This window comes from Benincasa hispida, chromosome 4 (assembly GCF_027475165.1).
Source record: "Benincasa hispida cultivar pf3 chromosome 4, pf3_genome.v1.1, whole genome shotgun sequence".
Classification (NCBI taxonomy): domain Eukaryota; kingdom Viridiplantae; phylum Streptophyta; class Magnoliopsida; order Cucurbitales; family Cucurbitaceae; genus Benincasa; species Benincasa hispida.
Window position 1 is genome coordinate 53,031,668 of NC_143481.1, and position 288,358 is coordinate 53,320,025.

The following is a 288,358-nucleotide window of genomic DNA, read 5'->3' on the forward strand; positions in this document are numbered from 1 at the left end:
TTGAGGTGTCTTTTTAACCTCAACATAACACCCTTCAAGCCATTGCCACCTAGCACCTTTCTTCATATGCGACCCACTACCCTTGATTGTGCCATTCTAATTAACGCAACCTTACCTTGTGCATCTGATTGACGCAACTTGGTCACATATGCTAGATGCCCGCAAGGCCCATCCTAACCTTATTGCTTGGTCGTTCATGTCCCTTTCTCAGTTAGCCATCATCAACTTGTGGCTTTTTCATCAACACATTACTTGAGTCAAAACTCAAGGCATCGCATTCTTGGCCGCATACCTTGCTCTCCTGCATGGCTTACCTTTGGCCTATGCGCTAAACTAGGATTATGACCAACACTCTTCCAACGCATACTATTAGCCTTGTCTTATGCGCCCACATGCCCTCGGATGTCCAACACATATAGCAGGTCGCATAGTTCATACCAAGCGTTCAACGTCAACGCATAGTATTAGCCTTGTCCTATGTGCCCACATGCCCTCGGATGTCCAACACATATAGCACATCTTCAACGCATGTCAACCCTTGAGTCAAGCTAAGTCTCAGCTCAATGCCTCATGGTATAACTTACCATCACCAACGCTCTTGCTAACACATCCTTTATGACCAACGCATGTATGTCCTTGTTGCTTGTCAACGTCCTTAGTCTCTTACTCAAATCCAACGCAACTAACCTCATAAACCTTATGTATCGCAAGCCTTAGCAACGCAAGAAATTTCATCATGTGTTCACCATGGCTTGTCTCATCACCTAGCTCATCGTTTAACAAGGCCGTCGTATAGCATCATCGCATAGCGCCTGCGCCCATGGCTTGTCTCATCGCTTCGCTTATCGTTTAGCAAGGCCATCACATAGCACCATCGCATAGCGCATGCGCCCATTGCTTGTCTCATCATGTAGCGCATCATGGCTATCATCTAGCACATCATCGCTATCACCTACCGCATCGTCACATAGTGCTATCGCCCATCGCATAGCGCTATCATTTAGCGCGACTCCACACATCGTCTAACCGCACCATTCCGCATGATCGCTTACCGCATCGCTTAGTTCCACGCATTTGTTATACGATCGTCCAGTGCCCACCTACATGATCGCCTACCTCATCGTATAGCTCTACTCACTTACTAAACAATAGCATACCCCATCGTGTAGCACTACTCATTTGCTACACGATCGTATACCTCATCGTGTAGCACTGCTTATTTACTACACGATCAACCAACGCACGTAATTCCAACGCCCAGCACCCATGTCCGTGCAACTTGAGGCTGCCATATGCTTTGCTAACCTCTCAAAACATTGGTTGCCGCATGCTTTGCTAAACTTTCAAGACATTGGTTGCCACATGCTTTGCTAACCTCTTAAGACATTGGCTGCCGCATGCTTGTCCCCGCATAGTCTTTTCTCTCGGCCACACTTTAGCCTCTTTCAACACCCAAATAACCTCTCAAATTCTAATGGCCAACGCAGGCATAACACCAACATTTAGCACAAGGCCAACGTATTATCTAATACTTAGCTATTTTTTATTGGCTTCCAATGCATAGATCTTTTTGGCTTTCTATTAACCCAATTTTCACTAGTTAAGGCTTATTTCAAAGCTACTAAACAATCTTTTTAAACACTTAGAATTTTCCTCGTCTTTAACATAGGATTTAACTTATACTTAGTTAATCCATTTTATTTCCTGCTCAAGTAGGAAAAATGGAAATCCAGGCTTCACATTTACTTCCCCCTTAAGAAAATTTCATCCTCGAAATTTACTCAAACTAACTCTGGTTTAAGGTTTCACAACAACCACTGTTGTAACCTCTTATAACCTTGTCTATTACCACGCTTCCACTGTGATACTCTGATATTAATTTCTTAGTTTGTCCAACGATACCCCACCTAGCCATCGCGAAGCTAGATGTTGAACCAAACTATCTACAACAAAGCTTTTCTATCTCAAGTACTAAATGAGAATAATTTAATTCATACTTACCTCCCTTGGTAGATCTTCAGGTAGCATTGTGAGTTCCAGCTTCGGTTGCCTGCTAGGTCATGCCACTTCCATTATTTGTCTTAGTCTATTTCGACTAATTCTTAGGTTTCTCTTTAAACCTTTACTCTACCACACTTCCCTCGGTTTTACTAAACTCAAAACTCAAGTTTTCTAGATGTAACCCTTCCGTTTCCAAGAATTTATGCTTTGATACCAAACTGGTATCAACTAATTCTTCAACATTCCCAAAAACTTATGCTCTGATACCAAGTTGGTATCAACTCAAACTTTATACTCAACCTTCTCCAAGGTTTTACGTAAACCTTTGCTCTGATACCAAGTTGTCATACCCCGCCCCGAAACCGTACTCCTGAGCCCGAGGAGAGTTGTGAGGGACTGCAGGTACCACCCCTTTTATGGTACCTACTGTCTAACTGAACCTCTTTACTACACTCAATAAATTTTAAGTCAAGGAGATAACAAAAACTGATTAAGTAGGCTCATTTTATATTACAACAATGTAATGTTCATACAACCCCATGACTTAATTACAAAGTTTACAACGACCATTCTTAAAACCCTCCGGAAGTGTAATTGTGGCTTGTGGCAGACCTTGACCTTAGCAGCACCCTGGAACTCCTCATCTTCTGCTACCTGAGAGGGGGGGGGGGGGGCAGGGGGGGAGAGACATAAAACATAGAAAACGTGAGCTACAACGCTCAATGAGTGACAATTTTAAACAAACATAAGTTTGATTTTAGAAATTCATCTTTGGGAAAACAATTCCACAATCAACAATAATTACATAGAAAAATGTAATCTCCCCAGCCTGTCAGCTGGATAATCCTGGCATGATTATGTATTTTTCTCAGGTATTCTCCGCGAATGACCCGTGATGACCAACGTGGACACAAGCTCAATACTCTATAACCCGTCGACTGTGCACATGTCGACATTTCTTGTTAGCCATGTTTGGCTACGCTGAAAATCCCTGCCAGATATTCTGACAATCCCATCCATGCGTCCCACCAAACACGCTAACAATATCCCGAGTATGAATCCCATTTCCTAATGCAAATATACACACATTGTGACAACAATACAAATCAAATATCCAAACAAACATATTTTCCGATCATGCCAATATTTCAAACACAACCTATATATATAATAACATATATATATATAAATCAACCATTCAAACAGTGGAATAACTACTCACCTTGGTTGGTTAGGAACTTTCCTTTCCGAAGTTCCTTAGGTTTCCTTAGTTTCTCTTTTGGATCCTAAACTCCAGATTCAATTATCAGCTTAGATTACTCATAGTTCCAGAACTTATTTTAAGATACTTCCTTCTGCAAACATGTTCCAACATGTCTCAGGAAGCTTACCCTAAAATCTTAGCTCAGAATTTTTTGTGGTTTGGCCGGAATCATCAAAATGTCAAGGCTTGCTCAAGCTTACCTGACAGCTCGACCCTTCTGTCTTTTCCACATTCTCCAGCCTGATTCCTTGATGCTTCTTCTTCAGAATCCCTAATCTAAAATCTATACTCTTAGAGCTTTCAGGTGGCTTTCGAATCACTCCAAACACACGAGTATTCTGGGAGATATCTTCGTCCCAAGTTGATGCTACTTCCAGACGTTTCTGTCCGACAGCATCTCCTCCTCTAGGAACTTCATAACCGACACATGGTTTTTGCTACTAACGCATGCATTCTTCCATCAATGCACAGTTCCTCTCACTCGACCCTTGTACGCTCTTCCTAATGTCCTTTGAAGAGAATTCGAGTTATGGTCTGAAGAGGCCGTTGGCCCTATTTATATGCGTCCAAAATTTCCCCCAGCGCGACACCTTCTGCTTAGCCGCATGTCTAGGTGTCCTTTCCCTACAATATTAAGGCAATCTTTATGCCATTGCAATCCAAGGTGTCTTTCTCTTCTTTAGCCAACACATAGCTCTCAAATCTGCATGTCTTTTTATGCATCCACCTCATTTGCTTAAGGCCCAAGATTTCTCCCCAACAAGCCACATGTCCGAATGACGACCTTAAATGCGTCCATCCAGTCTCATATGCGCCCATCCTACCTCAATACGTCCATCTACCACAAATGCATTCATATGCATCCATCTACCACAAATGCGTCCGTCCAACCTCATTTTCGTCCATCCAATTGGCGCAACATACCTATGTTCGGACACCACCCCTTGGCGTATGCATCCATCCTATCTTTGTGCCCTTGAGGTGTCCTTTTAACCTCAACATAACACCCTTCAAGACATTGCCACCTAGCACATTTCTCCATATGTGACCCACTACCCTTGGTTGTGCCATTTCTAATCAACGCAACCTTACCTTGTTCATCTGATTGACACAAATTGGTCACATATGCTAGATGCTCGCAAGGCCCATCCTAACCTTATTGCTTGGCCATGCATGTCCCTTTCTCGGTTAGCCATCATCAACTTATGGCTTTCTCATCAATGCATTACTTGAGTCAAAACTCAAGGCATCGCATTCTTGGCCGCATACCTTCCTCTCCTGTATGGCTTACCTTTGGCCTATGCGCTCAATTAGGATTATGACCAACACTCTTCCAACGCATACTATTAGCCTTGTCCTATGCGCCTACATGCCCTTGGATGTCCAACGCATATAGCACATCTCCAACCCATGTCAACCCTTGAGTCAAGCTAAGTCTCAGCTCAACGCCTCATGGTATAACTTACCATCGCCGAGGCTCTTGCTAATGCATCCCTTATGACAAACGCATGTATGTCCTTGTTGCTTGTCAACGTCCTTAGTCTCTTGCTCAAGACCAACGCAACTAACCTCATAAACCTTATGTACCGCAAGCCTTAGCAACGCAAGACGTTTCATCATGCATTCACCATGGCTTGTCTCATCACCTAGCTCATCGTTTAGCAAGGCACCGCATAGCATCATCGCATAGCGCCTGCGCCCATGGCTTGTCTCATTGCTTCACTTATGATTATGGGTACATTATCACTTTGGTAAAACTTGATTGGATTTAAAAGCAATTCATTTATAAAATTTGTTTATAATTTCATAATGAAGAGTTCTATTATACAATTGTTGGCTTCAGAAAAGATGATTGGGGACAATTATGTAAACTGGAAATCAAATTTGAATACAATACTCACGATAGACGATTCGAAATTCGTCTTAATGGAGGAATGTCTTCCCATTCATAGCTCAAATACCAATCGAACTGTTCAGGAAGCGTTTGATAAATGGATCAGGGCTAATGATAAAGCCCGTGCTTATATCCTCGCCAGCCTGTCTGACGTTCATCGCCCGCCTGCTCGCGCCCACGATTTTTGTTTGACCTAACTTGCCCATGCTTCCGTTGACTACGCCAGCACGCGTTGACCAGCCGGTCCAGATAGTTTGGACCGGTCTGTTTGTCTTGGTTGAGCCGGTTTGACCGGTTCAACTTGGTTTTTGGTGTTTTTGGGCCAGTTCGAGTGGTTTCTAAGCGGTTCCAGATGATTCAAAGTGTTTGAAGTCGATTCCGGGAAACTGGTTGCTGATTTCTGTAATAAATTAGTTATTTGATTGTTTTTAATGCCAAAATTGGTCCACTTTAGTGCTGTTTACCTATTATGCATATGATGTATAATGTTGTTTGATTATGTGTGCATATAGTATGTCATATAGTTTTAAAACCCTACCATAGGAAAAGCATGTGACATGCATTTGTTATATGTTATAAGTGTTATAAAATATATACTATGCATGCTTAGTTTTAATATAAGTGTTATATTAAAGCATGTTTGATTGAAGGAAGCATGTTATAGATGAATGCTCTAAGGTTATAATTGTTATAATTTATTTTATAATTGTTATAAAATAACCTAGACTTCTAAAATCTATAACAAAGATAAGATGCATGCTCATTTAGGGTTAACCATCGAGCAATCCCAATTTTCATAGAAAATAGGTCGATATCTTGTAAAACCGAAGTTACAAAGAAAACTCACCCGACAAGATCTTGGCAAAAAGTCAGATAAGATGACTAAGGTTGAAGGTTTTTAAGTTGACGGTTCACGGAACACCTACTACCTGGAGATCGAGCCGGCGTCTGAGTTAGGTTAAACCAGTTTTATGAGCATGCGTGAGCGGTGTGAGGTAATAAAATTTGTTTATCACCTAGACATCGTAGGTTAAAAATCCAGTATAAAAGTTATACTCGGATGAATCACCTAGACTTAGGATATGTTTAGTTAGCCGAAATGTATTGCTAAGTATTTTATACCCTAACCGTCTAGAACACTTCAGCTGGAGAGAAGTAATGTACTTTTAGCTCTAGCGTCCCTAAGAGTTCACACCGTGAGATTCATGCTTGGCTTTGGGCCGCCTTGGGAGCGGACTCCATTCGGAGAGTGTTTGCATGAGTCAATACCAAGGTGAATAGGGGAAGTTGTTCATAGTAAGTGGGAGAAGGAAGTGTGTCAACACATCCTACGGTCTCTTCCATTAGGTCGCACCGTGAGATTCCTATAATGCGCCTGCCTGGAGCGACCTTACCAAATCGGAGGGCTGTATTATAGGATTCGGAACTCCGCAAACTCTAGAAATTGATAGGGTCTCTCAGGTCCGTTTTCATTCTTGTCTTTCCAACTTCGGGAGCATAATGATTCCGATCTTTGAGGTCTGAAAATGGAGGGTCACACTTACGAGAATTACTAAGTGTTAGTAAATTCTTGACCAAAGTAGCGATAACTGAGTTACTATAGGAATAAGAGTTATTCTGGTGATAGTATCTAGTCAAGATAGTCTTGGTTCAACGGAGGAATAGTCGATCACCCCTCGGTGGAGGTTATTCTAAACCATTGAAATATCGTTGCAAAATATAATAATGAAGGGTACATTATTAGTTTTTTTGCTAAACTTGATTGGATTTAAAAGATTAATGTTTTTACTAAAAAGGATATGTTTTTCTTTTCAGCATGACTAGCTCTTTAGTTCAACTATTAGCTTCTGAAAAACTTAACGGTGACAACTACTCAACATGGAAAACAAATCTGAATTCAACACTAGTAATAGATGACCTGAGATTTGTCTTAACTGAGGAATGTCCTCAGGCCCCTGCCTCGAAAGAAGCACAAGGTAAATATGATTTACTAGTTGCTGAAACATGTTTAGTGGAGTATGATACCTCAACCTGGATATTGGATTCAGGAGCCACTAATCATATTTGCTTCTCTTTTCAGGAAACTAGTTCCTGGAAAAAGCTTAAAGAAGGCGAGATCACCCTCAAGGTTGGAACAGAGAGGTTGTCTCGGCCGAAGCAGTGGGAGACTTGAAGTTGTTTTTCAACGATAGATATATCATACTTAAAGATGTTTTGTATGCTCCTAAAATGAGACGGAATTTAATATCTATCACATGTATATTGGAACAAATGTATAAAATATCTTTTGAAGTTAATGAAGTGTTCATTTTCAGAAAAGGTATTCAAATTTGTTCTGCTATACTTGAAAACAACTTATATAAGTTAAGACCAACTAAAGCAAAATTTGTCTTAAATACTGAGATGTTTAGAACAGTCGAAACTCAGAATAAAAGACAAAAAGTTTCTTCTAATGCCTATCTATGGCACTTAAGACTTGGCCACATAAATCTCAAAAGGATTGAGAGATTGGTTAAGAATGGACTCCTAAATCAGTTAGAAGACAATTCTTTACCTCCATGTGAGTCTTGTCTTGAGGGAAAAATGACTAAGAGATCTTTTACTGGAAAAGGTCTTAGAGCCACAATACCCTTAGAGCTCATACATTCGGACCTCTGTGGACCGATGAATGTCAAAGCTCGAGGTGGGTATGAATATTTCATCAGTTTTATTGATGATTATTCAAGGTATGGTCATATTTACCTAATGCATCACAAGTCTAATTCTTTTGAAAAGTTCAAAGAATATAAGGCTGAGGTTGAGAACCAGTTAGGTAAAACAATTAAGACACTACGATCAGATCGAGGTGGGAGTACATGGACTTAAGATTCCAGGACTATATGATAGAACACGGAATCAAGTCACAACTCTCTGCACCTAATATGCCTCAGCAGAACGGTGTATCTGAAAGAAGAAACAGAACCTTGTTGGACATGGTTCGCTCAATGATGAGCTTTGCTAAGTTACCTGATTCCTTTTGGGGACATGCATTCGAAACTGCTGTCTATATTTTGAATAACGTTCCCTCTAAAAGTGTTTCAGAAACACCTTATGAGCCATGGAAAGGGCGTAAACACAGTTCACATCACTTTAGGATTTGGGGATGCCCGGCACACGTGTTGGTGCAAAATCCTAAAAAATTGGAACGTCGTTCAAAACTATGCCTATTTGTAGGGTATCCAAAAGAAACAAAAGGTGGTCTATTTTACGATCCTCAAGAGAATAAGGTATTTGTATCGACAAATGCCACATTCTTAGAGGAAGACCACATGAGAAGTCATCAACCTCACAGTGGACTAGTATTGGATGAAATTTCCAAAGACGCTACAGATAGAGCTAGTTCATCTACTAAAGTAGTAGATAAAACTAGTACATCCGGTTAGTCACATCCTTCTCAAGAGTTGAGAATTCCTCGACGTAGTGGGAGGGTTGTTCATCAGCCTGACCATTACTTGGGTTTAACAGAAACACAAGTCGTCATACCTGATGACGGCATAGAGGATCCATCGACCTATAAATAGGCGATGAAAGATGTGGACCATGATCAGTGGGTCAAAGCCATGGGCCTCGAAATGGAGTCTATGTACTTCAATTATGTCTTGGAACTTGTAGATCAACCAAATGATGTAAAACCAATTGGTTGTAAGTGGATCTACAAGAGAAAACGAGACCAAACCGATAAAGTACATACTTTTAAGGCTCGAATTGTGGCAAAGGGTTATACCCTGAGAGAGGGAGTAGACTATGAAGAAACTTTCTTTCCATTGCCATTCTTAAGTCGATTAGAATACTCTTATCTGGCCACTTTTTATGACTATGAAATTTTCCAGATGGATGTCAAGACAGCTTTTTAAAATGGCGATCTTGAGGAGAGTATCTATATGGCTCAACCAAAGGGATTTATTACACAAGGTCAAGAACAGAAGGTTCGTAAGCTTCAAAAATCCATTTATGGGTTGAAACAAGCTTCTAGATCTTGGAATATAAGATTTGATACTGCGATTAAATCTTATAGCTTTGAACAGAATGTTGACGAGCCTTGTGTTTACAAGAAGATCGTCAATTCTACTATAGCGTTCTTAGTTTTATATGTTGACAATATTCTACTCATTGGGAATGAAGTAGGTTACCTAACTGACATCAAGAAATGGCTAGCAACGCATTTCCAAATGAAATATTTGGGAAATGCGCAATACGTTCTCAGGATTCAAATTATTTGGAACCGTAAGAACAGAACACTAGCCATGTCTCAAGCAACTTATATAGATAAAATGTTGTCTAGGTATAAGATGAAAAATTCCAAAAGAGGTCTGTTACCTTACAGATATGGAACTCATTTGTCAAAGGATCAATGTCCTAAGACACTTCAAGAGGTTGAGGATATGAGACATATTCCCTATGCTTCCGTAGTAGGGAGCCTGATGTATGCAATGTTATGTACTAGACCTGACATATGCTATGCAATAGGGATAGTCAGTAGGTATCAGTCCAATCTTAGATATGATCATTGGACTGCCATTAAAAGTATACTCAAGTATCTTAAGAGAACGAGGAACTACATGCTCATGTATGGTACGAAGGATTTGATCTTTACTGAATACATTGACTCTGATTTTCAAACCAATAAAGATGCAAGAAAATCTACATCGGGATCAGTGTTCATTCTGAATGGAGGAGTAGTAGTGTGGAAAAGTGTGAACCAAAACTGTGTTGCGAACTCCACAATGGAAGCTGAATACGTAGCTACATGTGAAGCAGCAAAGGAAGCAGTATGGTTGAGGAAATTCTTGGCAGATTTGGAAGTCGTTCCAAATATGCATCTGCCTAACACCCTATATTGTGATAATAGTGATGCAGTTGCAAATTCAAAAGAACCAAGAAGCCATAAGTGCGGCAAGCATATTGAGCGCAAATACCATCTGATCCAAGAGATTTTACATCGTGGAGACGTTGTAGTGACCTAGATATCTTCTGAGCAAAATATTGTTGATCCTTTTACAAAGGCCCTTACGGCTAAAATGTTTGAAGGTCACCTACAGAGTCTAGGTCTACGAAGTTTGTAAACTAGGACAAGTGGGAGAACTTTTGGGTATATGCCCTAGTTTATTGTATTCATATGTTTACTATACTCATATGTTTCTCACTTAAATTCAACATTGTGATACTTCACTAGGAGTTTTAGTCCAAGTGGGAGTTTGTTGGATTTTATGTCCTAAAACTTGTAGTTTGTAAATTGATAAACATATTCTGTTTTGTTTTTCGATAAAATTGTTATTGAAATTGTAATCTTGAATCCAATAAACTAAGGTCTTGAGGCTATTTAATGTAGTTTGAACTTTATGTAGTGACATAAATGTGGATCAAGTTCAAATATATAGCCAAAATGGTCTATAGTATATGAATCAAGTTGGGCGTCTTATTCTGGGGACACAATGGATGCGACCCATTTTGTAGTTAGTACAAATGATATGATCCTAAATCGTTCATGTAGAGACATGAAAGTGAGGGCATCCTATGAAAAGAATTTACATAAGACTGAGCCATGAAATAGCCACTTTTTACGCTCTAAACGCCGTTTTATGGATAAAACTGACTATTTTGTTAATTGATGACCTAGGTAACTTAATCTTAATCCTGAGCTAACTATGAACTTCTGCTCACTTGGAATTATCCTTATATCTGCAAAGGTGAGGGCAGCTCATTATCATTGACCCAATAAGCCTCCCATTTCAAGGGTAAGATCAGGTGGATAGCTTGGAACATAAGGTACAAGCCAGAATTCATTCCTACCCGTTATAGGGATAGTAGATAGGTTGTTCCCTTTAGTACTAAATTCAGGTCTTGAACAAGGGGCCCCACCCTCTCTTTGGCCCAAGAGGGGTTCGGTTTATAGGTTGGACCTTAAACCAATTGTTCATTAGAGGATCAGTGGAACTTAAGGAATAAGAGGTAATCTCAGGGGTAAAACGGTTTTTATGACCTAGCCGAGATTATGAACAACCTGTGAAGGATTAGCTTACTAATCATGGTTATATCATATGAAGAAAAAAAAATATATCTATAGTAAGGGGAGTTCAATTATGGAACTATAGATGAATGACCCGTGAGTTCACGAATGTTGATTAGCTCCGTCTAAAGAGTTTAGCCAGCTAATCTCGGATCGTTGGAGCCCATGATCTATAGGTCCATTAAGTTCTCCTATTAGCTTATATGGAATAAACTTAGAATAGTATGATAGAATAATTCGAATTGTTCAAATTAGGTGAAGAGAGAGAAACCGACAAGTATTTGTGATATAGTGGTTGATTTTTCAGTTTAGAGATACAGCTTTAAATATTTAAATGTGATTTAAATATCAAGAATATGAATGCGTTCATATTCGGAAGCTCGAAAATAATGGAAATGGTCAAAGATGTAAAAAGTCAAAGAGTTGACTTTTGACTTTGAAAAATCAAACTTTGACCAACCTTATATTCAAATGTGATTTGAATTTAAAAAAAATGAATGCGGATTCATGCTTGGGAGGTCAAAATTAGTCAACACGGAAAAAATCATAAAAAGTCAAAATGTTGACTTTTAGGTCAAAGTTTGACTATGACGAAATGACTATTTTGCCTTTTGACTAAAGTTAGTGGAAAATCGAAACTTTTGTTGGATAATTCCACTAACAAGATAGTGGGCTAGGTGTTGGCTTATGGTGGAGACATCAAGCTCACTTAGATAGTGGATTTTGAGGTGTTGGGTTTTTATGAATTTGTTTCATGCAATTGTTGCATGGCTTTTTTCTATAAATTTGGGCTTTCAATTTGGATGAAAAAACTTTTGACATTTTGCCAATTTTAGTTTTCTAAATTGGGCTGAAAAAAAAAAACCCAACCCAACAATCCATCTCCTATTTTCATCTCTTTCTCTCTCTCGATTTCTTCATCCTTTGGGTCCCACAACCTAGTTCTGAGTCCAGAGGATAGTATGTCAGCTCTAGTGGTGGTCCGGAAGAGTTTGGGTCGAGATTCAACGAGGAAAAGCGTTTTTCAGGAGCTACAAAGGTTGTATCCTACCCCTATTAATTTATTGTTTTTCCTTCATTTGCATGCTAATTTCCTTTTAGTTAAAAGCAATTAAAGTGTAATTAGATCCTTATTCCGCTGTGTATGTCTCGTGTTCCATCATCAACAAAAAAAAGGGGAAGAAAAACTTCAACTTTTAGAGATAGAATTCGAAATTATAGAGCTATTCTTGTAAATTTTAGAGAGATTCAATCAATTTGTATTCAATTCTTGTACCAATTTTGCAACTATCAATGAATTTCTTGAAGAATTTCACCATCCATGAGTAGGTAATCCTTTTTCCTAGGGAATTATGTAGATTAGCACTTTCTTAAGACTTTTCTTTGAATTAATTTCATGTAATTATTTTCTTTTGAATGTTCTTGTTGAGATTTAGAATAAAATTGATTAAGAATGAATTGACAACTCAAGATTAATCAATTTTTTATGCAAAAATTACATAGTTCTATAACAAATTTGTAATTAGGGTTGCAAGAATTAATAGTCTTGATAGAAAATGTGGACTTCTTTTCCTCTTTTCTTTAGAACATTCATTCAATCAATCTTGAATTTTCAATCTTTTGATTACAAGATTTGGCATAGTTAAGAAAACCCATGAGTTTAATACAATTTAGGGACTAATTGTGAAATGTCTTTAGGAAGCAATTATGACCTAGATTAGGGTTAAATTTTTAAATTAGCTAATTAGGGCATTAGGAATTTATTCTTAATGAACTACTGAATAATCTAAGTGCATGATTCTTTGTTAAGTCAATGATAGAATCGACTAGTTTACATAAAATCCCCAAGATTTCATTTTCCATTGAATCTTATCTCATAATCTCTCTTATTTCTCTCATTACTAAATTTCCTATATCAATTCTTACTTTTCACTTAGTTTCTAGTTGTTTAAAAGAAACACCCCCTCCCCTCGCGTTTAATCTTTTGCATTTTGGTATTCAATTAGTCTATTTTAAGCCAACTAATAGAGGTTCTCTTGGGATCATCCTCTTACTCCACTAATGGTATGTGCTAGTTTTAGTTGTAGTTCTATTATAAATTTCATTTAGTTTGGGTAAGATATAATTTAGGACACCTATTTTGCTTCGAACACATGAAAGAGTTAAACAACATGCAGTGGAAGTATCAAGGATCCATAAGCAATCTAATTCACTAATTTTTTGTGAACCCCAAATCCTAATTTCTCTACTAGAGTATGTTCCCTATTGAGATTAGTGTGACGAGTAGGTTGATCTGGAAACTAGTGTGGAATGGTAGAGAAAAGAGTGGAAAATTTAAAGAAAAGAGAAAATTTGGAAGTTTGACTTTTGGGAAAGTTTGGAAATTTGGCTAAGTATAGAATTTTGTGTGGGATGCGTTGGAAGGGACCAATGCATTGGAAGGGTGTGTTGATGATGGCTTGCGGCTGAAGGAAGGAAGATGGAGGTGACGCGTTGGAAGGCACACGGGTAGGCGAGGTATGCGTTGGAAGGCAACCCATCGAGCAGCATCAGCCAAGCGTCCCTACCATGCGTCAAGCAGCCTCGGCTAGACGCCCTTGCCCAATGCATCAAGCAGCCTCGGCCAGACGCCCCTGTCATGTGCCGAACAGCCACGCCCATGCATTGAGCGCCCTACCGAGTGGCCACACCCATGTGTCGAAGCGCCCTGCCAAGCATCAATGTGTGCACAGCCAATGCAGCCGAGCGAGCGAGCAATGGCCAGCCTATGTCGCACACCCACGCATCGAGCGGCCAGCCTATGCAGCACACCCATGCATTGGTGGCCAGCACCATGCGCCCATGCCAAGCAAGCCGTGCGATGCTACCTAGTGAGCCATGCGTCGAGGATCAACGGTCACCCTATGCATTGGTGATGGTTGGCTCTTGCAATGGCTAAGTTGGATTGCAATGGCTAAGTTGGATTGCGATGGTAGTGAATTGGCTTGTTATGTGTTGATTATAGGCTATGCATTGAGTATGAACTATGCGTTGAACATCCAAGAGTTGGACGCATGAAAAGGATGAGATCACCTAGAAAACATCATCAAACCATGTGTCTTCTTGGGAGGAAGCCTTAAGCCTTAATAATTTGAGGTGGTGGTATCAGATTGGAAACTCATTCGTTGGCTACATAGGAGGAAGACACTTAGATTGTGCTGGTCAAAAAGATGTGTTGGTAGTGTGAGGGAGAAACACTTAGACATGCAACCAAGTAGGTGGTATCGACTTTGGAGAAGGTTTGGACGCCTATAAATAGGGCCAAAAGACTTCATTTTCAGATCAAAAATCAGAAATACAGTAAAAAGAGTGGGAGAGTTGAGCAAACCTTGCGTTGAAGCCAAAATCCATGCATTGGTCATAGAATTTCAAAGAGGACGCATTGGACAGTGAAGTCTGAAAAACAGCATCAACTTGGGACGAGAAGTTCTCCCAATTTACTCGTGCATTTGGAGTAATTCTAAAGCCACCTGAAAGCTCTAAAAGTCTAGTTTTTAGGGTAGGGCTGCCGGAGGAAAAGCTCGAAGGGATCGGCCTGAAAACCGAGAAGAAGACAGAAGGGTCAGGCTGTCGAATAAGTTTGGGCCAGTCTTGAAGATTCTGTGATTCCGGCCAAACCACGAGAAGTTATGACTCAAATTTTAGGGTAGGCTTCTTGAGAAAATTTGGAATACGTTTGTAGAAGGAAGTATCTCAAAATAATGTTTAGAACTATGAGTAATCTAAGCTGAAAATTGAATCTGGATTCTAGGGGTGAAAAGGGATCCCGAGGTAGAAAAGGGAGCTACTAGAGTGAAAAGCTCCTAAGCGATCAAGGTGAGTGACTAAAACGTTTGACTAAAACATTTTGACTAAAATGTTTGAATTACAATGTTTTATATAAAGCATGTTTTAAAGAAGATTATTATCATGTCAGCTAGTTTTACAAAGTGATTTCCAAGCAAATCATGAGTTATATTTTAAACACATGCATGTGTGGGAAGTTTGTTGAAAAGCTATATATATGTGTTAAATATACCTAGCATGCAGTATCTTTAAAGCTATGTTTTTATATGTGTTATACTTTACATGCTTTAAAGAGAAAGTCATTTATGACTAGTTTTACTTAAAACGTGATACCAACGGACATTTGAGAAGGAATTCGCCCAACTTGATACCGAAGGACATTTGAGAAGGTATCAAACCAACTTGGTACTAAAGGACTTTTGAGAAGGTACCAAAACAATCGGATACTGAAGGACGTTTAAGTAGGTATCCTAGTAGCTCGATACTGAAGGACATTTGAGAAGGTATCTGAGCAGAAGTACCTAAGGTATGATGGTACTTAGTATGGCCACGTGCACGTAGGTCGTTAGAGACAGAGATTGAGCAATAGAGTTCTCTTTTGACTAGCAGTTGGTGTTGGGATTGTTTTTACCAACAGTGGGGTTATTCTCAATTAAGAAACAGTTTTACTGTTTTATGATTAAAATAGTTTTATATGTTTTATGCTTGAAAAATGTTTATACTGTGGTACAAGTACGGTAGAAGCTTAAATTTCAGTTAAACTCTTTATTGAGATTTTTGCATGAGATTCATTTATCTTTCTTAAGTCACTCACTGGGCGCAAACTCATCCCGTTTTCAAATGTTTTCCTTCCCCCCCCACAGGTAGCGGTCAAATCCTTTGAAGATAACTCTACATCTGCTCTGCCACTAAAGGATAAAGAGATTTGTAACTCGTTTGTTTAGGTGGTTACGGTTAATATTGTACACATGTTACTGTTGTTCATATAGGGACTAGGGTTTTTGGGTTTTGGGACTTATGAATCTAGTGTTGAAATGACTTTAAATATGTTATGCTTCTGAATTAATAATTTTTTGGCCTAAAGATATTCCGTTGTATATGAGTTATATTTTGGTATCAGAGTTATTCTGCAAGAGTTATTAGGCAGTAAGTGTCAGCCAAAGGGTTGATAACTGCTGCAGTCACGCCCTTTCCTAGGCTAAAAGGGTGCTCTGAGGCGGGATGTGACAATTTTTTATAAACTAAAGTATGCTCTTCTAAAAAGTGGGTTTTCAGAACATATCTTTGATGAACTGTCCAAGAAAACGTTTGCACAGCTGCTGTCTTCACTTGAAATCACTGTGAACCACCTCAAAGCCTTCCCTACTATGCTCTGGAGCTTTAGGCAGAGTTGTGAGACTATAGAACAACTTGAAGATGTGAAGAAGCAAGAAGATCTCACAACAGCCGATTGAAGAAGACAGTTCCTTCTTCACATAAAATTTTCTCTCAAAATTCTGCATTCATCCTCTTCTCCAACAACTCCAATCTTCTTTATATATAGTAGATGAACATGCAAAAATATGGAGAGCATGGCTTGCAACTCATGCTTGGAGAATCAAAATAGAGAGGATAATGGTTTTTGTGTGAGTATAAAGATGATGGTAATGAAGAAAATTCATTTTCCATTTTGTGCAACCATGCAAACGATTTTCCATTTTTTCGTTTTAAAACAAAAAATGATTTTAAACCACTTTAATTTAAAAATGATTTTCTTAAATTAATTTAAAATACTAATTAATTTAATATCAAATATTAAATTAATATTAAATTAATTTTTGCTCAATAATCATCTTCATATATTTAAATCATATTTAAATATATATTCTCTTGTTTCGTTTAATTTGAACGTTTCAAATTAATTTCTCAAGCTACCCTAAAGCTTATCCATTTACGAGCTAGTAGGGCCTCGCGGACCTACAGATCATGGGCTCCAACGATTCGAGATTAATCGGTTAAACTCATTAGTCCGATCTAACTCCCATTTGTTAACTAATGGGACACTCCATTATAGGCCATAATTGAACTCCCCTCACTGTAGATATATTATGTCCACTTAATAACCATAATTAGTAAGTTGATCCTTCACAGGTTGTTCGTAATCACAGCTAGGTCAAAAATACCATTTTACCCCTGCGACTACATTTTTTTCCTTAAGTTCCTACTGATCCTCTAATGAACAATTTTGATTCATAATCTCTATGAATAAAATCCTTATCATGAGAAGGCGAGGCCTCGTTTATTCAAGAACTGGAGTCAGTACTTAAGAGAACAACCTATCTGCTAACCTAATAGGGTAGGAGTGAATTTCATCTTGCAAGGCTATGTCCCTAGCTATTCATCTGGTCTTATCCCCAAAATGGGAAGCTTATTGAGCAGTGCTATTGGACTACTCTCACCGTTTACAAATCAAAGGATAATCCCAAACAAACAGAAGTTCATAGCTAGCTCAGGATTAAGATCGAGTTAACCTAAGTTATTTGATAAATGAAATAGTCAGTTTTAACAGTAAACGGTCGTTATAAAGAAAAGTGACTATTTTCATGGTCCAGTCTATATGCAAACTCATTGCATAGGATGCCCCCACTCACATGTCTCAACATGAACGATTTGTGGATCACATCGTTTGTAGCACTTTACAACTTCTTGTGACAACTACAGAGTGGGCTGCATCCAATAGTGTTACCAGGATGAGATGCCCAATTTCATCCATATACTCATTAGACCATTTAGGCTATATACTGTCAACTTGATCCTATTTATGTCACTACATAAAGTTACAGCATTCAGACTATAGCCAAGGATGCGTTTATTGGATTTTCATAATAAGATGAAAAATCAACAAGTCATTGTTATTAATAAAATAGAATGTTTAACACGAACTGTGAGTTCCAGGACATTCCCAACAATCTCCCACTTGGACTAAAACTTTAGTGAGAACAAATATATACAGTATAATGTTGAGATACATAATGGGAAAAATAAAATAAACTAGGGCATCTACAATACCATAGACATTCTCCCACTTGCCCTAGATTACACTACTCAGAGTTCTAGTCCAACTAGGTGGCCCTCGAAAACTTTAGCCGAGAGGGCCTTGGTGAATGGATCAGCAAGGTTATCTTCAGAGGCTATCTTTGTGACGAGCACATATCCTCTATGTACGATCTTCCGGATGAGATAGTACTTTCATTCAATGTATTTTCCACGCTTGTGACTCTTGCGTTCCTGTGAGTTAGCAACTGCACCACTGTTGTCATAATACTGTGTGATATGCAGTGCATATTTGGAACGACTACCAAATCGGCTAAGAATTTGCGTAGCCATACTGCTTCCTTAGAAGATTCGCATGCAGCCACCTATTATGCTTCCATGGTGGAGTCAGTGATACAACTTTGCTTGATGCTTCTCCAAACTATAGCTCCTTCGTTAAGAGTGAAAACTGATCCTGACATAGATTTCCTGGAATCTACATCAGTCTAAAAATTAGAATCAATGTATCCTGTAAGGATCAAATCCTTAGGTTCATACACAAGCATATAGTCCCTTTTTCTCCTAAGATACTTGAGGATATTTTTTTACAGCGATCCAATGACCAGGATTAGATTCGAACCCGCTGATGATTCTAACTGTAAAACATATGTCGGGATGTGTACCAACATAACGTACATCAAACTCCCAACTACAGAAGCATATGGAATTATGTTCAACTCTTCAACCTCTGAGGTGTCTTAGGACATTGTTCCTTCGACAAATGAATTTCACACCTGAAAAGTAATAAACATTTCTTGGAATTTTGCATATTATACCTTGACAACATCTTGACAGTGCTAATGTTCTATTCTTTCGGTCTCGAAAGTTCTGTATTCCTAGAACATACTGAGCATCACCCAAATCTTTCATTTGGAACTATGATGCTAAACATCTCTTTATGTCAACAAGAAAGCTTGTCTCATTCCCAATGAGCAAGATATCATCAATGTACAGAACTAAGAATGCTATAGTTTTGTTTACTATCTTCTTGTATACACAAGGTTCGTCAACATTCTATTCAAAGCCATAAAATTTGATCGCAGTGTCAAATCTTATATTCCAGGATCTGAACGCTTGTTTCAATCCATAAATTGATTGATTAAGCTTACAGACTTTCTATTCCTGTCCTGTTTCAATGAACCCCTCTAATTGAGACATAAAAATACTTTCATCAAGATAGCCATTCAGAAAAGTTGTCTTGACATCCATTTTCTATATTTCATAGTCATAATATGTGGCAATGGCAAGAAATATTCTTATTGATTTAATCATGGCAACAGGAGAAAACGTTTCTTTATAATCAACTCCTTCTCTTTGGGTAAAACCCTTTGCCACAAGCCTGGCTTTATAGGTTTGTACCTTGCCAGTTTGGTCTCGTTTTCTCTTGTAGATCCACTTACAAACTATAGGTGTAACACCTTGTGGTTGATCTACAAGTTCTTAGACTGAGTTGAAGTACATAGACTCCATTTCATCATCCATGGCTTTTATCCATTGTTCCCTGTCAATATCTTCCATTTCCTTCTTAAAGGTTAATAGGTCCTCTAAACCATCATCTTGTATGATGTTTTGAGTTTCTGTTAAACCCATGTAGCATTCAGGTTGTTGAATAACCCTCCCATTACGATGAGGCATTCCCAACTCTTGGGATGGACGTGACGGGACAATAATCGTTGTTGATGGACCAGCTTGATCAACAACTCTTGTTGATTTTTCTATGGTATCTTTAGACAGTTCTTGCAATATTAGATTACTACGAGGTAGATGATTTTTAATATGATCTTCTTCTAAGAAAGTTGCATTTGTCGATACAAACACTTTATCTTCTTGGGGATCAGAAAAGTATCCTTCTTTTGTTTCCATGGGATATCTTACAAATAGGCATAATTTCGAATGTGTTTCCAATTTTTTAGGATTTTGTACCAACACATGTGCTAGACAACCTCAGATATAGAAATGACGTAAACTTATTTTGCGTCCTTTCCACAATTGATATGGTGTTTCTAAAACACTTTTGAATGGAACAACGTTCAGAATATAAATTGTAGTCTGTACTGCATATCCCTAAAAGGATTGAGGTAATTGAGCATAACTCATATAGACCGAACCATGTTCAACAAGGTTCGATTTCTCCTTTCTACGACACCGTTTTGTTGTGGTATTCCAGGTGCTGTGAGTTAGAATTGAATTCCATGATCTACTAGATAGTTCTGGAATTGCAAATCTATATACTCACCACCTCAATCAAATCGAAGTGTTTTAATTCTTTTACTTAACTAATTTTTAGTCTCAGGCTTAAATTTTTTGAACTTTTCAAGAGTTTCAGACTTGTGACTGATTAAGTAAATATAGCCATATCGAGAGTAATCGTCAATAAAACTGACGAAGTGCTGATATCCTTCTCGAGCTTTAACATTCATCAGACCACAAAGGTCTGAATGTTTAAGTTCAAGAAGTTCTTTGGCACGAAGATCTTTGTCAAAAAAAGATCTTTTCGTCATTTTCCCTCAAGACATGATTCACATGGAGGTAGGGAACTATCTTCTAACTGATTTAGATGACCATTTTTTTATCAATCTCTCAATCCTGTTGAGATTAATGTGACCAAGCCTGAGGTGCCAAAGATAGGCATTAGGAGAAATTTTCCACTTTTTATTATGAGTTTCAGCTGTTTTAAACATCTCTATATTTAAAATAGCTTTTGCTTCCGTTGGTTGTAATATGTATAAGTTATTTGCAGGTCTAGCAGAACAAATATGAACACCTCTTGAATAAACAAACACTTCATTATATTCAAAAGATACACTGTACATATTCTCTAAAAGAAAAGAAATGGAGATCAAATTTCTTTTCATCTTAGGTACAAAGAACACATTCTTGAGTAAAATAAAGAAACCTCAAAAAACAACTTCACATCTCCCACTACTTCAACTAAAATGACTTCACCTGTGCCCACCTTGAAAGTCATCTCATATTCAAAAAGTCTTCTCCAAGAACTAGTTTCCTATAGAAAAGTACAAACATGATTAGCGGCGCCTGAATCTAATATCCAGGTAAGGTGAGAATTTTCCACTATAGATGTTTCAACAACTAGTAAATCATATTTACCTTGTTTATTCTTTTCTGCTTTCTTTTCAGCCAGATATTTTGGGCAATTACGCTTCCAATGCCTAACCTCTCCACAATGGAAACATTTTCCCTTGGGAGCTTTGTTTTTGTTTTTCTTCGCAGCGGTTTTCTTTTTCTTTTTTCCTTTCTTTTTCATTTATAGGTTTTATCTTTAGAAGAAGAAGAAGGACCAGCTTTCTTATCATCAACGGGTTTCGTACCAGATGTAGACCCTTTGTAAAACTTTTTCGGTTTAGAAATAACATTTATTTCTTTTTCCTTGAGTTTCTTCATCGATTGATAAGTTTGCAATTCATTCAACAACGTCGTTAAGTTATAAGTGATTTTGTTCATGACAGCATTTGTCCTGAACGGCGGATAGCTCTCAAGAAGAGATTCCAGTATCATGTTCACTTGACTTGTTTCGTCTATCATAGCCCCGTGAGCCTCCGCGATGTTAAAATGGACCATCATGTCGAGAACGTGTTCTCTTACGTTGGTCCCATCCTTCATACGTGTCACATACACATATTTGATAGCTTCATGTCTAACAGACGATGACGATTACCCAAACATCTCCTATAATGATGCCATGATCTCATAAGCTGTAGGCATCATCTCATGTTTCTTGTTAAGTACATCCAATATGCTCGTCAAGATATAGGCCCGGGCTTTTTCATTTGCCCTTACCCGCCTATTATAAATATCCTGAACATTTCGGGTCAACATTAAACTTGGAACTGGAGGACGCTCCTCCGTTAACACAAACCTCAAGTCATCTACTACTAATATTGTATTGATATTTGATTTCCAATTCGAGTAACCCTCTTCGTTAAATTTTTCAGAAGCAAGTAGTTGTATAATCGAGTTCGACATTGCTGAAACATTTTAAACAAATTCTATTAAATATGCATCTAAATCCATTTTAGCAAAACTAATAAAGTACCCAATAAATCTTTATTTATTTGCAACAATACTTAAGTGATTTAGAACAAGTGCTACCGTGGGGCGGTCAAGAATTCCTTCACAAAAGCAAGACAGTTCTTGACCAAATGCTATTACATGGAATAACTCATATCCCAATAGTTCTTTTGGTTATCGTTTTCAGTTAAGATCTTTACTAACATTTAGTAATTCTTGTAGGTGTGACCCACCATTTTCAGATCTTATAGGACGATATGAATATGCCTCCGAGAGAGAAGACAATATCCAAGACGGAACTATAAGACCCTATTCATTTTACTGAAGCCTGGGTTGTTCTGAATCCTATGTTACAACCCTCCGTAGGGATCATCATGTTTAACGACTAGCTGATGCTACATAAAAACGATAGCAGGCGCAACATAGGAATCTCACGGTTCAAACTAATGGAGGAGACTTGTAGGACAATGTTGACACATTTCCTTCACCCACTTATTATGAACCACTTCCCTGATTCACTTTGTTATTGACCCATGCAAACACTTTCCGTATGGAGCAGTTGAGGTAAAATCGACAAGAAGCCGAGCATGGATCTCACGGTGTGAACTCTTAAGGATGTGAGAGCTAATAACTATATATCAAATATATTGTTAATCTCCCAGTGAAGTGTTCTAAATGTTTGGGTAATTTACTTAGGCATGACGGCTAATTTCAAACAACCTAAGTCTAAGTGGTTATCCAAATATAACTCTTTATAATTGGATTTAACCTACAATGTCTAGGTGATAAACCATTTTATTACCTCCCATCACTCACGCAAGCTCATAAAATCAATTAACAACTCTCAATAGTTCGGTCATAATCCCTAGGTAGGAGGTATTCCACTTAAGTACCCCTAGCCTTAGAGAGGTTTATGAACTAATATGAGTTTGTAACCTTATTTTATAAGGCAACAATCTATTTTAGCGATTAAAATTAGTTGTTAACCTAAATGAGCATACAACTGTTCTTTGTTATGGATTTTAAATGTCTAATCAATTCTATAGCAACTTACCAAATTTAGACATGCTTAACATCCACAACATTTAGCAACTTACCAAATTTAGACATGCTTAACATCCACAACATTTAGCAACTTACCAAATTTAGACATGCTTAACATCCACAACATTCAACAAAGGTATCTAATATAACTATTATATTAAATATAATCCTAACATGCATACTATATATTATAAAAAATATAACATATTGTCAATGCATGTAACATGCTTCCTACGGTGGGGTTTTAAATCTACATGGCATACTATATGCATATACATGAATTTATTTACTTATCACATACATCTCATGCATAAACCATTAAATACTAACTGTTCTGCTTTTCGTTTTGTCATAAACAAGCAAATAGATAGCTAACTATTACAAACAGCTTTATAACCGTCTTTGAACCTCTCGAACCACTCTAAATCGAATCCAAAACAACTTGAACCGGGCTGGATAAGTCTGAACTGGACCAACAAAGCCTGATTCGGATCAACCAAAACCATTTGAGGCTAAACCGGAATGAACCTTGAGTAAACCGGTCGAACGGGTTGCTCTCGTTCCAAACTCAATATGCTGCTAAGGCCGATCGTGTAACGCTTGGAGGTAATCGTCTAGAGTCATTGCTTTGGGTTGGGAGGAAGTACATGATCGCATAGTTTTGCTGAAAGCTGAACGATTGTTTAGCTCTATTGCATAGGACTAGACGATCGCTTAGTTCCATCGCAGTGCAATCGCTTAGCTTCATTGCATAGTACTTAAGCGATCGCATAACACCATCGCCCAGCGCTTTCAAGTCATCGTTTAGTATCCGCCGTAGATAAACGATCGCATAGTTCCATCGTATAGAACATCATCACGACGCATAGCATTTATCTACACGACCGCTTAGCTTCGCGACCAAATGATCGCTCAGTGCTATTGCGTAGCACTTCATCGCATCATTTAGCGCACATCATTGCTAAGCGATCGTATAGAGAAATCATTTAGCAAAATCAACGTATCATCTAGTTCCCACAACAAAACTAAACGATCGCGTAATGCTATCGTATAGCAAACGAACGCATCGCTTAGCTTCTATAAGTACACGATCGTTTAGCATTCAACATCACAAAAACCAATGCATATTACTAAACAATTGTCTAGCTTTTCTTCTCATCATGTAACGTCTAGAGCTAAATGATCATTTAGCAACTGGACCTCAACAACAAATTTAAGCAGAAGCTGAAAAATCTGGAATAGCAGCTCGACGTCCTTCGTTTGTTTCTTCAATTACATCTTAATTTCAACTCTAATGACTCCAAATAAATTAAAGACTCTTGCTAACACATAAATGCTCATCAAACAAGAGCCAATTACAAATTTAATTAAGAAATTAAAGAGAATTAAGTTGCCAAAACAGAGAAAACCATAGCAGTGGATCAGTTTCATATATCTCATGAAAAAACACCCACTTTGCAAAAATTAGACTGAATGGAAAGCTTAAAAGATGCTCTGATACCAATTGAAAGAGTTAAACAATATGCAGCAGAAGTATCAAGGATTCTTAAGCAATCTAATTTACTAGTTTTGGCAAAAACAAAAGCATGCTCTTCTAAAAAGTGGGTTTTTCAGAACATACCTTTGATGAACTGTCCAAGAAAACGTTTGTACAACTACTGCCTTCACTTGAAATCACTGTGAACCACCTCAAAGCCTTCCCTACTATGCTCTTGGAGCTTTAGGCAGAGTTTTGGGACTCAAGAACAGCTTGAAGATGTGAAGAAGCAAGAAGATCTCACAGCAGCCGATTGAAGAAGACAGTTTCTTCTTCACATAAAAATTTTCTCTCAAAATTCTGCATTCATCCTCTTCTCCAACAACTCCAATCTTCTTTATATATAGTAAATGAACATGCAAAGAGATGGAGTGCATGGCTTGCAGCTCATGCTTGGAGAATCAAAGTAGAGAGGATAATGGCTTTTGTGTGAGCATAAAGATGATGGTAATGGAGAAAATTCATTTTCCATTTTGTGCAATCATGCAAACGATTTTCCATTTTTCCTTTTTAAAACAAAAATGATTTTAAACCATTTTAATTCAAAAATGATTTTCTTAAATTAATTTCATAAATTAATTTAATATCAAATATTAAATTAATTTTTGCACAATAATCATCTTCATATATTTAAATCATATTTAAATATATATTTTCTTGTTCCATTTAATTTAAACGTTTCAAATTAATTTCTCAAGCTACCCTAAAGCTTATCCATTTATGAGCTAGAAGGGGACCTCGCAGACCTACAGATCATGGGCTCCAACGATTCGAGATTAATCGGCTAAATTCATTAGTCCGATCTAACCCCTATTCGTTAGCTAATGGGACACTCCATTATAGCCCATAGTTGAACTCTCCTCACTGTCGATATATTATTTCCACTTAGTAACCATAATTAGTAAGTTGATCCTTCACAGGTTGTTCGTAATCACAACTAGGTCAAAAATACCGTTTGACCCCTGTGACTACATCTTGTTCCTTAAGTTCCTACTAATCCTCTAATGAACAATTTTGATTCATAATCTCTATGAATCAAATCCTTTCTCTATCATGAGAGGGCAAGGCCTCGTTTGTTCAAGACCTGGAGTCAGTATTTAAGAGAACAACCTATCTGCTAACCCTAAATAGGGTACGAGTGAATTCCATCTTGCAATGTTATGTTTCCAGCTATTCATCCGGCCTTATCCCCAAAATGGTAAGCTTATTGAGCAATGTTGTTGGACTACTCTCACCGTTTGCAGATCAGAGGATAATCCCGAACAAACAGGAGCTCATAGCTAGCTCAAGATTATGATCGAGTTAATTTAGGTTATATAATAAATGAAATAGTCAGTTTTAACAGTAAACGGTCGTTGTAAAGAAAAGTGACTATTTTCGTGGTCCGGTCTATATGCAAACTCATTGCATAGGATGCCCCCATTCTCATGTCTTAATATGAATGATTTGTAGATCATTTCGTTTGTAGCACCTTACAACTTCTTATAACAACTATAGAGTGGGTCGCATCCAATAGTGTTACCAGGATGAGATACCCAATTTCATTCATATACTCATTAGACCATCTAGGCTATATACTGTCAACTTGATCTTATTTATTTCACTACATAAAGTTACAGCATTTAGACTATAGCCGAGGATGCGTTTATTGGATTTTCATAATAAGATGCAAAATCAACAAGTCATTGTTATTAATAAAATAGAATGTTTAACACGAACTGCGAGTTTTAGGACATTCCCAACAACACATAGCCTCAATTTCATGATTAAACAATTCAATCAATTCTAAATGACACAATTAATTGGGTTCGACAGCGTCCATATTAATTGGACATTTGCATTAAGAAGAGGAAATCTTGACTAAGATCGAATTAGTAGTTTGGAAAGCCTAGGTTACTAATTCAATTATTCTTAAATTAACTAAGCATGCATTATTGTGAACAAGATTAATCTCAATAACCTAAATTCAAACATTTGCACTTTTTAGTTTTGTTGCCCTATGAAATCAAACATATAGACATTCTTTTATTTCTAGCATTCATTGAATTGAAGAAAAATCACCAAAATTCTAAAATCTTATGCATAGAAATTTATTCATTATTCAAGAACGAATTACAACAAGAATTTATTACAAAGTTAAAGAAATCCCATGAGAAATTATAAAAGGGTTCAGCCTCGTACCAAGAAAATTAAGAATCTAACCTAAACTAAACTAGATTTCTTACCTTAGTGTAGCATCGTCTTCAAGATTTGATCAATGAATAGCATGGATGCATCAAAGGTAGAAAAGAATGAAAAAGGTGCAGAAAGCTGAGAATTTTGAGAGAAAATCGAGTGAAGATCGAATCTCCCATGCAAATTACTGAAATTTTCCTTTTATATTTAGTTGCAGTGTAGCAACTCTAATGATAGTGTTGCGACTCTTTTATCGTAATCAAACCTCAAACATAAAAGTAGGGTAGCAATGCTAGTGCGACACTGGTTTGTAGTGAGACACGCGCGAATGCTTCTTGAATTTCCATTAATGTATGTAAAGTCACGACCCTGGTATGTAGCATTGTGATGCTGCCCCGTATCCAAAGCTACTGCCTTCAAGCATTGCACGAGAGCATCAAGTGAGGGTCGTAACGCTGCTCTTGAGTGGCATTTTGGTAATTTTTTTATCTTCTTCCTATTGATGATTCAAAGCTCCAATTTGACTCCTTTTTGGCTCGTTTTTCTTCTAAATGTCTACTTTGACCACTCGGGATGAAATTATAGGAACCATGAGGTCCACTAGGAAGCGGGATCATCCTAATTTCATTTTTACAGAATAAAAATTACAGTACAAAATTATGCATCAAACAGAAAATTTACAGCATGCTAAAACATAAGAGATTAGGGAAGAAGTTTTCTTACCCTTGAATAACAACTTCTTCACGAAATTCTTCCTCCACGAACTCTCGAACTAAGAACTACAACAATTACCAAATCAATATTTGGTTGGACACCACCACAAGAGAGCCTCATGTATTCTCTATAGGGGATGAGAATTAGCAAAAGTGTGTGGGCTCTACTATATTTTAGAAAGAGGGATAGAGTTTTCTTTTCCTGTCTGTTCTTGGGAGAAAATCTCGGAAAGTCGATTCTATATCACACAAAGCAACAGGAAGAAGATCACATCTTCAACCCCCAAACACACATCTTCCACCAGAGAGAAAAGAGAGAGAGGGAGTTACAACTCCCTCCTCAATTAATTTAAAAAATTAATTGAATTTAGAAATAAAATAATTTAACAAACTATTTTAATAAAATATTATATATATGATAACCACCTTATCATATAATATATATTGAACTGTATGTTAGATCAAATATAACACGTAACCTATAGTTTTAATATTAAATCAAATACAATATAACTCATAGTTTGTATTTCTCTCATATGCTAATTTTAATTATATGAATCTCATCTACATAATTAGTATTTGAATCACACTCAAATATTTAATTCATCTCAAAATAAACTTTATATCATATTTAATTCCCTCAATTAATTTGAACAATTCAAATTAATCCAAAATTAATTCTCAACAATCCCTATTGAGCTACAGAGGAGACCTTATGAACCTATAGATTGAAGCTCCAATGGTACTCGGATAATTAATTAAACTCCTTTAATTAAATTATCCTACATCCATTAATTTTCGCTCCACAAAAGACAGATAGCTACACTTTTCGCACTGCAGATATATTTTTGTGTCCATTGGATATAACCAGTCAACAATTCAATGACCCTTCACAAATTTCTCGTAAGTATAGTAAGGCCAAAATTATCATTTTGCCCTGTAGTTAAATCTAACTTCTTAAGTACCATTGATCCCTTAAATGAACAATAAGTCATAGTTCAACTATGACCAAACCTCTATTGAGCCAAGAAAGGGTATGGCACCACATTGCTCAAGCTCCAGAATCAACCCTTAAGGGAGTAATTTATCTACTTACCTTGACATTAAGGAATGGGTGAATTCTGTCTTCTGTACCTATGTTCCTAGCTCCCGATCAGATGGATCCCCAAAATGGTAGGCTTATTGAGTCCGCAATCTGGCCACTCTCACCCATACAAATCAAAGGATCGCTTTCAAAGGTAGGAGTTCACAACTCACTCAGGATTCAGGTCATGTCACCTATGGTCATCCTGGTGAAATGTAAGTCTCTACTATTAACGGCATTATATAAAGAGACTATTTATTTCGTGGTCCGGTCTTATAAAAACCCTTTTGTGTAGAACACCCTGACTCACATGTCTCTACATGAATGATCAGGATCAGAACATTTGTAGCACCTTACAATAATTGTAACATCTACAAAGGGGTTGTATTCATAATGTCACCAGGATAAGGCATCCAACCTTATCCATCTAGTACAGACCATTTAGGTTATTACTTAAATATGATCCACCTGTATGCTCTACATGCATGTTTAAGCTATAGAAGATAAGCTTGGATGTTAGTTTATTGGTTTTGTGGGTTAATGCTACTAAATGTCGAATAAAATATCTCATATTTTATTAAATAAATAAATTGTTTGTACATTACAATTACAAACTACAAGATCCACGAGATTTAGGGCACCAGCCCCAAAAATATTACCGATAAAATGAGAAATTTAAGCATAATAATTACTCAAATATAATAGAGTTAAGGACATAAAAGTTAGCTCTTTTTTAGAGCTATCACATAGTAAAGTGGTTACTTATGCCTTCAGCCAGTTGAAGAACCATGAACAAAATTATCCTATTCATGTCTTAGAGCTAGAGACTATGGTTTTGTTTTGAAGATTTAGAGACACTATTTGTATGGGGAGAAGATTCAGATCTTCACAAATCATAAAAGTTTGAAATACTTATTCACTCAAAAGAAGTTAAATTTGAGACAATGCAGGTAACTCGAGTTAGTAAAAGATTATGATTGTGAGATTCCGTATCATCCGATCAAGGCAAATGCGGTGGCCGATGCTCTCAGTAGAAAGATAACTCAATCAGCAGCCTTAATTACCAGACGGACTCAACTATTAAGGATTTTGAACGAGCTGAAATTGCAGTAGCAATGGAGGAAGTCACTTTACAACTGACACAATTGATAGTACAATTGACCTTGAGATAGAGAATTATTTATGCTTCAGGAAGATTCTTACCTTGTCAAGAAATTTCGTTAGATGAAGTTAGGTTGAGATGGTGAATTTTCAGTTGGATCATTGTCTTCTTTATCAAGGCGTTTATATGTACCTGCAAACAGTCATCTTAAGAATGAATATTTGACAAAAGCTCATAATTTCCCATTCTCGATACATCTTGGCACCATTAAGATGTTGTTGGGAATGTCCTAGAACTCGCAGTTCGTGTTAAACATTCTATTTATCAATAATATGACTTGTTGATTTTGCATCTCATTACGAAAATCCAATAAACATATCCTTGGCTATAGTCTGAATACTGTAACTTTATGTAGTGACATAAACAGGATCAAATTAACAGTATATAGCTTAAATGGTCTAATAAATATATGGATGAAATTGGGTATCTCATCCTGGTAACACTACTGGATACAGCCCACTTTGTAGTTGTTACAAGAAGTTGTAAAGTGCTACAAACGATGTGATCCACAAATTGTTCATGTTGAGACATATGAGTGGGGGCATCCTATGCAATGAGTTTGCATATAGACTGGACCATGAAAATAGTCACTTTTATTTATAACGACCGTTTACTGTTAAAACTGACTATTTCATTTATCAAATAACTTAGGTTAACTCGATCTTAATCCTGAGCTAGCTATGAACTTCTGTTTGTTTGGGATTATCCTTTTATTTGTAAATGGTAATAGTAGTCCAACAACACTGCTCAATAAGCTTCCCATTTTGGGGGTAAGATAGGATAAATAGCTGGGGACATAGCCTTACAAGTTGGAATTCACTCCTACCTGCTTTAGGGTTAGTGGATAGGTTGTTCTATTAAGTACTGATTCAAGGTCTTGAACAATCGGGGCCCCGCCTTCTCATGATAAAGAAAGGATTTGATTCATAGAGATTATGAATCAGAATTGTTCATTAGAGAGTCAGTAGGAACATAAGGAACAAGATGTATTCACAGGGGTAAAACGGTTATTTTGACCTAACTGTGATTATAAAGACCCTGTGAAGGATCGATTTACTGATTATGGTTATAAAGTGGACATAATATATCTACAGTGAGGGGAGTGCAACTATGGGCTATAGTGGAGTGTCCCATTAGTTAACGAATGGGGTTAGACCAGTCTAATGAGTTTAGTCGATTAATCTTGAATCATTGTCGACTCGTTGAAGCTCATGATCTATAGGTCCACGAGGTCACCCTACTAGCTCGTAAATGGTTAAGCTTTAGAGTAGCTTGAGAAATTAATTTGAAATGTTCAAATTAAAATTAAACGAATCAGAAGAATATATATTTAAATATGATTTAAATATATGAAGATGGTTATTGTGCAAAATTAATTTAATATTTGATATTAAATTAATTAATATTTTTTAAATTAATTTATAAAATTAATTTTATAAATTTTATTTTTCAGTTTTAAAATCAAAATTGAATTTTGAAATTAGTTTTGGTTTTAAAAAAAAAATTGGAAAATTCGGATTACATGCACAAATGGAAATACATGGTTTTCCATTATCATCTTCTTCATGCTTACACAACGCCAACTTCATCTTCTTCAAACTCCAAGCATGAGCTGCAAGCCATGCACATTTCTTCTTTGAATATTCTCTGCAATAAATAAAGAAGAAATGAGTGATTTGGAGGCATGCATTCTATAGAAATTTTGAGAGAAAATTTTGACTGAAGAAGAGTTCTTAAAAACTGGGTGCTATGAGCTTCTCCTTCAGTTTTTACATTGCTTCAGGTTGTTCTTGAGTCCTCAACTCGATCTAAAGCTCCATGAAAATAGTAGGGAAGATCTTGAGTGGTTCACGGTGATCTTTGGAGAAAAGTGTTATTGTTTGATCAAGATCTTGAAGAGTTCTACAAAGGTATGATCCAAAACCCTCTTATTTAGATGAGCATGCTTTAGTTTCTGCCAAAATTAGTGAATTTGAATGCTTATGGATCCTTGATACTTCTGCTGCATGTTATTACACTCTAACAAATGTATCAGGACTTGAAACGGTACTACTAGTGGTTGATATGAAAAAAGAGATAGTTGAGTTTGTCAGTAAGTATTTAGTTTATCAACAAGTGAAGACCCCTAACAGAAACCAGTAGGCTTGTTGCAGCCCTTGAACGTAGCAGAATGGAAGTGGGAGAATGTGTCAATGGACTTTATTGTGGGTTTACCAAGAACAGCAAAAGGCTATATAATGATATGGGTTGTAGTGGACAGAATCACTGAAGTAGCAGACTTTATCCCAGGGAAATTTACGTATCCGATGAATAAGTAGCCTCAATTGTACATGATAGAGGTAGTGAGCTTGCATGGGTATAAGTTGTTGGGGTTGGTGCCCTAAATCTCGTAGCGTTCTATAGTTTGTAATTGCATTGTACAAACATTTTATTTATTTCATGAAATATGAAATGTTTCATTTGACATTTAGTAGCATTAAACCCACAAACCAATAAACTAACATCCAAGGTTGTCTTATGTAGCTTAAACATGTATGTAGAGACATGCAAGTGGATTATATTTAAGTGATACCTAAATGGTCTGTAATAGATGGATAAGGCTGGATAATACCTTATCCTAGTGACACTACGAGTATGGCCTACTTTGTAGATGTTACAATTGTTGTAAAATGCTACAAATGATTTGATCCTGATAATTCATGTGGAGACATGTGAGCGGGGTTATTCTATACAAAGGAGTTTGTACAAGATCGAACCACGAAATGACTAGTCTCATTATATAAAGCCTTTCAAAATAGAGACTTACATTTCACTAGGATGACCAGAGGTTACATAACCTAAATCCTGAGTGAATTGTGAACTCCTGCTCATGAAGGCAGTCTTTTGATTTGTATGGGTGAGAGTGGCCAGATCACCGACTCAAAAAGCCTACCATTTTAGGGATTCATCTAATTGGGGAGTTGGGAACACAGCTACACAAGACGGAATTTACTTCTTCCCAAGGTAGGGAAAAATATTGCTCCCTCAAGGGCTGATTACGGGGATTGAACAATGTAGCACTGCAACCTCTCCTGGCCTAAGAGGAGTCTTGTCAAAGTTGGACTATGATTTATTGTTCATTAGTGGGATCAGTGGTACTTAAAGAGTTAGATGTAACTACAGGGGGGAAACGATAATTTTGGCCTAATACTTACAAGTAATTTGTGAAAGGTCGTCGCACTATTAATTAGTTACATCCAATGGACACAGAAATATATCTATAGTGCGAAGAGTGTAGCTGTCGATCTTTAAAGAAGTACCCACAATTAAGGGATGTTGAGTAAATTAATTAAAGAGTTTAATTAATTATTCAAGTATCGTTTGAGCTTCAAGCTACAGGTCTATGAGGTCCCATCTGTAGCTCAACGAGGTATTTATGAGAATCAATTTTGGATTAATTTGAATTGTTCAAATTAATTGATGGAATTAACTGTATGTGATATAATTATTTTAATTTAATTATATATGATATAATTACTATAATGTAATTGATACATTATAACATAAAGTTTATTTGAGAGGAAATAAATATTTGAATATCATTCAAATATTTATTATATAAATTGGATTCATATAATTAAATTTAATATAAATGGAATTTATATTAAATATCGTTGTTGAGAGAATTAAACTATAGGTTATATTATATTGAATATAATATTAAACTATAAGTTAAATGTTATATTTGATATAACATATAATTTAGTATATATTATATGATAAAGTGGTTATCATATATTTATATATTAAAGTTTTTATTAAAATTAATTTGATTTATTAAATTTAATTTTTTGAAAAATATTTTTAGAAAGGAAGTTGTGACTCCCTCCCCCTTTTTCTCTCTACTATGTTAGTGGGAAGCCAGAGGAGTGGAGTTGGCCATTCTTCGTCTTCTTCATCCTTGATTTAGATAACAGAAAAGGTTCTATAATTTTCTTCTCTACTTCCAAAAATCCCTCAATTCTCTTTTAATTCTTTCCCTCACCAAAAAGCTAGAGCCCACACACTTCTGGATTCTCATCCCAGAGAATACAGAGGAACCATTTGGTAATGGCCATTTGAGATAAATTAGGGTTTCAAGTTCATGATATTTTGGAGAAGAGGATACGTGAAAAAATCATTCTTCAAGGGTATCTCATCTCCCTATTCTCATTTCTAAATTTCTTTAAGCATGTTGTATTTTTAATTTAGATGCATAATTTATGTTTCTTCTATAAAATGGATCGTTCTATAAAATTTGGGATTTTGGTCCGATCCCGCTTCTCCTCAATGACCTTCAATGATTCTTTCAATTGGTATTAGAGTGAAGTTTTTTGGCCCAAAAATTTTCAATTTTTTTGAATTATTTTTACCTGTTACTGGTGGTATTTTTCATTCTATCAATCTTCATGTGATGATTGTTCTTGATGGATGTTTAAAATTATTGGATGTTTTTCGGGATTGGTCTGTTTAGATTCATTACTTTGTATTTACAATTTAATTTGTAAGGGCCCATGTTTTAGGGCATATTATTGTGATCAAGTCTGTACTTTTGTGTTCACGAGTCGTACGTGGATATTCCAGTCGAGATCTGGAGAAATCAAAACCCAATGCAGAAATGATGGAGAACGCGGTTGTACAGTGGAGACTGCAACGCTGCAAAGAAGAATAACGCTTTGAAACGCTCCAAGACGGAAAAGACAAACTGGTTCTTGTCGATTCAGTTTGTGGCTCGGTTGGTTCGCTTACAGTTCCGTCAGTTTGAGCAGTTCGAGTCCAGTTCGAAGGCTGAATGGTTCAGTTCAAGCGGCTTAAGGCCCGATTCACTTTTTTTTAACTGGTTGATTATTTATTTATGTAATAGAAAGTTACTTTGATTAATTAAATTAATATAAGTGTTATATTAATTTAATTAACTGTTTAAGTGTCCAATCCCAATCCAATAATTTTTTTTATTAATTATGCATTTGATGTATGATTGTTATTTATATATATATGTCATATTATATGTCATATAGTATTAAATCTCACTATAAGTTATGCATTTAAGTTCATGCATCATTTATATTATAAGTGTTATACTATATTTAGTTGCATGATTTGATTAATATAGCATGCTCATGCATCATATAATATAAATGTTATAATATATACATTCATGCATTAATAACATATATATGCATTAATAACATATACATGCATCAATTATATAGTGTATGGATGTATGTTTGGATGTATGTTATTATTTATTTCATTACTTTAGTATATAAATTGAAGGAATGAAATATCATGCAACGGAAGTCTACTGAATCAATAAGCATTTAAACTACCACTAGAAGAAATTCAGGCTTTAATGTTGGTTGGAAAAAGTGAAATCGGATGTGTAATATTGGTTTTTTAAAACAAATGGAAACCGACATTGAAGATGGGCTTTAATGTCGGTTTAAAACCGACATTAAAGGTGTAATGTTTTTTTTCCTTATTTTATTAAATAATATATCCCTAATATCGCACTCCTTCTCGATTTCTTTACATGCCCAAACCCTATCTCTGTCGCGCCGTCGATCTCCTTCACCTTTCTTCGTTCGCCATCGATCTTCTTCACCTTTCTTCACTCGTCGTCGCTCGTTCTTCACCTTTCTTCGCTTGCCTTCGATCTCTTTCACGCCGTCAATCTCCTTCATGTCGTCGATCTCCTTCACGCTATCGCTCGCCCGTGTCCGTCGATCTCCTTCACGCCGTCGATCTCTTTCATGTCGCTGATCTCCTTCTCTTCCGTGAGAGGTGATTATTTAAACCTTCGATCATTTGCAACTCCTTTCATGTTTGAGCAGTGTTGGAATTTTGAGCAGTGTTATTTGCAACCTCTGAGCAGTGTTGGAAACCAGTGTTTAAGTTCTTTTTCCTTTCTATATACATTCTTTCATAAAACCATTTACAGGGTTATTCTAAATAATCTTTGATTTCAAATGATAAAAGAAGCAAGTGAAAATTTCAATATAATGTAAACTATATACATGTTTGTAAGAAAATTTCTTTTGAATTCATCGTTTAGCTTGTAAAATGAGTTTATCATGTTGATGACATTTTGTTCATTTGATTTTGGTTGCTACAGTTTTTCAAGGATAGGACCAAAGGGGAAGGGGAAATTTTATTAGGAGTGTTAATTACTCAACAGATGATATATATTATACTTTTTCTTATATAAATTTTCAATTTCTATAGATTATGTTAATGGCATTAATTTGACTTCTCAATTGTTGTTTGTGATAATGCTTGACTGAATAAAACCCAATAGTTTTAATAGAGAGAGGGTGAGATTGTAGGATGGTTAGGGTTGATAATTGAAGTCATTTTTAGCTTGCCCACTTGAGGAAATGACATCTCCCAAACTTATAGATTAAGCCCTCTGGTCAAACTAGTATGATAATTTTGATTCCTTTTGCTAAATGATGGAGAACTCTGATGATATTGAGGATTGAATTCAGCAAACTATAAATCTTTGTTTGGTTTTTGTGTCATTATCAGGTGTGAGCTTTTAGAGATTGAAAGGGCCAAACAAGTAAGAAAGATGAAAATTTCTTTTTCTTTTTCCTTTTCATAAAACATGAAAAATGAGGTGATGTATTATGCAGCAGTTATCAATGTAGCTCCTAATTGGTGTGCCTCTTTTATTTTGCTTAATAGATGTGTGAACTAATTGGATATTGGTTTCACTATCTCGTTTTCTCTATGATTAATTCGCTTGAAATTAAAGAGTACAAACTTTGGATTGTTAGTGAAGTATTTTAGCCTTTGAGTTTGCTTGTTCAACTACATATTTAGAATTAAACATTTGTTGCTTTCAGTTAGATATTACTTGTATTTTCTAAATACAACTTCTTACTTTATTATTCAGAATAACCCTGGAATTTTGTTTTTTTGGCTTTTCTTTTCATTGATAGGAACTGAGTCCTTGGTATTGACTCATACAAAATCTAAGGACATGGTTTATTGTGATATTTGTTTGGATTGATATTTGTTTTGATTCAATACTTGATTTTGAGTGAAGTTTTTCATTTGTTAGGTTCAAGTTTGACGTGTAAGGCTAAATTTTGATTCTTGGGGATTTGGAAGGAAGATAGGAAGATTGCATTGGACGTGTTTTAAGAAGGTTGACAAGTGGAGAAGGTAAACCCAACACAAAAAGGACTTCATAACAACATTAATAACAAGGACAATGTAATATTTATAAGATGCTTATCTTAAAAGTCTAGTTGTTCTAAATTTGTTGATGTTGCATATTTTACAATCATAATTTTATGCTTTTAAATTTTCCCTTGTTATTGTTTTTTTTTTTTTTTTTTGTAGATTAAGTTGCATATTTTACAATATGGATAAGTCATGGATGAAAATGAATAGAATGTCAGCTGAGTATGGTTTAGGGGTCGAGGTGTTTATTAAAAATGGTCTACAACATTCAAATATACCGAATGTCATGAGTTGTCCATGTTTGAAGTGTGTTAATGCAAAGACTCTAGATGTGAACAAAATAAGAGAATACTTATTTTTTAATGGTATAGATCAAAGTTATCACACATGGATTTTTCATGGTGAATCATTACCGATTAAGAGAAACAATGAATATGTGTCTACTAGTGAAAGAGACAAAGTTGACGAGGATGATGTTGATGTTGATGACACAATTGGAATGTTTGAGGCTGCATACAATAACTATTTTAGTGGAAAATCCGATAATTTTGAAGAATTATTAGATGATGCAAAGAAACCATTGTACCCAAATTGTAAAACTTTTTCAAAATATCTACATTGGTAAAGTTATATAATTTAAAAGCTAAATTTGGATAGAGCGATAAGAGTTTCACTCAGTTGTTGGAATTAATTCATGACATATTACCTAGTCCTAATGAAATTCCAACTTCTACTTATGAAGCAAAAAAGATGTTGGGTACTCTTGGAATGAAGTACGAGAAGATTCATGCATGTAGAAATGATTGTTGCTTGTTTAGAAAAGAACTCTCTAATGCAAATATATGCCCCATTTGTGGTACGTCAAGATCGAAACTTCAAAAAAATTTAAACGAAAGGGCTAAGAATATCCCAGCAAAAGTCATGTGGTATTTCCCCCCAATTCCAATATTTGAAAGAATGTTTCGAAGTAAAGAAACAGCAAGTTTATTGACGTGGCATGCTAAAAAAAAAGAAACAGATGGTTTATTAAAACATCCCAAAGATGCCCTATCGTGGAAAAAAATAGACAACTTGTGGCCAGAGTTTGGGTCAAAACCTAGAAATCTTCGTCTTGCTCTTTCGACAGATGGGGTAAATCAAATGGAGATCTTAGTAGTAGATATAGTTGTTGGCTAGTGATGTTAGTGACGTACAATCTACCTCCATGGTTGTGCATGAAGCGAAAAATTTTTATGTTGACTACACTAATATCTGGTCCTAAACAACTGGGAAATGACATAGATGTTTATTTAGTTCCGTTTGTAGATGACTTGAAAAAACTTTGGAAAGATGGGGTAGAATATTATGATGCATATGAAGAACAACGTTTTATGCTTAAAGCCATTTTATTATGGACCATTAATGATTTTCCTGCGTATGGTAACTTGTGTGGTTGTACGGTTAAAGGATATCATGCATGTCCAATTTGTGGAGAGAATACTTCATCCACTTATTTACCAAAATGGAAGAGGATGGCATATCTCGGGCATCGCAAGTTTCTACCCCGCCATCATCCATATAGGAAACAAAAGAAAGCTTTTAGTGGCGCACAAGAATTAGAATTTGGTCCAGAACCATTGAGTGGGAAATTCTTGCAAAAATAAGTAAGTATCAATATTCATTTGGTAACAAAAGTATCAAAGAAAAGTACAGTGGAGATAGCACTTCAACTTATTGGAAGAAAAAATCTATTCTTTTCGAGTTAGAATACTAGAAGTATCTTGACGTGCGACATTGCTTAGACGTGATGCACATTGAAAAGAATGTATGTGCAAATCTTATTGGCACATTGCTTGATATTCCTAGTAAAACAAAAGATGGAATAAAGACTCGATTAGATTTGGTGGAACTGAACATTAGATCAGAGTTAGCCCCTCAAGTAGGAGAGAAAAAAAGTCTTTGTACCTGCATGTTATACATTAACACGAGCTGAGAAATTGAGCTTTTGTAAGGTACTATCAGAAATTAAAGTACCTGAAGGCTATTCATCGAACATTCAAAGTTTAGTGTCACTCACAGATTTGAAAATTTACGAACATAAGTCGCATGACCATCACGTTCTTATGCAACAATTATTACCGGTTGCAATTCATGATATTTTACCCAAACATGTAAGACTTGCAATTACTTGCCTATTCTTCTTCTTTAATGTTATATGTTGCAAGGCGATCGATTCATCTTAGTTAAAGGGTATGCAAGAGGATATAGCTGTCACTCTATGCCTCTTAGAGAAGTATTTTCCTCCATCATTCTTCACAATAATGGTACACCTTGTAGTGCATCTCGTAAGAGAAGTTGAGTTTTGTGGACCTGTTTATTTGAGGTGGATGTATCCTTTTGAACAATACATGAAAGTGTTGAAAACTTATGTACGAAATAGAAATCGACCAGAAGGATGTGTTGGAGAAAATTATATTGTTGAAGAGACTATAGAGTTTTGTTATGAATTCGTATATGGTGTTATTTCTATTGGGCTAAACTCATCAACAAAGAAAGCGAATTCAAACATTGATAGAGCATTGTCAGCTGCTTCTTTTATCAGATCGAGTAAGGATGAGTTGGATCAAGCTCATCTTTATGTCATTCAAAATGTAAATGATGTGCTTCCTTACGTCAAGTATGTAGATCTTCATCTTATTCTTGTTTTAGGTTGCTTGATTATTCAATAATCTACTAACTTTGTCATTTATAATAGGCAACATATGGATATTTTTGTCACACCCCCTCCCTAGTAGTATTCTAAGACAACATAAGGGAGCGTGAGGGTATACCAGTAGTATTCTAAGACAACATTTAAATTTAACATTTCCCCCTTATCTATTAAGACTTCAACATGTTTACAACACTCTATATAACTTTCATACACATAGTTCAATTTCCTATATTTTTTATTACATAATTTGAGCCGTGCCTTGAGAATTTACCAAATCCTGGTGTGATGGTGGTTAGTAGACTCCTTCTTGAACGCTCCGCTTTGCTACCTAGGGGGGGATATAAGAAAACATTTGGAAGAGTGTGAGCTACTAAGCCCAATGAGTGGTTCTTTTAAAATAATAATCACTTTGCAAATCATATTTTTGGGAAATCAATCATATAATCACAATTCCAATATAATTTATGCAGGATCATGTATATATTCATTCAATCAACATCCTTCAGTTCCATGCTGTACGTGGCATGCTCATATCATGGACACATCATCAATCACAACAACTTTTTATAGAAACTTTCCTATAACCCTCTTTTCCCGCCAATGTGCACATCAACAATCTTTTCCCACTAATCATGCTTAGGTAATTTGACTTTTTTTTCTCACCAGTCATCACCGACTATTATTTCCCGCCGACCGAGGCCGACTATATTTTCCTGCCAAGCACCTTTTATTAAGCATGCTAACTTATATAGTCCGGGTATAATCTCAGTTTCTCTAGAAATTTCACAAACAATATCATGGCAACAACATAACATCATAAGCATGCATTTGGCACTTACATATGCATTTATCCATATATCAACACATAAAACTAAGTAAACACTCACCGTACCCAAGTTTTTCCACTAAAATCACCTTGAGGATACCTCCCTGAGAATTTCTCCATATCAATGGAAATTCCTCAATTAATACTTGTTAGATCCATAAATAATGTCAAACTAGCCAAAATACTATTATATAATGAAAATACCAGCTTACCCTACTCAAATTTAGCCAAAATTCCAAAATTAGCCTCTTCAGAGGTTATTTGGACTGTGGTAGGCAACTAGGCATTGGGCAGTAGGCAGGGTGGGCGTGCTGTGCCACACAGGGGCTGGCGCATTTGGGCGTGCGTTGCGTTGGGCGTTGCACTGCACGGGGGAGGCAGCTACGCTGGGCTGGCGTAAGGGATGCATCGAGCGAGGCGCGTGCAGATGGATGGACGCAGTGCTGCGTGCGCGCAGGGTATGGGCTGGTTGTGCGTCCGGCTGACTCAATGTCTCTCCGACGCAACCTTTGTTTCTTTTGATCTCCAATCAACTTGGCAGCCTAATAACTCAAACGTAACTCTCTAACTATGCTCTCAACACACGGTTTAGGAGTTGCCAACACTTAGCCTACCCAACCTAGCCTTGAGTTGTTCTCATTTCAGCTTGCCAGCCACAATCTCCTTTTTTGCATGAAATCTTCTTCACCTACCTCCTACTTGGGGTGATAAGACTTCACTTGCATGAAATCTCCTTTGTCCACCTCCTACTAGAATTTTGTGTGATCCTCCTTTTGCCACCTAAATCAGTTAAATACTTCACATATTTCTCTACTTAAATTGTTTAAGGCTTATGCACATATACCATTGGCATCTCCCTTGAAGTTTTCCATCAATTAGCCTTACCTTTCATCCTTAACGCATAGCAACTCACCCTTCCTTCATCAAAGTCCCACTTAGCCAATGCATGAGTTGGTCATCACCAACGCATAGGGTGGCCGCTCACCCTTGACGCATGGCTTGCTAGGTGTGCTTGCTCAGCCTACTACGCTTGGACGCATGGTGCTAACCATCGACACATGGGTGTGCTGCCTAGGCGCTTGCGTGCTTGGCCGCATAGGCATGCTCGGCCACATAGGCACGCTCAGCCGCATGGGCGTGTGCTTGACATAGCGCATCGACGCATGGCTGCTCGGAAGACTCGGCAGCGCTTCGATGCATAGGATGCTTTGCCCGCTTGCTCGTTCAAACATAGGTAGGGCGCTCGGCATACACCATCAACGCATGGGCTGCGCGCTTGGCGCATAGCCTGTGCACTTGGCCTCGACGCATGGCCTGTGCGTTTGGCGCATGGCCTGTGCGCTTGGCCTTGATGCATGGCCTACGCGCCTAGCATGCTCACTCGACGCATGCCTCCTGCCCATGTCCGCAGCTCATGTATGCCTTTACGTTGGTTGTATGCAACCCTTAGCCATTTTTCAAGTCTTCTTGCTTCCATCCTCCATGCCTTCTTGCGTCCAATATGATTTAAGCCCTTCATAGGCGTTTGGATTTTGGTCACCTTTTTAGATAATTTCGATGTTTTTCCCCCTTTGCTCCAATATCCTTTCTTAGAATTTTTCTTCGCTATTTAACCTCCCACTTTAGATTTAGGTCTTACAATTTTGTCTAAGCTCAATTCTGGTAAAAATAAAAGTAGAAAGTGGCTTCAAGAAGAGCATAATCGTACATTCAATCGGTGGTTGTCCACACGGATAATCTCTAGAGACCTACTACTTGATGTATAATTAAATGTTAACTACTAAAATATTATGAAATATATCGTAGGTTGCACTAGCTCTTGAAGTTCTCAAAAATTCTATATCGCCTTCTTTGAGATGGATAGCCAATGGACCTTGTCCAACTGTGGCAAAATATTCTGGTTATGTGGTCAATGGTTACTAATATCACACAAAGAATCGCAACGATGTTAGGAGGGTTCAAAATAGTGGAGTTAGTATAACGGCTACCACAATGCAAGTCTCTATTGCTAAGGATAAAAAGCCCGTCATGTCAGATATGACCTTTTATGGTGTAATACAAGAAATATGGGAGCTTGACTATCATCGATTATCATTTATTTTATTTAAATGTAATTGGGTTGAGAATAGAACTGGAGTCAAAACAGATGAGTTTGGGTTTACTATTGTGGACCTCAATCGTATTGGACATAAATCAGAACCATTTATTTTAGCCTCTCAAGCAAAACAAGTGTGCTATGTAAAAGACCCCGCAAATTCGGGTTGGTCAATTATTTTAACATCTCCATAACAAACAATTGAGGATGATTTTTATGAAGATGAAATAGGAGATATGCTACAAGAGTGTGGTTATGGAGGTATGCAAAGAATGCCCAATGTTGATACATTTACTGAGATTGATGATACAACATCCACGTACATTAGACATGATTGTGAGGGTCGATGGGTTGATAAATAATGTATTAAACATGGTATGTCATTTACTATAGTTATATGTATTTAAATATTAAGACTATATGTTTTTTGTGTGAGTAATGTTTTTTTTTCTTTGGGAAAATTGACATGGAAACTTCAACAAATAGCAGCGAGGATGATAGAAATATGATCCCATAAAAACATAATAAGTATACCACGTGATCCAACTACAATGTCTGAGTTGGCACAAATAAGGACATCTGGGCAACAGTTGACCATCGATTATAATGAACATGGACAACCGGTTGGATCTGGAGCAAAGAAGATGCAGAATTATATAGGAGTTTGTGTTCGACAACAAATTCCTATAACGTATGATTCTTGGAAAAAAATTCCAAACCATTTAAAAGACAAACTTTTTTATTGTGTAGCGGTATGTTTTCTAAACTTTTAATTCATGTGCATAGTAGTTTATTAGTTTATTGTTTAACTACTTTTTTCATTGTGCAGATGTCGTTCAATGTGGACTCTAAGTCCAAACATTGTATACTAATGTCTGCATCTAGGAAGTTTCAGATTTTCAAGACAACGTTGACCCAAAAGTTCATACTTCCATTGGATGAACCCTCGGTCTTGCAATTTCCACCGCAATAATATTCTCATATAGAGCAAGATCATTGGACATCGTTCGTCAATGAACGATTGAGTGAAGAATGGGAGGTAAGTCATTCACAATAAATTACATGTCAACATTATCATTGTTTTGATAGGTAACTTCAACTAGATTTGTTGCACTAAATCTAGTTGAAGTTACATATCAAAACAATGATAATGTCGGTTGCAACCGACATTGAAGGCTGTAATATTGGTGTCGGTTGCAACCGACATTAAAGACCTTTAATCACTAAAGACCTTTAATGTCGGTTGCAATCGACATTAAAGACCTTCAATGTTGAGACCTTTAATGTCGGTTGCAACCGACATTGAAGGTTGTAATATTGGTGTTGTTGAAGCCCTTTAATATCGGTTTAAAACCAACATTAAAGGCAACCGACATTAAAGGTCTTTAATAACACTATCTTTAATGTCGGTTGCCAACCGGCATTAAAGCCCGAATTTCTTCTAGTGTACATATATTTTGAGTTTAAGCATGTTGTTGATATGATGTTCAAAACAGGGTTTGAAACACATATTATCTTTGAAGATTCCTCCATAAAATAAGTTGAAAAACACCAAGATAAAGCTTGAATCACCAAGAGGACTACCAATGAGATCTTCTCTATTATGCTCAAGCTGGAATGTGTGGTGGAAACACTTGAAGAAGTTGAATTGATGAAGAACGAAAGTAGGGGTATCAGGTTATCAATTCAAAAAATATATTTCAACATCCTCTCCGATCTTCATGCATGGAGCTTCAATATATAGGTAAATAACATGCAAATGTATAGGGTTGCATGGTTGGCAGCTCCAGCTTGAAGATCATCACAAACATCAATTGGAATTTGATGATATTTCATCAAACATGTTAGTGAGGTTTTCCTAAAATTGGAAAAACCCATTAACCTAAAATGATTTCAAAAAATCATTTTATTTAAAATAATTCAAAATAATTAATTTATATAAAACCAACTTTTAAATGATTTTTAATTAAAATAATATTAATATCACCAATCAATTTTATATTTAAATCATAATTTAAATATTAATTGATTTTCCAATTTTGTTTAATTTCAATTAAATTAAACGTTTATAATTGTATCATATACAATCAATCGAAAACCCTAAAATTGAATTTGAACATTTCAAATTCGTAACCCGAATTTCATACATCAATATTCAATTTGTTATTCCAATTTAATAAGCTAGTAGAGAGACCTAATAGACGTACAGATCATGAGCTCCAACGATCTATAATTAATTCACTAAAACTATTTCATCGAATTAATTACTATTTGTTAACTATCAAGACACACCACTATAGCTCAATAGTTGTACTCTCCTCATTGTAGATATAATTCTGTCCATATAAACCATAATCAGTAAGTCGATTCTTCACAGGTTGTTCATAATTACAGTTGGGTCAAAATTACCGTTTTACCCATGTAAATACATCTCGTTTCTTAAGTTCCCACTGACCCTCTAATGAACAATTCAATTCATAATAATACTTATGAATCATGTCCTTCTCTATCATGAGAAGGCGGTGCCCCGATTGTTCAAGGCCTGGAATCAGTAGATGGATAAGGTTGGATACTTTATCCGAGTGACACTACGAGTATGGCCTACTTTGTAGATGTTACAATTGTTGTAAAGTGCTACAAGTGATCTGATCCTGATCATTCATGTGGAGACATGTGAACGGGGATATTCTATACAAAGGAGTTTCTATAAGATCGGACCACGAAATGACTAGTCTTATTATATAAAGCCATTCAAAATAGAGACTTACATTTCACTAGGATGACCAAAGGTGATATGACCTAAATCCTGAGTAAATTGTGAACTCCTGCCTATGAAGGAGGTCTTTTGATTTGTATGCGTGAGAGTGGCCAGATTGCCAACTCAAACCTACCATTTTGGGGATTCGCCTAATTGGGGAGCTGGGAACACAACTACACAAGATGAAATTCATTTATTTCCCAATGTTGGGGAATGTAGATAAATTGTTCCCTTAAGGGCTTATTCTGGGGCTTTAACATTGTGGTGCCACACCCTCTCCTGCCTCAAGAGGGGTTAGTCATAATGAGACTATGATTTATTGTTCATTAGAGAAATCAAGGGTACTTAAGGAGTCAGATATAACTATAGGGGCAAAACGATAACGTAGTCCAGCTATACTTACGAATAATTTGTGAAAGGTCATCGTACTATGTATTGGTTACATCCAATACACATGAAAATATATCTGTAGTGCGAAGAATGCAGTTATCAGTCTTTAGTAGAGTGCCTGACAGTTAACGAATGGCGAATAATTTAATTAAAAGTATAATTAATTATTCACGAACTAGTAGTGCTTCAAGCTACAAGTCCATGAAGTCCCCTCGGTAGCTCATTGGATTTTATGAGAATCAAGTTTTGGATGAAGTTGAATTGTTCAAATTAATTAAGGGAATTAATTATATATGATATAGTTAAGTTTATGTAATTGTATATGATATAATTACTATAACGTATTTAATACATTATAATATAAAGAACTTATGAGAGGAATTAAATGTTTAAATATGATTCAAATGTTAATTATATGTATTAGATTCATATAATTAAAATTTAATGTAAATCTGATTTATATTTAATACCATAAGAGAGAGAAAAGAAACTAAGGTTATATATTAATACAATTTCAAACTATATATTCTATGTTATATATGATATAACATATGATTGCATAATATATAATAAATTGGTTATTATATATATTTGTTATAATTTTAATTGTGAATTAAATTTTTTTATTAATTATTTTATTATTAAATAATCTTTTAATTATTTAATTTTAAAGTAATTAAGGGGAGGGAGTTACAACTCCTTCCCCATCTTTTTCTCTCCACCACTCACGTAAGAAGTGGTTGAGGTCTCTCCTTCTTAAACAAAAAAAAAAATGATAGAAAGAAAGTTGCTCTCTGTAAGTTTTGTTTTTTTTTTTTTTTTTTTTTTTAGTTTTTTGCTTCCCAAGATTTATCTCTGAAAAATCCTTACTTCTCCCTCAATCCCAAAACACCCTAGAGCCCACACCTCCTAAATTCTCACCAAAGAATAATGAAGACTTTTTCGTGGTAGTGTTCGAGGGATTCGTTTGAAGAATGTCTTCAAGGGTAAGTTTTCCTAAACCTTTTTGGTTTACACTTTTTTTTCTGGCATGTTGTATGATTTAACTTTTACCAAATGCATGTGCTGTAAAATTGTTTTTCAAAAACGATTGGGAATTGGGATGGCCCGCTTCTGCTGCAATCCCCATCACAGGGCTTCCTTCAATTGGTATTAGAGCCTTGGCTTGATCCCAAATTTCCAATTTTTTTAATTAATTTTATAGTGATGGTAGGTGTCTTTGATCTGCTGCATTCTGTTTAAATTTATGTGATGAATGGCAATTGTTGAATGTGGTTTGATTGATGGATGTTTTCGGGATAGGGATTTACAGCATTCTTTACTTTACAATTTTGTTGTAAGGGCCCATGTTTTTTGGGCAAGTAATTGCTATTGAGTCTGTATCATTTGTTTATCGAGTCATTTGTGTTGTTCCTGGAGGTTTTCTGGCGTTTCAGGACTAGATTTGGACGTCGTAACGAAGGAGATTGATGCTATGCAGAAGCAGACTGCATCGCAACGTCGCGACACAATGCCTTAGCATCGCAATGCCCCGATTTGCGAACGGAGAAATTTCTCCATAGCGTTGCGACACTACGATGCGGAGAAACTTCTCCCGTTCGCTTGTGCTTCGTCTGGTTCGAGCAATTTGAGAGCAGTTCGGTTGGCGGTTGGACTAGTTCGTGGCATGGTTCGAGCAGTTCAAGGCCCGGTTCACTTGTATCAAATCGGATGGCTTATACTAGTGTAATAGTTAGCCATTTTATTTTTTTTAAGTCCTATCCCGATCCATCAATCTTTAGTTTTTAAATGTACATGTGATGTATGTTTTATTTCAATATATGTCATATAGATTTAAAAATCCAACCATAGGTTATGCATTTATCATCATGCATCATTTTATATTATAAGGGTTATAATATTAGAATATGCATGATTTAAATTATATAGCATGTTCATGCATAATACAGTATAATTGGTATATTATATAAATGCATGCATTAATAACATATACATGTATCATATATATTATAAGTGTTATAATATAAAGTATGAATGTATATTTTCTTTAAAGAATGTTATTGATGTCCTTCATTACTTTATTATATGTAAATATTATATATATATATTATTAATGAAAATTATGATTACCTAATGTATGTCAAGCATGCAATGAATGAATTTTAATTGTTTGATTTATTATAATCGTTATAATTAAATGAAATTAGAATTAAAATCAATAATAAACAGTCGCATGTAAACCTTAGGTTATAATCATTTTTAAAAATGTTTTAAAATATGATTGAGATAGACCTAAGTCACATTTCTAATGATATTATAGTTTAATCTTTTAATCGATTTAATAGGATTAAATTGATTTCTTAATAAAAGATTAAATATGTAACAAATATATCTATAAGGGACCTTTTGTCTAAGGCAGGTTTTGTCAAGACTGGGGTACTTAAGATCATGGAAATGTCGCACCCCTACCTGGGAACTACCTCGAAATGTGAATTAGATAGATTTGATACATGCATGCAAGTCTGATTAACGTTTATTAAAAAGTTTAATAATACTTCAATCAAAATTGTTTAATCATCAAAGACAAGTGTTGGTTTTGAGCAAATTAAACTTCCACTTAGTTAAAATCATTAGCCGAGTTTTCCTAAGTTAATTAACCCTAGGTAAAACACTCAGTGGGAGGAAATTGAGGTATATGATACTTCAGTTTTCCTCTACACGTTTCTCCCTGAAAATTCACACCGTGAGATCTACACTCGGCCTTGAGGCACCATGGGTGTCCCCCTACAGGTGGCATTTGGGTAGGTCAATATCAAGGTGAATGGAGAGAGTGTATATAGTAAGTGGGAGTGTGATAACGGGCAGAAATGCACGTTATCATAGCATTAAGTTCTTAAACAATGTTGGATTGCATTGATGAAGTATATTAAATTGTTCCATTATAAATAAATTCTATAATATTGCGGTCGCATACATCCAATGCATTAGAATAGTTGATCTTTATATTTTTGTGCAGAATATGTGTTAACGCAATGCAAAGATTGCAATCATAGGATTCATTGATCGAGTGCAACTTCACTGCAAGGCTTTGTGTTGATCGTGCTCGCACACAATCACTCGAGAAGGATCGTCGCAACTTGATCAGCGCAACATGGTGGGCGCATCCAGATGAAAGGATAATTAAGAGCGATGGGACAGAAAGCTGATGACAGTCAGATCCAAATTAAGTTGACAGCCGATAACAGTCACAAAGTACATTCAGCTTTATCGGTGACAATTATCCGACACATTAGTAAGGAATTAAAGTTGTCCCATCTGTACAACCAGGAGAGAAAAGTTGCCCTTCACCATGGAAGATCTATAAATACCAAGTGCATTCTTCAGAAGAGGGGTTCACGACTTTTACAATCTTTTATTCCACAAGTTCACGCCTCAGTCCATAGTTTTCTTTCATTTTAAGGTGGATGCGAGGAAGATAGTTGTGTTGGTAGATCGTTCCGGTAAGCTTGGGAAAGCGCCGGGAGCTCCAAGACAGAGAGAGGGCCGACGCCTGCGGAAGTGGGAACGGTCAGCAAGGAATTGCTACAGGCTCTCTACCTTTACTTTTCATTTTCATTTTGTACTCAACTCATTTATAAGAATGGAATTTCTTTCTCTATATCTGTTCACTCTCTGTTATTCACGCATGAGTAGTTAATTAGTTGAATGGGTTGAGAAGCAATTAGCTAGCATAATGAGGGAATCTTCATTCGCGATTATCTTGTTTACGAGTGCTTCATTCGTCTATTAGAGATACTCGAGAGGGTAGTCTAAGGATAGGATCTAGACTTAGGAAGGTCAGGTTAGAATCTCGGTTTGGAAGAACTAGATTAGAACGCATAAACGAGAGATAGACGCTTAGGAATGAGCACTATTTGTTGTCAATGCATCGCATGCATCCTAGAGATAGGATATGATTGTATGCGATCATCTTGCTTTCATGCATTTTGTATCAACGCATAGGACAAGAGTAGAGACTTAGGGATAAGTTGATCAGTATTGTCTCGGTATCCGCAATAATGAATGGTTTCAGCTCCTTACGAGATGCTTTGAGTGCAGTAATATGGCATGGACAATATGCATTCAACACATGCGTCCTAGACTTAGGAGCATCGCATTTACATTGGAAAATGACTTGCTGTGCATGGTTGTAACATGATCGCATAGCCTGATGCATTCCCAAGTAACGCTAGCTAAAGATCTTCTCAATCTGTTCATCGCATACTCATTGCATCTATCAATGCAACTATCTTTCTCAATTTCTTTTTCATCAACGCAACAACACACCCAACACTTTATTTAATTACTTGGTTACCACAAACTTTTCATAAAAATTACCAACGCAATCTATTTTCACAAGTCCCTATGTTCGACCCTAGACTTACCAGGAAACTCAGCGGAATTTACACTTGGATTCCACTGGGGAAACTTGAGTGCACAACACAATTCCATCAACGCATAGCATCCATATTTCCACCACATAATTTCGAGCATCAAGTGGCGCCATTGTCAGGGACTTCGGCAAAATAGTTTGTTAATGGTAATTTTTGTGATTTCTTTGCAGACTCTCAATCTCTGGAGAACTACGACCCGGAGATTGAGAGAACGTTTCAAAGGAGACTAAGAGACTGGCAACAGCAACCACAATCAGACAAAGAAGAGATGGCGAAGCAGCCTGGAAATGGAGCACCAAACGATAATAATGTCATGGCAAATCCAATTCTGTTGGCAAACGATCGCAATAGACCCATCAGGGACTATGCATCACCAAACCTCTATGATTTCTCTCCGGGAATCATGAGGCCTGCCCTCGACGGAAGTAGATTCGAGATGAAACCAGTGATGTTGCAGATGATCCAGACTGTAGGTCAATTCGGAGGAAGACGTGGCGAGGACCCGCACGCTCACCTCTGAAGTTTTATTGAAATCTGCAATATTTTTGTGTTCTCGAACATCTCTTTTGAAGAAGTTCGACTAACGTTGTTCCCATTTTCTCTCTATGATCAAGCAAGGAAATGGGCATATTCGCTCGAACTAGGAGAGATCACTTCTTGGGAGCAGGTGGTGGAGAAATTCATGAAGAAGTATTTTCCACCTGCTGAGAACGCAAGATGAAGGAAACTTATTACTAATTTTAAACAAGACATGGACGAATCGCTCAGCAATGCTTGGGCGAGGTTTAAAAGGTTGGTTCGGGATTGTCCGCATAATGGGTTACCAGACTGCCTTCAAATGGAAATTTTCTATCATGGTTTGAATCCTGCTTCGCAGACTACTGCCAATGCGGCAGCCGCTGGTGGTCTGCTTGACAAAACTTACGATGAGGCGAAGAATATCCTGGACTGCATCTCCAATAACCATAAAGATTGGAGAGAGATTGACTAAAGATTAAGACATAAATTCTGACGCAAACAACGGTGCTATTATTTCATTACAAAACCAAATTACCTCAATGATGAATTTGATCCAAGGAATGGCGATCAGCAGCCCAACACCGCAAGGTGGGCAAATCAATGTGATAAGTCAAAACACCGCAAGGTGTGCGACTTGCGGTGATGGGCATACGATGGAAGATTACCTGCAAAATCCACAATCTGTATATTTTGTGAAAAATAACCCCTTTTCAAACACTTACAACCCTGGGTGGAGAAACCACCCCAATTTTGCCTTGAAGAATCAACAACAAAATTTTCAATCTGTGACGCAAAAAGAAGGGCCGCCAGGATTCTTCCAATACAACAACAGTCAACAGAGCAACCAAACAAGTAGCTCACAACAACCACCACAACCCTCTTCTCTAGAGAGCCTATTGAAGCAATATATAGAGAAAAACGAGACAGTGCTTCAAAGTTAGGCTACGTCCATCCGCAACCTCAAATTGCAAATGGGCCAGATTGCGAGTTAGCTGAAAAGTAGACCGCAAGGGGTGTTGCCAAGTTCAACCGAACTTCCAGCAACCCAGGGGGATCAGGTAAGAAGCAATATCAGGTTGTGACATTGTGCAGTGGAAAGATTGTGGAGGGAGAAAAGAAAGAGCAGAGTAAAACAATTTCCATCGCAACTGAGCCTGAGATTGCGGTAGAACCAGTAGAAGAAGAAAGAGAAAATGAAGCAGTAGAACCTGAGGTGCGTCCACCTTGAAGTCAAATGAAACAGGAACCGTGAAATTTCAGTTACCACCTTTTCCGAAGAGGCTAAGAAAGAAGAAAAATGAAAGGTACAGTACCAATGCTTCTTATCTATGCTAAAGCAATTACATGTTAACATTCCTTTCAGCGAAGTGATTGAGGAAATGCCTGCCTATGCCAAGTTTTTGAAGGACATGGTAACTAAGAAGAGAGGCGCTGGAAAATTTGCCACGATGGCATTAACGCAAAGTTCCAAATCTATTATCCCACCAAAGATGAGCGATCCGAGGAGCTTCACTATTCCTTGCTCCATAGGAGGACTCTATATTGAGCAAACCCTGTGTGACTTAGGGGCCAGCATAAATTTGATACCTTTGTCAATTTTCAGACAATTAAATTTGGGGCAACTTGTGCCCACATCAATGACTCTCCGATTGGCTGACAGATCTCTGGTTCATCCAGTAGGTAAGGTGAAGGATGTGCTGATCACGATTGATAAATTTATTTTGCCAGCTGACTTCATCATTCTAGACTATGAGGCCGACAAAGATGTGCCCATCATTTTGGGGCGACCTTTTCTATCAATGGGTCGTGCTCAAATTGATGTGCACAAGGGAGAAATCATTTTGAGTATAAACGGACAGAAGCTCAAATTTAATATAATTTGTGCCATGAAACTTCCAGATGAAGAAGATCTGCAAGATTCTGATGATGACCTAAATTTGATTGAAGAAGAAAAGTCTGATGAAGAGTGTGAAGAAGAGGATGCCAAGCATCCGTAGCTACCTGCAATGCGATCATCGCAAAAACACACAAAGAAGAAGAAATGATCGCAACGCAAGAAAAAGAGCCAAAAGAAGAAAGAAAAACGATGCAACCTTCCCTGGTGGAACCAACACTTGAACTGAAAACCCTACCAACCCATTTGAAGTACGCATTTTTGGGGCAGAATGAGAAGCTACCAGTGATAATTTCCTCTGTGCTCAACGAAGATCAAGAGAATGCATTGATGAGCATTCTCAAGAAACATGTTCGAGCAATTGGCTGGACGCTCGCTAACATCAGAGGAATTAGCCCCGCGTACTGCATGCACCACATTCATCTTGAGAACGACCACAAGGCAACAATTGAAAATCAACGCAATCTTAACCTTGCGATGAAGGAGGTTGTCAAAAAGGAAATTATCAAGTGGCTGGATGCGGCATTATCTATCCCATAGCAGATAGCACGTGGGTCAACCCTATGCAATGTCTGCCGAAGAAGGGCGGAATGATGGTAGTCCCAAATGAGAACAATGAATTAATACCGCAAAGGACCATCACTGGATGGCGCATATGCATAGACTACCGCAAGTTGAATGTAGCCACAAAGAAAGATCATTCCCTCTGCCCTTTATTAATCAAATGCTAAACAGACTAGCAGGGAATGATTTTTACTGCTTCTTGGATGGGTATGCCGGATACAATCAAATCATGATAGCTCCTAAAGATCAAGACAAGACAACATTCACCTACCCATATAGGACATTCGCTTTTCTCCGCATGCCGTTTGGCCTCTGCAATGTGCCAAGCACGTTCCAAATGTGCATGATGGTGATCTTTTCAGATTATCTCGAGGACTTGGTGGAAATATTTATGGATGACTTCTCCGTATATGGGAGCACTTATGAAGTCTGCCTAGCCAACATAGAGAGAATTCTAAAGAGATGTGAGGAGACGAGTTTGGTGCTCAAATGGGAAAAATGTCATTTCATGGTAAAAGAGGGTATAGTGTTGGGAGACAAAGTCTCCTGGGAAGGGTTGGAGGTGGACAAAGCAAAGATTGAAGCAATTGAAAAACTTCCACCTCTAACCAGCGTGAAGGTTGTGTGAAGCTTCTTGGGGCATGTTGGATTCTATAGACGATTTGTCAAGGACTTTTCTAAAATAGCACGACCACTGAGTGCATTGTTAGAGACAGACAAAAAATTTGAGTTTGACAACAATTGCATCGATGCATTCAAAGTTTTAAAAGATGTGATGATTACTGTGCCCATACTAATTGCGTCGGATTGGACAATGCCATTTGAAATCATGTGCGACGCAAGCGGGTATGCGATGGGAGTAGCCTTAACGCAAAAGAAGAAAACAATTTTGCATCCCACCGCATATGCGAGTAAAACTTTAAACCCTGCTCAGATAAACTATACCACCACAGAGAAAGAACTCCTGGCTGTGATTTTTGCGTTGGAGAAATTCAGGGCATATCTGTTGGGAACCAAGGTACTCATTCACACTGATCACTCGAAAATAAAATATTTATTGACAAAGAAGGACGCAAAGTCAAGGTTGATCAGATGGGTTCTCTTCCTTCAAGAATTTGATATCGAGATAATTGATCGGAATGGGACAGAGAATCAAGTTGCGGATCACTTGTCTAGATTGGAAAATCCTGAGGTTAATCGCAATGAATCTGAGGTAGTGTCGTGTTCCCGGATGAGCAGCTGTTCCACATAGAAGAATTGCCCTGGTATGCGGACATCGTTAATTATTTGGTTTGTGAACAATTTTCTGAAGATTACACCTACCATCAACAGAAGAAGCTCAAGCATGAATGCAAACATTATTATTGGGATGAGCCGAATCTTTATAAAAGAGGTGCAGACCAAATCATTCGATTATGCGTACCAAATGTTGCTCAACAACGTATATTGTCATAATGCCACGACTTACCATATGGTGGGAACTTTGGAGGGCAATGCACTACAGCCAAAGTTTTGCAAAGTGGATTCTTCTGGCCTTCATTATTCAAGGATGTGGTTGATTACGCAATGAAATGTGATCGGTGTCAATGCACAGGCAACATTTCATGGAAGAAGGCAATGCCAATGAACACTATCTTAGAGCTGGAATTATTCGACGTATGGGGATTGATTTCATGGGGCCATTCCCTCCTTCACATGGAAAGCACTATATTTTATTGGTCGTCGATTATGTCTCCAAGTGGGCAGAGGCAATAGCATGCGCCACAAGTGATGCAACGGTAGTCTCTCAGTTTCTCAAGAGAAATATTTTCACTCGTTTTGGCACTCTCCGTGCCATCATAAGTGATGAAGGATCACATTTTTTCAATCACAATATCAAGGAGCTACTGCGCAAATACAATATCCTTCACAAAGTGGCCACCACATACCATCCGCAAATGAATGGCCAGGCTGAAGTGTCCAATCGAGAAATTAAGTTGATACTTGAGAAGGTAGTAAAACCTTCGCAGAAAGATTGGGCAATGAAGCTTGATGATGCGTTGTGGGCATACCGGACTGCATTTAAAACACCAATAGGTATGTCCCCCTATGCATTGGTATTTGGCAAGGCGTGTCATTTTCCTTTAGAGTTGGAGTATAAATCATTGTGGGCGGTCAAGAAGCTAAATTTTGATTTAAAAAAGGCAGGGGAAGTGCGAAAAATGCAGCTAGTCTAGCTAGAAGAATGGAGGATCAACGCATATGAAAATGAAAAGATTTATAAGGAGCGCACCAAGCGCTGGCATGACAAACGCATATGCGCTAGAAACCTCCAAGTTGGGAAAAAGGTCTTACTCTTCAATTCAAGATTGCAGCTCTTCCTGGGAAAATTAAAATCACGTTGGTCCGGTCCCTTCATCATCAAAGAAATATTTCCACATGGTGCGGTGGAACTAATCACCAAGGACGGCAGACGAACATTTAAAGTTAATGGAGAACGGATCAAGGCATATTGCAGAGGAGATTTCTAGCCAGAAATAGCCTCCACAAAGTTGAAAAATCCAGACTACTCTCTTACATGACTCTTGAACTCTTATCCCTTCGTCACTTTACTTTTATCTAAGCTATCGGTATCTTACTCATTTTTCTTTCTCTACAAAAAAAAAAATCTTGTTGTTTTATTTTAAAATCATTTGACCTTCTCTTTGTCTGTTTACAATGATTAAGGCACAGGATTGCGGAGATATTACAAGAAGAAGCAAATGATCTCATTCCATCACCGCAATCCACAGAAGGAAAGATCGCCGCAAGGATGGATGCATCAATACACAATGCGGGCGACAATGCAAAATTTGGGGGTGTACTCTTCCTTATCTTTATTTCAAATTTTGCGCTATCACATTGCATTTTACTTTTCAAAGTTTTATCACCGCATCCTCCTTGATTACAGCAATCATTTAATAAGTAGATAAATTTAGTGAGTTACCGCAGTCTGTTTCTTTGCCAAGTATGATTTCAATGATGACAAATATGCTTCTATGTCTTTCATATATATCAGAGTCAACTTAATCTTAAGATAGTCACCTCATGAAATATTTCTAGAAGTTAGGGGTTTGCTAGCTTTCTTTCAAACTCTCTTTACAACGCATTCTATGACCATCACATGCCTTATTTTAATTTCTTTGGGCAATGAGGACATTGCCGCATTTTAAATTTGGGGGTGAGGTATTTATTTTCGACCTTGCTACACAAAAAAAAGAAAAGAAACAAAAAACCCTTTGAGAATAACAACTACACTGTCAACACAATGAGAAACCCATGTTGATAAGAGTTAAGTTGAAGGCACTTACCCATTGTTGGATGTCTGCATGACACACATGGGGGCAAGTCAAAACGAAATTAAGTCACCAGGATCAACGCATAAATCAATGGCCGCAACTCCACTGTCAAATTGGTATGAGTTTAGTCTGAGAAAGAATGCATTGCTCGTAGTTGGATGTCTGCATGACACACATAGGGGCAAGCCAAAACGAAGGCAAGGCACTCGAATCAGCGCAAGGTAAGAAAAAAAAACAATGAAGAAATTTTTTGTGTAAAGATAAATCATTTGACACCCCGGTGGAAATTTTTTTTTTTTTTTTGAAATAGATCATGCGATGTTCCGAAATTTAGTAAAGTCCTTTTGAAAGTTAAGTTTGCAGTCCCTAGGTCTTAGAACTATTTTAGGAAGAGACTTGAATAAGACTTAAGGAAATTCCGGTATATTCTTTGAACAAAGTATTCTTGAGAAATCTAGGAAAGAACTTTGCGATTGACTTGCTAAAGGAATCTTTAGCTTATGCTTGAGGACAAGCATTGTTTAAATTTGGGGGTGTGATAACAGGCAGAAATGCACGTTATCATAGCGTTAAGTTCTTAAACAATGTTGGATTGCGTTGATGAAATATATTAAATTGTGTCCATTAAGCATAAATTCTATAATATTGCGGTTGCATACGTCCAACGCATTAGAATAGTTGATCTTTATATTTTTGTGCAGAATATGCGTTAATGCAATGCAAAGATTGCAATCATAGGAATTCATTGGTCGAGCACAACTTCACCGCAAGGTTTTGCGTTGATTGTGCCCGGACACATTCGTCCGAGAAGGATCGCCGCAACTTGGTCAGCACAACATGGTGGGCGCATTCGGGTGAAAGGATAATTAAGAGCGATGGGATAGAAAGTTGATGATAGTCGGATCCAAATTAAGTTGACAGCCGATAATAGTCACAAAATACATTCAGCTTTATCCGTGACAATTATTCGGCACATCAGTAAGGAATTAAAGTTCTCCCATCTGTACAACAAGGAGAGAGAAGCCGCCTTTCACCATGGAAGCTCTATAAATACCAAGTGCATTCTTCAGTAGAAGGGTTCATGACTTTTAAAATCTTTTATTCCACAAGCTCACGCCTCAGTCCATAGTTTTCTTTCATTTTAAGGCGGACGTGAGGAAGAAAGTTGTGCCAGTAGATCGTTTCGGTAAGCTTGGGAAAGCACCGGAAGCTCCAAGACAGAGAGAGGGCCGACGCCTATGGAAGCGGGAACATCTTTAGATCAGAATAGAGATTCAGTGTAAAAAGCCTCGGTCAGCAAGGAATTGCTACCAGCCCTCTACCTTTACTTTCCATTGTCATTTTGTACTCAACTCATTTATAAGAATGGAATTTCTTTCTCTATATCTGTTCACTCTCTATTATTCAAGCATGAGTAGCTAAATTAGTCGAATGGGTTAAGAAGAAATTAGCTAGCATAACGAGGGAATCTTTATTCATTGCAATTATCTTGTTTATGAATGCTTCATTCGTCTATTAGAGATACTCGGGAGGGTAGTCTAAGGATAGGATCTAGACTTAAGAAGGTCAGGCTAGAATCTAGGTTTGGAAGAACTAGAGTAGAACACATAAACGAGAGATAGGCACTTAGGAATGAGCACTATTTGTTTTCAACGCATCGCACGCATCCTAGAGATAGGATATGATTGTATGCGGTCACCTTGCTTTCATGCATTTTGTATCAACGCATAGGACAAGAGTAGAGACTTAGAGATAAGCTCTATGGACACTTTGCATTCAACACATGCATCCTAGACTTAGGAGCATCGCATTTACATTGGAAAATGACTTGTTGTGCATGGTTGTAACATGATCGCATAGTCTGACGCATTCCCGAGTAATGCTAGCTAAAGATCTTCTCAACCCATTCATCGCATACTCATTGCATCTATCAACGCAATTGTCTTTCTCAAATCTGCCGCCTTTATTTATTTCTTTTTCATCAATGCAATAACACACCCAACACTTTATTTATTTACTTGGTTACCACAATGTTTTCATAAAAATTACCAATGCAATCTATTTTCATAAGTCCTTGTGTTCGACCCTGGACTTACCAGGAAACTCAGCGAAATTTACACTTGGATTCCACTAGGGAAACTTGAGTGCACAACGCAATTCCATCAACGTATAGCATCCATATTTCTACCACATAATTTCTAGCATCAGAGTGGGACTTGGTCTCTCTCATTAGGTCAAACTAAAGTTTCATGCATCACCTCGTGAAATCGGGGGTGTCACCCTAAAGGATGGCAGTTTTGCATGATGCTTTATTCAACCTTCAGAAATGGATAGGGTTACTTTAGTTTCATGTCCCAATCGACTTTTACCTACGGTTGGCTCATTGGAACAGAACTCTAGGACCTAAAATGAGGGGTTACACTTACAAGAATCGTTAAGCTAGTTTAACATATTATTGACTGAACAATTATGACTAATAGTGACAATAACAAGGAGTTGTTATGTCCATTGGTTTAAAATGTCTCATTTCAGTGAAGGGATACTTGATCACCCTACGGTGACTTATCTCCTGCCTCACTGAAACATCATTGCAAAATTAGATGTCACTTAGGGTACATTAGAATTTTGTTAAACTCGATTGGTTATTTAAATGATTAATGCAAAATAAATAATTTGAAAATAGTTTGTCATTTTCAGCAATTTATATAATGGCTACTGCTACACTAAACTTGCTCATCGCCGATAAGTTAACTAGCAAAAATTATGCTACTTGGAAAACCATGATCAACACGATTTTAATAATCGATGAAGCCAGTCAGATTAGCTTCATATTGGAAACTTTACTTGAAAGTTTCATCCTTTTTCATAGTAATGCTATTATGAACAGGATTGACTACAACCTGACTACTTTGCTCAACGAGCTACAAACTTTTCAGTCCCTACATAAAAACATGGACCAGAAAGGTGAGGCAAATGTTGGTTCATCTTTTAAAAAGTTCCACAGAAGTTCGACCTCTGGTACTAAGTCTATACCTTCTTCTCCCGCACCAAAAAGTCGAAGAAGAAGAGAGGTGGGAAAGGGAAAGCTAATCCTCAAGTTGCTACATAAGAAGGCAAAAGGCCACCTTAAAGGAACTCTTATAAAAGAGTACCTCTGAGCGAAAGTGAGATGGTTCCAAACTCATTGTGACAGAATTAACGCATTCACAATCAAACATAATAGATATGCATTTAACAACTAATTACAGGCATGCTTCGAAATTAAACGACAAAAAGAACGAAATATGTACCATTTAAAGAACACTTCTTCGCCTCAAAACTCGTTTTCGCCAAGGACTGCTCCTCTCTCTCTCGCTGAGAATGTCCAAGAAATCGTCCACCAAAACCCAGTCTTCTACCCACAAATGGCCTCCACACGAACTCGACAGTAAGGCAGACACTACCACTTAGAACCCTCGTATTCTCGGTATGAGAATCCAAGAGGTGTGAGCTCTATTAGATTTGGTAAAGGGAAGGAGGAAGAGAAGATCGTATACCACGACCAAGCAAGTGGGAGAATATCGAGTGTCTATCGTATAAACGATGCTTGATCGTTTAGGAAGAGGTACACGATCGTTTAGTAAAAGGGTCGCGATCGTATAGACAATCGTTTAATAAACACTTAGGCGCACGATCGTTTAGGAAAAAGCTAGACGATCGTTTAGCAAATCCTATGTGATCGTTTAGTAAACCGCACGCGTGTATACGATCGTTTAGAAACATTGAGCTATCGTGTAGGTTGATGGGCCTAGACATGTCTGGAACAACTTCCAGATCTACGGGCATTGAAGATTTCTTTAAGAGCCGTTACGTACTCGACCTCCATCATGGAATCGGCGATGCACCCCTGCTTAGTGCTTTACCATACTACTATAAGAGACCTTTTAGTGTGGGTTCTATCTAGGCTGGGGTATTTAAGGTGATGGAAACGGAATACCCCTACTTGGGAACCTACCTGGAAAGGTGAACTAGATAGATTTGATGCATGCATGCAAATTTGAGGACAGACCATTAAAGAGTTTAATGTGACTACTTGAACTTGTTTAATTTCAAAGACAAGATTTTTTTCTTTAGCAGATTAAACTAACTTAGAATAAAATCAGTAGTCGGGTGGTCTAAGTTAATGAACCCCTAGGTAGAACATTCAGTGGGAGGTACTTGGGGTATCTGATACTTCATTTAAACCTCTCGTGTTTCTCCCCTTATTGTCCCACTGTGAGATCTATCCTCCGCCTCGAGGCATCCTGGGAGTATCCCCCTAAAGGATGGTGTTTGGGTAGGTCAATATCAAAGTGGATAGAGAGAATGTTCATAGTAAGTGGGAGCGGGACGTGCGATAGCATATCCCACAGTCTCTCTCGTTAGGTTGGATAAGGTTTCTATGTATCGCCTCAAGGAACCCTGGGAGTGTCGCCCTATAGGATGGCAGTTTTGTACATTTCTTTATTTGATCTCCTGTATAGGATAAGGTCGCTTAGTCTCTTGTCCTAATATGCTTTTTCCCTACCGTGGGCGCATTAGGGCAGGAATTTGGGGCTGAAAATGAAGGGTTACACGTAGCGAAATTGTTAAGGGTTAACAGTTCTGCACCGAACAAATGGTGACTATTAGATACAATTCCAAGAGTTGGTTTTACCTAATGGTTGAAAGTGTTTCATCCCAGTTACGGGGCATCTGATCACCCCACCAGTGACGTTTTTTCTGCCTCGTTGGGCCATCATTGTGAAATAGAAGTATTTTCACTTAGGGTACTTAAAAACTATTTTGCTAAAACTAAAATTGGTGTTAAAATGTGGTTAAAGCATAGACTTATAAAGGTTTGTTCTTTTTTCAGCAACGTTTAAAATGGCAACAGCCACAATAGCTCTACTTAGTGCCAACAAACTAACTAGCGAGAATTACGCTAGTTGGAAACACATGATCACGACTATACTTATCATCAAGAAAATCATCTCCTCAACCTCTCGAGGCGTCTTAAGACACATTTCCAAGAAACTATTGAATCTTCAACAAGAGTTGTTGAAGAACCCATTACATCAACAAGAGTTGTTGAAGTAGGATAATCTAGTAGGTCAAATCCACCTCAAGTGTTGAGGGAACCTCGACGTAGTGGGAGGGTTGCAAAACCCCCTATTCAATATATGGGTATAACAGAAATCCTGGCTACGGTAGCTGATGGTGAAGTTGAGGATCCATTGTCTTACAAGAAAGCAATGAAGGATGTTAACAGAGATGATTAAATCAAAGTGATGGATCTTGAAATGAATTTTATGTACTTCAATTCAATATGCCATCTTGTAGATTAACCTGATGGAGTAACCTATAGGTTGCAAATGGATCTACAAGAGAAAACAGGGTTCTGATGTGAAGGTACAAACCTTCAAGGCTAGATTAGTGGCAAAGGGTTATACCCAAGTTGAAGGAGTCGACTAGAAGGAGACTTTCTCACCTATTTCCATGCTTAAATCTATCTGGATACTTCTGTCCATTGCCTCATATTATGACTATGAGATTTGGAAAATGGATGTCAAGACTGCCTTTTTGAATGGCAATCTTGAGGAGACCATTTACATGGTGCAGCGCGAGGGATTCATAACCCAAGGTCAAGAGCAAAAGGTTGCAAGCTTAATCGGTCCATTTATGGACCGAAACAAGCATCTCGATCATGGAACATAAGGTTTCATACAACGATCAAATTTTATGGCTTTAATCAAAATGTTGATGAGCCTTGTGTTTACAAGAAAATCATCAATAGTTTAGTAGTTTTTCTTGTATTGTATGTAGATGATATCCTACTCATTATGAATGATGTAATTTTACTGACTGAGGTTAAGAATTGGCTAGCGACCCAATTCCAAATGAAATATTTGGGAGAGACTTAGTTTTTTCTAAGTATTCAGATCTTTAGGGATCGAAAGAAAAAAGTGCTAGCTCTGTCTCAAGCGTCATATATTGACAAAATGCTTGTCAAATATTCGATGCAGAACTCCAAGAGGGGTTTATTGCCTTTCAAGAATGAAGTTACAATGTCTAAGGAACAGTGTCCTATGACACCTCAAGAGGTTGAGGAAATGAAACGGATCCCCTATGCATCGGTTGTTGGCAGCCTGATGTATGCGATGTTATGTATTAGACATGAAATCTGCTATGCAGTGAGGATAGTTAGTAGATATCAATCTAATCCAAGATTAGATCACTTGATCACCGTTAAGAACATCCTCTGATTTTCATGCTCGTGTATGGTTCAAAGGATTTGATCCTGACAGGATACACAGACTGATTTTCAGACTGATAAGGATTCTAGGAAATCCACAACAAGATCAGTGTTCACTCTTAACGAAGGAGCCATAGTCTAGAGAAGCACCAAGCAAGGGTGCATCGCTGACTCCACCATGGAGGTTGAGTATGTTGCAGCTTATGAAGCTGCTAAAAAAGATGTATGGCTCGGGAAGTTCTTGACTGATCTGGAAGTTGTACCAGACATGTCAAAGCCCATCACACTTTATTGTGATAATAGTGGTGTTGTGGCTAATTCCCAAGAGCCTAGTAGTCACAAGCGTGAGAAGCATATAGAGTGGAAGTATCATCTCATCCGAGAAATTGTGCATCGAGGAGACTTGATCGTCACATAGATAGCTTCGGAACACAACATTGCTGATCCATTTACAAAGGCCCTCACGGCTAAGGTGTTTGAGGGTCACCTTCATAGTATGGGTCTATGGGATAGGCCACGTCTAGACTAGGGCAAGTTGGAGATTTTGTACTGGGCGCGTGTTTATGTCCTAGTTTATTACACCACCCCCCTCCCCCTCCCCCACCAAAGTCAAACCGGTGCCTATTGTTGCACTGGGAGCCATATTTTGACTATATTGTACACCGCACTAGCTTTAAGTCAAGTGAAAGATTGTTGGGTTTGATGCCCTAAATCTCAAATGGTTGATTGCTCCTTTAAGGGCTGATTTCAGGAATTAAACAATGTGGGGTCACACCCTCTCCTGGCCTGAGAAGAGTCTAGTCATAGTTGGACTATGATTTATTGATCATTAGAGGGATCAATGGTACTTAAGGAGGTAGATGTAACTATAGGGAAAAAACGGTAATTTTACCTAGTTGTACTTACAAGCAATTTGTGAAGGGTCATCGCATTATTGATTGGTTATATCCAATGGACACAGAAATATATCTATGGTGCAAAGAGTGCAGCTAACGATCTTTCGAGGAGTGCCCAACAATTAATGGATGTTGAGTAAATTAATTAAAGAGTTTAATTAATTATTCAAGTATTGTTTGAGCTTTAAGCTACATGTTCATGAGGTCCCTTCTGCAGCTCAAAGGGTTATTTATGAGAATCAATTTTAGATTAATTTGAATTGTTCAAATTAATTGAGAGAATTAATTATATGTGATATAATTTTTTTATTTAATATATATGATATAATTACTATAATGTAATTGATACATTATAATATAAAGTTTATTTGAGAGGAAATAAATATTTTAATATGATTCAAATATTATTCTTGTGAATTGGATTCATATAATTAAATTTAATATAAATGGGATTTATATTAAATATCGTTGTTGAGAGAATTAAACCTATTGTATTGAATACAATATTAAACTATAGGTTATATGTCATATTTGATATAACATATAGTTTAATATATATTATATGATAAAGTGGTTATCATATAAATATATATTAAGTTTTTATTAAAATTAATTTGATTTATTAATTTTAAATTTTTTGAAAAATATTTTTAGCCCATTTTTCTCTTTACTACGTTAATAGGAAGCTAGAGGAGTGGAGTTGGTTGTTCTTCATCTTCTTCATCCTTGAGTTAGGTAACATAAAAGGTTCTATAATGTTTTTCTCTGCTTCCCAAAATCTCTCAATTCTCTCTTAATTCTTTCCCTCACCAAAAAGCCAAGGCCCATACACTTCTGGATTTTCATCCCAGAGAATACAGAGGAAACCATTTTGGTAGTGACCATTTGGGATAAATTAGGGTTTCAAGCTCGTGACATTTTGGAGAAGACGATACGTGAAGAAATCTTCAAGGGTAAGTCTCATCTCACTATTCTCTTTTCTAAATTTCTTTAAGCATGTTGTATTTTTAATTTAGGTGAATAATTTATGTTTCTTCTGTAAAATTGATTGTTCTGTAAAGTTTGGGATTTGGGTCTAATCTCGCTTCCGCTCAATGACATTTAATGGTTCTTTCTCAATGTCAATTGTATCTAACGAAGACTATCTTTTTACATCTAGCTTTTGGAAAGGCCTTCTGGCAGAGTTGGGTACTCGATTAGATTTCAAGACAACTTTTCACACTCAGAGTAATGGTCAAACAGAGTGTTTGATCCAAACATTGGAGGATATGTTGCGTACATGTGCATTAGAATTTTCAGGGAGTTAGGACTCTCACCCATATTTGATGGAGTTTGCATATAATAATAGTTATCAGGCTACTATTGGTATGTAGGAATTTGAAACCCTATATGGAAAGAGTTGCAGGTCTTCCAATTTTTGGGGTGAGGTTGGTGAGCGAAAATTGTTGGGACTAGATCTAGTGCAAGTTACAAATGAAGCAATGTAGAAGATTAGGGCTCAAATACAAAGAGCGCAGAGTAGACAGAAAAGTTACGTTGATGTTAGGCATAAAGATCTTGAATTCAGGCAAGTGTTGTGGTATTCCTAAAAATAACTTATGAAAGGTGTTCTAAGGTTTAGAAGGAAGAGAAAACTAAGTTCGCATTTTATTGGACCTTTCGAGATCTTGGAGCGAATTGGCCCCATGGCTTATCGTTTAGCTTTCTCCCATCTCTTTCTATTGTTCATAATATTTTTCATGTCTCCATGTTAAGGATGTATGTAGCAGATCTATCTCATGTAGTAGACTACACACACATTGACAGCACATACACACACATACACGCACGCACGAGCGAATTGGGCTTGAATTGAAATGTAAGTGATTTACTATTGGTTCGCCCTCGAACCTCAGGTTGATGATGAGATTGTGAATGCGTTGAAAGCATGTTCTATAGTGATAGTATAATTTTCCATGATTAACTGATGTATAAATTGCTAAGCCTATTTTGGGAACTCATGAGTTATGTTACCATGATTATTATAATATGTTATGGCTTGAGATGAAATTGGATGATGTATGTTGCATGTTAGACTAATGGTGACTGTTAGCACTTCTATCAAATTGTGTACATCCCCGTGTATGTTTCAGTGTCCTTGTGGGATTGCCACCTATGTTTATGTTATTAGGATTCTTTGAAATCACTTCCTATGAAAGAGTGCCTTCAGGTTTGAGCATTATGCCTATGTCTATGCCTATGTTCGGGATGCACACATTTGTCTCAATAGGCCGACTAACATGTACACCTAATGGATCCAGTAGTGGGTCACTTGCTGGATATTTGTATACTCACTCATGTTTTTTCAGGTAAAGGGAATGACAAAAAGGCGAATGACAAGAAGAGTCCATGACCAAGCCACTGGCTTTATTTTCGGCTATGTTTTATTTTTCTGAGTTTGCATGTTTTAATTTAGAAGTTAAACATTTAAATCCTTGATTGGCTTATTCAGGTATTTATTTAATTAGTTTTCCAATGGGTTTTAGGAGTATCCCAAACTGTGACATTATTTTCTTTGGGATTTATTATTAAAAATTCATTTTTATGAAACTCTATTAGATTCAGACAAATTTTACAAAAAAGTCATTTTGGGTTTTATGCAACATGTGTAGTAACGGTTCTTTACCCATCTTAGAGAGTCGAGTCATTACAAAGATCTTCTTGTCTTTTCGAAATTTCTTCTCTATTTCAGATCCGTCAACAATTTTGTCTTCTTCTTTGGTTTCCAATTCACTGGAAGAATGTTCTCCGTCGATCTTGATTTCAAATTTGAAGGGGAAGAATTTGGGTCCGCCGAAGATTTTGTTGAACAGGGAGGAAAGTTCGATGAGGCAGCTCTTCTTCACAGTAGTCGAATCTTTTTTGGACGATTTTGAGAAAGAACGATGGAGTCTTGAAGGAAGGGATCTCCATTGCTAGAGCAACTATTCAATTAAACTATATCAGTTCCTTCGTCTCGTTCACTTCATACGCCCTTCTATCTTTCTTTTCTTTTTAATTTAAAATGTCAATTTATAAAAGGGAAAAATATCTTTCTATCCCATTTTAATATTCATTTAGTCCATAAATTTCAAAATATTGTAACTTTTGTCCTTTTGAATTTGATTTCAGTTTAATATATATGTTTCATAATGTATACTTTCGTTGTTAAAAGTGTAAATTTTGAAACTTAGAGACCAAATTCAAACAAAACTCAAAATTTTAAAAATAAAACTGTAATATTTTGAAACATTGATACTAATTGAAATCAAACTCAAAACATAAGGGCTAAGTGTGTAATATTTTGAAACCTAGAAAGCGGAAAAAAGAAATTAAACCAAAACTTTGGACCAAAAATGTATTAACCAATTATAAAAGTAGTTTAGGCATACAAATTTATGCCACATTTAATAACTATTTAGTTTTTGAAAATTAAACTTATTATGGATGATTTTGGACTGAATGATAAAATTGATAAAAAAAAAAAAAATAATAATAATAATAATAGAAGCAAAAAGGTAAAAAATAACACTAATAATAAAGTTTGAGCCAAAAGTAACATCTAATTAAGCCCAACAAACAATCCTAAAGAGGCATTTAGCACGTAAGTCTGGAATCTTAAACCTAGGAATGTTAAGTCTGAGAGATTAGTCTGGGAGGTTTAGGTAGCATAAGTTTAAGAAAACTGTGTTTAGAGTCTAGGTTTTGGAAGTCTATGTTTGGAGTGCAGACTTAAGTAGCTTAGGAATGAAGTGTAAATTTATAAATATTTAGTTTGTGAAATATTTTCTTGTATTTAATCACTAGTTAGATTTTAGATTAGTTTGAATTTATCATTTTAATTATTTTAGTTAAGTTTAAAGTAAACTAAAATATTTAGAAGAATATTTTTTTAAAAAAATTTGAAATAGAGATTTTGATTAAAATTATAATTTTATTCAATCTATTGTTTTAATAATTTAATATTTTAGTCCTACCACACTACAAAATACTACTTTTTATAGCACTTGAAGATAGCATTTTTCAAGAGTAGCTATAAAAATTTATGAAAAAATGGAACGAGGCGGAGAAAATTAAAAAAAAAAAAAAACAAACAAACAAACAAACATTACGCACAAAACGTACGACAAAAAAAGCAAAAAAAAAGCAAAAAAAAAACATTTCGGAAAACACAAATCGCACGTCTTCTTCTTATCTCGTCTCCCTCTCCCTCTCTACAAGACGCAAAACATTTCCCTCGTCTCCTTCTCTCTGAACCAATAGGCGACCGGAAACCCTAGCGTGTAGCTGCAAGAAGACAACGAATTGGAGTTCCCAACCGAGTAAGTCAACTAATCTGTCTCCTTTAGCTTTTCTCTTTTCTCTAAGTTTTCTATCCATTTTTTGCTCTCACCTTCTCGCCCTTGAAACTAAAAGAGATTGGGTATGAAAAAGGAGAGTAACTCATCGATGGCTTCACTTGGGTATGAAAAATAAAGCATTTGTTTTTCAGTCTCTCTTCTCCTCTTTTGTTCACAGATTTTGTACCAAAACTTTTAGGGCCAGGACATCTTATTAACAGCGAATACAGAGATGAACTGATTAAGCCCAATCAAGTACAATACCATCGAGTAACGAGTATTTAAAAAACTTCTAATAATCACCACTGAGTATCATCTCATCGAGAAACGAGTATTTAGAAAACTTCTAATAATTACTATCGAGTATGATCTCATCTAGCAATGAGTATTTTAAATAACTTCTAATACATCTGAAATTTCTCTCCCTTCCTCTTTTATTTCGTGTCTCCTCTTACACTTTTCCAATTTCTGTTTGTTTCTTGTTGTCTTGGTCTAAACGAAGCACACCTTCACTGACAAACTGAGAAAATTCTGATAAAAGAAAATGAGTATGAAGATTTTTTTTGCCCTTAATGTTAGTATTTTGTTATCAAGTTATACTTTCGAAGTTAATGTTTTATATAACACCCTCTTTATTCCTTGTGCATATCTCTCTCTCTCTCTCTCATTCATTGTCTAACTTCTGGAAGTTCATAATGCCTCAGTTCAAATTGTTTGTGGGAGGTTTGAAGATAGTTTTGGAATGGACAGTTTTGGTCAACTCTTTATGCAATTTTAGAGTAATTTTGCAACCCCTAATTTAGTCCTGAATGTTGAAGATTTAAGATTTGGATTTAGGATTGGACCGAGGTTTTCGTTAGCTCAAAGAAAATTATCTTCTTGTTGGGAATCAAGTGAGGTAAGTAACTCTTTTACTATAGGAATGCCTTAGAGCTAGCTTGGGAACTATTTGATGATATTTTTGGCTTTGTCAAATTGATTTTATATGATATGTATGATGATTGAAAATACCTCCTTATGTGATGACTGATGTCTTAACTTAACCAGAATGTTAAGTGGATTTTGTGGGACTTCATGCATGTATTTGTTACATAAAAAGCCATGAACTTAGAGATGACTTTCCTCCTTTCCTTCTTGAAAGATTTGATTGCATGAAAGTGATATACGTCCAGTAGCTTCACATGAAATTGATGTCTTCGAATTTGTCTGTATGAAATTGATGCACACCCATGCATGAAAGTGATAGCATGTTCAATAGCTCTATTTGGGTTGAAGATTAACATGAGTTTTGACTTATGGGGCTCAATTGTGATGTTGCGAAATTGACAATTAAAGAACACAAAAAGGGAACCTAGAGTAGGGAAGATCGACACACAGATATGGTTCATTAACAGTGTGTTAACTACGTCCATGGACAGAGGGAGAACAATATTATTTGAGAGAATGTTTTCAAAATTATATCAAAAGCGGCGCTTCTAGGGTTAGAGAGTTTATATTGCGCACTACTCTAAATCTTAGGGTCAAAATCGTAAATAACTGCAAATAAATAAATATGTTGAATACAAAATCTGAATAGGTTTGAAACAAGACCCCCGTACTAAGTTGTTCGAAATGTCAACAAACAGATTCAAGGCATTTCAACATGTGATGAGGAGAACCATTTGAGGTGGGTGGATTTGGTGGGTTGTGAAGTTGGCTCATTTTCCTCTTTTTACCTTGGTAGACCAAAATCCAACTTCTATTTATTTCTTGTCTGTTGTAGCTTATTGTCATCATTGTTGTTATTTAGATGTTTGGAGGTATGTTTCAAGATTTCAGTGTGTTTTTCCTTTCCATTTTTAGTCTGCCATTTCTTCTCTTTCCATAGAGGTTTTAAAGGTTTCTTTTATTATTAGGAGATTTGGTTCCATGGATATCTATTTGCTTTGTTGTGTTGGTCACTTGGGATTTCAGATTCGAGCTTTTGGGTGCATAATTTGGTCCCTGTTGTTTTTATTATTTTTTTCATTGTTATTTTTACTTTTAGTATCGTATCGATCTCTACATATTTATAAAAACAAAAAAAAGAACCTTATTACATAAATATTTTAGGATTCTAAATTACAAAATATAAACAGAACGAGCAAGGCCTAATATTAAAGAAAGTTTTGCTTTCCATGGCATATGGATGATGAAGTATTAATTGGAGTTTAAGGAATTGGAAGAAGTTGAAGAGGTTGCTAACTGTAATACCAAATTCTTCTTCCATGTCTACATCTTTTTCTTTCATTCTATTTGGCAATTACCAATCATAACACAACAACATTAGCCGATGCCAACTCTACCGTTAAAATCCCCATACTCATTCCTGGACAGACTCTTCTACAAGCTCCAAATGGTATTAACTCAAAATTTTGTCGTTTATAATCAATATTGCTTTCCACAAATCTCTTTGGAAAAAACTCTGGTGGGTTTTTGCCAACATTCTAGATCTCGTCCAATTGCCCATAATTCACATGAACATGGGTTTTGAGATCAATATCATAACCATTAAGCTTAAAATGCGATATGGTTTCTCTTGGGAGGAGAAGTGGGAGAGGTGCATGAAGCCTTAAAACTTCTTTCACTACCATTTTTAGATATTGAAGCTTTTCGAGGTTGCTTTCCTTCACATGATCTTGTTTTGTGGAGCTTTTGATTTCATCTTATAGCTTCTTCATCACTTTTGAATTCTTAACAAGCTCTGCCATTGCCCAAATGCTGTATCAACTCCAGCTAGAAATATATCTTAAAATAACACATATCAAAAGAAGAGAAACAAGAAAAACTTAGCTTCATGTAAAGTTAGAAATTGATAGATTCATGATATCATTATCATTGTGAAGATATGTAGAGCTCCATTGTCTCCAACATTAAGTAATGTTTGGAAACAACAAAATTAATGAGTGATAGTTTTATATGTCTCTGTTTTTGCCTAGTTTTAGTTTTTTTAAGAAGCAAAAATACTTTCCGCTTACAAATATTTAGGCCTGTTTGATAACTTTTTGGTTTTTGAGTTAATGATAGCTTTTAAAAACTAAGTCGGTAAACATTTATTCTACCTCTAATTTTTTTTTTTTTTTTTTTTTTTTGCTTTGCTATTTTCTTTTTACCAATGTTTTAAAAAATCAAAACCATGTTTTGAAAACTAAACAATGTAACTCTTAAAATTTGGCAAATAATTCAACCTTAATTAAGAAAGATGCAAACAATGGTAAGAAATTGAAAATAAATAGACTTAATTTTTAAAAACAGAAAAAATAAAATAAATTCGTTACAAATGTGGTCTTAATTATTGATTTTTAATTTTAGGTTTTGCTTTGTTGTGTTGGTCACATTCCAGATTCGAGCTTTTTTATGCATAATTTTGTCCCCATTGTGTCTTGCTTAGATTTTAATTTGTGTTTTTATTATTTTTTTCATCGTTATTTTTATTTCTAGTATCATATCGATCTTCTAGTCTAGACTAACAATTTACTTTTATTATTAATTTATCGATTCTTCAATTTTTTTTCTAGGTCATGGATATGGTTTCTTGGTTGGTTTGGATGTAGGTGGGAATATATGGGTTGGAAGGCTAAGTGTTTGTTGAAGATATAAAAGTAAATAAGGGAAGAAAGGATTAGAGAAACGCGGAGACAGTGAAGTAGGAAACCACACGTTTAAGACAAAGTATTTGGAGGGCTTTAGATGCATATCTTCCTTTTTACCTCCACAATACATAAAACCATATTTTCTCTCTCTATATAACCATTATGCAACTACCATCTCTATTTCTCTCTCTACCATGGAATTCTTCTGTAGGTACTTGTGTAGGGGTTTGTGCCCTAAAGTCTCGTGTCCTGTAGTTTGTAAACAATTTTGTAAGAACACTTGTGATATACAATATATATGATATTTACTTCACTTCTTGACTTTGCACATTTAGATGTTTTTTATTTTACCACAAACCAATAAACTTAATATTCCTGATTGTCTTTACGTAACTTAAGCATGTATGTAATAACATACAAGTAAATCATGTCTTAAGTGACAACCAAAATAGTTTGTAGTATATGGATATAGGAGGGAAACCTTATCCTGATAACACTACGGATGTGCCCCACTTTGTGGAATCGTTACAAATGTTGTGACTTGTCACAGATGGTCTAATCCTGATCATTCGTGTAGTAGAGTGGGGGCGTCTGATGCATTCTTTTATGAGGTGAAATTATGGAATGAGATGCGGTGATGGAAATGCGTTGAGCAACAAGTTTTCTCAATGGAATCCAAGTATAAACCCCACTGAGTTACTCAGGGACTTGGGAAAATGGTATGCGGTGGTAATTTCTCAGAAGACTTTATGGTAACCAATAAATCAATAGTTGTTTTGGGTTGTGTTTGCAGTAATAAAAATAAACGAATGCGGCGGAGTTTCGAAAAGAGTTGATAAAATGGAAGATACGATGAGTATGCGGTGAACAGGTTGAGAAGGGATTCGCTAACACTTCCTAGGATGCGTTCATGTTATGCGACCATGCAACACACATACAATAGCAAACTATCTCTCGACACAACACACATATTATACAAATGTAGAATAAGAACTTCCATTGTATAAATATAGAGTTGAAATATAAAATAACAATGCAAAAAAGAGAATAAAGAGCGTGATAGCAATCTCTTACTTCCCAAGGCTTTTACACTGTCTTTTCTACTCTGTTCAAAAGATAGTCTCGCTCTCATGAGAGTCGGCCCGCTCTCTGCTTTCCACGACTCCGGGTTCTCTCTCGAGTTGCCTTGAGCGATCTTCAGGCGTCTCTTCCCTTCTCTCGCTCCGCCTTCTAAAAATATAGGAAAACTATGAACGCGGCTATTCTAAGGAAAATTCTCTAATTCTACGAACTTGCTGAACCCCTTTTCTGAAGGTTGCCTTCTGTATTTATAGAGCTTCAGGGTGAAAGACAGCTTCTCTCTTATGATTGCACAGATGGGATGGCTTTAATTCTCTGACTGATGCACCGAATATTTGTCATCAAAAAGCTGAGTATACTTGTTATCGTTAGCGGCTTGTCAACTTAATTCGGATTTGACCGTCATCAACTTTCTATCCCATCATGATTAATTATGCTTTTCACCCAGATGCGCCCATCAAGTTATGCCAGCTCTATGCGACAATCCTTCTTGAGTTGATGTTTGCGAGCACAAATCACCGCAAAGCCTTGCGATAACGCTGCGCTCGTCCGTTGATTTCTTGTGATCGCGTTTCCTGCCTTGCGTTAACGCATATTATGCATAAAAATACCAAAGTTAACTATTTTTATTCAATGAACGCATGCGACCGCATTGTTACAAACTTAATGCTTTTTGGATGCAATCTTATATATTTTATCAACGCAAACCTACATTGTATAATAACTTAGCACTGTAATAACATGCATTTCTGCCCATTATCAGCGTCATATACAAAGAGTTTGTATAAGACCTGACCTCGAAATGTTAATGTCTTGTCATATAACTTCGTTCATGACTGAGACTTCACTTCACTAGGATGACCATAGGTAACAAGACCTCAATCATGAGTGAGTTGGGAACTCCTGCCATTGAGGGCGGTCCTTTGATTTGCATGGGTACGAGTGGCCAAAGCGCCGACTCAAACCTACCATTTTGGGGATTCGTCTAATTTGGGAGCTGGGAACTCAACTCCACAAGATGGAGTTCACTCCTTCCCCAAAGCAGGGGTAAGTAGATAGATTACTCTCTTAAAGGCTGATCCCGGGGCTTGAACGATGTGGCGCTACGCACCTTCTCATAGCTCGAGAGGTGTTCACACATAGTAGGACTATGTTGTATTGTTCATTAGAGGGATCAATGGTACTTAAGGAGGAAGATGCAATTACAAGGGCAAAATGGTAAATTAGCCTGCTGTAATTACGAGCATTTATGAAGGGTCGTCGTACTGATGATTGGTTATATACAATGGACATAGAAATATATCTATGGCAAGAAGAGTTCAACTGTCGGTCTTTAGTAGAATGTCTGGCAGTTAACAGATGGTGGATATCGTGACTAAAGAGTTTAGTCAGCTATTCATGTATCATTGGAGCTTCGAGCCTTTGGTCCATAAGGTCCCCTTGGTAGCTTGGATACAAGTTGAGAGTCAAGTTTTGGGTCAATATGAAATGTTCAAATTAACAAAAGGGAGTTCGATTATATATGATATAATTGAACTAGTTAATTATATATGATATAATTAATTTTTTGTATGAGATACATTAATTTGGAGGAAATTAGATATAAATATGATTTATATCTAGTGAACGAAAAATACTATAATTAATATATGGTATTAATTTATATGTTATGAATATGATGAGATCACATTCATTGAACGGTTAAAAGAGAAATGGGATGACGTCTCTTCTGTTTTAATAACGGGTGAGTGCATTGAAATATCACTTTGAGATGCATAAATAGCTCACGGTGTGTTAAGAATGAGATGCACAGACATTGTGTTAAAGAATATGTCATCGCTTAGAAAATCAGTGCTTATACGATAGTGTCTGCACAATTGCTTACCTATATGATATTGCTAAGCGATCGCTTACCGATTACACCTTCGCGCGCTATTTACTAGACAACTGTTTACCTTTTCCTAAGCGATCGCTTAGCTCCCGATATTTACTAAATGATCGTATATCGCTTAGTTTTTCCTACACAATCGTTTAGACGATCGCTTACCCTTTTTTCTACACGATCGTTTACCCTTTTTCCTACACAATCATTTAGACGATCGCTTACTTTTTCCTACACGATCGTATACTTCACCTAAACGATCAAGCATCTTGTCTATGTTATAGACGAGCTCATCTCCCACTTGTTTGATTGTTGTGTACGGTCTCTCTTCCTTTTCCCTTCTATCAAATCCGAACAAAACCCACACTTTGGATTCTCACTCCAAAAATACTGAGGGCTCTGAGTGGTGCTGTCATCTCTGTTTTCTTCTGTTTGTGTGGTGATTGTTCGAGGTAGACGATTGGGTTTTAGATTCGCTGTGAAGAAGAAGTCTTCAACTGTTATGATCTCTTGATCTCTTTAGCATTGTGAATGCATATTAGTATGTTTGAATGTATATGTGGTAATTTTGTCACAATGAATTGGAAAGATCCGCTTCTGCTTGTAGGTATTCTTGAATAAGAGTTCCTTCAGCTTAAAGAAGATATTTTTTTTTTTATTGAATTTTCTCTTTTGCAGGTTTTTAAGTTGCTTTCTCTCTGTTATTAGTGTAGCAATAATTTGAAGAATAATGTTTAAAAAAGATTGGGTTCACTTGAACAAGTAAGAGAATGTCAAATTAATATGGAATTAATCATAGATTAATATAGTTAGTTCTATTAATTGGGAATTGGGTTTTTTTAATAAAGTGACCAATGAATATCTGAGGGGAGCATGGAACTTCATCAAACAAGTAAAGAACATGTTGGGTCGGGTAGACAAAATTTTGTGTCCATGTAAGGCATGTAGGAACATGGATCATCAAACCTTTGATGTTGTCTATGAACATTTTGTTATCAAGGGTATGGATCCAACTTATAGGATTTGGTACTATCATGGTGAAGAAGTACCTATAGAATGTATGTTTGATGGTTAACCCTTTTGTAGTACTTCTTTCATGAGCAACAAAAAAGTAGATGAACCATTTGTAAGTAGTGATGTCAATCAAAAGAACGTAGATGCAAACACTTTTTTGTATCCTCATTGTACAAAATATACAAAAATTTCAGTTGTGGTATCTTTATATAAGATAAAGGCTACTAATGATTGGATGATAAAAGATTCACAAGCCTTTTAGAGCTATTGCATGATATGCTACCCCTTGATAATGTTATCCCAAAATCCACTTATGAAGTAAAGAAGTTCTTAAAAGTATTTGATTTAGGATATGAAAAGATCCATGCTTGTGCAAATGATTTTTGCTTTTTTACAAAAGAGAATAAAGATTTAGAGAGTTGTCCAATTTGTGGGCATTCTCGATGGAAGGTGGATAAGCGTACTAAATGGATGAAACGGGGTGTTCCAACAAAAGTGTTGAGGTATTTCCCATTGATTCCAAGATTGAAACGAATATTCCAAATGCATGATGTAGTTGAATTACTAACATGACATATGAACCATAAAATTAGTGATGGGAAGATGTGTCATCCAGTCGATTGCTTTTCATGGGACTCAATTGATGCAAGGTGGCAAGACTTTTCAAATGATCCACGAAACTTAAAATTTGGTCTTGCAACTGATGGTTTCAACCCATTTTCTAACCTTAGTAGTAGGTATAGTTGTTCGCCAGTTATGCTTGTGACATATAACCTACCTCCTTGGTTATGCATGTTGAAAGAAAATATAATGCTAACCTTACTGATTTCTGGTCTTAAACAGCCTGGCAATGATATTGACATTTATTTGCAACCATTAATTGATGATCTGAAATTGTTATGGAATGGAGTGGAAGTTTATGAGTAGTAAGCAAATCAAACCTCAATTTGAGAGTTGTGTTTATGTGGATGATCAATGACTTCCCTACTTATGGAAATCTTGTTGGTTGCACAACAAAGGACAAGATGGCATGTCCAGTTTGTGGGGAGCACACACATTCCCAATGGTTGTACCATAGTAAGAAATTAGTGTATATGGGTCATAGACGTTTTTTGCCTTCATCTCATGTGTATAGAAGAAAGAAGTCATTGTTTGATGGCAAAGTTAAACAACGACAAGCTCCTAGAATTGCAAATGGAATCCATCTGATGCCCAACTCAAAGATTTCCAAAATTGTTTTGGAAAATTCCAGAAGAAAAAATGAAAGAGACAAAAAGAATTGAATGGAATGCGGAAAAAACGATCAATCTTATTTGACTTACCATATTGGAAGGTACATACATCTTTTTCACTAATGTCCTTTAGTTAGCTAGGCTTTGATGTACATTATGTTATGTACTGACAAGTTTTTTACTCTAATGTAGGTGTATTACGCCACAACTTGGATGTCTTGCATGTTGAGAAAAATGTATGCAAGAGCATAATAGGCACATTGTTGGATATTAATGGAAAATCAAAAGATGGATACAATGCTCGAAAAGATGTGCAAGAGATGAATATATGACACGACTTACACCTAGAAGAACATGGGAATCGAGTATACCTTCCTCCAGCTCTATACACTTTGTCCAAATCAGAGAAACAATTGTTTTGCAAGAGATTACATGAGTTGAAATTACCTGATGGTTACAATTCAAACATTTCAAACTGTGTTTTAGTGGGATGCAAGATAATGGGATTAAAATCTCATGACTATCACGTATTAATGCAACAACTTCTATCAATTGTCATTAGAGAAATGCTTCCGAAGGGTCCAAGACATTCAATAACACAAAGTGCATTCTTTAATAAAATTTGCCAATGTGTAATTGATCGAGAAAGTATGTTGGAAACTAAAAAAGAGGTAATTGATACATTGGGCCTTTTTTAGAGGTATTTTCCTCCTTCCTTCTTTGACATCATGAATCATTTGGTTATTCATTTGGGGCGTGAAGTTCGTTTATATGGACCAGTACAATTTCTTTGGATGTATCCATTTGAAAGGTATCTTAGCGTATCATATCATATATTATAGGTAGCAATTAGTTAAATATCTTAAGTATCTTATAATTGTTATGAGATTATCCTTAGGTACATGAAGACTTTAAAAGATATGTTAGGAATCAATCATGTCCAAAAGGGTGTATTGTAGAGCGTTATTTAGCTGAGGGATGCATTCTTTTTTTTATAAGAAATGTTTTAAAGATTCAATTGGACTTGATGACAAACAACGTCGGAATGAAGAATTTAACAATGGTGTCATACTCAAAGGTCATCCTATATCTACAGGAGATGAAATTACATTATCTGATGACGTGCTCAACCTAGCATACCAATATGTCTTGTTTAACACAGTTGACGTGGAACCATATATAGAGTGAGTAGTGTATCACTTGGAGACTATTCATTTTATTTTGAAGAATGTATTAGAATTTTAATTAGTGATTTATCAAATATTTTAGAATGCATAGGAAGGAATTGATACTATCGAATAAAAGATTTACAAATGATGATAATCTCCTATTGAAGACTCACTCAGAACAATTTTCACTATGGTTGAAAGAGAAGGTAATGTTTTGCTCACTTATGGTAATGATCACAATCATGAACTCGTCTAACGTTAGAGTTTTTTTAAATGGAAAAGATTTCATTAGATGTTGGTAACACAAAAAACTCAGATATATTCAAATGGCTTGCAAATGGACCTCGTAAGACTGCAATGTCATATTCAGGATACATTATAAACAGTCAGCGATTCCATATAAAAAGCGTAGAAAGATCCACTCAAAACAGTGATGTTTCAATTGATGCAACTGCAGTATGTAGATCAAGTGCTGAAGATGGATCTCTAAAAATTGATGTGGTTACGTATTATGGAGTCCTAACCAAAATAATTTTGATTACTATGTCTATCGACTTCCATTATTTAAGTGTGATTGGGCTAAAATCTACAATGGTGTTAAAGTTGATGATGGATTTACACTTGTCAATTTGCATCAAAACCAAAGTCAATTTGAATGTGAGCCATACATTCTTGCATCCGAAGTTAAACAAGTTTTTTATGCAAGAGAAAACGAAAATCACCTCTAGAGAATTTCATGAATTAGACACATATGATGAGAATGTTGACACAAACTTTGTGGGTGAAGGCTATGTTGGTGAAGAGTTTGAATATCGTAACAATGCACAGCGCGATTGCGAAGGCATTTTATTATAATAATTTAGAACTTACGATCATTTTGGGCATTTTGCACTAACATAACTTACGGCTATTTTGTGAATTGACACTAACATAGAATTAGTGGTCATTTTGTAAATTGACACTAATATAGAATTAGTGACCATTTTGTAAATTTGCACTTATAGTGCATACGCCTAGGGACACTTAGTATAATATTGGTTGGTCTTTCTGTGAATATAGTGATTGATTATCATTTTGTAAATATGGATAATATATTGCCAAGTTATATGCATTGTGAACCATTTCAATTTGTAATGCTCTAAAAATATTTACATGTATATTCAATATATAAATATAAATTTTCTCTTTATTTTCATCCAACTATCGCTATGCAAGCTAGTGTTCTTTTTTTCAGGTTGTGGGCACTATGAACCATTTGGATCTAAGAGCTTGCAACATTAGAATACAATGAAATCAAATGTGCATGTAAGTTGTTTTTAAATGTTAATTTAGATAGAAAAATATTATAAATATAATATCATCTCAATATTTTATGTCTTTGGATTTGGATAAGCAAAAGATTGGAACAACCATTGGTAAGAAATCAAGAAGACCTCGTACTGCAACACAAACATTTGAACGACGACAATCAGATTGCACCTTGGTGAAAACATCATGGAGATTTGCAAAGTCATTCAGTATGGACTTAACTCAACTGGGTAGCTTGGATGAGGAGGCCGAGGAAAAGGATCCTCATTCAACAAAGAACATAAGAAGAAATATTATAGATGATGCAGATAATGTCGTCAAGTCTGGTATAAAGAGAGAGGTTAGGGAAACATCTCCTTTTTCTAACCCATTTGACCACAACAATAGGGATTCTTCACCTGTTACTACTCTAGTTCCATCCCTAAATGTCAATGAAATTGTTCATCCCCAACCTAAAAGGCCACAAATTGACCCATTAGATTCCTTGCTGCTCATACTAGATCAGCAGTTCGTAAATTACCTACTGAAGAGGTTCAAAATCGATTGGAGGAAAATGTTGTTGAAGTTCATACAAAGGAATTAGGCACCAAAAAGACGAGAGTTTGGACTAAAATGCAAACAATAATGGTGGAGCCAGAAATGAAATTAAATGTAAGGTACAATGAATATGGACAACCTATTGGACAAATATCGGTCAGGTTGTCCTCATTTTTGGGTCACTTGTTCGAGAAGTGGTTTCGGTGACTATTGAAACTTGGAACAAACTTTCAACGTGATAAAAAGAAGTACTGTGGAATTCTATCCAAGTATATAATAAATAATTATATATTTATATAATGAATATAATTCAAACTTTCTTACATATCACTACGTGAATGTTTGTATTCTTTAGGCACAATATAATGTTGATGAAGAATGGTAGAAGAAATATTTGTTTCAAAAGATGGGTGAGTTGTGGAGAGCAAGCAAATCTCCCCTAATGAGAAAAATTGGACAAAGTTCAAATGACGATGAGCTGATTAAACTAAAGCCAGATAACATTTCTTCAATACATGATTGGAATTACTTTATCAAAGATAAAACAAGTGCAAAATTTAAGGTATGTGATATAATTATTGAGTAAATTTATTTATTTGATTCAAGGTATGAAAACAGGTTTAATCTTTATACCTTTGTTGCACACTTTGTTTGAGTATGATTTCAGACAAAAAGCAAGAAATTTAAGGAGATGAAAAAAAAGCAACTTCCATACACGTGTAGTTGTAGAGGCTATGCTTGAATAGCCGAAGATTTGGTAAAAATTTACGTAATACTAATAGAATTATTATAATTAGCACTAAAGATAATATATAACTAAATATTTTTTTCATGTAGAAAAATTCTTCTTCTTCAACTCCAATTATCTGAGTAGATATTTGGACAAAAGCACATGTGAAGAAAGATGGAAAACTCATTAACTCCCAAGTGGTCGAAACTCTAGTTAGATTATTTTTTGTATTTTTTATTAATTTTTTATAGGTCTTAATGTTGGGAATGTCCTAAGAACTCGCAGATCGTAAAATTTGTGTTAAACATTCTATTTATCAATAAAATATTATTGAGTATCTTATTCGATAAAGTTATTAATATTGCATTCTATTATGAAAATCCAATAAACATATCCATAGCTATAGTATGAATACTTTAACTTTATGTAGTGACATAAACAAGATCAAGTTAATAGTATATAGCTTAAATGGTCTATAAGTATATAGATGAAATTAGGTATTTCATTCTGGTAACACTATTGGATGCGACCCATTTTGTATAAGTAATACAAATGATGTGATCCACAAATCATTCATGTAGAGACATGTGAGTGGAGGCATCCTATGTAATGAGTTTGCATAAAACTGGATCACGAAATAGTCACTTTTCTTTACAACGACCATTTACTGTTAAAACTGATTATTTTATACTAAAGTAACCTAGGATAACTCTATCTTAATCCTCAGCTAGCTATGAATTCCAGTTTATTCGGGATTATCCTTTGATCTGCATGGATGAGAGTAGTCCAACAACATTGCTCAATAAACCTTCCATTTTGGGATAAGATCAAATAGATAGTTGGGGACATAGCCTTGCGAGATGGAATTCACTCCTACCCGTTTCAGGATTAGCAAATAGGTTGTTATCTTAAGTGCTGATTCCATGTCTTGAACAATCGGGGCCCCGTCTTCTCATGATAGCGAGGGACATGATTCATAAGTGATATTATGAATAAATTGTTCATTAGAGGGTTAGTGGGAACTTAAGGAACAAGATGTATTTATAGGGGTAAAACAGTAATTTTGACCCAGCTGTAAATACAAACAACCTGTGAAGGATTGACTTACTGATTATAGTTTATATGGACAGAAATACATCTACAGTAAGGAGAGTGCACTATCGAGCTATAGTGGTATGTCTTGATGGTTAACGAAAAGTAATTAGTTCGATTTAAAGAGTTTAACCAAATGATTACAAATCGTTGGAGCTCATGATCTGTAGGTTCAATAGGTTCCTCTACTAACTCATAAATTGGAATAATGAATTGAGTAATTGATTGGATGAATTTTAAATTTAGGATTATGAATTTGAAATGTTCAAATTCACATTTAATTTAATCAAATCTAAAATGAGATTGGATAATCAATTAATATTTAAATATTGATTTTGAATCATATTGGTGGAATTGATGTTTTATTAATTTAATATTAAGATGTTAAATTAATTAAATGAGTTTTATTTAAATTAATTAATTTTTAATTAATTATATAAAACTAAATTTTAAATAAAATAGTTTTATTTAAATGAAAAATCAATTTTTTGAAATTGTTTTTGAGTTAGTGGATTTTTTCAAAAAATTGGAAAATTTCATTAACTTCACATATAGTGTATTATCACCAAATTCCACCATGAACTCTTCAGTCAACACCAAGTAGGAGCTACCCTACATGCAGTCATGTTCTAATGCATGAAAAAGGTCTATATAATGAAGTTTCATGCATGGAATTGAGAAAGAGACTGAGTTCTTGATCCTTGCTACTATAAAATCGAAACCCTACTCAACCCTCACCAGTTCATCTTCAATTCAGCTTGTTTAGAGTATTTCCATCACAGATTCCTTCTTGAGCATAATTGAAAAGATCTTGTTGGTGGTTTATCTGAAGAATCTAGCTCAAACTTGTGGAGATTCTGCTGAAATCATGAAGAGAACTACAAAGGTATTTTCATGTTCAAACCCTCTTTTGAAAACTTCATGAGTAGCATGTTTAAAACTCAAATTAAATGTAGTTTAAGTGCTTATTGATTCTGAATTCTTCCGTTGCATGTTATATTACTCTTTCACTTAAGTCATATAAATCTCTCTTGTGGGCTTCTGGTATTTGCTGCAAATTAAGTTATATCTGTAGTTTTTTAATGTTGTGAATTTGTGTTCGTCACAAGGCATCCCCCCTCCCCCCTCTTAAATGAACTTTTTTTATGTTCAATACTTTTGTTGAGTTGGTTTTGTTTGAGTGATCTCTTGTTGGCCTGTTGGCATTTTGAGTAGTAATTTAGTTCAAGTAGGAGTTTTAAAATGTTGTTAATTCGTGTTCGTCATAAGGCATCCCCTCTCCCCCCTCTCTTAAATGAACTTTTTTTTTAATGTTAAATGCTTTATTGAGTTGGTTTTATTTCAATGATCTCTTGTTAGCTTGTTGGCTTGTTGGCATTTTGAGTAGTAATTTAGTTCAAGTAGCAGTTTCTAAATGTTGTGAATTCGTGTTCGCCATAAGGCATCCTCCCCCCCCCCCCCCCCCCAAATGATCTTTTTTTATGTTCAATGCTCTATTGATTGGTTTTGTTTAAGTGATCTCTTGTTGGCATTTGAGTAATGATTTAATTCAAGTAGAAGTTTCTAAATGGTGTTAATTTGATCCCCTCCCCCGTAATGGCTCATTGGCTTCTTGGCATTTGAACGATTTCATGATTTTTTTAGGAGCGTATTGAACAAAATTGTCTGGGAACGTTTCGTTCAAGTAATATAATTGATGATGCAATTAGTAGAATTTTTGGTCCCGATCATGGCCATGTACGAGAATTAGGATTCGGTGTAACTAGATCGAAGTTGTCTACATCAACTCAGAAAGATAAGACTATTGCATCTCTTGAAAGAAAATGTAACAACCTAACAACAGATGTAGATGAACTGAAAAGCGTGGTAACTTCCTTAATAAGGGACAAGGTAAAATTGTCCTAACTCTCTTTATCTATTGAAATTTTGTTTTATATAATACTTTGAATATGTTGATTCTATAGGAAAAAATGAAGAAACAAAATTCTAATAATCCTGTTAGAGTATTAGCATGGCAGATAACCCATCTCCAGTCCTAAATTCCCCACAGGTGAATTCATTTATGACTTTTTCTAATATTATTGGTGAAAAAGAGTGTTACTACCAACACTCCTCGTAAGTGTTTGCTACTAGATTGGGTTGGTTCAGGAGAAGTCCTTGTTGAAGGTAGATGGCCTTCCAATGATTCATCAATCCTTGTCCATCACATACCTCTTGGCCCGAATGCAGTTCGTGTGTAGATTGATATGGTAAAAATACCAAATTCCTTCTTATGGAGGCCTACATATGACATTATTGTTATTGGCAATGTTGTGGGCATTACTGTTGCACGGCCAATGGATAAAATCAGACTATGTAAGAAAATTTGGCCACTACTTTGTAAATTAAGTGTTTATTTAGTTCATTAGCTAATCTATTGTTATAGATAGATCATGATAATTTATGAAAGCTATTTTTGTTTTATTTTTTATTAGGTGATTGATTGGACAACAAACATCGGAGCTACATATTTTGTGTAGGAGAATTTTGGTATGGCTATAATCTAAACATCTCTTATAATTGTATCAACATTTTGGGATTATATATGTAGTCATTTTATTTGGATTAAGAATTTAAAAATTGTTATATTAGGTTAGAACTTCGTTGGAACATACTTTCGATAATTATATCAAACCTTTTTTTATGAACATAATGTTTTATTTCTTTTGTATGCTATAAATTTGAAGATTTTTGTTATAATTATGATTGTAGATTTGGATGAAATGTGAATTATATCTTTCTTCGTTTAGACAATAATATGAGCAAGTGACTTCTATAAATATATATTTATAATTAATCCTACAATAATATTTGCGAAACAAATTGTAAAATCTAAAAAAAATGTTATTAACAAGTGCTATTAAAAATCAATTATAGTAATACTTTTAGTATTACAAAAAATGCTATAGAAAGTTCATTAACATTAAAAATTATGCTTGAAGATGGGGTATAATTTATAGTTTTTTCCATTATGATGAAAAAAATAAAAATAAGGGACTTTCAATAGCATGTCTAAAATCGCTATAGAATGTCTTTTATAGTATTTATTTATTGCTATGATAACTTCTTCTTGTAATTTTTCCAATACAATAAACGATTCAATAACATTGAGTTAAAGCTATCATATGTCAACTTTCTATAGCGATATTAATAGCTGAACAAAAACATTATGGAAAGTCGATGACTTTTAATAACATCAGCTACGACAACATTTCAAAAATGCTATGGAAACATTTTGATGCCGTTTCTACAATGTGATTAAAAATGTCATTGAAACATTTTGATAGTTTTCTATAGCGTTGGAAAAACGCTATTAAAACGTTTCAATAACGCCTTTTTTAGCGTTGAATAAACACTATTGAAAAGTTTTGATAGAGATTCTATCACGCTATAGAAAACGCTATCAAAACGTTTCAATAGCCTTTTTTTTTACGTTATGAAAAGTTTTTATAGCATCATACATGCACTAACAAAATGGAGATTTTATAGCATTTTTTATAGCGTTAAAAAAATGCTATGGAAAGTCATGGACTTTCAATTACATGGGCTACGACATCATTTCAAAAACGCTATGGAAAGTTTACCATAGCGTATTTTTAACGCTATTGTAAGTGATATTTCTTGTAGTGCTAGATTTTGGAACAAAATTTCATAGACTTTTGTCACATAATTTGAAAATGATCAATTTTTTTTACCATAATACGCTGACTTAAAATTGAAATAAACTAGTATTTTAATATTAAATTTAATGATTGAAAAACTATACTTTTTTTCTTATCAAATTACATTTGTGGAATAAAAAATCATAAATTTTAAGTTTTAGTTTTTATTTGGTACCTAAGTTTTTTAAACATTTTAAATCTTTACATTTAGAAAACGATTCTAAGTCTTCGAGCTAGTTAATTAACCAACAAAAAAATTAAAATGTTATTAAATTAAATTAGAGCTTTCAAAAATATATAATTCTATACATATAACCTAAATAAATATAACTATACAATTGCAATCTATTGGCGTGTTTGGAATGACTTAGAAAAAAAAATATCTTTCAAAAATTCATTTTTAATTAAACACTTTTTATAAAAACTTATTAAAAAAAACATACGTGTATTGCAATTCTTTCTTAAAAGTGTTTTTATATACAAATTTGTCTAGTTTGTTATATACTAAGAGTATTTTTATTCATGTTTTTCAAGGTTGGTTGGTGGCGGTCGACGGAGGTGGCCAACGGAGTTGGTGGGCAGAATTTTGCCAGTGTGGGGGGAAGGGGTGTTGCCAGAGGTTGATCAATGGTAGTTGGAGTTGGCCAGTGGCGACTAGAGGTTGGTCCACGACGGTCACCAAGGTGGCACCAAGAGTTCGCCGGTAGCTACCGGAATTGGCCAATAATGAATGCAGAAGGTGGCGACCGGAGTTGACCGGTGGCGGCCATAGTTGGTCGGTGGTCGCCGGAGATGGTGCCGAAGTTCGCCGGAGTTGGCCCGCAATGGTCATCGAAGGGTAGTAGCCGGAATTGGCCTACGGCGATCGTTGGAGGAACGCGGCCAGAGTTGGCCGTGGTGGTCACTGAAGGTGGTGTCCGGAGATTGGTCAACATGCTTCCTAGATTAAATTAGAGGAAAAAAAAAAGGTGTAACCCATGGGTTTGAATAGTAAACATTATTCAAACCCATGGGAAAAAAATGTAGGAGGCCAAGGCTTATAAATCAATGCCCCAAACAAAGGTTGGGCTTAGGATGCCTAACCCATGCAATCCCAATCCTTGAAACAAACACCCCCTAAGGGTCTACGACCGAATCCTACTATGAACTAAAATTTATCCTACTTTGCAATGTGTTAATTGATATATTATTTTTAATTTTTTTATCTTAATTTTTCCATATGTATATTTATATTTTTTTTAATTCTAAATTTTGCACATATATATATTTGTTCACACACTAGGTTTTCAGATAAACATGTTTCCTAGAGCTGAACTTGTGTTTATGTGGATTTGATGTAGATGTGGTTCGATATTTAGTATTTGATCTTCTGATTCTCTCTCAGTTGAATGTATACGCTTGACTTGAGGAAGTGGAGCGAATATTCTTGAAGTTGAAATCTTGAAAGAACTTTTGTATCTTCAACTGACTTGTGTTTTTAATGAGTGTTCAGTTTCAGGAGTTAAAAATATCTTCTAACTGTTGGGAGAATTCTCTCTAGACTCTTGATAATGGGCGGAAATGCACGTTATTACAGTACTAAGTTAGTAAACAATGAAGGTTTGCGTTGATAATACATGATGATTGCGTCCAAAAAGCATTAAGTTCATAACATTGCTGTCGCATGCGTTCATCGCATAAGAACAGTCAACTTCGGTATTTTTATGCAGAATATGCGTTAACGCAGAGCGAAAAGCGCAATCACAAGAAATCAATGGTCGAGCGCAGCATTACCACAAGGCTTTTCGGTGATTTGTGCTCGCAAACATCTGCTCAAGTAGGATTGCCGCATAGAGCCGGCGCAACTTGGTAGGCGCATCTGGATAAAAAGCATAATTAATCACGATGGAACAGAAAGCTGATGAAGGTCGAATCCGAATTAAGTTGACAAGCCGCTAACGATAACAAGTACACTCAGCATTTCGGTGACAAATATTCGGCACATCAATCAGAGAATTAAAGTCATCCCATCTGTTCAATCATAAGAGAGAAGTCGCTTTTCATCCAGAAGCTCTATAAATACCAAAGGCATCCTTTAGAAAAGGGGTTCAGCAGGTTCGAAGAGTTAAAGAATTTTTGCCTTAGATAGATTAGCTTGTTCTTAGATTTTCTTTTATTTTAAGGCAGAAGTGAGAGAAAGAGGTTGTGCCGATAGATCGTTCCGACGAGCTCGGGAGAGTGTCGGAAGCATCAATATCAGAAAGAGGGCCAGCTCCTGCGGAAGTAGGAATATCTTTTGAACTGAATAGAGTTGCCAGTGTAAATGCCTTGGGCAGCAAGGAATTACTACTAGGCTCTCTACCCTTATCTTCCATTGTTATCTTGTACTCAAACTCATATATAAAAATGGAATTTACTTCTCTATATATGTTCACTCTCTATTTATCACGCATGAGTAGCTAAATCTGTCGAATGGGTTGAGAAGTTCTTAGCTAGCTTAACTAGGGATATTCATTCTATGCGATATTCTTGTATTATGTATGCTTCATTCGTTCATTAGAGATACTCGAGAGGGTCATCTAAGGATAGGATCTAGGCTTGGAAAAGTCAGGTTAGAATCTAGGCTCGGGAGAGTTCAGTTAGACTGCATAATCAAGAGATAGGAGAATAAGAATAAGCACTGTCTGCTATTAACGCATCGCATGCATCCTAGAGATAGGATATGATTGGGTATTGTCACTTTGTCCTTGTGTGCATCTTGCATCACCGCATAGGAAAAGAGTAGAGATTTAGAAATAGGAAAAGCTCTATGGACACTTTGCATTCAACACATGTGTCCTAGACTTAGGAGCACCGCATTTCTATTGGGAAATGATTTGTAGTTGCATGAGTGTAGCATGATCGCATAGTCTGACGCATTCCCAGGAAATGCTAGCAAAAGACCTTCTCAACCCGTTCCTCCGCATACTCAGTGCACCTATCACATAATCAAACTTTTTGCAATTTCGCTGCATTTATTTATTTTTACTACCGCAAATAAAATTCCCAACAAATACTTGATTTATTTGGTTACCGCAAAGTCTTCTAAAAAATTACCACTGTATATCGTTTTCCCAAGTCCCTGAGTTCGACCCTGGACTTACCAAGAAACTCAGTGGAGTTTATACTTGGATTCCATTGAGAAAGCTTGATTGCTCAATGCATTCCATAACTGCATTTCATCCATAACTCCATCTCATATAATAAAGCATCAAGTTTTTAGCGTCGTTGCCGGGGACTTCGGCAAATCAATGTGCTAACAGTAATTTTTCTGATTTCTTTGTAGACTCTCAATCTCTGGCGAATTACGACCCGAAGATTGAGAGGATATTCAGACGGAGACTAAGAGACATTCGCCAACAACAACAACCAGATAAAGAAGATATGGCGGAGCAGCCTAGAAATGGAGCACCAAACGAAAACAACGTCATGGCGAATCTAATCCTATGGCAAACGATCGTAATAGGCCCATTAGGGACTATGCATCGCCACACCCCTATGATTTCTCTCCAGGAATCATGAGGCCTGCCCTTGATGGAAGCCGATTCGAAATGAAATCGGTGATGTTGCAGATGATCTAGACTGCAAGACAATTCAGAGGACAGCGTGGCAAGGACCCGCACGCCCACCTCCGAAGTTTTATAGAAATCTACAACACTTTTGTGTTCCTGAACATCTCTGCCAAAAAAGTTCGACTAATTTTGTTTCCATTTTCTCTATGTGATCAGACAAGAAAATGGGCGTATTCCCTCGAGTCAGGAGAGATCACTTCATGGGAACAGGTCGTAGAGAAGTTCATGAAGAAATATTTTCCATCTACTGAGAATGCTAAACGAAGGAACTAATAACTAATTTTGAACAAGACATGGACGAATCGCTCAGTGATGCCTGGGCGAGGTTTAAGAGGTTGGTCAAGGACTGTCCACACAACAGATTACCAGACTGCCTTCAGATGGAAATCTTTTATCACGATTTAAATCCCGCTTCACAGACCGCTGCGAATGGCAGACGTCAGCTGCTAGTGGTCTGCTAGACAAAACGTATGACGAGGCTAAGAACATCTTGGATCGCATCTCTAAGAACCACGAGGATTGGAAAGAGAGCGATCAGAGATTGAGAATCAAGGATAACGACGCAAGTAATAGTGCTATCACTTCATTACAGAATCAGATGACCGCAATGATGAACCTGATTCAAGGAATCACGATCAACAGCCCAACACCGCAAAATGGGCAAGTAAACACAATTAATCAGAATACCGCAAGGTTGTAACTTGCGGTGATGGACACGCAATGGAAGAATGCCCCCAGAACCAACAGTGTATTTACTTTGTGAAAAATAATCCATTTTCTAACACCTACAACCCCGGATGGAGAAACCACCCCAATTTTGTATGGAAGAATAAGCAGCAAAATTTCCAAACTATGGCACAAAAAGAAGGGCCACCTAGATTCTTCCCACGGAATAACGGTCAGACAAGCGGTCAAGCCAGTAGCTCGCAACCGCCGCAATCTTCCTCCTTGGAAAGCCTATTGAAGTAGTATATCGAGAAAAAAGAAATTGTGCTTTAGAGTCAGGCGACGTCCATCCACAATCTAGAATTACAAATGAGCCAGATTGCGAGCGAGCTAAAGAACAAACCGCAAAGGGCCCTGTCGAGTTCAACAGAACTCCCACGCAACCCGGGGAGATCAGGTAAAGAGCAATGTCAGGTTATGACATTGCGGGGTGGAAAAACTATGTAGGGAGAAAAAAAGGAGCCTAGCCGGACTGCTCCCATGGCGTTGGAACCTGAAATTGCGGTGACTCAAGAAGAAGAAGAAGAAAAAGAAGTGATAGAACCAGAAGTTGCGTCCACCTCAAAGCCAACAGAGAAGGGGACCGTGAGAGTGCATTTACCACCTTTCTCTCAAAGACTCAGAAAGAAAAAGAATGATGAGGTACAGCACCAACGCTTTCTATCTATGCTAAAAAAATTACATATTAATTTTCCGTTCAGTGAAATGATTAAGGAGATGCTTGCATACGCGAAGTTTCTGAAGGATATGGTAATCAAAGGGGCACTAGTAAGTTTGCCACGGTGGCTTTAACACAGAGATCGAAATCAATAATTCCACCGAAGATGAGCGATCCTGGGAGCTTTACTATACCTTGCTCCATTGGAGGACTGTACATCGGGCAAGTATTGTGTGACTTTGGAGCCAGTATCAACTTGATGCCTTGTCAATCTTTAAGCAACTAAATGTGGGGCAACTTGCACCCAGATTGATATCTGGGGCATTCAGAGGGGAAAGTGAAGGACGTGCTGATTACCGTTGACAAATTTATATTACCAGCCGACTTCATCATCTTAGATTACGAAGTCGAAAAAGATGTGCCCATCATCTTGGGGCAACCATTTTTATCAACAGGTCATGCCCAGATTGATGTGCACAAAGGAGAGATCACTTTGAACATAAAATGGATAGAAGCTCAAGTTCAACATCATTCCTGCCATGAATTTTCCTAACGACGAAGACCTGAATGAATCTGATGACGACCAGAGTTTGAATGAAGAAGAGAAACTTGACAATGAAAATGAAGATGAGGATGCAAGCGCATCCATTACGACATGTAATGCGATCATAGAAAAAACAAACAAGGAAAAAGAGATGATCGCAAACCAAGAAGAAGAGCCAACAGAAAATGAAGAAAGAAAAACAACGCAATAGTCCCTGAAACAAGTACACTCAGCTTTCCGGTCGAATCCGAATTAATTTGACAAGCCGCTAAAGATAACAAGTACACTCAGCTTTTCGGTGACAAATATTCGGCGCATCAGTCAGAGAATTAAAGTGATCCCATCTTTGCAATCATAAGAGAGAAGCCACTTTTCATCCCGTAGCTCTATAAATACCGAAGGCATCCTTCAGAAAAGGGGTTCAACAAGTTCAGAGAGTTAAATAATTTTTGCCTTAGATAGATTAGCTTGTTCTTAGATTTTCTTTCATTTTAAGGCGGGAGTGAGAGAAAGAGGTTGTGCCGATAGATAGTTTCAACGAGCTCGGGAGAGTGTCGGAAGCATCAAGATCAGAGAGAGGGCCAGCTCCTACGGAAGCAAGAATATCTTTTGAACTGAATAAAGTTGCCAGTGTAAAAGCCTTGGGCAGCAAGGGATTGCTACCAAGCTCTCTACCCTTATCTTCCATTGTTATTTTGTACTCAAACTCATATATAAAAATGGAATTTACTTCTCTATATATGTTCACTCTCTATTTATTACGCATGAGTAGCTAAATCTATCGAATGGGTTGAGAAGTTCTTAGCTAGCTTAACTAGGGATATTTATTCTATGTGATATTCTTGTATTATGTACGCTTCATTCGTCCATTAGAGATACTTGGGAGGGTAGTCGAAGGACAGGATCTAGGCTTGGAAAAGTCAGGTTAGAATCTAGACTTTGGAAAGTCAGGTTAAAACACTTAATTAAGAGATAGGAGCTTAGGAATAAGCATTGTCTGCTATTAATGCATCGCATGCATCCTAGAGATAGGATATGATAGGGTGCTGTCACCTTGTCCTCGTGTGCATCTTGCATCATCGCATTAGGAAAAGAGTAGAGACTTAGGAATAAGCTCTATGGACACTTTTGCATTCAACACATGCGTCTTAGACTTAGAAGCACCATATTTGCATTTGAAAATGATTTGCAGTTGCATGAGTGTAGCATGATCGCAAAGTCTGATGCATTCCTAGGAAATGCTAGCAAAAGACCTTCTCAACCCGTTCCTCTTCATACTCATTGCATCTATCACATAATCGAACTTTTCTCAATTCCGCCGCATTTTTTTATTTTTATTACCGCAAACAACATTCCCAACAACTACTTGATTTATTCGGTTACCCCAAAGTCTTCTAAGAAATTACCACCGCATATTGTTTTCCCATGTCCCTGAGTTCAACCCTAGACTTACCAAGAAACTCAGAGGAGTTTATACTTGGATTCCATTGAGAAAGCTTGATTGCTCAACGCATTCCATCACCGAATTTCATCCATAATTCCATCTCATAAAATAACGCATCAACTCTCTGTAACGCAAAATTTTTTCTTCAAACGAGGGAGAATTGGTTTGGTGGATCCATGAACCTGACCCTTGGGCCCAATCAAGGATTTGGATCTTAATTGGCTTTTTTGTCAAATTAAGCTTTTTTTTTTTTTTTCTTTTTGCTCAATTGGACTTTAGCTCAAATCTTAATACTTAATTGGACCAAGTGGTCAAAATGGAAACACATGGCATCATTGTGTTCAATGAGTTCTTGTCTTTAATTTCACTTCAGGTTACATGTCAATATTTTAATTAGTCTCAAAATTTGATGATTTGTAATTTCGTAATTAATTTGAGAAATAACATGATAATTTGTGTTTTGTATAGAGCTTTTTACTCAACAATATTGATTTTTCTTTTTATTATTATTATTACAATTGTGGGAGAGGAGAAGAATCAAATCTCTAACATCTCTAGGTCTGTAGTACAAGTTTTATGTCAATTTAGTTATATTCATCTTGGCTTTTAATTTTGAATTTAAATTTTGTGATATATATCTTTAATATTTTCTACCACATTATTTACATAACAATATAATTGAGTTTGATTTGAGTTGACATTATTTAAGGAAAATGATTCAAGTAAGATAGTATTACATTTCAAATTTGTGTTGGGTTTTATGTTCTAAAACTCGTGGTTTGTAAACAACAAACTTATTCTGTAAATCAATAAAGTTGTTATTGAAGTTTGATTCAATAAAGTTATTATTGAATATATGAATTGCTTATTTCGTTTTAGAAATAAATCCAATAAACTAAAAAATCCATGACTATTACATAAATACTTGAACTTTATGTGGAGACATAAGATTGGATCAGGTTTGAGTAAATAGTCAAAATGATCTATAGTATACGAATAAGATTGGGTGCCTTATTCTAGTAACACTATCTGATGTGGCCCACTCTGTAGTTGTTACAATTTGTTGTAAAGGGCTAAAAACGAAGTGGTCTTAATTCGTTCATATAGAGACATGAGAAATAGAGGCGTCCTGTGCAATGAGTTTGCATAAGATCGGACCAAGAAATAAGTCACTCTTACTTTATAACGTTGTTTACTATTTAAGACGAACTGTTTCAAAGCGATGACATAGGTAACTTAACCTTAATCCTGAGCTAACTATGAACTCATGTTTATTTGAGATTATCCTTAGACTTGCATAGGTAAGAGTTGGCTCAACAATGCCGGCTCAATAAGCCTCCCATTTTAGAGGTAAGACCGGGTAGATAGCTGGGACATAGGGTACAAGATGAATTCACTCCTACTCGCTTTCAGGGATAGTAGAGGGGTTGTTCCCTTAAGTACTAACTTCGGACCTTGAACAAGGGGCGCCACCTTCTTATTGGCTTGAGAGAGACTCGATTTGATGATTGGATCTCAAATCAATTGTTTATTAGAGGATCAATGGGATTTAAGAAACAAGAGGTAATCTCGAGGGTAAAACAGCTATTGACCCAATCATTATTACAACAACCTGTGAAAGGTTAACTTACTAATCATGGTTATATCGAGAGTAACCACTCGGCTTTAGTGGAGTGACCTGGTAGTTAACAAATGGAGATTAATTCGGTTTAAAGATTTAGCCAATTAATCTCGGATCGTTGGAGCCCATGATTTGTAGGTCCATTAGATCTTCTACTAGCTCACAAATGGAATAAGCCCTAGAATAGCGTGATCAATTAATTTGAAACGTTCAAATTCGAATTAAGGGAGTAATTATATGTGATATAATTGCACGTTTAATTATGGAATTAAATGAAATTGGAGAATTAATTAATATTTAAATATGATTTAAATATTAATTTCATGAATAGTGATTCATGGTAATGGAACTGGTGTTAAATTAATTTAATATTTGATATTAAATTAATAGAATTAATTGAATTGTGTAATTAATTATTAATTGTATTTGAAAATTAATTAATTGAATTAATTTTTGGTAAAATTAATTTTTTAAATTTAATTAAAGAATTAAAACTGAAAAATATTTTAATTTTGAAAATTGTTTTCAAAATTCGAAAAGAAATTTGAAATTGAAAAAATCCACAAAAGTGGGATTTCGGATTTTTCCACTTTCATTAAAGCTCCTTATTCACAAGTGGGATTTTTCCACTTTCATTAAAGCTCATTATTCACACTTTTTTATTTACAATTCCACCTCAATCTCCTAGTAGGAGGTGTTATTTGTTTATGCAATTTGATTGCATGGTATTCTTATAAAACTTGGCTGAGAATAGGCATGCAAAACCTTAGATTTTGCTGAAAATTCGAAGGTTGAAGAAGGATCCTTCAGCTGTGTGATAAACCAGTGTGTGTCCTCTCAAATTCTTCCCTTAGTTCAGCTTATTTTGAGTCCCACAACTCAATCTAAGGTTCCTAAAGGATAGTAGGGAAGACTTTGTGGTGGTTCATGACCAAAAAGGGAGAAGATTGCAATTGAATTTGAAGATTCAAGAAGATCTTCAAAGGTATTTATGAAACTCTCTTTTCATTCACTACTACAGAAATTGGATTACTTAACGTTTTTCCAATGTTAAGTAAAGAATATACCTAACGCTTATAAAAGCGTCAAGTATTCGACTGTCAAGTATAGTGTGATAACTTGACTCCGAAAAGATATCAAGACAAATGTTTCTTTTTACAATTTTCGTGTCAAGAAAGATAATACACTTGACATTGGTGGTATGTCAAGTTTATTGATACTTGACATTGATTACGTATCATATATGGTAACTCTTGACAATTTTTATTTGTCAAGTATATGTCTTTTTTTTTTTCAAATTAAATACCCCAAATGATATTCTCATTCTTTGTCTTGTATTCCAACAATACAATTACATCAACTAAATAAACATTATACAATTAAGATCTATCAACTCAATATATTCACTAAAAATTTCATATGTTCAACTATCACCTTTCATATGAACACTCCTCATAAATTACAACAATATTTCTCTTTCACATGTACATGCACAAAATAAAATCTCAACTATTGTTGTTATATACAAAACTCAATTTTCAACAAACACAAAAGTGACAAATTGTTTAATTAGTAACCTCTCAATAAAGTACATTATTTAATCTATACATTGAGCTTTGAAATCTAAAGATCGAGAACTAAGGGTCAGACAAGCCATGTTTAAGCAAGTCAACCTGTAAAATAGAATAAAGGACGATAACATCAAATTTCAAAATATAGAAATAAGTGTTAAGATACAACAATGAAAAAAAGTCATGCACAAAGAAAAATGTACATGATTGACTTATTTTATGCAATGGAAAAATATCATACTCGAGATTTAAAAAATATCTACAACTTAAAGTTAGGGACTTACTGGAATTTCATTCATTCTCTTTTGACCATATCAGCCTCAAGAGAAACAATTATCTTTCGCTACAAAAAAAAGGAAGATGGGAGAGATTTGAGAAAATATAATAAAGAGAAAGAAGATTATCAACAAATCAAGCATATGCTAAAATTTAAAATAGAAGAATGTAGATACCTTTCACCCAACTTTCACAACTTTCACAACTTATCTTATCTACAAGCAATAAAAAATAGAGAATATTGGAAGTTTAATCTTATCTACAAAATTTCATTCAAAACTACAACGAAGTAATTCAATCTTATCTACAAAATTTCATTCAAACTACATAATATTGGAAGCCTAATTCTTCAAAATTTTCATTCACCAAAATAATTGATTAACTCCAAATAGATTACTCAAAGTGGGGCTTAATTCGAATGCCACTTCAAAACTACAACAAACTAATTCGGCCTACAAAAAGTCCAATAATAATGGTTACAAAATGCAAATTCCAGCAATTATGTAACAATTCTAAAAGAGTTTTAAGGCCTTAATACCTATCAAAGGGTCCGAACATCGTTAACTCTATTGGACAGTGGGTCCAATCCCTTGAAATCTTTGAATTGAACATCAAAAATTGAAAATAACTCAACTATTAGACCAATACTTCAATAGGTAACAAAGAACTATTAATACTAACCTCCTTACCAAAACCTTGCCAAGATTAGTCTCAAATCTATTGGGATAGCAACTCAACTCAACACTTCAAAATCAATCTCATCATCAAACATTCAAACAAGCAAATCATTCCAGAAGATGCTACATTATAATCCAAATCACAAATTCATTCTAATATATCCAAAACACTTACTCGAAGTGTTTGCTCAAATCGACGCTTCACTCGAGCCTCGACCAACTTGCCTGAAAAGAAAAACAAAAGAGGAACAAGAACACTCATAAAACTATAAGAAGCTCTTAATTGATAGGGGCAATGCGGCTGTACGGTGAATCCGATGGAGGACTGACCGAATCTGGTGGAGGACTGACTGAATCTAGCGCAACGATTGACCAGATTTGATATACGAGGCTAGGCTGGGCGACTGGCACGGATCTGATGGAGGATTGACAGGTGGGTACTGTACAGTGGTTGATTCGTGGACGTCTGGCATGGATCTGGTGGCATTTGGCACGGATCCGGTGGGTATTTAAGATTTACCAAGAAAACCCATATAAGACACTAAAAACTTACCCAAAATGCTGATTCTGGAAAGCAATGATGCCAACAGCAGGTTTGAGATTGGGCAGCGGTAGAATAGAACCATATGACGAGTCTGAAAGAGAAAGAACAGACGAAGATGGAGAGATCGATAGTGATGGGTGCACACGGAAGTCGAATCGACAATGCTCGCAATCGGTCATTCATTAGAGGTGCGGTGCAGCGACGCTTAGGGGTGTTCAAAAAACCCGATAACCCGACCAATCCGGACTACCCAACCCAAACCGAAAGGGTTGGGTTGGGTTGGGTTAGATTTTATTTTAGGTTGAGTTGGGTTAAAAATGTTCAAAAATATTAAATCCGGGTCGGGTCTCGGGTTACTCCATTTCAGGGTCGGGTTGACTGTCAACCCGAATATATATATATATATAATAAAAATTATCTCGAAGAAACGAAATTGTTTTGAAGTCCGACTCTGAAGTCCAAACTCGAATCGAAGAAACGAAACCCTCGATCCCTCGCCAGTCAGTCGCCTTTCCCTCACAGTCGTCGCTCCCCTCGCCATTTCCAATCAAAACGATCAAATCGCCGCTCCCCTTGCCGCTTCCGATTAAAACGATCGAAACCCTCGATCCCTCGCTAGTCAGTCGCTGCTCCACTTGCCGCTTCCAGTCTCTGCCTCATTAGATCCGGCCTACACCTCATGTCTCCACCTCGTCAGATCCAGTCTCTGCCTCACCTACTACTCCAAGCTTTACATACGACTCATCATATTGGTATTTTCTTCAATAAAGAAATGATGCTTATCATTTCTCCTGAAGCTATCCAACAACAATTTGATTAGTTGAGTGCAAATATTTCAACAAGATAAAGCCAAGGCCATTTTTTGTGACAATTTTGTTTTTAGGTTTTGGTTTCTTAAAAATTACATTATAAAAACTACGCATAATTGTGTTTTTTTCTTTTAGTTTTGTTTTTCACTTGTATATAAACACTCTAGTAATCTTGACCAAATTCTTTCTAGTTTTTAAATTCAACCACGATTTCGAAAAAAAAATTTGAAAGTAGACTAGGAAACAAATAAAAAAAAAGGGCAAATATCAATCTATACCCCTTAACTTTGGGAGTTCCAAGTTTTTTTTGTGCCATTTAATTATTCCATTCAAATTCAAGTGTAGATTATTAGAGCTTTCATTTGAATTGTAAATCACTATTCCATTCAACCGTGATTGATTAATAAATTAATTTTTATTCAATCTCGCAGTGTCTTGAGAACAGTTTGATTCTTCAAAGTCATCACAACGGACACGGAATCAAACACTGCTGAATCACCATTTTCAAACTTCCCCGTGAGTAGAATAATTTAATTTTTATTGTGTACATATATTATTTATGTGTGATTGATTGATGATTGATCTTTATATATGAGTTGTTATGAGTTAATTGAGAAGCTAGTATTTGTTTTTGTTTTTTTTTATTGTATAGGTAGGTGTAATTAGTTGTTTACTAGTTTCATTTATTTTATAGATGGACAGTAGTAGTGGTAATGCAAGTGGAACCAGTAATAATGAAATGTCTTCTCCTCCTCCTCCTCCTCCTCCTGCTAATGTTAGCCAAACTCCTAAAAATATACTACCTCTACCTCCCAAGTCCAATCAAAAGAGACCTAATAAACTAACATCGTCTGTGTGGGATCATTTCAAAAAAATGGAAGCAAATGCTAATGATGGAGCTAGGTACAAGTGTAACTATTGTGGTAAAGATTACGCATGTGTAGTAATACTTGTGGAACTAGTACTTTATGAAAGCACTTAAGAAATCAATGTAAAAAGTACCCATATAAAGAAGAAGAAAAAGGACAAATCACCCTAACTCTCATACCTTCAAATGATGGAAAAGAAGTCAATGCTAGTAATTTTGTGACGACATTGTTTAGCCAACAAGTGTGTAGGCTAGCATGCACTAAAATGATAAGTATGAATGAGTTGTCGTTCAAATTTATTGAGACAGAGGGTTTTAGACACTTTTGTAGTATTTCGTGTCCTAAGTTTGATGTTCCATCGAGAGTCACAATCGCTAGAGATGTATATCAACTTTATCTTGAGGAGAAAAAAAAGTTGAAATCATTTCTAGTTAAAAGCTCTCAAAGAGTTTGTCTTACTACCGACACATGGACATCGCTACAAAATGTGAACTACATGGTCATCACTGCACATTTATTGATTCTGAATGGGTTTTGCATAAGAAAATTTTGAGTTTTTGTCAAGTTGTTAATCATAAGGGGGAAACTTTTGGGAAGATGATTGAAAAAAAAAAATTTCATTGTCGTTGATAATGCAAGTTCTAATGATATGGCTATTTCTTATGTTAAGAGAAGACTTAAAAGTTGGAAATCGATCGTTTTAGATGGAGAACTATTACACATGAGGTATTGTGCCCACATTATTAATCTTATTGTGAATGATGGACTGAAAGATATGCATGATTCTATTGCCAGTGTTCGTAATGTTGTGAGATATGTTCGATCATCACCTAAGAGAATGGAAAAATTTAAAGCTTGTGTTAAACAAGAAAAAATTCAGTGTAAGGCTCTTGTTTGTTTAAATGTGGCAACTAGGTGGAACTCTACTTATTTAATGCTTGAACATGCAATTAAAATTGAGAAAGCTTTTAAAACTTTAGAGGAGGAGAAAGAGGACTCAGATTTTTTTTTATTATTTCGAGGAAGATGATCGTGGAAATAAAAGATTGGGGCCCCTAAGTACATCGGATTGGTTGACTATAAGTGCGCTTATTAAGTTTTTAAAAAGATTTTATGAAACCACCACAATAGAGCAACAATACCAACTCTGTTCTAAGTATGATGGCTATGAATATGAAGACAAAGTTTCATAAGTATTGAGGTTCGCTTGAAAAAATGAATAAATTGATATTTGTGGCTATGGTGATTGATCCTCGGTATAAGTTAAAGTACTTGAATTATTGTCTTTCCAATGTTTATGACAATGATGTGGTTAAGGATATGGTTGAGAGTGTGAAATTATATTTGTATCGTCTATATGACTTTTATAAATCACATAATACTTCTCCTCGATATAGTCATAGTACCAATGATTCTCAACAATCAAAGACTGTCACTATAAATGAAGATGATCATGGGATAGACGAAGAAATAGAAGATTTGTGGATAACTTTTAAGAGATTGAGAGAAGAAGAAAGTTCATTGGAAGTGGAGAATGATTTGACTTCTTATTTGCTTGACAAGGTTATAGAAGATAAAGATGATTTTGAGATATTGGTAGAAAATGAATGGCTACAAATATCCCATTTTATCAAAAATTGTTCGAAATGTTTTGGCAGTTCCGATATCTACAGTCGCTTCCAAATCAGCGTTTAGTACAGGAGGGAGGATTCTTGATTCCTTTCAAAGTTCTTTGACTCCAAAAACAGTGGAGGTCTTGATATGTACATAAAATTGGATTCATGGTGGCTCAGTGTTACTAGATCTCCATCCACAACTTGAAGAATTAGAGACGTGTGAAAATATTGAGTCAGGTAATTAAATGATTTTTTTTTGTACATATCTAAATGTTTATTTTACATATCTAACATGTATTATGCTCAAATAATTAATATATTTAATTTTGCATGATTTGTTTTGTAGGAAGTCCATCATCTTCTGTTCTTTTGAAATAAGGAATTAGATTTGGCAATGACGATTTTAATGGTAAGTTTTACCATCATAAGATCAAATATTATTATTATTACCTATAAATGATCCTCTTGGTTTAATGTATTTGTCATTTTTTCAGGCATTGAGAATGAGAAGTGAAAAGACCAAAGATGAAGAAGAAAACTCACTCAAGTCATTCGTCATGCCTCATGGTACATTGGTGCTCTTGAATGTTATTATTGAACTTGACGTTTTATGTAATAGGCCACTAGTCATTATTAAACTTAGACTTTTTGTTTCTATTTTGAATGTAGACTTGAATATTTTGAGTAGAGACTTTGAACTTGAACATTTGAATTGAATTATTTGAGGAAGTTTCTTTTGAAATTTATATTGAATTTATGGTGGTTGTATTTTAATGTAAATTTTAAAATTTCACATAGATTACAATATTACAGGTTTCTTATTATTAAATTTTTATTAATTGGTAATATATTTAGAATTAGTTCACTCTTGTAAATATAGAAGTTTATTGACCTATAAAAATCAAATTGTTCGATAGAATGGGAAGTAACGAAAAAGAACATTCAAAATTCAAAAAAAAAAAAAAACGGTGATCCAACCCGGAAATTTTGGGTTGGGTTGGGTTGGGTTGGGTTGACCCTTAAAAATGAACCGATAGGGTTCATTATTAGCCAACCCGATTTTTTGGGTTGGTCCACAAAATTCTTCCAACCCAGCCCAACCCGAACCATGTACACCCCTAGCAAACACTGAGCGATCGTCGGAGGAACTGGAAGTGGTGACTGAAATCGACTGCAATGGGCTAGGTTACAGGAAGGAGACGAATCGTGAGGGGGGCTTGCAGCGTGAGAGAAAGAAGAAGGGGGGTTTTCTAATTTGATAATTATTATTTACTTATTTAAAATAATAAGTTAATTATTTTTTAAATCTTATTTGATAATTTTGGCAGGAGGGAAACCAAATTTGAGAGGGAAATGAAGATGGAGGAGAGAGGGAAACAAAAAATACAGATTAAAAAAAATATTATTTTTTATATTTTACTTGACATGGAAAATATGTAGTAAGAGCTTCTTATACTTGACACGACAAACGTGTAAATAAAGACCTTATATCATTGACACAAAAAATATGCCAATTAATGGTTCGCGTGAAAATATCTTAAACATTCCATCAATCTCCACTTTTTTAATCATTTTACTTGACATTTTCTTTCCTAAAAAGTCATTAAAACATCAAGTAATTAAAAACTACAAGTGTCAAGTAATGTAGATTTTGTAGTAGTGATTTGATATACATGCTTAGTTTGAAGTTAAAATTGATGAATTAGAGTGCTTAATGATTCTGTTTTCTTCTGCTACATACTTGTTGACACTAACAATTTGGACAATATTTGAAAGATATAAATAATTTTATTAGTGTTGTTAATTAATTTTGTTTCAAGACTCATTGTATTAGATAATGTAAGATGCATATGATGTATTTTTATATTATATAACTAAGTTATATTTAAACCATAAAAAAGGAAAAAAAAAAACAAGAAACAAGAAATAATTAATTAATAAACATATTTCTCTATTTCTGTTTCCTTCGTTTAAGAAACAAAAATAAAAATCTAACATATTCTTGTTTCTAGTTCTTAAAATACAGGAAACAAAAAACAAGAAACGGAAACGTTATAAAACGATATCTATGTTGCAACATTGTGACGATGTTTCGTAACGCCCTGACAAATGCCTTCGAGAATTTGGCTTCTTTTACTTCTTCAAATGCTCAATTTCCTCCCACACTTTTGCTGGATTGCCTTATATGTCTTTTTCATCAATCCTTCTATTTACTTCATTTTGCTTCAAAAATGCTCAATTTTTACCAAATAAATAGCTTGCAAATAGCAAACTAATCATCAAAATTATCAACAAATAGGTCATAAAAATAGCTCAGAGAGTGGGGTAACTGAGATATACCTCAAAGTTCAAGTTTGTTTTGTATGAAACCCACATACTTCCTATATATATATTAGCCTATAATAATTCATTAGATGTTTAAATCTGTATTTGAATTTAAAGGTTATGTTTACTTAACATTCATGTTTCTCATTTTCTCATCCCTTGGCATCCAGTCTTTTTGTACATTAACTATCATCAAAACTTATTTTAATCCCTAAACTTTGTTAAGTTGTGTAGATTTAATTTTGACCCGCTCCATTTGGTAAGCATTTGATGTTTTTTTACTTTTGTTTTTGAAAATTAAGCCTAATTTATCTACATTTCTTACAATGATTTGCATATTTTTAAAGTACAATGGTTGAATTCTTAGCTGAATTTCAAAAAAAAAAAATTGAGAGCTACTTTTTTAGTTCTCAAAATTTGGCTTGGTTTTTTCAAACTATTAATGAAAAATAGATAACAAAAGAAGAAATTTGGAGGTGGAAGTATTGTTCATAAGCTTAATTTTTAAAAAAACAAAAATAAAAAATAAAATGATTACCAAACGAGCCTAAACTTTCAAGTTAATTGAATATGATCCTAGATTTAGACTAGTGTTTGACAAAAATTTTACCATCATATATTCACTTTCAGTTAACACAACACTAATTTAATAGTAATTGACGTGAAATTTTTTATAAACTAACTTATTTCAATAACATATCAAGTTTACGCACAAGTTTGACTAGTTGCACAAATGATCACTTGAAATAACTTTTCCAAAACATAAATTTCAATAAAAATAATTTAGCTTTAATTAATATCATTCTTGTTTGAAATAATTATTTCATCATCAATTTTGTATGTTTTATGATTTATTGAATGCATATGTGAATCATTTTTATTTTAACAATTTTTGGAACGAAATTTTCATTAGATAAAAATTTCAACACATTTTAAGTTAAATTAAGGACAATATTGCATTATTAAATTTTACAACTAGACCAAGTTTAGAGGTAAAATTGATCATTTGTCCTAAATTGTTTTGCAGTGGATTCTTATTTTTCACCCATCATTTTGTTAAAAGGAAAAGAAAAACTTTCTTGATAGATGGCATCTTCAAAAGCTAATATAATGATAATTATAAAATGAAAAAGATTGAAAAAAAAAAAAGAAAAAAACCTACCACTTCTTAAAAGTATTCATTTCTTAACTTGTTTATTCCTACTTTTTTTTCCTCTTAAATCGGCCATTTTTTATAATTCTAGTTAGATTTTTAAATTTTTAATAGAAAACTTTTCATATATTGAAAAAATGTCATACTATTTATATAAATAGCAAAAAAAAATATTGATAGACACCGAAGACTTCTATCAACGTCTATCGATGATAAAAACTAATAAAAGTCTATCATTGATAGAGGTTTATAGAAGTTTATCAGTGTCTATCAATGATAGAAACTGATAGAAGCCTAAAATAATTAAATCTTGTTATTTTGTATAAATAGTTTTTCATTATTTTTCTATTTTTGAAAATCTCCCTTTTTAATACATTATGATTTATCTTTGATTTGGGTAAAAACTCTCCTCTGAAAAGATAATCTAAATGAGTTCAAAAAGCGCATCAGAAAAGATTAAATTTGTTTAGAAAAATAAAAACAAAATTCTTATCCAACATAAAAAATAAATAAACTCCAACATTCTAATTTTTAATTAGCTTCTAGAACATTCTACACCAATTTTTTACAGTCATCATAAATTACGATACAATTCAACCCAATTCACCTCAACTCAAACGATATATCTCCTCTTTTAAACCTAAGATGTGTCATGTCGAGTCGAGTTGTTGCATATTGTGTCTAGCTAGTTCAAGAGGGGCAAGGTGTTGGGAGGGGAGTTGGGTGAAGAAGGGTTTTGAAAAAGGGTATGAAGGTGCTTACAATTAGGGCAAGATGGGGAAGATTTTGAGAGAATAACAAGGAGGTGGCAATTGATACAAGGCAAAGCCACCATGTTGCTGCTTTCTGAAGAAGAAGAACTTGCATGTCTGAGATTCATCAAATTATCAACTGTTGATGATGAAGTACTATTAATGTTGTTGAGCTCCAACTCCAACTCTAGCTTTTGGTGATGATCTTCATCTTTTGGCCAATTCCAACTCTTCCTCAATGTCTTTCTGTTTAGATAGTACATTTTCCCTGACTGCACAAGCTAACCCCCAAATTTTATCTATATAGCTATATACATATATATATATATATATTAAAGGAACAGTTACAAATATAGTAATCAAGTTTTAAGTATTAGCAAATATAGCATAATATTAAAAAAATTACAAATATGACAAAATTTAGATAGTCAATCAGTGATAAGTCATATCACTGGTAAGAGTGTTGATAGATTTTGCTATATTTGCAATTTTTTAAAAAATATTATTATACACTTAATTATTATCTCTCAAAATGTTACCCATTGCAATTAACCTATATTAAAATTAGATTATAATGTTGTTAAAATGAAGAGAGAGAAAATGTTAGGTTTACCCAATATGAGCATAGTTCACGATTAAAAATATCATCAACATGAACCTAACTTAACGTTTATAGAGACAATCATTTCTTTTTGTTGTAGACGATGGTTCAAAACTTCACTCCTACAATTTTTATACTAAAGAAGTTAAAAGCCACACCCAATTTTTTTTTTTTAACTAAGATTGAAAGTTTAATTTGAATTCATCTCTATTTCCACACTTATATTATAATGTTGTGTTTTCCCATAAGAAAAATATAAAAGATGTAACTAACAAGGAGAATCAAAACAACATTAATAGTAAAGTTAAAAAGAAAAAAGTGAAATTATGAGTGTAAGCCACGTACAACGAAAAAAAAGGATTTAAACCATAGAATTTTTGGTCGTTAACATATACTCTATATCAATTAAGTTATAATCGCATTGACAAAACATCAGTAACTTGCAATTGTCAGGTCATATTTTAAGAAGAAAAAAGATGAAGAGAGAGAGACCTGAAGATCAAGACATTGCTCCCAATGAAGAGGAAGAGGATCTTTGAGTTGAAGATCAACACTTGTTTGAGATTTAATATAGTGTTGATGATCATGGTGAAGAAGCTTCCTCTTCCTAGAACATGTGTTGCTAATTTCTACTAATTTTTTTGAAGAAGAATTCATCTCATCACCTTTCACAAATTGGGTTGTTGGAGCTAAAGACAACTCAGGAACTTCCATATCCAACAACATTAAAACAATAATCATGAAATTAAAGCACTCTCTCTTTACAAAAGAGACCAAGAGAAAGAAAAAAGTCTCTCATTTCTAATGTTTTTGTGATCATTATATATATATATATATATATCAAAAACATGCAAAAGAGAGAGAGTTTTCCCTTATTAAATTTTGGGTTCCATCAAACCCATTTGGAAGTTAGATAAGCATTTAAGTTGACAAGTGGATATCACTTTAATGCCTCAAAAATCCTACTCTCTCTTCTTTCTATTTTTTTCCCTTTTGCATTTATGCCCAAATCTACACACATCACCACATCTCTCTTTAAAGTTCATATCTTTTTTTTTTTCTTTTTCTTTTCCACTTTAATATTTGATTGCTTCCTATTTTATGTTATAATCAAATAAATTATATGCTTACTTCCTTACAAGTGAGTAGATATCTCCTTACTCATCACCATTATGGTTTCTACTACTAGAAAAGAAAAATGTAGAAAAAAAGAGGTGAGAGATGATTATTGTTTTCTTTTTTACGAGAGTAATTGCAATGTATAGCATTTTTACATATAATAATTAAATGTATAACAACATTTTTAAAGAATTACAAATATAGTAAAATCTTTCAGTGATAGATTTTTTTACAGATAAACTTCTACCAGCGATATAGTCTATTATTGATAGATTCTAAGAGACTGAATTTAAATTTTGTTATATCTATAAATTATTTTACATTGTGCTATATCTGCTAATACTTTGAGTCTAATTGTTATATTTACAATTGTCCCTTTTTCTAATGAAAAAATATTTGGCAAATTGCAAAAACCACCTCTAATTTCAATTTTAAAAATTAAGCCCACAAATTTATGTAAGTGTTAAAATTTGATCAAAATGGACTTTCAAACTTACGTAATTGTATAAATTGTAACATTTGTATAAGTTTATGAGTTCAATTTTTATCATTTGTGATTCTAATTTCTACATTTATTATAAGCTTAAGGGTCCAACTTTAATACCTAAAAGTTTAAGGGCTCGATTTTTACCATCGAAAGTTTGAAGATGTAATTGTAATTACTAATATATTTGAGGGATGGTTTTTACAATTTATCTAAAAATATTTGTAAAAAATGTAATGGTAATTTGTACAAGAAAAGACTTACAGCTTCTCGATATGAGGAGTTGAGTATTATTCTAATAATTTTCCTTTCTATGTTTTTTATAGGTCAATTTTGTAATAGTTAAAAGTGTTGACTAAAATATTTCTCGAGTAATTGATTCATTTTATGTGGGGTCCTTTGGTTGATTTAGTTAAGCTAAATATTGAAAATACACTACAAATAAAATTTATAAAAAAAAAAAAAAAAAAAGCAACCTATAGCAATGGTTTATTTAGTTTATAGTAGCAATTTTTAACTATGTAACATTTATAGCAATAGTCTCTCAACCTCTGGTATAACCAGTGTTGAAAGGTCAATTGTAGTGTTTTTCAAAATCATTGGAATCAAAATTAAAACCACGACTATATCCTCATCTAACACAATACTTTGTTCGATTTATAGCAACAAATGTTTTAGTTTATAACAACACTTATTTTGGTTTATAACAACAAATGGTTATGTCTATTGTAACATTGTTTTTGGTTTATAGCAACAAACATCTTAGTCTATAACAACATTTTGTGTGGTCTATGAAATCGAGTAACAGCTTTCTATATATTGTAACTACTTTTTAAATACAATAATTTCACAAATTTCTATGGGTCAATCATTTTAACTTTTTTTTTCTCGTAATATATCGCATTACTATCTTAAAAAAAGTAATGAAAGGTTATAATTAATTATTGATACAAAATATATGCTTCTAAAAACGATATCTCTCAAGTGTGTATATATTTATAAAGTATAATATATTACATGAAATTTAAATAAAAATAGCATTCAAAATAGAAGAATGTTCAAATAATATACATATTATCATCTAAAAAAATACATGATAAACAAAATATAGAGAATCAAAGAATATATAGAGAGAGAAATGGGAGTCCTGATTTCTTATCAAAGGATTGGAGGATCTGCTAGTGTTGGTGAATCTTGTAACAACTTTAGCTTTTTCACCATTTTCCCTACTAACAGAACAAAGCACCATTTATCTAAAGCTATAATATAATTTAATTGTTTCAATAGACTTTATTGCAACAATTAATAACAATGTTGCAATGTAAGCGTTGTAATAGACATATTTGTAACATTTTTTAAATACGTCATTAGCAAATCGCTCCAATGAATATCAATCGCAATAATTTTAGAAAATGTTGTAAACAAGTTATTGCAATATGTTCGACTCTTAGTCAATGTCGTTAATTCGACTCCAAACAGAAACAAAGATATTTATAAATCACTGAAACCTACATCTTATACTAACAAGTAGCATAAGTGGCAAGTACGGGGTTGATCCACAAAGAGGCTAATGTCTGATTTTTCTTACGCTAAATTCGATTATAAAAGCGATAAAAATGCGGGGTTTGGGTTCTGATAAAATGAGAAACATGCTTAAAATTAAAAGATGGAGGTAAATGTAAACAAAGATTGGCCAATCTAGTTTCTAAAACAAGTTAGACATTCAATGTAATTTCTATCATTGATTCCCACAAATTAATTATGCAATCGAATTATGCACACAACTACTCACTTGACTTGACTAAGCTAGCCTCTACAATGGCAGACAACTAACAAAAATCTAATCAAGAAAGCGTCCTAAGCATTGATTAAAGTTGGAAAGACCTAACCCGAATCCACCTATATGCTTTTAATCCTATTGGATTCGATAGTAGTCATATAGAATTAAAAACACATGCATTAAGTCTAAGGATTCAATTGTGTCAATTAATTGTCAAGAAAGCCATATTTAATTAGTTGAAATTATCTTTGAATCTAGCAATTAATGTATTCTAGGAATTGCCATCAAATACACAATTAACTATTGCCACTTAGTAGATCTTAGCTAGACATTCTTATGCAAGAATGCATTTAAAGCAACATATTCATGCAAGACTGTAACAAAACTAAGAGTCTTAGGATTACATGCTCATGAGATAAAGATCTATAAACATGCTTTTAGAAGTTCAAATTGATTCAAAGGAACATAGATTCAGGTTGAAATTAGTCAAAGAATAGCAGAAATCTCAAGAAATATGCAAAGAATTCTTGAACTAGAAACAAAATTGAAGGTTTACCTCATAAATCCATAGAAAAATCGATGAAGAAGATCCATTCATTTGCTTACAATCCAGAAATAAAATGAAAAATCTAACCTAATTGATACATAATTACAGAGGAGATGAAGAAATTGGGAGAAACATCGGACTCCATATGAAATTCTACCTCCCTTTGCTAAAAAATTAAAGAAATCCTTTTCTACTCGTAGGGGTAGCATCACGACTCTGAGAATAGCGCTGCGATGCTATTATGCAAAAAAAAGTCAAGAAGCATTGGGTGAACGGTGTAATGTCCTTAAAACTCGCAATTCGTAAATATTGAAAACATATTCTATTCATCAATAAAAGTATTATTGATTATTTCATTCAATAAATTGTTATTGAATTCTGTTATAAAAATCCAATAAACAAATCCATGGCTTTAATAATATGAATACTTTAACTTTAAGTGGAGACATAAAAGTGGATCAAATTTTAAGTATATAGCCAAAATGTTCTATAAGTATATGGATGAGATTAGGTACCTCATCTTGGTGACATTATTAGATGCGGCCCACTTTTTATACTGATACAAATAATGTGATCCCAAAATCATTCATGTGAAGATATGTGAGAGTAGGCATTTTATACATGAGTTTGCATAAGACCAGACCTTGAAATATTCATTTTTTTTATAATGACTGTTTACTGGTTAAACTGACTATTTCAAATTCGATGACCTAGGGTAACTTGATCTTAATCTTAAGCTAACTATAAACTCCTGTTTATTCGAGATTATTCTTTGATCTGCTTAGGTGAGAGTAGTCCAACAATACTGCTCAATAAGCCTCCCATTTTAGGGATAAGACCGGATAGATAGCTGGGGACATAGTTCTGGAAGATAGAATTCACTCTTACCCCACTTAAGGTTAGCAGATAGGTTGTTCTCTTAAGTACTGATTCCTGGTCTTGAACAATGGGGCCCCGCCCTCTCATGATCGAGAGGGTCTTGGTTCATTAGTTGGACTATAAACCAAATTGTTTTATAGAGGATCAATGGGAGCTTAAGAAGCTTTTATAGGGGCAAAACAGTAATTTTGACCTAGTTGTAAATACAAACAACCTGTGAATAATTGACTTACTGATTATGGTTAAAGTGGACAGGAATATATCTACAATGTAGAGAGTGCAACTATCAAGCTATAGTGGTGGGCAAAACAGTAATTTTGACCTAGTTGTAAATACGAACAACCTGTGAATAATTGACTTACTAATTATGGTTAAAGTGGACAGGAATATATCTACAATGTAGAGAGTGCAACTATCAAGCTATAATGGTGTGTCTCAGTAGTTAACGAATATTGACTAATTTTGTCTAAACAGTTTAGCTAATTAATTTCAAATCGTTGGAGTTCATGATCTGTAGGTCTATAAGGTCCCTCTACAAGCTCGTAAATTATATTTTGGATTAGTGAATTGAGCAGATTTGAAATGTTCAAATTTGAAATTAGGGTTTTGAATTTAAAGTGTTCAAGTTCAATAAGGGTTTTAATTAATTGTATTTGATACAATTAAAACGTTTAATTTTGTTGAAATTGAACGAAATTAGAGAGATTAATATATTTAAATATTGATTTAAATATCAATTAACATGAATAGGATTCATGTATAAATTAGGTGTTTAATTAATTTAATATTTGATATTAAATTATTATTTAATTAATTAATTAATTTTGTTTAATTAATTATTTAAATAAAAAAATTTGATTTTTGATTTTTGAAATTCAAAATTGAAATTCATATTTCAATTTTGATTAAATTTGATTTTAGTAAATTAAAATTAAATTGAAAAATGGTTTTAAAATTAGAAAAATGAAAGTTAGTGGATTGATCCAACATTTGTTGGTTAATCCCTTAATAAACACCTAGCCCACTCATAATCAACTTTTGAGGTGTCAATATGTTGAGATTGAAGTGCTTGCATGATAAACCTCCTTAAATACATCTGATTTGATCAGATTTGTGATTCATGCAACTGGTTTTCCAGAAAATCTGCTATTCTCACCAAAACTCCCCTTTCCCTAATCAATTGCCCTTAATTCAGTGTTTCCACCACGCAATCCAAGCTGAGGATAGTAGAGAAGATCATCTTAGTGGTCTACTAAAAGATTGAATGATAAATTCGTAGAATTCAGATAGAATTTGAAGGGTTTTCATCAAAGGTAATATGCTCATGAAACCCTCTTTTGAAAATTGTTTTAATGCATGTTTTTAAACTCAAATTAAGTGTAACTAGAGTGCTTATTAAATCTGATTTCTTTCGCTGCATGTTAGTTTACTCTTTCAACAAGAGCCAATATTAAAAAAAAGAGGGAAGATAGAGGAAAATTAAAGAAGTTTTAGATCATAGATTTATAGGAGAGAGATCTGAACTGGAAGAGGGAGGTGATGAAGTGCAGATAAATAATAACATTTTTTCAACTTTTTTTTTTAAGTTAAAGATACTCATGCACCTTTTGAAAGTTTAGAGATGTTATGTAATGAGGTATTAACAATTTAAGTACTCATACTATCAGTAATGGTATTTGTAAACTATTTTTTTAAGTTTAAGGGTATTTTTTAAACTTTTGAAAGTTAAGAGATATTTTTTAAACAAAATACTAACGATTTCCATCCAAAACTAACAATAAAGGATATTTGTGAAACTTTTAAAAGTTTAAAGGTATTTTTTACACAAAGTACAAAGTTCAAGGACATTTTTTATATATAATTTAGCCATTTAGATATACATGTGCCTTCATAAGAAAACTATTGTTCGTAGGTCTAGGTTTATGTAATTTGATTTAAATGGTCGGGAGATTAACAAACTCAAAACTATTTCTACTATTAATTCAAGTTTCATAAGACCCTATATTATTCGATTTTGTGGACTCTACGTTATTTTTAAATGGTCATGTCATGGTAATTCTATTGTAGCACTAAAAAATTTTCTATCAATTCAGAGACTAAAATATACAAGTCCACATGTTACGAGTCTATGATAGGTTAAAATATGGATCAAAGTTATCGAGCTTAACTTATGAAAGGAAACATTGTTAGGAATTTTCTCTCTACTAGAATCAATCCAACGTTATTAATTTTTAGACTAATAGAATGTTTTAGACCGTTTTTAAAATATAATGATTTGGAAATAAAATATAGAGGGATTATAGAGGGTATAATTTTCAATCGATTTTTTAAAAAAGAAATTTGTCATGATGACTATAATAATTTGAAAACTATTCATCAAGCCGGAGGTTATATATATATTTCTTAATCTTAGAAAAACTTTATAGAAATTCATCTCAAACGTTTTTTTATTATAGCAATTTTTATGATGCACAACAAAATTCCATTCCTCACTTAATCTCTTTAACATGCTCGCACGAGATAACCAACAGAGGCTGATTTTTGTAGGTTGCTCAATAAACAATAATAATTAATGGTGTTCAAATAATCCGATAATTCGAACAATCTGGACTACTCAATCTAAATTATAGGGGTTGGGTTGGATTGAGTTCGTTTTGTTTTTGGATTGTGTTGCGTTGAGTTTTTCTATATTTGTTGGGTTGGGTTGAGTAAAAATCAGGTGGACTCAACCAAACCCGAATTACATATATAATAATAAAATGAATATATATATTTCTCTTTGATTAAAGCTTGACTACTATTTTAAAATATTCTAATATTTTTTCTTTTAAAATTGTTATGATATTTATCTTTATTCAAAATTTGTAATAAATATCATAGATATTTGGTATTTAACCTTTGAATTTTAGGAGATTTTAATTATTAGTCATGTGTTGTAGATAAATTTATGTATTTTAGATTAATTAAAAAATAAATTATAACCCGACAACCCAATACAACCCAACCCGAATTTAAGGGTTGGATTGGGTTGGGTATGAGACTTTATATGGGTCCTTTGGGTTGCCAACCCAACCAACCCGAGTTTTTGGCTTAGTCCAAAAAATACACTTAATCTAATCCAATCCAACTCATGTACAACCTTAGTTAGGTACAGACATGATGTGCATCTCTCTTTTTAGACACAAAGAAAAAATTAAAAAAAAAACAATTCAATTTTTTTGAATTTTTTTTTCATATGACAGAATTTTATTGGACAATTACACCCAGATAAATGAGCGAAGAGAGCATCCAAATTTTTTTTCTTCAATAAATCATGAGGAACTCGCTTTTGTTCTAGAAGTGTTACCAAGTTTTCAAGTTTTTTCTAACTTCAAGAATTTTGGATATAAAAATCAAATTATCGATATTTTATTGGTAATTGATATCTTATTTATTGAATTATTTTCAAATTAGAAACAATATTTTTTTAGTCTCAATTGTGTCATTTCATAGATTTATAATCAACTCAATAAGAGTTTCTTTTATTAAATATTATATAAACGTGTTTGTATGATAGTTACATATGAATGTATTTTGTTTAGGCATGTGTGTGCAAATAGATAATAGAAAGATATTTGAAAATTATGTAATTTAATTAGACATTTACAAGGGTATAAAGTTAAAAGATTAACAACATGGAGTGATTTTGAAATAGTTAGAATCACTTTTTTCATATTCAAAATCACTATGAAACATGTCTTTATTCACTCAAAATCAGTTTTGGGATTGATTTTATATTTTTAAATACGATTTTTATATAATCAAATTTAATTTTGAATTATTAAAAACATGTTACAAGATACTTTTAAACACGACAAAAGTTATTTTGATCTCGAAACGGACCCTAATGTTACCTTAGCTAAAGCACTTTTAGGTTCAATAATAATTTATTATAGTGAACATGAGCCTGCAAGCTTTTGTTCAAATCTATGATTTTCTCGATAAATAATATTGAACTTCTATTTATTGGACAAATAGTGGTTCAACTACTTAAGATATTTCTTCGACCAAAAAATTAGAGGTTCAAATTTCTTATTCTCACATAATAAATCATATTAGTGTTCTTAAACTTCTGATTTTGACTTATTTTTATCGTGACAATTTTAAATATTTTGTCTTTGTCTTAAAATTTTACTCTACATTACAATGTGTGATGGGTTTTTGTTGCTTCATTATTGTGTTGTATTAAATTAAGAATAAATCACATATGAACTTAACTTGTTATATAGTTTTTTTTTTAAAAAAGGCAGCTTCATTATTGTGTTATAATAATTAAGAATGTTGCACATGGGACTTGAGTTATTCAAAGGTATTTATTCTATATAGTATATATTAAATTTTGGTATAAAATTAGAAACACATGTTGTATAGCATTTTGTTTGATGTAAAAAAAAAGGATGAAAAATGACACTAAAATTAGTATTTTGGAAAATTTGAGGATCAAAATTGAATGTTTAGAAATATGAAAAACAAAATAGAATAAATATGAAAATTTAGAGAATAGAGTAGAATTTTTACAAAATTATATCGATCAACTCATTTGGGTTGGATTGGATTCAAATAAATAAGAATTTTATGGGTGGGTCGGTTCTGGATTCATCTAAAATAACTCAAACCAACCCAAATTTATTATTAATTTTGATTTTCTTTTTTACTTATGATATTACATATGTTGACTTTAATTAGATTTAATATTATGATTTTTTTTATAGTTCATTCACCAACAACTCCATAAAATATTTTTTAAGCACTTTAGAAAGAAAAATTTTATAATATAAATTCAAATTGAGTTGTTAATCTTAATTCAGTATATGAAAATAAATAAATAAATTTTTTCATATTTAAAAAATAAATAAATAAATAACCTGAATAACCTAAACTAATCCAACACATATATTTAATGATTTGGTTGGATTAGATTCATTATTTAATAAAGATTATTTTAGTTTAAGAAATTAACAACTCAAACAATTGAATTGAATGCAAAAAGTGTTTCAACTCAACCTAATTTAATCCACAAATGCGCTAATGTTAATGAAATGCACTATAATTCACTATTCAAATGGTTAAAAAACCCTTTTTCTAGGTGGGAGAAAGTAGGATTCACCAAAAGCACTAAATTTTAAGTAGGAGAGGGAAGTAAATGAGAGATTTTAAGTTCTTAACTTACCAAATCCAACAAACTATAATAAAATGAAAGTCTCTCTCTCTCCCACACAACAACAATAATAACAACCCTCTCTTCAATATTTTAAGTTCATTTACTTCACAAATCCAACAAACAACAATAAATTGGAAGAGGATCTCTCTCCCACACACACAACCACCTTTTCTCTCTCTAACATCTCTCTCCTATCTCCCTTTCAAGGGAGAAAATTTTAATGGTCTATTTAGAATCTCGAGATTTTGAAAGATTTCGATTTTAACAGATTTCAAATGAAGTTCATTCTTTGTTATTAGAGGAAAGAAAATGATTTTAAATCCAGAGTGATTTCAAATTATGTTTTAACTTTAAAAAAAAAAAAAAAGAAGAAAAACTTTCCTTAATATAATGTTTGAATTTTATAGGATCTAGAAGAAAACTACTTTTACCTTTGTCATATTCTAATTTTCAATTAACACATCACAGTTAAAAGCCTATATTAGTAAATCCCTCACTTTCTCTTCTTTTTCAGTTATTATCCAAACAAAAAAATTTAAATACATTCATTTCAAATCTTCCTCATTCCAAACAAAGTAATTAATTTTAAATCATTTCCCAAATTTTAAATCACATGATTTAAAATCATTTCTTCAACTTTCTCGAGTTCAAAAGAAGGGTTAGTATATCACACTCTTCTTATTTCACACTATAAATTTATCTTCATAAATATTAATGAATTCCACATTAATATCAATCTCATTCTGTTTCTAAAAACATGTTGACGTGACATACAATAAATAGATGGATTATGAAAAGTTAATCACCATACTCATACTCTCTCATAATATACAAATTTTCCTCTCTCTATTAACATATCTCCCTCCTCTCCTCTCCTCTCCTCTTTCTCTCCCTCACAACGAAAAAATCTCCAGTAATATTGTTCGAATATCATACTCCCTTTATTTTCACTTTAAAATTTTTCTTCATAAATTTAGTGGACTCCATGTTAATGTCAATCGATCTCACTCTATTTTTAAAAAGCACGTTGATCACTCGATTTTTCATACTTGTGTAGTACGAAAAATTTCCCTCTCTACATCTCTCTCTGGTTGTTGTTGGAGGCATGAACCCAATTGAATGGGATTTTAAATGTTCCTTAACTGCTCCATACCGACACTCTCTCTCCTTTAATTTTGCCCTTCTTTTTTTTAATTTTTTTTTTATTCTTTTTTTAAAATTTCCTTCCAAAGTGGGAATTGAATTGAATGAAAGACCTCGTATTTTGGAGGACTTACTGTCTTCTCTTTGCATGGCTGCACCCTCTTTATCAACTTCTTCAATTCCTTCTACTATACATAATATATTTGCTATTCATTCACCACCTAACTCCTTCCCTATCCTTTTATTGTCTTCCACTTTCACATTCATTTCTTCTCATTTACACATTTCCACTTCATTATTCCTTCTTCCCCTCCTCCTCCTAATAAAATTAACAGCTCCAACACTGTATATGTGACTCGACATCCATCCATCTCTAACATAGCTCTTATTTTCAAGGACATTATGATAGTGATTTTATGTGTTTATTCGATTTTTTTGTGAAACATTTAGACCTCGTTTGATGTAGATTTCGATTTTTGAAATAAATGTGTTTGTTTCTGTCTAATTTTGTTGCCTTTATTTTTGCCTTTCTTAAAGAAACATTTGAATTTTTATTTCAAGAACAAAAAATAAATTTCTAAAAACTGTTTCTTTTAATTAGTTTTCAAAATGTACCTCGAATTTTGAAAACGTTGATTATAAAGTGGATAACAAAACAAAGAAATCTATAGGATGGAAGTAATAACTTGAAATTAAATGGTTATCAAGTATGACCTTGATAATTAACTTTTTAGAGAGTTCAAGGTCGAACAATTCTATAAGGATATATGTGATTAAAAATCAATGCTTTATCAAAGTGATCATGGTTAGGACATAGTGATATATGGTAGTCCCAATTCATTAATGAAATTTTTGTTTACGAAATTTTTCTAATCTTATTTGAGATTGGGTTGGCAATGGAGTGGGGCGAGGTCGGGGAAGCATTCCCCATCTCTCTCTTCGTGGAAATTTTTAATCTTCGTCCCTATCCATTCTCCATTTTGAAGAGTCGGGGTCGGGGTCGGGGTTGGAGAATCTCCATTCGAGGATCGGGTCCCTGTGAGGAAAAATTCCTCATCTTTTATTTTTATTTTTAATTTTTTTTATTTAAAATCAATAATTTTTTGTATTTATATCAAAATTGTATACTTTTCGGGTAACAAATTCATATTATTATTGTTTTATTTATTTAAATTAATAATAAAAATATTTTTTTATTTTTTTATTTTAAAATTTAATAAAAAGTTAAAAATTATATTATGAAATTAAATTAAAAAAAAGTAAAAAAAAAAAAAAAAGCCTACTGTTTATATATATATATGTATGTATAAAAGTAAATATAAATATTCATACATACAAATAAATATATGTATTTAAAAAATTAAAAAAAATATTTTGGACGGGGTTGGGGTTGGAGACGGGACGGGGATATCCTCCCCATGCATTCCCGGTTTGGGTCTCCGATTTGATCCCATCCCCGATCAAATTGGGGATTCCCTACTTCGATCAGAGTATGTATTGGGAAATTTTTACCCACCCTAATTTGAGAGCTTAGTTTAAAACAAAGGTAGGTTAAAATCCCATATTGTTTTTAGTCCACAAACGTAATTTTTTTTTCACATAGAGAGTAACCTTCAAGAGATCAAGTAGTACCAAGAGTATGACCCAAAAAAGTTATGTTCATCGTGGATGGTAATTGGTTAGTGGTCACAATTGGCAACGTTTCTATTTCATGTTTCTTGTTTCTTATTTCATGTTTTCTATTTTTTAAAAACTAGAAACATAAATATGTTTGATAATTATTTTTTTTTGAAAAAGAAAAGGAAAAAAAAACTTTCATTTCTGGTATTTTTTTTCTTACTTTTTTTTATAAGTTTAAATATAATTTAGTTATATAATATAAAAAAAAATTATAACTGCATTAATATATATATATACATATATATAATACAACTATCAAAAGTTTTATATTATCAACAACAAGTAAGTTTTAATGTAAAATTAACAACAATAATAAATTGTTTCACTCCTTCAATGTTGTCCAAAATTAATCGACAATGTTATTTGTCAAATTTAAATGATGACGACTCAGATTTCATTCAATTATATTGGTTTAGTAAATGTTTAAGGGGGACTAAATACATTTTAAATGAAAAATTATATATTGCAAAATTAAAATAATATATATACACATAGAAAAAATTAATGCAAATTAAAAATGATATATAAATGTTCGTGTTGAAAGTTTTAAATTTTAGAATTAAACTATTATATAAATGTGGGCCTGATTAGATTGGATTTACTTGAAAAAAAAAATTCAAAAAACTCATTTTTATTTAAATATTTTTTATAAAATTAATTATAATACATTTGAAAAATCATTTTAAATGGTTGTCAAACGCTCTAATTCTACGATGACTTGTTTTTTAAATTAAATACTTGAAAGTGTGTTCCAAACACACTCGTATACACTAGATATTTTTAAATTAAAAAATAAAATATATAAATATAAATATAAAATTAAGAAATAAGAAAAGAAAAGCTTTTTTTAGTTAAAATTAAAGTAATATATATGGTATATATTGGACATTCTAAAACTAAAAAAATTGAAATAATATATAAAATATAAAATTAAGAAATAAGAAAATAAAATAAAAACTTGTTTTACCATGGAATTAAACCAGGACCTCCTACAAGACAATCAAAGCAGGCACATCCCTTGACCAACGAAGAAGACGACACATATATTCTATTATTAAGAACTTATAATAATAAATAGGAAACATAAACCGAAATGGAGAAACTATTTTATGTAGTTTCTGAAGTTCAACCCTAATTTTAGAAACAAGATAGATAAATTAAATTTGTTTCTCAAACAAAAAATGAGAAGCAGAAGTATGGAAACAACTGACAAAAAAGTTATCAAACGGGTCCTAAGATGCTAGTTTAATTTCATATATTAATGGTTACCTTTTGTATGATTTCTAGATTGACTTCTACAATGTTTGAAGCTTGAACTCTATGAGCATTGTCTCATGATCTGGGTTCAATTCATGGTGGCCACCTATCTAGGATTTAATATCCTACAAGTTTGGTTGACACCAAAATGTTATAAGGTCAAACGGGTTGTCTCATGAGATTTGTCAAAGGCTCAAACACTCACAAATATTAAATAATAATAAAAAATAAAATAAAAAAAAAAAAGCTTGAACTCTATAAGCATTTTATTTCACTTATGCTATTAGTGCAATAGTCGACCCCTTCTTTAGAAAAATTAGGGAGACTTTGATATCTATAAACACAAGATGTGTAGTTCGAGATTTGTAATCCATTAGAATTAATTTTGCTTAAAAAAAATTGTGCAGACCCATTTGTAACGGATGGTCTTTTGTCTTACATTTTTAGAAAAATACTAGTTGTTGATTCAGAAGATTACTGCGAGAATTAGGAGTTAGGCTGCAAGATCTCTCTTTTGTAGGGCGCATGCAGTTAGTCCGATCAATGTTACAGAGCTTCCAGGTTTACTGGTCTAGCGTTTTTATGCTGCCTGTTTCTATTGGGCAGGAGGTGGATCCTATCTTACAGGCGTACTTGTGGTGTGGGCGGGCTGATGGTAGAGGGGGTGTGTGTGTTGCTTGGGATGATGTTTGTTTGTCGAAATCTAAAGGGGGTTTGGGTATTCACCACACATCTTCCTAGAATGTGGCAGCTATTTTGATATTGTTATGGTTATTACTAGTGCGTTCTGGGTCTTTATGAGTTGCTTGGATAGAGGCGTATGTGCTTCGGGGGCGATCTTTATGGCTAATTCGCTCGAAGTTGAGGCAGGCGCAGTCTGAGGGCGATATTATGTTGTCAGGATAGGCTTAAGCCACTGGTCAAGATGCAAGTTGGTAATGAGAGGAGATGTTTTGCTTGGTAGGATCCATAGTTGTCTATGCAGTCTATCTTGGAGAATTATGGGGAGGGGGTGGTCTATGATGTTGCGAGTTGTCGTGAGGCTAAACTCTCCGATTTCTTATCTGATGATGGTTGTTGACATTGGCCTTTGTTATCTTGGAATTGTGTGATTTGTGGGGTTTGGTTCAGGATGTGGTTCCAAGGGTGGGTGAGGAGAATAGTTGGGTTTGGGTTCCGAATGGTAATGATCATTTCACTGTTGCCAGTGTGTGGGAGAGTTTGCGTCCTAGGCGTCCTAGGGTGGCTTGGGCTTGTTTGGTTTGGTCTGGGGATAATATTCCAAGGCATTCATTTTGTGTCTAGTTGGCGGTGAAGGATAGGTTGGGCACTCGAGATTGGTTGAGGAAATGAGATCAGTCGGTGGACAATGCTTATCTGCTCTATTTTGGTGAGGTAGAGTCCAGGGATCATCTGTTTTTTGACTATGTGTTTGGGCGTGAAATTTGGGAGGGTTTGGTACGCTTGTTGGGTTCGTCTCATCGTGTTGCTGGGTGGGATGTGGAGTTGAGTTGGGTAGTGGATTGATCTTCGTGGACTTATCTAGTTTGTCTGATTTCTTCGTTCTTTGTTTGGAAACTTTACTTCTGTATGTTCAGTTTCTGAGGTCCCTAGATTATGGGTGTCTTTTGTTCTTCTAGATGTTTTGTTATTTGTTCGTTTTGTCCTTTTTGTTGGTTCTGTTTTTTCACCACTGGGCGTCTTTATAGGTGCTCCTTTTGCTTTGATGCTTTGATCCCAGGTTGTGGGATCCCTTTTGTTATTGTATAATAATATTACCTATTAAAAAAAATACTAAGTTATAAAAAATATCCATCAACTTTGTCTTTTGGGTCAAAATTACTTCTATTCTTTTCTAAAGTCGTAATACTAATCTTGATCTTTCATAATCATTTCAAAACTACTATTGGATTAGAAATTTGTTAGAAGGTTAAATGACAATTGGGACCTATAATGGTGTGGTGGTGGCTGGGAATGTAAAATTAGGACCCAAACACTGCTACATCATCTCGGGTTGTTGTCACACTTATTTCGGATCCTAACTTCCATGAAAAAATATTAAAATATAAAAAATACTCCTGAACTTTTTATTTTGTTTCATAATCCCCTGTATGTTCAAATGAAAAACTATTGGAAAATTTGGCTCGAAATGGAAACTAGGACCCAAATACGGCCATGCATCCTATGTCACTGTCACACCATTTCAGGTTTTATCTCCAATAAAAAAAAGTCGGTTAATAGAAAATACCCTTGAACTTTTTTCTTTATTTTAGTAACACCATTAAAATTTCAAATGATGTTGTAATAATCCCCTTTAACTTTTTCCAAAAAAAGTTCAAAAATGGTTTTACCCTTAGTGTATATGAACATAAATCGTTATCTATACCTCGTTTCAATAATAATTTTGAACTTTCAACAGTTTCATTAATACCCTTGAGCTCTCAAAAAATCTCTTACACCATTCGTACATGGACGTAAATTGTTTATTTATACCTTATCAGCGCTCTCTTCCTTTTGCTCTCTCTAATCGACTTCAATGTATGACCTAACACCAGCTCATTTTCCTTCTTTTTTTCTCTCTTTTCTTCATACCCTCTTAATCCCCTTCTTTTCATTCCCTAATCTCTGAAACTACCCCGTCAATCAAGGTATATTGTAGCACGAAGAAAAGGAGACTAATCGAACTACCAAGGAATCCTTAAGACTTAAATGTTATAACAATAATGTAGTTATTATAGTTGAGTGGAAGTTAATAAGGTTGGATTTTGATGTACATAAAAGACCCTTTAAGAATTTTGGTTATAACCAACATGAGCGTAGCTCAACTAGCATAGTATATGTACTATCGATTTTGAAGTCAAAAAAAAAGTCAAAGGACAGCTAGTGAAAGAAAGAAAGGAAAACATTTAAATTTATCTAAGTTTAAAAGAGACTTTTATTTTGGGTCCATGTGAGATTTGAACTTGAAGTTGTTGGTCCTCTTTGATAATTGAAGAAATTAGTGTAAGAATTCGACAAATGAGAAAAAATAGTATATTTTCTATGACTTCTTTAATTCATTTTATTCTAACTAAGGATAACTTAAATGTTTGGGTGTTGAAATTTCATATATAGATACTTTTTAGTATGTTCAAACTTGAGAAAGCTTCATCCGTTTATTTACTAGTTTCAATATAGAGATTTGAGAATGGAAGGTGGGAATTGAGAGGGTATTGAAGAGAAGGTAGAAAGAAAAGTGTGAATGTGTTAGGCCATAGATAGCAGCAAAAGAAATAGAGAAAATTGTAGACAACAAAGGTGATGGAATATAAATAAATTGTTTTCGTTTATATACTATAAGAATGAGAGCATTTGTTATCTTTTCTTTTCTTGTTTGAAAAGTTTAGGATATCAATAAATTTTTAAAAGTCCAAGGGTGTTATTGAAACGATATACAAAGTTCAAAGGTAATAACAATTTTCGCCATACTAACGTTAAATAAGAGCATTTTTTTATTATTATTATTATTATTTTTTTTTTTTTTTGGAGTTTAAGGGTATTATTGTAACCTTTGAAAATTTAGAGATTTTAATTAAACAAAATACAAAATTTCAGAGTTCTCTGAATAAAAAAAATACAAAAATCTTTTCAAGGGTAATTATTTTCAAATATAGAGCAAAGTTGAAGAATACATTTTGGAAATAGCCATAATTAACAATTTTTTTAATTAAGAATTGTAATTGACTTTTGTTTTTATAGTTCAAACTAACCCATAATTGCCACCAACCAAATTGAAAAGTGTCTATTTAATATCAAATTACATTAATGTGACTCAATCCTAATTCAATAGGAACATTTGAGCAATTACACCACACTTAATTTCTCTAGTTTTATACTTTAGGACCATTTCATTCAACAACCAGCAATGAACAAAATTTTGGCCTACCAACAAACAAGATTTAAAAATGTTGATTTCCACAAAAGTATCGAGGTCTTAATTTTACAAAAATTTCAATAGAAATATCGATAAAATGTCGATTTCGATGGACATTTTTGGAAGAATTATAAAAACAAAAAATAAAAAAATAGATTTAAATTAATAAATAAACATTTTATGATTTTTATACCAATTATCTATTATTTCGATGGACATTAGTGAAATTTTGTTGCTTATTTTTTTACGTTTAATGGATTTTTTTATGATACAATAAAAATATCAATTCACCGCTCATGCCGATATCGAACCCATAAAAACGTAAAAACATCGATAGAAATATCGACAAGGCAATGGAAATTTAATATTATGCCTACAAGACCGGATTAAAAGAATTATTTCACATTTTAGTATGAAAAAAAGTGGCAGCCATGAACAGAGAGATTCATCTGCTCACAATGATGGAGGAATTTAATTCAAAGATGTAGGTGCACCATTTTGGTCTGTGCTTGTTTGTAATCAATTGCTTGGTTGCATTCAACCACAAGGATGTTGCTTCTACATATCAATTTTGGTCCCACAATTTGCAGCTGAATACATTAAAACCCAAAACCACATGACTTTTTTTGGGAGGTTCAACAATAAATGCAAAACTAAAGCACTTCTCCAACCATGATAGTTATTAATGTTGGTCATCATTATTCTTGCCTCCCAAGAGCTGAGGTAGTTAAGGGTTTGGGATGTTCAAAAAGAAGTTCTATTCAAACTTCTTCGGTTCGAGGTTCAAATCTTCGTTCAATCTCAGAACAAATAACCATTTTGTTCTGATTTATTGTGAATCGAATACAATATATTTGAATCAAGATCTTGTTTATGAACTATTTAATGTATAGGTAAAAAGAAAGGTTAAAAATCATTCCATAAAGAACACATCCAAACAGCACCTGTTAATCAAAAGCCAAAGAGATTTTAACAAAAATAATATGAAGAGAGAGAAGTGACCAAATATTAGATAGTGAACAAACAAACTTTGATAAGTAATAACCTCAAAAACCATATAACCAAACAGCCTGCCATGTGAATGAACTGGAAGAATGTTCTAAAAATAAGATTTGGTACACAACAGTTGGGAAAAGAAGGGGGAAAAAAGCCAAAAAAAAGCCAAAAAAATGAGAAGGTCAAAATAATAATAATAAAAGTGTACATATACACATTTAAGAAGTTCTAAACAACATATAAAAGCTATATCAAGAATTGAAAAAATTTGATCAGAGAATCAATGTACTAACCTTCAGAATTTTCCATTCAGATGCAACATAAGAATATGAAATACATCTACAATCGGATTAGTTCGTGTTGTCAACTATTATTTGAACATAAGTTTAACAATTTGAAGCGATCAACCAGAGCCTCTCCACAGACTTTCGAGAATCTGGAATAATCAATTGTCAGCACTTTAGAGCTAGACCAACTACCTAATCGTTGAGGGGTACAATACATAGAAGAAAATCTGAAAATCTCTCTGTTTGACAATAACCTTTGTTTAACTATGGTCTCAAAAATAATTTTAACATCAAAGCTAAATCTTAAGTGTTAAAACAATGTGTTATGTACTTTTATAATCTGGCTAAGATCTCAAAATGAGCATAAAAAGAGAAAAGAACAGAGAGAGAGATAATAACTCCACTTAATCCCAAAATTAGGGGGGAAAAGGGAAACAAAGTCAGTATCAAATAGGGCCAAAGTAATTCAAATTGTTAGCAAAAAGTTCAAAGGATAGACAATATCCCCATTCCTCCACGTCAAAAATTGATCCAATCGTGAGGTAAAACAAAATAAAGGGTATTTTTGAAGTGAGGCATTGACCATAGGAGACATCTTTTGGACAGGTTTAAGACTAGGCTGATCTCCCATGTAGGTTGTGTCATCTGCCTTAACTTACGGGACCCTAATAGACGACAAGTCTAGGGAGGCTGTAAATTCACTAGTCACTACTTTTTAAGTCTTTGTGCGCCTACTTGACAACTAGAGAAAAGGCATCCGAGTTTTCTCCATCTAAGGGAAAAAATAAATGATTAATTAAAATAATAAAAATAAAGTGTTTTTGGACTTTCTTAACACATTTTCATGTTACTATTTCTAAATTTTCTTTCTTTCTTTTCTTTTTTATTTTTTTCATGACTTTTTTTTCCCTTAATCAATGGCAGTCAATTGGATCATCTTTCTGTAAATTCCAGCAGTATTATGAATGTGTTGATTTGATCACCTCGTGACCTCTTTTCTATCTTTTGGTTTTATGCCTAATTATGAAATATCACATTTCTCTAAAACAGATGTAAACAAATGGACAATATAAAAAAGAGTCTAATACAAAATAAAACTACATAAAAGAGACATTTAACAATTACAATGAAAGGCCATAGAAGAGAGAAAATAATTGTGAAAATCTGTAGATACTAATAACACCTAATGAGCGGTGTGGAATTTGGCCATAATAGTTTCATTTAAACTTAATAAAATAATAATAATAAGATCCTAGAAAATTAACACGGAGGGTTGGAGACAGTAGCAAAGGCTCTTCAACATAATCAAGCAGTCATGAGTCTGAAACGTATTTGGCATCATCTATTGAACTATCTAAAATATTAAATATCAAGACTTTATTGAATACCAAACATCTTAGACTAATAATTAGACTCAATGACAGAAACACAATCTACAATAGAAAGACGTCGGGAGATTTTGGAAAAAAATTATTTTAAATCGTTAAGAGAAGGAAATTTTTTACTTCTCCTTATGTAATTTCAAGGAAAATTACAAAATTTTTTAATCTCATCGAGGCAGTCAAACTCAAATGGCTGTTGTGATTAGCAAATAGCTCTCAAGTATGACTAAAAGATAAATCATCAAAAGTTAATTTCAGGAAACCAAATTTATTCAAAAAAGAAAAAAAAAACAAAAACAAAAACAAAAAAACAAAAAAACAAAAAAACAAAAAAACAAAAAAACAAAAAAGAAAAAAAAAACAGCTCAACCATGAGGGGAAGTATATAACGTTGTCCTCTAGTAATGGCCAATATTGACCATGAACAAATTATGCTAATAAATCAATAAATCATTTTCAGGGAGACATGACATATGAACTAATAAATCTAAGAGGCATATGAAACAATGTAACTAAAGCTTACCATGATGGGGTATGGAAGAATCCATCCAAGAACTGGAATCTGGTACAAGAATCCTTTAATTGAGGGCCAGAAACCACTACATTAGAAACATCGGGTGTAAGAGAGATGTTACTGATATTAAGGGCATGGTTTCAAATTTGAATGAGACACTAACCCAAAGAGAACAAAACAGCCACAAATCTCCAAGAGTATACCAATTATGGGCCAGCGAACAAAAATGAAGAAGAGGCCGAGAAGAAAGGATACAGAACCCTGAAAAATCATAAAAGATACTTCAACTCCACGACATTTCCGACATATACAATTATTTTTGTTCCTTATTCTTCATTCTTTGAAATGTAGTGTCCTGACACCAAAGGTTTCACAGACAATTCCTATTAAGAAAGTGGAAGGAAATGACTAAGTATCCTCCCTAGTCTGAAGGTCAAGAGATTGCAAAAAAAAAAAAAAACAAAAAAAAACAAAAACAAAAACTGAAACAAAACTCTCGAGTTGGTAATGATTAAAAATGGGGCAACTTAAATAAAAAGAATGCTGACAAATAACGAAATAGAAGTATCTTTGGAAGATGATATATCTATCCTTACAAAAAATAATATCCATATCTATATAAGTGCATCAAGGAACACGGGGACTAGTTGAAGTAATGAGCCTCACGATATTGTGCATTCACATAAATGTTCATTTATGTAAATGCACCCTTTATCCAATTATTCAACTTTCACCAAAACCTTTCAACATTCATTTATGTACATTCAAATGATTTCATGATCATTGAGGAAAGCACCAAAAGGAAGCCACTAAAACAAAATTAAAGAAATCTATAGGCTTTGGAAGGTCTCATAATAATTTACGTGACAATCTAGAAGAAATCTATATGGTTAACATTTGCAATTAACTAATGATGCTTGATGCCACCATCTTGGCATCCTGCCATTCTATCACCATAACATCGTCCAATCTAGGTCAAATGTAAAACCAAGATTAAATCTAACATGATAAGTACTTTGTGTCCCTTCTTTTTTCCTTTTAATGGAAACCAAGCTTTCATTGAGAAGGAATGAAAGAATACAAGGATATTGAAAAGATAAATAAATAATAACTAAAGAGCAACACATGCATGAGCCAAAGTAAAACAAAGAAGGTGAATCTAACAAAAACAAAACCTAAGGAGAGGCATGGAACCTAGCAAGGGACTAAACCTCCTCCTGGCATGATAAGTACTTTGCAATACCTTGTAATTTGCTCGACTGGTAAATAGATTCCACGTAGAACGCCAACCAAGTAAAAGTGCCACTCCAATTAACCAAAATATCTGATAAAATATGTTTTTTAATAACATAAAAGAGGATGGGGTAACGTGAGAACAAAAGCATCAGAAAAGTTGGACATCATACGGATCCTAATAACTACAGAAAGCAACATCGAACTATGGAAAAGACTTACGTTTCCTAAAGCAAGCAACCCCCTGTCAAAGAAAAGGATTACACCCAAAAATGTGAAAAATAAGCCAAAACCAATCAGCCCAAGTCCAACTCCTGCATTCCAAAGAAAATACAGCTATTAGCTGGTTTATATTGCAGATCCAAACCAACAGCACATATGCTCAAATTTCTAAAAGAAGCCACCAACACAGAGAAGAAACTCCATGAACTTATTTTTTCAAGATGACCATTCTATGTTCAAAGAATTGAGAATATATAATACTAAAAAGATGTGCTATATAATACTAAAAAGATGTGCCCCTGATATAACCAAGGAGAAATGAGTGAAGCACATTAAAGCTTCAATAAATTGCAATATAATGCTCACTTTTTTGCTCAGTCAATTCATAGGCCATTGTGTGACTGGTGGTTATAGCACTCGAATTGGCAGTCAGACAGAGAAGCACCAGCTGCCAAATTTAAGGAACAACAAAAACTAACATTTTTTAAGAGAAACTGGGGTTAACAAAATTCAGATACCGATTCACAGAGTAAGAAATAAGTAAACCTGGTATGATGATACCAACAAATCGCAAGAGTCAGCTATCGATACTAATACTTAGAACATGTTATAACATATATAAAGAAATGAAAAAGCTTGTGGACTAAAAGCAAAGAAATAAGTAGAACTTCTGCACTGAACCAATTCCCCAAGACTAATGAGTAATGATAGAGTTGGTTTCGTTTAATTTAACTTCCTACCCCCTGCCTAGCTACAGTTCAAAATTGAGCAATGGTTAACCCAGAAACTGTTCTGCAAGCAGACTTCAGCCATACACAGACAACATAAAGTTCATTTCCTCACAGTCATACAATATATCCCATATAGGAAGTACAACAGAAAGTAGATGAAAATACTTCTTGAATTCTATAACCAGAGTCCATCTTTGTTAAAATCTAGAATCCTAATTAAGATTCTGATCAACGATATACCCACCACTGTTTAAAGTCATTAGCCTGACAAACATCTAGCACCTATTTAGACTACTCCCTCGATTGATTGTTCAAATTGTGTGTAACGTGTGTTCCAACTGTAAGATCACAGTCTTCTATCCTAGCAATAGACTGAATTACTGGACCAAATGGTAGCAAATATCCAGTATCCCATCCCCTCTAAATCAAACGCTTTCCAGGTCTATCATACTGTAGTTCGTAAAACATGAAAAATAAGATGAAGAAGAAATCGACGAAGAGTGAAAAGAAATTGTTACATTTCAACTTGAGTGAGGACAGAGTGAGCTCCGAGATAGATTGGTTTTCGAAGGACAGAGTTGAGCTCCGAGATGGGTTGGTTGGGACTTCCGAACATTTGTAGATCAGATTCGTCCAGTTTCCCAATTGTAATTCACAGCGAGACGTCGAAATGCGATGTAACAAGAACCCTAAATTCCATTTCAGACAGATTAAGCAACGAAGCAACGGAGTAAACAGTGGGGAAATGATCATAAATAATCTTTTTTAAGATTTCACGTTACATAACTAGCACTTTTTTTAAAAAAATGTTAGAATAGTTTTTCTCCGTCATATTACCCAACATTGCCCGAGATTTAGTTAAAAAATATTTTTTCTAACTCAATAGATTGTTTTAGATTTTCAGTATATCGAGGTTACGCACCGACATTTGTTAATTTAAAGAATGTAGTCTTCTTAAATTCTATACCAAATTTTATATCTTTTCAAATTTTCTCTAAATTCGGTTTTCTTTACTAAATATTATATTAAATTATTTCGTAATTTTTCCAATCTTTAGCATGGTTTATGTTTTCACAATTGTATGAATTTTCAAATCTCGAATGGGTTTTCCAATTATCAAAATAGATTTTCCAAATTGATTATTGCACTGTCATTTTTAAATTTTGGAAAAAAATCAAATTTTGCAAAAAAATTGGGTAAGATTTGGGATATATACTAAATCTTGATGTTAATCTTACCTGATATTTCACCGAGAAAACTCAAGTATATCGAATTTTGGTGTTAATTATGTCCGAGTTTCACCGAGAAAGCTCAAATGTATAAAATCTCGATGTTATTTTGCCTGGGATTAACACTGAGATCCACATAATTACATGAATTTCTAAATTGAACTACAGATTATCTAAATAATTTACTAATTATCTTTTCAAATTTCTCCAAATTGTGTAATATTTGGTAGTGTGATTTTTTAATTTTGGAAAGATTTGGGAAAATTACATAACATTTGAAAAAATTAGTAAATCTCGGTGTATAATTCTGGCGAGATATACCGAGAAGGTTCAAAACAATCAATAAGTTAGAAAAAAATATTTTTTTAAACAAAATCTCAGTGGCCAATCTCGAGCGAGGTGGACCGAGAAAAACTATTCTAATGATTTTTTAATAAGTGTGCTAATTTTGTAAAGTGAAAACTTAAACGTGTTATTTCTGACAATTTTCCTAAATAGTGATGAAAAAAGAAGGATTTTGTGTACGGGTGGCCCAAAAATTGGGTAAAAAAATATTGAATGACCCAAAAAAATTATAAAAAAAAAAAAAAAACCAAATGACCCTTTGCTGACGTCAAATTCGAGTGAAATTACCAAAATATACTCGCACACATGTGGAAAAACATCTCGCTCTCATTCTCTCTTTATATCTTTCTCTTTCTCTATATCTCTCGCTTATATATATATATCTCGCTCTCTCTCTATATATATTTCTCGCTCTTTTGCGCTCTCTCTATCTCTTGCTCTTTACTACGTCTCACTCTCGCTCTCCCTCCATTAGATCACTTCATCTTTCGCTCTCACATATCATTATTTGAATTGGAATCGATACCCATGGCTTCAACTCCTCAACTCTCAAACACCCATCATCCCTAATCTTCTTTAGGATTCCCAAATCATTCGAAGTACAGAATCGCGCTTCAAAGGGTAGAGCCGAGATTCAAACGTTGGTTGCGCATAATTGGTCAGAGTTGCCTAGAGAAGAATGAAATTCAGCCAGAGGAGAAGAAGAAAATCATGCGAAGGAAGGAGGAAAAAAGAAATGGCATATTTATAACTTCACTTGTCCATGACATCAATGTTATTTGGCTTTTTTAAAAAAAACTGGGTCATTTGCTATTTTGGGCCTTTAAAATAGGTTGGATGTGCAATTAATCCAAGAAAGAGAGTGAACTAAACCAGTAGAAAACCAAGTCGAGATGGTTCTTTTTTAATCTCATATACCCCATATATATGTGTGTTAAAAAAAATTAGGGAAAAATACTTTTTTGGTAATTAAGGGTCAGTTTGGTAACCAAAAAATTAGGGGGGAAAAATACTTTTTTGGTAGTTAAGGGTCCGTTTGATAACCATTTCGTTTTTTATTTTTTGGTTTTTGAAAATTAAACTTATTTCCTCCTCATTTCTTAAAATGATTTGCATCTTTCTTAAGTATAATGGTTGAATTTTTAGTCAAATTCCAAAAACAAAAACAAGTTTTTAAAAGTTACTTTTTTTAATTTTCAAAATTTGACTTGGTTTTTTAAATCATTGGTAAAAAAATAGATAAAAAGAAAGAAATTTGAAGGTGGAAGTAGTGTATATAGGCTTAATTTTAAAAAATATAAAGCAAAAAATCAAATAGCTACCAAACGGAGCCTAAGTTTTTGTTTAGTTTCAATTGGTTCTTAAATTTCAAAATGTTGCACTTTTTAGTTTTTAAGTCTTGAGTTGGATTTCAAATTAGTTATTCGGTTTATACACATTTTTCAATTTTTTGTGTTAATATCTACTAATTAATTTAAGGAAAATTATTTTAAATGACAAAATTGTTGAAAATATTTACAAATAATAGCAAAATATCACAATTTATATGCGATAGATCGCGATAAACTACAGATAGACACAAATAATAGTTTATCACAGTCTATCGTAGATAGACAATAAAATTTTGCTCTATTTGTAAATATTTTACTTCAGTTTTCTACATTTGAAAAAAAAACCCTTAATTTAAATAATTATAATTAATTAAATTTCATTATCTTTTATTGTTAATGAGAATAATTTTAAATTTTCATTTAATGATTATTTTTAATTATTAGTAAGCATTAATGTCATAGATAGAAGTGAATATTTAGTGAATAATCAACGTTAAAAGTATAAATCTTGAAATCGATGGACCAATTAGAAACAAAAGTCAAACCTCAAGATAAATTTGTAACATTTTGAAAGCTATGAACTAAATTGAAAACAAACTCAAAACTTAAGAACTAAATTTGTAACGTTTTGAAACTTATAAACTAAATGGAAAATATATCCAAAATTTAGGAATCAAAAAGGTATTTTTCCTAAATTTGTATGGTATATTTGGTAAAGAAAAATGAAAACAAAGATTCAATAAAAACATGATTGTATTTCATGTTTTCATATATTTTTTTGATAAGTGAGTCAAAAATTAGTTTCTAATTTAAACAATCTATCTATACTATCTAAAATAGGCTTGGAAACTATTTATTTTCCCTTTTGTCCCTTTTATTTGATGATTATATGGATATATGAGGTTGTTGAGAGTTGCCTAAAGTAAGGCCCAAAGCTCACAGACAGGCCTAAATCCATAGGGTACCAAGATGAGACATAAAGAGAATGGATGCCCTTAAAGGAAAAGTCAAGTGTCTCAAAGTTTGGGCCAACCAGTCGATCCAATAAATATATACCAATTGAAAAATAACCAAGTTGTGCTCAACCTAGTACCCTATAACATCGAGGCCAGAAAAAACTCTTACATCGTTGATGTTACATATAACTAGAGGCAAGTGTCAGAGGAATGACCTGTAAATAATACCATTCGACGACTCCCAAGGGAGAAGAGTAAGTAATCTCCAAATGAGAGTTTGACCTTACTTGTGTGTTTAGTTGGACTATACGTTCCATGAACAGTCATCAAAATGTGGTAGGCTCATCACCACACTGGTGCGAGGATTTCTTATGCAGGTCAACTTGGAAAGTGAGACAAGACCGAGAGAAGCAGGTTGAAGTTCAAGGCCACATAGGCCTACAATTACAAAGAATGCAGACAAAATTTGAGCACCAAGGTTTGACATTATATGTGGGAATGACAGCAGTCGACCTAACACTACCAAGGTCAATCTAGTTGATCAAGCTTGAAGGTTATGTCACTAGAGCAAACTCAACCTTGTTAATGGCTCAAAGGCCTAGGCTCAAATGAGAAAATCCAATCAAGGAAGAGGTGACACATGTGATGGAAAATCAAACCTCATGAGGTAAGACACCATTGCAAGATAGGACGACTAAAGCATAACATTGTTATGAGGGCAGGAAAGCTGCGTAAAATCCAAACAAAAGCACACTAAGCAAATCTAGCCTCCAACATCTTGTCCAGCTTCCAGGCGGTGATGACCCAATTTGTTGCTCAAGTGGAGACCATGATAAAGTATGCTTCCTTCTAGCATGGTGGAAGAGGAGTGATTGACCTAACCCTCATATATGATCCTTGGAAAGGCAAGGCTAAGGCCCAAAACACTGAGTCAGTTCTTTCTCAGAGGTCATGTAACGACCCGACTCCCTAGGACTTAAGCTAGATCGTTACAATAGACATGCATGCATGGAATTTAAATTGATATCTTTTCGTAACTTAGTAAAAACCAAATAAATGATGAAAAATAATTAATTTCATTAAAAGCTAAATAACTGAAATTCAAATAGCAAGGTACCCATAAAGCCATAAAATAAAACTAGAAAACTTCCTTAAAACTAAAAAATGCAAATAACAAAACTGTGGGTTTTAAATGTCAAGACAAGAAACTAAAATATAGGAAAAATCTTGAAAACATGAGTGGAAGTATATGACTGGTCTCAGTAACTCAATCACGGATTCTGCTTGTCATTCGCCAGCACGTCCTTACCCTTACCTGAAAAATAAACATGAGAAAGGATGAGTATACAGTAAGTAACCCCACTACCGGGGTCAGGCTAAGCATTTATGTCCAATAAATGCTACGTGAACTGAAACTCTATACTAGTGGGGCGTGAAGATTTCTATTAATTGGCTTACTCTTTTACCTTTCTCTTAGACGTGCGTCACTTTCACACACATCAGGTCTGATGTATATCTCTTTCATATACATTGAACCCTTTGGGAATGCATCACTTTCATACACCCCAGGTCTTCTCTATAGATGCAGGGATATGCACCTCTTTCGTACACATGGTTATGTATATACCTCTTTCGTATACACATAACCCATTGAGCATGCACCTCTTTCGTACACATGGTACATCTCTTTCACGCACTAGTGCCCCTAGACGTGCATCACTTTCATGTACTCAAATAAATCAAATGTTGGAAAGGAAAAGAATGGCATCCAAGATCATATTACATGTAACATTTGCCTATTTATGAGTCCTATAAAATCATGTAAATAATAACATGCAGATCAGTCTAGACAAGCATGCATAATCTCGTAAAAATGAATAGTACATTTGTTTCATGCATTAGACTCCTTAAAACATTCACATAATAGATCATTCAGAATTTCATGATAAATCACATGACATACATTCATACATCCAAAAATAAATCTCATGAAAATATGTACATCAACATATATCTAATTTCCATCTAGCACTATGAAATTTTAGTGGTAGTGTACTTATCTAATAATTTAGGCCCAAGCTCAATCGTTCTCTTAATATACCTTGTAAAAATTCTAAATCATGCTCATACATATAACATGCTTCAAACATATTATCACATGCTCATATATTATTTTTAAACAGTTCATTTAATCTCAGAACCAACAAAATTATCCTTAATCTTATCGTCTGACACAAAGGCGGTTCTAGTAGTAAGATTATGATAGCTCTCAAAAAGAACTATTATTCCTAGCTTAATTCGAGCTCGTTAATGGATTTTATGTGTTTATTTCTCTATTTTGTAGGTAACGAGTAACCAAGAAGTAAAATAAGGAATTTGAAGCTGACCATGACTAATTTGAAGCGATTTGGAGTAGATTTGAAGTATCCAAGCTTTAAGCGACGTTAAAAGACCAAAATACCCTCAGCATCAGCGTCATAATGTCATGCAACGCTTCAGCCCAATGCTGTAAGACAGTAACATAATGTTGCAACACTTCTTTAGAGCGTCACGACACTACGACATTTGATGGATGGATGAGAAGCGTGCGCGCGAGTGAGATTGCAACTCTGCCCTGAAATTTTCTATAAATATTTCCTAGTAAAAAATATGTTGAATTGTATATAGAAAAAGGCTCTAAAAACGTCGAACTCTTCATGGAGACCGAGGAGAGGCCTTGATTTTCTCTTTTTCCTCTATGTATTCAGTATCATAGGTTAGATTTATTTTTTCGAATTGTGATTTTGTATCAGATTGTACCCCATTGCTTTGTCTATGAATCAATGAGGTAATTTTCGATTAGTTCTTGGACTAAATGTTCTTTGTGATTTAATGAGTTAGGTGTTCAATTTTGCGCTTCAATTAAGAATTATGTCTTCTTTAATCTTGCATGAATTAGACTTGCTTTTGTGTGTTGGACTGACGACCCTATCACGACTGCATGTCTTTGCTAGCTAAATTCAAGCTCGCACATATCCTAGTAATTGTTCATGCTTTGAATTTACCCCTGTAGCACAAATTAGATGAGCATAGGTATATAGGCTAACCTTGAATCCTTGCATCGTATATTTAATCTAGATTTAAAGAAATACTTTGATTATTTGAACATGGCTTTCCTAACACTTAATCAACATAGTTGAATCCTTGATCTTCATGCATGTATTTCTAGTTCTTTATGGTCGTTAAGGACCCAATTGCATCTAGGAGCATGTAGGTTAGTTAGGGCATAGTCTTTCCAGCCTCAACTATGGATTAGGACACTCAATTTGGTTTTTTATTAATTGATTTTCGGCCTTTGTAGAGATTAATTAGTTCTTATCAAATCAAGTAGCTATGCATGCATAATTCGAATATTAGTTATTTGGTATATAACAATGACTTAATTTACATCGAATGAGCACTTGATCTGAGAACTAACGAGTCCTTTACTATTCCATATATCCTTTGCAGTTTACTTTTCTTGCATCTTTATAAATCAAAACCAAAACCCCGTTTTTACTGTTTTTCCCGCAGTCAAATCTAACACAAAAGAAATTAATTCTTCGCTTCTCTATAGTTCGACCCCGCACTTACCACTGTTGCTATGTTTTAGTAGTAATAGGAGTAGTTTGGTGATATTATAAATTTTCTTTTGCTTCGATCCTTTTCGGGAATTAAAACAACACCGATCCGAGTTTGAATAGAAAATGGCGTCGCTGCCGGGGAGGCAAGCCAATTAATGTCTTTTAGTTAAAATTGACTGGTAAACTTTAAAAACAAAAATAAAATAAAATAAAATAAAAAATATACATACTTTCCTTTTTTTTGTGTCTATTTGTTCTTTTATGGTAGGAAATATTAACAAGTATGGTCTTCCATATGCGGAGCAATTGGAATCACCAGAGGTACGAGAGATTCGTGGCCTTAGAGGGCAAATTTAACTAACCTCTATTGTGCGAGTTTTGGCTAATATGCACTCAAATTTCGCACGGGCCTAAATGCAGATATTATTCTCCTCGGGAGTTGGCTGGCTAAACACCGTTGCCAATGCCATATCAGTCTCCCACGCAGGTATTTCTTTAGAAGATATAGTTAGGGAACTTTCTAATCGCTCTAGTGAGTTTGTGCAGGAACACCCCTACTACTATCAATTTCCAATAGAACGACCTTTGTTTCGAACGTGAAGTCAGAACTGAAGTTCAAAATTTGAGTAACCAAATCGCTCAAATTGCTGAATCTGTTAGGAAATTGGAGGAGTCTTGTGAAACACCTTCTTAGGATGCCGAGGCGAGTAGTGGAGATATGAGCATAGATGATCCCACAAGACCAATAGTCCCTCAAATTTTAGAGCAAGGTAAGGCATTAGATTATCTAATATGTGAACGCACTAATGATTTTTCTAAGCGCGCAGGAAATCATTTAGAGTCATCTCGTGTTTGTGGCACTGAGATCGACTTGTGATGGAATATGCGTGGATCGATTCGAACGATGATGTTTATCTTCTACCACAATAAGAACGAGTTAGTGAAGTTAAGCATGAGCATGAGCTTAATTTGGAAGGATTTCAGGTAAAAGAGTTAAAGGCTCCCAAGCCTTGCCCTATTCATTGTACCGGTATTCCTTTTATTCTTGAATTTTACTTGCCTTCACCTCACGGTCAGTTGAGTCAGAGTCTTTCTTTTCAGTTGTGTTAGTTTTAGAGTCTTTATTTTTCCACCGTTTTTTAAAATCAAAAATAAAAAAATCGACTTGTTTGGTTCGATTCAAAAGATAGGAACCCTTATAACCTTGTCAGGCTATATCGACTCATCTAAGAAAGAACCAGAGAAATACGAGAATTTTTTTGTACCTTGACAGGGGATGGGTCATGTCGAGCAACCATGTTAAAAATTTACGCTTCCTGGAGGCAGCCAAACTTTATTTATTTACTTCTAATTTTTCATAGATATTATTTTATTTTATTATTTCGTTTTTTTAACTTTAGGGAAGATATTTTTATTTTAAGATTAATTTTTTATTTAAAAAAATAATTTTGAATTTAGGGCACAACGTCGCAATGTTGCGAGACAAAACAGCGTTAAAATGCTATAATATCTCCCTTTCTTCTTCATCTTCTTTAGTTTTCTCTCAACCTCGAGGCAACTCTCTCACCTTTCCTCGAATTTCTTCACTATTTTTCACCTTTCACACGTTTTTCGCCCATCCCTTCACGGTTTTCCCTTGAATCCGTCAAAAGTTTTGTGGGTTTTTCGTCCATTCAAGATCTAGCAAGTTCTTGAGTTCCTTTTTCAGATTTCGTCATTCAAAAGTTATGAATCTTTGGTCATTCTTATTTCTTATTGCTTATTTCTAGTGTATGGCTATGAAGAAATATGTTTCTACTTATGTGTTACTCGGTTCTTGTACGGGTTTGAGAAGTTGTTGAAAATTATATGAATGTGTGGGGTTTTTCTGCATGCAGGTTGAAATTTTGAGTAATTTTTGGAAGTTGGGGGTAGGTTCTGGTGAGTTTTAGAAGAAGGGTGTTGGATATTATCTAGGAACCAATTTTGTGAACCTTTTTTTTAAAAAAAAAAAAAAAAAAAAATCTATAATGGGTCTTAGAAGGGAACGTAGAAATGAAGCTAGCACTAGTGGGCAAGATCCCGCGCCAGAATTCAACCATCCTCGATTTAGTTCTAGGGAAGCCCTAGATAGATATAACTATGTTGTCTCTTCTAGGAGGTTAGTTCCTGAGAGAGCCTTGAGCCTAGAGGCTAACTATTACCATCACATTACTGAGCAGATCCATGAACAAGGGTGGGAATCTTTAGCCGACCGTCCTGGTGAGGCGGTTGTACCTACAGTCAAGGAGTTTTACTCCAACATGGACGAGACCAAGGATAACTCGCTAGTTAGAGGCGTTAGGGCTCCCTTTTCATCATCACGAATCAACAAAGTCTACGATTTACGTGACTTCAATGATGAGTATGACAGGTTTTACTCCGGGCATTTCCCTAAAGAGGAGGTTATTCAGACCTTGTGTGGGCCAGAAGTTCAGTGGGCTAGGTCTTGAGGGGTCGCTGTGAGGTTTAGAAGCACGGATATGTCTGTCTCTGGTCAGATCTAGCACGCCTTGTGTGTTCCAGATTGATGTCAGTGTTGCGTCTCATGGACATCACGAGGGACCGGGCCAAACTCCTTTATTGCCTTATTTAGGGGATGCCCATTAACATCGGTCGTGTAATTAAGGCGTCGATCCGTCATTGTGGGTGGTGTTCCACCACCGGTAGCTTAGGTCACCTGAGCCTGATTACCAAGATGTGTCGGAGGTCCATGGTGTAGATCTCCAATGACGAGGAGAAGATGAGGGGTCGTGCTCCCATCAGTAGGTCAACGGTCTCGACCTTCCGAGGGAGAGAAGTGGACCAGCCTGATGACGACGACGACGAGAAGGATGGAGAGGAGGTGCAGGCTCCAGCGATAGAGGCACCCCCCTATGTTTGTCCCTAGGATCAGATCGAAATTCCTATTAGAGGGGAGTTGTATGTAGAGTAGGAATACAGGATGTCAGCTAAGGCACTCCGGGTAGCGACCGAGTCACTACGAGTGAGTCAGGAGACCACCTGTCGAGCGCGGTGCATGAAGAGAACATTGAACTTCATTGTTGAAGAGAATCGTCTCTACTACACCAGCATCAGTTTCCAGAGTGGCCTTTAGAGGGACCCAGACTCTCCCGATTCCAATTTAGGCTTGTTTCTTTCTTTTTACTCTATTTTATTTCTTTTTGTGTGCTCTCAGTTGTCTCTTTTCTTTTCCTTCCTTTTCCTTTTATTATTTTAGTTTTGCTAATTTCTTTGTTTTGTGGTTTTCTTTTGTAGTTTTTTTTTATGGTGTTCCCTTTCTGGAGGCCTCTCCAGAGCCTTATCTGTTTCTGAGTAGGAGGAAAGTGCAACACCACCACCACCGCTGATGCGAGACATTGTTATCAGGTGAGATTTTTTGTTCCCTTGTTTTCATTCTTCTTGAGCTTTACTTAGAATACATTGGATACAATGTATGTTTTTAAGTTGGGGTTGGGGTACTCGTTGGGTAGTTTTTTTATATATTAACTTGAGGTCCTTGAGCGTTGTGCTCGGACTATGCTGTGTGTCTTTATTGCCTTGCTAGCATGTTTGCTCTGTTGTTATCATGATAGTCTATGATGCACTCTTCCTGTAATGAAACTTGCATGAAGGAACGTTAAGATTGCATGAACATGATTTTTAGCCCATTTTTAAAAATCTTCTTGTCACTTGCATTTTTAAGTCATTCTTTTGCGACATTAAAGCCTTGCATGCCTAGAATTGGGTTATTTGGTTTGTACTTCCATTGTCACCCCGAAAGGTCCACCTTTGACTTAAGAGTAACTGTCCTTATTTTAGAGCAAAACTAGACAAAGTGGATAAAAAAGTGGCCTATGAAAATAATAATAATAATAAAAATAAAGAGAAAGAAAAACAAAGAAAAACGATTTAATTACAATTATGAAAATAAAAAAATAAAAAAATAAAAAAGGCATAACCGTTGTGCCTGCAAAAAAAATAGTGTGCGTGTGCATGGATAGAGGTGAAAAGAGCTACCTCTGCTGTGTCCTGTTAGGGCTCGCGAGAAAAGAGTGATAGGTTCCCAACGATGGAGTGTGAAAGCTAGTTCTCTAGGTAAAAGAAATGCCCTTTATGTTTTTGTGTGTGTGAGTTTAGGCACCTTTGTCTTAGTGTTGCCCCTTTTTTTGCAAGTATGGTATGTCCAGGGTCGATAACCAAACCAAACTAGGGGAAAATGGGATGAGAACCTTTAAAACTCGGGCTGTGCAAACTTAACTAGCAAAACTCTTGGCTCACTTATGTATATTTAGATAGAGAACATTCTTAAACTTGTTCTTCATCAATTAATCATAATTGAATTTTGTTTTTTATTACAACTTTCGTTCGATCTGACTGTTGAGACTGGAGTAACAACTTAGCCAATTAAGCTAGCATGTCTTTGAGTGTTTTATACAATGTTTGATTATTTGTTTCTACCATGCTCGGGACGAGCAAGAATTAAGTTGGGGGTGTTTTATAGCTCTCAAAAAGAGCTATTATTCCTAGCTTAATGCGAGCTCGTTAATGGATTTTATGTGTTTATTTCTCTATTTTGTAGGTAACGAGCAAGCAAGAGGTAGAATCAGGGATTTGAAGCTAATCGGGACTAATTTACAACGATTTGGAGTAGATTTGAAATACCTAAGCTTCAATGGATGTTAAAAGACCAAAATACCCCCACAGCATCACAATACCGTGCAATGCTTCAGCCCAACGCTGTAAGACAATAGCATAGTGTTGCAATGCTCCTTTAGAGCATTGTGATGTTACAACATTTGACCGACGACTGAAAAGTTCACGCGTGAGTGAGCGTTGCAACGCTTGACTATAGCGTTGCAACGCTGCCCTGAAATTGTCTATAAATATTTCCTTTTGCTAGGTAAAAAATATGTTGAATTGTAGAGAAAAAGGCCCTAAAAACGTCGAACTCTTCAAAGAGGTCGAAGAGAGGCCTTGATTTTCTCTTTTTCCTCTATATATTCAGTATCATAAGTTAGATTTATTTTTTCGGATTATGGTTTTGTATCAGACTGTACCCCGTTGCTTTATCTATGAATCAATGAGGTAATTTTTAATTAGTTCTTGGACTAAGTGTTCTTTGTAATTTAATGAGTTATGTGTTCAATTTTGCGCTTCAATTAAGAATTGTGTATTTCTTTAATTTCGCATGAATTAAACTTACTTTTGTGTGTTGGACTGACGACCCTATCACGATTGCATGTCTTTGCTAGCTAAATTCAAGCTCGCACATATCCTAGTAATCGTTCATGCTTTGAATTTACCCCTGTAGCACAGATTAGATGAGCATACTTAGATATATAGGCTAACCTTGAATCCGTGCATCATACATTTAATCTAAATTTAAAGAAATACTTTGATTATTTGAACATGGCTTTCCTGACACTTAATCAACATAGTTGAATCATCGATCTTCATGCATGTGTTTCTAGTTCTTTATGGCTGCTAAGGACCCAATTGCATCTAGAAGCATGTAGGTTAGTTAGGGCATAGTCTTTCCAGCCTCAACTATGGATTAGGACGCTCAATTTGGTTTGTATTAATTGATTTTCGGCCTTTGTAGATATTAATTAGTTCTTATCAAATTAAGTAGCTATGCATGCATAATTCGAAAGTTAGTTATTTGAAATATAACAATGATTTAATTTACATTGAATGAGCACTTGATCTGAGAACTAATGAGTCCTTTACTATTCCATATATCACTTGCAGTTTACTTTTCTTGCATCTTTAGAAATCAAAACCAAAACCTCGTTTTTATTATTTTTCCCGCAGTCGAAACTAACACAAAAGAAATTAGTTCTTCGCTTCTTTGTGGTTCGACCCTACACTTACCATTGTTGCTACGTTTTAGTAGTAATAGGATTAGGTCGGTGATATTATAAATTTTCTTTTCCTTTTCGGGAATTAAAACGACATCGATCCGAGTTTGAACATTCGTGAACGAGTTAGATCGAGGGATTAACGTGAAGAAGGGTTCTTCAAACGTATAGTCTCTTGAACCTTTGTTTATTATGAGAAAGCATGTTGTAATTTATGTTTTATGCATAATCTGTTTGTTTTACTGTAAATGTATGCATTCAATCGAAATGGGATTTGGACGATCCGCTTCCGCTCAAAGGTTTTTTTTTAAAAGAGATACTTAACGGTCTAATCTTATGGCTTTGATCATAATGGTTATGAGCCTTGAGTTTACAAGAAAATCATGAACAGCTTAGTACCTTTCCTCGTGCTGTATGTGGATGATATCCTACTCATTAGGAATGATTTAGGTTTTCTAATTGATATAAAGAAATGGCTAGCCGCCCAATTTTAAATGAAAGATTTAGGAGAGGCACAATTTGTTCTAGGGATCCAGATTATAAGGGATCATAAGAACAAAAGGTTGGCCTTGTCCCAGACATTGTATATTGACAAGATGCTTGTCAGATATTCAATGCACAATTCCAAGAAGGGTTTAGTACCTTTCAGGCACGGAACTGTATTGCCTAAGGAACAGTGTCCTAAGACTCCTCAAGAGGTTGAGGAAATGAGACGAATTCTCTATGCATCGGCTGTTGGCAACCTTATGTATGTAATGTTATGTACTAGACTTGACATTTGCTATACAGTTTGGATTGCTATCAAGTCCAATCTAAGATTAGATCACTAGACGACGGTGAAAATGATCCTCATGTATCTTCGGAGAGTGAGGGACTATATACTCATGTATGGAGATAAGAATTTGATCCTTACAAGATACACAGACTCTGACTTTCAGACTGATCAGGATTCTCAGAAATTCACATCAGGGTCAGTGCTTACTCTAAATGGAGGAGCTATATTATGGCGAAGTATCAAGCAAGGATGCATCACAAATTCCACTATGGAAGCCAAATACGTAGCTGCTAAAGAGGTTATATGACTTAAGAAGTTCCTTACTGTTTTGGAAGTTATTCCATATATGTCTCTGCCCATCACACTTTATTGTGATAACAGTGGCACTGTGGCAAATTCTAAGGAACCTAGGAGTCATCGAAGAGGCAAGCACATAGAGCGGAAATATCATTTCATTCTGAAGATTATGCATTGAGGTAAGGTGAATATTACGAAGATTGCTTCGAAGCACAACGTTGTTGATCCGTTTACAAAGGCTCTCACGGCTAACTTGTTCGAGGGTCATCTAGAAAGTCTGGGTCTACGTGATATACGAAAAATTGTCTAGGGCAAGTGGGAGATGTTATTGAGGTATAGTGTATGCCTTAATTTATGTATTTTTTTACTTTATTTATATTGTACATTAGGTTCCCTAAACTTTAGGAGAAGTGGGAGATTGTTGGGATTGGTGTCCTAAATCTCTTTGTAATCTCGTAGTTTGTAAACTTTGTATAAATATATTGTTAGTAATAAAATAAGTGCTATTTTATAAGCATATACTCAATTCAATAAACTAAGATCTGAGGTTATTTCATGTAATTTAAATAAGTATGTAGAGACATACAACTGGATCTTGTTTAAATAATAACCTAAACGGTCTATAGTAGATGGATAAGGCTGGGTACCTTATTATGGTGACACTATGAATATGACCCGCTTTGTAGGTGTTACAAGTATTGTAAAGTGCTACAAATGATCTAATTCTGATCATTCGTATAGAGACATGAGAGTAGGGTATCCTATACAAAGAGTTTGTATAAAACCAAACCACGAAATGGTTAGCCTTTTTATGTAACGCCGTTAATAATAAAGACTTACATTTCACTAAGATGACCATAGGTGATATGACCTGAATTCTGAGTGAGTTGTGAACTCCTACTCATGAAGGCGATCCTTTGATTTGTATGGGTGAGAGTGTTCAGATTGTCAACTCAGCAAGCCTACCATTTTAGGGATTCATTTGACTGGGGAGCTGGGAACACAGCTACACAAGACGGAATTCACTCATTCCCCGATACAAGGGCAAGTAGATAAATTACTCCCTTAAGGGCTGATTCCGGGTCTTGAACATAGTGGCCACACCCTCTCATTGCCCGAGAGGGACTTGGTCATAGTTGGACTATGACTTATTGTTCATTAGAGGAAGCAGTAGTACTTAAGGAGTTAGATGTAACTATACAGGCAAAACGGTACTTTAGCCCAACTTTACTTACGAGCAATTTGTGAAGGGTCATCGCACTGTTGATTGGTTATATCCAATGGACATATAAATTTATCTGTAGTGCGAAAGTGCAGCTGTCGGTCTTTAGTGGAGTGACCGGTAGTTAATGAATGTTGGGTAATTTAATTAAAGAGTTTAATTAATTACCCGATTACCGTTGAAGCTTCAATCTACAGGTCCATAAGGTTCTCTCTGTAGCTCAACAGGGATTTAATTGAGAATTAGTTTTGGATTAGTTTGAAGTGTTCAAATTAATTGAGGGAATTAATTATATATGATATAATTAATTAAATTGATTATATATGTGATATAATTAATATAATATATTTGATACATTATAATTTAAGGTAATATGAGAGGAATTTGAATATGATTCAAATACTAATTATATGAATGAGATTCATGTAATTAAATTTAATATAAATATGATTTTTATTGAAAGAAATTAAATATTTGGATATGATCCAAATATCAATTATATGGATGGGATTTATATAAGTGAATTTAATATAAATGTGATTTATATTAAATACCACGTATTGTTGAGAGAAAATAAAATATATAGGTTATGTGTATTTGATGCAATATAACTATAGGCTATATGTTATATTTGATATAATATATAGTGTATATATATAATAAACTAATTATTATATATGTGTGTGTGTGTGTGTGTGTGTGTGTGTGTGTATTATTAATTTAATTAAAATCAATAAAAAAGAAGAAGTTACAACTCCCTTCCCCCATGTTCTCAATTATTATACGTGGGATTCAAGTGGTTGGAGATTGATCATCAATTCTCTCTGAGAGAAGAGTTCTCTCTGAGAAAACAAGGAAAAGAAAAGAAAAGTTATTCTCCTTCCTCTCATCCTCTCCATCTCTTTCCCTTTTCCAAGGATTCAAGCAAACCCACAACTCTTGCTTGAATCCTTTATCCCAAGAGAATACAGAGGACTCTCAAGTGGTGGTGTCCGTTCTTGAAGAAGGAGACCTACGTGGAGAAGGAGTTCCATTCGTGGCTTGTACGGGGGAGTTCTTGAAGAAAGGGTTCTTCAAAGATAAGAGTTTCTGAAATCCTAAGTATTTGTTTTAAAGCATGTTGTAATTTAAGAAAATGCATATCTTATTCTTATTTACTATAAAACTTATATTCAATGAAAAATGAAATTTGGGTCGATCTTTGCTGTAAACCCTGAGCAATTTATCTACTTGTGTATGTTCCCTACTGAGACCAGTATGGTGAGTAGGTTAAGGTGAGAAGTAATTTCTCTACTTCAGTGGGACTAAAGGAACAAAAAGTGTTCTTGGGGGTAAAACGATATTTTGACCTAGCCAAGACCACGAACAACCTGTGAAAGATTGACTTACTGGTTACGGTTATATCAGATAGACAGAAATATATCTACAGTGAGGGGAGTGCAACTACGGGACTTTAGTGGAATGACCCGTTAGTTAACAAATATTGATTAATTAGGTTAAAGAGTTTACCAGTTAATCTTGGATTGTTGGAGCTCATGATCTGTAGGTCCATTAGGTCCCCCTGCTAGCTTATATGGATTAAACTTAGAACAGTATGTTGTATTAATTCGAATTGTTTGAATTAGGAAAAGGGATTAAAACCGACAAGTATATGCGATATCGCTATCGATTTTTTGTATGGTGTTCTATTTTCAAATGTGAGTTGAATTTCGAAAATATGAATGTTGATTCATGTTCGGGAAGTCAAAATTAGTCAAGAAGGTCAAAATTGTAAAAAGTCAAAAGGTTTACTTTTTCGCTCAAAGTCAAAGTTTGACTTTGATCAAATAGAAAAAGACCATTTTGCCCTTGACTAAGAGTTAGTGGAATTATCCAACATTTTTGTTGGATAATCCCACTAACTTAAGTGGACTATGTGTAACATTATAGAATAACACATAGCCTACTTTGGTTTAATGCTTTGTGAGGTGTTGATTTTTGGTGAGTTTTTACATGCATTAGATGCATGTAATTGTTTTATAAAAAGGAAGTTTTATAAAACAAATTTCTTTTTTTTTTCTCCTTTAAGCAAGGTGAATTTTTATAATTTTGGTTTCCAAAATTCTCACAAAAAATTCCCCTTTTCTCACATTAACTTTGAACCACCACTTCTTCCCCTTTTCATTCCTTCATTCACCGAGTCCCACAACCTGGTTCTAAGTCTAGAGAATAGTGGGTAAACTCTAGTGGTGGTCCAGAAGAGTTTGGGTCGAGATTCAACGAGGAAAAACGTTTTTCGGGAGCTACAAAGGTTGTATTATATCCCTTTTAATTTATTGTTTTTTCCTATATTTGCATGCTATTTTCCTTTTAATTTAAAAAAATTATAGTGTAATTAGATCCTTATTCTGCTGCGTATGTCTCATGTTCCATCAAAATACTACCCTAGTGCTTTTAGAGAAATAAAGAAGGATGAGTTTCTTAGGCTAACTTAGGGATCGATGACGGTTTCTAAGTATGAGAGAGATTTTCAGAGTTATCTCAGTATGTCCTTTCAATCATTATGGAAAAGAAAGAGAGATGTAGGAGATTTGAGAATGACCTAAGAAGGAAGATACGTACTCTCGTTATCTCTACAACTAATTGGGTGGATTTCACTCAGTTAGTTGAGACCGCTATTAGAGTTGAGCGGAGTATAGGAAGGGGGGGGGGGTAACATACTCTAGACAGATGTGGAGTAGAACAGAACTCCAATAGAGACGAGAGGTAAGAGTTTTAGACCCCCGTTCTCTTGACAGACAGGTATGAAGAGTTATAGAGGCGCTAACCAGCAAGGTTCGAGTCGAAAGAGGTCAAGACCTACAGTTGGACCGAGTAGTAAATCAGTAACAGGTCGTGCTAGCGAGTCAGTAGCTAGTACAAGGAGGAGTCCACTGTGCAAACTGTGGTAAGGGCTATGCAAAAGTATGTTATGGCGACATAAATGTTTGTTTCCAGTGCGGACAAGCAGGGCACTTTAAGAAAGATTGTCCCCAGCTAGTTCATGGAGCACAGGGTGAACAGAGAGAAGTTACCCAAGTTGTAGACCAACCTAGAGCGACCAAACCTAGAGGTCAGGGATCCGGTGCAGCTAAACAAAAAGGGATAGCAAGACGACCCCAACAACAACAACAAAAACAGCAATAGTAGCAGCAGAGTATAGTATACGCGGTGACACACCAGGAAGTGGAAAAGTCTCAAGATGTCGTAACTAGTACGATAACTTTATGTAATCAGTCCGCTTATGTGTTATTTGATCCTGCTGCTATGTAGTCATTCATGTCTAGCATGTTTGCATTGCATATAGACAGAGTGCTTGAGTGTATGAATGAGGACTTGTTTATTTCTACGCCTGTAGGAGATACTCTAGTTGTGCATGAGTATTATAGGAATTGTTAAGTAATTCTTGGGATTTAGAGTTTATGGGTTGACTTGATTCCACTAGAGTTGCTAGAGTTTGATGTTATCTTAGGCATAGATTTTCTAAGTAAACATTATGCCACTGTGGATTGTTTTAAGAAAGAGATAGTATTAGAAAGCCAGGTGAACAAGAGATAACCCTGGTAGGAAGTAAAAGAATACTTTTAAGAAGTTTAATATCAGCAATGAAGGCTAGCAGCTGCTGAGTAAGGGATGTGAAGCTTATTTAGCCTATGTGGCGGTTTCACAAAATAGAAAGATGATTCCTGAAGATGTACCTGTGGTACAAGAATTATTAGATGTATTCCTTAAAGAGTTACCAGGTTTACCACTTGACGGGGAAGTTGAGTTTACTATTGAGTTAGTTCCAAGCACAACACCTATATCCCAGGCACCATATAGATTGGCGCCAGTAGAACTGAAGAAGCTGAAAGTTCAGTTACAGGAACTTGTTGATAAGGGGTACATCAGACCCAGTGTGTTGCCTTGGGGAGCGGCAGTCTTGTTTGTCAAGAAGAAAGACGGTACTCTCGGAATATGTATAGACTATAGACAGTTGAATAAGGTGACAATTGAGAATAAGTACCCGTTGCCTTGTATAGATGATCTCTTTGATCAGTTAAAATGAGCCATGGTGTTCTCTAAGATAGATTTGAAATCAGGTTACCACCAGTTGAAGGTGAAGGAAATAGATGTTCCAAAGACTGCTTTCAGGATTAAGTATGGACATTATGAGTTCCTAGTAATGTCGTTTGGTTTGACGAATGCTTCTGCGGTATTTATGGACTTGATGAACAAGATATTTCATCCTTACCTGGACTAGTTTGTGATAGTTTTCATAGACGATATACTAGTATATTCTAGTAGAGTAGAGAAGCACAAGGAACATCTAAAGTTAGTGTTGCAAATGCTAAGAGAAAAGAAGTTATATGCCAAGTATAGTAAGTGTGAATTCTGGTTAAATCAAGTTGTATTTCTTGGGCATATAGTTTCAGCAGACGGAGTCAGTGTAGATTCCCAAAAGACAGGAGTGATAGTTAACTAGGAACGACCTATAACTGTAACAGAGGTACGCAATTTTCTGGGTTTAGTAGGTTATTACAGGAGATTCGTAGAGGGCTTTTCTAAGATAGCTCTATCATTGACAAACCTGACCAGAAAAGATGTGAAGTTCGAGTGGTCGCCAGAATGCGAGCATAGTTTCCAAGAGTTGAAACATAGGTTAATAATAGCACCAATGCTGACTTTACCTATGCCAGGTAAAGAGTTTGAGGTTTAAAGCGATGCATCTCGACAAAGATTAGGATGTGTGCTGATGCAGGAAGGAAAGGTAGTGGCCTATGCTTTTCATCACGTAAAGAAGCATGAATGTAACTACCCTATGCACGACTTAGAGTTAGCAGCAGTTGTGTTGGCTCTAAAGTGTGGAGACATTACTTGTTTGGTGAACGTTGTCATATATTCACTGATCATAAGAGTCTAAAGTATATCTTTGATCAGAAAGAGCTAAACTTGAGATATAGAGGATGGATCGAGTTGATCAAGGATTATGATTGTACAATTGATTATCACCCAGGTAAAGCAAATGTTGTGGCTGATGCTCTAAGTAGAAATACCGGGTCAGTCAGAGTTGTTATCTATTCAGTAAGAGGTGTACTGATACATGAGTTGTAGTGCTGAAGCAGAATTATCAATTGATCAGATAGAAGATTTAATAGCTTCATTTCAAGTACGTTCTACTCTTGTAGATGATATTCTACGTGAACAGTTAAGAGATTCTGATCTTAAGAAGTTAGTTGAAGAAGTAAGTAAAGGTCTGAGAACGGACGATCAATTAAGAGCAGATATAGTGCTACAAAAGGAAGGTAGAGTATGCGTATCTAATACCTTAGCACTTAAACAAGCTATTCTGAAAGAGGCACATAGTTCAGCTTATGCTATGCATCTAGGCAGTACGAAGATGTATAAAACATCAAAGAAGTCGTACTAGTGGCCTGGTATGAAAAGAGAAATAACATAGTATGTTGACTGATGTTTAGTGTGTCAGCAAGTTAAGCTTGAACGACAAAGGCCAGCAGGATTGCTTAATCCACTGCCAGTATCAGAGTGGAAATGGGAGTATGTTACGATGGATTTATTGTTTGGTTTACCTAGGACACCAGGGAGCTATGATGGTATATGGGTAATTGTGGATAGATTGACAAAGACAACTAAGTTTTTACCTATTAAATTTACTTTTACCCTAGACCAGTTAGCTAAGTTGTATGTTGACAGAATTGTGAGTCAATTTGAGGCTCCAGTTTTGATTGTATCAGATCGAGATTCTAGGTTTTTATCGAAGTTTTGGCCTAGCTTGCAGAAAGCTATGAGTACTAAGCTATTTTTCAGTACAACTTTTCATCTACAGACGGATGGTCAGTCTGAGCGGACGATTTAGACACTAGAGGACTGAAGAAGTTACATGGGAAGCTGAGGTGCAAATGAGAAACAAGTATCTGTAGTTGTTTAATTGACGGACTTGTAGTAGAATTTCGAGGACAAAATTTTCTTAGGGGGGGAGGAAAATGTAAACCCTGAGCCTTAATTTCTCTACTTGTGTATGTTCCCTACTAAAAACAGTATGGTGAGTAGGTTAAGGTGAGAAGTAATGTTCAATTGTAGGGAAAAATGGGTGAAAAGTTAGAAGAAAAATTAAAGTTTGGAAGCTTGACTCTTGGGTGAAGCTAGAAAAATTGGCTAAGTATTTGCCCATGTGTTGGCCTTGTGCTAGGCGTTGGAGTTAAGCCAAGGTCATTGGCCTTGCTCATTTGAGAGGATAATTGGGCATTTGAGGAAACCAAAATGTGACCGAGAGAAGAAAAGCTATTCTTAGACAAGGCATGCGGCAACCAAGTCTTGAGAGGTTAGCATGCATGCGGCAGCATCAGATGTGTGCGAGCGTGGGCACTGGGCATTGGAGTTGTACGCCCAGACGATCATGTAGCTACGAGCGGCGCTAAGCGATGCGCTAGACGATCGCATAGCTACGAGCGATGCTAAGCAATGTGCTAAACGATTGTGTAGCTATGTGCGATGCTAAACAATGCGAAGTGATGTGCTAGACGATAGAGCTACACAATGGACGACAACACTACATGATGAGGCGATGGCACTACACGATCAGCATCAATGCTAGATGATGGTGTTACATGATAGGCATGAGCGTTAGACGATGGGCGTGATGTGTTGGACAATAGGCGTCAGTGCTACATGATGAGCGGCAGCGAGTGCTGTGCGATAGGCTGTGTGCTACACGTTGAGCGAGAGTGAGATCGTTGGGTGATAAGCATCAATGAGAGATCACTAAATGATGAGTTGCACGATGGACAATGAGCTAAACGATTGTAGCATGCGTTGATTAGTCTTAACCACCGATTAAGGGCACTAGCTGTCCTAAGCACCAGATTTAACTCCATGTAAGCTGAAGGTGTTATGCTAAGCTTTAATGGGAAGCGGTGGAATGTAGTATAAAAAGGGGAAGTTGAACTTCAAACGATCAGTTTGATCATTTCCTCCATGCAAATTGAGAGATCTTAGTGTCGTTGGAAATCTCTGAGAGTCTACTTTCAGAAGTGACACTTCCGGAAGAAGGTCTCACCAGAATAAGGCCAAAGAAGGGAAAAAGTGACCAGAGGTTCTGTTCTCGGGTGAATCCGGGCCATCGATAAAGAATTGAGTCTCCAAGACGAACCACGAGGAGTTTGAAGCTGACCAAGGTAAGCTTTTTGAGACAATTCTAAACAAGTTTGTAGAAGGAAATTTCTTGAGACGAGCTCTAGAATTTGAGTTATAAATTTCGTAAATTGAATCTGGAATTTCATGAATAAGCAGGCAACTGCTTGGATTGAATAAGCTGGCAGCTCGAAGTAAAATGCTCGGATAGACCAAGGGCTGAGCATTTCTATATGTTGGACCTGCTGTGTGGGTTGAGGAGAGCTTGCATTGAAGTCTTGGATGCATAAGCAGCCTTGGTGGATGACCATGTGCAACTGAAGGGACACTTAGAGCAAAGTGTTGGTTGTACAAGTGGGAGGCGTTTGTGATGTGCAGTTGGAAGCATTGCAAGAGCCAAAGTCTCAAGGAAATTTCTAAGTGCTAAACCTACAGCAAGGTATGCATTGAGTGAAAGTCTTCTAGAGGAAGGCTAAACACAAAGCTTATTTGAGGGTTAGTCTCAAAAGGGAGACCAATGCTAGTAGCTAATATATGCTTTTGTGTCCAAAGAATTGACACCAGTGTTAGAATCATATCGACCCTTGAGGAGTAATCCTAAAAGTTGTGAGTGACTAAATGTTTACAATATTTTAAAGAAACCATGTTTTAAGATTTATATTTCAGGACAAGGTTACTGTAAAGATTTATATTCCAGTATGATCTCTTTATTGAGACTTATACATGAGAATCAGTTTTCTTTCTTAAGTTACTCATTGGGCTAGTAAGCTCACCCGTTTTCAAATATTTTTCTTTTCCCTAGGTAGCGGACAAACCCTCAGGAGGTAGCTCTGCATCTTCTCTGCCACTCAAAGACAAGAGTTATTGTAACCCGTCTGCTAGGTGGTTACTGTAAATATTGTACATGTGTTATAATTATTCACGTAGGGACTATGTTTTGGGTGTCGGGACTTATGAAACTTGTAATGAAATCTCTATAAATGTTTTGTGTTTAATACTTAATGTTTTTGGCCATAGAGACAGCCGCTGTGAATGAGATTGCATGTTGGTATCAGATTATTTCAGCTAGAGTTAATAGGCAGTAAATGTCAGCAAAAGGGTTGATAACTACTGTAGTCATGTTCTTTCCTAGGCTAAGAGAGTAGTCTGGGAGGGGGTGTAACGTTTACTTCCGCGCAAAGGATATTTTTTCAAAAACTTCCTTCACTATTTATATTAATTTTGTTAAATTAATATTATTTAATTAATTATATTCCAAATGAAATTATCTATAAAATGAAAAAACAGATGGAGAGGGATAAAGAGAACCCACAGTTTTGCAAGGGAATAAAATACTCTTGTCTATGAGAACTGAGGATGCTTGGAAATAGCTTATTCCCAAGAAAATAGTTGAAAATTGTGAAACGAATATGGAATTTGATGTATATGTCAATTCCAATACACAAAACCCTCCAACCAAACGATCCCTAAGAGCCATATGAGGAACATCATCACCCGTTAAGAAAAATATAGGTCTTCTTGATTACTAACAACAAAAGCAGAAATATTTGACCTAATATTGTACAAACACCTAATAACTAGCTCAAACTCATCATATTTTATTCCACTTGTTTTATATAGTCTGCGTAAAAAGTTTTCATATATTATTCCAACATCAATTATCAAACATTTCAATTGGCCCTACATATTCTTTCTCAATCTCCTTTCATTAACCACTTAAGCAAACAAATATTTGAGACATTCCAAATAAAATCAAAGAAATATATCGAAAAAGTTAAATATAATCAATCCCATGATCATATAGTAAATCTCAGTAAAAATAAAAAACCCGCCCGAGATACTTTTCTTTACGTAAATATTGAGGCAATTATGTGTATCCCAACTTGAATTTATATCTTTTCAGCGAGATTACGTAAAATAAAATCCAACCAAATAGATTCTTAGTGCAACAACATGCCTTTCAGAAACCAAAACAAATAAAGAATAAAACGAGTTACAAGAATGCCTCAGTATCGTGTAAAGCAAAATGATGAAAATGGAAGCAAAACCCCAAATGTGAGATTGAGTGAAGGTTTGGAAGCCTAAGCAAAATTTCTTTCACAAGGCAATTGGGGGTTGCAAAAAAAAGTGAATGAAGTATAATAAAATAATTTAATAATAGGGATATAAACGTAAAATATATGTTTTTAGTAATATATATCCGAACATGTGGCTCAAGAAGAATTTCAACATTGTAACTCAATCTCGAGGGTTGATCTCGGTTAGAGGGACCAAGAAAAACTATTACAATGGTGAAAACCAACATGTTCGTTCTTACATTAATAATTCTTTTTTTTTTTTGTTTAAAAGGACTATAAAACTCTATTTTATAAAAAAATTGAAATAACATACATACACACATATATAATAAAGGGCACAAATGAAAATGGATACTTTTTTAAAACCAATGAATTTCGGCCTTCTATTTATGTCATCATTGTGTGAAATTACCACTTTAACCTTAAATGCATTCCTTTTCTATTTTCTTTGTTTTGCAACATTTTTGTTCTTTTTTCGTTTTTCTAAGTTTCTTCTTCTTCCTTTTTCCTTTTTTTTTTCTACAATTCTTTTTTTTTTTTTTTTGCATTTCTTCTTTCGTTTTTTTTTTGCATTTTTCTTTCCTTTCTTTCCACGTTTTTTTGTGTGTATCTTTGCATTGAGCATCAAACATAGAATATAGAGCATTAGAGCATCGAGTATCAAGCGAACTTCTAAATCGAGTCTAGAAAGTACAAAATAGAACATAGAATATCGAGGATTGATGATCGAGTAACGTGTCGTTAGTATATAGCATAAAACATATAACATAGAGCATCGAGCGTAAAGCATCAAGTATCGAATATAAATGATCAATGATCGAGTAGCATATAACTAATATATAGCATAGAGCATAAAGTATCAAGGATCAAATATAAAAAACTTATAAATCACACTATATACAACTACTTTTCATTCCATTTAAAAAGGTACCATTTTTCTTTTAGTCCCAAAAAAAGCCATCCGTACACACACAAAAAAACCCCTTCATTCAACGTGGCTGTTTCCATTGGAAATGCGCGCGAAAAGTGGAATCGGGAAGCCATTGTTGTTGGACAAATGGAGCGGACGGACCAAGAAAATTCCACCTTACACCAACCATTGATTCCCTCCAATTGCCCTCTGAATGCGAACCATCAAATTCGATTACCCATCCCCTCGTTTCGATCGCCATGGTCTCCAAGTCGAAGTAGAACGGAGGCTATGGGGGTGTCAAGGTTGGAGAATATTCGCTGTTCCACAATTGTTTTGGGCATTTCCAATGCCGCCATCGCCCTTCTCGGCGGATTTCTCATAGTCGTTGTTTATCCCTCTTGTGAACGCCAATACGTCCTTCCATTTCTGGTCGTTTCCTTGGTTTCTTGCATCAGAATCGTCACCATGGTTCAGAGCGGCATTGCTCAGGAGGCTACGGCCAGAACCATCCTCGAATCTCCAGGTGATGCTGCTGCTGTTGTCGACACCGTTATGCGCCGCGAGAGACGGGTATTTTGCCACTTTATGCCCTTTCATGTTTCGTGTTGTGAATTTGACTAAGCAAGAAGTTTTAGGGAGAGACATATGTCATGAAGTTTACCGTCATTTGCTAGTGAGAAAATACAACAAATTTTAGTGTTCACAAGATATGTGAGGATTGAGAAGCAATTAATATATACTTTTACGAAATTAACGGTGGAACAAGTTTCCTATAGAAGAAAATGGTGGAACAAGTTGAGCAAGACTAATTGTAGATGCTTTAAGTTCAGGGGAAATGTTATGTATATTAGTGTTTAGTGTTGGAGGTAGCTTAGTTATAAGTCCTTTGGTGGGATGGATAACTTGCTCTCTCTCCCTCTCTTGCATGCGAGTTGGAAGGACTTCCCCTTGTTGAGAAGATTGATAGGAATAATTTAAATTTGGTAAGAGATATGTAGGGAAGAGCATTGTGGTAGAGGGAAGCATGTAAGGGGAGAGTATCAAAGTTTAGTCTTTGATGAAGTACTTCATGATGAGCGAGGGGCTGCCTCTCCATCATTGTTTCTCTTTCGAAGGTGGTGGGTTTCTTCAGGCATAGCTGTCTATTGGAAGCTCTTGTTCGGGTTTAGCTTGTGTCTAACACTAGGAAAATGTTGTGTCACTAATGTAGGGTAGAACGGAAGATCTACCTTGATTGTTCCAAAAGGTATGGGAAAAAGTGGATGGGTGGATGTAAATGTTTAAAGAGAAGTTGGATTTCGTACTATCGCATGTGTCATGCATCCCCATTGGGCTTGTGTTCCTCCTTTGAATTCCTTTGCTCCGTCCACACCTTCGTTTGTTTAGATGGTGAAGGAAAGGGACATATGGGTGTGAGATGGCAGTGTTCAGCTGGAGGATGAAGTAGAGTTTTATTTTGATGTTTCAAATACGAGTTTTCTTTTGAGATTTCAGGAAGTATTTTGGTGGCGAAGGAATGGAGAAAGTGCTTCATTGTCTTAGGATTGATCGGCATACGAATTTTGGAGACTTCTTGAATGTTTACCCTTTTTGTGGTAATTTGGTTATCGTCCTTTGTAGGGATTGAGAAGTTCAACCTAGGCTTCTAAATTTTGGCGGTGGTTTTATCTTGAATTGTGCAACAGTTTAGGGAAGATTGTTAGCATTTGCAGGAGGATGGATGGATGAAGGTGCTTGTCCTCCTCATCTTTGTTTAAAAAGGATGGTGTGTGTTATAGTGCTAATATTAGCATTATAACACTATTATGAATATCTTTGTTATATTGTCCTTTATTGTTTTGTTTACTTTCTTCTACTTAGGTTACTCTTGTACACTTGTGTTTGGGACATATGAGGTCGGAGTTTTGGTGAAGACTAAGAAGTCTTGGAGAAATCTTGGAAAAATCTTAGAGCTGAAGTTTTTATTCATTGATTAAAATGAGTGATGAGTTCTCTTTAAATAGGCCCAAAAGGAAAGGGCTTGTACACATCTAATTAACTACCTAACCTAACCTCCTTTAAATAGACTCAAAGGAGAAGGGTTTTGTCACACCTATTCTAAAATTAAAACTGAATTTAAAAAGAGAATACAATTTGTCATTTTACAAGAAATATCCAAAATACCCTTTTTACAAGAAATACCTAAAATACTCTTAATATCCCTACATCAACTCGGCCCCCTTAAAATTAAACTCGTCCTCGTGTTTTAAGTTGAAAGCTTGAACTCATCTGAAACTTGATAAGGGAAGATATCTGCAACATTGAAAGTATTGCTTATGTTGAATGAAGATGGGAGGTCGATCGTGTAAGCATTATCACTGTATTTCTCAAGGATAGCAAATGGTCCAAGCTTTTTGTCATTAAGTTTGTTGTATGCTTCTTTTGGCAAGGAGTCCTTTCGAAGATATATCATTACAAGGTCTCCCGGCTTGAATGAAACATGTCTTTTATGACTATCCGCTTGAGCTTTGTATGTGGAGGTTGCTTTCTCTAGGTGGTCAATGACTTCCAAGTGTAGTTCTTGAATATGTTCAGCAAGTTGTTCAACTTCTTCGCTAATATCTACGTTGGAAGGAAGAGTTGTAAGATCAAGAGTCAAACGAGGGGGTCTAGTGTATACAATCTCAAATGGACACTTCCCTGTTGATCTATTCTGCATGTTGTTGTCAGCAAACTCCACTTGTGCAAGGTTAGTGTCCCATTGTTTTGGTTGATTTCCACTTAGACATCGAAGCATATTACTCAATATTCGGTTTGTAACTTCTGTTTGACCGTCTGTTTGTGGGTGGCGTGAAAAGCTAAATTTGAGGTTAGTTCTAAAATGTTTCCACAAACTTTTCCAAAAAATCTCATAAATTTGACATCTCTATCAGACACAATTGTCTTTGGAATTCCATGAAGCCTGACAATATCTCGAAAGAAAAGATTAGCAATGTTCATAGCATCACATGTTTTCTTTCAAGGTACGAAATGAGCCATTTTGCTAAACCTATCCATAACGACAAATATAGAGTCAAACCCCCTTTGTGTCCTTGGCAACCCTAATATAAAATCCATCGATAAGTCCTCCCAGATGTTAGTAGGGATTGTAAGAGGAGTATACAAATCGGTGTTTTGAGTGTGACCTTTGGAGATTTGGCAAATAAAGCACCTTTTTACTAAATTGTTGACATCTTTGCGAAGCTGAGGCCAGAAAAATTGTGTGGCAAGGGTTTCATAGGTTTTGTCACGGCCTAAATGAGCTGCTAGGCCACCCTAATGGGCTTCCATAATGATAGCCTCACAATTCAAGAAGGAAATCATCTCCATTATTCTCAAAACTTCAAAAGATTAATCAAGACGTAGTAGAAATAAATTGTGTGAAGGTTCAAATTCCTAGTCTAGCTTCCAAATGGGCTGATTCTGCAAAATCAGTGAAGCCCTCTCAAGAGTTCAAGCAATCGGTCTTCAACATTGGGATTCAACTACTTTATCATGGTCAATTAACTTTAGAAGATTGTTAAAAGATGAAGAAATGAAGGATTTTCAGAATCTTTTACTTTTATTAGAAGGGAAAAGGATAATTGAAAGGCCAGATTGTAGATCTTGGTCTTTAGATGCTTCAGGTGTATTTTTGGTGAATTTGAACTCATCTTCCCCGATGGATAGTAAGTTGCACAAAAACTTATGGAAATTAACCTGCCCAAGGAGAATAAATATCATAATTTGGGTAAAGCTTTATGGTTCTCTTAATTGTTCACAGACTCTTCAAAGAAAGCTGCCAACCATTATCTCTTGTGCTCAATTTGCCCCCTGCGTATGCAGAATTATGAAGACAGTCAGCATATTTTCTTTGATTGTCAATACTCTTTGGAAATATGGAGTAAGTTATTTGCAACATTTACTCTTCATTGGATTTTTAGCAATGTTTTTAAGGAGAATGTAGCCTAGATTTTCATTGGTCCTTCACTAAAAACTCATTCGCTTCAATTATGGATTAATGTAGTTAAAGCAGTTTTGTTAGAAATTTGTTTTGAGAGAAATCAATGTATTTTTTAAGACAAGTCACTTCAATGGTTTGATCGTTATGAGATTGCAAGAGTCAAAGTTTCTTCTTGATGCTCCCTTTCTAAGAAATTTTCGGATTATTCTGTTCAAAATATTTGTCTTAATTGGAATGCTTTCATTCATCCATGTAATGATGTATTTAAGACACATAGTTTTCTATTGTATTTGTCATATTTTGTTTTGGGGTGTGATGAGGATGCTATGGGTGTGTTAACCTAGTTGAGATAGCTGGATGCATGTACTGATCCCTAGTTCTTGATATTTCGTAGTTTCTTGTAATTTGAGTATTTGTCTCTTTTCATTTTATCAATGAAAAGTGTTGTTTCTTTTTCGAAAAAAAAAAATTGTTTTTATTGAGACTTATCAAGTTTACTGTTTTGTTTTTACTTCCTGGTTGTATTTTTTTCTCAGTTATGTTGTTTTGGCTATGTTTTTGGAGCTTTTATGTCTCTAAAGTTTGATTTATCTTTTTGCTTCGAATTTCTTGTATCTTTGAGTATTAGTCTCTTTTTATTTACTTAATGAAAATTCTCGATTTCCTTTTTTTGAAAAAAAAAAAACTCTTGCGCTACAAATGATATGATACGTAACCGTTAACCCTTTTCCATCTAATTCTTCACCTAATGTTGCAATAGCTGGTGGAACCACTTGTTAGGCATCCTCAATACTCCTCCACTTAGAAAAATACACAACAAGATGGAGAACAGGGAAAGATCTCCCTGATGATAAGTTATACGATATCAAGAAGTAATAACAGAGAAAATACACTAGGAATAAAAGAAGCAAAGAACGAAGATAAGGGTTGATTCAAGAGAAACTCCTTGCAAATATCTCCCCAAAACCTCTCTTAAACCCCATGGATTGGTCCCCAACATTGTAACTAAAAGCTCCACATCCCCTACATCCCTTAAACCCCTTAGATTGGTCCATACCGTTGAACGGCCAAAACCACGACCATTAATTCACATTCATATATTGACTTAGCGCGGGCTCTCTGATTGACAATGTCATCATGGCTCGTTCAGCTCATCAAAAGTCAAAGTCGACTCATCACTCCAACTGAAAGCATTCTAGGAGCTATGGACCCATCATCCTTAACAAAATGGCAAAAATAGGCAGTCAACCTCAAGAAGCCTCGCAACTCAATTATGTTCTTCAGTAATGACCAATCAACCATGGCTTGTATCTTTCCTCCGTCAGTTTGGACACCAAATTAAAAAAAACAGCGACACAAATAGTGAATCTTTGACTGCCCAAAAACTCTTTTCTTTTTCGATCGGCGTAGAGTCGATAATCCCTCAACACATTAAATACGATGGGCAAATGCTTTTCATGCGAGTCCATGTCTGGGCTATACACAAGGATGCCATTAAAGAATACCAATATAAATCGATGAAGAAAAGATTGAACTACCTGAATCATCAAAGATTGAAATGTGGCTGGGGCATTTCTGAGATCGAATGGCATCACTACGAACTCATAATGACCTTCATGAGTATGGAAGGCTGTCTTGGCAATATCTTCCTCCTTATGTATCTGATGATATCCAAACCGTAAATCCGACTTGGAGAAGTAAGCAGATCCATGTAGTGCATCAAGCAATTCCTCTATTATTGGAATTGGAAATTTATCAGCAATGGTGGCTTGATTAACCTTCCTATAGTCCACACACAACCTCCACCCTTCATCTTTTTTCCACACCAATGAGATTTGACTCGAGAATGGGCTGTAACTTGGTCGAATAATCCCAACCATCAACATCTCCTCCACTAGATGCTCTATCTCATCCTTTTCCACATGACCATATTTATAATGTCACATGTTCGGCTCTGCCCTTCAATCATTGGTAGCTGATGATCCCCAACATGTTTGGGAGGTAATCTAAAATATGTCCTTATTTTCCCTCAACAACCTTAGGAGGGTCCACTGTTTTCCCATTTGGTTTTCTTAGATGCATATTATGAAACTCTATTGAGAACCCTTAGTCGTTGTCTTCCCACATCTTTGTCAACACTTTCAAAGAGACTTCTACCTTAGTAAGAGGAAAGAGGGTGACATGAGTGGGTCCTCTCCACAAGTTTCTGTCTTTGGTTTGGGTGAATTTTCAAATGAGGCATCCTTGTAGTTACTAGGTGAAACACATTTTAGGCCCATGTTAGGGAGGTTTAGAGACCTAAAAGAGAATGTGCTTTCTATTGTGGTGGGCTGAAGCTAGATGGGGTTGAGTATAAGAAGTGCACATAGTTTGACACATTTGGAGGTGTTTGATAAATCACCAATTGACTCAAAAGCTTAAGCTTATGGATGAAGGTAAATTTAATATTATATCACCTAACACTCCCCCTCACTTATGAGCTTAAAATATGTGGAGACGCAACAAGTACTCAACCCTAAAAGGCTCAATCATATTCCCTTCTACCCCTTTTAAAATAAGCTGACTTAAGACATCCACTACGAGCAAGATCAAGAATGGAGACAAAGGATCTCCTTGTCTTAAACCTCTGGAAGCCTGAATCGACCCCTTTGGGGTTCCATAAGTGAGAATTGAGTACTTCACATTCCTAACACAGCCTCACATCCACATTCTCCATTTATACCAGAAGCCTTTCTTACTCATCACCTTATCCTAAAAATTCCAATCAACATGATCATAGGCCTTCTGAAAGTCAAGTTTAAGAACCACGCCCTCCTTGTTTGTTCAACAGTCCTCTATGGCTTCATTGACTATAAGAGCCTGATCAAGAATCTGCCTCCCTGCAAGGAAAGCTCCTTGTTCCTTCGAAATGGTTGAGGGCATCACTTTCCTTAAATGGTTAGCAAGAATCTTAGCCGGAATCTTCTAAACGCTAATTATGAGACTAATGGGTATAAACTCCTTCACCCTATTGGCATTCTCCTTCTTAGGGAATTAGACACATACAAGTTTCCACCATAGAGTAATTCAAAATTCCTCTCTCAAAAAATTCTTGAAATACCCCTTCCAACTCACCGTTAAGGAGATCCCAATTATCTTTGAAAAAAGCCATTGAGAACATGTCTGAGATCCCAAATATTTTGGATAAAATTCATCGAGGTTTAAGACAAGGAGATCCTCTCACCCCCTTCTTGTTCTTGCTCGTAGTGGATGTCTTAAGACGGCTTCTTTTAAAGGGGCTTGAAGGGAACATTATTGAGCTTGTTAGGGTTTGCTCGAATGAGGTGCTCTTATCATATCTTCAGTTTGCTGATGACACGATGTTGTTCTGTTTGGGGAATGGGGAGTCCTTGATCCTTAATCATATGGTGGGGTTTTTTTTGAGTTCATGTCAGGCCTTAAGATCAATAGGAGTAAATGCCAATTTTTGGGGATTAACAGTGATAAGGATAAGCTTAGAAGATGGGCGGATGCGTTTGGTTGTGAGGTTGCTTCTTTTCCATCCTCCTACCTAGGGCTTCTGTTGGGAGGTAACCCGAGAGCCACCTCCTTTTGGGACCCCATCTATGAGAAGATCCGGAAACGCATTGTGGAAGAAAGGTTATTTCTCTAGCTACCTCTGATTAGATCCGTGCTTAATGGCATCCCTGTGTAATATTTCTCCCTTTTTCGGGCCCCTAGTCTAGTATGTCAGAAAATGGAGAAGATTATGAGAGATTTTCTTTGGGAAGAGGTGAATAAAGGGAAGGGCTCTCATCTGGTTAGTTGGGAGGTTGTTGGCCGACCTATTAATTAGGGGGGATTGGAGATTGGCAATTTAAGGATTCGAAACAAAGCTCAATTGGCTAAGTAGCTTTGTCATTTTGCCCTTGAGCACGAATATTTGTGGCATCGAATTATTGCGAGTAAGCACGACAAACACCCTTTTGATTGGGTCGCTAAAGGGGTTAAAGGCCCACAACGCAATCCTTGGAAAGATATTTCGTTTGAGTTCCCTACTTTTTCTCATCTGGCTCGATGTATTGCAGGGGATGGTAAGGATACGTGCTTCTGGGAGGATGAATGGGTGGGGAATAGCCCTCTCTCCTCTATTTTTTCACGTCTCTATCATTTGTCTTCCTTAAAAAATTGTTCGGTCTCGGACTTCTTGGTTTGGACTGGGAGCTCTGTGTCTTTTTCTTTCGGGTTTTGTCATTATTTGACCAATAGGGAGACGTTGGAGGTCGCGTCTCTTCTGTCACTATTGGAGGAGTGTAACTTTAGAGTTGGGAGGAGGGACGTTCATGTTTGGAGTCCAAATCCTGGCGAAGGATTTTCTTGTAAATAATTTTTCAGATTGTTGTTGGATCCCTCTCCCATTAGGGAGTCAGTTTTTTATGTGGTTTGGAGGATTAAGATACCTAAGAAAATCAGGTTCTTTACTTGGCATGTTTTGCTTGGTCGGGTGAACACTTTAAATAGGTGGAGGAAGATTTGGATCATCTCCTTTGGAATTGTCAGTATGTGCGAGCTGTTTGGAGTTGCTTGTTGCAGGAGTTTGACGTTCGGATTGTGCGATGATTGGGGAGTTCCTCCTCTATCCGCCTTTCAGAGAGAGGCCGTTTTTTGTGGTTGGCTGGGGTGTGTGCGGTGTTATGGGATATTTGGGGAGAAAGGAACAATAGAGTGTTTAGAGGTAGGGACAGGGACCCTTGTGAGGTTTGGTCCTTAGTGAGGTTTCATATTTCCCTTTGGGCTTTGGTTTTGAAGCTTTTTTGTAATTACTCTCTTGACAACATTTAACTTAGCTGGAACCCTTCCTTTAGATGGGGCGTTTTTGTGGGCTTGGTTTTTTTGTACGCTCTTGTATTCTTTCATTTTACTTCTCAATGAAAGTTGTTGATTAAACTAAAAAAAAAAAAAAAGGGTGGAACCCAATAAGTAGAAATTAATATTAATTAGAGAAGAAATAACATTCCAGAGGTTTGAACACAGGATCTCCTTGACCATATGCTCTAATACCATGTTACATCACTAATGGACCCAAAAGGTTAAGCTAATGGATGATTGTAGATTTAATATTATGTCATCTAACAGTGTTATCCAGTAGTGTAGAGGGTCTATTTGTAAGAAGAAATTTGGCCGAGCAGCAATGAACCGTTTGTGGCATCAGAAATGAGTTGATGTTGATCTATGCTTTAATTGCTGATTTGTTCTTTAATATTTGTCAATTAGGTGTGATTATATTTGGTAGGATATTTTTCCTTTTATGTTTATGATCTTTCTATTTAAGACAGACCTATGTATGTATGTAAAGTAAGAAAAAAGTGAAATTATTCAATAAGATTCCAATTCATAAGCAGTTGATAATAAAGCAAACTCATTGGCAGATCAATTTGATTTAAGTCCAGACACTTTGGAAGTATCTTGCATTCAATTGATAGCCATAACCTTTAATGCCTCCCATAAGAAAAAGTATCGACCATGAGCTTTTTTAGTCAATCATCTATTGCATCCTCAAATTCAGGAGTTTCTTTCACTAAGGGTGTTTTGATTTCAGATTCTCCTACACAACCATCCAATGATCTTTTATTATACGAACAACAACATTCATCGAGAAAAAAATGAAAGAATAAACGAGTATACAAAAAACCAAGCCCATAAAACAAGGAATCCCACTACAAGAAGGGACTCCAACTATACAGAATCATGTCAATAGAATAATTATAAAAAACCTTCAAAATCGAATCCCAATATGACATGTGAAAACGAACAAGATACCAAGTTTCTCTAGCTTCTCTCTCAAGCTCCCCTAAACACCCTACTATTCCTCTCACCCCATAAAATCCAAATGATAGCACAAACACTTGCAAGCCAAAGGAAACGATATGATATTCATTTGGATAAGGATCCAATCGTGAGCGGTGAGCCTAAGCAGTGGATGTGACGACCCGACGTGGCAAGGCGACGGCGACCGGCAACGGTGCGGCTGGGGCGGTGGACGTGCGGAGGAGCGACGTCGCGGCTTGAAGCGGGTGCTCATGTACGACCGACATGAGGCAAGACGGCAGAGGAGACCGACTGAACGAGCGGCGCGTGGAGGAAATTGATTGGTTGAGCTGGAGGCACGACACGCGGATGGCTTCGAATGGTGGCGGCAGTCAGATCTGGCACGTGATGGCCTCAGGGAGGGGTCTCGGCGAGCGAGGGTGAGGGGAAGAGTTGACGGCACGAGACCGAGAGGGAACGGGAGGGGGTTCTTGGTTAGGGAGGCGTGCACGAGGGAGAGAGAGTGAAAGGGAAAAGAAATAAAAAATAAAAGAGAAGGAAAGAGAAAGGAAAAGGAAAATAAGGAAAAAGGAAAGAAATAACATAAAATAAAACAACACTAAATTATTTTATCTTCTCCTATTTCTTCTTTATTTTATTAAACTCCTTTCTTTCCCCATTTGAAATTAATTCCTGCCATTAATTCCCAAACTGACTTATGTGACATGAAAAGTCCAATTTCCACAATAATTAAACTTCAGCAATTACATTTAGATTTCCAAAATTCCAAAAATGCCGTCAATTAATACAAATTACTGAAATTACATTACAACAAAATTTTGGGGTGTTACAGTGGAAGAAGCCCAAATTCTTGAAGAGACCCATCAAATTGAATTAGAAAAGGATGATTATCTAATGGAATTTTGCTGAAGCCTATGATAATCTATTATTGGATAATCAGGTGGAATTACCACTGAAATCTGCAAATGAAGGTTACAGATTTCTCATCCGGTTTCTACTAAATTTGAGTCTTTTGTGAAGGTTTATGGTATACAACTTAAAACTATTCCATCTTCATCTCCTTCTCTATACAGAATCATATCAATAGAATAATTACAAAAAACCTTCAAAATCGAATCTCAATACGACACGTGAAAACGAACAAGATACTAAATTTCTGTGGCTTCTCTCCAACTTCCCCTAAACACCCTACTATTCCTCAACACCCCATAAAACCCAAACAATAGCACAGACACTAGCAAGCCAAAGGAAATGGCATGATATTGATTTGGATGAGCATTCAATTGTGAGCGGCGAGCCTAAGCAGTGTGGAAGAAGCTCAAAATCTTGAAGAGACCCATCAGATAGAATTAGAAAAGGATGATTATCTAATGAAATTTTGCTGAAGCCTACGATAATCTATTATTGGATAATCAGATGGAATTGCCACTGAAATCTGCAAATGAAGGTTACAGATTTCTCATCCGGTTTCTACTAAATTTGAGTATTTGGTGTAGGTTTGTGGTATACGACTTAAAACTATTCCACCTTTATCTCCTTCTCTATGTCTTCTGCCACAAGTCACAGTAATGAAGATGATTCATAGAACACTAGAGGACTTGGGGATATAACTAAAAGGGTTGCAATTAAGAAGCCTTTGCAAAATCAATGTTCTGATTTGGTATTAATTCAAGAGACCAGAAAAGACAGTTTTGATATGCAACTAATTAAGTCAATCTGGAGTTTAAGAGAGTTAGGCTGGCTTCCTGTTGCATCAATAGGAAGATCTGGAGGGTTACTTGTTATGTGGGATGAAAGCAAGATACAAGTGCTAGAGTTTATCAAAGGGGGTTCACTATCTTGGTTAAATTTTCTTTTCAAATCATAAAATTTGTTGAATAACAAATGCGAATGGATCAAACGATTATAGGGAAAAAGTATTTATGGGCTGGTTGGCAATCTCTTATCATTCTATTTGGAAGTTCCTTTATCAAATGGTAGATTCAATTGGTCTACTTTGGGCGATAACTTTTTCAGATCGTTAACTGATCATATTCTGATTTCAAAACAGGGGAACAACACATTTAATAATTGTATAGTCTCATGGCAAGTTTGAACTACATCCGATCACTTTACTTTTGGAAGCTGGAAATTTTTATTGGGGTGCTTCACCTTTTTGTTTATAACAGCTGGCTAAATTTGGTAGTTTGTAAAAAGTTATTGTGCAATCTCTCCAGCATGGCCAATTTTCTGGTTGGACAGGTTTTGTAACTACGTCAAATCTTAGAAATTTGAAAAAAGTTATCAAGATATGGTTTGCAGATTTAGAGATCAGTGGTAAAGGGAGAATTGATGGAATTATACATGGATGATCAAAGAATTTTGATTCTAAAAAAAAAAAAAAGCTACAGTGGTTAAAAGGGGGAGATGAAAATACTAGCTTTTTAAAAAAATTCTTGGCACGGAGAATAAAACTTATGATCTCAGAACTTTGCTCTTCAGATGGAATCCGTTGTTGGATATTCTCCAGATAAAAGTCAGAATATGGTTCTTATGGGTGGTTTAACAAAGCATGTGCCAACTACAAAAAATGCTATTTTATTAGGTACCCTTTCTCTTTGTGGTATTCCACCCCTTGCCTGCTTTTGGTCCAAAGATGAAATTCTTAATGATGGTTGTATTCACCGATTTTCGCAATAATAGCCTGTTCCACAGCAGGATTATCAGCATTTTATATGTTTCACATCTACTTACTTCACTTGCATCTTTTAGGAAAATTGAAGCTGAAATTCTTGGTTTCTTCTTATCACTTTACCTAAATCCTCTGGTCAAAGCTCTCCTTTTGGAGTAATAGTTTGAACAGAATCAAAGATTATTTTAAGATAAGTTTCGTGGATGGTCAGCCTGTTGCGGTTCGGCTCGTCTCAATGCTTCTTCTTTATGGCCTGTCTCTTTATAAATGTTATGCATACTTTTCGTTCCAAAACTTATATCTAAATTGGAATACATTTATCTTTCTTTTGTAGTTTGTGTTCTTTGGTAATCTTTTGTACTTCTTTGAGCTGTCTCTTTTCAATATGTCAATGAAAAGTTTTGTTTCTTGTTTTAAAACCTATGGTGGCAACTTGGTGTTTTTTCATTATATATTGGTTGATGAACAGTTGGTGTATAAAAGATGGCTTTGGTGGACCCGTTTTGCTCTGATCCTTGTACTACTGCAATTTGCGGGAGCAGTTTACTTAATCTTCCATATGACTAACTACATTGCTCATGATGAAACTTCAAGTGGCTGTGCTTTAGGTAAGGTGGGTAATCTCTCATTCTTCATATCGTATGTCTTTATCCATTCTCGCAGTTTATTCTCTTATTCAGTATGTGTTGTGGCGTGAAGGTATCTGGTTTGGGCTAGGCCCATGATGTCAGCTTTGTTTCTTTTGACTGCATTGCTTGCTTTGATCTCTATTTCTATGTTCTGCTGTGTTCAATTGGAATTCAATGAATCTTTAGGCACAGATTGTCTCTATCAATGGTTCAGTTTTTACATTTTTGTTTTTTTGAAAGGAAACACAACTTTTCATTTACATATGGGAAATAGTCTAATACTCAAAATACATATAGATGAAATTATCTTGAATAGACAAATTATCATAAAGCTTAGAAAGAAAACACCAAGAAGAAGCATTAACCCTTGGAACTTTGAATCGATCGAACCACCGAAGCTTTGATTCCTCTCAAACCAAATTTTAACAAATAAATCTTTGACAACATTTGACCAAAGCAGTTGAGATTTTTTCTTCATTGAAGACCCAACTAGGATATGAATAACAATTTCTTTGAAAGAATCTTTAAATACCCACTGAAGATGGAACACATAGAGTAGTTTCTTCCAGCATGCCAGCTAATAACAAAAATCAAAAAACAAATGTTGGAGATCTGCATTTGCATTCATACACTGAGTCCAAATGGAAGGAGAAAGGTAGTGAGTTGGAAGCTTCCTTTGAAGGACTGAGGAATAATTTCATGCTCCATACATCATAGGCCAAATGAGAATATTGACTCTGTAGAGACATCTTCCGGATGGATCCAAACTCCAAATACGAGTATCAGGATGAAACTCCACTCTTTTGCCTGATAAGATATGTAATAACTGCTGGAATTGTATAATTTCAGTATCCTTCAGCAACCTTCTGAAAAAGCATCCCAAGATTATATTTCACCATCCCAATGCTTGAAGACCGAGAGCCAATTGGGCAATATAGCAATTGTGTAGTGTAGATTTATTCCTTCTTTCTGATTTTATTTTTTGAGTTATTTCCTTTTATATTTTTCTTTGTATTATATCTTGTATTAAGTTTGGGGTTCAGATAAGAAGAAAAATATCCTCATGGTTTCTGGGCAGCCCTAACCTAACCCTAACACTAACCTTAACTTTTCCAGTGCTGTTTTCGTCTCCGTGTGGCCTTCCTCTGCATCTTTTCCGGCATTAGGGCATCTCTTCGAAAATTTAGTGCTCAGTCTTCAGCACCATTTTTCATCCTCGGTCACACCTCTCGGTGTTGGTCGCCTCGTTTTCGCCCCTCATCACCGTCGCCATTTTTTATTCGTCGTCCATCCACTTTTTCGGCAAGGTGTTAGTTCGTGGGTCTGCTATTCAGCATTTCGTGGGTCTCATTCAAATCGGCAGCTCTTTTTCAAGATTTTCCTTCGTGGGTTTGGCCTTGTCTCTGACCTGCCTCTAAAGGTTGTTTTGGTGTCTAATTTTTTATTTCTTTCATCTGAACATGACAGAACACAGTTTAGGAAGCTGTAGTGTTGAACATTCACCTCAACCACATGATTTCTCTCCTCAAATGGTGACAAATCATAAACTTCGGGACTCAAAATTTAGATCATGAAAAACAGATGATCATTTGGTAATGTCATGGCTAATAAACTTCATGACTACAGATGTTGGCAAAAACTTCCTATTGTGCAAAACAACAAAAGAGATATCGGATGCAGCCCGGGATACTTATTCTAGCTCTGCAAACTCCTCTGCCTTATTAGATATTGAAACTCGATTGTATGATTTACTTTAAGGAGATCTGAATGTCACTCAGTATTTTAATTTTCTTGTACACACTTGGCAACAATTGGATATGTATGAGACATATGAATGGAAATGTTCAGACGACTTGGTTCTGTTCAAAAAGATAATTAAAAAGGAGAGGAAGATTTCTTTTGGGGCTTAACAAGGAGCTAGTTGATGTCAGGGGAAGAATAATGGGTGCACAAGATTTACCATCTATTAGAGAAGCATTTGTAGAAGTTCGACGGGAGGAGAGTAGAAAACACTAAATGATGCTTGGGATTGGGCCTTCTGTTGGACCAGACATTTCAGCCACAGTAACACACTGTTTATTTCAAATAACAAGTTCAAGAAAGACTATTGTACTTGATGTGATCACTGTAAGAAAGTGGGACATGCATGAGATACTTGTTGGAAAATTTATGGCAAACCAACAGACTGGAAACCAACAAAGAAAGTGAATACTGAAAACCACACTCATGTTGTTATTCCTTCACATCCAACTACATCTGCTGTTTTCTCGAAGGAACAACTTGAGGTTTTATAGCAAATGATTGGTCACCTCTCATTCTCAAACTTTGCATTATCAAGGCTTGTCTCAAAAGTTGTCGTTTGGTTTAGAACTCGGCGTCAAAGTTTCTTCTTGCCGTCGTCTGGGTTAGAACTCGTCGTTGAGGGTTTCTTCCACAGTCGTTACAAGCCACGAATCATAGTGGGTTTTTTTTTTTTTTTTTTTTTTTTTAGTTTTGCTTGTGGGTTTCAGTTGTAGATCCGTCGACACCGTGTTAAGTTCCTCGCATCGCCTCAGCCTGAAGATCGTGAAGTCATGATTTTTTGCGACGTGCACATCTCGTGAAGTCACGATCATAGAATCCCATCTTTTTGGTTTCACAGTGGTTTCATCAGACCGGTTCCATCAGTTCTGATTGCAAATTTGGCCGTTTGTGGGTACCATTTGTCTTCCTTTTTCTTTTTTTTTGGTCCAATCTCATTAGTTGAGTTGCTTAATCTCAATTAATCAGTCTCTCACATCATGTCAAAGCAGATAGTTACATCTTTTATAAGTTTTCCTCATCAGGACATTGTCTTTTCTTGCTTCTCTGTACAACACAATAAACGAAAATTGTGGATTGTGGATTCAAGAATATCTAATCACGACTGGTGACATCAGTATTTTCCATTAGTTCAAATCACACCCTTGTCGTTCTTCGGTCCGAATAATAGATGGATCTCTATCTGAAGTTATAGAAACAAGATCGGTAAAATTATCAAATGATCTTATACTCTCCAATGTTCTTTATGTTCCTAAATTGAGTTGTAACTTGATGTCAATAAGCAAGTTTACAAGTGACTTGAATTGTATATCTAAATTCCATTCGAACTTGTATGAATTTCAGGAGTTGGGTTCGAGAAAAGTGATTGACATTGCTAAACAGCAAGGTGACCTCTATTTTTTTCAAGGAAAACATCTTCCATGCTTGTTTTTCAACCCCATGTGAGTCTTCCTATAATTTTGTTAGTTTCATTTCTAAGTCCTCTTCTTGTTCTCTGTCTTTGTCTAGTGAAAATCAAGTCATGTTATAGCACTTTCGCCTCGGACATCCAAATCTTTTGTATCTTGCGAGGTTGTTTCCTCTTCTATTCATTAATTAAAAACCAAGTCACTTTCAATGCGAAATTTGTCAACTCTCCAAACATACTAGAAATCCTTATCCAAGTGTACCCTACAAATCTTGAAAACCATTTTCATTGATCCACAGTGATATTTGGGGCCTTCTAAAGTCAAAAATATATCTGGAGCATGTTGGTTCATAACTTTTATTGATCACCATATTAGACTGACATAGACATACCTCATTAAGGAGAAATCCGAAACATCAAGTATTTTTCAATCATTTCACTCCATGATCTCCACAAAGTTTCAAAGTAATATTCAAGTCCTCAGGACCGATAATGCTCAAGATTATTTCAATTCAACTCTTGAGTCATTTCTTTCATCTCACACTAGTTCGTGTGTGGACACTTCTCAACAAAATGGGATTGCCGAAAGAAAAAATAGACACCTTTTTGAGGTCACTTATTCTCTTATGATTGCTAGTAATGTTCCTAATTCGTTATGGGGAGAAGCCATTCTTACTGCAACTTTTCTTATAATCGAATGCCTAGTTGAGTCCTTTCCAATCTCCTCGAGATATCTTCCTCCAAACTTCATTCCCAAATACAAAACTTTTCTCAAATTTATCCTTTCAGGGTTTTGGATGTTCCTTTTTTATTCACAATCATTCTCCTCATCGATCTGAACTTGATCCAAAATCCATCAAATGCATTTTTCTAGGTTATTCATCAGATCAAAAGGGGAACAAATGATATTCCCAGTTACTAGGAAAATGTACACTTCTTTGGATGTTACCTTCTTTGAAAACCAACCATTTTTCACCAAGTCTCAAATTCAGGGGGAGAATGTGAGAGAATTTGAGCCATGGGAAGTTCAACCTACTTGTCCCGCACTTCCTAATCATATCATATCCAAAGTCTTAGCTCCTTCTCTAAATGAGGTACCTAATCTTGTATCGGTCCCGCCTATTGCTTTTGAACTTGAAGTCTCACGAGTTTATTAACCTATAGTCTCACAAAGTCGAACTCCTATGTTTACTCGAGAAGGAAAGGGGCTTCCTTACAAGACTGAATGCCAACCACCTAAGCTAGACACATCTTCTTTGAATTCCACTCATGAGAACATCACTTTTATGATGCCCGTGATTGATGATACAACACTATCAATTGCTCAACAGAAAGGTGTTAGAAGATGCACTAGCCATTCAATTAAAAAATATGTGGCATATGGGAAATTAAATTCGTCGTCTAAAACCTTCATAACTTAGTTGGACAATATTTAAATTCCACACTATTCAAGATGCACTTAATGATTCTAAGTGGAAAAAGGTTGTACATGAGGAAATTAAAGCTTTTAAAAGTAATGGAACGTGGGCTCTCACAACACCTCCTCCTAGAAAGAACCTCGTTGGCTGTAAATGGATTTTCAAAGTTAAATACAAATCAAATGGAAGCGTTGAAAGATTCAAAGCAAGACTTGTGACTAAAGGCTTCACTCAATCATACGGTATTGATTATCAAGAGACTTGCTTCGGTTGCCAAATTAAACACTATTCGTGTCCTTTTATCTTTAGCAATAAATCAAGATTGGCTCCTTCATCAACTTGATGTCAAAATTGTCGTTTTGAATAGTGATCTCGAAGAAGAAGTTTATATGCAGGTTCCTTCTAGAATGGAAAATGAGTCTAACACAGACTTGTTATGCAAGTTGCACATATCTTTATATGGATTAAAACTGTCTCTTCGTGCGTGGTTTGACGGATTTGCCAAAGTTATGATTAAAGGTGGTTATCATGAATGTCAAGCTGATCATACTCTATTTGTGAAATCTGCCAACAACAAAATTGCAATCCTGATTGTATATGTAGATGATATCATCATCATGAGAAATGATATGTAGGAGATCCTTAATTTAAAAAAGATGCTTGCAACTAAGTTTGAAATCAATGACTTGGGAAGTTTAAGATATTTTTTTTTTAGGAATGGAGATGGTGAGGTCTAAAGATGGCATTGTCATCTCTCAACGAAAATATATTCTAGACTTGCTAAAGGAGACCGGAAATCTAGAGTGCAGATCTGCTGAAACATCTATGGATCCAAATCTAGGCCAAGACCAAAGTGAAGGGATTAGACCAGTTGACAAAGACATGTATCAAAGGCTTGTGGGAAAGTTAATTTACTTATCACATACCAAACGAAACATCATATTTTATGAGCATTGTTAGTCACCACGTGAACAGTTCAAATGAACATCATCTTAAGACTGTTTAACAAAATTTTAAGATACTTGAAAGGTACTCCAGGTTATGGGTTATTGTTTAACAAGTCATCAAACAGAATGGTAGAACTATATACTGATGCTAGTTGGGCTAGAAAGCTAACTGATTGAAGATCTACACCTGGATATTGCTCTTATGTATGGGGCAACTTAGTCACCTGGAGAAGTAAAAAACAATCAGTTGTAGCCAGAAGTAGTGCATAGGCTGAATATCGATCTCTACCATTGGAAATTTGTGAAGGGATGTAGATTCAGAAGCTTTTGGAAGAACTAAGGATAGCAACTCAAAGTTCGTCCAAAACATTTTGTGACAGTCAAGCAGCAATTAGTATAGCAAAGAATTTCGTCCATCATGACAGAATGAAACACTTAGAGAACGATTGACATTTCATACCTGAGAAGGTCAACAAGAACATAGTGGAACTAAACTATGTTCCATCTCGCCAAAGCTTTACCGAAGAGAAATTTTGATGAATTCAATTCTAAGTTTGGATTGTATTCTATATACAACCCAGCTTGAGGGGGAGTGTAGATTTGTCTATAGTATATAATTTTATTAATTATTATTTTAATTATGATTAGATGTCCTTTTTTTTTTAATAATTAATTTCTTAGTTGGAATCTCTCTTGTATTATAATTACCCATTATTGGGTCCTTTTGAATAATAAGAAAATATAATATTTCTCCAGAAAACCACACTTCCCAAAGTCCCAAGTTTAGGGAGAGAATATGAGAGAATTTGAGCCATGGGAAGTTGAGTTTGACTCCATCACTCCAACTATTCCCATCACCACCGAAGTCTCTTCTCCTACCATAAATGAGCTAGTTACTCCTAAATTTAACCAGTCTCGTGTCCTTGAAGCATTGCAAAACCAAACATCTATTGTTTATAAGAGAAGAAGAGAGGCTGCCTCACAGTTCACACAACCAAGAATGCCAACCACCCGAACCAGATTGATTATCACTGAATTCCACTGAAGAGGATGTTACTTATATGACACCTTTAATTGATGATTCGACCCTACCAATTGCTCAGAGAAAAGGTGTTAGAAGTTGCACCAATCATCCTATTGCAAAATATGTTGCCTATGGGAAGTTGCGTCCTTTTTATCGAGCATTTCACTCAGTTGGATAGCATTCAAATCCTATAGACCATTCATGATGCACTTAAAGATCCAAAATGGAAAAAGATAATGGATGAAGAGATTAGAGCTCTTGAGAGCAATGGAACATGGACTCTGACAAGGCTACCACATGGAAAGAATCCAGTTGGTTGCAAATGGATTTTCATAGTTAAGTACAAATCTGACGGAAGTGTGGAACAATTTAAAGCCAGATTTGTCGCCAAAAACTTTACCCAATCATATGGTATATGTCACACCCCCTCCCAAGCCTTAGCCCAAAACTTAGAAGGAAGCATGAAGAAATATCAACTTGGCTCTAAGACAATCATTCTTATTATTAAAGATTAGAGATTTGACATGTCTACATTAGCCAACCCAATTTTATATACATAGTCTAACTCTTCTACTGATTTTCTTTCTACTATACAATCCGAGTCATGCTCTCAAAGATTACCAAGTTCTTGGTGTTTGGTGGTTGGATGACTCTTCCCTGAACGCTCCGCTTCGCTTCCTTGAGGGGGGATAAAAAAAAAACATTTGGAAAGCGTGAGCTAATACGCCGACCGAAGCCGACTATATTTTCCCGCCAAGTACCCTTTCAAGCATGCTAACAATATATTCCGGGTATAATCTCAGTTTCCATCACAATTATGCAGGCAATATCATGGCAAGCATAGTGACATCAATATCATGCATCTTTGCTCATACCTATGCATTTATACATACAGCAATGCATTAATCTTAATAACCACTCACCGTTTGCAAGGCTTCCTACTGCAATTTACTTTGGGAGTGTTTCCCTGAGATTTCCTCCATTTCAATGAAAATCTCCAATTAATACCATTATGTCACTAAATAATGTTAAAACATTCAAAATACATTTTTATATTAACAACACCAGCTTACCTTATTCAAAACTTTAGTCAGAACCTCAAATAAGCCTTTTAGAGGTTATTCCAACCATGGCTCGTGCGTGCAAGAGTGTTGGCAAGCGGTTCGGCGTCAAGCTTTGTGCAGGAGGCACGCGTGCTGTATTGCTCTGATGGCCGTAGCGTCACGGACGATGCGTTGGGCTGTTGCGGGCTTATGCGTCCGTGCGTTGTGCTGGTGCAGGCTTATGCGTCTGTCTGAGCCTTCACGCTTGTCAACGCACCTTTGCTTCCTCCGAACTCTAATTATAATGGCAGCCTGAGTACCTAAACTTAACTCTCTAAATAAGCTTTTAACACTGAAATTTTGGAAATGGCACGAGTTGATTGTTCACGACAAGCCCTTCTATTTATAGATACCTTGGGCTTTCCCCCTTGTGACAACTCAAAATCCAAATGTCTCTCCTTTAAGCTGCCAACACTCAATCTTTGCCAGCAGTGCTTTGAGTTGTATTAATCTTGGTTTGCCAGCAAAATTTTTTACTTTGCATGTAATCTCAACCTTACACCTCCTACTTTAAGCTGATAAGAGTCATTTTGCTGAAATATTCTTCCGCCACCTCATCTACTTAGTGCCTAAGAATGTTTATCCATATAATTTAGCACCACTTATGAGCGCATATCTCGTATGTGACTTAACTTGGATGGTGCCACTTTCCCTTGAGGTTTTTCATCAACGCAACCCTTGAGTCACGACTCAAAGCATCGCATCCTTGGCCTCCTTCGCACAGCTTTCCTTTTGCCCATGCGCCCACATATCTTCGAATGTTCAACGCATAACACATCCATCGCGTAGCACACTACCCACGCATAGTGTGGCCATAAATCATCGCATGTCCTTGGCTGTACACTCTCATGTGACAGGGCCGTAGATTACCATCAATGCATAGCCTTGTCGTATGCTATCAACGCATAACGTTGCCGCGCATCGCCAATGCATACCTTCGACAGTCAGTGCATTCTCCCATTGCCGCAAGCCTCCATCACTGCATGCCTTGATCCGTATTAACGCATGCCTCCACACACCGCACGCCCCTGCTACGCGTGCCTTTGCGTCAGCGCACGCCCTTGCATCACCGCGACTACCAACGCGTGCCTTTGACTGCAAGCCTTCGGCTGCTACCCACGCATCCATCGCATCCAACGTTTAGCGCAACTTAAAGCCATCGCATGCGCTGTTCTTAGTCTCAAAAGACATTTGCTTCTCTTGGCCACATTTTGACTCTCTCAATATCCAAATAACCTCTAAATACTTAGAACCAACGCATAGCCAATACTAACATCTTACTTAACACAAGACCAACACAATATTCACTATTTTTGTCTTGATCCAACGCATATCTTCTTTTAGTAATATTTTTTTTAACCAAATTCTTTTATTAGTTACTTCTTAGCACAACATTTAACCACTTAGAACTTTTCCTCCTCTTAGTAACCCACTACCGTCTAGATTTAGGATTAGGGTCTTACATTTACCACTCCCTTAAATATAATTTCGTCCTCGAAATTAAACCAATCCTATTTTACAAACAAATTTTATTAATTGATTTGCTTAATACAGTTTTATTACATAACAACTTCTGTCCTAGTCCTCTAAATTTTTCTCTTTCCCTTTTCCCACGTCTGGTATATCTTCCTCCCTAGTTTGAGTTAACCCATATAATTGTCCCAACGTCATTTTTCCTGTTTCCTCCAACACTCCATCCTCCCTCGACCATCGTTGGTTTCATTCCAGGGTTGTTCTGCAGCTGTATATTTCCAGCTTCCATCAACTGGGGGCACTCTCGTTTAAAGTGTCCTGGGTTGCCACACTTAAAACATGCACGCGTTCGTCCTTGGGTTTGCTCCCAACATTTTCTCCAGTGATATTTATTACAGATCGGGCATCTAGGTTTTTGATTTACACTCACCATTGACTCATTTATCTGGCTTTCTCGTTCGGAGTCTGCTTTAGTATTTGTAATGTAATTCCTCTTCTTTTCCACACACTTCTACTTTCTATCCTGGGAGTAAAATTTCTTCGCTCTTCCCTCCGCCACCTGTTCGTTGATGAGTCCCTTTTTGGTCTTAGTTCTTCTGTCGCTAAAGTTTTTTCTACTCTCATTGCTGCTTCCACTAATTTTGAGAATTCTCCCCACTCCGCAGTTGCTATCATAGGAGTTCGAATCTCTTGTATTAATCCCGATTCAAACCTCCTACAGTGCTCCTTTTCATCCTCAATTATGTTTAAAGTATACTTGGATAGCTCAGTATACTTTAATTCATATTCTGCTACAGTCATGTTTCCCTGCATGAGCTGTAGGAACTCATCTCGTTTCATATCTCGAAACGATCGAGGATAGAATCTCTCGAAGAACGCTTCTCGAAATTCTTCCCAACAAATTTCTTCTTGGTCTCCTCTTCTATTCTTCAGTGAAAAGAAAATTGTAACTTGAATAATGTCAACTGTAGGAAATGGATTATAACTTGGTCTCCTCTTCCCGCTATGGTCTTTTTGCTCGGATCTAGTGAAAAGTAGATTGTAACTTGAATAATGTCAACTGTAGGAAATGGATCCGAGCAAAATTGAGGATGATTGTCTTGGATTGTATAGTAGAAAGAATGATTGTCTAATGTAGACATGTCAAATCTCTAATCTTTAATAATAAGAATGATTGTCTTAGAGCCAAGTTGATATTTCTTCATGCTTCCTTCTAAGTTTTGGGCTAAGGCTTGGGAGGGGGTGTGACAGTGCATGGTTTGAAAAATTCACCAAAGCACTGATTTAAGGTGGTTACTATCAATGTCAAGCTGATCATACCTTATTTGTGAAATCCTCAAATGATAAAATTGCAATTTTAATTGTATATGTAGATGATAGTATTATTACTGGGAATGATTGTGAAGAGATTCTCAACCTTAGAAGGATGCTTACAATCGAGATTGAAATCAAAGACCTGGGAAGTTTGAGATACTTTTGAGGCGTGGAGGTGGCTCAATCCAAAGATGGTATTGTAATTTCTTAGAGAAAATACATTATGGACTTATTAAAGGAGTCGGGAAATTTTGGGTGTAGACTTGCAGAAACCCCTACAGATCAAATATAGTTTTAAACCAAAGTGAAGAGACTACTTTACTACACAATAACGAAGACTTGTGGGTAAGTTAATTTACCTTTCACATAGTAGACCAGACATTCATACTCTATAAGCATTGTGAGCCAGTATATGAACAACCCTAGGGAATGACATCTTGAAGTTGTGAACATAATTTTGAGGTATTGAAAGGCACTCCAGGTTATGGACTGTTATTCAGAAGGTCATTGAATAGACTAATAGATTGGTTGAACTTTAAACTGATGCTAGTTGGGCAAGAGAATTAACTGATCGAAATCCACAACTGGCTATTGCTCTTATGTTTGGGGTAACTTAGGCACTTGGAGAAGTAAAAACATGCCGCTGTAGCAAGAAATAATGCTTAAGCTAAATATAGAGTTCTTTCTTTGGGAATTTGCGAAGGAAAGTGCATTAAAAAACTGTTGATAGAACTGAAAATTGATACTTATTTCTTTTAAAGAAAACAAGACCATTTCATTGATATAATGAAATGAGTCTAGTGCTCAAGTTACAAGAAACAAAAATTGAAAATTGATACCCAAAATTTAGTTAAAATGAGTTAAAATGTTTTGTGATGGTCAATCAGCCATTAGTATTGCAAAGAACCCAGTGCATCATGATCGAACAAAACACATAAAGCTTGACCGTCATTTCATATTTTAGAAGGACTACAGTAACAGAGTGGAATTATCTTGTGTGTCATCTCGTCATCAGATTGCTGATATTCTTACCAAAGCATTACCGAGGAGAACTTTTGAAGATTTCAACTTCAAGCTTGGCTTGTACTCTATATACAACCCAACTTGAGGGGGAGTGTAGATCTATTCTTTTTTGTGAATTTTTTTTTCCTTTTTGAGTTATTTCCTTTTATATTTTTTCTTTGTATTAGTATTAAGTTTGGGGTTCAGATAATAAGAAAAATAGTTTTTCTCCCAAATGACGTAGTGTCAAGGAAAACACAAATTAAATGCAAAATTTTCTAACCAAAGTTGTTTCCAAATTCATTCCCATCACCAAGTTTAAAAGAAGCAAATATTTCCACCAATCCAAGGGCTTCGAAGACTTGGCCCAAATTTCTCAGCCCTGTGCCAATGGTCCCTTACCATGGATACTTTGCACCAGTTTACTCCAAAGTGAATCAGGTTCCTGAGAAAATCTTCATCCCCACTTTAGCGAGAAGATCCAAGTTTCTATTTTTTAATCCTCTAAAACCGAGACCATTTTCCTTTAGAGATTTGGTATCGAGTCCCATTTGGCTAGATGGTTTACCTTACTGCCTTTGTTTCCTTCCTCAAAGAAAGATTTCATGTTTCTCTCAATTGATGAAATCACTTTATCGGGCATTAAGAATAGAGACATATACTAAATAGGTAGATTCTCCAAGTTTTCTTTACATAATACAAGTCTTTTTCCCCGAGACAAATTGAATCATTTCCATCGATCAAGCTTCTTCTAAATTTAGTGGGGTAATGTAAGTTTTCCTTCCTGGGACAAATTGAATCATTTCCATCGATCAAGCTTCTTGTAAATTTAGTGGAGTAATGTAAGTCAACTTTATGTGAAGTAAATGTTCTTTTTTATAGAAACAACTGCTTTTATGAAAAAATACAAGGGCAACAAAAAATCCAGCCCTCAAAACCCCTCTAGAGAAAGGGTTTTTTACTAACTAATATACTACCTAGAGGATAATAACAAAAAGTCTTCAAGACTGAAGCCCAAAGAGACGAATGTGGAGTAAATGTGGATGAAGATAAGTTACTATCCACCGCTGCTCTTCTTCATTGCAAGGTTGAGCATCTTTCGTTGCTATATCTTGGTTTTTCACTTGGTGGGTATCCGAAAAAGGTCTCTTTTTGGCAGCCAGTTATGGATAGAGTACAAAAGAAATTTGAAAGATGGAAAAGATTCAATTTGTTGCATGGCGGAAGGGCTATTTATGCAAATCGTTTTTTTTCTTATGCCATCAAAGGTTATCTCCTTCCATCCTAAATCATAGCTCTACTTGAAGAGTTCGTCTATTATCTCCCTAGTTAGTGGTCATGTTGAGGATCTTGAAAAAATGGAAGGACTTCACACTCTTTATAGGATACATGAGTTATTCCTCTCATAGCCGTTGATTTTCAGATGGAACCTTATGTTTATCTAATATGGTATTAGAGCCTAAATGGGTACTCTGTCCAAAAAAGAAAGGACCCAATTCAAGAATGACGAATCCAAAGAGGCACCATTTTTAATGGACATGTTGAGGATCTCACATTGAAAACTGGGGAGACCTCACACTCTTTGTAAGATACATGAGTTACTCCTCTCATAGCTGATTATTTTTGAGATGGAGCCTGTGTTTGTCTAATAAATCAAAATGACTTTTGTGTCTTCCTTTTCCTTTTCTGTATGTTTATTTGTGGTGTCCATATGCATGATTGTTTGAGACTGAGAAATTCTGTTGTACGCATGTGATGCAGGGGTGGCTTCAAATGATAGATGGTGGAAACGGAAGCTACTGGTTTTATTTACAACCTTGGTGTGCTTTGTTGCACTGGTTCAGTGTTTTACTGGTATGGATGTTCTAAGGTGGAGGTCATTTTATTCAACTCAAGATCATGCATGGAAAGCACATTACAGTGAGATATTTGACCATGGGATTCGTGAGGCATTATGCTGTTTGGGACGTTCCAAATACCTGTATGTCTCATTCTCCTCCTCCTTCCTCTCTCTCTCTCACTCTCTGATATGGGGTTTTTCTTATGTGCTCTATATTTGTGTTACACTATCACTCCTCATTTTCATATCCTGGTGCCATGTTTTAGGAGCATCACGGAAGAAGATGAGGTCTTCTCAGTGGCACAATTATTGGGTGATCTTGTTGCTTATCGCTCAACTGGCACTGGGCATTTGGAATTTTTGGCAGGTTTAGTTTGAAATTCTATGCGTGTTTTTAATCATCTTTTTATGTCATTTCGCATTTGCTAAGTATCTGGACCTTTTAGATAGGCAGGCATTCTTGTTGCAGTATGCATTATTCAGCAACTTTGCTAATGTTAAATAAGTGAAGTCAGCTGGTTTGAGAAATGAGCAACTTGTGCCATTAAAGAAAGGCTGGATCTTAAATAGATTAAAGCTCTACAGCCCATGCCCCAAGCAATGTCCACACAGATACCTTGTTGGTTATAGAATACCTAAAACTCTTAGGTTTGAGAAAGAATCAGAATGCTCTATTCATTCACCAAAGATATGAATATATACAAGTGTACAAAGCATAGAAAAGGAAAATATCACAAAATATTTACAAGAATGAAAAACCCTAACATAGAATTATAACACTCCCCCTCAAGTTGGAGCATATATGTTAATCATGCCCAACTTGTTACATAGATAATCTATACGTCTTCCATCCAATGCTTTCGTGAAGATATCTCCTAATTGTTCTCCCGTCTTCACATATCCTGTAGATACCAACCCTTGTTGAATTTTCTCACGTACAAAATGGCAATCAACTTCAATATGTTTAGTCCTTTCATGAAATACTGGATTAGACGCAATATGAAGTGCTGCTTGATTATCACACCACAACTTTGTCGGTGTGGTGATTTCAAATCCCAACTCAACAAGAAGTTCATATATCCAAATCAATTCTCACACAGATTGTACCATTGCTCTATATTTTGATTATGCACTTGAACGTGACACCACATTTTGCTTCTTACTCTTCTAAGAAATCAAATTACCACCAACAAAAACACAATACCCTGAGGTTGATCTTCTGTCTTCTTTAGATCTTGCCCAATCGGCGTCTGAGAAACATTCAATATTAATATGGCCATAATTCTTATATAATAAACCACGCCCGGGAGCAGCCTTCAAATAACAAAGAATCTGTTCCAATGCAGCCCAATGATCAACTGTAGTGCATGACATGTACTGACTCACAATACTTACTGAATAGGCTATGTCTGGTCGAGTCACTGTAAGGTAATTAAATTTTTCCACTAACCTCCTATATCTTTCGGGATCTTTTAGCAATTCTCGATCTTTTGTGAGCCGTAGGTTTGACATCATTGGGGTACTACATGGTTTAGCCTTTAGCTTTCCTGTTTCAGTCAACAAATCAAGTACATATTTTCTCTCTGATAATAGAATTCCTTTCTTGCTTATTACCTCAATTCCTAAGAAGTATTTCAACATGCCCAAATCTTTTGTATGGAATTGACTATGAAGAAAGGTCTTTAGAGACTGGATACCTAAAGCATCATCACCAGTGATTACAATATCATCCACATATACGACCAACAAGATGACACCACCCTCAGATCTCTTAAAAAAGACTGAATGATCTGACATGCTCTTCCGCATTTCAAAGCTTTCAATCACCTGACTAAATTTACCAAACCAAGCTCGTGGGCTCTGCTTTAATCCATACAAGGATTTACGAAGGCGACACACCGTTCCATTCTCCCCCCGAGCAACAAACCCTGGTGGTTGCTCCATATATACACTAGAACCTGGGTTCTTGGATGTTTTTCTTAGATGAATATGAGCTTAGGGAACTGTTAGCGGGTAGTGCTTTTACTACTACACCTTGAAGAAGTTGGCTGTGAGACTTCACTCATTTCAGCAGCGCCAATAGTGGCAAGGGTTTAAAGGTACCAATGATTGGCTAGAATTTCTAGATGCCATTGGGATTTTTGTTGTATAGACACCATCTTAATTTGGATGGGATAAAATATTTGTAATCCAAATTGTGCAAGAAATACATGGTTCTTATATTTGGGAGAAAGATCCAACACAAGAAATGAGGAGGAATATTAAGAATAAATATTATATGATCGACAAATTATTACAATTCACATAGGTATTTAGAGCTAATATCTACAAAAGATAAACTCACAGTATTACTCAACTTTTGGATAGTATTCAAGTTCAAGAAATCCTATACTTGGATCAGTTTGACTTCTGGCAGTGCTGTATAGTTCTGAACAAAATACTTTTTTTTTGAAGCAAGAAATAAACTTTTCATTGATTGATACGACATAAAGAGACTAGTGCTCCAAAGATACAAACTCCAAAAAGGAGTGAAAAAAGAAAAGAGAACATAATATGATCGAGACATTATGAGATAGCAATTGTCAAATCACCAATTGACCCGAAAGCTTAAGCTGATGGGTGAAGATAAATTGACACTTTAGCATTTTCCCGCACTTGTGGACTTGGAACTTTGTAGTAGACCAAACGAGTGGAAATCAATATTAATTGGGGATGAAATAACATTGCACAAATTTGATTATAGGACCTCTTGAACCTTTGCTCTAATACCATGTTAAATCACCCGTTGGTCCAAAACCTTAAGCTGATGAGGAAGGTGAATTTGATATTATATCAACACTTTAGCAGCAACAATAAAAAAATTAGGTAAGAGAGGAAGGCCTTCCCATTAAGTCAAATATATTGCATAGAAAAACCTCCAAATAATTTTGACAGAGAGCACCATGTTGAACCCTTCAAACGAGCCTTTCAAAACACTCAAAGTCCCTGAGAAGCTTGTCATGGTAGATGAAGTTCTAAAAGAATTGCTTTAACTGCATTCCTTTTAATGTAGCAAAGAGCCATTGAGCAAAGAAGAGACATTCGTTCTGAAATATTCGAGAAAACTCAATGAGAGTTGAATGTTGTAAATAGAAGAGACCAGAGTTGTTGGCATCAGTTGTCTGGTATAAGAGCTATCAAAAAAGATACGGAGAAGCGTTTCCTCAGTCGAAAATCAGATGGCATTACACAGTCTTAGGATTCTTCTTTTGCAAAATCTACGAGGTATTTAGATTGCCATTCAACATTATCCAAATCAAGATATTGATTCTTTTCGGACTCTTAAACTTCGATATGATTGAGAATCCTCTTCACTCAAGGAATATGAAAAAATCTTTTCCTCTACCTAGCCTCACTGTTGTTATTTCTGCTATTTTTTTAGGAGGTGTGAGTGATAATATAAAATCTTTCAAGTAGTGAGAATTTTTGGAGATAATTTGAATCTTACTATTGGCTTCAGTCTTTATTATTATTATTATTTTATTTCTATAGTTATAAAGCCTATTGGAAGGCCTTTATTTAGTTTTATGGCCGCTTTTTTGTTTCTCCATTTTTCAAAAATCCTTTTCATTTCCATTTATATTTTCTTTTATGGACTTTTTGTAATTATTTGCTTCCTACATATTGAAATTGGTGAGCATTTTAATCTATCTTGGGTGTTTGGATGCCTGGTTGGCTCGTGTATCTATTCTTTTGTCTTTTATTCTATAGTGAAATTTATTTTCTATTAGAAAAAGAAAAAGGTAAAAACATTTAAGCTATCGAATTATGTTTATATATTAATGTTATAGTATCCACTCTCTAAATAACTTTCCAGTAGTTTTCATAGTTCCATTAATATGTACGCAATATTCAATAACACCAAAATATGTTGCTTTAGGTCTTGCTTTATTGCAGAGGCATGGCCAAGTAGTACACACTTCTGAAGAGCTAATGGAGGCACCTATAGATAAAATTGAGGAGGCTGCTGTTCTTCATAAATTTGCTGAAGCAGCTTACACGGTATATCAAATGATCCCTGATAATTTTTTTGTCATGAGAAAATTAAATCTAAGCATGTTGTGCAGGGGCCATTGCTTGATTTTGGAAGAAACCCTCTCTCATTTCCTTGTGCATGGGCATATCGACAAGGGATATTGACTCCATGGACTCGTAACAAGTAGTTCCTCTATCTAGAATTTTGTTCAATGCAGTATGTTAAGTAGATCTATTATTCTTTGCTTGAACATACAGTTGAAAATATTCTGAGTGCTTATGTTCCTCTTTCATCTTCTTAAAATTTTACCTCTATTTTTTTTCCTCCATAATATATTTATCTGCTTTGTTTCCCACTTTTGTAGGAGGCCTGTACTCCATGGCGATAACTGGTGGCGAGGCCATGCTGCGGCCTTTCTTAAATATGTTAACTTACCTCCTGAAGTACTTCGCAGAGGGCGTGTTAACCAGGTGATTTCATTTTATAGTTCTTATCGTTGTCTTCCACATCTCCTAGAACTTATTGAGACTTTAGCAGTGATAGACCTGATCATAGTAGTTTTTGGTTTAACATTGTTATAATTCTATTGTTAGGGTTTTCCATTCTTGTAAATATTTTGTGATATTTTTCTTTTCTATGCTTTATACACTTGTATATATTCATATTTTTGGTGAATGAATAGAGTATTCTGATTCTTTCTCAAACCTAAGAGTTTCACATGGTATTAGAGTTCTCTAAATAAATTTAGGGTTTTGTGAACCTTAAGGTTTGAGAATTTAGAACCCGTTTGTGATACGTTTAGGGTTTTGTGGAGAGGTGAGTTTACACTTTTTGCTCACAGTCGCCGTCGTTAGCTGGCGGCGGCGGCGGAAAAAAAAAGCTATTTTTTCGACACCGCCCAGTCCATCGAGGAGCCCAGATACCGATCTACAAAACCCCAAAGTCCGGATCTCATCTGACCAGCGCGTGGGGTTCACGTGCCGCTTGTTCCAACTTGCCGTCCGTCCATGCGCCGGCGCGTGCACCATCGATTTTGGTTCGTCTTCTGTGGGTTTCCTTAGTGTTGTTGACTCTTCTTGGTGGTGTGTTTGTTTGGGATATATAGATATACTCACTGCTTGTAAAGACATCTCTTCGGTAAATTAATGTTTGATTCTCTGCTGTCCGGTGTCTATTTTTTGAGGTAATGGCTGATAAGAAACTAGTAATGTCTAAGATTGTTCCTATGGTGTCAAAAGTAACTGAACACAAGTTGAATGGACCCAACTACTATTCATGGAGATCAAATCCAGGTGGGGTTGTTTGCTATTATTGTCATAAACCTGGCCATACGAAATGTGAATGCAGAAGATTGCTGAATAAGAGTCAGAGGATGCCATCACCCTCTGCACATGTTGCCTCTACTCCCGATAATCTTGACAAGTCAATTACGATTTCTGCAGAGGAGTTTGCTAAATTTCAGCAGTATCAAGAGTTATTGAGGGCATCATCTTCTACTCCCATTATGACCATCGCAGAGACAGGTAACATTTCTAAATGCCTTCTTTCCTCCACGTCAAAATGGGTCATTGACTCTGGCGCTATAGACCATATGACAGGTAACCCCAGTTTATTCTCTAACCTTTGTACATCTACCTCTTCACCTAATGTCACTATAACTGATGGAACCTCCACTCCTGTTTCAGGATCAGGAACCGTCCATCTCACTAAATCAATTTTTTGTCATCAGTTTTAAATTTACCACATTTCTCGTTTAATTTGATTTCGGTCAGTAAACTCACTTGTGATCTTCATTGTTGTGTCTCATTTTTTTTGGCTTATTGCTTATTTCAGGATTTTACAACGAAACAAACTATTGGTAAAGGGCGTGAATTTGGAGGTCTTTACATCTTTGAACCACAAACACCTACGGCCATCACATGCTCTAGCGTATCGTCTCCCTTTGAAGAGCATTGTCGTTTGGGTCATTCGTCCATCTCTGTGTTGAAAAGTCTTCGTCCACAACTTCAACATTTGTCTTCTTTAGATTGTGAGTTATGTCAGTTTGCTAAATTTCATCGTTTGAGTTTGTATCCTCGAGTCAATAAACGAGCGAGTGCTCCTTTTGAATTAGTCCATTCTGATGTTTGGGGTCCATGTCCTGTTGAGTCCAAAGGAGGGTTTAGGTATTTTGTTACATTTGTCGATGACTATTCTCGTGTTATGTGGTTATATTTAATGAAAAGTCATTCTGAGTTACTTTCTCATTTTCGTAACTTTCATGTTGAAATTCAAACTCAGTTTAGTTGTGCTCTTAAAATCCTACGGAGTGATAATGCTAAGGAATATTTCTCTCATACACTCAAGTCTTATTTAGATGCCCATGGCATTCTTCATCAATCTTCTTGTGTCGATACTCCATCTCAAAATGGGGTTGCAGAACGAAAGAATCGTCATCTCCTTTAGACAGCCAGAGCTTTGATGTTTCAGATGCATGTTCCAAAATCCTTTTGGGCTGATGCTGTCTCCACAGCTTGTTTCTTAATAAATCGCATGTCCTCTTCCATTCTTAAGGGTGAGATACCTTTTCGTACTTTATGCCCCAAGCAACATTTGTTTCCCATTCCACCCAAAATATTTGGTTGTACCTGCTTTGTTCGGGATGTTCGGCCTCAGCATACCAAGCTGGATCCAAAGTCCTTAAAATGTATTTTCCTTGGTTATTCCCGTGTCCAAAAGGGGTATCGATGTTATTGTCCTAGTCTAAATAAATATTTTGTCTTTCCTGATATCACGTTTTTTGAACATACCCCATTTTTTTCATCATCGCCTTTCTCTTCGAATAAGAGTCAGGGGGAGCATAAGGAATTAGAGGATGATTTCCTTGTCTACACAGTTATTTCTCCTTTCGATCCTCTTCCTGTGGCTACCTCTACTCTTCCACCCATCGTTAAGGTCTATACTCGACGACAACCTCCTTCAGTTCCATGCCCTGTACCAGAGTCTTCTTCGTCATTGGACCCAAAAACGAGTGATGATCTTCCTATTGCTCTTTGTAAAGGTAAACGTACATGTGCTCATCCTATTTCCTCTTTTGTTTCATATAACCATTTTTCGCCTTCCACACGTTCATTCATTGTATCCTTAGAGTCTGTATCCATCCCGGGAACTGTTCATGAGGCTTTGTCTCATCCTGGTTAGTGTGCCACAATGGTGGAGGAGATGACTGCCTTAGATGATAATTGTACTTGGGATTTAGTTTCTCTCCTTGAAGGAAAGAAGGCTATCGGTTGCAAATGGATGTTTGTAGTTAAAGTCAATCCTGATGGTTTTGTTGCTCGGTTAAAAGCGCGCCTTGTAGCGAAAGGCTACACACAAACTTATGGTGTTGACTATGTTGATACTTTTTCTCCTGTAGCAAAAATGGCATCTATGAGGTTGTTTATTTCATTAGCTTCAATCAATCATGGCCTTTACATAAGCTTGATATTAAAAATGCATTTCTTCATGGTGATCTTCAAGAAGAGGTGTATATGGAGCAACCACCAGGGTTTGTTGCTCAGGGGGAGAATGGAATGGTGTGTCGACTTTGTAAATCCTTGTATGGATTAAAGCAGAGCCCACGAGCTTGGTTTGGTAAATTTAGTCAGGTGATTGAAAGCTTTGGAATGTGGAAGAGCAGGTCAGATCATTTAGTCTTTTTTAAGAGATCTGAGGGTGGTGTCATCTTGTTGGTCATATATATGGATGATACTGTGATTACTGGTGATGATGCTTTAGGTATCCAGTCTCTAAAGACCTTTCTTCATAGTCAATTCCATACAAAAGATTTGGGCATGTTGAAATACTTCTTAGGAATTGAGGTAATAAGAAGCAAGAAAGGAATTCTATTATCACAGAGAAAATATGTACTTGACTTGTTGACTGAAACAGGAAAGCTAGGGGCTAAGCCATGTAGTACCCTAATGATGCCCAACTTACAACTCACAAAAGATGGAGAATTGCTAAAAGATCCTGAAAGATATAGGAGGTTAGTGGGAAAACTTAATTACCTTACAGTGACTCGACCCGACATAGCTTATTCAGTAAGTATTGTGAGTCAGTACATGTCATGCCCTACAGTTGATCATTGGGCTGCATTGGAACAGATTCTTTGTTATTTGAAGGCTGCTCCCGGGCGTGGTTTATTATATAAGGATTATGGTCATACTAATATTGAATGTTTCTCAGACACTGATTGGGCAGGATCTAAAGAAGACAGAAGATCAACCTCAGGGTATTGTGTTTTTGTTGATGGTAATTTGATTTCTTGGAAGAGTAAGAAGCAAAATGTGGTGTCACGTTCAAGTGCAGTATAGAGCAATGGCACAATCGGTGTGTGAATTGATTTAGATATATGAACTTCTTGTTGAGTTGGGATTTGAAATCACCACACCGACAAAGTTGTGGTGTGATAATCAAGCAACACTTCATATTGCGACCAATCCAGTATTTCATGAAAGGACTAAACATATTGAAGTTGATTGCCATTTTGTACGTGAGAAAATTCAACAAGGGTTGGTATCTACAGGATATGTGAAGACGGGAGAACAATTAGGAGATATCTTCACGAAAACATTGGATGGAAGATGTATAGATTATCTATGTAACAAGTTGGGCATGATTAACATATATGCTCCAACTTGAGGGGGAGTGTTATAATTCCATAGTTAGGGTTTTCCATTCTTGTAAATATTTTGTGATATTTTCCTTTTCTATGCTTTGTACACTTGTATATATTCATATCTTTGGTGAATGAATAGAGTATTTTGATTCTTTCTCAAACCTAAGAGTTTCACGAACATCATTTATTGTTACTCTTATTTATTGATTATTCCATGATCATATTCAGATAAGTACTTATAGGAATGGAAGATTGTTGCATGATTTGGTCTGCTTTATTAAGTAGTGTTCCTTTGTTTTATGTTCTCGACTTTTTTCCTATATTATCTTTCCATTGTTTCAAGGTTCCAATACTGGATATGAGTTTATGATTTATTTGGGTAGGCTGTTGGTGGTTGTTGCAATCCCTGGTGAATCAATAGTAGTCTTAGTCCTTGTAAATATGTTTCAAAGAGGAAAATCTCCTTGATGTATATAGCATGTTCAAATTTGAATAGTGTTTTCTCAAGGAAAAATAATGGACTTTATGATTTATGGATACTTGCACTCTTCTCTTTTCCTTTGTTCTTTCTCCGTTGATTTTTGTTCAGCTCTCACATCTGTTCTATTCCTATTGGAAGTTTTCTCTGAATGGTCTTAATGGTTATTATTCAAAAATAAAGGGTAGAAGAGAAAACACCAAGGTTACATGAAAAACCCTAGGCCAGGGAGAAAAAACCATGATAAGAGTTTTTTATTAATTTTTGATATACACTACACAGTATAGGTACAGATATAAATAGCCATAGGTTAGAAACCTTAGACTGTAGGCACCAAGTAAAAGATTAAATTGCCCTTAGGGCTAAACAACGTTTTGTAACACTCCCCCTCAAGTTGGGGCGTAGATATCAATAAGATCCAACTTGCTAATACAGGTGTCAAAAGTCTATCTCGGTAACCCTTTGGTGAGGACATCCGCAATCTGTTGACTAGACAGAATATAGGGAATGCAGATACTACCATTATCCAGTTTCTTTTTGATGAAGTGTCGATCAATCTCAACATGTTTGGTTTTGTCGTGTTGGACATGATTGTTAGCAATATTAATAGCAGCCTTATTATCGCAATAAAGTCTCAAAGGGTCATGACTTTCCTGATGAAGATCTACAAAAGCCTTTTTCAATCAAATTTCTTCACAAATTCCCAGGCTCATAGCTCTGTATTCAACTTTGGCACTGCTTCTAGCCACGACACCTTGCATCTTACTCCGCCAGGTAACTAAATTTCCCTACCCAAATGTACAATATCTCGAGGTGGACTTTCTATCAGTAATAGAACCAGCCCAGTCTGAATCTGTATAGGCCTCAATGCATCTTTTGTCATGCTTTTTGAATACCAAGTCTTTTCCAGGAGTAGACTTCAAATATCTCAGAATTCGTGTAACCGTCTCCATGTGTCTTTCAGAAGGAGCCTGCATAAACTGACTGACCAAACTGACCGCATACGATATATCAGGCCTGGTATCCGAAAGATAGATCAGTTTCCCCACAAGACGTTGATATCTTTCCTTGTTAACAGGAACATCTTCTACAGATTCTACCAGATTGCTATTGACTTCCACCGACATATCTGCAGGTTTGCATCCAGTCATTCCAGTTTCTTTCAACAAGTTCAGCGTATATTTCCTTTGAGACATGGAGATCCCTTCCTTTGATCTTGCTACTTCCATTCCAAGGAAATATTTCAAGTCACGAAGATCTTTGATCTCGAACTCATCTGCCATCCTCTTTTTCAACCTGCCAATCTTCGTTGAATCATTTCCTGACAAGATGATATCGTCAACATAGACAATCAGAACAACTACTTTTCCTGGTATCGATCTCTTAGTGAACAAGGTGTGATTAGAATGCCCTTGAACAAACCCCTGGGACTTAACAAAAGTAATGAACCTATCGAACCGGGTTCTAGGAGACTGCTTTAGGCAGATTCAGACGACTTGGCTCCAAACGTAGAAGAGTCCAAGGTAGTGATTGTTGTACCATTCATAGCGTTGGTTCTATCCTCTTCTAATTTGACTTTTGAGCATACTTCCATAACGAATGACAGGTCTTTGTCCCAAAATCCAGCTCCGGACGGCGTCGAATTTCGAGTTCAAGCCAGCCAAGAAATCATAGACACGGTCAGCCTCCTCAATCTTCGAATACTAAACCCCGTCGACTAGGCAATTCCAAACCACTTCGCGAAACAGATCCATTTCTTGCCACAATAGTGATAAGTTATTGAAATAGGACGTTACATCAAGAGTCCCCTGCTTGCACTCATGTACTTGTTTCCTCAACGTATAAAGTCGTGAAGCATTCTGTCTCTTCGAATATAGTTTTTGGACAACTTTCCAAATACCCCAAGCTGACGCTGAATAAAGTAGGGGCTTTCCGATCTGAGGTTCCATACTGTTTATCAAAATCGAGCGGAGGAGGGAATCCTCCCCCTTCCATATACGTTCTTGAGGGTCCCTAGGGTTCAATCTTGGTATCTCCCCAATTAGATACCCGAACTTGTGCCGTCCCTCGAGGACCATTTTCATAGATTGAGACCAAGAAAAATAGTTCTAGCCGTTAAGTTTTTCTTTAATGGTTATCCCTGTAGAATTGCCCACAGAACTAGACATAATGTTTGTAATAGGTAAAGTAGGGTAAGCAATTACCGATGTTTCTGAACATAACGGAAGACCAGAATACACATCTGGATGAAAATCGGTCGGAGGATTTGCCGTGGATCTAAAAGTTGCCCCGAGCGCAGAAATCTGCTGCTGCAAATTAGCTAGTTGCTGTTACCCAATGGTCCCGCCATAACCCACTGACTCGACTGGAAATGTAGTAGCCATGGGTTGTTTCTGCCCATACAGCCCCGAAAATGTCGTTTTGGCTGGCATGGAGGAAGTGACCGGCTGGACTGGTTGGTTCGACTGGACCAGCTGGACTGGCAATTGGTTTGAGGAATCGAGCAGAAGAATGCGTGGGTAGGTCGAATGGGATACGGCTGCAAGCTGTCCAATCGGCTGTGAAGACTGAGCATCGAAGCTTGCAATGGCGGCTGGAGCGTTCGGCCGAGGAAGGAAAGGACTGTCCGATTGGGGGAAGGCCACAGTACGACTGTGTGATAGAGGGAAAAGGGCCGGCTGGATCTGCCCTATCGGCGGCTAACTGATGCTGCACGAATGGCTGGGGCGCGGTTGCTCCTTCTTCAATTAGTTAGGGCTGGACCTACAATGGCCGAAGTAGGGATCGCAAAGATTGGTCGACGTAGCCCTGATTTCAGTACTTTGGGAATTTTCCACCGGAGTCCCATCTCCTGCTAGGGTTGACGACTGAATTTCTTCTATCCCAGCTACAGACTCATCACTGTGCTCTGATACTATATTGAAAAATAAAGGGTAGAAGAGAAAACACCAAGGTTACGTGGAAAACCCTAGACCAGGGAGAAAAAAACCACGATAAGAGTTTTTTTTATTAATTCTTGATAGTGCAGTGCTTCTGCCGCTGCCATAAGAAATGCTACTGAGACTAATACTGCAAATACTACCGAACTCCACGACAGATAAGGAATGCAGTCGATACCGGAGCAGGACCCCTCTTGTAACTCCATCCCTAGACAGTCAATTACATTGACCCTCCCTGTAAGCCTATCTAGCCCAACAATTGAACAGCTAGCTCGAGTGTAAGGAGAGAGGTATTTGTCCCCTTTGGAAGACTATCCTTCTTGCTTACCATCATCCATATGGTCTGATGGCTATATGTAAAAAATATCCATTCATTACGAAGGTTCTCTACCTTAGTAATGATAGGTGGTGGAGGTTATAGGTACGGATATAAATAGCCATTGGTCAGAAACCCTAGACTGTAGACACCAAATAAAAGACTAAAATGCCCTTAGGGCTAAACAACGTTTTGCAACGGTTATTTTTCTTTAGTCATCAATGGTGGTCCACTCTGATCTACCCTGTTTTTGTATCAATAAAGAAAAATAAAGTTTATCCTTGAGATTATCATTATTGATTGGTGCTTACATATCATTCTCAATGTCGATTGAACCAGCCTTGGTCAGCTCAGCAGTGTAATAAATAATCTTATTAATATTCCTAGAAGTAGCAGATTTCCAGGGAATTAAAGGAGAAAGATTAAAGGATGTATGTAACATGTTCAAATTTTATCTATTTCTCTCCAGAAAAAAATAATGGACTTTATGATTTCTGGATATTCACACTCTGCTCTCTCCCTTTGTTCTCTCTCCTAGTTGTTCAACTCTCACGTCTGTTCTATTTCTGTTAGAAGTTTTCTCTTAATGTTTTCAAAGGTTATTTTTCTTTATTCATCAATGGCGGTCTACTCTCATCTACCCTATTCTTGTTTCAATAAAGAAAAGCAAAGTTAGGTTGAATACTCATTCTTGAGGTTATTGTTTTTGATCGGTGCTTACAAATCATTCTCAATCTTCATTGAACTAGCCTCAGTCAGCTCAGTGTTAGACCACCAATACTGAAGACATATGGAAGAAGGAAGAGAAAGATACCAAATTAAGTATTTCGAAGTTATTTTGTTTGGGCTTTTATTTAGTTTTGGGCTTTGTCAGTCCTATGGGCTTTTAAAGTTATTTAGTATGTTGTGGGCTTGGGTTGTGTAGCCCATTACATCAGTATTTTGCTATTTAGTATCTTTTATGTAAGGGGGAAGGGCATGGATAATATTTTGTAGTAGTTGAACTTCAGCGGAGAGAATCGACCCTCTCAAATTGGTCGTTAATATCAGCAGCCCCTTGTTTGATATTTGAATTCCCAAAATTCCTAGTGTGTAAAATTGCAAGGGAAACCTTCCACTCAGCAGGGTAATAAGGAAAATATTCCTAGAAGTATCAGGTTTTCAGAGAATTAAAGGAGGAAGATTATGTGCTTTGGGCTGAAAAAACTTCAAATATAAAGGGGTGCATTGCTGAAATTTATAGACTTGATGATCGTGGAAGAATAAAATATTGGTTTCATAGTTCTAGAAGGTTATAACAAAGGTGGTTTGAAGATTTTTCTAAACATGTTTGTAGGCTGGCACCACACCTCAAAAGCCTGATCTTATACAACGACAATTTATCGAAGGCCTTGTCCTTTCCCAATGCAAATATTGATGGTGAAACCTTTGGTCTTTCAATGGGCTACGAGGATATTAAACTAAGATGCTAGCATTTTGTGAAAAGATACAATAAATTTTGAAGAGTCGGTGATGGTTTGCCAGAATATTAAACCAGTTTCTGATTCGGCATAGCTTCTTGTTAGCTGCATATTAATCATTTTGCTTGGCTCATGGCTATTCATTTTGTTTTTGCATTCCTATATGGAATATTGTTATCAAAATTTTAATTTTTCTTTTCTTTTTAATCTTTTTTATATCATTTTGTGATTATTGAATAATTATTGCCCGGCTCCTTATCTTTCTAACCATTTGCTGTCTGATCTCCTTTTAGGCAAAGTGTGAAGCTGCATACTTCGTTCTGGTTCTTCATGATGTGAAATGTGTAGTAATTGCCGTTAGAGGAACTGAGACACCTGAAGATCTCATAACTGATGGTCTATGTAGGGAGTGCGCACTTTCTGAGGAAGATTTAGATGGGCTGATTAAGTCTCTCTCTCTCTCCCCCTCGCCATCCACCCACCCAAACACCAAAAAGACACATCACTTATCACTAAAAAGATTTAGAGTACTTAGAAATTGTTATGGAAATATGTTTCCTTTTCGAAAAAAAATAAATGTTTGGGAAAATGTGACTGGAGCATGTTAAGGGTTATAAATGGGTTTGATGTGGAAGGTAATCGTTGGATCACCTAGAGCTTACCATACAATTTATTAAAAGAATTAATTGAATGATTAATCCTGTTGTGTTCCAAGTAGGTGTTTACCTCGTAAAGGAGCAACAAGCTTAAGCTACTTTTTGTCCTCACTTTTGTTTTTTTAGTTTCTCTTATCTTTTGAAGGTTATTATATTTTTGAGCACTAGCATCTGTTCAATGTTTCTATAAAAAGTTTTGTTTCCTTTTTCCCAAAAAAAAAAAAAAAAAAAAAAAAAAAAACCGAATGGAAAAAAAAAGTTTCAACTGTTTTTCTCGTAGTTTATAACATGCCAGATTAAACTGATCGCTTATTGATGGAAAGGTCTACTGCAAACTCTGTATTTTTTTTAGTTTTGTATCCAATGTAGATTCAGCATAACCATTGGTTGTTTTAATACAGTTCTAATGTCTTTCCAAAGTTTCTTTCTCCTGGCTTTACACTCTCCTGGGCGCATATTTTCTTGATTTGAAACCTTTTCCAACCTTTGCTTGTTTGCAGTTGTGATCATATTCAACCCAGTGTGAAGCAGAGGATTATATCATCCTTCCCGCACCATGCCCATTCTGGGATCGTTGAGGCTGCCAGGGATTTATATATGCAAATTGAAGGAGATTGTGATGGTAAGTTGGATGTTTTTTTATTACTGCTTTTTAAACGTTCTGACTTTTAGTGTTCCCATTTTATTTTGTCAGTGGTACCTAGAAATCCCCCTTCTTTATGTTGGTATTGAAGTTTTGAGACTCACTTGATGCCACTGTAGTAGATAAGACTAGTGAATGTTTCTGTTTTAACCAATATCTTTACTGTTTACATTTGAAGGATCTCTCGGTCTTCTCCCAATTGGTGTAAAATTGAGCTAGTTCATAATTACAAAATAACTTCAGAAGTAAGAAGCATAAAACCTAAGATGATACCAAGAAAGAACTTTGAGTAGAGTTAAATCTCTGAAGATCTATTGTTCCTTTCAAACCACGACACTAGTTTTTCTCTTGTTCAGTGAATGTTTTTATTACCCAACACGACACTATCCCAAATAAGCCTTCTGAGAATGGGAGTCCTTAGACGCTCAAAAGGGTGAAAAAGGATTGCTTGGGTTAAACTATTTTAAAGGAGATCCTGAGTCCAAAAACAAAACAAAACAAAACCATATGGGTCTTTTTCCTGCCCTACAATTGAAAATTAGATAATTATACAAAGGAAAATGAAATACAATTAATGGGTAAGAAAGCCCATACACGTATTAACAACTGTAAAGCCCAAGTTGGAAAAAGGTGGCCAGTGGCCTTCTTTCAATGTGCATATTCAAATAACTTTTGCTACTATTATATAGATTAACCAATAACCATACGTAGACTTGCAGTACATGCATTTAGTGAGCTTCTTCTATACCAAATGAGCGAGTCTCCCCAAATCTTTGAGCTTGACAACACTTTATCTTTGACCATCTCATATTTAGGTGTAAGACTTACTAGCTCATGATAAACAACTTTTCATGTTGAGCCATTAGAACTTTTGGATCCGTGCTGATTGGCATCAAGGCATTGAATTCTGCGCATGTATTTTTAACTTCCATAAAGTAGCTTGTAAGAGATTTTTCTCCTTGATCAGGTTGATATAGAGTCTTACAAACATCAAACACTCTATTAATATTCTCTTTCCCTGAATAAAGGAAATCCAAATATTCCAATAGTTCCTTGACTGATTCGCAGTGATTTACTAGTTCAACAATTTCACGGTCAATAGAATTCTTGATTTGTAGAAGCATCCTTGAATCGTCCCGCCACCAAATCTTCTTATTAGCATTAATCGGTGGCTCTTCTGTGATGTGATCATCCATCTCCATGCTCCTAAAAAACAATAGACATCGGACAGCAGAGAATCAAACCCTAATTTACCGAAGAGATGTCTTTACAAGCAGTGAGAATATCTATATATCCTAAACAAACACACCACCAAGAAGAGTCAACCACACTGAAGAAACCCACAGAAAACGAACAAAAAATGATGGCGCACGCGCCTACACGCACCGGCGCGTGGACAGACGACAAAGAAGAACAATCGGCACGTGAGCCTCATGCGCTGGTCAGATGGCAACCTGATTTTGAGGTTTTGTAGATCGGCGGCTGGGCTCCTCTTTTGCCTGGGCGGTGTAAAAAAAAAAACAGCTTCCTATTTTTTTTTTTTTTCTTTCCGGTGGCGGCGGCGGCTAACGAGGGCGAACGAACCGAAGACGGCGACTGTGAGCAAAAGTGTAAACTCACCTCTCCACAAAACTCTAAACGTATCACAAATGGGTTCTAAATTCTCAAATCCTAAGGTTCACAAAAACCCTAAGATATGAATATATACAAGTATACAAAGCATAGAAAAGGAAAATATCACAAAATATTTACAAAAATGGAAAATCCTAATTATAGAATTATAACAATAAGCATGCAACGGAAGTATTCAGAATCAATAAGCACTCTAATTACATTTAATTTGAGTTATAAAAGCAGGCAAACATAACATTTATCAAAGTAGAGGGTTTCAGAATTGATACCTTTGATTAATCTTCCAATCCAAGATGCTTTTCACGAATTCTCAGCTTTAAGTCCTCAGTGAACCACCATGAGATCTTTTCTACTATTCTCAACCTTGAATTTGAGTGGTGGAACTCAAGATTGATGTGATTTTTGTGAAGGGAATGGAGTGGGTTTTTGTGGTAAGAAGAACACCACTGCAGAAAACTTTTCCAGCAGCTCAAAATCTCTCTTCAATCAGCAAAATTGAAGAGTTTTATCCTTCTTCTTCATGTCGGCACTAATGGAGACTGCTGATGCCACTTCAAATTGATCAAAGGAAGTGGGCTAGGTGGTTGGATTAAGAGAATCACCTCCTACTTCACAAGTTCTGGAAGGTGTTTTAATTTTCCAATTTCTAATTTTAATTAATTCAAAATTAACTAAAATCAAAAATCAAATTGAATTCTTATTTAATTAATTATTTTTTGTTCAATTAATTAAAATCAAATTATTTTTCAATTTTAATTCAATTTGAGCAATTACCGACTATGCTCCCCTTCTTTGGGCAAGCTAAAACTTGTTGATGCAACTCTATGTCTAGTTGTGCCTTCTGTGGTAAATTTGGTTTGTAAGAAACTGCAAGGCCTTGAATTGAATGTATAACCCGCATTAAAGAGTGTTGATTTGACCAGTGTTCCGCCTTCTTTATTGTGTCCTATTACAGTTATTTTGTTATCGCTATTTGTTAGATGATATGACATTAAATTTGCCTTCATTCATCAGCTTAAGCTTTTGGGTCAATTGGTGATTTAACATGGTATCAAAGCAAGTGGTTCAAGGAGGTCCTGTGTTCAAACCCTTGCAATGTTATTTCTCATCCCCTATTAATATTCCACTTGTTAGATTTTCTTCATATTTCTAGTCCACAAGTAACGGGGAGTGTTAGATAATGTGACATAAAATTTGGCTTCACCCATCAACTTAAGTTTTTGGATCAATTGGTGATTTGAGAGTAGGTGTATTTCTTATCCTCTTTCCCCATTTTGTCATCTTTACCTGGGGATTGTGTTGTTTCCTACAACCATCTCTTTTGGTTTTAAGAATTCTTCTTATTTGTGAATAGATTTAATGAGACATTGAACCTGTGTTTTAGTTGCCTTTGAAACTTCCAAAATGGAGAAAGAAGTATCAGCAATTCCTTCGAGTAACTTCCATTAATCAATGGGTTTTTGGAGAAATTTAAGGTAAAATAGAAGTATCTAAGTTATAGCTCAACTGGTTCCATAAAAGAAAAGGAGTGACCTTGTGTATCATTCTGTTGAATTAATAGCAATTATATCATAATGTCAATCATTCTGTTGAAATGCTTTGAATCTGTTTGTTGGCGCTTCGAACAACCAAGTACGGGGGTCTCGTTGCCCGTGGACGTAGCTAATACACTGTTAGTGAACCACGTATATCTGTGTGTCGATCTTCTCTATCTCTACGTTCCTTTTGTGTTCTTTAATTGTCGATTTCGTAACACATTCTTTGTACGAAAAAGGTATGTTTATGTCAAGATTTATCCCAAACTTCAAATAGTTAGTTGAATATTGTCGATTTCCTCCTTAATTATATTTATTGAAAGTAAGAAGAGGAAAATACAAGATTTACGTGGAAACCCCTAGAACAAGGAGAAAAAACCACGATAGAAGAACTCTTTCTTATTATTCTCAAATCACCATATACAAGATAGAACCAAGAAATATATAGATATTAGAAAACCCTAATGTAGAAGAAGGAAAATATAGGGCAAAGTAAAAAAACTAAAATGCCCTTAATACATAACAACCCCTTATTTTCAACACTCCCCATCAAGTTGGGGCGTAGATGTCAATTAGACAAGTTTCAAAGCTTTGCTTGAGTAATCCTTTAGTGAGAATATCAGCAACTTGTTGACTAGAAGGGATGTACGGAATACAAATATGCCACTATCCAATTTTCTTTGATGAAGTGTCTATCGATCTCCACATGTTTAGTTCTATCATGTTGCACCGGATTGCTGGCTATACTTATAGTTGCCTTGTTATCATAGTAAAGCTTCATAGGAAGATCACTCGATGAAGATCAGATAGAACTTTCTTTAACCATATCTCTTCACATATTCCCAGACTCATAGCTCTGTATTCAGCTTCAACACTGCTTCTAACAACCACTCCTTGCTTCTTACTTCTCCAGGTAACAGGATTGCCCCCACACAAAGCTACAGTACCCTGAAGTCAATTTTCTGTCTGTAATAGATCCTGCCCAATCGGAGTTAGTGTAAGCTTCAATACATCTCCTGTCAGTTTTCCTAAACATCAGGCCTTTACCTGGAGTAGTTTTCAAATATCTCAGAATCCAATTTACAGCCTCCATATGTTTCTCGTAAAGTGCTTGCATAAACTGACTAACTACACTGACAACATAGGATATATCCTGTCTAGTATGAGATAAGTAAATCAACTTTTCCACTAGACGCTGGTATCTCTCTTTATTAACAGGAACTTCGTCAACATAATCTCCTAGCTTAGTATTGCATTCTACAGGGGTATCAACAGGTCTACATCCAGTCATACCTTTCTCCTTCAACAAATCGAGTGTGTATTTCCATTGAGAAACAGAAATTTCCTCTCTTGATCTTGCCACCTCCATTCCAAGGAAATACCTTAAGCTTCCAAGATCCTTAATCTCAAATTCATCAGCCATTTTCTTTTTAAGCTTGGTAATCTCAGCAGTATCATCTCCTCACAAAACAATGTCATCTACGTACACAATTAGAACAACTATTTTCCCCGATACTGATCTCTTGGTGAACAAGGTGTGATCAGAGTGCCTCTGAGTAAAACCTTGGGACTTAACAAATATAGTAAACCTGTCAAACCAAGCTCTTGGAGACTGTTTCAAACCATACAGGGATTTCCTGAGTTTACAAACCTGATGGTCAAATTGAGCTTCAAAACGAGGAGGTGGGCTCATATAAACCTCTTCCTTTAATTCACCATTCAGAAACGCATTTTTCACATCGAGTTGGTGGAGAGGCCAGTCTTTGTTAACTGCTACTGAAAGAAGGACTCGTACTGTGTTTAACTTTGCTACAGGAGAGAGTTTCCGAGTAATCTATTCCATAAGTCTGAGTAAACCCTTTAGTTACCAATTTGGTCTTGTACCTATCCAGAGTTCCTTTAGACTTATACTTCACAGTAAACACCCACTTGCATCCACCTGTTTTATGCACTTTAGGAAGAGCCACACGATCCCATGTATTATTCTTTTCAAGGGCTTTCATCTCTTCCATGACCGCATCCTTCTATTCAGGAACTTCCATGACATGTATATTGTTTTGTATTGTTACTGTATTCAGGCTAGTAGTAAATGCCCTGAACTCAGAAGACAAATTACTGTAAGATAAAAAAACTATGCATGGAATACTTAGTACATAACCTGATCCCTTTTCTCAAGGCAATGGGTATATCAAGAGAGGCATCTTAACCCCCTGTTTTGTCTGACCCCTCATCAGTAAGAGGATGGTGGTTACACTCAGTTACCTGCAGTAAACTCTCATCTTCTTGTGTTTCTCCTGATGACTCATCCCTACCTGCAACTTTGTCATTCTCTAGAACTATCATATCAGTTTCGTCATTCTCAACCACTTCACACATATCATCCTCAACACACACATCAGTATCATCAGAAACAAGAGTACCTTGAACTTGAGATCGTGCTTGGACTTGAGCTGGTGCCGGTTTCGACTCATGGATTGTAGTCGGTGGAGCAACAGGAGGCACTATTTCCTTTCTAAGATTCTTCCTGTAGTATGTTATCTATGACACTTATTTAGTAGGTAGGATAGTATCATTTGCACCCAGAATAGGTTCAGGGAGAAAGTCCGTAGGAAACAAATATGTGGATCAATTAGTCTCTTCACTAGTATTCTCCCCCTGAAAAGGACTAACAGGAAAGAAAGGTTTATCCTCAAGAAACATTACATCCATAGAAACAAATTACTTCTGTGAAGATGGATGGAAACACTTATAACCTCGCTGGTGAAGAGGATACTCGACAAAGACACATTTCTGAGTATGAGGGGCAACTTTAGTGCGGTTGGGACCATGATTATGGACAAAAGCAGTGCACCTAAATACTCGAAGAGCAACATAAGAAATAGGACGCGTGGTTAGGTAAGACTCTTTGAAGCATTCAAGAGGTGTTTGGAACTTGAGAACACGGGAAGACATCTGATTGATGAGATGGGCTGCAGTCAGGACGACATCTCCTCATAAATAAGAGGGAAGAGAAGCAAAAAGCATGAGGGACCAAGCAACCTCAATAAGGTGGCGATTTTTCCATTCAGCCACTCCATTTTGTTGAGGAGTATAAGCACAAAAGCTTTGATGGACAATGCCTTTAGATGCCAGGAAATCATGAAAGTGTTATTAAACAACTCACGGCCATTGTCACTACGAAGGATGACAATTTTGGTGTTAAACTGAGTCTCCACTGTAGTATAAAATTGTTGGAAAACAGAAGTTACCTCTGATTTATCAATGAGAAGAAACACCCATGTAAGATGGGTGTAATCATCAATAAATGTCACAAACTAACGTTTCCCGGACGAAGTAGTGATGTTTGAGGGACCCCAAACATCACTATGGATAAGACGGAATCACTAGGAAGGTTTGTAAGGTTGGGATGGAAAGGTGATCCAATGCTGTTATGCACGAATACACACATCACAAGACTAAGAAGAGATATCAACATTATGAAATAAATGGGGAAATAAGTACTTCATATATTGAAAATTTGGATGACCAAGACGAAAATAGCATAACATATGATCTTTGTCAGAAGTTGAAAAACAAGAAGATAATAAACTAGTCCTATAACAATTCCTAGTGGAAGCATCGTCTGTAAGGAAATAGAGTCCTTTATCGTGTCGGACAGTGCCAATTGTCGTCCTCGAGCTTAAGTCTTGAAATAAAATAGTATCAGGTGAGAAAATAACTTGACAGTCCAAATTTCTTGTTATCTTACACTGATAGATAATAAATTGTAAAATTTTTTTGGGACATGCAGCACATTCTGTAAAGTCAAACCCTCAAACAGAGAAAGATGACTCTTTCCCGCAACAAGAACAAAGGACCCATTTGCAATCTCAATTCTCTCATTACCAGCATTGGGAAAATATGAGAGAAACTGATTAGACAAGCCAGTCAAATGATCTGTAGCTCCTGAATCTAGTATCCACGGTTTCTTACCATTAATATTGAGAAGATTGAAGGGCTGAGAAGTACCTGATTGGGCAATAGCACTGACCCCAACATTACGAGGGTCATTCTGGTTATTCACCTGAGATTGAGACTGTGATGCACCATTCGTGGAATCACTCACAAGTGCTCCGCCAGGATTTGACTTATCATTTAGAGGGCGATGTCTGCCATTTGGAAGTCGACCATGTAACTTCCAACACTGATCCTTAATATGCTACGGTTTCTTGCAATGTTCACACACTGGAGGTGGTTTACCATTCTGCTTGTCACCATTAGGCTTAGATGATTTTACACCAAACGCAGCAGAGTCAATGCCAGTGACAATGAGATTATTCATAGCACCTAATCTATCTTCCTCTAAACGAACCTCAGAACAAACTTCCATGAGAGAAGGTATCAATCTTTGTCTCAGTATTCGACTGCGAACTATATCAAATTTGGTGTTCAGACCAGCAAGGAAGTCATAAATGCGATCAACTTCCTCAATTTTTGAATCCTGAACTCCACCACACAGTCAATCCCAAACAATCTCACGAATATCCATCTCCTGCCAGAGTAAAGATAGTTTGTTGAAATAAGAAGTCACATCCATGGTTCCTTGTTTGCACTCATGAACCTGTTTATGCAAGGTGTACAAACGTGATGCGTTCTGCCTCTTAGAATACAATTTTGGTACTGCATCCCAAATATCTCGAGCAGTCGCTGTTATTCCATGTTGTTAACTAACACCGAGTGAAACAAGGAGTCTTCTCCCTTCCAAATATGTTCTTGAGGATCTCCAGGTCGAAGTTTCGGTATCTCACCAGTTAGATACCCAAAATTGTGACACTCATTGAGTGCCATTTTGATGGACTGTGACCAAGAGAAATAATTCTGGTAATTCAACTTCTCCCCTGTAATTAACCCTGTAGAGTTTCCCATAGATCCAGATAAAAATTTTGTTGTAGGTAAAGTAGGGAAAGCAGCTACCGGATTCTCTGAATACATCAATTAGATCTGAGTTTACAGGGTTAGATTGAAGGTTTGTGGTGGTCCCAAGGGCTGCCCCAAGGGCAGCAATCTGTTGTTAGAATGCTAACTAATTGTTGTTGGACCACCATTGTAGACAGACCCATCAAACCCAAAGCACCATGGCTGGAAGGCACATGTTGAGGAGGACTAACAATGGCTGATGTAGGTGGTTGTTGTCCACCAAAATAAGAAGATGATTCACTCGTGAGAACGACGATTGGATGAGATAGACCAGATGGCACGGGAGCAAAAATGGCGGGGAGATCGGGTGGATCGATTGCGGTTGGTGGGAAATCGAGCGCTGGTGCTGCGATTGTTCCGATCGTGATTGGGGCTTTGATTGGGCCTAGACCTGGCTTGTCTCTGTCGGGCGCTGGAGGAAGAAACCTGCATCGGATTGAGGTGCAATTGCACTGGTCTTGATTGCATATGGCGCTGTTGGATCGGTTCCTTTCGGTGGCCGAACTCCGTGCGACGGCGACACCTGCATCGGATTGAGGTGGATTGCCCGAAGTTACTTGTCGGTAGCAGCTTGAATGGCGGCGGCATTAACTGTTTCGACAGTGGTCTCGTCGCCGGCTAAGGTAGATGGTGGAGAATGCGGAGCCAACTCTACGACGGCTAGGATTTCTTCACCATGCTCTGATACCAGAAAACACAAAATTTACGTGGAAAACCCTAGAACAGGGTGAAAAAACCACGATAGAAGAGCTATTTCTTATTATTCTCAAATCACCATATACAAGATAGAACCAAGAAATATATAGATAGTAGAAAATCCTAATACAGAAAAGGAAAAATATTGGGCAAAGTAAAAAAACTAAAATGCCCTTTGGACTAAACATAACAGCCCCTTATTTTCAACAATATTAAATAAAATAAAGGGCCATTTGTACTAATGGCAAAATATAAAATGAAAATACAGGCCCAACAATTTAAAGTTTGCAGGGATGATAAAATTAACAAGTCCAACCAGTTGAAAATGCATGATTGCATCTGATTGCCTTTTAAAATAAACATGATGTGCAAATTGGACATAAAATATTTAATGCTTTTTTTATTTTTTTATTTTTTTTATTTTTTTACTTTTGTTATCATAATGCTGTATTTGGATGGCACCCGTTCTTTCATTAGAAGAATTATCAAAAGGGTGTATGATACATTTTCTGTATGATTTACCAATTTGGAATGATTGTTGAGTGAATTGAGGGGCAGGATCTGAACCGTGCGGCCTTCTTTCTTCATTGCTGGGTCCTGGGTGCGAGTGTGATGGTTACCAGGTTCGCATTGTAGGGCATTCCTTAGGAGGAGCTATTGCAGCATTACTTGGACTAAGAGTATGTTACAACTTCTATGCCTTTTTTTTCCTGCCTGTATGTATGTGCCATTTTTTAGGGATCAGTAAGGGATGATAGTATTTTGACCTCTAAGTAGGGTTTCTGGTCAGCCTCTTTTTTGTCTGTTCCGTGAAATTTTTGTTTTATGTCTCAATTATGAAGAATGTTGTAAAAGACTTCCAAGTCATCTAGGAAGGACTACTAAAGTCAATCGATGATATCGAAGGGGAACCAAAAGGCTACAGATAATATCCAGTGAGGCACGACATTAAGTAATGCAACAAATGGTAGTTGGGGGATTTGAGTATCAAACAAGTTTCATTTACACATTACTAACTTGATATAATCTCTCTCTCTCTCTATCTCTCTATCTCTCTCTCTCTCTCGATTTCGATTAATTTTTCATTCGGCTGGCAAATTTCCCTTCAACTTACTGATTTTGGACTGGGTTCCTTTTAGCTTTGGTGGGTTTTCCTTGAGCAAGTAGATCGGCATCTGATCCAGTGTGTTGTGAGGGGTAAAAGAGCAAGGAAGCAATTTTAAGTTCGACTTTCCTCACTTTGACTTTTTAGAATATCTGGAACGACAGGAATTAGAGCCTTGGAGGATTTGGAAGACTATTCGTTATTTTAAAAGCTTGGAAAAAAAAAAATTTCTTGTGGTTTTCTATTGGCCCTCCTTCACAGGACCTTTCCTGTAATATTCCTTAATTTTCAATTTTGATAATCAGAAATGTACTATTTGTCCTCTTCTTTTTCTTTCTTTTTTTCTTTAGGGGTATTGTCACAAAAACAAAGTTTCAAACTCGGGACGGACGATTGTGCGGCACTTGTTCTAATATGACAATCAAGTCATCCGTGTAAAAAAAAAAAAAAATAGAAAGTTGCAGACAATTTCTCTATAAGATCTAGCCTCCACTCACATTTCAAGAGAAAATGGTTTTTATTGAACGTGAGAGAGAAAAAACATTAAAAACATCATTAAAGAAAGCATTGAGGTCTGACAATTGCAAGAAAGCTTGGTTGCAAAGAGTGCAACAATAATTAGTGGACGGTTTGACTTGTGGGTTCCCCTATATTACATTTTGAACATTTTATACTGTAGCTGGCTTGCACATCAAAAGTAGCCAAATGTCATTGGAAGGAAAATCAGCATGAAAATGAAAACAGCTTGCTAAGCTATGTACAAGACTTGAATATAAGGTGGTTGAGGATGGTTTGGACATGCGGTCATAGGCAAACACGCACTGGGCGAGCATGCCCAAAACACTTAGCAAGATTGGACTCTTCTTATAGAGAAGAGAGAGAGTGTGTGTGTGTGTAGGAGGGGGGTGGTAGCATCTTCACTTATTTTTCAGATTTGATCTGCATTTCAATTAATTTAGCCGCTTACCTCTATGTCTGAGATGTGTACTTTAACAGCCTTGGAGTGAAACTACAGGATCTACCTTCACTCCTAATGGCTGTCAAACATATTGCTCTGGATGCTATTTTTGTTAATTCTTTATTGTGAAACACCCGCAAATTGATTGGATGCTCTCAGTATCTCTTAAAGTCTCATTTGATTATTACAATGAATGTCCTAACCCCGTGTTATTCTTACATTTGTTTATTTTCCAGAGTTTTAAGTCACTTATTTCATTATCAATATCATATGTTGCTGTACACAGCTATACGGTCGGTGTCCCAGCTTACAAGTTTATGCATATGGGCCACTTCCATGTGTTGATTCAATAATAGCGAATGCTTGTTCAGAGTTCGTGACAAGGTAATGTAAACTTTTACAGTTCCCGTGGTGATTTTAGTGATGAATATTTGTTTTTCCACTCTATACACCACATGCTTTGAAATTTCTGCAGTATTGTGTTCAACAATGAATTTTCATCTAGACTTTCGGTTGGATCAATTATGCGTCTTCGTTCAGCTGCAATTAAAACACTGTCACAAGATAGCAAAGATAAGTCAACCCCAATTTTCCAGCTTGCTCGTAGATTCCTTTATCTAAGTAATTATCAGAGAGATGGAACAGAAAGAACGAATTCTCAATCAGAAAAGTATCCTACGCAAATTGAGGCTGATGACCAGGGAATCTCCACAAGTTTTCAGCAGAATGAGACTAGAGGTTGGTAGTGTTTTCCCATGTGATAACAAAGGTTTGGTATCGAGCATTATTGTTAAAAAGTCATAGATTTAATCAACTATCGTAGGGGAAGAATTTAGTGGTGGAAATAAAATTGTTAATCTGTAAAGGAAATTGGTTAAATTAACAAGTTTTGATTTGAGAATATCAGTTTGAGCAATTAAAAAGAATGCATCTTATTTCCTTTCAAGCTATACATTTGGCAATGTTTTCACCAATGGGCAGTACATGACCCTTAAGAATTTTGCCGTGCCTGCAGCTGACAAGAAGGAATGCCAAGAATCCTCTCTCCTTGCAGAGAATCAAATCAAAGCAAATGATATCACAGTTGAAGGTGACGAGTTCTCCAATTCTAGTGATCTGGTATCTCAAATTATAGAAGCTGTTGAAGGATCTGAAAACAAAAACTCGACTGAGGATTTCTCAGAGATGTATCTTCCAGGCCTTTTAATCCATATAGTTCCTGAAGAAAGAAGGTTCACTTTACCTTTCTTGAACAGCTTAAGGTGCCCAGCTGTTACAGATGATTATAAAGCTTATGTTGCAAGCAGAGAGAACTTCAAAGAAATTATTGTATCGCCTTCAATGCTCTTAGATCACCTTCCTTGGAGGTACACTTCTAACATTCGACCTAATTATTATTATTCAGTTTCTATCCCTTCTGGCTGTTCTTCTGCAACTCTCTTCCTTTACTTTTCAGATGTCACGCTGCTTTGCAAAGGCTTGTGGATGCTCAGACTGCCAAAGGTGAAACTCCGAATGTGTAAATAAAAGAACATAGTTGAGGTTAATTGTTAACATTATTTGGAAATAATAATAATTATAAAATGAGAATTAATTCAACTGTGTTTATTCTGTTCTCTCTCAGTTTGAGATAAAGTTGATTGTTTGAGAGAGGAGTCATATTGCAAAGCTCTTAAACCATAAATCAGCATGCTCCATCCATTATACAGCAACCAAAGTAGCAAAAAATGCTTGTTTCATGTACATAGCATTGTTTTGTTTTGTTTTGATTAATGAAGGTAGAGATGCAAGACGAAACTATTGAACCAAGTTGGTTTGATTCGTTTAAACAATGTGGTAGATACTAGGTTTTATTTAACACTAAAGTTTATGGGTGTGTCGTTTTGGTTCGATTTGGTCCAGTTTTGACAGATTTTCACTTTCAATCTATATTATTTGGTTTTGGACATTTTTAATTCACCATACATTGTCAAATTGTTATAAGAATTACTCTAAAATGTATTTAGTTCTTTTTAAACATGGAAAAATCGATAGATTATTTTATGATATAAAAATTAAAATTTGAAATGGGAAGTTCTACGAGAAAGCTAACCTGTTTTGGAGGTTCAAAATGAAAAATATCCCTTTTTTTTTTAAAAAAAATAATGAAAATTGCTAATTGATATTTTACTGACATCCTGGATAAGTGAAGTTACAGATCTGTCTTTTTCTTTTTTGCGACCATACCAGATCCTGCAAGCACCAATTTGCACATGCTGGCAACGAGTACCCATACATTGGAGAGAAGACTAAGAGAGAACAATAGAGTAAGACAACAAGAGAGGAGAGCGAGTTTTGCTATTTTGTGTGCCTGCAAGGGTTTCGTTTCGATAGTTTCACGATTGTCGTTAACAAAAGATCAAAAAGTCCCATTTTAAAAAATACAAGGCAAATCTTCATTTTGTTGGAATTAGGAACATGCAAGGGGAAGCAATTAGGATCTTAAGCATTCAATTACATTAATTTTAAGGATTAAGCATGCTAGTTCAAAATTGGAAAAACTGAGTTTTAAGAGTAAACCTTGATGTAGCTCAAAATTGAAACGATCCACTAGATGTTTTTTATCACGAACATTTTGTGGACCACTACTAGAGTTTTCTTCGCTATTCTTCGACCTTAGAACGGATTGTGGGAACCAAATTTGTGATGAATTTGAAGGAAAAATAAAACTTTGAGAGAGTTGAAATTATAAACTTTGAGAGAGAGTTTCAGCTCTCAAGTCAACCAAAGGATCCAAATCTTAGCAATGTTTCTTCTATTTAAAGAATAAATCATGCAAAATTAAATCAATCTCCGAGTGACGACAAATTAAAGCTCAATCTAGTGGGACTTGAGATGTTGAAGTGGTTCAAATGTGGGAAAACCAAGATTTTTGAATCTAAAAAAATCAAGATTTAAATACATTTTTTTATAAAATTATTAAAATGATAAACTTTAGGTAAAATTAATTTTAAATAAAATTAATTCTAATAATTAATTTTAAATGATTAATTAATAAAATTAATTTAATATCAAATATTAAATTAATTAATAACACTAATCGTGATCATGAATCCCTATTCATGTATAACATTTAAGTCATATTTAAATATTTCAAACTCTCCATATTGTTCATTTCATAATTAAACAATAAGTCGTTAATTATATCACATATAATTAACGCTTACTTCCTTAAACCAAATTTGAATAATTTAAATTCTCTCATCACATTGTTCTAAGGTTTAGTTCGATATGAGCTAGCTGGGGACCTAATGGACCTATAGATCATGAGCTCCAATGATCATGAGCTCACACCTGTAATTACTCCTTATTCCTTAGGTCCCATTGATTCTCTAATGAACAGTTGGTTTGTGGTCCAACCACCAAACCAAGCCCCTCTTGGGTCAATGGGTCAATGAGAGGGTGGTGCCCCTTGTCCAAGACTTGGAGTAAGCACTTAAGAGAACAACCTATCTACTATCCCTAGAATCATATAGGAGTGAATTCCATCTTGCAGGACTATGTCCCTAGCTATCTACCCAATCTTATCCCTAAAATGGGAGGCTTATTGAGTCGGCGAACTCGAGCCACTCTCACCTATGTAGATTAAAAGATAATTCTGAATAAACAAGAGTTCATAGTTAGTTCATGATTAAGATCGACTTATCTAGGTCACTGTATTGAAATAGTCAGTCTTAACAGTAAATTGTGTAATAAAGTAAAAGTGACTATTTCGCGATCCTGTCTTATGCAAACTCATGTCTTCACATGAACAATTCAGGATCACATCGTTATTATTAAATACAAAGTGGGCCGCATCCATAGTGTCCTCAGGATAAGCTAGGAAGCACAGATACTTCTAATTGTGCAGAGAATCGGTATCAGATACGGATACGATATGGATACGTCCAAATACGTAATAGATATGTGTCTGATACGTGATTTGAAGTATCTGGTTTTTTTATTTTTATTTTTAATTTTTAGATACGTGTATCTGCTTCCAGATACGTGAAAATGATATGTGGGTCAATTTTTTTTTTTTCAAATTTAAGCCCAACCACTTAAAAAACCCAACCCACAACTCATTTTATTTTAGTGCATGTTTATGAGTGATTTTAAAATCATCAAAAATCACTTTTTTCCTTTTTAAAATTACTCGAAAACATGTTTTTTAATTACTCAAAATTAATTTAGTTTTTCAAATTTACACTTTTAAATGCAATTTTCATATCACTAAAATTAGTTTTGAAGGATTAAACATGTTTCACGATGATTTTGAAAATGACAAAATTAATTTCAACCATTTTAAAATCACTTCCAAACATAAAAGTCCACTTAAATTGAGCAATCCATAACAAAAATAAATTAAAAATGATAAAAATTTTAAAAAATTAAAAAAAAGCCCGTAATGTAATTAAATCTTCATTCTTTTCTTCTCTCTCACTATTTAAATCATGATTCTCCGTCATCCTCAATTTCATTCTTCAATCTTCATCTTCTACTTCTTTCCTACCGTCTACTCTAGTCGCTCAACAATCACTTGACATAACTGGAATTTTTTTTTTAAGTTTTCACTCTCTTTTTTATCTATTTTAATCTAACTTAAAATAAGTATTATATTAATTAATTAGACATTATATATATATATATCGTATCTTCAACGTATCTGTATCTTAGTTTTTTAGAAATTAACGTATAGCCGTATCGTATCATATCCGTATCATGTATCCGTATCTGTGTCTGTACTTCTTAGAGGATAAGGTACTCAACCTTATTCTTATACGATAAACCATTTTAACTATTACTCAAACTTGATCCACTTTTATGTGTCCACATATAATTCAAGTATTCATATTATAGCCAGAGATTCTTAGTTTATTGGATTTAGGTTTTAAGTGCAATTCACATATTCCATAACATCTTTACTAAATAAACCTCAATAACAACTTTATTGTAAAATAGAATTTGTTATTATTTATAAACCACGAGTTTTAGGATATAAAACCCAACAAACACCTACTTGGACTAAAACTCCAGTGGGTTATTTACATATCATGTTGAGCATGAGAGAAAAACATAAATACAATGAACTAGGGCTTCACATACCCATGGCTTCTCTCACTTGCCCTAGATTTACATAACTCGTAGTTCTAGACTCATTAGATGACCTTCAAACATTTTAGCCATGAGGGCCTTTGTACACCGATCAACAATGTTTTGCTCTGAGGCTATCTGTTTGACAATTACGTCTCCTCGATTACGTCTCCTCATTGCACAATCTATCAGGATGACCATAGGTGATATGACCAAATCTTGAGTGAGTTGTGAACTCCTACCTATGAAGGTAGTCTTTTGATTTGTAAGGATGAGAGTGGCCAGATTTTCAACTCAATATGCCTACCATTTTGGGAATTCGTACGATTGGGGAGATGGGAACAGAACTACACAAGACGGAATTCACTCCTTTCCTTATGTCCAGGCAAGTAGATAGATTTCTCTCTTAAGGGCTGATTCTAGGGCTTGAACAATGTGGCCACACCCTCTTTTGGCCCGAGAGAGACTTGGTCATACTTGGACTATGACTTATTGTTCATTAGAGGATTAGTAGTTCTAGATGTAACTACAGGGACAAAACGGTAGTTTTGGTCCAACTGTACTTACGAGCAATTTCTAAAGGGTCATCGCATGTTGACTGGTTATATCCAATGGACAATATATCTGTAGAGTGAAGAGTGCAACTGTGGGTCTTTAGTGGAGTCACCGATAGTTAATAGATGTTGGGTAATTTAATTAAAGAGTTTAATTAATTATCCAAGTACCACTGGAGCTTCAATCTACATATCCATAAAGTCCCATCTTTAGCTCAACAGGGATTATTGAGAATTATTTTTTGATTAATTTGAATTGTTCAAATTAATTGAGAAAATTATTATATCTGATATAATTAATTAAAATTAGTTATATGTGATATAATTAATATAATGTATTTGATGCATTATAATTGAGAGGAATTAAATATTTGAATATGATTCAAATACTTATATGGATGAGATTTATATAATTGAATTTAGTTTAAATGTGATTTATATTAAATATCAAAGTAAGTGAAAGAAATAAAACTATAGATTATATTGTATTTGATACAATATAAAAACTATAGGTTATGTGTTATATTTGATATATAATATAGTATATATATAGGAAATTATTTCAAATGGTAAAACTGTAGAAAATATTTAAAAAATATAGTAAAATTTTACAACTATCGATGATAGATGCTGATAGACACTAATAGACTTCTATCAGTGTCTATCAGTGATATTGATAGACACCGATAGAAGTCTATCAGTATCTATTAACGACTATCGTTGATAGTTCTAAAATTTTGTTATATCTTGTAAATATTTTGGTTTATTTTTCTATATGTAAAAACAAATTTTTCTATATTTAAAAACAACCCTATATATATAATAATTATCCTTATAAATAGGGGGAAAAAATCAAACTATTTACAATTTATAGCAAAAAAAAAAAATCAAGTTTCCTTTTTTTTTTTTTTCAAATTCCCTAAAATAACCTTCATTTGAAATTTGCGCGTTATCTTCATCTCCATTTGAAATTTCAGTCGCCAATCTTTCATCGTCAATCTTCCTCACCACCATCTTCTTCCTCGTTGATCTTCATCCTTGACGTCGTGATCTTCTTCCTCGCCGATCTTCTTCGTTGAATACTTTCTTCCTCGACCACGATATGATTTTTTTCCTCTTCTATTTTCTGCGCTTGTAGGTCTGCGTTTCTTTCTTGATTTTCTTCTTTGATTTTTTGCACGCATCCGTCTATGACTTCTTCCCTGTTGATAATGGATTCTTCTATCCTTTGTCCATCGTTGATAATGGATTCTTCGCTCTTCCCAATTTCTTTTCTTTTGTCTTGCACTCTTTCTTATTCTTTTTCTCTTCTCTTCTTTTCTAGGTTTTTAGATCATGCATATGATGTAGGCTTCCTTCTTCTTCTTGTTGTTCTTTTTTAGGTTTTCAGTATGTTAGAATTCTATCAATTTAGTTGTTGTATTTGTGTTCTTTTCAATCTTTTGATAATTTTTATATTCTTTATTTTGGATTTTTTGTTATGCATATAGATAGTTTTTGGTGTGAATATGTAAGGATGTGAACATTTTTCTACCACTGATAGAAAGTGATAGAGCTCTATCACTATCTATCAATGATACAAAGTGATAAAGCTCTATCACTGATAGATAGTGATAGAGCTCTATCACTTTCTATCAGTGATAGACAGTTATAGAACTCCATAACTCTCTATAATTGTGATTGATTGAGCTCTATCACTAGTGATATATTGTGATTGAGCTCTATCATTATCTATTATTGATAGACAGTGATAACACTCTATCACCGTCTATTAGTGATAGACAATGATAGAGCTTTGCACTGATAGAGATTGATAGAGCTCTATCACTGTCTATCAGTGATATAAAGTTACTGAGCTATTTACATATTAACATTTTTCTTATACAATCTTCTTTTCCTTTTATTGCAGTAATCTAAATCATATCATATTTTTTTCATTTATGGATCTTTGAATATGTATGGATGTAAGCATTTCTACACCATCTATCACTGTCTATCAGTTATACAAAGTGATAGAGATTTATCACTGATAGATAGAAAGTGATAGAACTCTTATTTTTTATTTGTTGTTGTGCAGATAGATAGTTTTTGGTGTGAATATGTATGGAATGTGAACATTCCTCTACCACTGATAGACAGTGATAGATCTCTATTACTGTCTATTAGTTATACAAAGTGATAGAGCTCTATCACTGATAGATAGAAAATGATAGAGCTCTATCTAGGGTTGGCAATGGGGCCTGGGCGGGGCGAGGTGGGGGACGGTTGCCCGTCTCCATCCCTGATGGGGGATTTTATCTCCATCCCCGCCTCCATCCTTGCCATTTCAAGGCGGGGACAGGGACGGGGATTCCTTGTCAGGGAAACGGGTCCTCGCGGGGACCCATTCCCCGTTTCCCTTTTATTTCCCTATGGGGAGTTTATTTATTTATTTATTTATTTTGTAAAATTATCTTTGGTTTGAGTTTGGACACTTTAGTTGGGCTTAGATTGAGCTAAATTAAAAACCAAGCTAAATGTAAAAACTTAAATACCTAATATATATATATATATAGAAAAAATATTTAAAAACCTAATCGAGGCAGGGTTAGAGTCGGGGACGGGGCGGGGAAACCCTCTTCATCCCCGTCTTGTCTCCGATTCGAGGACCCTAAAGAGGTCCTCGATTTGACCCCATCTCTGGTCAAACCGGGGATTCCCTGCCTCGATCAGGGCGGGTCCCTATGAGGACCCGACCCACCGGGAAATTTTGCCAACTCTAACTCTATCACCGTCTATCAATGATACAAAGTGATAGAGCTCTGTCACTGATAGATAGTGATAGAGTTCTATCACTTTTTATCAGTGATGGATAGTGGAGCTCTATCACTCTCTATAACAGAGATTGAGCTCTATCACTAGTGATATACTGTGATAAAGCTCTATATTGTCTATCACTTATAGACAGTGATAACACTCTATCACTATCTATCAGTGATAGACAATGATTGAGCTTTGCACTGATTGACAGTGATAGAGCTCTATCACTGTCTATCATTGATATAAAGTTATAAAGCTATATACATATTAACATCTTTCTTATACAATCTTCTTTTCCTTTTATTGCAATAAATTGATACTATGGTTAATATTATGGTGGATAGTGGATTCATTACATTTATTATGAGAATTATAGTGTTGCTGGAGCTTTTATTGATGATATGTGAAGGATTCCATATTGAAGGGAACCGTGAGTGGAAGAAAGATCGTCCAAAATCCCATTTTCCATTGAATGTAAATTTTATAATAAATCAAAGACAAGATATGCATTTACATAAATTACAACATGCTATATAATTAGGTTTTAGAAAACCTTTGAAGACTTTTCTTCAAGAATCCCTCGAATAGTACACGAACGCCTTGAAGAATTTCTTCAAGAAAACCTCGTTCAAGAATGAGAACAAAACCACAATGGTTTCCTCAGTATTCTCAAGCAGAGAACCCAAGAGTGGTGGGCTCTGACTATTTTGGAATGAGAGAATTTAGATTTGAGTAGAGAGGAGGAAGAGTAGAGACACCAACAACTTAAACTTACAAAACTCTTCTGCTAAATTTCAATTAATCAAAAATGAAGAAGAAGATACTCTCTTTTTCAACATGCCAAATATAACAACCAGCCACTTACATACATATATTTTCTAAAAAATTATTATTATTATATATATATATATATATATATATATATACACACACACACACACACACACACACACATATACACATATATATACATACTAAATTATACGTTATATCAAATACAACATATAACTTATAGTTTTAATATTGTATCACATACAATATAACCTATAGTTTCTTTTCTCTCTTATATGGCATTTAAGATAAATCACATTTATTAATTTAATAATACAAATCCAATTCGTATTACTAATATTTGAATCATATTCAAATATTTATTTCCTCTTAATTAAGCTATAATGTATCAAATACATTATGATAATAATTATATCACATATAATTAAAATAACTTAATTATATCATATATAATTAAATCCATCTATTAATTTGAACAATTCAAATTAATTAGAAAACTGATTCTCATTTAATCCTATTGAGCTATCAAGGGGACCTCATGGACCTGTAGCTTAAAGCTCCAACGATACATGAATAATTAATCAAACTCTTCAATTAAATTATTCACCATCCGTTAACTGTTGGGCACTCCACTAGAGAACGACAACTGCACTCTTCGCACTAAAGATATATTTCTGTGTCTATTAGATATAACCAATCAATAGTACGATGACCATTCACAAATTCTCGTAAGTACAGTTGGGCCAAAAATACCATTTTGCCCCTATAGTTACATCTAACTCCTTAAGTACCACTAATCCCTCTAATGAATAATAGATCATAGTCCAACAATGACTAAACCCCTATCAGGCCAGGAGAGGGTGTGGCACCACATTGTTCAAGCCCTAGAATCAGCCCTTAAGGGAGCAATTTATCTACTTACCCCAACGTAGGGGAAGGAGTGAATTCCTTCTGTGTAGTTGTGTTCCCAGCTCCCCAATTAGACAAATTCCCAAAAATGGTAGGCTTGTTGAGTCGGCAATCTGGCCATTCTCACGAGAGCTAAATTTGCCTCGATTGTTTGTCCCTTGCCCTGAGCTTCCCTCAAGTTAGCTTCCGCTATTTCAAGATCGTACAAATCAAAGGACCTGCCTTATAAGCAGGAGTTCACAACTCACTCAGGATTCAGATCATGTTACCTTGGTCATCCTGGTGAAATGTAAGTCTCTATTATGAACGTTGTTATATAATGAGACTAAACATTTTGTGGTCTAGTCACAAACTCCTTTGTATAGAATATTCTCGCTCACATGTCTATACATGAATGATCAGGATCAGATCATTTGTAGTAGTTTACAACAATTGTAACACCTACAAAGCGGGCCGTACTCGTAGTGTCACTAGAATAAGGTACCCAACATTATCCATCTACTACAAACCATTTAGGTTATCACTTAAACATGACCCACCTGTATGTCTCTACGTACATATTTAAGTTACAAGATAACCTTGGATGTTGGTTTATTGGTTTATGGTCAATGCAACTAAAATATGGAATAAAATATCATATATTTTATTAAATAGACAATGAGTTTGTTCAATACATTTACAAACTATAGGACCCTATGAGATTTAGGGCATCAAACCCAACAATCTCCCACTTGACCTAAAGCTAGTGGGGTGTACAATATAGTCAAAATACAAAGTACACAAGTAATAAACTAGGGCATAACACGTGCCCAGTACAAATCTCCCACTTGCCCTCGTCTAAACGTGGCCTGTCCCATAGACCCATACTCTATAGGTAACCTGCAAACTCCTTAGCCGTGAGGGCCTTTGTTAACGGATAAGCAATGTTGTGCTCCAAAGCAATCTGTGTGACAATCATGTCCTCTCTGTAATGACCCAACTTTCTAGGAGTGAAATTGGACTGTTACTACATGCATGAATATTCTCAAACGACTCTTTACAAATTATGACCAAAACCAAAAGAATTTCATAAAATAAATTTCTTTTACAAAAATTAAAATAACTAGAAATCTTTGATCGGGGTCCCCTTAAAACGTAAAATTCAATTAAGAAACATAATTTAAAACCCCAAACATTTGACTGTTAACGACTGTAGCATGAGAAATGTGAAAGACATGTGCGAAAGCTTCTGTTTGGTCCCAATGGCATGGTTACAGATTCTTCTTATCATTCGTTGGTTAGTCCTTGCTCTAACCTAAAAAACATATCATAAGAAAGGGTGAGTACAAAAATACTTAGTAAGTGACCCACTACTGGACCTAGGTGACCATTAGCCTCCCTGTCGAGTCACAGGTGTGCATCATGTATCATAGGCATAAGCGTAAGCGGCGAACTCGAAGGAACGCTTTCATAAGTAGTGATCTTAGAGGGTCACAATCATAGGCATAGGTGGTGATCCCTTAGGAACACTGGAACATAATCATAAGATGCGAACTTGAAGGTTCACAAATATGCGATGTACACAGCTCAATAAGAACACTAACAGTCACCAACAGTCTAATCATGCAACATTCGACATTCATATTTTGCACCATCCATAAACATGATATCCTAACCTTAGTAACATGGTCGAAGGTTTCCAGAACACCACCAACAATCCATCCATCAATTAAATCATAGCAGATCATTCCATCAAAATAAATGCATGCATTCGGCGTACTCAAAGCTTAACATCAACTTGGGATTTGAAGGTGAATCAATAGTAAATCACTTACCTTGATAATAAGCCCAAATATGTTCAAGCAAGCTTATCTCCTATTTGTTCAATAAGATTTGAGTCAAGTCCTATGGCATAAACCAAATTTAAAAATTGACAATTAAGACCAAATTTCAAACACAAAATAATCAAATAAGTCTAATAACTTTTTTTTTTCTTTTTACCCAAGGTGCGTTGGTCCAAAAATCACCTCAAATGCTCCAAACCAATATGTTCCAAATTTCACCAAAATCCAACTTCAACACCTACTAGACAACAACTTTGACAACCTCCAAAACTCTGATCCAGAGTCGAAACAATATGAGTAAACAAATTTTAGTCCAACAAATTTATGGGTGATCAACCCCAAGCTAATAACTTCACAAACTCATAAAACTCACCTTAATCCACCAATAAATACCTTAATAATGTTGGGCAGTTCATTTCCAACTTCTAATTCCCTTCGAACCTTGAATCTAATGCTCAAACATGTTGGGTAGACATAATCTTAGATCAACATTTAATGGTTCATCAAAACCATTAAAAAGCCACCCAAAAATCAAAATTAGAGACTTACCCAACACCAAATTGAAATAGGCGGTGATGGAGGGTGGAGGCAAGATCAGCGATGATGGTGACAAACGATGGCGCACGACGAGTGTGACCTGTAGGAGCTGATAGAGCAGATTTGTGTGACTTAGATTGGTGGCACACATGGCAGTGTGTTGGCGAGAGAGGTTGACAAACTGCGATAGCATGACAGAGGTTGATGAGCAGTGATGGAGTAGCGTCGACGAGTGACGGTGGATGGGCTAGTGGCCGGAGCTCTCTACAAAAAATGTGGAGGCTGAAATTTTTGGGTGAGGGAGAGAGACTGGCGCGAAAGAGGAAAGGGGAAAGGAAGAATAAGGGATTTTTTTCCATCCCTTCTTGGGCTACGTGTAATTGAGTCAAGCCAAAACCCACCTACCACATGATAAATTCCATCAAACCTTAGTTGACTAGTCAAAGCCAATTTGTCCCTTTTTTATATTATATATTTATCTCTTTTTTTTTTTTTTTTTTTAATTTTTAAATATTGATCTCCCCCCAATTTGGTATCAAACTCCTAACTCTTTTCTCATGGTAAATTTTCCATTAAAGAAAATCAAACTTCTCTTATCAACTTAGTTTAATTCATTATCTTCTCAAAAATAAATCCACCAACTTTAAAATTTTAAATTCATAATTAACTTCAAATTAACCAATTATCTCCCTCTAAATAATCAAACCTGGCCCCATTAAGTAAATTAATACCCAAACAATTCAAGATAATTTTTTTTCAATGAGTAGGATATCATCTACATATATACAAGACACATCAACATTTTGTTCAAAGCCTTAAGATAACTTCAGTCAGTAAACCTACATCATTCCCAATGAGTAGAATATCATCTATATATAACACTAGAAAAACTACTTAACTAGATGATCTTCTTGTATAGACAAGGCTCATCAACATTTTGATCAAAGCCATAAGAATTGATCGCAGTATCAAACCTTATGTTCCAAGATCGAGAAGCTTGCTTCAGTCCATAAATGGACCGATTAAGCTTGCAAACCTTTTGCTTTTGACCGTAGGTTATGAATCTCTCGGGCTACTCCATGTAAATGGTCTCCTCCTTAAGATTGCCATTCAAAAAGGCAGTCTTGACATCCATTTGTCAAATATCATAGTCATAATATGAGGCAACGAATAGGAGGATCCGAATAGACTTAAGCATGGTAATAGGTGAGAAAGTCTCCTCATAGTCAACTCTCTCAACCTGGGTGTAACCTTTTGCCACTAGTCTGGCCTTGAAAGTTTGTACCTTCCCATAAGCACCATGTTTCCTCTTGTAGATCCATTTACAACGTATAGGTTTTAACCCCATCAGGTTGATCTACAAGATCCCATACGGAATTAAAGTACATGGATTCTATTTTGAGATCCATCGCTTTGATCCATTCATCTTTGTCAATATCCTCCATTGCCTTATTGTAAGACATTGGATCCTCAACTTCACCATCAACTACCATACCCAGGATTTTTGTTAAACCCATATAGCGAAAAGGTGGCTTTGCAACCCTCCTACTACGTCGAGGTTCCCTCAACATTTGAGGTGGATTTGACCTACTAGATGATCCTACTTCAATAACCCTTGTTGAGGTACTAGGAACTTCAACAACTATTGTTGAAGATTCAGTAGTTTCTTTGAAAATTTCATTCAACACAATCTTACTTCTAGGCCTGTGCTCCCTTATGTGGTCTTCTTCAAGAAAAGTTAGCGTTTGTTGATACAAACACTTTGTTTTCTTTAGAATCAAAGAAGTAACTATCTCTCGTACTTTTGGGGTAGTCTACAAATAGGCACAATCTTGAACGTGGTTCCAATTTCTTAGGATTCACCTCAAGCACATGTGCTAGGAAACCCCAGATTTTGAAGTGATGTAAACTAGCTTTACAGCCATTCCATAACGCTAAAGGTGGTATAGAAACACTCTTGGATGGGATGCAGTTTAAGATGTACGTTGCAGTCTCTACTGCATAACCCCAAAACGAGTCAGATAAGGAGGCGTAACTCATTATAGACTGAACCATGTCCAACAGGGTTCGATTTATCCTTTCTGATACACCATTTGGCTAAGATGTACCAGGTGCTGAGAGTTGGGATACTATTCCATGTTTTATCAAATAGTTCTGAAAAGTTAAATCCATAAACTCTCCGCCTTGATCGGATCGAAATGTTTTAATCATTCTGTTTAATGCATTTTCAACTTCAACCTTGAATTCTTTGAACTTTTCAAAAGATTCAGACTTATGTTGCATTAAATAAACGTACCTATATCTTGAATAATCATCAGTAAAGGTGATGAAATATTCATAACCTCCCCAAGCTTTTACATTCATCAGACCACAGAGGTCTGAATGTACTAGCTCTAAAAGTGTTTTGGCCCTATGACCCTTTCCAGTAAAAGGTCTCTTAGTCATCTTGCCTTCAAGGCATGACTCACACATAGATAAAGAATTTTTTTCTAACTCGCTTAGAAGTCCAATCTTTACTAACCTCTCAATCCTATTTAGATTGATGTGTCCTAATCTTAGGTGCCAAAGTTGGGCATTTTCTTTAGGATAAATTTTAAGTCTTTTATGTTGAGTTACTGCAGTCTTAAACATTTTTGTGTTATGGAGGGCGTTAGTTGCTAACGGTCTTAGCAGATAAAGATTATTTTCCAGTTTTGTAGAACAAATATCAACACCATTCTTAGAAATAAACACTTTAGTAAAAAGAAAGTTGATATTATATGAATGTTCAAGCAAACACTTTACAGATACAAGGTTCCTTTTAAAATTAAGAACTACATAAACATTTTCGAAAATAAGAAATTTTTTCTATAAATTCAACCAGAGACCTCCCACTGCCATAGCTGAGACGACGTGCCCAGTTCCAACCCGCATCGTCATCTCACCAGCATCTAGTTGCCGCCAAGAACTAATTCTCTAAAATAAAGAACAAACATGGTTAGTGGCCCTAGAGCCTATAGTCCAGGCATAATCGTCATTCTCCACTAAGTAAATTTCCAATACAAGTAAATCATATTTACCTTGCTTGGCCTTCTTCTTTGTTGCCAAGTTTTTGGGGCAGTTCCTCTTCCAATGCCTATATTGGATGCAATAGAAACAAATTCCTTTGCAGCCTCGATAGGTTTTCTACCCCTTTGAGCAGCAACTATAGGGTCAACTTTCCCTTTCCACCCTTCTTCTTCTTCCACTTTTTGGTGCCATAGGAAGAAGGTACAAACTTAATTCCAGAGGTCGAACCTTTATGGAACTTTGTGGAAGATGAAGCAATATTTGCTTCACCCTTCTGTTCCTTACTTTTCATCAAGGATTGGAAAGTCTTTAGCTCATTGAGCAAAGTGGTCAGGTTGTAGTCAATCCTGTTCAAAACAGCATTGCTACGGAAATGTAGGAAACTTTCAGGTAAAGATTCCAAAATGAAGATAACCTGACTGGCTTTATCGATGCTCGATCCATTCATCTCAACCACGTTGAAGTGGACCATCATGTTGAGAACATGTTCTCTAATAGATGCCTCTTATTGCATACATGCATTGAAGATGTGTTTTAGAGCGTCATACCTGAGCTATACAGACGGTTGTCTGAACATTCCCCTCAGGGACTCCATGATCTCACAAGCTGTGAGCATGGGCTCATGCTTCTTGGCCAAGACTTCGTTAAGACTAGCCAATATGCTCAGGCCTTTTCATTTGCCCGTGTCCAAAGCTCGTATGCTTCTCAAACGTTTTGAAGAGCATTGGGAGCTGGAATGGGAGGACGATCCTCCATCAGGAAAAAATGAAGATCATCGATGATCAGTATTATGTTGATTGTGTTTTTCCAACTGGTGTAATTCTCTCCTGTTAATTTATCTGCAACGAGTAGATTTAAAGTAGCGGTAGCCATGTTAAAGAATTTGCTGAAAAAGAATAACTATTTACATTTAGTCTACTTGCATTAAACCACTTATGACAACCAATTAGATTTTTAGCAAAATAGTCTAGTGTACCCTAAGTTAAATCTATTTTGTAATGATGTTTCAGTGAGCCAAGACAAAAGTCACCGTAGGATGATCAAGTGCCCCTTCACTGAAATAAGACATTCTTAACTATTAGACAGAAACAAACACCTTGTCACTGTAACTAACACTCACCATTGTTTGGTCTAGAATTTGTTAACATCTTAACAATTTTTGTAAGTGTAACCCCTCATTTTAGATTCTAGAGTTCTGCCCCAATGAGCCAACCATAGGGAAAAATTGATTGGGACATGAAACCAAAGCAACCCTATCCATTTCTGGAGATTGAATAAAGCGTCATGCAATACTGCCATCATTTAAGGGGACACCCACGATGCCACGAGGCGATGCATGAAACTTTATTTAACCTAATGAGAGAGACTGATGGATGTGCTATCACACGTCCTGCTCCCACTTACTATAAACACTCTATCCATTCACCTTATTCTTGACCTACCCAAATGCCATCCGTAGGGGGACACCCATGGTGCCTCGAGGCCGAGTGTTGATCTCATTATGTGAATTTATAGGGAGAAACGTGTGAAGGATAAATGAAGTATGATATACCCCATATTCCTCCCACTGAGTATTTTACCTACGGTTAATTAACTTAGGAAAAAAATTTGGCTACTGATTTTATCTAAGTGTTCGTTTAATTTGCTAAAAAAACAACGCTTGTCTTTGATGAATAAACAATTTTGATTGAAGTCTCATTAAACTTTTTTAATAGACTTTGATCAAACTTGCATGAATGTAACAAATCTATCTAGTTTACCTTTCCAGGTAGGTTCCCATGTAGCGGTGCAACGTTTCCATCAACTTAAGTACCCTAGCCTAGCCAAACCCGTCTTAGCCAAAAGGTCTCTTATAGATACATTTTTTTATATATTTAATCTTTTATTAAGAATCAATTTAATCCTATTAAATCAATTAAATGATTAAACTAAGCTTTCTATTCTCATTAAAAATATGAACTTAGGTCTATCTCAATCATGTTTGAAAATAATTTTAAAAATGATTATTACCTAAGGTTTGCATGCAACTCTTAATTATTGATTTTAATTCTAATTTCATTTAGTTATAACAATTATAAATAAATGAAATAATTAAAACATCCATTGCATGCTTGACATACTTCAATTAATCATAACATTTATAAATTAACCTAAGGTAATGTCATGCTTCATGCAATCTTCATTCATTACTAATATATATAACAATTATATAACTAGGTAATGAATCATACTATAACATACTTTCCATACATTCGTTCAACTATATATTATAACCATTATAGTATAAATGATGCATAGATATACTATAATGCATGCATATATATACATAACATTTATACTATATGATGCATGAGCATGCTATATAATTTAAATCATGCATATTCATATATATTATAACACTTAATATAAAATGATGCATGAGTATAAATGCATAATCTATGGTGAGATTTTAAATCTATATGACATACAATATGATATAAAATATGACATATAAATTAATAAAACTTACATCATATATATTTAATACAAACAGTTGATGGACCAGGATAGGACACCTAAAAGAAATTTAAAGGCTAACTATTACATGAAAAAGAGTCATCCGGTTCGAAACAGGTGAATCAGGCCTTGAACCGCTCGAATCGAACTACCCTTCAACGAACTCTCTGCAGTGATCGTGTAGAAAACTTATTTTAAATGCTGCAGAAACTTGCTATATGATCTTGTAGGAAAAGCTACACGATCTTGTAGCATTTAGCTACACGATCATTTAGCAAAAGCTACACGATCGTATGGCACAAAACTAAATGATCCTGTAGATATGCTTTCTTCTTCATCGAAGCAGTGCTCTGAAATTCATCTTTGAAGCTCTCCCAGAACAACATGAGCAACTCGAAACAATGAATACAGACTCTATAGCAAAATAATGCTCAAAACAGGGACCTTTACAAACCAAATTTGTAAACGAAATTAAAACCTTAAAGCTAAGTATCCTATCCCAAAACATCCATCAACGGAACCACATTCAAGGCCATTCATCGCATGAACTTTAAACAGAATGCAGAAAATGTAAAACCAACCATCAATGTAAAATCGATTCAACAAAAAAATGGAACTTGGGATTAGAAAACCTTTAACCTATCTTCGATACCAATTGAAGGGAACCATGAGCAGAAGAAAGATTGTCCCAAATCTCATTTTTCATTGAATATAAATTTTACAGTAAATTAAAGACAAGATATGCATTCACATAAATTACAACATGCTATATAATTAGGTTTTAGAAACCTTACCTTTGAAGACTTTTCTTCAAGAATCCCTCGAATAGTACACGAATGCGTTGAAGACTTTCTTCAAGAAAACCTCGTTCAAGAATGAGAACACAACCACAATGGTTTCCTCAGTATTCTCAGGCCGAGAACCCAGGAGTGGTGGGGTCTGACTATTTTGGAATGAGTGAATTTAGATTTGAGTAGAGAAGAGGAAGAGTAGAGATTGTTCACCAATAACTCAAACTTACAGAACTCTTCTATTGTATTTCAATCAATCAAAAATGAAGAAGAAGATACTCTCTTTTTCAACATGCCAAACATAACAACCACCCACTTATGTGGGTGGAGAGAATAGAGGAGGAAGGGAGTTGGAACTTCCTTCCTTATTTTTTTTAAAAAATATTTAATATATATATATATATATATATAATTATATGTTATATCAAATATAACATATTATCTATAGTTTTAATATTGTATCACATACAATATAACCTATAATTTCTTTTCTCTCTTATATGACATTTAATATAAAACACATTTGTATTAAATTTAACAATTATGGATCCAATTCATATTATTAATATTTAATTCTTATTTAAATTTTTTCTTCCTCTCAATTAAGCTATAATGTATCAAATACATAATTATTACATCACATATAATTAAAATATCTTAATTATATCATATTTAATTAAATCCCTCTATTAATTTGAACAATTCAACTTAATCTAAAAACTGATTATCATTTAATCCTAATTGAGCTACCAAGGGGACCTCATGGACCTGTAGCTTGAAGCTCCAATGGTACATGAATAATTAGTCAAACTCTTTAATTAAATTATTCACCATTCGTTAATTGTTGGGCACTTCACTAAAGATCGACAGCTGCATTCTTCGCACTTCAGATATATTTCTATGTTTATTGAATATAAATAATCAACACTACGATGACCCTTGACAAATTGCTCGTAAGTACAGGTGGGCCAAAATTATCGTTTTACCTCTATAGTTACATCTAACTCCTTAAGTACTACTGATCCCTGTAGTGAACAATAGATGTCCAACTATGTCTAAACCCGACCACATTGTTCAAGCCTCGAAATAAGTCCTTAAAGAAGCAATTTATCTACTTTCCTCGACCTCGGGGAAGGAGTGAATTCCTTCTTCTGTAGCTGTGTTCCCAACTCCCTAATTAGACGAATCCCCAAAATGGTAGGCTTGTTGAGTCAGCGATCTGGCCACTCTCACCCATACAAATCAAAGGACCACCCTCACAGGCAGGAGTTCACAACTCACTCAGGATTCATGTCATGTTACCTATGGTCATCTTGGTGAAATGTAAGTCTCTATTATGAACAGTTTTTATAATGAGACTAAACATTTTGTGGTTCGATCTTATACAAACTCCTTTGTATAGAATATCTCCACTCACATGTCTATACATGAATGATTAGGATCAGATCATTTGTAGCAGTTTACAACAATTGTATGTTGGGTTTTATGTCCTAAAAACTCGCAGTTTATAAAATAATAAACATTTTCTATTATCAATATACTTATTATTGATCTCATAAATTGTATGAAAGTCTAAATCCAATAAATTAAGACCCATGACTATTGTATGAATACCTGAACTTTCTGTGGAGACATAAGAGTGGATTGGGTTCGAGTAAATAGTCAAAATGATTTATGGTACATGAATGAGGTTGGGAAATGATCAAATCTGGATAATTGATTCAGATGCTGCTAATCATGTATGTACTATCTCACAGGAAACAAGTTCCTGGAGACAATTGACAGAAGGTGAAACAATTTTTAAGGTCCGACCGGGGAGATTGTTTTAGCCAAAGCAGTGGGAGATATGAAGTTATTTATAGAAGATAAGTACATTTATTTGAAAAATGTATATTATATTCCTTCTATGAAAAGGAATCTAATTTCTGTCTCCTGTTTGCTAGAACAAAATTATAAAGTTTTTTTCGAAAATGGTGAAGTGTTCATCAAAATGGGAAATAAACATATTTGCTCTGCAAAATTAGAAAATAACTTGTACATGTTAAAACCAACTGAGGTCAAAGCTGTTTTGAACATAGAGATGTTTAAAACTGCTGGGACTCATAAGAAAAGGAAGATTTCTCCAAATGCCTATCTTTGGCACTTGAGACTGGGTCGCATAAATCTCAACAAGATTGAGAGATTGGTTAAGAACAGTCTTTTAAACAAGTTGGAAGATAGTTCATTACCACCATGTGAGTCCTGTCTTGAGGGTAAAATGGCAAAAAGATCCTTTTTTGGAAAAGGTCTTAGAGCCAAAGAACCCCTAGAGTTGATTCACTCAGATCTATGTGGGCCTCTAAATGTTAGAGCAAGAGGAGGGTATGAATATTTCATCAGTTTTATAGATGATTATTCCAGGTATGGGCATGTTTACCTAATGGACTAAAAGTCTGAAGCTTTTGAAAAGTTCAAAGAGTATAAGGCTAAGGTTGAAAACCAATTAGGTAAAAAGATTAAAATGCTTCGATCGGATTGAGGTGGTAAGTATATGGACATAGAATTCCAGAACTATTTGATAGAACATGGAGTTTAGTCTCAATTCACAGCCCTTGACACACCTCAGCAGAACGGTGTGGCAGAGAGAAGAAATAGAACTTTGTTGGACATGGTTCGTTCCATGATGAGTTACACTCAGTTACCAAATTCTTTTTGGGTACACGCAGTTGAGACTGTGATGTATATTTTGAACATGGTTCCCTCGAACAGTGTTTCTGAAACACCTTACGAGCTTTGGAGAGGATGTAGAGGAAATCTATATTACTTTAGGATTTGGGGTTGTCCAACACATGTGTTGGTGCAAAATCCTAAAAAGTTGGAACACCATTCAAAAGTGTGCCTATTTGTAGGCTACCCGAAAAAAACTAAAGGTGGTATCTTTTATGATCCTCAGGAAGATAAGATATTTGTATCAAAAAATACAACCTTCCTAGAGGAAGATTATATAAAGAACCATCAACCTCGCAGTAAAATAGTAATAGAAGAAATGTCCAGAGAAACGACAAACGTATCAACAAGAGTTGTTGATCGAGTAGGTCCTTCAACAAGAGTTGTTGATAGAGCAGGTCCATCAACAAGAGTTGTTGATGAAACTGATACTCTACATCCTTCTTAAGAGTTGGGAATGCCTCGTCGTAGTGGGAGGATTATGCAACAGCCTGACCGGTACATGGGTTGAACTGAAACTTAAGTCATCATACCAGATGATGGTTTAGAGGATTCATTGTCTTTTAATCAAGCAATGAACGATGTGAACAAAGACCAATGGATTAAAGCCATGGACCTTGAAATGGAATTTAGGTATTTCAATTATGTCTGGGATCTTGTAGATCAACCTGAAGGGGTAAAACCCATCAGATGCAAATGAATCTACAAGAGAAAATGAGATCAAGCTGGTAAGGTACATACCTACAAAGCTAAACTGTTGGCAAAAAGGTTTACCCAAAGAGAGAGGCTAGATTTTGAAGAAACCTTATCTTCAGTTGCCATGATATAGTCTATTAGAATACTCTTGTCCATAGCCACATTTTATGATTATGAAATATGGCAAATGGATGTCAAGACAAATTTTCTGAATGGCTATCTTGAAGAGAGTATCTATATGTCTCAACCATAAGGGTTTATACAGCAGGGTCAAGAGCAAAAGGTTTGCAAGTATAATCGATCCATTTATGGATTAAAACAAGCTTCTAGATCTTGGAATATGAGATTTGATACTGTGATCAAATCTTATGGCTTTGAAAAAAATGTTAACGAACCCTGTGTATACAAGAAAATCGTCAACAAAACTGTCGTTTTTCTGGTGTTGTATGTTGATGATATTCTGCTCATTGAGAATGAGGTAGAATATCTAGCTGACGTTAAGAGATGGTTGGCTTTACTTTACAATTCCAAATAAAAGATTTGGGAGAAGCACAATATGTTCTTGGAATCCAAATAGTTCGGAATCGCAAGAACAAAACATTGGTATTATCTCAAGCATCTTATATAGACAAGATGTTGTCTAGGTATAACATGCAAAATTCCAAGAAAGGATCTTTACCTTTCAGGCATGGAATTCACCTGTCTAAGGAACAGAGTCCTAAAACACCTCAAGAAGTTGAGAAGATGAATCGAATTCCATATGCATCTATAGTTGGGAGTTTGATGTATGCAATGTTGTGTACTCGTCCCGATATATGCTATGTCGTAGGAATTGTCAACAAATTCAGTCCAATCCTGGTCATGACCATTGGACTGCTATTAAAAACATTCTCAAGTATCTGCGGAGAACGATAGATTATATGCTCATGTATGGTGCTAAGGATCTGATCCTTACTGGATACACTGATTCTGACTTTCAAACCGATATTGATTCGAGGAAATCAACTTCGGGGTCAATATTTACTCTTAACGGAGGAGCAGTGGTGTAGAGGAGCATCAAACAGAGTTGTATTGCAGACTGCACAATGGAAGCTGAGTATGTTACTGTAAGTGAAGCAGCAAAAGAAGGTGTATGCCTCAGAAAGTTTCTGATAGATCTGGAAGTAGTTCCTAATATGCATCTGCCTGTCACTCTCTATTGTGATAACAGTGGAGCAGTTGCAAATTCAAAGGAACCACGAAGCCATAATAGGGGAAAGCATATCGAACGGAAGTACCATCTCATTAGGGAGATTGTACATAGAGGAGACATTATCGTCACCCAGATTGTTTCCCAAGACAACTTAGCTGATCCATTTACGAAGGCCCTCTCGGTTAAAGTGTTCGAGGGTTACCTAGTAAGACTAGGTCTACGAGTTTTGTATCACTAGGGCAAGTGGGAGAATTTGTGGGTATTGTAATGCCCTAGTTTATTGTATTTGTACATTTTATTCTCTCCATATAAACTCAACATTGTATATATTTGTATATATTAATCCACTGGAGTTTTAGTCCAAGTGGGAGTATTGTTGGGTTTTATATCCTAGAAACTCGCAGTTTGTAAAATAATAAACATATTCTATTATCAATATACTTATTATTGATCTCATAAATTGTATGAAAGTCTAAATCCAATAAACTAAGACCCATGACTATTGTATGAGTACTTGAACTTTATGTGGAGACATAAGAGTGGATCGGGTTCGAGTAAATAGTCAAAATGATCTATGGTACATGAATGAGGTTGGGTGCCTTATTCTGGTAACACCATTAGATGCGACATACTCTTTAGTTGTTACAAAGAGTTGTAAAGTGCTACATACGATGTGATCCTAATTTGTACATGTTATGACATGAGGCGTGGGGGCGTCCTATGCAATGAGTTTGCATAAGATCAGGACCAAGAAATAAGTCACTCTTACTTTATAACGTTGTTTACAGTTTAAGTCTGACTATTTCACCTAGATAACCTAGGTAACTCGATCTTAATCCTGAGTAACTATGAACTCTTGTTTATTCGGAATTGCCCTTAGATTTGCATAGTTGAGGGTTGGCTCAATAGTGCCGACTATAAGACTCCCATTTCAGAGGTAAGACCGGATATATAGCTGGGGACATAGGGTGCAAGATGGAGTTCACGCCTACTCGATTTAGGGATATGAGAAAGGTTGTGCTTTCAAGTACTAAATCCAGATCTTGAACAAGGGGCCCCACCCTCTCATTGGGCTGAGAGAGTTTGATTTGGTAATTGGATAACAAACCAGTTATTCATTAGAGGATTAGTAGGGACTTGAAGAATAAGACGTAATCTTGGGGGTAAAACAGATATTTTACCCAGCCGTTATTACGAACAATCTGTGAAGGGTTGACTTGCTGATTATGGTTAAATCATGTGGACATAATATATCTACAGTGAGGGGAGTGCAACTATGGGCTTTAGTGGAGTGACCCATTAGTTAAAAAATGGGGATTAATGTGGTCTAATGAGTTTAGCCAATTAATCTCGGATCGTTGGAGCCCATGATCTGTAGGTGCGCGAGGTCCCCCTACTAGCTCTAACGGACTAGCTCTAGAATAGTGTGATAAGTTAATTTGAAATGTTCAAATTAGAATTAAGGGAATTAGCAATTACATGAGATATAATTACGTTTTTAATTTAAGAATTAGACGGAATAGGAGAATTTATATATATTTAAATATGATTTAAATATATAAAGATGGATATGTGTTAAAATTAATTTAATATTTGATATTGAATTAATTAAGTTTTATTTAATAATTAATTTATGAAATTAATTAATTTTTCTTTCTTAAAATCAAAATTTGATTTTATGATAAAATTTAAAAGAGAAAACAAACAAACAAACAAACAAACAAACAAACAAACAAAATACTAAATGGAAAAAAGAGTTTTTCCATTATCCATCTTTGTAGTTGCTCACACATGAAACATTTGCTTTGGCCTTGTCTTCTCCAAGCATGAGCTGCAACTCATGCAACTCATGCAATTCTTTTCTTTGCATGTTGATCTACAATATAATGAAGTGATTGGAGTGAAAATCGGGCATGTAATCTATAGAGATTTTGAGAGAAAATTGGGTTTGAAGAAATAGTTCTTCAGCTAGTTTTCTGCAGTGAGCATTTCTCCTTCTACCCTTGATTCAAGCTTGTTTTGAGTCCCACAACTCAATCTAGAACACCAAGAGAATAGGGTGAAGATCTTGAGGTGGTCTACAACAAGATTTGGAGAAGATAGCAGCTGGTGGAGGAGCTTTGAAGAAGTTTTACAAGAGGTATGTCTTGAAACTCACTTGTTTCTGCAAAAGCATGCTTTACATTTTGCCAAAATTAGTGAATTTGAGTGCTTAGATGATCCTTGTGCTTCCGCTACTGTTGATACAATCCTACATTGTAATACCTACAAAGCGGGCTATACTCGTAGTGTCACCAGGATAAGGTACCCAACCTTTTCCATCTATTATAGACCATTTAGGTTTTCACTTAAACATGATCCACCTGTATGTCTCTACATACATGTTTAAGTTACAAGATAACCTTGGATGTTAGTTTATTTATTTGTGGTTAATGCAACTAAAATATGGAATAAAATAATATTTTATTAAATAGACAATGAGTCTTTTCAATATATTTACAAACTATAGTACCCTACGAGATTTAGGGCACCAACCCCAACAATGATAGACTTCAATGGTTTAGTTAGTTTGATATTGAGTGAAATTTAGTTGGATGCTTCAATAGATTTATCGGTATTGTTGGGTTTTGGTCAAACTAATATTCAAATCTGTATTCCAAAAAAAAAGCAAGATAAGGATGTAAGTTGGTATTTGTCTTTGCCTAAAGATTAAGGGACCAACCATCCTTTAGTTGCTTATGTTACTCATCATTCTGTAGAAGGATTTTGTAGTGGTATTAGTGATGAAGGAGGTGATAGATTTCTATGTTTAGGTTCTTCTTCTAGTTCTTCAAATGATCAAGTTATACGAAATGATGGTTTTAATGGTGATTTGGATGGAAAAGATGTATTTGGAAGTAAAGAGATACTATCCAAGTGTTTTTATGTAATAGTAGCGAATAAGAATTTTCAATTCAGGACTTCACGGTCAAATTCAAAGTCACTTGAGTTGAAATGTTTGCAAGAAGGCTATCAATGGTATGTTCGGGCATCTCGGTACAAGAAGAGTGAGTTGTGGATGCTTAGAAAGTATATTTTCGACTATAACTATTCAATAATACAACTCAAAGTTGTCATAGGCAAGCTTCTTCATTTGTAATTGGGGACTGCTTGAAAGAGAATTTTAGGTTTATCTCTACTAATCACTCCCTTGCTAGAGATATTGTTCATAAGGCTTGTACTAAGTTTGGTGTTAATATTAGTTATCAAAAAGTTGATAGACATCTATCACTGCCTATCTACCAATGATAGACAATGATTGATTTGTTACCATTGTGACTAATATAATTATTTTCATTTTTTTCAGGAACGTACATTGCTTTAAAGATTGATGAAAATGGACGTTTTAAATTTTGTTTCATGGCTATTGGTGCATCTATTGAGGGGTGGAGGTACTGTGACCTACCATATCTATTAATGGCACGTTTTTGAAGTCTAAGTTTGGTGGTACTCTACTATCAACTTCCATACTAGATGGTAACAATAATATCTTCCCCCTTGTGTTTGCTATTGTAGATTCTGAAAATGATGCATCATGGAAATGGTTTTTCGAACATATACAAACTAGTTTAGGGGATAAAGAATATTTAGTCATTGTCTCTAATCGACATTTGACCATTCCAAAGGGTGTTTTAAATGTGTTTAACAATGTTGAGTATTGTGTGTGCATTCAACATGTTCTGTGAAATTTGAAGAAGTTAAAGGATCCTTTGATTGACCAGTTTTACTATAGCTGTGCTAAATCTTATACTCTTGATGACTTCGAGTTTAATATGATATCTATGGAGTCAATTTCTCAAAATATTTGAAGTTACCTTATTAATGTAGGATTTGAGATGTGGTCTCGTGCATATTCTCGAAGAAAAAGGTATGAAATGATGACAAGAAAGCCTTTAGAGTGTGTAAATTCTGTTTTGAAAGAGAATAGAAACTTACCTGTTGCAAGTTTACTTGATGCAATTAGAGGTTTATTGCAAAAATGGTTTCATGATCGAAAGAAAGCTAGTTTGTCAATGAAAACAATTTTGATTCCTTAGGCTGAGAATATATTACACAACCAACATGAAAAATAAAAAAGTTTCATGGTAAGAGTTCTTTATAAAATTGATAAGAGAATGATATTCAGTATGATAGACAGTGATAGATTTGTATCAGTATCTATCATTGATAGACAGTGATAGACTATCACAGATGATAGACAGTGATAGAATGATAGACAATGATGACTTTTATCATTGTCTATTACTGATAGACTGTGATGGAAGTCTATCACTAACATTGATAGATTTCTATAACTTTTTATATTTGATATGTTTGTAATGTACAAGTTTCTTTTACCATTTTTATTTATTAGTTTCATCCTATTGACAACGTTGAATACTCAGTAATAGAAGATAATAAACAATTCCTAGTAAAACTTAATTTGGGATCTTGTAGTTGTCAAGCATGGGATTTTGATGAAATTCCATGCTCTCACGTGCTTGCTATTCTTCAACTGCTTAACATGGATAATTATTCTTATGTATCTAATTATTATTACTCAAGCACGTTTTCATCGATATATATATGGGTTGTGTTCATCCTGTTGGAGTCCATTCAAATTGGAGGGTTTTAGATGATGGCATTAGAGCATTACCTCCTATTTTTAAACGTTCAACAGGAAGACTTAAAAAACAAAGGGTTTTCATCTATAGATGAAGCTAAAAGTAGTTCATTAAGATGTAATCATTGTCATTATAAAGGTCACAATTTTAGGACTTGCAAACTTCGCCAAATTAATCAATGATATAATTATTATAGTTGCATTTTTTCCCTTGTATTGCCAAATGGATTGATATTAGAATTTATGAAAGTTATTTTCTCCCTTGATTGGTTCTATTATTGAGTTTGTAAGTGAATGGAACAATATCTTTATATGAATAAAATTCTTGAATTTCTTTGTTTATATTTCTTTTCTAACACTTGATATACACATTTTATACACACACTGATATACACTGATAGATTTCTATCAATGTCTATCATTTATACACACTGATGTACCATTGTGTTATATACTGATATCTTTTAATTAGTGTATATCACTAATAGAGAGTAATTTATTTTTCTGCTATTCTGAAAATGAAGATACTTGATGAACTGATCATGGATATTGATACTGAACTTGTCTAATCGTCAATTTGAAAGTCAGTGTTTCTTCTTTACCATATGATGCAGTATATCAGTTTTGGTTATTAAAAGTTATATATTGATTTCATTTTTTTATGTAAAAGTTGTTTCAATATTAGGATTATGCATGGTTGATTCAGTTTTGGCATCAAATACCGGAAACAGAAGCATTACAACATTATAGTAATTGAGTTGAGAGTTGATAGATACTGATAGAAGTCTATTAATGTATATCAGTTAACTATGGAATTGGTAGACTTCAAAAGTATATAATATATATTTAAATATTTATTGAAGTCTATCAATGTTTAAATATATTTATGTCAAACCAAAAATAAGTTTCAAAAGTTAAAACTAATAGTTTGAGATAAGCAAATTCACAATATCAACATCCTAACTCTTGCAAAAATGTTCCAAAGGACTGCTTAAACTCTTGTAAATAGCTCAAGCAAAAAATGGTGGTTGAATTTCCTCATTCTTCGTACACAAAATAAACCAGAAACAAAACTACATAAACAGGTCCAACAGATAATGCAAAAACTAGCCGATATTGAATAAATATTGGGATGTCTCGTGAAGTCGAGAGGACTTGAGGAGAGCAAAGGCCTACCATGACACAGAATAACATTGCATATTTTCTTGGATTGAACTTACAATTAAAAGTAACTTCCAACAAGCAGTTCTTTCCCTAAGTGAGTTGAAGCTTACAATCATTTTCCTTTTCAATAGACTATCACTAATAGACATTAATAAACTTTTATCACTGTCTATCAATGATAGAATTCATGATGTACCTAATAGAATTACATTGAACATATATTTGATAGTGGTTTATTCATCATGTACCTGATAGAATTTTATCCAACATATATACAAAAGATTATAAAACTAATAAAATCACAGTAGATAACATCATTAGTATAAACTAGAATTCTTATAGATGTAGTTCTATCATTAATGTTCATTGTCATTGGTATTGAAACATCCACAAAATATCATTCACAAAATAACATAGTTCGTTGTTAGTAGTATTGTAATCTTTTTCAATAACATTCTAAAATCAAGTTTTAACATTAAGTTTGAGAAGGTTGAGATTCAGATTGAGAAGGTTGAGATTAAGTCTGAGAGTTTAGTTGAGAGATGTTTAAGTTGAAGCTTAGAGCACTATCCATCAATGAAGTCGTTTCGTTCTTCTTCTTCTTTTAGGAGGTGCTTTGTTCATTTCCTTTGCTTTTGCTGTTTGTTTCCTTTCTCTCTTGGGCCTCTCATTGACAATTTTCCTGTCATCATCTAATACTTTTGGTTTAAACTTTGTATGTTTCCCTTTTCCTTCATCTTCAATAACCTAAAATAATAGTAACAAGAAAGAAAGTTAAATGTTGGAATTTGAAAAGTACATATCATGATATAATCAACTATTGTATCTATGTACCAATATATATATGAACATAATATTAACATTAAAATTGATTTGTCATAAAGTCTCTCACTATATACTATTGATAGACAATGATAGTGGTCTATCACTCTCTATCAATGATAAAAAGTGATAAACAATTATCACTCTGTCCATCATTATATCAACTAATATGTACTTATCTAGTTAGATATAATTGACAACAACCATTTAGATCTATATAGCAAAAAAATATATGAACATAATAATATTAATATACAAATTGATTTATAAAAAAAATATCACTATCTACTATTGATAGATAGTGATAGTCGTCTATCACTCTCTATCATCAATGATAGACAGTGATAGACCACTATCATTCTATTTATCACGATATCATATATCTAGTGATACAATAGGCAACTATTTACCTTCTTTTCTTTTGGTTGTTTTCTTTTATTTTCAAGTTTTTTTTTTCTTTTCATTCTCATTTTCTTCTTTAGTTTCTTCCTCAACAACTTGTTCTTCAACATGCTCTTCTTGTTCAACAACATTTTTTTCCTTCATCAACAGGTTGTAATAAATAAAGTAATAATATAGTGTTAGACATTGATAGTATTTTATAAATATCATTAATTAATTATATTTACCTTTTTCTCATTTTTAGCTTTGATCTCCCTCCTTTTTTTGTTTTTTTTTTCTTTGTCAGATAGATCAAATTCTTCTTCTTTTTTAAGCTCAACTTCCTGCAATAGATCTAAAATTCTAAAATACTTTAGAAGACAACCTATCGCTTTATTTTATTTCATAGTGTCTATATATTTACCTTATCCTTTTGCTGAACACGATCAATTTTTTCCATATATTCCTCATCTTCAAATTCTTTTTGCTGCATTAATACAATGTAATGTGTCATTGTTACATAAGAATTAAGGAAGTTATAGAAGTATACCATTGTCTATTAATGATAGACACTGATAGAATTCTATCATTTTCTATCAGCTCCATGGTTATTGTATGTAAACTTAAGCATGTCTAGATCATGCCTTAAGTGATAACCTAAATAGGTTTGTAGTATAAGGATTAAGGAGGGATACCTGATCTTGGTGACACTACGGATACGACCCACTTTGTAAAGGTTTGCAAGTGTTGTGAACTACTACAGATGGTAGATCCTGACCATTCATGTGGAGACATGCAAACGGGGTATCCTATACAAAGAGTTTGTATAAGACTAAACCACAAAATGACTAGAGATATATAACACCGTTGATACTGGAGACTTACATCTCACCCGAATGACCATAGGTGACATGACCTCAATCCTGAGTGTTTTGAGAACTCTTGCCTTTGAGGGCGGTTCTTTGATTAGTATGGGTGAGAGTGGCCAGATTGCCAACTCAACATGACTACCTTTTTGGGGACTTGTCTGATTTGAGAGCTGGGAACTCAGTTACACAAGATGGAATTCACTCCTTCCCCGAAGCAGGAGTAAGTAGATAGATTGCTCCCTTAAGGGCTGATTCGGGGTCTTGAACATAGTGGCCACAACTTCTCTTTGGAAGAGAGGACTCAGTCATAGTAGAACTATGACTTATGTTTATTAGAGGGATCGGTGGTACTTAAGGAGTTAGATGTAACTACAGGGGCATAACGGTTATTGGCCCAGCTGTACTTACGAGCGATCTATGAAGGGTTATCACACTATTGATTGGTTGATATGGACACATAATATATATGTAGTAAGGAGAGTTCAACTGTCGGTCTTTAGTGGAGTGCCTGGCAGTTAATGGATGGTGGATCCCGTGACTCTTTAGGTTAGTCAGTTATTCACGTACCGTTGGAGCTTTGAGCTACAAGTCCATAAGATCCCCTTGGTAGCTCAATGGATTCAAGTTGAGAATAAGTTCTTGGTGTTGATTTGAAATGTTCAAATTGACAGGAGGAAATTCGATTTTATATGATATGATCGATGTGGTGTATGAGATACATCAAGTGGAGGATTAATGTAAATGAGATTTACATTAAGTACTATGAAATAGAAAAAGAATTATGGTTTATATGTTTCATGAGATGAAATATTAAAACTATAGGTTATAAATATAATATGGTAAGTTGGTTATCATATATATTTATAATAATATTAATTATTGGATAATTATATATTTTTCTCTAATAACCAATTGAGTGGGAGGTTATTGATGGTTTCATGGTAACTGTGAGATAAAAGGAAAAACGTGTTCCTAAATTTAGTAGTTGTTGAAAGAGTTTCCATTCTAAAGAAGACTCACAATAGCTGTCAAGTGGATTAGATTCACTAAATGATAGCTAAAGAGAGACTAAATGATCATGGAGTGACACTACACGATAATTCACTAAGTTGGCCATTAGCTAAACGATCGCGGAGCTTTTGCTAAACAATCACATACCATTTGTTAAATGATTGGGAATTGTCTATACGATATACCTTTGTCATCTCCCACTTGCTCAATCATTTACACGATTGTTCTTCCTCTAGTCTCTTTCTCAAACCAAGTCCAGAGCCTACACTTCTGGATTCTCACACCGAGAATACCAAGATAGTCATTATGGTGGTGTCGTACTCAACTCGATATAGTTTGAGGTTTTTGGAGGGCGTTCACTGTGTTCGTGGTCGCAGTGATCGTGTTGTGTTGCAGTCATAGTGTTCGAGCATTCGTGATTGCTGTCTTGCTGATTGTACGAGCATTCGAGATTGAGGGTGTTTGAAGATGAGTCTTTAAAGGTATGATAATTTTCCCCTTGATCTTGTTGAAAGCATGTTGTAATTTTGTTTTGTGCATAGCCTGTATGTTTCTATTTGTGTGCTGTAATTGTTTATGTTCAAATACAATTGGAATTTGGAATGATTATTCCGCTACTCATGAAAATCCTCTTGACCAATTTCCTTCAACCAGATACTCGATCGTTTAGTAAGAAGAAGCCTATCGTATAAACTTGCTACTCGATCGTGTAGTATTGAGTAACTATTGTATAGTAAACTCGATACTTGATTGTTTAGGTTGTGAGACACTATCGTTTAGTAAAACACTTTTACTCGATAGTTAATTCTTTTGTCAAACGACAAAAAATGAATAATCATCTGATTTTGGAAAACCATTTTCCTTTTATCTCACAGTTATCATAACCGTGTATAACCTCCCACTCAAGTTGTTTATTAAAGAAAAAGATTAAATAATTATCATATAATTAATATATTATAAATAAATATGATAACCAGGTATCATATTATATTTATAACCTATAGTTTTAATATTTCATCATATGAAACATATAAACCATAGTTTTTTTTTCTATGTTATGGTATTTAATATAAATCATATTTATATTAATTCCTCCAATTAATGTATCTAATACATCATATCAACTATATCACATATAATTGAATTAATTGAATTATATCGCATATAATTAATTTCCTCTTGTTAATTTGAACACTTCAAATTAATCCAAAACCTGATTCTCAACTTGAACCTATTGATCTACCAAAGGAGCCTTATGGACATGTAGCTTGAAGCTTCAACGATACGCGAATAACTGACTAAATTCTTTAATCCTGAGATCCACCATCCGTTAACTGTTGGTCACTCCACTAAAGACCGACAATTGCACTCTTCGCACTACAGATATATTTTTGTGTCCATTGGATATAACCAGTCAACAGTGTGATGACCCTTCACAAATCGCTCGTACGTATAGCTGGGCTAATTTACCATTTTTCCCCTATAGTTACATTTAACTCCTTAAGTACCACTGATTCCTCTAATGAACAATAAGTCATAGTCCTACTATGAGTGAGTCCTCTCTTTCCACTATGTCCAAGACCCGAAATCAGCCCTTAAGAGAACAATTTATCTACGTACCCCTGATTCCGGGAAGAAGTGAATTCTGTCTTGTGTAGCTGAGTTCCCAACTCCCCAATCAGACGAATCCCCAAAATGATAGGCTTGTTGAGTTGGCAATCTAGCCACTCTCACCCATACAAATCAAAGGACCGCTCTTATGAGCAAGAGTTCTCAACTCACTTAGGATTAAGGTCATGTCACCTATGGTCATCCTAGTGAAATGTAAGTCTCAATTATATAATGGCATTACATAAAGAGACTAATCATTTCGTGGTCCGGTCTTATACAAACTCTTTGTATAGGATACCCTCGCTCGCATGTCTTAACATGAATGGTCAGGATCAGCCCATTTGTAGCACTTTACAACACTTGTAACATCTACAAAGCGGGTTGTATTCATAGTGTCACTAGGATAAGGTATCCCTCCATTATCCTTATACTACAGACCATTTAGGTTATTACCTAAGGCATGATCCACTTGTATGTCTCCATATACATACTTAAATTACATAAAATAACCTTGGATATTAGTTTATTGGATTGAGTAAATGCTTATAAAATAACACTTATTTTATTAATAACAATATGTTTACAGAGTGTTTACAAAACTATGAGACTACCAGGAGAATTAGGACATCAATCCCAACAAATTGTTCATTGGTGGATCGGTGGAGGCTTAAAGAGCAAGATGTATTACAGGGGTAAAATGGTAATTTTGACCCAACTGTTAATACAAACAACTTGTGAAGGATTGACTTACTGATCATGGTTAAATCAAATGGACAGAAATATATCTACAATGAGAAGAGTGCATTAGACTTTAATGGAGTGACCCGGTAGTTAACGAATGTTGATTAATTCGGTTAAAAGAGTTTAGTCAATTAATCTCGGATCGTTAGAGCTCATGATCTATAGGTTCATTGGTCCCCCTACTAGCTCATAAATGGACTAAACCTTAGAATAGTGTGATGAGAAAATTTGAAATGTTCAAATTCGATTTGAGGGAATTGTTATTATATATGATATAATTATAGGTTTATTTATCAAATTAAACGAAATTGAAAAGTTGAAAAATATTTGAATATGATTTAAATATTGATTACATGAATAGGGATTCATGTTTGGAATTGGTGTAATATAATATTTGATATTAAATTAAATTAATTAATTGAATTCTTTATTTAATTATAATTAATTTTATATAAAATTAATTATTAGAATTATTTTTTTAAAATATTAATTGTTGAATTAATATTTTTTAAAATTAGTTTTAAAAATTTGGAATTTTATTTCAAATAATATTTTTGTATTTAAAATCAATTAAGATTGAAATTGGAAGGAAGTGGGTTTTTGCCACTTCTTCCGCTTCATCTTCCACCTCTAATGCAATTAAACTTTTGGTGGATGTCAACATCTAGTGTAATCAGATTACATATTGAATTTGTTTAAAAAGAAATTCATTCATATGAGAGAGAAAGGACATGCAACTGAATTGTTTACGGAAAAACTGGTTCTCTCAAATTTGATGCTGAAAACATAAAATTCCTCCAAAATTCCATTAAATCAATCTCATTTTGGATCCCACCATCCAATGTAAGGGCCAGAAGAATAGTAGGGAAGATAATGTGGTAGTCCACAACAAGTTGTCGATCAATTTCAAGCTAAGAAGTTGTTGGATTGGAGGATTCTTCAAAGGTACAAACTCAAAAACCCTATGTTTGTATCTGGACCTTGCATGCTTGTAATCTAAAATTAATGTAGTTAGAGTACTTAAGATGGTAATGGCTTCCACATGTTGAATGTCAACACCATCAGTAGTGGGAGGGTTGTTAACCAACCTACACGTTACATGGGTTTAACTGAAGCCTAAGTTATCATACCAGATGATGACAGAGAGGATACATTGTCTTATAAACAAGAAATGGATGATGTTGACAAAGATGAATGAATTAAGGCCATGATTCAAGATATGAAGTTTATGTACTTTAATTTTGTCTTGGATCTTATAGATCAATCTGATGGGGTGAAACCTATACGTTGCAAATGAATCTATAAGAGGATAAGAGGTGTAGATGGGAAGGTACAGACTTCTAAGGCTAGATTAGTGGCAAAAGATTACACCCAAGTTGAGGGAATGAACTATGAAGAAACTTTCTCACCTATTGCCATGTTAAAATCTATCAGAACACTCTTATCCATTGCCTCATATCATGACTATGTGATATGGCAAATGGATGCAAGACTACCTTTTTGGATAGTAATCTTGAAGAGTGTATCTACTTGGAACAACCATAGGGGTTCATTGAACAAGGTCTAAAGCAAAAGGTATGCAAGCTTAAATGGTCCATTTATGAATTGAAAACGAAATCTAGATCTTGGAATATAAAATTTGATAATACGATCAATTTTTATGGCTTTGATAAGAGTATTGATGAACCTTATGTTTATAAGACAATCATCAATAGTTCAGTAGCATTCCTATTGTTGTATGTGGATGATATCCTACTCATTGGGAATGATATAGGTTTATTGACGAATGAGAAGAAATGGCCAGTTGCCTAATTCCAAATAAAAGAATTGGGTGAGATGAAGTTTGTTCTAGGAATCCAGATCATTAGGGATCGTTAGGACAAAATGCTAGTATTGTCTCAGCCATCGTATATTGACAAGATGCTTGTCGAATATTCAATGCACAATTCCAAGAGGGATTTGTTACCTTTTAAGCATGGAATTATATTGTCTAAGGAATAGTGTCCTAAGACTCCTCAAGAGGTTGAGGAAATGAGACGATTCCCTATGCATCGGCTGTTGGCAGCCTTATGTATGCAATATTATGTACTAGACCTGACATTTACTATGTAGTAGGGATTGTCAGTAGATATCAATCCAATCCAGGATATGATCATTAGATCGCGGTTAAGAATATCCTCAAGTATCTCCTGAGAACGAAAGACTATGTGCTTGGTATGGAGCTAAAGATTTGACCTTTACATGATACACTGACTCTGATATTCAGACTAATAGGGATTTTAGGAAATCCACATCAAGATCAGTATTCATTCTTAATGGAGGAGTTTTGAGGAGTGTCAAGCAAGTTTGTATCATTGACTTCACCATGGAGGCTTAATATGTAGCTGTTTGTGATGCTGCTAAAGAAGTCGTTTGACTTAAGAAGTTCTTGATGGATTTAGAAGTTGTTCCAAATATGATTTTTCCCATCGCACTTTATTTTGATAATAGTGGTGTTGTAGCCAACACCAAAGAACCTCAAAGCTATAAGGGTGAGAAACATATTGAAAGGAAGTACCATTTGATACGGGAGATTGTTGATCCATTTACAAAGGCTCTCACAGCTAAAGTGTTTGAGGGTTATCTAGAGAGTCTAGGTATGCGAGATATGCACCATATTATCTAGGGCAAGTGGGAGATGATACTGGGTATAGTGTATGGCCTAATTTATTGTATTAATGTACATTACTGTATTGTAATTGTTATATTTACTATTTTGTACACCCCACTGGCTTTATGAAAAGTGGGAGATTGTTAGGGATTATACCTTAAATCTCTTGGTTTGTATTGTATAAACATAATTCATTTATTTAATAAAATAAGGAGTTATTTTATTTGATATTTAGAATTGTATAACTAAATCCAATAAACAAGATCCAAGGTTATTTAATGTAACTTAAACATGTTTGTGGTTGACATACAAGTGGATCATGTTTAAGTAATAACCTAAATGATCTGTGGTATATGGATAAGGTTGGGTGCCTTATCTTAGTGACACTACGGATGTGGCTGATAACGGGTAGAAATACACGTTATCATAGTGCTAAGTTCTTAAACAATACTGGCTTGCGTTGATAAAATGTGTTAGATTGCGTCCAAAAGTATTAAGTTTACAACATTGCGGTCGCATGCGTTCATCACATAGAAACAGTTGATTTTTGTATTTTTATACAGAATATGCGTCGACACAAGGTGGAAAGAGCGATCACAAGAAATCATTGGTCGAGCACAGCATTACCGCAAGGCTTTGTAGTGATTGTGTTCGCAAACATCTGCTTAAGAAATATTGCCGCATAGAGCCGGCGCAACTTGGTGGGTGCATCTGGGTGAAAGGCATAATTAATCACGATGGGATTAAGCTGATGACGGTCGAATTCGAATTAAGTTGACAGTTGCTAACGATAACAAGTATACTCAGCTTTTCGGTGACAAATATTTGGCGCATCAGTCAGGGAATTAAAGCCATTCCATCTGTGCAATCATAAGAGAGAAACCGCTTTTCACCCCAGAAGCTCTATAAATACCGAAGGCATCCTTCAGAAAAGGGGTTCAGCTGTTTACGAATTCACAAGTTCTTTCTTTTATTTTTAAGGCGGAGCAAGGGAAGAGTAGAGACGCCGGAAGATCGCTCAGGGCAACTCGAGAGAGAACCCGAAGGCGTAAAAGCAGAGAGCGGGCCAACTCTCGTAAGAGCAAGATTATCTTTTGAACACGAGTAGAAAGACAGTGTAAAAGCCTAGGCAGTAAGAGATTGCTACTAGGTTCTTTATTCTCTTCTTGCATTGTTATTTTTACTTTAACTTTATATTTATACAATGGAAGTTCTTATTCTACATCTGTTCACTTTCTTAGCACGCATGAGTAGCTAAACTTGTCGAATGGGTTGAGGAGAACTAAGCTAACATGACCTAGGAAGTTCATTGCTTGCGATTATCTTGTGTTATGCCATGCCAAACATCCCTTTAGAGCTACTCGAGAGAGAGTCTAAAGAAAGAACCTAAGACTTGAGAGAGCTAGGTTAGAATCTAGACTCGAGAGAGCAAGATTAGAAATGCATAAATAAGAGATAGGGACTTAGAGATAAGCTCTGTTTGCCAACCTACATCGCATGCACCCTTGAGATAGGTATGATATTATGTGGTCGCCTTATTTGTGTGTGTGTCATTTTTCCATCGCATAAATAAGAATAGAGGCTTATGTGTAGGTCCTATAGACTTATTGCATATATCGCATGCGTTCTAACATTAGAAGCCGTAGCATTCGCATCGAGAGATGGTTTACTATTGTATGTGTGTTGCATGATCGCAAAGCATGAATGCATCCTAGGAAATGTTAGCCAAAACCCTTCTCAACCCGTTCACCGCATACTCATCGCATCTTCCATTTTATCAACTCTTTTCGAACTCCGCCGCATTTGTTTATTTTTTCACTACCGCAACAAACAAAACCAACAACTATTTGAGTTATCGGTTACTGTAAAGTTTTCCTGAAAATTACCACCGCATATTATTTTTCCAAGTCCCTGAGTTCGACCCTGGACTTACCAAGAAACTTAGTGGGGTTTACACTTGGATTCCACCGAGAAAACTTGAGTGCTCAATGCATTTTCATCATCACATTCATCCATAATTCCACATCATAAAATAACGCATCAGCGGCTCACTTGTGATTATTACAATGGTTATAAAGTGTTACATACGATTCGATCCTAATCGTTCATATAGAGACATGTGAGTGGGGATATCCTATACAAAGAGTTTGTTAAGATTAGACCACAAAATGATTAGTCTCTCTTTATAATACTGTTTCACTAGGATGACAATAGGTAACTTAATCTTAATCTTTAGTGAGTTATGAACTCTGTCTATGAGGGCAATCATTTGATCTATATGGGTGAGAGTGGTCAATTTCTCCGACCGAATAAGTCTACCATTTTGGGAATTTGTCTGAGTAGGGAGCTTGGAATACATCTGCACAAGATGGAATTCACTCCTTTCTGTCTTAAGCAAAAGTAGATTAATTGATCCCTTAACAGCTGATTCCAAGTCTTGAACAATGAGGTACCTCACCCTCTCACTCGCCAGAGAGGGGTCTGGATTGTTCATTGGAGGGATCATTGGTACTTAAGAAGTTATAATGTAATTACAGGGGTAAAACGGTAACTAACACTATATATAAGAGAGATAAATATTTGAATGAGATTCAAATTAATATAATGTATATTGATACATTATAATATATAATTATTTTTTAATAAGATTCGAGATATACCTTATTATGTGAAAGAAATAAATATTTGAATAAGATTCAAATATTAGTTATATGAATGAGATTCATATATAACTTGTTAAAATTAATATGAATGAGATTCATATTTAAACTATAGATTATGAGAAAGCTATGCTTTTTAATATGCTGCAAAAGCATGTGATATTTAGTTTGAATTAATTAATTCGTTAATTAATTAATTATATTAAATGTGATTTAATATATATTTATTAAATAAGTTAAAACATTAACTTATTAGAAGTTATGTTTTTATCGTGGAAAAGAGAGCTTTTTATTTGAAAATTAACTTCCCTCTTCCTCTCTCTTTCAAAATGTGAAACATTGTAGAGTGTCTACAGTAAGAGAAGAAAGGGAATGGTTCTCTCTCTCAAGTAATCTCTCACAAAAGAATTTTCTTAGAAAACACTTTCTCTATGTGAAATTGAGTTCCATTCTCCAAAAGATTGGATCTTACCATTCTATATTTCTTCATTTGAGAATAGTAAGGAAGCCCAAGTGGTGGTGTATGTGGTGTTCCCTATTCGAAGTTTATTGTTTGTATTCGTTCGGGTTCTGGGGAGAAGGTTATAGTTCATGTCTTTGTGATCTTAAGTAGATCATTACAAGGAGAGGAATTTCTCGAACATGGTCCTCATGGGTAAGATCCATTTATCTCTTCTCCTTCTCAGTAGTATGCTTTGCCTATAATGTTTATTCTGTTTCTTTTTCTGTATTTTATTGATTTTGAAATTGAAATCTAATTGCACAGTGTTCACACACTTCTGTGAGGAATTCGATTCCTTCAAATAGTATATCTAATATACTACTTTATATTTGGTATATCAGTTGATTCATATACCAAACGTAAAATATATAAGTTATATTCAATATATCAAAATTACCGTTTATAGATTGTATTTATCAGCCAACAAATTCATTTTAATTCTTAAAGAATTTTGAGTTAATGTTAATATAATATTAATACATTAATGATATACTTGAAATTAGCTTTTTTATGAGCATTGATATAATATTTATAAACTAATTTATACTTTTAAATGAATTTTGAATAAGTGTCTAAATATAACTACTAATACATTGAATGAGTATTGGTACACTACTAATACACCAACACAGTACTTAAAATGAATTTAAATCTTGAGTGATATATAATTGACACACTAAAATGTACATGAAATGAATTTTCAATGAATTTTCAATTGAGATAGTGGGAGTGTTGTTTAACAGCCTGACCGATACATGAGTTTAACAAAAACTCAGTTTGTCATACCTGATGATGGCTTAGAGGATCCATTGACCTTTAAACAGGCAATGGAAGATGTAGATAGAGACCAATGGATGAAAGCTATAAATCTTAAAATGGAGTCTATATACTTCAATTCCATCTCGAAACTTGTATATAAATCAGATGGGGTAAAACTTGTTAGTTGCAAGTAGATCTTTTAGAGAAAACGAGACCAAACTGGTAAGGTACAAACCTACAAAGCAAGACTCGTGGAAAAAGGTTTTACCTAAAGAGAAGGGGGTAGACTATGAAGAAATCTTCTCTCCTGTTGCCATGATTAAATCTATTATAATTATTTTCTCCATTGCTGCTTTTTATGATTATGAAATATGACAAATGGATGTTAAGATAGAACTAGAAGGGTTCATTGAACAAGGTCAAGAGCAAAAAGTTTGGAAGCTCAAAAGATCCATTTATGGATTCAAACAAGCGTCTCGATCTTGGAATATGAGATTTGACACTTCGATCAAATCTTATGGCTTTGAACAAAACATTGATGAACCTTGTGTTTAGAAGAAGATAGTCAACAAAACTATAGATTTTCTGGTACTTTATATTGATGATATCCTACTCATTGGGAATGAGATAGGATTGCTTGCTGACGTGAAAAGATGGCTAGTATTGCAATTTCAAATGAAAGATTTAGAAGATGTACAGTATGTTCTTGGAATCCAAATAGTTTGGAATCACAAGAACAGAATACTAGCACTATCTCAAACATCTTATATTGACAAAATATTGTCAAGATATAATATGCAAAATTCCAAAAAAGGTTTGTTACCTTTTAGACACGAAATTCATTTTTCTAAGGAATAGTGTCCTAAGACACCTCAAAAAGTTGAGGGAATGAAAAGAATTCCTTATGCATTAGCAGTCGGGAGCTTGATGTACGCTATGTTGTGTACACGCCCAGACATATGCTTTGTAGTCGGAATAGTCAGCAGGTTTCAGTCTAGCCCTGGACATAGTCATTGGACTGCTGTTAAGAACATCCTCAAGTATCTTAGAAGAACGGGGGACTATATGCTTATGTATGCCTTTAAGAATTTGATCCATATAAGATACACTGATTCTGATTTTCAGAACAATGTATATTTTAGGAAATCTACTTCGAGATCAAAATTCGCTCTAAACGGAGGAGCTATAGTATGAAGGAGCATCAAACAAAGTTGTATTTTTGACTCCACCATGGAAGCTGGATACGTAGTTGCATGTGAAGCAGCTAAAGAAGCAGTATGGCTCAGAAAATTCTTGACTTGATTTGGATATGGTTCCAAATATGCATCTGCCAATCACCCTGTATTATGATAACAGTGGAGCAGTTGCCAACTCAAAGGAACCTAGAAGCCATAAACGCGGAAAGCATATCGAGCGAAAGTACCATCTCATCAGGGAGATAGTATACCAAGGAGACGTGATTGATAGGATATACAAGCATGCAACGGAAGCAAACAGAATCAATAAACACTCTAATTACATTTAATTTGAGTTCTAAAAACATGCTTTGACAGAAAATCAAAAGAGGGTTTCTTATGAACATACCTTTGATGAATTCTCCCAACTTTAAGCTGCTCTTCACGTGATTCCATCTCCAATTCAGCAATGAACCACCAAGAGATCTTCTCTACTATTCTCAGCCTTGAATTTGAGTGGTGGAACTTTAGTTAGAGTGAACTTAGGAAATCACCCTTCCAATCTTCAATTTTAGAGCTTTTATACACAAAGTGCAAGCACTCAAACTCAGCTTAATGTCAGCAGCAATTTGATGAAGAAGTGGGATTTGTATGTAAATTTGGGAGGAACACCTCCTACTTAGTATAAATGTGGGAAGAACCCACTCAAAATCCAAGTTTTTGTTTTTCCAATTTCAAATTTTAATCAATTCTAAAATTAATAAAATTTGATTTAATTAATTCATAATTAATTAAATCTAAAATATTAAAATTCAATCTCAAATTGAATTGAAATTGAAAATTAATTTGATTTTTAATTAATTAAACATATTTGATTAATTAAATAATTCAATATCAAATATTCAATTAATCACACACCCAATTTTAATCATGGTTTTATTCATGTAACTAATATTTAAATCATTATTTAAATATTATATAAACTCTCTAATTCCATTTAATTTCAATAAATTAAATGTTAATTATATCAAATCTAATTATACAAACCCTAATTCGAATTTGAACTTATTCAAATTCGAAACCCTAATTTCAATTTGAACATTTTCAAATTGAATTTCAATTTATATTGATTCAAATTGATATCATTCCAAATTCACTCAATTTATTAATTCAACGTGTTCATGTTTTACGAGCTAGTAGAGGGACCTTATAGACCTAGAGATCATGAACTCCAACGATTTAAGATTAATTGGCTAAAACTCTTTAGACAAGATTAATCAATATTCGTTAACTATCAAGTCACACCACTATAGCTCGATAGTTTCACTCTTCTCACTGTTGATATATTTATGTCCACTTGATTTAACAATAATCAGTAAGTCGACTCTTCACAGGTTGTTCGCGATAATGGTTGGGTCAATATGTTGTTTTACCCCCGATATTATGTCTTGCTCCTTAAGTTCTATTGATCCTCTAATGAATAATTGGTTTGTGATCCGATCACTAAACCAAATACCTCTGAGGCCAATGAAAGAGTGGGGCCCCTTGTTCAAGACCTAGATTCAGTACTTAAGAGAACAACCTTTCTTCTATCCCTTAACTGGGTAGGCATGAATTCGTTATTGCACCCTATGTCCTCAGCTACTCAGTCTTACCCCTAAAATGAGAGGCTTATTGAGCCAGCGCTGTTGAGCCAACCCTCACCTATGCAGATCTAAGGATAATCTCGAATAAATAGTACTTCATAGTTAGCTCAGGATTAAGATCAAGTTACCTAGGTCATCTAAGCGAAATAATTAGTCTTAAATAGTAAACAACGTTATAAAGTAAGAGTGACTTATTTCTTGGTCCGATCTTATGCAAACTCATTGCATAGCACGCCCCCACTCCTCATGTCAATACATGAACGAATCAGGATCACTTCATTTGTAGCATCTTTACAATAACTTGTAACAACTACAGAGTGGGCCGTATCTAATAGTGTTACTAAAATAAGGTACCCAACCTTATTCGTATACTATAGATTATTTTGACTATTTACTTGGTCTTAATCCACTTTTATATCTCCACATAAAGTTCAAGTATTCATGTAATAGCCATGGATCATAGTTTATTAGATTTGGACTTTATAAGTGTAATTTATAGATTCAATAACAACTTTATTGAAGTAATGTCGAATAAAAGCTTTATTGATAATAGAATATGTTTAACTGTACAAACTGCGAGTTTTAGGACATACAACCCAACAGTGATAATCATGAAAATAGCCCTTGAAGATAATCTTGCTGATCCATTTACGAAGGCTGTCACACCCCCTCCCAAGTTTGAAGAAGTATATCAGCATGTAGTGGAAGCAACAAAGATCAATAAGCATTCTAATTCATTAATTTTGGCTATAAATAAAGCATGCTCATACAATAATAAGAGGGTTTCAAGTCATACCTTTGTAGATCCTATTGAATCACAAATTCAGTTGCAAATCTTTTCCAAATCTTGATGTGAACTACCTCAAAGTCTTTCCTACTATTCTCAAGCTTTAGATTGAGTTTTGGGACTCAAAGTAAGCTTGAATGAAGGGAATTTGGAGAAGAAACACACTGTTGCACCCACTTGAAGAACACCTTCTTCAACTTAAGTTTTTTAGCAAAAACTCAACTGATGCATATTCGATTTCCACTTCAATCTTCTCTATTTATTGCAGGACAATCATGCAATGAAGGTTGCTGCATGAAGAGCAGCTCATGCTTGGAAGATTGAATCAAAAGTCAAGTGGGATTAGTGTGAGCTACTTGGTTAATTAGTGGAGAAATCCAACATTTCCAAATTTGTATTTTCCCATCTTTTTCAATTTCAAATTGAATTCCAAAATCTATTTTAATTTCAAAAAATGAAAAAGTTTTATTAATTTTAAAAAATTAATTTCATAAATTAATTTTCTAATAAAATTAATAATTAATAATTAATTAAAAAATTTACTTAATTCTAATTACACAAATTCCACCATCATTAATCCTTATTCATGAATTTAACATTTGAATCATATTTAAATATTAATTGATTCTCCAATTTCGTTTAATTCCAAAATTAAACGCGTAATTATATCTCATTTAATTATTAATTCCCTTACTTCTAATTTGAACGTTTCAAATTAACTTATCACTCTACTCTAAGGCTAATCCATTTACAAGCTAGTAGGGGGACCTCGTGGACCTACAGATCATGGGCTCCAACGATCCGTGATTAATTGGCTAAACTCTTTATATCGAATTAACCCCCTTCGTTAACTAATGGGTCACTCCACTAAAGCTCATAGTTACACTCCCCTCATTGTAGATATATTTTGTCCACTCGATATAAGTTAACCTGTGAAACCCAGATTTCCATTATTCCTACTTAAGAAGGTGGTTAAGAAAATTAACTAAGTGAAAGTTAAATTCTATGTTGAAGTAAAGGAAATTTCTAAATGTTGAATAGATTTTCCTTGAGTAGTTTTGAGTTAAGCTTTAATTAATGAAATTTGGCTAAGTGTAAGGTCAAAAGGAACCATGCGTTAAGAGTTAGGGGACATTAACGCATAAGTTGAAAAGGCAACCATGCGTTTATAAGGTTGGACGCATGATTGGCCGAAGTATTGGCAAGAGGCATTGCCAAGAGTAACCATGCGTTAGAAGCCAAGGAGAAAAATGACTAAGTATTTGACAATGCGTTAGTGTGTGCCATGCGTTGGCCATTAGACTTCGAGAGGTTATTTGGGAAATTAGTAGTGCATGCAGCAGCCAAGGTCTTGAAGAGGTTAGAAAACGCATGCGACAGCTTCAAGTTGGGCATCCAAGGGCTCTGAACTTTGGATGCGATGGATGCGATGGATGCGTTGGACACAATGGTATTTGTCTATGCGGCTGGAGATTGGATCAACGCATGGGGTGCGACGACTACGATGGATGCATTGGAGACGATGGTATGCGTCCATGCGGCCGAAGGCATGCAGCGGAAGGAGATGTGTTGGTAGGTTGCGGTGGTGCGAGGGCATGCGGTGATGCGAGGGCATGCGATGATGCGACCGATGGTATGCGTGTATGTGGCTAAAGGAAATGCGTTGGTTGTATGCGCTGATGCGGTGCAAGGGCATGCGGTGATGCAAGGGCGTGCGGTGATGCGATACAAAGCATGCGGCGATGGATGGCATGCGGTGTTGGACACGACCATACTATACGATGGTAAGCAGCGATGGATGCGATGGATGTGGCAGTGCTACACTATGCGTTGGTGATGTGTTATGTGTTAGTGATGCACTATGCGTTGGGATCTGGTATGCGTTGGTGATGTGGTATGCGTTGGACATGTGCTATGCGTTGGATATGTGCTATGCGTTGGACATCCAAGGGCATGTGGGTGCATAGGAAAAGCTTAGTATGCGTTGAAAGAGTGTTGGTCATTATCCTAGTTGAATGCATATTAAGTTGGATGAACGCATATGAAGGATGACCACATATGAAGGATGGACACATTCAAGGATGTCATTTGGACATGTGGCTAGTTAGGAGGAAATCTTAAGCCTTAAGCAAATGAAGTGGATGCATAAGAAGACATGCAAACTTGAGGGTTATGCATTGGTAAAAAGGGAGTAAGACACCTTGGGTTGCACTGATGCAAGATTGCGGTAATAGTGTAAGGAAGAGACACTTGGACATGTGGCCAAGTAAGAGGTGTCGGCCTTAGAGCAATCTTGGATGCCTATAAATAAGGCCAAGGACTTCAGATGAGAAATCAAATTCTCTTCAAAGGACATAAAGAAGAGTGTATTGGGAGGAGACTATGAGTTGGTAGCAAGACCATGCGTTGGTCAAGAGGTTCCAAGAAGGGAGATGCTGTCGGATAGAAAGGACAGGAAGTAGCATCAACTTGGGAAGAAGAGTTCTCCCAGAATACTCGTGCCTTTGATGTGATTCTAAAGCCATCTAAAATCTACGAGAGTCTAGTTTTTAGGGTAGGGCTGCCAGAGAAGAAGCTCTAAGGAATCGGGCTGGAAATTGAGGACAAGACAGAGGGGTCGAGCTGTCGTTTAAGCCGGAGTCTTGATGTTTTGATGTTTCCGGCCAAACCACGAAGAGTTATGAGCTAAGCCTTTGAGATAAGATTCCTGAGACATTTTAGAGTATATTTGTAGAAGGAAGTAACTCGAGATAAATCCTAGAACTATGAGTAGTCTGAGCTTTAATTTGAATATGGAATTTAGGGTTCAAAAGAGGAGCCCGGGAAGATCAAGGAACTTCTAGAGAGAAAGTTTCCTAAACGACCAAGGTGAGTGGTACTTTCCTTTAAGTCTTAAAGCATATCAGTCTTAAAGCATATCTTTTAGAGTAAATTGTATATGCTTAGGTTATCAATGAGTATCTTGCATGAGAATGAGATTACGTGATCAGGATGGTCAGGGGGTCAATAGACCTAGTTCCTGAGCCCAAAAACAAAACCTCACAGGATGGTCAGGGGACCGAGAGGTCTTGTTCCTGAGCCTGTGGGAGCTATATGCACATAGAAGACAAAGAAAACATAAAGAGTAAGCGTTGTATTTAGTAACAGTTATCTATATACCGTGTGTGTAGGTAGACAACATACTCATTCTAGTTAGTTATCAGTTTAGCTATCTACCGTGCGCGTAGATAGAAGTTCAGACCAGACTCGTTCAAGGCTGAGGCTTGAATGTAACCTCGTATTTATGATATGCTTGTTTTTATGAGTTGAATTAAACTCTAGAAGTTGCTTACCACTCATTGAGCTTTGTGAAGCTCATTCTGTTATTTCATGTTTTTCTTCCCAGGTAGCGAAAGGTGAGGAGTTCCAGGGTGTTGCTAAGGTCAAAGTCTGCCACATGCCACAGTTACACTTCCGGAAGGGTTTTACAGCTGTTGTTGTAAACTTTGTAACCAAGTCTTGGGATTTGTTTAAACATTACATGGTTGTAATAAAATGGGCCTACTTAATCAGTTAGTTGATGAATTTGTTCATTGGTATCAGAGTTATTTCCGCAAGAGTTATTAGGCAATAAGTGTCAACAAAAGGGTTGAAAACTGCTGCAGTCATGTCCTTTCCTAGGCTCAGAGGGTAGTCTGGGACGGGTGTGACGTAACCCTTCACAGGTTGTTCATAATAACGAGTGGGTCAAATGTCTATTTTACCCTCGAGATTACCTCTTGTTTCTTAAGTCTTACTGATTCTCTAATGAACAATTAGTTTGTGATCCGATCAACAAATCGAGTCCTTCTTCAGCCAATGAGAAGGTGAGGCCCCTTATTCAAGACCTGGAGTCAGCACTTAAGAGAACAACCTCTCTACTATACTTAAAAGCGGGTATAAGTGAATTCCATCTTGCACCCTATGTCCCCAACTATCTACTCAGTCTTACCCCTGAAATGAAGGTTTATTGAGCCAGCGCTGTTGAGTCGACCCTCACCTATGAAAATTTAAGTATGATCCCAAATAAATAGGAGTTCATAGTTAGCTTAGGATTAAGGTCAAGTTACCTAGGTCATCACTTTGAAATAGTCAGTCTTAAACAATAAACAACGTTATAAAGTAAGAGTGATTGATTTCATGGTTCGATCATGTACAAATCTATTGCAGAGGACACCCCCACTCCTTGATGACGGGCAGAAATGCACGTCATTATAGGCCTTTTATTTAGAATTATAAGGGTTGTTAAGTAGAATATGGGGTGAATATGTTAGGAATTCATGAGAAAACGAGTTTGCGTCGATCGACATTAAGAATCTCGGCTAACCCACTATTATGCATTATTATGCGTTCAATTGTCTATCTTTGTAGCTAACATAGGAAGTGGACGCATACGTGGAAGCCGGGCTATCACAAAGACGACCGCATGCGGGAAATCTCTCCATCGCAGAGGCGAACGCATACATTCGATGCATGGATGTTGCGGCCAACAACCGAATGCGTCCATCACATAGAAGTTGCGATCATTAAGGAATGCGGTCATCACAGAGAAGTTGCGGCCATTGAGCGAATGCGGTCATCGCAAGAAGATTGCAGCTACATAATGATAACCATAATAGAGGGATGAACGTAAGGTTGGTGGAATGCAAGCATGAACACATACCTTGAGAGAATCAAAATATGATGTTGACATTTCACTTACCACACCGTTAGTAGCAGAGATTCAGAAAAGGACCATCACGCCACGAGTGTCAGATTCAGAGTAGGTCCATTAATGCTGTTAGCGATCAATCTCTATAAATAGAAGCTGTTGAGTAGAATTTCAATTTATCCAGGGTTTTTCACCTGAGGCTCCCTGCCTTAGGGTGGATTCTTGTGATCCAGACCAAAGCATGAGAAGATAGTTTGAGAGTTCTTCATCTCCTTCATCCATTTGTGTGACTATCGGAGCCTTCGTCGGAGTTAGAGCTTGAGAGAGTCTGCTCCACCGCCCATCCATGGCACCACCGATAGCCTTGACACACATCTGCTGGAAGCAAGACAGTACTTCCAGCTGGTCCTTCCATTTCTCTTCTTTTCTTATATTGTATTACATTTTGGCTTAAGGAATAAATACATTTTGTGATGAATGCATTTCTATATTTCCTTCGATTCCATCTCCATCTTCCTTTACTTAACATCCTTAACTTTCATTGCATCATTAAGTAATATTGCTAGAGTATTGCATACTTAATCATGCGAATTAGGGATATGAAGCATGTAGCAAACCACCGGGAGGTGTGCGTTGCGTGAGTGTTGTGAGAAAACCTTATTTTTTTAGTGTGAAGCTGTAGCAACGCTTGTCTATAGGTAGATGCAATGTTTGTCTATGAGTAAAATCAGCAACAACTAACTGCCTGGGAGGGTAAGTACTTGATCGCATTAAGCAATGTAAGCAAGTATTCACTAGGAATAGGAATAATCTTACGCCAGCTAGACTCATGTGATTACTTTGTCTTATGTATGCGTCCATCACCCCATTAGAGCTACTCGAGAGAGAGTCTAAAGAAAGAACCTAAGAACTTAAGAGAGCTAGGTTAGAATTGAGGCTCGAGAGAGCCAGATTAAGATCGCATAAGCAAGAATGGAGACTTAGGAATAAGTTCCGTTTGCTATTACACATCACGTGCATCTGCGTCGGGTGTGTATGGCATGATTGCATAAGTCTGCATCGGCTGGGATTGCCCTTGCGGTCTAGCTTATTGTTGCAATGAAGATAACCTCACCTTTTACATTTTCCATGCATTTTACTATGCATCAACAGTTGTCATGTCTCTACCTCTCAATCATATTCTCACCGTTTAATCTGTTAGTTAGGAGTAGGAGTAGTTTGTGTTGGGTTTAATGTCCTATAAACTCGTAGTTTGTAAATCATTAAACATATTCTATTTCCAATAAAGATGTTATTGAGGTTATTCAGTAAAAGATGTTATTGAATATGTATATTGCAAATATCTAACATAAATCCAATAAACTAAGATCCTTAGCTATAACATGAATACTCGAACTATATGTAGAGACATATCATAGGATCAAGTTCAAGTATATAGCCAAAACTATCTATAGTATAAGGATATGATTGGGTACTTTATCCTGGGGACACTATGGACGCGGCCTACTTTGTAAGTACAAATGATGAGATCCTAAATTGTTCATGTAGAGACATGTGAGTGGGGACGTCCTATGCAATGAGTTTGCATAAGACACGACTGCGAAATTAGTCACTTTCTCTTTATAACGCCGTTTATTGAAGAAACTGACTATTTCACAAGATGACCTAGGTAACTCGATCTTAATCCTGAGCTAACTATGAACTCCTGTTTATACGAGATTATTCTTTGATCTTCATAGGTGAGAGTGGCCAGACATCGCCGACTCAACAAGCCTACCATTTTGGGGATAAGATCGGATAGATAGCTGGGGACATAGTCTCGCAAGACGGAATTTGCTCCTACCCATTTCAAAGATAGTAGAGAGGTTGTTCCCTTAAGTACTAACTTTAGGACTTGAACAAGGGCCCCACCCTCTCCTTGGCTCGAGAAGGACTTAGGTTTAATGGTTGGACCACAAACCAATTGTTCATTAGAGAATTAGTGGAACTTAAGGAACAAGAAGTACTATAGGGGTAAAACGAACATTTGACCCAGCTATAGCTACGAACAACCTATGAAGGATCGACTTACTGAACATGGTTATATCAAGTGGACGGAAATATATCTATGGTGAGGGGAGTGCAGCTACTGGGCTATAGTGGAGCGTCCCGGTAGTTAACGAATGTTGGTTAGCTTGGTTAATGAGATTAGTCGGTTAACCTCGAATCATTGGAGCCCATGATCTGTAGGTCCGTTAGGTCCCCCTACTAGCTCATATCGGAATAAAGCCTAGAATAATTAGATAGAAAACTTTGAATCGTTCAAAATCGGGAAAGGGTATTATCATCAATTATGTTTGACACAATAATTTAATTGTGAATTAAATTATTAAATGAGAGATAAAGTATTTAAAAGTGTTTTAAATACTATATACATGAATAAGGATTCATATATAATGGATTGCACAAGGTTAGAATGATTAATTGGATTAATCATATGAAATTAATTGGAAAAGTTTCAAATTAATTACCAAAAATTAATTTCAATTTAGAATTGAAATTAAAATTAAAATGCAAGCTAAAATCAGATTTTGGATCAAGGATAATGGATTTGTTGGAATCCCACTTATGCATGGTGATTCAAAGTGGGAAAACAACTCATCCATGCACTCTTGCATGTAATGTTACATGAACACCTAGAATCCACTATTGCTTGCATCTCCACCATGTGTTTTGCATCTTGAGGCTTCTTGATGCATGGATTTACTCTATAAATAGAGGTAGAATTAGATTAAGAGAAAAAGAAAACGATTTCCATACTATTATGCTGCTAGAATTTGGTCTCAAACTCACCTACCTTCATATATCTCTCTAGAGCTTGAACCTTCAAGCATTCCCTTCCCATTCCCTATCTCTATAGACTCCCACAAGTCGTTCTTGGCCTGGAGAATAGTAGGGAAGACACTAGAGGTGGTCCATACATCGTTCGTGAGCAAAGGAATCAAAGGGAGTTGCTGAATCGGTCTCCAAAAATGTTGGTACAAATTCTGCTCTCTGTTTACGGTATTTGGACAGCATGCTTTCATTTTCTAAAATTGATATAGTTAGTCTCGAGACGCTGGAAGATCGCTCAGGGAAACTCGAGAGAGAACCCAAAGGCGTAGAAAGCAGAGAGCAGGCCGACTCTCACGAGAGCGAGACTATCTTTTGAACAAGAGTAGAAAAGACAGTGTAAAAGCCTGGGAAGCAAGAGATTGCTACCAGGCTCTTTATTCTCTTCTTGCATTGTTATTTTGTACTTCAACTTTATATTTATACAATGGAAGTTCTTTATCTACATTCGTTCACTCTCTTAGCATGCATGTGTAGCTAAACTAATCGAATGGGTTGAGAAGAACTAAGCTAACATGACCTAGGATCTTCATTGCATGCGAATTATCTTGTTTTATGTTGTGCCCAACACCCTTTTAGAGCTACTCGAGAGAGAGTCTAAAGAAAGAACCTAAGACTTGAGAGAGCTAGGTTAGAATCTAGACTCGAGAGAGCAAGATTAGATCTGCATAAATAAGAGATAGGGACTTAGAAATAAGCTTTGTTTGTCAACCTGCATCGCATGCATCCTAGAGATAAGTATGATATTATGTGGTCGCCTTGTTTGTGTGTGTCATTTTGTCATCGTATAAATAAGAATAGAGGCTTATGTGTAGGTCCTATAGACTTATCACATATATCACATGTGTTCTAGCATTAGAAGCTGTAGCATTTGCATCGAGAGATGGTTTACTATTGTATGTGTGTTGCATGATCGCATAGTAGGAACGCATCCTAGGAAGTGTTAGCCGAAACCTTTCTCAACCCATTCACCGCATACTCATCGCATCTTCCGTTTTATCACCTCTTTTAAAAAATCCACCGCATTTGTTTATTTTTATTACCGCAAACAACATTCCCAACAACTACTTGATTTAATTGGTTACTGCAAAGTCTTCTGAGAAATTACCACCACATATTATTTTCCGACGTCCCTGAGTTTGATCCTAGACTTACCAGGAAACTCAGTGGGGTTTACACTTGTATTCCACTGAGAAAACTTGAGTGCTCAACACATTTTCATCATCGCATTTCATCCATAATTCCACCTCATAAATTAACGCATCAATAAGATGCCCCCACTCCTCATGTCATAACATGTACGAATTAGGATCACTTCGTTTGTAGCACTTTACAACTCTTTATAAAAACTACAGAGTAGGTCGCATCCAATAGTGTTACCAGAATAAGGCAACCAACCTTATTCATATACATAGATCATTTTGACTATTTATTCAAACCTGATCCACTTTTATGTCTCCACATAACGTTCAAGTACTCATGTAATAGTCATGGATCTTTTAGGTTTATTGGCTTTCTAATAAGCAATACATATATTCAATAACAACTTATTGAATTTTCAGAATAAGTTTTATTCTTTACAAACCACGAGTTTTAGGACATAAAACCCAACACACTAAGTGTCACACCCTCTCCCAGATTACCCTCTTAACCTGAAAGAAGATGTGACAGCAATTACTAGCCTTATCGCCAGCACTTACTCCCTTTACTTACTTACTTAACTTTTTTAGTGCCAACTTGATAAACATTATTAACTTATACAATTAGCCCACATCAGAAAGGCTCAACATTAACTTCCATACAATCACATAACATAACATCTAGAGATAAAATATTTACAGTTGGGCCCAAATTTTACTAACTAAACCCTGACTCCCCTCACAACATGTGTACATTGTTATAAACCATTAACCTAAATTCTTTTAACTAGCCAGGTCCTTCAGTGGCAAGCAATAGCAGAATTAACCTTGAGGAATCTGACCTCTACCTGGGAAAATAAAAACACTGGAAAATGTTTTACATTATTATAAAACATATAAACACACTGGAAAATGTTTCAAGCAACTTCTGATAAAACATAAACATAATCATAATCTCATGCTTTATGAAGGAAAACTCATCGATCATCAATAAATCTCGTTAAACCTTAGTTGAGAACAAGCATACATCACTCTAGCTTCCAACATCTGTATTTGGCCAAGAGGCCCATACTTCGGCCTTAGGTTGCGGATATATGGCCTACGGACCCATACTTCGGCCTCTGATTTAGAACTACCTGTGTGCACTTGGAGTTTCTAAGTATCGTCAACACCTTAGGTACTTTTTGGATACCTTCTATACCATCAGTATCCAACTTACTAAACATATCATGCTTAAGAAAGAAAACATATACATTAAGAATCTTTCAATCATAGCCTTTACCATAGCATTTGTAGAAATATAGTTTTTATCTTAAAAACGCATGTTTCATCATAGATACTTAGATTTTGTAATGAATTAACATATAACCTTGGCATGCTATAAAATATACACATGCCGGAGAAGAAATGCTATGCAATTCATAAAACTTGGTTGCTTGAAAACGTATAAACTTATCACCAAACATCATTAAAATCGCATGGTCTTTCATGCACAAAACATTGAAAACATTAAGTGTATTTTAGTCACTCACTACTCGTCTGGGCTCTTAATGCTTTGTAGGCTTCTCCTAGCTCTTCTTTGAAGGAAATCGAATCCGAGATTTTCATGAGCAGCGGAAAATAGATCATTCCCAATTATAATCATGAATGAACATTACAATTATAGTCGTAAACAAAACATACATTTATGCAATCAATACAGAAATTACAACATGAAAACTACAAATGAACAAGGAGAAATATCTCTACGAACATTTGTAGACTCGTCTCCGCGCTCCTTGTCACGAATGCTCAAACAAAGCAACCTCGAACGTTCAAACAACACGACCAAAACAATGCACGAACACTTCGCGCTCATCCTCCGCGATCGCCTCGATCACGAACACTTCAGCCAGAACACAAATGGCCTCCACAAAATCTCGATGGTGTCGAGTTGAGTATGACACCACCAAGAAGGTTACTTTGGTATTCTCGGTGTGAGAATCCAGAGAGTGGGCTCTTTTTGGACTTGGTATAAGGCAGACGAAGGAGGAATGAACAATCTTGTACATGATTGGGCAAGTGGGAGAAGACAGAAACCTATCGCGTAGGTCGATGCCCAATCGTTTAGCAAAAGCTAAGCGATCGTCTAGCAAAAGCTAAACGATCGTTTAGCTCATCGTTTAGCTCAGTGTCTGTCGCCTACAAAACACTACACGATCGTTTACTTCGATCAAGCTATAGCTTAGTAAATCTGTATTTACTTGACAAGCTCCATGAGTTTCTTTTTTGCGAGAGAGAAATCTCAAAACATTTTTTGACAAAAACTTACTAAAATTAGGAAACCAATTTTCCTTTTATCTCACGGTTACCATGAACCACCAATAACCTCCCACTCAATTGGTTATCAGAGAAAAATAATTAATTATCCAATAATTAATATTATTGTAAATATAAATGATAACCAACTTATCATACTATATTGATAACCTATAGTTTTAATATTTCATCTCACAAAACATATAAACCGTAGTTCTTTTTCTATTCCATGGTACTTAATGTAAATCTCATTTACATCAATCCTCCACTAGATGTATCTCATACATCATACCGATTATATCATATATAATCAAAATACCTCTTGTCAATTTGAACATTTCAAATCAACACCAAGAACTGATCCTCAACTGAATCCATTGAGCTACCAATGGACCTTACGGACCTGTAGCTCGAAGCTTCAACAGTATGTGAATAACTGACTAAACTCTTTAGTCATGGGATCCACCATCCAATAACTGTCAGACACTCCACTAAAGACCGACAGCTGAACTCTCCTTACCACATATATATTATGTGTCCATCTTAACCAATCAGCATTGCGACTACCTTTCACAGATCGCTCGTAAGTACAGCTGGGCCAATAACCATTATGCCCCTGTAGTTACATCTGTCCCCTTAAGTATCACTGATCCCTCTAATAAACATAAGTCATAGTCCTACTATGATTGAGTCTTCTCTTCCAAAGAGAAGCTGTGGCCACTATGTTCAAGCCCTGGAATTAGCCTTAAGGGAGTAATCTTTCTACTTATCCCAGCTTTGGGAAAGGAGTGAATTCCATCTTGGGGATTGAGTTCCCAGCTTCCAGATCAGACAAGTCCCCAAAAAGGTAGGCATATTGAGTTGGCAATATGGCCACTCTCACCCATAGTAATCAAAGGACTACCCTCAAAGGCAGGAGTTCCTAGAACACTCAGGATTGAGGTCGTGTCACCTATGGTCGTTTAGGTGAGATGCAAGTCTCTAGTATCAACGGCGTTATATAGAGAGTCTAGTCATCTCGTGGTCCAGGTATTATACAAACTCTTTGTATAAGACACCCCCGCTCGCATGTCTCCACATGAATGGTCAGGATCTACCATCTGTAGTAGTTTACAACACTTGCAAACCTCTACAAAGCGTGTCATATTCGTAGTGTCACCAGGATTAGGTATCCCACCTTAATCCTTATACTACAGACCTATTTAGGTTATCACTTAAGGCATGATTCACTTGTATATCACATATACATGCTTAAGTTCACATAAGATAACCAAGGAGCTTTGTTTATTGGATATGAGTAAATGCCAGAATTAAATAACACTTATTTTATTCATTAAACAATGTGTATCTCTACAAAACAATGAGACTCTGACAGAATTGGGACACTAATCCCAACAATCTCCCACTTGTCCTAATGACTCTGGAGACTAATGTACAATACAATATAAAAATGTACAATATACAATAAACTAGGGCATACCCCAGTATCATCTCCCACTTGCCCTAGATAAGATGTCGCATGTCCCATAGACCCAGACTTTCTAGGTGACCCTTGAACACTTTAGCCATGAGGGACTTTGTATAGGGATCAGCAACGTTGTATCCTATAAGGATCAGATCCTTCTGTCCATAAAAAATCATGTAGACCTTCGTTCTCCGAAGATACTTGAGGATCGTCTTGACCCATTCATCTTTGTCAACATCCTCCATTGCTTTCTTAAAATACAATGGATCCTCAACCCCAACATTCGTAATGACGTTATGGGCTTCAGTCAAACCCATGTAGCGATCTAGTGGATTCATAACCCTCACACTACGTCGAGGCAGTCTTAACTCTTGAGCTAGTTGAGTAGACGTCCCGACCTCAACAACTCTTGTTGATTTGTCAGCCTGTTCAACAACTCTTGTTGAACCCTCAGCAGTCTCAGTCTCACTTGAGATCTCACGTAAAACGAGCTTACTTCGTGGCTTATGATCCCTCATGTGATTTTCTTCCAAGAAGATAGCATTAGTGGAAACAAACACTTTGTTCTCACTTGGATTATAGAAGTATCCTCCTCTCGTTTCCTTGGGGTAGCCTACAAAGAGGCAAACCTTCGAACGTGGTTCCAACTTCTTTGGGTTAGTCGCTAGCACATGTGTTGGACAGCCCCAAATTCTGAAGTGGTGTAAACTACCTTTACGGCCTCTCCATAACTCAAAAGGTGTTTCAGAAACACTTTTCGAGGGAACGTTGTTCAAGATATAACATGCAGTCTACACTGCATATCCCCAAAACGAGTCTGGAAGATGAGCATAACTCATCATAGACCAAACCATGTCTAACAAGGTCCTGTTTCTCCTTTCTGATAGACCATTCTGCTGAGGTGTACCAGGGGCCGAGAGTTGGGACGTAATCCCATGTTCTATCATATAGTTCTGGAATTGGAGGTCCATATACTCTTCACCACGATCAGATCGTAGTGTTTTTATCTTCTTACATAATAGTTTTCAACTTCAGCCTTATACTCCTTGAACTTGTCAAGGGCTTCAGACTTACGTTGCATTAGGAAGAGATACCCAAACCTTGAATAATCATCTATAAAAGAGATGAAATATTCATACCCACCTCGAGCTCTAATGTTCATCGGACCACAGAGGTCTGAATGTACAAGCTCCAAGGTTTCCCTGGCTCTGTAACCTTTTCCAGTAAAAGGTCGTTTGGTCATCTTGCCTTTGAAGAATGATTCACATATCGGCAAGGAGTTTTCTTCTAAACTCTTTAGAAGTCCACTTTTCACCAACTTCTCAATCCTAGTGAGGTTGCTGTGACCTAACCTTAGATGCCAAAGATGGACGTTTTCCTTTGGAGAAACCTTTAGTCTTTTAGCTGTTGTTGTCGTACTGAACATTTTAGTGTCAAACAAGGCTTTTATGACTAACGACCTTAGTACATATAAGTTATTTTCCATTGAACCATAACTAATCTCCATTATATTCTTGAAAATAAACACTTTATTCTCAGAAAAGGAGATGGTATAGTCTTGTTTAATGAGACAAGAAACCGAGATTAAGTTCCTCTTAATATGAGGAACTACAAAAACATTATCTAGTAATAGATAAAGTTTTTTGTCAACAAATAACTTCAGCCTGCCTACAGCAACAGCTGAAACAACCTCACCAGTACCGACTCCAAGAGTCATCTCTCCCTGTGGCAACGTTTTCCAGGAATTAAATCCTTGGTAAGAGGAACTGACATGATTGATAGCACCTGAATCAAGGATCCAGGCAGAAGCATCATTCTCTACCAGACATGTCTCCAAGACCAATAAATCATATTTACTGTCTTGTCTCCTCTTTTGGAGAGTATTGGAATGGAGGTTGTTTGCCACGAAATTCGTTTCACACGAAATTTGTTTCACACGATTCTTTCCACTATAAGTACTCGACCATTTTTAAAAGCTTTAAATGGAAATACTAACGAGTTGTTGAAAAGAAAAACACATTGACCTACGTTAGGTTTTAAGCAAACACCCGTTGTAAAACAAAACAATATTCAATAAGGTTTTAGCAAAACTAACATGAACCCAGTGTGACATCTAGTTTTGCAATGACGCTTCAAAGGTTTAGGACAAAAGCTGCCGAAGGGAGGTCAGTTATCCTCCTCTGAATTGAGAAGTTCTCAACCAGTCATTAATACCATAACAACTCTTGTTCCTATAACGACAAGCCATCATTGATTTGGCCAAGAGATCCTTAACTTACTTAACAATCTCTCGTAAGTGTGACTCGCCATTTTCAGCCCTAGAGGTCCGTCCCAAAAGGCCAATTTGAAGGGAAAAAATCTGTTTGGGGCAAAACCTAAAGCGACCCGATCCATTTCTGGAGTTCACCTTGATATTGACCAACTGCACAAAACCCATCCGAAGGGGGACGCTTCGAAGGTGACACGAGGGCATACAAAATGATCTCATGGTGTGAACCAATGATAGAGACCATAGGACGTGTTGACACACACCTTACACCCACTTACTATAAATACTCTCTCCGTCCACCTTGATATTGACTCATGCAAACACCATCCGAAGGGGGATGCATCCTGGGCTTCTCGAGGCCAAGCATGAATCTCACGGTATGAACATATAGAGAGAAACGTAAGTGGAATCATAAACACATCTGATACGCCTCCTCCTCCCACTGAGTATTTTATAACCTAGGGTTTAGCTTACTTAGAAAAAACACGACTAAGGATTTTAACTAAGTGAATTTTCTGTTTTCCTAAGAGTAACTTTTACCTTGGATAGTGAAATAACTTTTGATCATCATCCATTAAACACTTTAATGGAGTCTTTGGCCAAAACGTCGCATGCTTGTTGAAAATCTATCTAATACACCTTTCCAGGTAGGTTCCCAGGTAGGGGTGTTACGTTTCCGTCAACTTAAGAAACCCAGCCTAGCTAGAACCCACCTTAGACAAAAGGTCCCGTATAGATAGATTTACAACAAATTTAATCTTTTATTCGAACCAATTTAATCCTATTAAACCGATTTTAAAAGATTAATCTAGGTTACTAAACTCTTTAGAACCACTTGAACTTAGGTCTATCTCAATCTAATTTTAAAACCCTTTTAAAAACTTGAGTTCACCCTAAGTTCGCATGCAAATCTGAATTATTGATTTTAGGTCTAATTTCCTTTGTAACACTTATAAACGGAAACAACCACAATGCTAAGCTAACACATGCAAGGCATTCATAACGATTATAAACAACCTAAGTGTCATGCTCAATGTGTTGTCCATTCATTGCTACTTCTTTTATATAACACTTATACAAAACCGCAATGAAACAAGCAAAGCATGCTTCCATTCACCCTTAGACTATAACATTTATAATAAAAGAATGATGCATGATAATGCTCACTGCATGCAAAATATAACTCTTATATTTCATGCATGCGCATGCTTTCAAGTAATTTCTTCATGCAAGATTATAACATTTATAATACATGATGTATGAATAATTGCACAACCTAAGGTGGTTTTTTAACTATATGACAAACACTTTGGCATATAATGTAAACCCCGAACTCTAGGTTTCCTAGATAAGCATGTTTAGCCAAAGGAATGTTATATTATATATTTACTAAGTAGCAATTCATGTTTGTTTATAGGAGTTATGATGGAAAGGAAGGAAAAACATATTAAATGATGGGTGACGTGGTAGTTAACCCTTGAACTCTAGAGGCGGTGAGAAGTTTTTGGAAGAAGAACTTCAAAAGCATGGTTTCGGCAATTGACATGAGCAAATTTAGTGAAATCGGTGCCATTTGAAAACTGAGAGAATCTAGTTTGCGAGGTTAACTTGTCGGAGGAAGATAGCACAAGGAAAAGAACAAGAAGTGAAGAAAGTATAGAGGAGGCAGAATCTTGGGTTAATCAGGGCTTGAGGTGAATATTGGAAGTTCCAGGCTAAACTATAAGGAATTTTTAGCTGAATAAACAAGTTTGTAGAAGGAAGTTTCTTAAAAAGAGCTTTGGATTTTGAGTTATGAATTTTTAAATTTATAACAAGGAATCAGTGCATAAGCAGACAACTGCTTGGGATGAAAAAATAACCAGTTCACCGTGGGAGTTATAGTGAGATATGGGGATGAGGATCTCGCTTATAGAGAAAATCTCGTTGATCTCGCTCTACAGAATCTCGCCGATCTTGCTCTAGAAGGAAATCTCGCTAGGAATTGGGCTGAGTATCGCTAGGATGAAAGTTTGCCAGGAAAAACTTGATCTCCCTCTAGAGGATCTCGCTGGTGTCGCTCTAGAGGATCTTGCTAGTATCGCTCTAGAGGATCTCACTGGTATCGCTCTAGAGGATCTTGCCAGTAAAGCTGTCTTTGTTGATGAAAGTTCCTTTAATAAATGAATTAGTTGAGGTATTTTACTAAGAATTCTAAGTAGTTTAACCGAGAATTATGTCCTTTCAGGCCAAGAAGAGTTAGAAGAGGCGTATAAACAATTAAGAGCTTAACGAGCGGTGAGTGACTAAGTGAATTAATGTCTCCAGTACTTATGCATATAAAATCAAGTAAGTTACAGTGACATTAGTGATGAATTTATATTTTCTCAAGCAACAAATAGATGGAGAATAACTTAACGCACGTTCCCCGGCTTGTATATGTGTAGCACAGGCAAAGGTATGTCATGTAGTCATTACAACAGTTATGTTCTAATGTTAAAATATGCTTCCTAGAGGAAGGCTATAAGAGAATAAGTTCTTGTGTAGATGGTAGGCAATAGAACTTAACTTGATGATACAAAATACCCCCGTACCGAAGGACATTTGAGAAGGTATCTTAGTAGCTCGATACTGAAGGACAGCTTTGAGAAGGTATCTGAGTGGAAGTACCTAAGGTATGACGGTACTTAGTATGGCCACATGCACGTAGGCAGTTCTGAATGAGAGGCCGAAGTATGGGTCTCTTGGTCGGTAATAAACGTTGGGAGCTAAAGCATTTAGGCTCGTTTTCAACTAGGGAATAATGATGTTTGATGATACCTAAGAATGGTTTTAAGCAACATTTAGAGACAATTGCTTGAAACACTCATTAATATATTTACATATTTACAGTAATGTATTGCATAATTGTCACACCCCACCCCCAGACCACCTTCTTAGCCTAGGAGAGGGATGCGACTGCAGCAGTTATCAACCCTTGAGCTGACACTTACTGCCTAATGATTCTTGCGGAATAACTCTGATACCGTACTATAACTTATACACAGTAGAATGATTAAGTCAAGGAGATAAACTATAACGGATTAAGTAGGCCCATCTTTTATTGCGATAGTGAAATAACGTTTATACAACTTAAGGACCTAACAACAAAGTTTACAACGACAACCATAAAAACCCTCCGAAAGTGTAATTGGGGCACGTGGCAGACCTTGACCTTAGCAGCACCCTGGAACTCCTCATCTTCCGCTACTTGGGGGGGGGGGGGATTAAGAAAACATTTTGAAGAGTGTGAGCTACTAAGCCCAGTGAGTGGTTCTTTTTAAGATGAAAATCATTTTGAAAATCATCATTTTGGGAAACCAATCCCATGTTGGCACTCACACTGAACTCAAGTGCAATCAATGGCATAATCACCCAGCTATTAATTTGTATTCCAACATCAACACATAGCAAGCATATCCTATCATCAAAAAATACAATCATCTATGGAAACCTTCCTATGACCCTAATTCCCGCCAATGTGCACATCGACCATTTTATTTATCCCGTTAGTTATGCTTAGGTACTTGACCATATTTCCCGTCGGTCGTCACCGACTATTATTTCCCGCTGACCGAAGCCGACCATATTTTTCCCGCCAAGCACCTTTTGTTAAGCATGCTAACTATATCCCGAGCATAATCTCAGTTTCCACAATCACACACAAACAATATCATACAATCATCCTATCACCAAAAGCATGTATTTTGTATCTATAAATGCATATATTCCAATATCAGAGTATAAAACTAAGTGAATACTCATAATATGCATTTACTATCAACACTGTATAAACACACAATATTCTTTATTTATCAAAGCAACATAACACTCACGATATATCGAAACTATAACGCTATAACACGCACACTGTGTGTTAATGATCAAAGCTATAACACTCACAATATATCAAAACTATAAAGCTATAACACTCACACTATGTGTATATCAAAGCTATAACACTCACAATATATCAAAAATATAAAGCTATAACACTCATACTATGTGTTAATTATCAAAGCTATAACACTCACCTTAATTACTTAGGAGTCTTTCTAATAGTTCCCTTTTCTACCTCGAGTTTCCTTTTTACCCCTAGAATCCAGATCCAACTTACAGCTTAGATTACTCATAGTTCTAAACCTTATTTTGAGATACTTCCTTCTAAAAAACTATTCTAAAATGTCTCAAGAATCTTACCATAAAATATTAGCTCATAACTCTTCATGGTTTAGCCGGAATCATCCAAACATCAAGACTGGCTCAGCTTACCCGATATCTCGACCCCTCTATTTTCTTCTCATTCTCCAGCCCAATTCCTTAGAGCTTCTTCTCCGGAAGCCATGAACACTAGACTCTCTTATCTTTCAGATGGCTTTGTAATTACATCAAACGCTCGAGTAAATTGGGAGATCTCCTCATCTCAAGTTGATGCATTCTCCTCCACCCTCACTGTTCAATGCACTCTACTCTCCCCCTCTTTTTACGAATTTTATGATTTGTGATTTGAAAATGAAATCCCAACGGCTCTATTTATAGGCATCCAAACCTCCTATGGTGTTGACACCACCTACTTGGCTGCATGGCCAAATGTTTAATCCTCTCTTTATCAACGTAAGCTGACTTCACCTTGGTTCAATGTGTTCTTCCCAAACGCATCCAACACAATTTCTTAGGGTTTAAGAATTTCTCTTAATCGGACACCTAAATTTTAATTGATGTTTTCCCTTACGTCTTCAAGCTTTGTTTGTATTCAATTTAGGGTTTTCAATGCATAATCTATAAGATCGTGGCCAAATTCAACACATAAATGCCCGACCGTTCGATGCATAAGCTGTTTCCTTCGATCGCGTGGGCGTGACGTTCGAATGAGGCGTTCAGGCTACTCTCGCTCTCTCCGCTCTCACTCTCTCCCACTTTTTTGCTGGTCTCGCTCTTTCCACTCTCGCTCTCTCCCACTTTCTCGCTCATAATCTCGCTCTCTCCACTCTCGCTCTCTCCAACTTTCTCGCTCAAACTCTCGCTAAGGATCTCGCTTTCTCCAGCCTTCTCACTCATTTGGCTCTCGGTAGTGTCACTCTCTCCATGTTTCTCACTAAGGATCTTGCTCTCTCCAGCCTTCTCACTAGCTTGGATCTCGGCAGTGTCGCTCTATCCAGGTTTCTCGCTAAGGATCTCGCTTTCTCCAATCTCACCAGCATCGCTCTTTCCAACCTCGCCAGCGTCGCTCCTTTCTTCATTCTCTCCACCCTTTCTCTCAAACTTCGCTCTCTCCCAGTCTCTCGCTCAGCCAATCTCGCTCTCTCCCATTCTCTCGCTGCCTTCACTCTCGCTAGTGTCGCTCTCTCCACTCTCATTCTTTCCAATCTCGTTAGCTACTGCGAATATGGCTTATCTCCGTGCAACTTCCACACGAATTTTCCCAAATAATTTTCTATATTTTCCTCAGTTCTTCAATCCTTTTTTCACTATTCAGGATTCAAGTCTTCAAGGTTTTCTCTTCTTTTTATCCTTTTAGGGTCCTCTCTACTCGTACTTCAGGATCAAATGTGGTTATCATAACTATAATACCGAACCATTATAGTTTACATTCACTCTTACTAATTGTTGATCCACAGAAGGTGACAATTATTACAGTTATTATGACAATTGTAAAATTATTAGATTATTTACATAACATAGGATTTAACTTTCTCCTAATTAACCCCTTAATCACTTACTTAAGTAGGAAAATGGAGATCCGGGTTTCACAATAATGTTATGCGATTTTATAGTCACTCACTGGGCTTTAAGCTTTCTGTGTTTTCCCTTCTCAGGTAGCAATCAGATTCCTCCAGGTTGATCCTGCTGCTGCTTGCCACCTAAAGACTCAGCTTATTAAGAAGACTTAGGTTGATGATTTATGTACACATGTTTTGAGAGGGACTAGGGCTTTGTTAGAGATTTTTGGGCCCATCTGTGAATGTTTCTCCCCTTAGATGTCATATCATGGCTGTATGCATGTGTTTATATAATATTTTGTAGAATCTTAAGGAGGCATGCCATATGCATACATTATTAATGTTTAACAGGTTGGCATTTAGATTAGAGGGCTAAGGTGGTAGGTGCTGGCAACAGGGAGAGTAACTACCACCGACATATCCTTTTTTAGATTAAAAGGGTAATCTAGGAGGGGGTGTGACATATAAGCACCATACATCACATGTATAAGCAATAAAGGTTGATGAACCGGGTAAAATTGCCTTTAAAACACAAAAGGAAAGCTGACTATTACAAAGACAAGGAGTCTTCAGTTCAAATAGGCGAGCCGGGTCTTGAACCGCTCGAAAAAGCATTGCTTCTCCAACCATCCATCGTGTACTAAGCACCCCGCGATCGTCTACACGATAAAACAAACACTTCGTTCTATCGTTTACCAGCGCTCCCAGAGTTAAATGATCATTTAGCATTTACTATACGATCGTCTAGAAAAATCCAAACAATCGTTTAGTTATTACTACACGATCGTGTACCTTTACTAAACGATAAAGCCTGAAGTACACGATCGCTTAGCACGCTCCGCACAGCGCCTGCCTTCCGTGATCGTCTAAGCGACTACGATGTCGCAAAGCACCATCGCCCAAGCGATCGCTTAGCTAGCGTCTCCGTATCACATACACGCGGTCGCATAGGTAGTAACTAAGCGATGAAGCTTACTAACTATACGATCGTCTAGCGCGCGCCTTCTACTACACGATGAGCATCGCATGTTCCCACTACGATCGCCTACCTCCAGGGCCTACGCGATCGCGCAACCAACGCTACGCGATATGGTAAACGATTTACCCCATCGCTTAGCATTAGCTAAACGATCGATTAGAAAATACTATACGATCGTCTAGAAAAAAAATATCTTAACGATTGCTTAGTTAAATCCCAACGATCGTTTACCTAAGGCTACACGATCCAACCAACGCTTGATCTTCTTCTTCGTTGAGAACTGCATCGCCATGTGTAGAAGCTTCATCACGAACGACTCGACAAACTCAAACGTTTTGAATTACAGACTCGATTGCATTGTTAATTTCGCCAAAAAACACAGGGGCCCTTACAATTAACACTTTGTAAAATCGAAAGCCGTAACAAAAAGGCAATTTAAACCTAAAATGTTCATAAAATTCATCCATAAATGCAGAAAATGGTTAACCACAAATGCAGAAACCCACCGCGACTAAAAAATGTGTTCAATTCAAATTTGTAATTTGGAATATCAGACAACCTGGCTCTAATACCAATTGAAGGAAATTGGAAACGAGATTTTCGTGAGGAGCAGAACAAGACTATTCCAAATTACAATCATGAATTAACATAACATTTACAGTCGACTTCAAACATAAACGGATATGCAAATCATACAGAAATTATAGCATGAAAGTCTCAAAAGCACAAAAAGAAAACTGTATAAACAATAGCAGAAGCGTCTCAACACTTTGTTGCGCACGAACGCTCGATCTACACGACCGCAACACCGCAACAAAATAGCATGAACACTTTGCGCTCGTCCTCAACGATCTCCTCGATCACAAACTCCTCTGAAAAAGCACGAACACCGTGATTGTCCTCAGCGACATGAACGGCCTCCACAGCACCACGAACAGCCTCCAGAAAACTTTGACGGTGTCAAATTGAGTCTGACACCACCAACAAGGTGACCTTGGTATTCTCGGTATGAGAATCTAGAGGGTAGGCTCTAATCGGACTTGATACGAGGCAGACGAACGGAGGAAACAACGATAGCGTACACGACTGGGCAAGTGGGAGATGGCGGAGACCTATCGTATAGGTCAATGCTCAATCGTCTAGATAAAGTTATGTGATCGTCTAGCAAAAGCTATACGATCGTTTAGCTCATCGTTTAGCTCAGTCTGTCGCCTAAAGACATCACACGATCGTTTACCTTGGGCCAACGATCGTTTAGCAAAACTATGCGATCATTTAATAAATACTTCACGATCGTTTAGCTCTACTCTACACGATCGCTTAGCTCACCCAACCGTCGTTTAGTAAATCCGAATTTATTTGATGACTTCTTGAGTTTCTTTTTCGCGAGAGAAAACTCAAAAACCTTTTCAAATGTTTGTAAAAACTTTCTTTCAAAATAGGAAACCACTTTCCTTTTAAACTCACGATTACCATGATCCAATAACCATCCACTACTTTTGTTATTTAAAAGAAAAGGAATTAATTATCTAATAATTAATATTATTATAAACATAAGCGATAACCAACTTATCATACTATATTTATAACCTATAGTTTTAATATTTCATCTCATGAAACATATAAACCATAGTTCTTTTTCTATTCCATGGTACTTAATTTAAATCTCATTTACATCAATCCTCCACTAGATGTATCTCATACATCATACCGATTATATCATATATAATCAAAATACCTCTTGTCAATTTGAACATTTCAAATCAACACCAAGAACTGATCCTCAACTGAATCCATTGAGCTACCAAGGGGACCTTATGGACTTGTAGCTCGAAGCTCCAACGGTACGTGAATAACTAACTAAACTCTTTAGTCACGGGATCCACCATCCGTTAACTGCCAGGCACTCCACTAAAGACCGACAGCTGAACTCTCCTTACCACAGATATATTATGTGTCCATCTTAACCAATCAAAAGCGTGACAACCCTTCATAGATCGCTTGTAAGTACAACTGGGCCAATAACCGTTATGCTTCTGTAGTTACATCTATCTCCTTAAGTACCACTGATCCCTTTAATGAACATAAGACTAAGTCTTCTCTTCCAAAGAGAAGTTGTGGCCACTATGTTCAAGCCTCGGAATCAGCCCTTAAGGGAGCAATCTCTCTACTTATCCCTGCTTCAGGAAAGAAGTGAATTCTATCTTGTGGATTGAGTTCCCAGCTCCCAGATCAGACAAATCCCCAAAAAGGTAGTCATGTTGAGTTGGCAATCAGGCCACTCTCACCCATACTAATCAAAGGACTGCCCTCAAAGGCAGGAGTTCCCAAAACACTTAGGATTGAGGTCATGTCACCTATGGTCATTTAGGTGAGATGCAAGACTCTAGTATCAACGATGTTATATAGAGAGTGTAGTCACCTCGTGGTCTAGGTCTTATACAAACTCTTTGTATAGGACACCCCCGCTCCAAGTCTCCACATGAATGGTCAGGATCTACCATCTATAGTAGTTTATAACACTTACAAACCTCTACAAAGCGAGTCGTATCCGTAGTGTCACCAGGATCAGGTATCCCACCTTAATCCTTATACTACAGAACAATTTAGGTTATCACTTAAGGCATGATCCACTTGTATATCACATATACATGCTTAAGTTCACATAAGATAACCAAGGAGCTTTGTTTATTGGATATGAGTAAATGCCAGAATTAAATAATGCTTATTTTATTCATTAAACAATGTGTATCTTTAGAAAACAACGAGACTCCAGGAGAATTAGGACACTAATCCCAACAAGGCATACATGAATTTGGCAAGAAAAAGTCTAGACCTTAAACATACAATCCTAATACGTGCAACTTAAACAATCAATTATGCATAGGCTAGAATGATTTTACATACAAGAAATTCAATAAATTAATTTGTCAAAGAATTCATCGAAATTCTATTACTAATAAATTGAATGCACCCAAAGGGTTCACAAAAATTGAATAAATTAAATAGTAAACTTCTAGAATTAAGACATACCAACTATCCCAAGAAAATTACCTAGCCTTTAAAAGGCATATTGGAATTACAATGATAAAAGGAAAGAGTCGAGTCTGACTATGACGATGATCGGTCGGCAACTTGGCTTCAATGGCTCCCAAAATTGAACTGGACTCTCAGAATTAACTCTATTCGGAAGTATATAGCAATAGGAATGCGTTAGAAGGTTTCTTGAACTCTTCTCTTTCTATGTATCGAATGTTGAACCTCAATGCAATATTTATAAGTTGTTCGCAACATCGCACCACTGGGAAATAGCGTTGCAACGCTGCGGTGCACATTGGAGAGCGTTGGGCAAGGGTTGCAATGATGTGTCCAATGCTTGCTTGCGCTGTGCGTTCAACAATTTTTTGTCAACCGTCGCAGCGTTGCAACGCTTGGAAGAGGTGTTGCAACACTAAGTGTTCTGCCTGAAACTCGTTACGCGCTGCTTGCTTACTCGATGCTCGCTGCTTGTTTCCTCAGTGCTCAATGCTTGTTTTCTTGGTGGAATTTGACTCGATGGTACTCGATAGCTAACCGTACTCAATGGCAATTTGGCAATCTCAACTCCATTGAAGCCCGGATGCTTAAATCAACTTCTAATTGCTTCAAATTAACCTTGTTCAACCCCGAATCGCCAGTTCCATCCCATGATTGCTCAGTACCTACAAAATAGGGAAATAATCATGTAAAATCTGATAACGAGCCAGAATTAAGATAGGAATAATAGCTCTTTTTGAGAGCTAACAAACACCCCTAACTTAAGACTTGATCGTCCCGAGCAAGATTATAACACTCAGTCATGAAAATTGATAAAACAATCATTCACTATATTCATCGAATCCTTTCTCTACTCTCAACATGCTTAAGAGTCGCATCACATATTAAAATCAAACAATCACTTAATTGAAACTTGTTATAAAAAGTTATTTTTTCAGTCAAAGCCATGTATGAATGAAATGCTAAGACACGAAACTTTTTCGTAAATCAAAAAGTACCCGGAAAAGTTTTATCCTACTCCCATTTCATCTTCCCTCTACTTTGGCTCGGTTACCAGCTTGAGACATAGTATTATTGCATATCAAAGAGCAATATTATCTAGGAGTGCCCAAAACTCACGCGCACACAACGTAAAAGGCATCAGTTTTACCTAGAGGGTTAGCTTTCACACTCAATCGCCAAGAACATATCACTCTTTTCTCACGAGCCCTAACTGGACATGGCGGCAGTAGCTCTTTTCATCTTTATCCTTGCACATACACACACTTTTTTTTTTGTAGGCCCACCGGATGCCTCAATTTTATATGCATTTTTTCTTTTTTTTTTTTTTCAAGAGAAAAGCAACTAGTATAATTCTCTTTTTTTTGTTTTTCTTTTTTCTCACACAAGGCTGCTATTTTCACATTGTCTATATTTACTCTCAGGCACTACAAGTTCTCCCAAGCCAATAGGGGTCATTTCGAGGTGACAACAAAAATCTGAGATGGATAATCCATTTCTTAGACTTTAAAGGGCTTAAAACAGAAAAAAAAAATTCATCCTAGGTTCATTTTACATGGTTTTCATGAAAAAAAATTATAAAATGCTCAAAATTGTGAAAATCTCTCCTTTAAAGAACAAACAACCCATTAAGTGCGTCATCAAATTGTCATTGAAAGGGAACGACAAACAAAGCAAACTAAAACATTCAAGCATTTTCAAGACATAAATTTTCAGATTTTCACTCAAAATATTAAATCACTCGAAGCATGCTTCACACACACCCAATGTAAAAGCTATGTATTGTCCTCAATGTATATTCATGTTTTAACTAAAGCTAAGGACAAAAAGAAAAAGGGGAAGAGGGAACATAAAAACTCCCCTAGATTTTTGGGCACAAGCATGAACATTTGAAATCATTCCTTCAAGAGCCAGAATTGTAATTCATAAGAAGAAAAGTAAATAAAGTCCGCCTCTCTTTAATTAAAAAGGAAAACAAAACACACAAAACAAACCAAAGAAAAGAGAAGAAAGCAAAAGAAAATCAAACTCCTGGTTGCCTCTAGGTAGCGCAACATTTAACGTCTTTTGCTCGACACCTAGTGATAGAGGCTCAAAAGGTGGAGTCAACATGAGTCTTGAGCAAACCACCTTGACTTTTCCTTCATTGAATATTTTGAGGCGGTACCCGTTCACTTTGAACTCCTTCCTCACCTCTAGACTCCTAATCTCCATTGCATCATAAGGAAACAAGTTAACAATCTCAAAGGAACCAAGCCATTTAGATTTTAGTTTACCAAGCATAAGTGATAGCCTTGGATTGTAGAGCAACATTTTCTATCCAACTCGAAATTCCTTCCTCAAGAGGCCCTTATCATGTATTAATTTTGACTTTTCCTTGTACATTCTTGAGTTCTCATAGGCTTCCAAGCGTAGTTCCTCCAATTCCTGTAGATCCAATAATCTCTCCTCACCGACTTGGGCTAAGTTCATATAACATTGCTTAATAGCCCAATATGCTCTATGCTCCATTTGGACAGGTAGATGACACGCCTTGGCATAGATAAGCTTAAAAGACGTTGTTTCAATAGGAGTTTTAAATGCAGTCTGATAGGCCCAAAGAGCATCGTTAAGGCACATGCTCTAATCTTTTCTACATGGATTGACAATCTTTTCCAGGATACTTTTGATCGCACGATTAGAGATTTCAGCTTGTCCATTTTTTTAGGGTGGTACGGAGTAGTGACCCGATGGTGAACTCAATACTTCCTCATGAGTGCCTCGATGGTCCGATTGCAAAAGTGAGTACCCTGATCATTAATTATAGCTCAAGGTATGCCAAACCTAGAAAAGATGTTAGCTCTTAAGAAACCTAAAACGACAGCAGCATTGTCAATCCTAGCGAGGATTGCCTGAACCCACTTCGAAACATAATCAACTGCTAAAAGAATATATAGGAAGCCATATGAGGAAGGAAAGGGGCCCATGAAATCCATACCACACACATAAAAAATTTCACACATCAAGATAAAATTTAATGGCATCTCATTTCTCCTAGACAAGGATCCTGATCTCTGACACCTCTCACAAGACTTACAAAATGCAAAACAATCAGCGAACAGAGGATTCACAATTAACCCACTATCCAAAACTTTCCTAGCAGTTCTTCTAGGACTAAAATGCCCACCCCAGGCCATCTCATGACAAAATGCAAGCATAGACTCAAACTTTTCATATGGAACACACCTCTTAATGATTTGGTCAGAACAAATCTTCCAAAGGTATGGTGGATCCCAGACAAAATACTTTGAATCACTCCTTAATTTGGCATTCCTAGAACTAGGCATATCGTAAGGGAACTTACCAGTAACCAGAAAATTTACCAAGTCAGTATACCATGGAGTGGGTGTGGCAACCTGGAATAAGAACTCGTCTAGAAAATCCTCTCGTACAAGCACGGGGTCCTCTTCTTGTGCAATCCTGCTTAAATTGTCAGCTATCAAGTTTTTTGCTCCCTTTTTGTCTTTGATAGTCAAATTGAATTCCTGAAGGAGAAGCATGCAATGCACTAGTCAGGGCTTTGGCTCCTTCTTGGTCATCAGGTACCAGATAGCAGAGTGATAAGTAAAGATAGTAATAGGAAAACCAAGAATGTAAGAACGAAATTTATCTAAAGCAAAAAAAACCATAAAAAATTCTTTCTCAGTCGTGGTGTAGTTAATCTGGGTAGGATTCAGGGTCCTTGATGCAAAAGATATGATGTGACTCTTCTTATCGACCCTTTTTCCTAGTACCACTCCCACCACTAGATTGCAAGCATCACACATGATCTTGAGCGGTAGATCCCATCTTAGAGGTTGCAAAATCGGGGTGGTGGTCAGCTTCTCCTTTAAAGTGTCGAAGGCCTTTTGGCACTTCTTGTCAAAGCAAATGGGACATCCTTCTGAAGCAATGTTGATAGTGGTAGTGCCAACTGAATAACAAACGAAATAATAAAATAACGAAACCATTATATCGAAAAGTCTTTGATAAAACGCATGTTACCTGCGCTACCAAGTAAAAGAACAAATCTCACTAACACAGGTTTGATAGGGGAGGTTAGCAATAACATCTACCTTAGCTTTGTCTACCTCAATTCATTTTTCTTAAACTAGTTGTCCTAGAACAATCCCATGAGAAGCCATAAAATGACATTTTTCATAATTCAAAACAAGGTTAGCTCCAATGCATCGTCTCAATACTAAGCTAAGATTATGTAAACAATCCTCAAAATACTCTCTGTAAACCGTAAAATCATCCATAAACACCTTGTTGGGTTATTCAATCTTCTCTAGGCCCAAATATTCAAGATCAACACTGAAATGGTGAAGAAGTGGCTGAGAAAGATTCTATCAAATATTCGATGTTGGATACTCGATGCTCGATAGGTTTCTACTCGATGCTCGATGTGAATTTCCTTCTTTGCTTGACGAGTTTCTGTTCAATACTCGATGGAACTTGATGAATATTGAACAATATTCGATCTTACTCGATGAGTCTTGATCTTTACTCGATGTGACTCGAAGGCAGAAACGACTGACTTGAAGCTACTCGATAGCAGAGATCGTGGCACGATTCAACTCGATACTCTAAATTTGATACGATTTGAAACAAGATTGTATTGCAAGTGATTTGCAGAAGTTAACAGTCAATCGAATGAGGAAGATAAAGGCAAGAAGAAGAAACAAAGAGGTTTACGTGGTTCGACCAAGATGCTTACGTCCATGGGAAGATTCAAGTTCTTTTACTTAGAAGATTGCGTACAACTTTTGTTTTGTCTATAGAAAAATAGTAAATGATGATCTTAAATCTCTGCTTTTTGTTTTCTGATCAGAGGTATTTATACCAATTGATCGTTAGAACATAAAGTTAGTTATAAACAAAAATAAGTTAAGATATTTGAGTCACGACTTCTTTAAATTCTCCATCTTTACTCTAATGTCTTGCAATCTTTTGATCTTTCTAATTTGACCATTCTGTCTACCCTACGTCTGGAAGCTTGAAACCGACCTGTTCTAGACATTTAACCAATTTGAGCTTTGAAACAGGTTTTGTCTATTGGGTTTTATGTCCTAAAACTCGCACTTCGTAAAATGATAAACATTTTCTATAATCAATATACTTGTTATTGATTTCATAAATTGTATTAAAGTTTAAATGCAATAAACTATGACCCATGACTATTGTATGAGTACTTGAAATTTATTTTGAGACATAAGAGTAGATCAAGTTCGAGTAAATAGTCAAAATGATTTATGGTACATGAATAAGGTTGGGTACCTTATTCTGGTAACACCATTGGATGCATCCTACTCTATAGTTGTTACAAAGAGTTGTAAAGTACTATATACGATGTGATCCTAATTCGTACATGTTATGACTTGAGGAGTGGGGGCGTCCTATGCAATGAGTTTGCATAAGATCAGGACCAAGAAATAAGTCACTCTTACTTTATAACATTGTTTACTATTTAAGACTGACTATTTCACCTAGATGACCTAGGTAACTTGATCTTAATCCTGAGCTAACTATGAACTCCTGTTTATTCGAGATTGCCCTTATATTTACATAGGTGAGGGTTGGCTCAAGAGCACCAGCTCAATGAGACTCCCATTTCAAGGGTAAGACCAAAGAGATAGTTTGGGACATAGGGTGCAAGACGGTGTTCACGCCTACCCGATTTAGGGATAGAAGAAAGGTTGTTCTCTCACTGGGTTGAGAGAGTTTGGTTTTGTGATTGGATCACAAACCAGTTGTTCATTAGAGGATCAATAGGGACTTGAGGAATAAGACGTAATCTTGAAGGTAAAACAGATATTTGACTCAGTTGTTATTACGAACAACCTGTGAGGGTCGACTTGCTGATTATGGTTAAATCATGTGAACATAATATATCTACAATGAGGGGAGTGCAACTATGGGTTTTAGTGGAGTGACCCATCAATTAACGAATGGGGATTAATATGGTCTAATGAGTTTAGCCAATTAATCTCGAATCGTTGGAGCCCATGATCTGTAGGTCTGCGAGGTTTTCCTACTAGCTCATAACGGACTAGCTCTAGAATAGCGTGATAAGTTAATTTGAATCGTTCAAATTAGAATTAAGGAAATTAGTAATTATATGAGATATAATTACATGTTTAATTTAAGAATTAAATGAAATAGGAGAATTTATATTTAAATATTATTTAATTATATAAAGATGGATTTGTGTTAAAAATAATTTAATATTTGATATTAAATTAATTAAGTTTTATTTAAAAATTAATTTATGAAATTAATTATATTTTTCAATTTTTTAAAATCAAAATATATTTTGGAAATATCATTTTTTTATTTTTAAGATAAAAAGTGAAAAAGTGAAAAACAAAAAAAAGGGAAAAAGTTGTTTTTCCATTATCCATCTTTCAACTTGCTCACTCAAATGGCATTCTACTTTGCCTTGTCTTCTCCAAGCATGAGCTACAACTCATGCAACTCTCTCCTTTGCATATTGATCTGCAATATAGTGAAGAGATTGGAGTGAAAATGGGGCATGCAATCTATAGAGAATTCTAGAGAAAATTCGGGTTGAAGAAAAGGTCTTCAACAAGATTACTGTAGTGAGCATTTCTCCTTCATCCCTTGATTCAAGCTATTTTTAAGTCCCACAACTCAATCTAGAGTACCAAGAGAATAGCTGGAAAGATCTTGAGGTGGTCTACAACAAGATTTGGAGAAGATAACGGCCGGAGAAGGAGCTTTGAAGAAGTTCTACAAGGGCTTGAAACTCACTTGTTTTCTACAAGAGCATGCTTTATATTTTGCCAAAATTAGTGAATTTGAGTGCGTAGATGATCCTTGTGCTGTTACTGATACAATCCTATATTGTCAACATGTCAGCTGCATTTTTTGATGTGTGAATGTTTAGGATTTCTATTTCCCCTGTCTCTACTTTGTCTCTAATGAAATGATACTTTATATCAATGTGTTTAGTTCTAGTGTGGTATTGAGGATTTTGGGAGAAATGAATAACACTTTGGTTGTCATAGTAGAGTTTTACCACTGTTTGATCTATTCCAAAGTCTTTCAGCAATCCTTTAAGCCATAATGCCTCTTTGATTGCTTCTATTAAGGATATATATTTAGCTTTTGTTGTAGATAAGGCTACTATAGGCTGTAGTGTTGCTTTCCAATTGATTAGATTAGGACCATAAAGGAATAGGTAACCTATTAGGGACCTCCTTTTGTCCAAATCACCAGCATAGTCAGCATCCACATATCCATAAAGTTCTAAGTTTGGTTCAGCTGATTTTTGATAGACTAGTCTTGAGTTTTTAGACCAAACTAAGTACCTTAGGATCCATTTAGTAGCCTCCCAGTGTCTCTTACCAGGGTTAGACATATATCAACTAACAAGACTAGCTGAATATGAGAGATCAGGTATGGTAGAAATCATTAAATACATTAGGCTTCCGACTGCCTGACTATAGGGTATGACAGTCATCTATTTTGATGTTCTTGGTCAAAATCTTTAGGAGAATTAGCTAAGGATAGCTTGAAGTGTTGAGCAATAGGTAAACTCACAGGTTTAGCATCACTCATATTGAACCTTTTTAGGATCTTCTCACAGTAATTAGATTGATTGATGCTTAGAATAGACTCCTTCTTGTTCCTTTGGATTTCAATTCCTAGGACCTTGTTTGCTTCTCCCAAGTCCTTCATATCAAACTCCCTTTTTAAGAGATTTTTAACACGGGTTAGATCTTCCTTGGACCTATCTGCCAGTAACATATCGTCCACATATATGAGTAGGTAAACCTTGTCCTTGTAGAAACCTGTATTTACATAAACACATATGTCAAATGAACTTTTATTGAATCCAATGCTAGATATATAGTCATTGAACCTTCTATACCAGCACCTAAGTGATTGTTTTAACCCATAGATTGACTTGTTGAGTAAGTAATAGAGATTTTCCTTTCCTTTAACTTCAAGACCTTTAGATTGCGTTATATAGATTGTCTCCTCTAGATATCCATGAAGGAAGGCAGTTTTCACATCTAGTTGATACAATTCTAAATTATTTTGAGCAACTAAGGATAAAGAAGTCTTATGGAGGTTTGTTAGACAACTGGAGAGAAAATCTCCGAATAGTCTATTCCTTCCCTTTGAGTAAACCCCTTTGCAACCAACCTTGCTTTATACCTAGGTTTTTTATCACATGATGCACCTTCCTTAAGTTTGAAACCCATTTAGAGGCAACTGGTTTGTAACCCTTAGGTAGAGGAACTAAAGTCCAAGTGTCATTCACTTTTAATGAATGCATCTCCTCATTCATAGCTTCTATCCAATCCTTTGCATCAGCACAACTTGTTGCTTCTTCAAAGGTTGTTGGTTCTTGGTTAGTAGGAGCTACAACAACATTTAAAACCAAATTCATGTAGTTCATTTAAGCTGGAGGGGTAATGGTTCTCCTTTGTCTATCCCTAGATAAGACATACTGGCTCAAATCAGGCTACTCATTTATAGTCTCCTCTTGTTCCCCTACATCTTCTTCAAATTCTCCTGTGTCACTAGGTAGGTTAGATTCTATTGGTTGCTCAGTAGGTAACTCCACCTCAAATCTTGTGGTGGATGACTCGCCTTCATCCTCAAGCCTTTTCTCTTTTTACATAAACGTCTCTTCTGCCCTAAAAGTGATGTCTCTGCTCACTATGAACTTCCTCTCAACTGGATGCCACATTTTATATCCTTTGACACCCTCTGTAAAGCCTACAAACATGCACTTAATTACTTTGGCTTTCAGCTTTCCCTTATTTTGGTGAACAAACCCTACACATCCAAAGACCTTGAGGTTATCTAGATTAGGAGGATGATTAGTCCACTTTTCCTCAAGGGTAAGGAACTCTAGAGATGTGTAAGGGCACCTATTCAAGGTATACACTGTGTAGGCTGTAGCTTCTACCCAATAATTTTCACTTAGGATAGTATCAGAAAGAAAATATCTAACCCTTTCCATTATGGTTCTATTTAACCTCTCAACAACCCCATTCTGTTGAGGTGTATACCTCACAGTTTTATGCCTAGTTATACCATTCTCACTACAATATTTGTCAAATTATTCATTACAAAACTCAAGCCCATTGTCGGTTCTAAAGTATTTTAACCTTTTAGATGTTTGGTTTTCTATCATGGCTTTCCATTCCTTAAACTTCCCAAAAACTTGGTCCTTAGTTTTAAGAAAGTATATCCAGCTCTTCCTAGAAATTTCATCTATAAAGGTTAGAAAATACCTTGAGCCACTAAAGCTTGGTGTAAAAGATGGTCCCCATAGGTCAGAATGAACATAATCCAATGTTCCTTTGGTGGTATGTTGAGATTTTGTGAAACTTTGTCTGGTTGCTTTCCTTAGAATGCAGTGTTCACAAAAGGAAAGGTGCTCACTGATACCTTTGGGCAGTATACCTTGTTTGGACAGTGCTTGCATTCTTCACCTCCTTATAGGCTTCGGGTAGAGAGTTCAATAAGACAAAGGCTTCATTCTCATTGCCAATCTTTTTTCCAAGTCTCTTGAACTCATAAACTGTCGTCTTAAACTCATCTAGATTGTCTGAAAGTGGTTTGGTAGAATCCATCTTAAAGGTTAAGAACTTCTTCCTTAGATACATCTTGTTGGGGAGATATTTAGTTGCAAAAAGCCTTCCAGCTTGACCCACATCTTATACGTCGTGTCTTAATCGATCACCTGTCTTAAGATGTTGTCACTGAGATTAAGAACCAGAGTCCCATAAGCTGTAAGTTCCATGTCTTCCCTTTCTTGAGCTGTTAATGTAGGTGGCAGAGTTGACAGGTCTAAAAAGGCCTTGTAAGCTCTCTGTTGTCCAAGAATATCTTTGATTTTGGCATTCCACAGACCAAAATCATCATTTCCATCGAACTTTTTATTTTAAACCTTGAAACAACCATTACTGATCTAATCGAGTATCAAGACTAGACTTCTTGAGTATCTTGATGCTCCAAGAATGTTGACCTTGATGATCTTCAAATGCTCTAATACCACAAATTGTTGGGTTATTCAATCTTCTCTAGGCCCAAATACTCAAGATCAACACTGAAATGGTGAAGAAATGGTTGAGAAAGATTCTGTCAAATACTCGATGTTGGATACTCGATGCTCGATAGGTTTCTACTCGATGCTCGATGCGAATTTCCTTCTTTGCTTGATGAGTTTCTATTCAATCCTTGATGCAACTGGCTGAATACTAAATGATACTTGATCTTACTCGATGAGTCTTGATCTTTACTCGATGCGACTCGGAGGCAAAAATGACTGACTCGAAGCTACTCGATAGCGAAGATTGATGCACGATTCAACTCGATACTCTAAATTTGATACGATTTGAAACAAGATTGTATTACGCACAATTTTCAGAAAGATAACAGTCGATCAAATGAAGAAGATAAAGAAAAGAAAAAGAAACACAGAGGTTTACGTGGGGTTCGACCAAGATGCCTACGTCTATGGGAAGATTCAAGTTCTTTTACTTAGAAGATTGTGTATAGCTTTTGTTTTGTCTACAGAAAAATAGGAAATGATGATCTTATCTCTCTGTTTTTTGTTTTCTGATCAGAGGTATTTATAACATATACCAACTGATCATTACAACATGAAGTTAGTTATAAACAAAAATAAGTTGAGGTATTTGAGTCACGACTTCTTCGCGCCTCTATGCATTTCTCTATAAAATCAGAAAATATACTCATCATACACCTTTGGAATGTACCTGAGGCATTGCAAAGCCCAAATGGCATCCTCTTGAAGGCATACGTACTGTAAGTGCAGGTGAAGGTCGTCTTTTCTTGGTCTTCTTAGGTAATGGGGATTTGGTAGAATCTAGATAAGCCATCAAGAAAATAGAAAAATGGTTTTCCGGCGAGCCATTCCACCATCTGATCCAGGAAAGGTATAAGGAAATGATATTTCTTGGTTACCTCATTGAGCTTTCGAAAATCGATGCACATTCTCCAACCATTTTGTACACGCATTGGCACCATCTCACCTTTATCGTTCTCCACAATTGTCATGTCAGTCTTTTTTGGGATAACATGGATAGAACTTACCCATTTGCTGTTAGAAACTGGGTAAATTATTCCAGCTTCATTGAGCTTAATAATTTCTTTGAGAATGACATCCTTCAAATTGGGGTTGAGCCTCCTAAAGATTGGACTGTGGGCTTGGCTCCTTCCTCTAGAGTGATCCTGTGCATGCAAAGAGAGGGGCTTACTCCCTTGAGATCATTTAGAGTCCACCCAATGGCCTCCTTGTAAGTTTTCAGAGTTTCAATTAAGGATTCCTCTTGGCCAGGCATCAACTCCCTGGAGATTATGACTGGAAGGGTGTTTCCTTCTCCCAAGTACACATATTTCAGATGGCTAGGGAGATCCTTCAGCTCAATCCCTTGTACCTGCAAATCAAGAATATCGTAGTCAGGAGAAGGTTCTTCTAATTTGATAACATTAACAACAGGAAGAGATAAATCATGGGAATCAAGCGAATCCAAATCAATACAGGGGGCAACCAACATGCTAGAATTATCATCATCATCATGCAACACAATCATCAGTAACATCATGTGCCTCAATCAAACACAAGGATAGATATTCCTCAGAAAGTTTCATGGCATCATATATATTAAAAGAAACAACTTCCCCATCAAATTCTATAGAAAGACAGCCTTAGCTACATCAACTTTTGTCAAGAGTAGTTTCCATAAAGGGTACAAAATTGTAGAAGATGAAGGCGTAGAAATTTCATCCATTTTTAGTATATAGAAATCCTGGGAAAATTAAGTCTTTAACTTGCAACAGTACATCCTCAACAATCTCTAAGGGTTGGATATAAGATCTATCTGCTAGTTGGATGCATACAACAGCTTTTTGCAAATCATTCAATTTCAAATCCTCATACACATGATATGGCATAACATTAATAGAGGATTCTAAATATAACATGGCATGTTGGATGACTCTATTACCAATTATGTAGGGCAAAGTGAACATACCTGGGTCTCAAAATTTTTTAGGAATATTATTTTCATGAGAGTCGATACATTCCTACTTACCACTACCTTTTCTCTATCCTTACCTATTCTCTTTTTGGTGTACAACTCCTTTATAAATTTAGCATACCTAGGGATTTGCAAGATTGCATTCAAGAGAGAAATGTTTATCTGAATCTTTTTTAACATCTCGATCAACTCCTCGTCCCTCTGTTCTTGTTTTG

At 35.8% G+C, this 288,358-nt stretch overlaps 4 protein-coding genes, 2 long non-coding RNA genes and 4 pseudogenes across 19 annotated transcripts; 7 read left to right on the forward strand and 3 right to left on the reverse strand.

Annotated features, from left to right (window-relative positions):
* The first annotated feature begins 35,397 nt into the window (after positions 1-35,397).
* LOC150036807 (uncharacterized) lies at positions 35,398-38,698 on the forward strand (annotated as a pseudogene).
* Positions 38,699-67,862: 29,164 nt separating this feature from the next.
* On the forward strand, positions 67,863-71,974 carry LOC120075310 (uncharacterized). Of its 3 annotated transcripts, XR_005481282.2 has the most exons (4): positions 67,875-68,032; positions 68,888-68,948; positions 69,676-69,769; positions 71,587-71,974. It is a non-coding gene; the product is annotated as an uncharacterized LOC120075310 (long non-coding RNA). The 3 variants fall into 3 exon arrangements; XR_005481283.2 differs by lacking the exon at positions 68,888-68,948 and having other exon boundaries at positions 67,863-68,032; XR_016528920.1 differs by lacking the exons at positions 68,888-68,948; positions 69,676-69,769 and having other exon boundaries at positions 67,863-68,032.
* A 3,225-nt stretch (positions 71,975-75,199) lies between these two features.
* Positions 75,200-77,401, forward strand: LOC150036808 (uncharacterized; annotated as a pseudogene). The gene is made up of 3 exons (XR_016529332.1): positions 75,200-75,226; positions 75,423-76,970; positions 77,062-77,401. The product of XR_016529332.1 is annotated as an uncharacterized LOC150036808 (transcript).
* LOC150036809 (uncharacterized) lies at positions 76,992-78,057 on the forward strand (annotated as a pseudogene).
* An 82-nt stretch (positions 78,058-78,139) lies between these two features.
* LOC150036810 (uncharacterized) lies at positions 78,140-78,766 on the forward strand (annotated as a pseudogene).
* Positions 78,767-104,335: 25,569 nt separating this feature from the next.
* LOC120076436 (uncharacterized) lies at positions 104,336-106,003 on the reverse strand. Of its 2 annotated transcripts, none has more exons than XM_039030263.2 (2): positions 105,675-106,003; positions 104,336-104,853 (listed from the first exon to the last, which is right to left on the reverse strand). In XM_039030263.2, the coding sequence occupies exons 1-2, from the start codon at positions 105,921-105,923 to the stop codon at positions 104,515-104,517; spliced, it is 588 nt and encodes a 195-aa protein (XP_038886191.1). In that variant the 5' UTR covers positions 105,924-106,003; the 3' UTR covers positions 104,336-104,514. The 2 variants fall into 2 exon arrangements, with proteins under 2 accessions (XP_038886191.1, XP_038886190.1); XM_039030262.2 differs by having other exon boundaries at positions 104,336-104,862.
* Positions 106,004-124,354: 18,351 nt separating this feature from the next.
* LOC120076730 (Got1/Sft2-like vescicle transport protein family) lies at positions 124,355-129,455 on the reverse strand. The gene is made up of 7 exons (XM_039030627.2): positions 129,068-129,455; positions 128,185-128,266; positions 127,819-127,910; positions 127,607-127,687; positions 126,527-126,624; positions 126,373-126,448; positions 124,355-124,616 (listed from the first exon to the last, which is right to left on the reverse strand). Exons 2-7 carry the CDS (start codon positions 128,210-128,212, stop codon positions 124,584-124,586), a joined length of 408 nt encoding a protein of 135 aa, XP_038886555.1. The 5' UTR covers positions 128,213-128,266; positions 129,068-129,455; the 3' UTR covers positions 124,355-124,583.
* An 18,409-nt stretch (positions 129,456-147,864) lies between these two features.
* On the forward strand, positions 147,865-149,595 carry LOC150036811 (uncharacterized). Its single transcript, XM_090313240.1, has 4 exons — positions 147,865-148,170; positions 148,252-148,380; positions 149,106-149,224; positions 149,280-149,595. The coding sequence occupies exons 1-4, from the start codon at positions 147,865-147,867 to the stop codon at positions 149,593-149,595; spliced, it is 870 nt and encodes a 289-aa protein (XP_090169366.1).
* Positions 149,596-154,325: 4,730 nt separating this feature from the next.
* On the forward strand, positions 154,326-209,168 carry LOC120075166 (lipase class 3 family protein). 9 transcript variants are annotated; one of them, XM_039028353.2, is made up of 15 exons: positions 154,326-154,877; positions 167,217-167,355; positions 180,627-180,846; positions 180,972-181,072; positions 184,625-184,746; positions 184,812-184,903; positions 185,085-185,190; positions 194,849-195,003; positions 195,712-195,833; positions 205,226-205,353; positions 207,023-207,120; positions 207,212-207,474; positions 207,752-208,103; positions 208,193-208,239; positions 208,966-209,168. In XM_039028353.2, exons 1-15 carry the CDS (start codon positions 154,452-154,454, stop codon positions 209,151-209,153), a joined length of 2,559 nt encoding a protein of 852 aa, XP_038884281.2. In that variant the 5' UTR covers positions 154,326-154,451; the 3' UTR covers positions 209,154-209,168. The 9 variants fall into 9 exon arrangements, with proteins under 9 accessions (XP_038884281.2, XP_090169209.1, XP_090169208.1 ...); XM_090313083.1 differs by having other exon boundaries at positions 207,242-207,474; XM_090313082.1 differs by having other exon boundaries at positions 205,232-205,353.
* Positions 209,169-217,524: 8,356 nt separating this feature from the next.
* LOC120076704 (uncharacterized) lies at positions 217,525-219,653 on the reverse strand. 2 transcript variants are annotated; one of them, XR_005481615.2, is made up of 3 exons: positions 219,275-219,649; positions 218,883-219,173; positions 217,525-218,786 (listed from the first exon to the last, which is right to left on the reverse strand). It is a non-coding gene; the product is annotated as an uncharacterized LOC120076704 (long non-coding RNA). The 2 variants fall into 2 exon arrangements; XR_016529009.1 differs by having other exon boundaries at positions 217,525-219,173; positions 219,275-219,653.
* Positions 219,654-288,358: the final 68,705 nt, after the last annotated feature.

What these genes read in the sequence shown, in the direction of transcription:
- LOC120075166 (XM_039028353.2), top strand. Translation starts at nt 154,452, where the DNA reads ATGGAGCGGACGGACCAAGAAAATTCCACCTTACACCAACCATTGATT. An exon ending in TTCAAGTGGCTGTGCTTTAG is followed by an intron (nt 167,356 to 180,626) that starts GTAAGGTGGGTA and finishes CATGTGATGCAG; the next exon opens with GGGTGGCTTCAAATGATAGA. An exon ending in GCAGAGGGCGTGTTAACCAG is followed by an intron (nt 185,191 to 194,848) that starts GTGATTTCATTT and finishes ATCTCCTTTTAG; the next exon opens with GCAAAGTGTGAAGCTGCATA.
- LOC120076730 (XM_039030627.2), bottom strand. Translation starts at nt 128,212, where the DNA reads ATGGCCTATGAATTGACTGAGCAAAAAA. An exon ending in TGAATTGACTGAGCAAAAAA is followed by an intron (nt 127,911 to 128,184) that starts GTGAGCATTATA and finishes TTTGGAATGCAG; the next exon opens with GAGTTGGACTTGGGCTGATT. An exon ending in TTCTTCCATACCCCATCATG is followed by an intron (nt 124,617 to 126,372) that starts GTAAGCTTTAGT and finishes TGATTATTCCAG; the next exon opens with ATTCTCGAAAGTCTGTGGAG.
- LOC150036811 (XM_090313240.1), top strand. Translation starts at nt 147,865, where the DNA reads ATGATTCCTGAAGATGTACCTGTGGTACAAGAATTATTAGATGTATTC. An exon ending in ACTATAGACAGTTGAATAAG is followed by an intron (nt 148,171 to 148,251) that starts GTGACAATTGAG and finishes GTGTTCTCTAAG; the next exon opens with ATAGATTTGAAATCAGGTTA. An exon ending in GTTTGACGAATGCTTCTGCG is followed by an intron (nt 148,381 to 149,105) that starts GTATTTATGGAC and finishes ATCTTTGATCAG; the next exon opens with AAAGAGCTAAACTTGAGATA.
- LOC120076436 (XM_039030262.2), bottom strand. Translation starts at nt 105,923, where the DNA reads ATGATTATTGTTTTAATGTTGTTGGATATGGAAGTTCCTGAGTTGTCT. An exon ending in AGCAATGTCTTGATCTTCAG is followed by an intron (nt 104,863 to 105,674) that starts GTCTCTCTCTCT and finishes TTTGGGGGTTAG; the next exon opens with CTTGTGCAGTCAGGGAAAAT.